The 288,358-nt window shown below is 44.0% G+C and overlaps 2 protein-coding genes across 3 annotated transcripts in view; both read left to right on the forward strand.

The window, feature by feature from the left end:
* Nucleotides 1-27,768: 27,768 nt before the first annotated feature.
* Nucleotides 27,769-239,024, forward strand: LOC148019389 (Melibiase family protein). 2 transcript variants are annotated; one of them, XM_087661037.1, is made up of 12 exons: nt 27,769-28,160; nt 29,254-29,431; nt 29,553-29,807; nt 46,012-46,105; nt 114,930-114,994; nt 235,909-236,072; nt 236,383-236,480; nt 236,584-236,642; nt 236,746-236,880; nt 237,055-237,163; nt 237,350-237,451; nt 238,279-239,024. In XM_087661037.1, the coding sequence occupies exons 1-12, from the start codon at nt 28,093-28,095 to the stop codon at nt 238,518-238,520; spliced, it is 1,569 nt and encodes a 522-aa protein (XP_087517163.1). In that variant the 5' UTR covers nt 27,769-28,092; the 3' UTR covers nt 238,521-239,024. The 2 variants fall into 2 exon arrangements, with proteins under 2 accessions (XP_087517163.1, XP_087517162.1); XM_087661036.1 differs by having other exon boundaries at nt 27,772-28,160; nt 46,012-46,165; nt 238,279-239,019.
* Nucleotides 239,025-287,736: 48,712 nt separating this feature from the next.
* Nucleotides 287,737-288,358, forward strand: part of LOC148019390 (uncharacterized) — a 959-nt gene continuing 337 nt past the window's right edge. The window contains exons 1-2 of the mRNA XM_087701396.1: nt 287,737-288,053; nt 288,218-288,358. The exon at nt 288,218-288,358 is cut by the window's right edge and continues 337 nt beyond it. Of these exons, the coding sequence (XP_087557522.1) occupies nt 287,898-288,053; nt 288,218-288,358 (297 nt within the window). The 5' untranslated portion in view covers nt 287,737-287,897. The remainder of the gene's footprint in view (nt 288,054-288,217) is intronic.

Consider the following 288,358-nt stretch of genomic DNA (forward strand, 5'->3'; position numbering starts at 1 on the left):
TTTATATATTCTTCACCTTTAAATTATCAACATAAAATTCATATTATCATCTTTCTTAGTAGTCCAATTAATAACCTTCTTTGCATACTTACAATTCACTAAACATCACTTTTTAACTTTCATTTTGAACTACAACCTATAATATATAAATTCCATTATCTTCAAGATTCCTACTAGAGAAATAACTAACTTAAAAACTCTCAATTCATACTTAATTTTTGCTAATACCTTAATACTATTACTAATATTTACTAATTACAATTTCAGCCTTGAACCATTTTTAACAAAGGAAGTACATACAAATGGAGTTCATTCTTAATAAAATTGTATAAGTTGATTTTTAACAATAAATAAACTATATTCTCTTTTCAATCTTTCTTCTAAATCACTCATTATCAAAAGTTATTTATTTTTCATTACTACTATCCAAAAAAATAAAAATATTTATAATAATTACAATTTGATCATAACACATCAAACCCTATTAACCAAGAATTTATTATATTGAATGTAGTTTCAATACCAATTTTCATCCATAAACTTTTTCATTTACTCTTGAAATTACTAGTTACTCCAAAAAAACTGCTATTTTCACCATTAAAATTCAATAACTTTAATTTCAGAAGTCCGTTTAAGTTAAGATTTAGTAGATAAATCCATCAAGACCTAATTTGTCTCTTTTTTGGATCCTCATCCTTAATATTTTACTAATACTCTTAATTATCACTAATTACAATAAAAAACTATCATTTTTATACTAAAATGCATATATCTTTTAGTAGATTAATCTCCAACATATAAAACTTCATTTTTAGGTTTCTTTTTAATGCATTCTAACTCGGTTTTGATTTACTTCTTATCAACATTACACAGAACTCTTAATTTTTCTTAATCATAGCCTAAAAATATAATTTTAACCCTAATTTCAGCCAATTCTCTACCATTTCAATCATTTCAAAGCAATAACTTTAATTCTTCTCTTCCATTTTACCTTCAAAGATCATAAAATGAATGCATATAACCATAAATCATACATTCTATCCATTTCTTATTCACATTTCAATGGAAACATTCATACTTGATTAAGAAAATAATTAAGGATGATCCATTGTATTTGAGAGTGTTGGTGCTTGCTCCTCCTCTCCCTTCACTTTTAGAAATCTTCAAAATCCTTAATCTTTCACTTCTCCCACCAATACACACTAATCTCTCCTTAATCTTGATGAAAACTTCTCTCTCTACACTCAAGAATCATGATCAAGAATGGTATTAAGCTAAACGAGATGTAAGAGAGGATCAAATGTAGCCAATCCATGCTGTAAATGAGGCAACACTTGCAACAAATCAGCAAGAAAATCCAAAAAAATGATAGTGCCCATTTTTCTTGTCTTCTTTCTCTCTCTACAACTCCCCTCTTCACTTGACAGCCCCCCCTTTCAACTTCTTGAATAACCTCTTTTCAAAAATGACTATTTTCCCACATGAACTGGTTTCTTTGACATCTCTTCACATCTCTGGACCTAATTTGTCAGTGCCCATAGCTTCTTGACCCAAACTCCATGTATGTATGCTAAATTATACCCGTATTTCTACCTATCTCCATAATATCTACGCTTTTCACTAAAAAATTTATTGCATCTGCCTTCTATTACTTATTGTTTTTCCACTTCTTAAAATACCCCGACTCTCAACTTCTAATTCCACCTCAGCACAACCCAAATATGACTTTACAACCTTATTTTTAATTAAAATTTATGAAAAATAATGCATAAAATAGAGCCAAAGCCCTTCAATTTTGTCAAAAAATAGTGTAAAAATGGCACAAAATAAGTAGTTATTATTCCTCCCTCGCTAGCTTGAGTGAACTCCCATGAACTAACAAAAGGACAACTATTCGAGTCTTCAAAAACAACTTGAACAACAACAACATCCAAGAAAGCTTCAACAGGTCATGTATAAAAAATAGTTATTCTCCCCCTTCAAACCGCCAGTGTCCCCGCGAGCACAGCTACATCTGCAACAATCTTGCAAGGAACATAAAGGAAAGAAGTTTATTCCAACAAAAAATAATCTCTACCTTCTACAATTAAGAACTAACTTAATGTGACAATAAAACCAATCCCCAAACCACTCTATTCACTAACGTGCATAACATTGCAATTCCCAACCAAAAAGAAAACCATAAGAGCTGCTAAGAAAACTGATATAGGACACTCCACAAGATAGAGTCTCTAGGGCAGAACTGTTGACCCTCCATGAAACAAGAGACAATGTGTCTAGCTACTAATTGGTTACAATATAGAACCTCCTTTTATGAGAGATTTTTTTTTTCAAAGACTTGTTTTCAGTCATGCTCAAAAGGTTCCACCCCAAAGAGATGCAAGGCATTAGGATGTAGGGCACCCATCATGGAAATCCCTACAGCCTACCAGGACCTCAGAGATATCTTCTTTTGAGAGTTTTTTCTTTCTTTCTTTCGTGTCATGGCTTTGTTTTTTTTTTGTCTTAATTTAGGGGGTTAAATATATTTAAGAGTTTCGTTTTTTAAACAATACTTACGTTGTCTCACTATTCAACGCATTGAACCTTCAAACATTTTAGCTCAACAACCCTCCTCGAGAAACTTAATCAAGAAAGCTATATTAACTAGTCAGCTGGTAACTAGGCTAATCTCACAAGACTCAACAAAAGTAACTTCATCACAGACAAACTAGTCAAAATTTCACGGAGAGATGGTTTGTGACTTAGCAAATCCAAACAAGAAATGTAATAAATCCATAGGGGATATACTCTAGTGAGTTTCTAGTTAGCCAGTTCAAATTGGAAGATATGTAGTCATGCATGAGTCAAGACCCCCCCCCCCCCCCCCCCCCCCTTTAGAACTTAACATTCATAAGTACAGCATTCTTATCATAACAAAACAAAGCAACTAAAAAGTGAAAATGTAGTAATAAAAAATTCAAAACAAAACAAGAAAAGGAAACACATATTAATAATGCATCGTAATTTTGTAGTGCCCATAGCCAATGTAAAAGAAAACCTGCATTGAAAGGTAAACCCGACCATGCGTGCATCTAACTACTGAATTAAGTGAAAGTTAACTAAGCTAATGTGTGAAAAACTAAAAACAATAAAGAAAACCTTATATTAAAAGAGAATCTTTAAAATATATATATTTTGTTGTTATTTTGGTTTGGTTTTTGTTTAAAATTCATGTAAAGCAGAACATAAACTAAGTAAACTAAGAAAAAAAAGAATCTAAACAAAAATCATCACAATCCCATAAATCCTCTAAAACAAACAATAAACGTAACCCAAAATCATCTAAATTGTCAACATCAAATCTGTCAGGGAAATCATAACATGCAGGATGATCTTGAAGAATCCCTAGCACCCTCACATCAGATATATTAGAAGCATCGTCAGGTGCATCACTAGAATTCTCCATCATCTCATGAGGGAAGCATCATCTATCAAACTGTAAGGTGGCATAAGTGCCATAGGAAAATTCTGTAAGATTTACCCTCAACCAAATCTATATGAGTACAAATATAATCCCAGTATGGACAACTATCGTCCAACTCAAGATCAAGATAAGAGGGAGTAAAACGATAAACAACTGCCTCATAATGAGCAAACTCCTGTTGCTCTCTATCCACCCTCTACTAGGAAATGCCACGCTCAAGAGAAAATACACCAACATAATCGTGGTGCTGATAAGTGTACCCATTAGCTTGTTGCATGGCAGTGGTACCATAACATCATAAATAAGTTCGACACTGCCAACACAGTACCTGGGTGTGCACATAAAGATGTCGCTAACAAGGCCAACAACTAAACTCAGGATGGTACTGCAAACAAAAGAGAACCACAAAAGATGCACCACAACATGCCTCACCTCTTGAAGCATACAAAAACCTACTGTGTTTGAAAATGAGGAATGCTATAAGGCCCTCTATGCATAGGATCAGGACTATCATTATCAAGATGAGGTCTGAGGGCATCCATCCACAAAATTTCCATACCTGTATCCCATAAAGAATATTTTTCCCCCAACAAACAAAAGAAAATACCAAAATAAGCAATACAAATATTTTAATAATTTATCTACACTATTCAATCCAAACTTCTCATCTAAGTCACAAAAGGTTTCAAATGAAGACCATTAACTTGAAAATATTCATGCATTGCCTCTAAGTCTTGAATTTCCATAGAACCATTAACATAAACCAATTTAACTTGAAATGGACCCAAGCATCGAATACAAAGTTTCCTTGGAAATTTATAATAAGGGCTATCATACAATAGAACTGAATCATTCAAGTTTTGAAAATCCTTAAGCTTCAAACGTCTATCATGCCAAGCTTTGCATCAGTTATAATGGGCTTCAATACACTATAAAGCAAACATAGAATCTTCATCAAGCTTAAATAACTTACACAAGAAATTGGTAAGAGATTCCCGCTCTCCAAGGTGATTAGACAATGCAACACACAAAGTGAAAACTTCCAACTCAATAGGAAATACAACATCAGTTCCATAAACCAAACTAAAATGTGTATTATTAGTCATCACCTTGTAGGCAGTGCGATACACCCAGAGGGCCTCTAGCAAATGCTCATCCTAGTCACAACTATTCTCAGCTATAGTCTTAGTTAGAATTGTCATCACAATATGATTAGTAACTTCTACAACACACCATTGGCTTGTGGATAATAAGGAGTAGACTTCAATGTTTAATTTTATAAAGATCCATCAATTTCGAAATTAAATTATTCAAGAAATGAGATCCATGATTACTAACCAACTCTAGGGGACAGCCAAAGCGAGTAATAATATTCTCGTAAAGGAATAGAGCAACATCCTTGCCTCGATCAGTTTTAAGCACTTTAGCCTCTACCCATTTTTAAGAGAGGGGGATTTAATAATGGGGAAATACTAGCTATATTGGCTGGTATATAAGGTGTTAGGGACTTGATTTTTCACTGTCAAATAATAATACAAGTCTCCTTTCATCTTCACCTCTCTCTCCAAGCTTTCATGGCTTCTTTCGCTCTCTTCTTATCTTTCGCTCTCTTCTTATCTTTCTCTCTCCTTTTCTAGTCTTTCTCTCTCCTCGTAGGTAGCATGCCTTATTGTATATCACTATTGTTACTTGACATGCCAAAAGAAAAAAAAGAAAAAAAGAAAAAAATATGCATGCACATGTATTGCACCGCACCTAGGGGTCCTCAAGTTGGATGCATCTAGTGACCCTAGTAAACCTGCTCCATCTCTAACCCCCTAGCCCTTTTTCCATTTTCCCACACCCTCACTTAGGGCACATCAATATCAGGACATACCTAGGGACTCTCGACTTGCCTTGGTTGACCTATCTCCTAAAAGGAAGCGACGGATTGAAGGTTGGACTCGAGAGCTATGGCGGGAGATCTCTTCTACACACTCTCTCTCTCCTATTCTTCTCTCTCTCTCTCCTATCCTCTTCTTGACAAGTGGTATCAGAGCTCTAGTTTTGATCCATTTAGTTACCTTACACACTCGGTTACCATCCTTTTCAATTAAAAATCCAAGAAGCTTCAGGTACACATGGATAGGCACTAAAATGGAGGAGCATTGAAGGACCTAGAGGTCAAGGACCAAGAGGACAGCAGTCAAGAGCATTAATGGAGTCCTTGGACCAAGTTTAGAGGCTGGAAGACTGGATTTGGCAGCTCGTGGGTCATTTTGGGCCAAATTTGAAGGTAAATTTCTAAAGACAATGGTCACATGAGTTAGGAAAGAGTTTAGTCTTAGTTACTTTTCACATGGAGTCTTCTCTCTCCTCATTCCCAAGCTCCCACCAAGCTTCCATGGAGGAGAAAACACCATAGATCTTCTCTACTCCACCTCCAATGATCTTCATGACTTTTCTAGAGCTTCTGAGGGCTTCTAACCTTCATCTCAAGCTATCTATTGAATGGTTGGACCTTCCCTCTCTTCCCAGGCAGCAGCCCGTGATTTGCAATGCAAATTTTGGGACTGCAATCTAAGCAAATAATCATCATCTTGAGCTTCTTCTCCATCTTGTCTCTCTTCTCTAGCTTCCAACAGGTGGTCTTGACATGGATGAAGCCTTCTTCTCACCTTTCTTGAGCTCTCTTTATCTCTGAAACCCTAACAAGTGCAAGCCATGGACAGCCATGAAATTTTGCTCAAAGCTCACTGAATCTTGAGGGCTTTTGCCTCTTTTGGGCCAGGAGCTTGTGCCTACAAGAATCTTTGAAGAGGCAAGCATCAAGAAGCCCATATTTGAAGATGGAAGCAAGAATGGAAGCTTACATTTGGGGCAGTCATAGCCATAGACCAAGAACCTTGAATTTCTTCAAGTTCCCTTCAAGATTGTGTCGTGGGGCTTAAAGATCGGAGTCTTTGCCATCAATGGAGCTTGCCTACCAAGTTGGAAGAGGTTTGGAGCACAAGAAGGCATTATGGGGTTAAATTTTGGGAGATTCTTCTTCTATGGCCTTCAAAGCATGCATGGAGCTACTGAAGCTCAACCCCTCCTTCTCCCATTGAAGAATCAAGCTTGAATATTCAATTCTTGGCTGAAGCTTTGTCATCATGAAGCTAATTGGAGCATTGGAGAGTAACCTTGGGACATTGGCTACTGATTCTCAACCCTTATTCACTAATCAAAGAGGTAACTGACTCTTGAACTCTCTTTTATTTTCATCCTATTTGCTGAGACAAAAAACCTATCATTGGGAGAGATTCAAGTAGTCAATCACCCATTTTATTGAAGGTTTTGATGCTTACATGCTGCCAATTTAATCTATGTAATGTACCCGCCTTTGATTACATGACGAGTAATGTTTTAGTAGTTGCCTAGAGTTTATCTTCTAGACGTCGCCATCTGTACTCTAACTAGAATGATCAGATTTTGTTCGTGGCTAGTTAACCATACGTCTACCCTGCAAGGGAAGTGTCCTGCCGTTACCCACGGAGGACCGACCTAAAGGTTCCTAATTGACCTAACAGTCACCTATCAACACCAACTCACATCCAGAGGTGTCCTTCGAGAGGCTTCTTGTCTGAAAGGAGTAACTACCATTACCCTTGGTTCATGGAGTACAACACTTTTTTCTAGTAGCAGGCTAAGGATTTATAAAATCTCTTGCAGTGCTCTAGCACAGTTGTCATACCTTTCCCCTAAGATAATTTATAGTTTGGGTTCTAAGACCAAACCCTAAGTAAGTCAGCGAATAGGCCCTTCATAGAGTTTCTTCCTAGTGTTTGTTTTTGGGGAAACCTCTCGGCTAACCGACACCACCTTGCCATAGGAGTGGATTCGTCGGAAATCCATCCACCCGCTTCCCTCTATGGAAGTTCTTAGTTATCTAATTACCTACCACATTACATGAAAAATATTTAAAAAACTTCATTAATTAAAATCCATTTATGCACAGTTGTTCGTTTACGTAATTTACTCACAAACATACAATCATAATAAAGCAAGCTCATTGATTATATTCCATAATGTGTGTTATTTTGCCCATACAGGAGAAAAATTACAATTTCACGTGCTACCTCATTCAACGCATCTGCACATTACATGCTACCTCATCCAATGCGTTTACATGTCACCAAGATCAAATCCACCTATAGCTAGCGTTCATAGGTGTCCCAAGTAGAACTCGGGCCATATAGCTAGCGTTCATAGGTGTCCCAAGTAAAACTCGGGCCATACAGGGGACCAACAAGTAGTTCCTAGGTGTGAAAGGGATTTACTAGCCAGAGCCCCCTGGCACCCAATCCATCTCCTACTTAACAGGATCCCTCCTGGGAGACCTCTCGCCATCGAAACTGGTCCATGCTTCCGCAACAGTAAAAACATCCCCTCTTGGTATGGGGATTCAACACCTATCCTTGGGGGAGATATAGGGCTCCTCAATTCTTATCTCTTCCAATTCTTAATTCAATTAGGATCTAATCTAGAAGATCACAAACAAGATTGATGTCTACAAGCAGTTATGACTTCAATCAATCATGCAACTTTCAAGTGATGCTTAATTCTAGTAGCAATTGACACTTGAGTTTCACATAATGAAATCTTCCCCTTGGAATTTAACCAGGGGCATCCAGATTTTGGGGACTCTAACTTCCCAGTTCTTGTAACCAAGTTTCTTGGCCTTAAGTCAATATTTCTCAAGAGACTTATCTTATTTCTATTGAATTTGGATAGAAATTTTCTAGAAAAACGTATGGTATCGCGATTGGTAAAGGGTTGTTATCCGCGCCTAGGACTCCATTAGTGACTCCCGTGCTCGCAACTCCAACTATTGCTTCCACGTTAGTAGGGTCATTCGCGATTTCTACTTTTGAATTCTTTCTCATCGGGGCCATGACGGAATAGAGGTATGATAGAATAGGATAGAGTTCTTCAGTGTCTTCTCTTCTCGGATCAAAGTAGAAGAGGATGAGAGACCTTCAACGTATCCCTTTCCTTGGGTTGAATGGGATGATGTCTCCTTGTCTCGTGGAACAGTCTCTCCTCCTTCTCGATTAGCATCTCGTCCTCGTCAAGATTGCTCGTTGTCCTTCCTCGTCTCGTGGGAGCCATGGAAGCAGCATGATGGGTTCGGACATCGCTTCCACGTAGGGTTGGAGAGAAAGAGAGACTCGACTAATTATAGCAGAGCTTTGTCGTGTGAATAGCAGCAGAGAGACTTCTGCATGGGTCGTTGTGTGTCTGTTACATGATGCTCTACCCCTGTTTATATAGTAGTGAGAGGGGGGGTAAAGAGAGGGCACCTGCTTTTTGGCGTTTTTAATGACATCATCGATGACAAAGATTTCCTTTTTTTTCCTACCCTACAACTTGTTTGGATTACAACTTCATTGTATAAACTCCAAATATAGTTGTTCGTTAAAACAATCGAAACACATCTAGTCGACAAGCTAGCGTAGGCAGAATTGCAAAAATCCATAAAAAATAGACAAAATAATTATTTTTGTAAATCAAGTTATTTTTATCCATATTTTGTCTTGGACGACTTATTCCCTTCAAAATAAGTCACATTATATATTTGGATCCATCTAAAGTTAGAATAAAGTCATCTAAACATGATACTAGAGATTTCAGACTATTCTAGTAAACCAGACCTACTTCCTGTAAATCCTATAGAGATTCTGCAGTTTTTTTTTCCATGTGTGGATGTGCAACATAAATCAATTTTCTTTGGAATGTATACGCACATTGTTTATTAAAATAAACTAAGTAATGGAGACATTACAATCTCAATCCTCTCTTAGGCTTTCTTGCATTGAAAATGGTCTATTCTATGCTGAAATTTTTCACTACTGTTTAGTGATTGCCTCACCCTAATCTCTTGACTTGTGATGATTATTTGAGCATAAACTAATCTCTGAAATCCATTGTAAATGAGGTGATATAGCAGTGAGTCACTGCTCGGTAAGCCCTTTCCCTATTTCCAATTCAAAACCATGCACTTCATGAAAAGAATTACTTCCAAGCTCCCATGCATAGCATGCTGATTGTTTAATTAAACCAAATGTCTGCCATGTATACATTCTACGCAAGTTAGAAGCAAAAGAGGAAACCTTGAAGTCCCCCTTCTGATTATGACCTTGAAGGGTGCACAACCTGACTCGAGGGGCACTGTGGCCACCTCCTAGTGATCCGAAGCCTGAACTTGCTTGCAGGTGCAGAGATATTTTGGGGACATTGAGAATTGGCATGTCATGATGATGCCATTGATGTCTATGACATATTGATGTATTTGGGATTATGCCATTGATGTATATGACATATTGATGTACCACTGATGTACTTGCAATGATGTATGACTGAGAATTAATGCTAAAATGTATCTTTAGATACACATGCAGTCATGTATGGAGTTATGATAGTGAATGCAACAAACAATGCATGTATGATGCTCATATATGAGTGACATAGTCATGGGAATGCTCATTTTCATGCTTAGTAGTGATCTTATGGTGTAGACCATGAACATGTATGATGAAACAATGTATGGTGCCATGGGAGAAGTGGTTGCAGACATACAATAGACAAGGGACCATATTTCAACTCTTTGAATTCCTACAGGGGGTGCTGTAGAAATTTTTAGTCAGTTACATAGGTAAAGAGTGAGTACTAGCACTAAAGAGCAGGTCCCAAAGAGTGTTTGCAGACCTTAGTAACCCCCCTATCCGTTTGGCACTTTAGTTGGGAACTACCCATCCCTTACAAGCCAAAATAATCCCCTACTACTCTCAAACAGGGTCCAAGACTGCATAAAACAACTACAGATTTTCTTTATTAAACCTATAGTAGCATGCTTGTGCTCTATTCAAAGAGGGGATCCTAACTTTGATTTGAACTAAAAATTGGATCATTCAGAGCTCCCTAGCTCAAGTTACGAGCAAAACAGTGAGCAAGGGTCTAACGGGACTGCACTTAGCCATGGCAGGGAACAGGGGAAAAACTAAGGCAAATGATGACCTCCAGCAACAAATAAGGGATGCACACATCCCGAGGGCTGAAACTAACCTTGAGGTGGAAGATGAAGATTACTCTCATGACGTGGGAAGCCTCAGTGCGCTCACTAACACCCTCAGTTCGCATGAGACAAGGCATGTTGAGAGGCATAGAGAATTGATGGAAGGCATTGGTCAAATGAAGACCACTATGGACACCCTTGCTACCCAGCTCACTAAGTGGATGGAATTCCAAATGAAAGGGAAGGAACATGAGGATAGGTCAGATATATATGCTGAAAGAGTGACTGGCCCATCCATGAATGCAATAAATATGAACTCCCAATGTATTTTGGGGAGAGTGGGCATCCCTAATAGCACTTTTGAATAGGGAGAGCCTTCACATAGGCAACGGGAGCCCATGAACAATGCAATCAGGGGTCATTTCCAGCCATCACAAGGGCCCATGCCATCTATGCGAGTAACAATGGATCATTTTTGGGCAGCCACATGGATCAGCCTCAGTTTGGATATATGGGACAACCGTCTAATCATGAAAGAGAGCTGAGAGACAATATTATTTTCTCAAAATTCAATGGCCAATCGTCATCTCCAGCTGAACTCGAAGAGTGGCTTTCCAAGCTTGATGATTATTTTGACATCTTGCCCCATAGTGATGATGACCAAAAGATCCATTTTGCAACCATCCACTTGGAAGGATTTGCATATACATGGTGGAGGTACATTAAAAGAGAAAATCAGCAAGTAGACTCGTGGGAAGCGTTCAAGGTACTCATGGTGCAAGTATTTGTCTTGCTGGTGGAAAAAGAAAAGCTTGCTTGCCAATGGTGTGGCCTTGAACAGCGTGGTCTTGCTATTAGAGAATACACAAATTAGTTCCTCAACCTTACCATGTATGTTGAGTTGATTAGTGATGATACCAAGTTACACAAGTATGTGTATGGGCTGGATCCCCAACTCTTGGATGATGTTTCAGCTCAAAATCCATCGGATTTGTTCAAAACTATTGAGTTGGCTGAGAGGTACTCTCATAAGTATCACCGGGATGCTTCATTTTAGCATGGACAACAAAGAGGGGCGTCTCAGCCAGTGTTTGGGTAGTAAAAAGGACCTATGCAGTCACATTTTGGGCAACAAAGAGGTGCTGTAAGGCCAGGACAGTTTGGGGCAAGTTATGGTGGTGGTAACGTGCCATTCAACACTCCTAAGATCCCCACATAACCTACTTTTAATGCCTCAAGACCACAAAGTAATTTCAGGATAGCAAACAACCCGATAATAGATAATAAGCAAGGGGACAGCAAGAATAAAAATGCTTTAGCCTTTGGCATTCCAAAGTCCATTCCCATGGATTTGTATAAAGAAAGAAAGGAAAAGGGGCTTTGTTTCAAGTGTGATGAGAAGTATACAGTTAATCATGCCTCAAAATGTGCTTTTAGAAATGCTAAGGCACGGGTTCACAACATGTTGGTATTTGAGGACTCAGAGGAGGACCCTGAGGATGCACATGCTTTTATGATGACTGTTGAAACAGATGATGTTGATGAAGAGTTTGGTCAAGAAGAGTTCTTTGACCTTGCGGACTCTTTTTCTTTTGACCTCGGTGGTCGTGTATCATGGGATATGGGTGGAAAGAATCAACCATATGTTGGAATACATGCTGCCACTATTTATACCATATCTATGATGCTTGGATAGAATCCAAAAGCCCTAATACATTGCATATTAAGGGAAAAGCTCATGGGAAGGATGTGTTTATACTTGTAGACAGTGGTAGCACTCATAGTTTCATTAATAGAGGAGTCATGGAGAGGCTAAAGTATTTTCCCACTGATTTATAGTAGCCATTGAAGGTGCAAGTTGCCAAAGGGGATGAAGAAATTAGCACTTAAGTATACCCTAATGTACATATTCAGCTTGCTAAAAATTTTGGACAGCAAATGGATTTAATTGCATTGGAAATGGGACCTATAGATGTCGTCTTGGGTTGTGATTGGCTGAAAACTTTGGTCACTATAACCATGGATTTTTCCTTGCTGTATATGGAGTTTGTCAGTGTGGGACAGCTCATTCACTTGCATGAAATTCAAAGTAATAGTGAATTTCAGCTCATTACCAGCAAACAACTCAAGAAAGAGTTCAAGAGACAATCCCAAATCTTTGTATTGCTGTTAAATAAAGAAAATTCAGATCAGTCCACTAAAATAATAAATAATTCTGCATTGAGAGCTCTTTTAGAAGAGTACAAGGACCTCTTCCAAGTACCTATAGCACTATCCCCTAGTAGGGTGGTTGATCATCCCATAGATCTAGAGCCTCAATCAAAGCTTGTAAACAAACCACCTTACAAAGTGTCTAGGTGTGAAAGAGAAGAAGTTGCCAAACAAGTCAAACATGGGATTTATTGAGCCTAGTTCTTCACCATATGCTTCCCCTATGTTATTGGTAAAAAAGAAGGATGGATCTTTCAAGATGTGCATAGACTACATGGATCTTAATAAGATCACCATGAAGAACAAGTACCCCATTCCACACATAGATGACTTGCTAGATGAGCTTAAGGGGGCTAAGTACTTTACAAAGATAGATTTGAGGCTAGGCTATCACCAGATCTACATGAGGACAGGGGATGATGTCAAAACAACATTTCAGACTGATCGAGGGCTTTATCATTTCTTGGTTATGCCTTTTGGGTTAACTAATGCACCGGCCACCTTTCAAAGATTCATGAACAAAATACTTTAGCCCTTTCTTTTCTAATTTGTGTTGGTTTTCTTTGATGACATCCTCATCTATAGTAGATCACTATAGGATCACCTTTAGCATATGAGGCATGTGCTTGATGTATTAAGGTAGCATAGACTCTTTGCCAATGAGACAAAATGTTCTTTCATGCAGAGAGAAGTGGAATACTTGGGGCACATTGTTAGTGAAGATGGAATTAGGGCTGATCCTAAGAAAGTGCAATGTATAAAAGACTAGCCCACACTTGCAAAGACCACTTCACTTAGAGGATTTATTGGTCTCTCATCATTCTATCACAGTTTCATTAGGCATTATGCCACTATTGCAGCTCCCTTGAGACTGATAGGCTTAACAAAGAGGCATTTTTCTGGGATGCCATAGCTGATATTAGCTTTAATAAGCTCAATGAATTGCTTACATCAACTCCCATCTTGGTTTGCCTAGATTTTTTGAAAGAATTCACCATTCAGTGTTATGCCAGTGGCAGAGGCATAGGGGCTGCATTGTTACAGGAGCATGGGGTTACAGTGTTTGAGAGCCGCAAACTTGCTGAAAATGAGATGGCCATGAATGTATATGACCAAGAGATGTTGGCCATCCTTCATGCCATTAAGAACTTGCACCACTACTTGTATGGCAACAGATTTAGGGTCAAGAGCGATTGTAGGGTCCTCAAGTATTTCCTCTCTCAGTCTTATCTTACCCCCAAACAACGCAGATGGGTAGCTACATTGCAGAACTATGACTTTGACATTACACATACGTAGGGAAAAGACAATGTAGTTACTGATTTGTTATCTAGAATGTGGGCATGTAAAGTTTCAGCCATCATGGAACTTCATAATGATTGGATAGAAGAGCTTCAAGAGGCCTATTTGTTAGATGCTGATTTCAACCATTTTTTGGAAATTATAGCAAGGACATGTGGAAGAAAACTCTCCATATTAGCTTATGAATGGTCTCTTATGGTTTCTAGGCAGGATTGCCATCCCATACACTTCTCCATTCATGCAAAGATCATGCAAGAGATGCATTTCTTGACTACAGCTAGTCATTTGGGCATATTTAAAACCTATGACAAGATTTTTAAGAGCTTTCATTGGAAGGGCCTATGGAAGGATGTAAAAGATTTTGTCTTGAGCTGCGTGCCATGTTAGCAAAACAAGGACAACACCTTAAAACTAGCTGGTTTACTTCAGCCATTGCCTATGCCCGAAGGCAAATGGAAACACATTACTATGGACTTCGTTATCGGCCTACCGGTGACCAAAAAAGGATGAAGTAACATCTATGTAGTTGTGGACAGACTCACCAAGGCAGCCCATTTCATTCCTACAAAGACTCAATATAATCCTTCTCAAGTAGCCAGTCAATTCATGGAACATGTTTTCAGATTACATGGTTTACCACAGGTCATTGTGCATGATTAGGATGCTAAGTTCATGAGTAAATTTTGGCAGGCAGTTTTCAGCTCTATGGGCACTCAGTTAGCCCCTTCCATTGCTTACCATCCATAGATCGATGGCCAGACAGAGAGGGTTAACAAGTGGCTAGAAACTTACTTGAGGCATTTTTGTCATGATGTGCAGCATGCTTGGGACTCATGGTTGCATTTGGCTGAGTTTGCTTATAATAACTCCACACACTCTAGCATTGGAGTTTCACATTTTGAGGCATTGTACAGCTATAAGGTGCCCCTTCCCACGGTTATCTTCAATGATAAGATAAACCCACAAAGCAAGTAGGAGTTGGATAGAATACATACCTTACTTCAATAGTGTAAAGTCAACTTGAAGAAAGCTCATGATCAAATGAAGCTTTATGCTGATGACAAAAGAAGGGATGTTGAGTTCCAAGAAGGGGATTTGATGCTTTTGAAGGTGCCCAAGTCCAGATATGCCACCCTTAAGGATGGGTCCATCAGCAAGTTAGCTCACAGGTTCTATGGGCCATACTGGATTGCCAAAAGAGTGGGAGACTTGGCATATCGGTTGGTATTGCCCCCATCCATGAAGATTCATAATGTCTTCCATGTGAGTCAATTGAAGCCCTTCATTGGATCATCAGTGGATTATCTTGAGGAGCTACCACCGATAGATGAAGAAGACATCATTCAATGCATAACCCATCAAGTCATAGGACAAAGGGAAAAGAAGCTTTGCTCTCACTCCATCATGGAATACTTGATTAAGTGGCAAGGTTTACCACTTGAGGAAGCTTCTTGGAGGCGAGCTTCAAATTTGGAAGAGTTTTCATACCTATTAGAAGCAAATTTGGCTGAAATCTAGGTAACTATGGCCCTGATTTTTCTCAGATTGTGACTGTAGACATCTCTCTATTTCAAAGCAGATTTTATTATGTACTATGGACAGAAATGGGCATCATACATGGGCTAAAAGTACTCCTTGAGAGCTCTGTTTTCACATATGGCACACCCCGATATGAGTCTCCTACAAAAAGTTATGACAAATTTACTACAGCAGGGCCCTGTAGTAAACAACTTGTTGTCCACTATTTGCAGCTCGCATTTACTCAAGACATTTGGGTCAAATTTTCATTTTTATAATTCCCCAATAAGGTCCATGTATCGTACATACCCCAATGATCCATCATACACAATAATACCTCTTCATTCATTAGCATACCCTTGTAATAATGCAGCATAGTAGTACTCTAATATGCTCCTACCTAGTTATCATAAGTGCCCAAATTGTTTTTGAGGGCAAAAACTTTTGGGTGGGGATGGAATGTAAGAGAGAGGGATTTAATAATGGGAAAATACTAGCTACACTGGTGGTTGGTATATAAGGTGTTAGGAACTTGATTTTTTACCATCAGATAATAATACAAGTCTCCTTTCATCTTCACCTCTCTCCAAGCTTTCATGGCTTCTTTCTCTCTCTTCTTGTCTTTCTCTCTCCTCATCACTCTCTTTCTCTCTCTTATTGCAGTCTTTCACTCTCTTCTGCACACACACTCTCTCCTCTTCTTCTCTCTCTCTCTCTCTCTCTCTCTCTCTCTTGTCCTCTTCTTGATACCATTTAGTTACATAATCAGTGCACACTAAAATATATATATTAGAACGATAATGTGTAGGTGGATCAATTGGACCAACAAAATCTATACCCCATTTCTCAAAAGGTGCCAATGCCAATATAGGAGTTAATGGCATTGCAGAGCGCTTAGTTAGTCTCCCATTATGTTTGCATTTATTACACTTTCTACAATATTCATTTGCATCCTTGTATAAAGTAGACCACCAATAACCAACAAACAATACTTTCTTCACTGTCAAATCTCTTGCAAAATGACCACCACAAGGTTCACCATGCAATGCAGTTAAGATCAGTGGTACCTCATCTTCTCAAACACATCTTCGATAAATTTCCTCATGAGCAAAATACTTATATCTGGTTTGTGCTAGATTTCTCATGCTTATTTCCTCCACATGCCACAAGGCCTCCTCATCCTCTCCTACAAGTCTTTCTCTCTTACGTACATACTCTCTTCATCCACACTAGGGACATTGCTTTCATCATACACTCTACCATCCGAGGTATTAAAGGCACAACATACAACCAACAAGGTTGTTGTGGGTTAGGGTAGAAGATCACCTGTATGGAACCATTTAAGAATTTATCATAAAATAAAAGGTATTTGTGGCCTTCAATTTGCTTTTTTTTTTTAATTAAGAAAAGGACATGCAAACATGCACTTGCATACAATGACTCAACAAGGCAAACATGTCTCACAAACCATCCCACTTCTTCTTAGAATCCACCTCCAAGAATCTAGATTGCCATCATCGAATGGTGGTCCCCACTCCTAATACTACTTGTAGCATGTTGTTGACTTTCTTGCTCAAACTTTGCCATGTTACCATAATCCGTCATGGATTACAATTTATCAATAAGCTCTACTTGAAAATGTTGCCCACGTGACCATGCCACATTGTAGACTTTGTATTGTATATTAAAACTTTAGAGTTAGTTGTCATTTACACTTATTGGATACATCAATTATGAAAGTGCACGTTTACCTTTGGACTACATCCCCTAGAGAACTTTTGCTCCTCTCCTGTGACTACCTCACTTTCATGTGATACCCTTGTCAATGCATCGTGCAACCACCTCACAAGCATGAACTGCATCACCTCCTCCAAACCCTTAGGATATTGAACAGGTTGCTGAAACTTACTACGTCAAAATTCCCATAGTGTTGCCTCTTGTTGCCTTCTAGAAACCTCATACTTATGAAGCCACTTCTCCATGGATGCATAGATGTGCAGTATACAAAAAAAATTCACCTTCTTCTCCATGGTTCCATCCATCTAATTCTTTATCCCATCTCCAACTACCACATCTCCAATTAGTCTATCATTGTCCTTAAGGGCCCACAACAGTCTATTGTATATATCCACCATTAGAAGTCACACAAAAATATGTAACAAGGCATCTAACACTAGCTAGCCTTCAGGCATGCTACCCTTTCGATGAGCCTAATGTCGCACAAAGCCTTTCAAGGTCTTCATGAAGTGCTTTAAAAAGAACATCCACTGACTATGCACTAGTCTTGCAACCTCCACTTCATACACAAGATAGACTAGGGGGTGGGTCTATATCGTGAGCATGCTTGTTGATAAATACTTTTCAAAAAAAAAAAGTCTCCACCACTCGTTGCCTTGCCAATTGAATTGAGGATAGCCTTATTTCCTTCTAGGAGATCCACTTCACTAATTTAGACAACTAATAAAAGCCTGAATGTATCTCTAGAGTGGCACAACCCATGATCACGATCAGTAGTATGAATAGTTACAAATTTGACACATTATATATTAATAGTCAATGCAAAAAGAAAAATCAAGTATGTGACTATCTAGGCTAGTATAAACTTGGCATATCTTATGCCTATCATGGGATTTGAGTCCTATCAGTTAGTCACTTTTAGAAAATGTGGTCTTGAGAGAGCACATGACACCCATCAACGTGTAGATAGACACAATTATTTGCTTCACACGCAACTACCATAGCTTATTTGTGGCAAGAATGCGTCCATCTTGCCTAACTCTTTCAAGTCCATCCTTGCCCCCAAAGTGCCTCTAACCTTTTATTATGTGTGTGCTAGTAGTCCTTGTTAACTACAACACTCCACCATGGCTTTCTATCAAGAAAGGATAGTTGATCTTTAGTTTGCTCATGCACGGATGCTATAAATTCAAGAATATAGATGTTTATCTCCATCCATTAGTTGATGATCTTAAGATGTTGTGGGAGGAGGAAATTGGAGTGGAAGACATGAGCAAGCATTCGAAGAGATGGTCCACTATTATAAGAACCATTCCTATGTGGACCATGCATGACTTTTCGAGTTTTGGGGAGTGCTCAAGTAAATGAGTCTCCATTATCATTGATTTCTCTAATACCATACTTTTATGTTCATGTTGACTAGATATAATAGTTTTTGTAGGGGTCATCGCCTTACGTTAGCATGCATGTACCATATGTGTGGACCAAAGCTGGGACTCCCAGAGGTCTCGAACAATGAGACTGCTAGTTTATTAGGTTAGCATGCATGTCCCATATGTGTGGACCAAAGCTAGGACTCCTAGAGGTCTCGAAAAATGAGGCTGTTAGTTTATTAGGGGCATGCAACATTCTTGCTAGAGGACTATGATTTGAGAGAAGGATTCCTCGGATGACCTCCTACAAATATGAATGCCCAAAGCTAGTATGAGTGGAAAAGGGTCCATGAAAAGTCGCTTCCAAATGGAATGCGTTGGTTTTTAGTTTTTTATGGGTTACACAAAATAGATGGATTCACACCATCCACAGTAAGACTAAATTGAAGATTCCTTGCTTCTTTTGCAAAGTTTGAAAACACGTGATGACATGCTTGCAAGTTTACTTAGATAAGCACTACATACTATTCATGGATCTATTTTGCACATGCTATGTTGTCAAGCTTGCTATGCTTGGCATCTGAAACATGTGATGAACATGCACTATGAGTAGAAAGTGTCTGAGAACCTTCTCATGGATTGTTTGACCTTGCATCTAAACATATAACAGACATAAGATATGAGAGGAAAGTGTATGAGAACCTTCTCTAGGACTGTTTGACCTTGTAGGTCTTGTCAATACCTATCAATGCTACACTTTGGACATGTAACCATTGACTCATATTCTTCTCAAAAGAGCACAAAATCATTGATATAGATGTATGTTGTTGTAATACATGCCTAGCTTCCATAACACTTGCCTCGTGTCATCAAGAGACTCTAGCATCATGTTTTCGGATGGAAATTTGTGACATTTCATTGTTTTGAAAAATTTCTAAAAAATTAAAGAAATCAATACAAGTTTTTTTACAATTAAGAAATGAATGTATGATGCACTTGAACATCTCAATTACACTTGCATCACTCCATCCATACTTTGCTTGTATACTTGAGAGCACAAGAAGCATCTTTAAGCAAGATACTCAATATCCATCATACAATGATATGAAAGCCTCCTCTTTTAATGGATAAAAAAATTCAGCATCCATGGGTACTAATGCCTTGATCATCACTTCCATCTCAAGGTCCAATATTTTAGGGAGACTCCAATTGGTCCCTAGTCTCTTCTCTAATGAAGGGTGCACGAAAGGAAGCATCTTCTAGAGAATGAACATGCTCAAGTGCTCCTTGCATAGTACGCCCATGAACTCTTCTTGTTAGGCATAGGATGTACATTGCTTATTACAATGTGCTATCATCCCCTTATGAAGATATCTATAAACAAGCAAGTTGAAGTTTATTATCATTGGATCTTGAATATATAACACAATTAATGCACACTTTACTCACCACTAACTTGTAGTCCAAGACCACTTGATCAATGATTTCTAACTTGAACTTGTCGTAGCATTGTGTATGGTCTATGGAAAAATGACGATTTCGGCAAATTGCAAACTTGCACTAAGTGCATGGAAATGGAACACACTGATTGAGATATGCCTCTCGATCTCTAGTGTCATAGTCATCATCATTAGTCATTTTTACTATAGTATGAATAATACATCGTCCACAATGCTATGCTATGTTCTCACTCTCATTCTCTTAATTTATCTTTCTCTCTCCCTCCCCTTCTTTACTTCTTTTCCTCACTCTCTTACCCCCTCTCTTTCCTTATCTCTCTCTAAACTCTCTTTCTTTATCTCGCCCCTGTTAATTTTCATTCGCTATCTTTGTTCTCTCTCTCTCTCTCTCTCTCTCTATCTATATATATATATATATATATATATATATATATATATATATATATATATATATATATATATATATATATATGTATGTATGTATGTATGTATGTATGTATGTATGTATGTATGTATGTATGTATGTATGTATGTATGTATGTATGTATGTATGTATGTATGTATGTGTATATGTATATGTATATGTATATGTATATACATATCACCCTCCCCCTCTCACTATATGTATCACTATATGCTACCAATGCATATAGCCACACCAAAAAAAGCATCGCTAATTTCCATATCTATGCTACCAATCCCTTGTAGTGTGTGTAAATTTTAGAATTCATGATTGGATGAAGTGACCATGGTTTGATATGGGGATCCCCTACCTATACCTCCAACATTTGTGTAGTGAATTTTCATATGTGCCAAAGACGTAGATTTCATAGGTTTATCATTGACACAAATAAGAATACTATTTGTGAGGATGCTGATTTAGAATCATTGTTGTTATTACAGTTGGATATAGCTTGTTGGCTCAAGCTTTACCAAAATTACCTTACTATTCCACAATTAGCCATTGCAAAACTCATGGCATGAGCGCAATTTCTCCACAAATTTAAGGAGGAGGACATGCAAGTGTGCATTTAATGGTTTGAATCTTCAAAAAAAATCTTAAAGAATGTGTTTCATGTCAATAAGATTCTCTTTGCATTTCAAAATCCAAGGCCATGCCGGTCTTTTAAAATTGTTTCTCCTTAAGCCTAGAATACACGTCTTTGATTCCCCTAGTATTTACAGAAATGGAGGCTAATATTCTAGCCACATCTTGGGAATCATCAGAATGTGCAACAAAAAAGGACAAACAAGAATATATGGATGCCTTCATCCCTCCAAGGTTTCTTGAAATTTTTTTTCCAATAAAAAATAAAAAAGCATGGAATTTTGGTACCTACAATTTGTTGGCATCTATTCCAATCAAAATGTGCTTCTCTTGGGAGAAAAAAACCAACAATTTGCTAACCTTGAATACTCAAATCTTGGTCAAGAGGGTGCCTCATCTCTCTTTAGTACAACTTGTCTACCTTGCCCATTCTCTATCCAGACATTTGAAGGAGGAAGATGCCCATTCCATATGGGTTATGTATTGCCACTAAGGCACATAGAAAACTTGACGGCAAGAAGGACACACCATCTTTGTATGGATGCATGAACTATTTCTGACCATTCATAAAATGTGCATATGATACCACTAATCATAGACTTGAATGTAAGAATACCTCTACATTGTGGTCCAACCACAAACTATGGTTCATTATCCACAAGGTGAACAAAATATTTGTGGAAAAGTCACTTCAAGAATCCATGAATCTTTGCTTCAAATGGATTAATAAGGCACTTGATTTCATCAAAGCCTCTTTGATTTTTCCTATTACAAGGAATTGGTCCTCATGGCCATGAAAAAGTCTCTTAGATTCCACTTCAAGTCCTTATTAAAAGGAGTTTTTCTTCTCCAAAGACATATCTATGCTCACAATGTTTGGCTTTCAATTTCATTTGGATGGTCTTTTGTGCCCTATTTAAAAGATAGATCATATGAATCTAAAGCATGCTTCTTTAATAATAATGAATAGTATTGCTTTTGCCACCCCTATGTGTCTCCAATTTTTATGTTTCTCATAATAAGAAACATGTCGTGAGACTTATGATTTAGTTGTTATATCAACCCAAGGGAAATTTCACTTCTTGAAAAATGTCTTAATCATATCTCCTTATAGTCATACAATCAATGTCTTGTGGAAAAATTTGTAATGGAAGCATTCACATGCTTCCTTGAGTTGTGTAATGCAAATAAAGTATACTTGATTGCTCTATTAAGACTTTATTCCTAACAAATTTGAAAACACATCATATTATGATCTAAGTCACCACGATGAATCAAACTATTCATTCAAGGACCTAACTAATAATTTTTTTATTATCAAGCTAGAGAAAGCACCAAACAATGCTATTTTGATTTGCAAAAAATTTATAGCACCAAGAATGTTACTTTGATTTTGCAAATTGCATTCGATAGAACAAACGGGCTTGATTTGAACACACATTTATTAATAGTGAGGATTTTGCTAAGGTTCTCGTTTATCTTAAATGGAAATTAAAAGTAATATTAACTCCTTTCCAACCATACTTCTCTTCCTTATGGCTTCATATGAAGCACATAAGATGGACCTTAGATGACTTACCAACACTACTAAATTTATCAACTAAGAAATATCCACTCTTTATGCTTTGTTATACTCTCATATAAAGAAGAAATTCATGAAAAATGCAAACATATTCAATAATCATATATTCCTAACTTCTGGATTGAAGATATAAACTTTTTGGATGATTGAATCCTCTCACTACAATTTATCCTCAACTTACTAAAAATGATATTTAGTGCTTGTTCAGTTGGCATTAAAAAGTGTTATAAATGTATCCCCCCACCTAATTGAGATTATGGTCTTAAGACCACTATTGCAATTGATCATTCAATCAAACAAAATAAAACTCAATATCATTTAACAAATTCTAGTCTATCTATTGTCGTTGTGGAACTTGGTCTAAAACAAAAAGGTCATTCTTTTTCAATCTTAGAGACTATCAAGATAAACCAATGGCTCATAGATCATACATCTATTCAACTTGGACATAAGGCATATAGAAAAACTTGTGGTTTCCCTATGGGTTTCCCATGCTCTCCAATATGGTATACCCTTCATCTATTCTACCATAGGGATTCCCATGCTCTCCATTATGGTGTACCCTTTATCTATTCTACTTTGAGCATTGCTGTGATGGTTGGGGTATTGGGCAAGAGGGTAGATGGGGTCGGGTGGAGTGCGGCTTTGCCCTTTCCTTCAGGGAAGGGTGGAGGTAAGTCTTCTGACACTGGGGCATTGGTTCCCTGTCCTGCCTGGGCGAGCTCATTGCCGCTAGTTCCTCCTACCTGCACTGTTGTTCTATGGACATGTGCACGGCTTGTGCCAAGTCCTCCTCTTCTTTCCTTCTCAACTCCTCTTGTTCAGCAGATTTTCTCCTCCTCTCTTTTTGCATTCTACCAAAAATTGGTTAGAAATCAAAGATGGGATCCACTAAGATGGTTTCATCACAGTTAGAGATGCTATGATGACATCTTTTATTCAATATCCCTAATCCAACTATCTTCATAAACACAATCAACACTGATAAGGACGCTTACTTCCAAATTTACCCAAAAGAATACATACACCTTGAATACACTAAAAGCCAATACCATGTCTTTCCATTAGATCAAATCATCTCCACATGAATAACATTTCATCATATCTAGATTATTGTTTGCCATCTCATAGAACCCTTTGACAAAAGTGATCTCCTAACTTTTCCTTGTATCAAATTCATTCAACATAATAGGAATAGACCCTCATGTTGGTCACAGAAGATCATTTTATCAGAAATTGACTCTCACATTTACTCCATCCATTTAGATGTAGAAGCAACATTGAGCATCCAAAAAACCACAAAGATATTTTGCAATAATGGCTTTAACAAGACATGTATATGGATGCTAGTAAATTCATACCTAGGAAAAGAGCTTCTCAAGATTCTTCTCCACATTAGTAAATTTCACAGGCTTCTCCATAAGGGTGTGCATATGAGGGACTCATACCAAATGGGTAGGTCCCTCTATGTGACACCTATCCATGGATATCTCTTGCTATATGGAGGTACATGAATGTAATTTCTACACACAATCAAATTGATATTCTTCAATGCAAATAAAAGATGATTAAAATAATCCTTTTGTGGATAGGCTTGCATGACATAATATTAGGTTCCCTAGAAATGTGTGGTGTAAAGGGACCTTTGAAGATAAGATTCCCTAACCCTAAAAGGAAGGATTATTCTTAGCTTCTCTTTCCCTTCCCTCGCAAGAAAAAATTTTGTCTCCTCAACTATGCTCATGGAGGTATGAAGGTGTATCCATAGCCATCAACAATGCTTCAAAATAGCTCTTAGGAAAAAATAAGAAGTGCACTTTCACTTTAAATGTCTTTTCTACCTTTCTCTAACAACACATACTCATGCTAGTATTTGATCATTATGATGTATTTTCAAAACACAAGCATATCTGTTGTGATTAGAGTCTCTCACTCACTCACTCACTCACTCACTCACTCACTCACTCACTCACTCACTCACTCACTCACTCACTCACTCACTCACTCGCTCGCTCGCTCGCTCGCTCTATCTCTCTCTCTCTCTCTCTCTCTCTCTCTCTCTCTCTCTCTCTCTCTCTCTCTCTCTCTCTCTCTCCTCCCCCCCAACACACACACACACACACACACACACACACACACAGATTAACATACTCCTTACCCATATTTATCAACTTGCATTGCAATAGTATGCATCATACTCATCACAATTAATGATGCCAAGATATGGATGCTTCTCATATGTGTATGGGATGCATAATATCCCATGAGGGCACTATGGCATGCATCTTGAGAATGACCCTTCTTTCCTAATCTTTCATTAAGCTAACCTTGGGGCATTTGTTAGTGGCTACCAACATAGCTAGCAAGATAAACACATCCTCTTCATCTGCTTCTTAGGTTTGGTTAAGTAACATTGATGTGACTTAATGACAATCGGTGTTGAATTATTGATATCTACATCCCATAATAGTGTGTTCCTTCTTAGTAATCCATTATTATGGATGGTTTTGTAGGTACCATGGTTAGCCCTTCATCAATATGGTTAATTTTAACTTCTTTGTAGAAGATGTGAGAGGTTATTTGTCTTGTATCAAAATATTTCTCACTTTATTTGTAGTTCACGATAATGACGGCATGGCAATATCACATAAATTTTGTATAATTCAATCATTTATAATACAATTTGAAAACTTGGAAATATACATTATATGTTTATTCTTGCACCATTATATATCATTTTAATAATTTATGTGGCTATTTTAGCCCTCTCCACATTGTAAATCTTGACATTTGATATAACCGATGGTCTTTTGGCTATAGTGTTTCATAGAGCTATAGTCATCAACAATTTCCATAATCTAGTATTCTGAAAAATGAATCACTTATCATGTCTTGTGTAAATTTTAGAATTCATGGTTAGATGAAGCAACAATGCTTGGATATGGGGATGCCCAGGGGATGCCTCAATGTCTAATGTAACACAAATGAATGAAGATTTGCAAGCACGCTTGAGTGATGAAATATTTGCACTAAAAATACCACACCCATTGTTAAAGTACCCCATAACAAAGGTCATACAGTTGAAATCACAAATGATTGATTGAATAAACATTGCTTTCTCATATATAATCTAGATGCATGCAACGAAAAGATATATCTTATTTCACCATCTAAGTTAATCTAGAGAAACATTGAAAGGAAGCAATGCATGCATGCTACAACAATGAGAAGACATTCGATACACAAGAAGACATACTAATATTGCATATAAATCATTTCATTGGGTACATGATTTATTCACATATTTATTATAACATTAGAATTAATGTACAAAACATCACAATGTTCAACTAGAAAATATGGATAGAATTACAAATTTTAATAATTTAGTTTGAAAAATAAGTTATATATTGCCTCACATTAGATGAGGATGGTCCCCTAGTGTGAAAAGCTTGTATCGAACTTACACACCCTTGCTGGTAGCCACAAGATTTAACTAGTTGGGCTATGCCTCCAAGCTTGTGATTAACAGTAGTTGTTGTGTAACTAAAACTGGCGAAAAAGGATGTAGAACATTGAAAAAATGGACCTACATATGACAATGAAATTGCATAGGGGTTACATATGAGAGTAAATTTGTGTAGGGATATAGATATTGGCAATTGTCTTGGTAGGAAAACATTATCAATTGTCTTGGTAGGAAACACATGAGAGTAAATTTGTGTAGGGTCAATTTAGACATTGGCAATTATCTTGGTAGAAAAACAAGATCAATTGTCGTGGTAGAAAAAATGGTTGAAGAATGTGCAAAGAGGGAGGGGGATAGAGACACCATCAAGATGATTTATTTCAAATGTATGACTTAACAACATTGCATCTAGTTATAGCTCATGCTTTGAAACATTATATCATGTTATTATATATGATGTGTCAATTTTCCATATGAAAAAAAATCTTAATATTTTTTTTGGGTATAATGTGGTTTCTATTAAGCTATAGTGGTCACCAAAAATGTTGGGATATTGCTTGAAAATCAAGAGAGTAAGTGCTTAAGACATATATTTTAACATTGTTTTAAAATATGCACATTAGAAGCTAACTTCTTAAATGCATATTTATTTATTTATCTCTTATGTGAAAAATGTATACTTGAAAACACTTTGTTGCATAAAATGCAGATTAGGGAGTTACACAAAAGAAGTGCTTCATACTATGTGAGGCAAGACTTCATGTGTGTGCCATTAAAAAAAAAGAGGGTGTGGCACATAGATGTTTAACAACACTCTTGCCCACTCTTGTTGTGGGACCTGTGGTTTGTATTTGTTTGTAATGTTAGTGAGAAGCACTATTGTATGGTATCTAATGCCTAGTATGAACATTGTTCATTCAAAATCCAGATAAGGAGGAGCCCAAAGTCTTAATATTTTTTGCATGATAGCCAAAGTGTTGATGTGTAAGTGCAATTTGGTCCAACCTAATGGAAGGACCAAAATACACATCCAAGAAAATGAAGACTCTGACGTGCATGTTAAAAAAGAAAGAGATTCCATGGATTAGCAACTACTCATTAGATAAAAACCAAGAGTGCAGCTGTACATTAGAGAATTCACTTATGTTGATTTCAACGATTGATAAGGAAAAGAATCAAGCCCTTTAAAAATTGAAAAAAAGAAAGGAAAAAACCTACAAATTGCTAGTTCCTAGAGATGGCTTAGTCTTGCATTATTGCCTCACTGGAACGGGGGGTCTTGGCACCTTAATAAAACCAATGGCATTACAAAAAACTAGATGTAAATTTCCCACGAAGAACAGGCTAACGATTACTATAGCATACCACAATGCAAAAATGAGAGAAAATACTAAAATAATGCACAACAAAAATGGAGAAGTGGAGAACGGACCCCCTTTAATTCCATGTAAAATTTCATGTGTGGAACTCCCATGCTTTGCATACAAAGGAAGTTCACGTTTTGCACTCTCGAAGCGTTGTATGCAAGGCCTCTCTTTGTGTTTTCTTTGTTGTTGGTATTAGTCACCACTCTCTCTCTCTCTCTCTCTCTCTCTTTGTTGTTGTTGGTATTAGTATGGTGGAGTGAACTTGACGTAGTCACCACACACACACACACACACACACTCTCTCTCTCTCTATAAAGAGAACCGAGACGTCTTTTCAAGAAGCCAAGGTGGCGAATCTGACAGTACTAGCTATCGCTCGCAAGAAAGCTAGGTTGGTCAGAGGAAATTCTTTTCAAACAAAACTGAATCTGCTCATCTGATCATGTTCTCCATCTTCCAATTGCTCGGTACTGGAACCAGTGTGTCTATCATCTAACCGAGGCAATATTCAACCACCATCATCATGAACTCCCTCTGGTGCAAGCTTTTCCTCCTGGGTTTTCCTGTGCTTGCCACGGTGTGTTGTTGCAGGTAATCAAATCGAAGGAATCAATGGAAGTTGCTATTTAATCGATTTGCCCAGAAAATATATATGTCGTTTATTAGCTGTATTCCTGTGGACGTATCAATAACATATAACTGCAACTAAGTGGATATCTAATTAATGGTCATTACAAGTACATTTCTGTGCATGTCTGATTAACACTTACCAGAATGTAGTGCGGAGTAGTGGTGGTTGGCTGGGTGGGGGGGCTTTGAGCTGGGGGTTTGGGGGAAGGGACATCTCGATTATAATTAGCTGCAACTATATGGATATCTAATTCATAATAAACTGTATTTCTGTGGATATATGAACAATAGTTAGCTGCGGAGCAATGGAGGGGTGAGCTGGGGAGCTTGGGGGAAGAGGGCTAGGGTGGGGGACGAGGGAATGAGTAAAGGGGAATAGATGAGGATAGTGGGGTGCAGGTGGGATAGCTGAATTCCTGTGGACATATCAATAATAATTAGCTATCTAGATATCTAATTAATACTTAACTGCATTTCTGCAGATATCTGAATAATAATAATTATCAGGTGTAGGTGGGTGGGGTAAGTGGAGGTAAGGGGGGTGGGCAGGGGTGAGCAAGCGTACAGAATGAACGTTCCTTGAGGAAATTATCCATCTGATGGTGTCATGAATGGGGAACTTGCTTCAGCCTATAAATAGCTTTTCATAAGTAAAATATTTCGTACTCAGGGCCTACAATGGAGAACTCTAGTGGCTGAGCTGCATAGACCTCATCCAAGGAACATCCTGGGGGGTGGGAAGGGTTCCTTAGCGAATTTATCCATTTGATGGTACAGTGAATGGGGAGCTTGCTGTAAGCAAAATACTTTTCCCTCAAGGCCCAGAATGGAGAATCCCAATGGCTGAGCTGCATAGACCTCATCCAAGTAAATATTCTGAACGACACCCTCATATCCATATGATAAAGTGACCAACCTTGATGGACAGCCAGGCTCAGTAGGAGTCGGAAGGGTGTACTGAAAGCTTGTACCAGTAGCTCAATCCTGCTGGAGTTTGATTGCATCCCATTTTCCATGCATAGGCCATAATTGATCTTGCCTATTCTCCCTGCAGGCATTCTGCATATGCAGCAGCAGCAGCAACAGTGCACTCGAACTTCAATGGCCAGCTGGCTGCCAGCCCTCCACGTGGTTGGAATTCATATGACTCATACTCATGGGTCATCTCAGAAGACGAGTTCCTTCGCAATGCTCATGCTGTTGCTGAGAAGCTTCTCCCATTTGGATATGAGGTACATCTTATCTTTGACAAAAAAAACTGTGTGAAAAATCTTGTTGGTTTAGCCAACCAGTCCATCAATAGTATATTTGATTTCTGGTGATGATGGATGCAATGGCATGCTTGCTCTGCAGTATGTTGTCGTGGACTTCCTTTGGTATAGGAAGAAAGAAGCAGGAGCATCCGTCAAAGCACCGGGATTTGACACCATTGATGAATGGGGTCGTCCAATTCCCGATCCTGCACGTTGGCCTTCTTCAGCTAATGGCCAGGGCTTCAAATGGGTAGCAGATCAAGTTCATGCCATGGGGCTAAAGTTTGGAATCCATGTTATGAGAGGAATCAGCATGCAAGCTGTACAAGAAAACACTCCCATCCTTGGGATGCAGGTCAAATATCAAAACCCTTTTGTGCTGTCAGCTGCACTTAGCCCAGGTCATCTGTTAACAAGTGAAATGATTAATTAGTCAATCCATGTTTACATGAACTTAGTCACGTTTAGAACTCTTTTCTTTTCTTGTGGTCACTGGATTGTCTTCCCATGTTGGTGCTCCTTAATGAACTTATGCCTAGTCCAAAGACCATATTTGAACATTCCGTCATTTCTGATCAGACACTAGCAGTGTGTTGGGGAAAGTGAGTGCCATGCACACTTCCAGGGTGCCATTTCTTATTCACAGCATGGGATGCTTGTGTCCTTTTGCTATAGGAACTGCAAGCCAAATGTATCCGCACAATGGGGCTTTTCCATGGTGCATGTGGATGGCTTGCATACTATCCTACTGAATTAATTGTTGTTTACTTATCTTATCATACTAGTACTTTATTTATCTTATCACACCTGAGTAGCTTAAAATTTACACATTTGGATAAAACAACTTAGAGATACTATTTTATTAATGGAAGAGTTAGGGACAGGATTTTTTCTATTGGCAAACAAGAATAAATCACTTAAGGCTTACCAAAAGGTCTAGATTAAGAGAAATAGATTACAAAACTAATCATAGAGCATTATTCAAAAGTCCAGATCAAGAGAAACTACTTAAAAGAGAAGGAGAGATCAATTTGGTAGGAAAAATCTGCAAACCTCATTACTGAAAACATGTGCAGGGTGAAAATTTGAAAACCCTCACACTTGAATGTCTTCACAGAGAGAACCACAAAGGGGCTCTAGTATGGGCTCATGGAAAAATGACCAATGGCAGGCCCATGCATTAGCAAAGTGATATGTCAGAAATTGTCCATTCAGGTATAAAGTAAGGAGACTAGGTGATGCAATGAGCTGATCTTTGCTTTTAAAGGAAACTCCAGTATACAGCTGATTGGGTGTTTGAGTGTCATTCAGAATGTATGATCTATACTCTGCTTGCTTGCAAGCACTCTTACTCTTCTCTCCCTTCTCCGCTCCACTTAAAAAAACACTCCAAACCCAAACTTGAGAGAACAATTTTCCATCTCAAAGCGTTGCAAAATTTGGTTCCATCCTATCAAAGGTAGTGCACCCTTACAATTTATGCATCAAAGGTACTGAAGGATCATTGTCCTGAATTGGGATTGTAACCCCTATTATCCATGCATCGAGAGCTCCATACAGGGTTCTACTACCAGAGGAAGCCCATTGTTAATACATTTGCTTAGGACTGCTCTAATTATAGATCCACAATGACCATACCCCTCTTCTTTGTGGGCTGCATGATCAGTAAACAAGCTACTTTGCCCCTTGTTGATAAAAACCATAACTTAACATTGAGATTTTGGAATTCCAGCAGATAATTTTTGCAGGCTTAGAAATGAATCTTTACTCACTTATGAGCCAGCAGAATCTCTCATATCATGCCCATAACAAGTAGTATTAGGGACTTAGTTGGATAAAGGCCAACTATGTTGATGATCCTTAACCGGTCTTTTTAGATGGCCAACTCAGCCATTTGCTGTTTTTATCTGCTAACCTTTTTCAGACGACTCTTCTTTGTGGGCTGAACAATCAACAAACTATCTACTTTAGCTCTTGCTGATCTTTTACTGACCAAATGAACTATTCCAGTAAGACTTGGAGAAAACCCATCTAAAGGTAACTGTGGTAGGATAGCCCGCATGAGCTTCTGAATAGCTTACTCTGGTGATTTAAAAAGGTAACTGTGGTAGGATAGCCCACACACATGTAAGTGAAGATGAAGGGTGGAAGAAACACTTTTTTTGTGAGGGGAGACCGATTTTCATTGGCACCCAGATTCTGTGTTGGCTGAACCATGGTAGAAGTCTATAACGCACAATTCCCCTATGGGAAAGGATGGTTAACCCACAGTCAAGAGTATTCTAAAGTCAGAAAATGCTCACCATATCGAGGCTCATGTGAGGGATAGGTGTGAGGTGCTCAGCTCATAGCCACTTTGCATGATATAACCAGTGTATCTCCACATAGTGCCTCTAGGAAATCTATGAAACTCAAAAAAATGTTATCACATATCTCTACTCTAGTATTCACTCTGATTTGCTCAATTAGTCTTCCATCCGTATCATATTCTATGGTCTCTACTTCTTTTCTCACCTCACTAATCAAACAAGAATCTTGATACTCCTCATCAGAATCCTCATGCTGGAATCGTGTATCGCTTTTGTAGGGTTCCCACTTTCAAGCTCTGCCACACTTGTTACAAGAGTCTAGTTATATGATAAGTTTAAGTCATGGAACTTAGTCCATTGCCACTCTTTGCTTTCCATAAGATCCTTGAGAGGCTTTAAATTGGAAATTTGGTTATCCACAAGCTAACTTGATAGGTACTCCATGGTTTTGTGAGTTCTAGGATAACCTGCCACTTGATGAATGGAAAATGCCCATGTTACCATTGGAGTAGACACCTCTATGCCTGCAGAAAGTTTCCTAATGTTGTTCATCTTCAACTGCAAGTAAACTACCACATCATCCCTTTCTGGATCCTGAATATCTCACCTTTTAATTCCTAGGATAATGACCAGACTATGGGTTCCAACATTGAGTGTGGGAACTCACTGATGGCATGTGATGACACTTGTGGGTAGTCATTCGTTTCCGCGGAAAGAGATATGGTCATTGGATGTATGCTAGGAAGACTTCTATTTCAATATATGACCCATTCTGCATGTAAGATATTAGCTCATGCTGGTAGCCGAATCAAGGTGTTAATTTATCTGATCAGTGTCCCATGAAAGATACATGAGAGCATAAATTGATAAGGAAATCAAGGTATTAAGGTACCAACATAGGTTTGAAAGGGTAGAGGCTGTTTGCAGGGACCAATCGGTAGTGCATTGCATACATGGAGTAACAAGTGCTATTCAGATTGATCAATACCAGTCTATTAAAAGGTGATGTATGTTGCCAGACTCAAGTATTCAAGTGGTGCTTTTGTATGGGTTTGGTCATCTCCAAGGATGGTTGAATCAAGCCCAATATGATACAAGAAGATGGTTACATGCTTTAATGGTAGGAAAGCACCTAATTTGTAAGATAGCCTTGTCAAAGGAGGATCAGAAGGTAAGAGGGAACGTGCCTTCCACAGATCTAGATTGGATCTTCGTTAGAAAATATCAGGCTAGCCAGCTGCTTGGAGGTGGAAAATTTCCAGGAAGGCCTTTGCAGCTGGAAATGACCAAAGATATGATAAATTTTGCCCCTTGGCTTTTGGAACACTTTTGGCAAGCAGCTGAGTGGCATGGTAGAAGCTAAATATGTTTCATTTTGATTCTTTAAAGCTAGTTTGATTGGACTGTGGAGATCACAATAATTATATTGCAGGATTTCTGAGATTTGAAAAATCAAGCAATCATGCCTTTTGGGGAGGACCTTGATGCGTGCCATCATCATGTAGTATGAACAGTGTGTTGTCCTGGAGATTCTACAGTTCTTCAATAACAGGAGCCAAAGCATGGGGAACACATGTGAAGTGTGAAACCATTGATCAAGTTCTACTACACCTTATGGTGCTAGGTTATGATTTCAATCAACTAGAGGAGAAGCAACTGTAAGCAGGTCTGGTAACCAATATAACAATAAGGAGTGCACCCACCAAACATCTCCGCAAGTTCATTGTTTTTGTCAAAGGCATTCTGCTTCTCCAGATATTGAAAGATTCCTTTCCACCAATTGAGAGGCTTATTTATGGGACATAGATGATCTTTGTGAGCTTGTATCCACAGAGGACAGCATGAGTCTCTAAAAGTTGAGACAACACCACCTCAACAAGTACAAGATGCTAATAATGAGTGGAAGAAAATATTGAGATTGGGGCAAGTACAACAGATGCATGGTAGTCTTCGAAATGCCATCCAATGCCTTTTGGACGACAAGGAACGTATTCCAATGCTGGGCATTCTGGGTACTTTGGAAGTGGTTCTATTTTCCTTGCAATGGGTGATCATGGTATGGCATTGGTCATGCATGACCCGAATGCACTTGATATGCAGCAAGGAATGCATGCCATGCGTGGTCAGATGTACCCCGGCGTGGTTGTTGGAATGCACAATTTGATGCATAACCATGTTGGTAAGGGCCCCAGTGGACAAATGGAAATATGTAGGAATGCATTTGCTATCCCTAGTGTGTTTGGGGCTAATGGAATCGGTGCAAGTCCAATGAACGCTTTATTTAGCCAATATACCCTTTTTATAGCCACCTGTTTATGATAATATGGCTCCAAAAGGGAAAGTAGAGGACTTCGATGAGGGTGGTAAAGTACTGAAGTTTGAAACTTTCAATGGCACACAAGATAAGTTGAAGGCACTGACCTTCATTCAAAAATTTGATGTTGCATACTCGGAAGGGAACCTCATTGAGTCATCAAAAGTGTGTAAGGCAGCCACCTTCTTGAAGGGTAATACTATGGAGTGGTGGATATAACTTTTCATGCAGGGTGGAGGAGCATCAACATGTGTATAGTTTAAGCAATTGTTTGCATTTGCATGGTTGATGAGTACCTTTGAAAAGAAGTCTCACACTGAGAAACAGAAGAATTTGATTCTAATGTTGGAAAAAGGCAAAAAGGACAAAGAGGAACATGGAAAAGTGCTGTAAAACGCAGAGAATCAATGTTTGCAAGTAAATGTTTCATTTTTGAATAGGAAGGATATATAGCCAAGGATTGTCCTGAATAGCAGCAAACTGAAAATGTTGAAAATAAGGGTGATCAAAAGGGTAAGAAGCCTAAAACCACTGTTGGTTTGGCCCTAGATATGCTTAAATGAACATCCAAATGATGATGAGGCATAATGGCAAGAAGTGGCAGGTGATATGTTATGCAGCAAGGCACTCAAGCAGGACCATCAGACACATATCTACTTATGCATGTTGAGCATTAACACTATCTTGATCTCTCATGGGAGATAATCTTGTTGGATCCCAATAGCATGGTTTTCAATATAGTTTGAGACCACATTTGGGGTTTTGAGTCAAGCCTCAAGAAGAATCAATTTTGATAAGAGGGATAGAGCTATTATGCCTTGTGACTGAGGCTATTAACAGAGATTTGCAAAAACTGTCTCACCCTCCTGGATTGCAGAACTGACTTGTAGATTTGGGAGATTACTTGGTTGATACATTTGCAAAAGCAGCGGTGACAAATAAGCAAGGGAGGCTGTCTCCTTGCATCTGATATATGTTGATTGATTAATGAAGTTTGTTTGATGGAATGATAGAGCAAATTTCTCCCTCCAATGCTTAGTGTATTTTGGAAGACATTGATGTTGTCTTCTTGGGATGTGTTGTGTGCTATGGAGCATAAAAATCAATGGTCAAATGGGCTTGTCCCCTATGCAATTGGGGTTTGTGATGATAAAATGTGAACACTCGCAGCTTCTAGTGATACAAAATGATGTGGCTGGTGGATGTTGACTACTGAGATCACATATCGGGGTGATTCTTTGAGCTTTTGGGTTGTATGCTCCAAATATTGGATATGCATGAAGCTCATTGTGGAGGACTCAAAAGTGATTCATTGTCTTTGGGTCATTTACATCTTATTATAGGTGATTTCAACATTTGTTGTGAGCAGCATCACATGACGTCACTTCATTGTCTGATGGATGGACCTAAAAGACATGATTGGATGACACAAGTGTCATCTTCTAAACCAAGATAGGTAGACTGGTTTAGAAACCTCAAGGTCCAAGTTTCAGTGTTGATTCTACTCAGCCTGTAACAACTTGGAACAGAGTGTGTGTTATGCATGATGATAGCTTCTTGTCTGAGGGCTTGCTTATGTCAGGGTGGAGATTACTGCTTCAACTAGTGCGTATGTATCACCAATTTTTGGACAGAATGCCATTGAAGCTACATATTTCCTTTCTCAAGCACAGCCTTTTTAAGGAATACATGGGTCAACTTTTGCAATTCGATGGGAAACTTTTGTGTAAAATTAGTAGAGAGTGGCCTATGAGCATTGTATTCTTTATTTTTTTGCAAGTAAAATGTGGCTGATTATATTACTCAAAAAGCTGATTACAACAGAGTGCTCCTGCTCAACAGACTAGCTGGGGCTGAAGCAGAGTCACCAGTACATCATGTATACAAGCCTCTCAAGGCGGTCTAGGGGGGATGTGGGTATATCGCCAAATGGGGCTGCCTGCCTGCATCACAAAGAACAGGCCCTGGCCGCCCCAGGTACGCATGAAGTGACCATGGAGCTCTTGACGAGCCCTGGACTTGCCCTGCACCTGATCCCATCGGCCGCGGAGGGAATGGATGATGGAGGTCCATAGCTCTGCTAAGGTCGCAAGTGCTGAAAGTCTCTCTCCGCCAAAAGCCACCTGGCATCGCACCTTCCAAATATGCCATCCAGTAAGTCTCCCTATGATCTCCCATATCTCTGAGCGGTCTGATGTGGGCTCCGGTATCTGGCGGATGGGTAAAGCCTCCAGACCGACCACTGTGCACGACTCTGCCTCGATTATGAATATCGTGTTCTGCATCCCGGCCTCATACAAAAGGTGACGGCCCTGGTTGACTGCCTGCCAACAGAAGGCTCCCCATGAAATACACCCAAGGCTGGGCGCTATACGTCGAAGGATACGGCATGCTCCTCCCCACATGAGTTGCACCTCCTCACAAGACCAAAGGCAGTGCTTTGGGGTTTCCAGAGGTTGCTGTGTGCAGCGCTTACAACCTCCCTCCTTCTGCATCTGGGCAAGCCAGCTTTCCACTGCCAAGCCTCCATGTGCCACCAGCCGTAAAAAATACGATACCCTCCTTGGCCTCCAGCTATCCCATAGGCGGTGCCAGAAGGTCCGTCGGAAGGGCTCCGTGATGCTATGCTCCGCCCAGTGCTTGCTGCGTGACGGCGCCCAATCCATATCCTCCTGCATCAGTACGTCTGCCAATCCTGGCAGTATACTCTAGGAACCTGGGTGGCTTTTTGGCGACCGCAGAGGCCGGCCATTGCCACTCTCCTGGATCCCACTCTAGCTCATCAAGTGATCTACCCTCCCAGATCCAAAGGCGCCACTCCTTGAGCTCCTTCCAGAAAACATAGGGGTCTAGTCGCCAAGTCTTCCCCTGAAGACCCACCATCTGAATCCTCCTCCACGAAAGGGTGGCAATCCCCTCATCTTGGTGCCCTCTGTCAAGGGCTAGACGGGACGTCCCCCCTCCTGAATGGCGAAGGAGGTCCCTTGGGGGGCCCCACTCACTCTACCTGCCACCTAAAGAGGGACGCTTGCTGGAGAGAACCTAGCTGTCCATACCTCCCCGGTCTCTATCGGCTCTTGTATCGGGGGAGCAAGCCACTCTGGAGGTATTGCTGCGTCTATCTCTCTTCTCCTCAACTCCACTCCTCTCGTGCAACCTGATACGCGCTGCAGCACCTCCTCGTTTGCCATCCTGTACACCTCCCGCCATGTCCTGATGGAACAAGCCGGGCCAGCCTCCCACCCAGCCCACTGGATGTGGGGGCGCTCACCTATCTGTGCCCCTTCCCTCTCTTTGACCTGGAGGTTCCAGATCACCGGCTGATGGTCTATTTCCTCTTGGCAACCTGGGGGGCTCTGGATTAGGGCCTTACGGAGGGCCTGCCACACATGGAGTAGGCTCCGCAGGAAAGGTGATCGGGGGGGGTGATCTGGGCTGAAGTGAAGATCCATCTCAGGGACGGCCTCCACTCACCGCCAAGCCTTGGTTTATAGTCCTGAAGGCCCTCCTGTAGTAAGACCTTCTAGGTCTACCTGCCTGGTGTGAGATCGCGGACAATTAGCTTGCCCAAGAGGGCCATACTCTGATATTCTGGGTCTATGATCCCAAGCCCTCCCTCTGATTGATGTCGTATGATGGTCGCCCACGCCACCTTGGCCTTGGAGTCCCTGGAGCCATCAGAACCAGACCAAAGGAAATTCCGCACTAGGCTGCGAAGCTGCCCTACGCACGATGAGGAGAAGCACCAACACGAGGCGATGTACCATGCCGCCGCTAGGAGTTTCCTCCGAATAGAATCTAGGACAGGAAGAAATTGCTAGGCAGGAGTGATGTCGAGTCCCACTTGGAACCCTAAGTATCGGATGGTCTGCCCTCTGCTCACCTATCTAAATCCCAGGTGGACGCCCCACTCCGTGCTGGAGTCCGGGTTTGTCAGGAAACCAACCAACCTTTGCCAGTTGATTTTCGCATCCACTGCAACGAGAACACATCAAGAGCCAGCCTCATTCTCTCAAGCATCACCTCATTGTCCTCTATGTAGAGGCCTGTGTCGTCTGCGTACTCTGAGTCTAACAACTCAGTCTCCTCTCTCACTGGAAGTCGGAGGCTGCGTAGTCCGCTCACTCGTGACTTGAGGAAGTGAGACATCACCTCTGCAAAGAGTAGGAACAGGTATGGGGCAGGGGACAGCCCTGTCGGACTGATCTCTCCAGCCGAAACTCCTCCCCTTGCCTTCTGCCTATGAGAACCCTGCTGGTGGCTGATTTGTACAGGCCGGAGACCCCGGGAATCCAAGCGTGGGGGAATCCCAACTTCACCATGGTGCCCTCTAGGAAATCCCAGTCCACCCTGTCATAAGCTTTCTCGAAATCCAAGAGTAGTACTGCCAGTCTCTGCCCACTGTGCTGAGCCCACTCTATCGCCTCAAAGAATGTAAATACATTGTCTAGGACGCTTCTATCCTGGACAAAGCTTGTCTATGTGTTAGGAATGATATCTGGAAGCACATGGCGTAATTGCCTACCAATCATCTTTGCCAATGCCTTATAGGCCACTGACAATAAGTCCTCAATAGGGGGTCCTTCACCACATCCCAGTAGATAGTGAAGAAAGCCTTAGAGAGGCCATCCTCCCCTGGGCATTTCTGCCCATCTTGTGTATGGAAAGCCTCCTCTAGTTCCTTCTCTGTGAAGGGGGCTAGGAGGGCGTGTCCTATCTTCTCTGTGATGAGGGAGGGGTGTGATCTCATACTTGTTGTCTACATCTCTGTCCTCTAGTTGAAGCTGTCTCTTGCTGGAAGAGGCGCGTGCAATCTCCATCACCCCATCAGGGCTAGAATGGGTCCTCCCATACTGATCCCTAAGGCTGCGTATCTGCTCTCCTGTGGTGCAGGGTTGGTGCACCTGGAAGAACTCCTTGCACGCGCGCCTACCTCCTGTGGGTGGAGGATGGGGTCCCCTCGTGCCTCTTGCAATAATCTCTGCGTGGCTGCAAGGTCCCACCGGAGTGCTCTCTTCTCCTCCCAGCACTGCTGCCTGGCCTGTACGATTGCCTCTTGGCAGATTCTGCTTGACTTGGCTAGGACCTCTGCAACCTCCTCTGCTATCCTGTCCCTCTTGACCCACTCTCTGGTCCAAATCTACTCTATCTGTCTGGACACCTCCTCCCTCCTATAGATCGAGTCAGGAATCTGACACGATCGTGTATCTAGGGCGGATTTTGGGGGATCAAGTGTCAAGAGAACCGGGCAGTGATCAGATAACGTGGTGCCTACCAATTGCTCCTCCACGAGAGCCTCCCCACTCTCCCATATAAAACCTGTCCAACCGCTCCAGCAGGGCTCCACCTAGCCGCCTATATCCCCAGGAGAAGTCCAATGACCTCTCCCTCCTGTGGAAGGCAGGGTCTTTCCAGGCATCACGTGCTCCGACTGCAAGTAAAAAGACCTCCCATGCCTCCTGCTCCTCCCCAGCCATGCCCTGGTAGTTTCTTTCTCAGCCTTGCTGGTCCTCCAAAGCCTCCAGGTTGCTGAAATCTCCTCCAACAATCTAGGAGTCCACCTCTGGGAGTCCAGCTGCAATCTCCACCTAGAACCTGCTGTGTGCCCTAACCTCCGTAGGGGCATAGACATTGAGGACTCCAATACACGAGTCCCCAATATCCAATCTGATCCATAGAACCCTTCCTGCTACTATCGTCTCGTGGTCTCATACACAAGTGGTGAGACTCGGGCCAATAGAGATGCATACGCCTCCCCTCTTGCGGTGGGCACCTATGGCATGCTCCCAGTAAGTATGCGAGCTGCCTAGAAGTACCTTTCCAACCCGTTGAGCCTGGGCGAGGGTGAGCTTGTGCTCCTGTAGAAGCAAGATGTCTAGCCGTCCGGCAAGGGCAAGTTGCAACTCTTGACGAACAATCAGCTTCCTTGAGCCACGTGCCCCACTGTAGTGGAGACTGTTCACATTCCAGGATGCAAGATGTAAGCTCATGGGGAAACATGTGATTGACTGAACATGCATCTGTTCGGTGTGGATACTGCAGATGTGGAAGAGAGACTGTGAGGCATGCAAGTGCGCTTTGCCGCCGGTCTGGATGGTGAACTCCAGTTCCCCATGGTGGCCCTCGGCCGGACCATAGGGGTGATAGATGCTCCAGGTGGTACTATCAATGCATCTATCAGCCATGCTGAAAAACGCGACTTTGTACACTGGTAGAAGTGGGCCGTGTGTGTCGGGGGCTACTCGATCACATCCCTCGGCGCTCTCCACTATGGGGGGGGGGGACTCGAAAGATAATGCTCAAGTGCGGGACATCGGCGCCAGCCCACCAGTTAATGTCCATTATGCAACCTGGCCACTGTTGTGCAAACATTGCTAATCCTTCATCTCCCATCTACTAGGAGACGTGGTCTGCCACCTGACTCTTCAACTCCTCCTCAATCTGTGTAGTCTTCCACTCCTCTGAGTAAGATGACTGAAGAAAAAAGGTGTAGTTTGGTCCATTTGGTGGTGCTAGTAGATGGACCTTGCCCCTCCTTGACTTACGAACCACGAAGATCCCCACCTCTAGAGGTAGTGGGAACTCTCCGCAGGTAGGACCACGGGCCACTGCGGAAGAACTCTTGTGGCAGCAGCTGTACCTGTCTCGGGAAAGTATAGCGGGTGGCAGGGGTGGATGAGCTGGTGGCTATGTGGGCGGGGGGAGACTGTTGGTGTGCAGAGGAGGTAGGTGTGTGTGGCTCATTACCTCCTGTGGTAGGAGGGGGGGTGGGTCTGGGAGGGCTCACCTGACCTGGGTGCGGATCAGGGGGGGTGCTCGGTAGGGGGGGTGATGGGGGTGAAGAGGATCGAGATATGGTGGGATGACTGGAGATGCATGGCGGGTGTGGGGGGGGGGGGTTGGTGGCCCTGGCAAGGGGGGGCTGTGGGCCAAGGTCAGTGGAGGGAGGGGGGGGATGGGATGTTTGGGGGGGGGGGGGGGGGTGGGTGAGGGGCTTGTGGGAACTCAGGTGAGGCAGTTTGTGGTGCATGTGGAGAATGTGAGGGGTTGCGGTCCTGTCGGGTGGGGCAGACAGGGGGGGCCTGTGGAGTGCTCTGTCGAGAGGGGGCCGCTCGCCCGCCAACACCTTGCTGACGAGGCTGGGTCTGAGGAGTTGGCTGCGCCCCCCTTGCCATCTCCCTCTCTGTCGTCTTTGGACCTGTGTGAAACCGTCAGCATCCGCCTGCGGACCTGTGGGTAGAGCCGCCTTTGCTCCGAAACGCGTACAAATTGTTGTCTGATGCCCAAAGTCGTGTCAGCGCAGGCACTGCCCTGGTTGCCTAGTCACAATGACCTGTTGCCTAAAGGAGTGCTCGCCTGCCTCAATCTCTAGGAACTGTGGGATATTCTTGACCTCTTTCACTGCCACCCGTACCTTTGGGACCCTTGCAGCTGTCACTGCATCCGCATAGGACGCGGGAAGGACAGTGCCGAAGAGCCGCCCAAAGTCTTCCACCAACTGGTGATACTCAATCGCCAGGCCGGGGAAAAGAAGGGTGATCGGGTGCCAAAGAAACCTGTTGTGGAGTGCAAACGCCTCCAGAGTAAAGCCACTGTACCAAGGGACCATGTATATGAACCCTTCGTGGATGCATATGGTGAACTGGCAAGTAGCTCGCGAGCTGCGTCTGCCGAGCTGAGGCGGACCATGAAGATCCCTTGGCCCAATAGGACCACTTCCATGATCTGCACTGTGCCGATGTGCAGCGTGGAGTGAAGCCAGTCCTGAAGCTGGGCCCTGGCTGGGGAATGTCCTACTACCTGACCATAAATCGCTGTTTCCATTAGCTCCAGCTATTTAGCTCGGACGGCTAAGAGCTGCTCCTTAGAGAGGACTACGCGCAAGGTGTTCGACTGGGGGGTACTCGATGAGTGTGCCGGCGTCTGACCATAGGTTTCCATTGGGCGTCCCTTCTGGGAGAACTTACCTATCGCGCTGTTGTGCTACTGGATGGGGAGTTGCTGCAGGGGGAGGGAGCAGCTGGAGGGGGAAGTGGGGTGTCGATGGCGAAAAGGGGGGGGGGTTTTCTGTTTTCGATGGCGGTGGTGTTGCAGCCTGATAGAGGGCCAGGCCTCCCAGCAAGACAGCACATGGGGGGTGGGGGGTTGGGAGGGAGGAAAAAGATTTGGGGGGAGGGGGGGGGCGGGGAGCAAGTAGGCGTAGGCGGAGGGGGCAAGGCAGGCGCGGGGGGGGGGGGGGGGGGGGGTGGGGTAGGGTGTACACAGGCGGCGCGCAGGGAGCTGGCAAAGGCGAGAAGGATGGGTGCAGGTAGTTCTTGTTGTTGGCGAGGGAGGGAGTTGCTGGCGAAGGTGCTGTACCGGCGGGGCACGACGAAACGACGGGCCGGGGCACAACAAACAGGTGGGCAGGGGCACGACGAACAGGTGGGCGGGGACACAGCGACCTGACGGGCAGGAGAGCTCCACTTCTTGTATTCTTTATACATTTAGAAAATGATAGTTGGCAATGGTGTATGACCTCTTGGCAAGATGTTGCTCAACTTTGGTAGACACATTGAAAATAACAGTTTTGTCACTATGATTGAGTTCTTGACATAGAAAGCTGAGGAGCTTTAGCTTCATAGCTATCAAAAAGCTAGCCTACCTGTTACCACAGAAGAATCTTTTGGATCACAATTCTCAGCGTCATAAATTCTTCCAGAATTTACATCCTTCACATGGTAGAGAAAGCACTGGAAAACTCTTAAAGAGTGTCAGGGAAACTATTTCCTAACACATAGTCAGTTTGTGCCATGCATTTGATTCAGGTCTTCTTGGGCCACAGAAGATAATTTATCCCCAGGTACATCAGCCTTGGGACCATTTCTTTCACTCAGTTAGCAATCCGCTACCTTTCGGATGTGACTTTGGCTGGTTGTAGGATATTATAGAGCAAGAGGTCAAAGGTGTGGCACTTCTTGTACAGAAATACAAAATCCCGAGTTGGGATTGTATTTTCATTGAAACTATTGAGCAATTGGAAGGGCCTTTGACCACTATGGATTACTTAGTCTGGCAAACAGGAAGTATGCCTGATGCATAGAAAGCAGGTTTTATCAATTATTTGGCTAAGGCACCCTCCTTGTGTATCTTCAATGTATGGAGGCAAATCTCCTTGATGGGCCGAATGTATGAAATTCTCTTGAAAGTCTTGGTGAAAGGGCTGCGTAAGCACTTGCCAATGCTTATTCAGTTGGCACAACATGGTTTTCTTAAGGGTTGAATTATTTGTAATATACTAAATGTGCAATTGGGTATTCATTATGCCAGGCCTTCAGAGCAGAACTGGTTATGATTCAACTTGATCTTGAGAAAGCATTTAATCACCTCAGCTAGTTGTACGTGCCAAAAGTCATGCATACTATGGGATTTGGGCCCCAATGGCGAGATTCTACCCAACATTTGTTTTGGTTCTTAGTTATGCATAGTTGAATGAGCAGTGACTAAGTCATTCTTGCTTACTCATTCAGTTAGACAATATTTTCCTTGGAGTCCATTACTCTTTGCCATTGCCATGCATCCAATGTTAACTATGCTGTCACACCTAGCTCTAAATGGGACCTGGGGACTTCACGGTCTCACATTGCCATCAGAACAACAAATCCGAACCCAAACATCTGCTGATGATCCCCTTGTGTTCTTGAGGGCTAACCAACATATTCTACAAAGGGCAATGGACGCATGGTTTTTACTTGCTACTACCTCAGTTTTACATATGTTAATGTACAAAACTGACCTTTTATTAGTTCAACTGAGTAGGATTTCGATGCATTGGGATGGAAAATTGAAAATTTTCCCTACAATCATATCTTCCATTATCTGGAATACCTATTTGGAATTGATGCCAGTGCACAACAACTGATCAAGTGGGTCACAGATAAATTTGTATATTGGAAATTCCAAGGATGGCTTTTTCGTAATTGCCTCCATTGTGCTTTCTATGCTGTCATAAATTTCTGTTACTCTTGCGGACTCGGAAAACACTATCGAAGGCCATTCAGTGCATTCACTTCATTCTGTGGAAGAAGGGTGGCCCAAAAAGCTGTTTGACTTGAGTAAGGTGGAATGCATCTGTACTCCAAAAAGAATAGGGCTTCCATTCTTGACATACATATTCATATGCTTGCTAGAAGTTTGGAATTTCTCCAAGCCATATTTGAGGGTGGGGAACCATGGGTAGATATTGCTGTTCAATTCATGGAAAGCCAAGATATTCATCATGAGAACATATGCATTCAAAGCTTCTTGGTGACATGTTGTCAATACGGATCAGAAACTTAACGTTTGGACTTAATGCTTTTCAATTATTTGGTTCAGAGGCGGCAATAAGTTCTGCAAATAGATGGTTGGAAACCACTATAAAGCTGTCAATATGCCAAGCAGTTGATATTCTGGCATCCTTCAAAGTGATTACACAGCTTGATAAGAATCTCATGCATAAAAAATACAATTGCATGGAAACACTTGATGTTGCTATCCTCTCTGATGTGTTGTTTCTTGGAGGGATCAGGCTCCTATCTTTTCATTCGGCACATAACTTTTTTCAAACTTCACATGGATAGAGAGTAGTTGCTTGACATCATTTCCTGTCATCCTGCACTTGGATTCTACTCAACCATGGATAGATTGAGAACTTAAAGGTAGATTTGATATTGTCACAACTTCAGCAAATAAACATTTATCACATGTCAATTAGGCTAAGACAAAAGACTATAAAAGCATGGCATTTTTGTAAATAAGCTGCATAAGTTCATGGCTGTCATGGCACTCCCTATTAATGTTCAAAGCTAAGGCTTTTTAATGGAGAACAGTAGTGGGTGGTTTACCAATTGATGATGCACTTCACTGATGAAGAATAAGGGATGGAACATACTTCTTTATCACTATATGTTGAGAGTCCCTTCATCAGATATTATTGGATGCCTGGTAGCATGTCATATTTGGTCTTGTCTTTCAGCCATAGCTAGGTAGCTAGTGAGAACATTACCCCACCAAGTTGAGTCTTTGAACAGCCCTCTACTGCTTGACATTCATCTCAATTTAGGCTGCTCTTTGACATACTATGGCACAATTGGACTATTTGAATGCTATTATTTTTCAGGCCAATAGTGGAATGAAGGGACACATTCAATGCTTGTTGCAAGGCATGCTACTTTGATAGATGTCACCTCATGCCATTGCCTGTATTTTAACTAAGGAGCATGCTGATCCTAAGATTACGGCTCTTCCTTAAGTTCCTTTTCAGTTCCGAGTCCTTGATCTTTATGATGGAGGGTACCCTTCATCTTAGCATGTTCATGTAAAGTGCTAATATAGGGTCAATCGACCTCTATATATCTTGTTTTTTGTAATTAGTAAATTACCCATTATGAAAAAAGAAGAGGGGCTCAAGATGGGGTTAGGTGAAGGTTAAGCAAGAGGAAAGGGAGTGAGTGAAGAGGGAGGAATCAATCATCTTCATGAGTCTTTGAACGGACCTCTATTACTTGACATCCATCACATGTTAGGTTGCTCTTTAGCATACTACGGCACAATTGGACTGTGTGGAATGCCTCCAATAGTGGAATGAAGGGGCACACTCAATGCTTGCAAGGTATGCTACTTTGACAAGTGTCATCACATGTTATTGCCAGTCTTCTAACCAAGTATCATGCTGATCCTAAGATTACAGTTCTTTCTTCTTAAGTTCCTTCTCAGTTCAGAGTCCTTGATGGGGGTTCAATCGACCTCTATACATCTTGTTTTTTGTAATTCATCAGTTACCCATTACAAGAAAAGAAGAGGGGCTTATGGTGGAATTAGAGGGAGGGTAAGCGAGAGGAGAGGTAGAGGAGAGGGAGCGAGTGAGGAGGGAGGAATCAATCATCTTCACCAGCTGATGTTTCTTACTGTGGCAGAATCATACATGGAGAGCAAGAGACATTGCTATGCAAAATCAGCCTTGTTCTTGGATGCCAATGTGTTTTATGAGCGTAAATGAGAGCACTGAAGGTGGAAAAACATTTATACAGTCTTTATACGACTTATATGCTTCTTGGGACGTCGACTATGGTACTCTGTCCAATTGAAACTATCTATTGGATCATTGAAGTAGAAAAGAAAATACATGGTTTGACAATGACGCATTAAGGCTATTGTGCCTTGATCTATTTATGGACATGTTTGTAGATATAAATCTCTTTTTGTATGATTTCAAGGTTGTATTCTGTTGGGTTTAGTATCAGGCTTGGTTGATTGCATGCACATTCTTTTTTATTTTTCCTGTCCATAACTCTAAGAACGACTTTTCTACTAGACACCCTGAATTGTTGCTCAAAACCCTAAAAACCTGTTCTTGCCATCTTAGTCCCTGTGCAGCTATTCTAAACAAAAGTGACACCTTGCAGTCATTTTCGGCAGGTCATTTACAGCAGCATACCATTTTGGGTGTTTCTTTTCACTGCATGTGTATGTGTAAGCTGTACAAATTTTTGCCTCTGATATGATTACCACAAAAAGTATAATCACCTTCATGTGTTGGGAAAGATCACCAGAGACAAAGAAAGACACTAGATGCTCAACCTCTTGTTGATATAGACAACCTGATGCCAAATATGTCTTTGACAGTCTCAGTAGAGAATTTCAACAAACTCCTATGGCATGGAGTATAGCTGTCCCAACAATAAAGTGCGAAATGAAATTGCCTCCATTGTTCAACTGATCAAGAAGCTATTGCAAAGAGCTATAATCATTTTCTCTTGTGGAAAGCTTTCTTTGGCGAATGATATTTTCCAATGGGTGAATTCGGGTGTCAAGGTACAATTCTTTAAACAGGCATGGTAAGATTTGCCAGGCTCGGCTATGGCAGATGATCAAACAATGATACAATTTGTTTTCCTTGATCTCCAAACAACCATTATCAATGTTTGATAAGACATCGTTTCCCTGTGTGGGTTCATGTACTCCATCTCCAAACAAGGATTATCAAAGTCTGCTAAGCTATTGTTTCCTGATGTGGGTTAAAGTTGTCAACTTTCCCTGATTACTGAGAACAACTTTCAGGATTGGCAGTTCTGTCTAGGGGGTAGAGTGACTAAGGGGGGCAGAAGAAACTTTAACGTGCCAAGCAAACGAATCTTGTCCGGGGAGAATATCTGTTAATTCAATCAAGTCCAGCTACCAATGAAGTCATTTCCTCTCTCTTTTTTTTTCGTGAAGATAATTGAATTAAGTAGTAAATATTTACATCAAACCATCAGGTCATCAAAGAAAACTGAAGAAAGTCTACCGATAGCTACCCGAATTTAACACAAAGAAATCACATAGAAAGGACAGCTGGAGTAGAGCGAACAATGGCCAGTCAGGGAGCAACAATGTTAGGAAGAACCAGGTCAGCTGACATTATAGAAGAAATCTGCAATAACAGTAAAGCTCAAACACGGGCCACATGACCATAGATGCCTGATATTGAATAAAAAATAAAGGCATTCTGAGTACGCCAAATATGCCACAGGGCAGTCGATCTAAGGAAATGGAAAAGATAGGAATAGTCAGAATGCAAAGAAGACATAGAGGGCATCTTTCCTATAATCCACGAACGGGTTGTTATTTGGTGTTGAGTTGCCGAGGACCACACGCGGGAAATAAAACTCTAGATCTATCGAGCAACTGGGCAAGAGACAAAGAGATGAAGCAATATTTCATCACATATAGTGCACAATACATGACCAGTAGAGATCTTTCGGGCATGCAATACCTCCCCAGTTGAAAGACTACCAATAAGCAATCTCCACATGAAGACTTTACCTTGATACGGAACTGTAGACTTTCAAAGCTGAATGAATCTTTCCTGCCACTTTTTTCTTCTATCCTGAATGTGCCATAATTTATTAACCTTTCAAGTGACCCATCTCTTGGCCTCCACCATTTGATGATATATTTGGTTAGCTGACCTCTTCTCGAAATCATTAGGAAGCACAAACATCGAGTCATGCCATGGATACAATGGCTGTAGCGTAGACAAAGGAGAGAATCTCTAAAGTCTGACCTGTATAGACAATGAAATGTCATGATATCCATGAGACACCCGAAAGTGCTGACGAATACGCCGTAAATAATAAAGATGGGGCTGCCTAGGAATGACACCATCAAGGACTGTCTGCAACCCCAAACGAGCCGTCCGATTAAACTTGACTCTTTGCAAATCTTTGGCCGGCCAATCCAACAACCTGGAGAAAGCCAGTACTTCTCCTTGCAGCGACTTCTCCTTCTTATGAATATCAGGAGGGCACCAAACTGAAAAACGTAACATCTCCTGCTAGGATGCAATCAAATGAGAAAGGAGAAAGATTGGGAGACCTTAATAGGCCTTGTGGAATTAAGCACATGCCACTAGGAAGCATGAATAACCATGCTACCATTAGAGGTGCAAGTTTTCTCTATGAAAAATTTAGCAGTATCTAACCAAGGATGACTCTATACACATAGAGCCTGCAAAAGGGCTAGCCTCAAGGCTGCCATATGCAAATTAACATCCAACAAAGCAACACCCCCATCCTTTTAGGCGTAGTTCCATGCTGCCACGAAATCCACACCTGTCCCAAATGATTACCTTTCTTTTTCCACAACATGAATCTAATAGGCTGGACCAATTCCAAAAGGGACTTCTTAGTCCAAGGAAGCAAGATCATAATGCATTGAGCAACTTTAAGTCTAACATGTAAAGGCTAGCCTTGAGATTTCCAGTACATGAACCTATCATGAAGGAGGCCATCCAATCGAGTATGGCATTGTAATAAAGCATAAAATACCTTAGTCTAGGATATGTTAGGGTTTGGTATAAAAGGTGAAGATGTAACATGTGAAGGATCTTTTTGGCCATTTTTTAAGAATACAAGATTGAGGGATCCTTCCTCCCACCTATCATAGGGGTGTGTACCTATGTCCACCATAGCAAGAGGTGAGTATCTTATTGCAGTATTCATCTTTGATTCTCAGCCATTCATGGCAATACATTTTCATGCCTAGCCACCTTGGCTATGGTTTCTTTGGCATATTTGGTATATTCTTGTATTTTTCAGTTATTTTGTTTGCTGTGAGAATTGCCTCTTTTACATTGCTATCAGAGCATGGATTTTGATCCATGGGAAGGGTCATTTTTATGGTGGATCTAGTCACAGACTTGGTACAGGGTAACTGGGAGGACAAAGTTTGGTCACAGGACTAGCTACAGTTCAAACCGTGACTAGCCATGGCTATTTGCATCAAGTCGTCACTATTTTGGAGGTTCATGGAGGCTTTATGGTAAAAATAGCAGCTCGTGGTCAACTCATAGGTCATTTTTGGAGGGAGATTGGACTAAGTGGAGTTAAATAAGGATTAGAGAGGAGTAAACAGGTTTACTTTTTGTTAACCAAGGGTTTCTTCTTCTCTTCCCTCTTTCTCTCAAGGTTCCCTACAAGCTACCATGGAAATCTCTACTCATATCTCCTTCCAGGAACTTCTATCCATCAAATGACTTGGCAGGATTTCCTCTATGATCCCTCCATTAAGTGCAATATGAGCCACAACACGTTGACTAATGGTATCAATAAGAGAAATTATGCGAGGACCGAATCCCATTGTAGACACTAATTGCTGCAAAAAAGACCAGTTAACATGATCAAATGCCTTCTCAATATCAAGCTGAAGCATAACTACCTAGTGGCCTGAAGCTTTGGCATAGTAAATTTCCAATTCAACATTCAAAATGTTGTGCATTATATTCCGACCTTTGATGAAACCATATTGACATGAATGAACCAGGTGTGGAAATACTTTTTGCAATTTGTTGGCAATGATTTTGGAGAATATTTTTTATAAAGAACCCATAATAGAAACAGGTCTCTATTGTTTCAAAGAGGTTGGAGAGGGAACCTTGGGCAACAACCAAATGACAACAATCTTCCAATCTGAAGGCATCATACTAGAATTCCACACTGGTTGACACAGGCGAGTTAATGGGTCCTTAAGATGCCCCACATGAGCTGAAAACATCTCATTAGGAAGTCCATCCCAACCATGACATTTCCTTCAAGGCAAGTGGGATAGCACTTCTTCCACTTCATCTTTTGAAAGATCAGCCTCCATTAAGTCCACCCATTCTGGTTTGATCTAATTACTAACCAACTCACAAATATATCGGCAAGCAGAGTGAACAACATTAGAAAAAATCTATTGTGGACCCTGCAAGGACTTATAAAAGTCAACACTCCTCCGAGTAATGGAAGCAGGATCAGTCACCATAACACTTTACTCATCCGTTAAATGCACAATATTTTCCGGGGCATATTTCTAGTGTAGACGAGCAAAGAATTGATGAGATTGACAATTATTATCGTATAAAGCTTCAGCTCTGGCAAGCAATTTGTATTTTGCCGTTTCTCTTCCTGAAGAGATTGAACCCTATCTTTCAACCATTCAATGCATGTGAGCAAGTCATCATTAGAATCCCCTAATTGACTCAGAGACAACGAGTGGGCCAATAAAGATTGGGCATACTGCAATTCAACTCGTAAAGAGGAAGCATGGTGAATACCATACTGACAGGATAACGCTCACGCATTATCCCTGAAAACAACCCATGCTTCCATCCCTCCAGATATGGACATTCCAAAAACTGATTCTGCTCTGTAGAAAAGATTGATCCACCACTTTCCCTTTCCCTTTTACATCAATAGCTTTAGTTGCCTGGAATCTCTCCATCTCACTTTGGATTACATCTACAAGATCTGCCCTCTGAAAACTAACAATTAGAGCACGAGAAGGAAACTGTTATTGCTGTGAATGAAAAACATCCCAAGGAGGCGTAAGCTACCCCCGTGCATCAAAGCGCAAAGCAGAATCGGAAGTCTTTTTATCATCCACTGCCGGTGTACGTGAAGATTGAGGATTCATATAAAACCCCCTACCTCTGCGTTGAAAGGTTTGAGTGATTGGGTGCTGCGGTGGGTGGGTGCAAAAGTTGAATGAGAAGCCTGTTTGGCATTACGTCTAACCAGTGAGACCCAAGAATCCTCCTGAGGAGACACATTCCGCTCAACCGCAAGCGAAGCATGCTCAAGACCAACTTGAGAAATCTCATTCTTTCCATCATCATAACCATGTTGGGGAAGCATCTCAGGATCAGTTTGTGGCTGCTGAAGTATCGGTTGAGGATGGCAGTCTTGCATATCCTTATCAGGATCCATAGTGCGCTACAAAACCTCAGGAGTTTTGTCACATTGTGAAATGAAATGGCCTAATTGATCACATCTAAAACAGTGTCCAACAAATGTACCCCATTTCAACTCATAAACCAGTGTTTGCAAACTTGGAACCTCAAAACGAATTTTGGTTGGGCGAGGTTTCCCTGTATCCCAAAGCATACATGCCTTGTTCCTATTGCGGGAAGCCAGCTGAGGCTCTCCACCAATACCTCACCAAGGGTTCTCAAAACCAGAGGGAGGAGTCTCAAAAGATGTGCAAGAAAATCAACCACCTCCACCCAAATTGGGCATGCCTGCCTCAGCATCTCCTGAAACTTGGCCATGGGCCTTGGAGGGACCATATGAACTAGCTGCTCATCCATGAACAAAGGAATGTGTTGCATAATGAAAGCGCACACTTCCGAGGAACGAAAAAGAACCTCAAAAAACTCCGGTCCATCATAAATTTCTTCAACAAGAGGGTCCTGCACATGCCCTGAAGCATCATCTTGGCACTATCCAACACTAACAAGCATGGATTGCGGCCAAGCACGAATCTTGGTGATGAAGGGAGTCCTTCCTGCTAAGTAAAAGATGGCTGCCCTCTCATGGAAAGCAATAATCTGCTGTAGGACCAAGTCCATTCCCATGACTACAACTACATGATCCCCATCTAGTAAAGAGTTAGCTTTATCCTCATTAGCATGGACATAATTGCTACAACTACATGATCCCCATCCGGTAAAGAGTTAGCTTTATCCTCATTAGCATGGACATAATCCAACATAAGATGATTGGCAGTGGCCAGCATGACCTGAAGAGACCCATCAATCTGTGAACAAGAAGCATGAACCTTTGAGGAAAATTTGGGGGAAATAATACCGGTTCTTCAACCGACATCCTACGACGTTTACCTATCTCATCCCCATCCATTAACGGCCCGGAATCTTCAGCCGACGAATCACCATCCGAGTCCGCTAGATCTTTGTCATTCCCATTCCCTATATGCTGGTCGAGGAAGGCCATATGGATACCATTTGACACCTGCAGATTCCCCATCGCAGGACTTGATGCTGATGATGAACTTCTTTCTGAACCCTGTTGCAGGTTGGCAGTCCACAAGTCTTATCGCTATCTCTCCTTCTCACTCTCTCTGTTTGACAGTCGAGCACCACAGGAAGAAAGGAGGAGCATGTGTCAGATCAATGTGTGTGTGCAGTGTGGCGAAACGTTGGGAGACATGAGGTCGGCGTTGCATGTCCCAGCACTGTCAGACAGCCTGTGCAGGTCCACACGATGGCAGAGAAGGTGACACGCAGATCAGACGGGCAGTGCTAGGGCCCAGGCACACAGGTGACATGGAGCAGGAGGTCGGCACTGCCAGTCCCAGCTCTGTCTGACAGTCTGCACAGGTCCACATGACAGCAGAGAAGGTGACATGCAGATCAGATGGGCGGCGCTAGGGCCTGGTGCATAGGCAACTGCATCGCATTTCGTCCATCTCTTGCTTCATCTCTCTTCTCTCTCTCTCTCCCACATCTCTCTCTCTCTCTCTCTCTCTCTCTCTCTCTCACGAATGAGCTTTGACGAATGCTATGACGAATAAGCTCTGATGAATACTCTGACGAATGAGCTCTAACGAATGAGATTGCTGGTCTGAACTGATGAATAAGCTGGCTGGTGTCTCTCTCGTAATGCTCTGAACAGTGAATAGTGGTGTGATGCTCTCGTGATGCTATCAATGCTCTTGTAATGTAGTGAATAGTGGTGTGTAATGCTGTATTGCTCTAGTAATGGTGTAATACTGTAATGCTCTGCGACAGTAATGCTGTAATGCTCTCATAATGTTCTGCGACAGTAACTCTCTAATGCTCTCATAATGCTCTGCAACAGTAAACCCTGCTGGAGTAACGCAACAGTAGTGATGTGCCTGCAATGAACAGTAGCGGACCTTATGTTTTTGTCTCCAGTGACTGATGGGAAAGCTTGTCTGATGGGATGTACCTGTAGTGACTGACAGGAATGTCTGCAGTGTGAAAGGCAAGGATACTGCCATGTACTCTGAATGCTGCAATGATTGCTTATGTCATAGTGACAGTTTATGCTACAGCCACATTTATGTTGCAGACACATTGACATTTTATGCTACAGTGGCAGTTTAGGTGAGATGGTCAGTTTTATGCTACAGTCACATTGACAGTTTATGATACACTGACAGTTTATGCTATAGTGACAGTTTATGTTACTGGTTTACTGCTTTAGTCAGACTGTAAACAGTTTATGCTATAGCATATGCTATAATCATGACAAAAGAAACTGACAATGAAGGAATCACAAAACCAACCATTGAAACAATGTTTTATACACTGCCAAAGAACCTGAGATACAAATCTATGGGCATAAAACCAAAGATTGGAATGTCTCTCTAGGCTCAAGTAGATATGGGAAGACATCCCACAAAATCAATGAAACACTATATGAGGAGATGTTGACCATGCTCCGTGCTGAAATGCGTATCATGAGGAAGGAAATGGAAAGTGATATACAAGAGTGGGTTCCGGCTAAAATGATGGAGGAACTAAAAAAAGAGATGCGACAAACATTGTGCGAAAAGGACAGCATGATGATGCGCAGCCTATGAGACCTTGAAGTTCACACTATGGAATTGCAGTGGCTCCCTTAAGACAGATGCAGGTTATTTTGAGGATACTTATAAAGGGATAGACATTGCTATGTATACTTAGACACACTAGTGTAAAGATAGCCGTCTACTTGATGCATATGGATATAGATGGAAAAGTACATATCGCCCTTAGCCTAGGAGGCTTGGAGGGACGAGGGGATCAGGAGGTGTGGCAATTCTATTTAGAGAAGAGCTCTGAGATATAGTCCAAGTGGTACATATAGATACAGAGTCAAGATACATGTGGATCAGGTTACGTACAAATAGAACTCGAGATATAGATATTGCCATATGCTACTTTCCCCTTGCATACTCTAAGTTTGCCCCCAAAGAGACATCCCTGTATACACCACTATATGAGGACATAATGAGATTTATGAGCATTGGGAATGTTTCACTAGTAGGAGACTTTAATGCACGCACAGGAAGAAACCAATCTACTTTCTTTAATACTAGCAATGAGATAGTTAGAGATATTGCATTAGACAAAGTGGGATCAGTCAGATCAGCCCAAGATAGAGAGATAACAAAATATGGAACACACCTACAAGCATTGGGAAGTGCACATGGTTTGGCCATTCTTAATGGGCTGCCACAGCCACCAGGATCTAATGGTTTCACATGTTGGAATAACAAGAGAGGATCAAGCACAGTGGATTGCTTGATTGGATCACCTAACTTGCTACCTAACATAAAAAGCTTTGAAATTTCAGACAGACCAATTGGATTAGTAGCAAACCATGCTATTCTAGCTTTCACAATGCAATATGGGCATATACGTGAGGCACAGTCCCACATACCAAAATTACCACACTATGGTTTTGTGGAAGCGACCTCACACATATACAACACTGCTGTGCGAGATGCATTGAGGGAGCTAGATACACATGCCTTCTCTGGATGAGTTTATAGGACAGCTGGCCGAGATAATACATACTTCAGTAGTAGCCTGTGCTTTTCCACACACTACACCGTTAGATAAGCCTCCACAAGGTAATACCTCACAGAATGGCTGGTATGACGATGAGTGTAGAGAGACACAAGCACGTTTTCAGTGGGAGGTGGCACTTGGCATATGCACACACAAGCATGCGCGGACACTCTTCAATGATTGGTACACAAAAAGAAGTGGGAATACGTGAGTAGACTAGAAACAGAAATGTATTCCATGTTCTTGGGATAGGATAGTAGGAGAGCATGGAAAAGAATGCATGAGAGCCATCCGCCTATACAGATTACTAGACCGAATGATTGGCATGAATATGCCTTGCACACTTTATGATGTTCCTGGCCAAGAGCCTATGCCACTCCCCTCAACCTCAAGACCAGAAAATTGCAGATTTTTCACAGAAAATAAAGTGAAGAATGCTATATGGAAATTGAAAAATGGAAAAGCCCAAGACCATGATGGTTTAGTAGCAGAACACTTCAGGCATGCTTGTGATATCTTGGCACCAATGCTGGCTCACATCTTTAATAGGGCAGTCTATGAGGGATTTCCAACCAGTTGGTCACGGACCATACTATTGTGCTGCTCTTTAAGGGTAGAGACCCTACGCTACTTAGTAACTATCGAACCATCATGATTGGACACATGCTGGTCAAAATATATGGCTCTATTGTGGAACAAGCATTGATGAATAAATGGGCCGAGATGCATGGCTTGAGATCAAAAGTCCAGGCTGGCTTCAGGAGGGGATATACAACTCTAGACCATATCTTTACATCGAGGGTAATCATCAAAGAAGGCAAGGCATTCCAAAAAAAGATCTATTGTTGTTTTGTGGACTTTCACAAGGCCTTTGACACAGTGCCACGTGCTAGACTCATGAGAAGAATGCAAGACATTGATCTGCCCATAGAGATACAGTGGAGTATCTATGACTTGTATGAGACAGTGACAAGCCAAGTATGGACATTTGAAGGCATCTCAGATATAGTCAATAGCACCATTGGGGTGAAACAAGGCTGCCCACTTTCACCGACACTATTTAGGCAGTACATAGATAAAATTTCAGAATATGTGGACGCAACTGGTGGGGCCGGAGCCAGCTTAGCTAGAGTGTTGATATCATTACTGCTTTATGTAGATGATATTTTACTTATATGTGATTCACTTGAGGGACTAAATAGTCACTTGGATGAATTATCAGCTTTTTGTAAAGATAGAGACCTTAAGGTGAACCTTGGGAAAACTCAAATTATGGTATTTAACACTTCAACTGCTTGGGTAATGAGAGCTGAGCATCAATTTACTTTTGATGGAGATCCAATGGAGATGTTCAGGCAATATGTTTATTTGGGGGTCACATTGAAGGGACCACAGTTCTCTTGGAGAGAGACATCAGAGGCTCATTTGGCAAAAGCATATATATAGCCTTAGGTGCATTGGAGAGGCAATGTGCTCACATTCAATTTCTTGAACGGTGCACCAAATTGTGGCTTTTTGACACCTTGGTCACACCCACACTCCTACATGGGGGAGCTATTTGGGATTCGAGTCTCTTCTACACAAGGAGATAGCCTTGGGGGGGGACCAAGATGGACCAGAGAAGGAATACAATGATGGGTGGAATCATATGGAAAGACCACTGGTAATGATGATCTCAAGTATGATATGAGCGAAGAGCTCAACCCCACATGAGATTATTAGAGTTGAGGTGGGAGCATCACCCATGGTGGTTAAGGCCTTGGTCCCAAGCAGTGACTTTCATACATAGACTATGGGAGCTCCCGCAAGATAGATATCTACCCATGGCTAGCCCTGACCTCTTCTAGATAGCTAGTAGCAGATGGTGATAGACATTGTTGGTATGCTCAAATGAGTACATGGATGAGTTTATGTGGACTGCAGATTGACAAACTACCCCCCTTTGAGTATAGCTTGGATTGCCCTACACTTGACCTAAGTTGATCAGAGCTGAACAATGTGATTAGAGTAGACATACTGAGGTTAGATACAGAGAAGACTTGGATCTGATTCCCCTTCCCCCATGGCACGAGGATGGCACACTACCGGACCCACTTCCTTCAGGTATTTGAGGATGGTTTCATCACCCAACCCAGTTACATGGATACATAGCTGCATCATGGATTGCACATAGTTATTGGTGAGATCCACACCTTGTCCCACCACCTGAGGATTGAGACATGCAGATGGAAGGGCATACAAATAGAGGAACGCATATGCCCATTATGCGATAGATATCCAAAGATAGAGGAACACTACATCAGTTGATGCACGGTATATTATGACATACGAGGCAGATAGCACTGTCTATTTTGAGAGAGTTTTGGACGTTGAGATGAATCATGCAGTTTGCGGATCAAATATGCTCGGTTTTCTTCCTCTTGGATCTCCAGAGGCGTAGAGTAGCTATTCTATGGAGTAGGAGTCTCCCACAGCTCAGGTCACATAAATAGAGATTGATCACTGACGTTTTCATTGCTACACGACCGAGTATGAAACATACCACTACTATTGCCACATACTTCTGAAAATAGAGAAGATCATAGCATATCTCTGTGTTTGTCCCAATGTCTCTCAGTAGCATACATGACCATCCTGTCAAAAATGGCTTTGGAACATACATGACCATGGATTCCCCGCCTTTGGCCACAGACCACCAAAGTGTCCCCTCATGTGAGCTCATGACTAGGAACCAATCCCGCTGTTTGTCAAATAAACAAGCCATCATGAAGCTGGATGTCAATCCTAGCTCTAGGATTTGAACCTTTCTGACTTCAATCGATGTGTCAGGGAAGTCCCTCTCTAGATCTTGTGCATCTATGTAGATGTATAGATGAGGCGTGACTGCCCCATCTCACCACCCTCTCACACTCCCTCTCTGGCACTAGAGAGTCGTGAGGGTGCCATCATCACTACCACTAGCAAATAATTGAGGAAGGGCCATCAATCCCTTCCCGCGATCCGAAGAAGTGGATCCTTTCGCGCCTTGGACTTTGCCTTGGTTAGAGGATCGAAGTCTGAATCTGAGGTAGATGATGACTTGTTGGAGGAGTCCACATTCCACTTCGTCTTCTTCTGCTTTTTCTTGGAAGCCCCTAACTCTTTGCACTCCTTCCATAAATGACCTTTCTTCCCATAGTGGTAACATAGGGTCTTTGAATTCTTCTTCAAACCCCTCTCTGAAGCTGCAAGAGTCTCACTAGAATCTCCATGTAATGTATCATCAGCAGATGTGCACAGAGGAGCCATCTTTAGAGGATTTAGAAGAGAAGTAGAGAAAAGAAGGTATTTGGAGAGGAAACACAGCCAAACCACAAGCACGGACTGCAGAAAATGAGAGTTCACATATAGTATTCACCAAAATCTGACCAAAACAAGAAGAAATCTGCTGTGAAAAGTCAAAAAATCAGCCAAAAACTACCTGAAACAGGAAAAACGGCATGATAATGCAATTGCTTAGCCAAGAGGAGTTGCAGAAACACCAAAGTGCAGGTTGGAATTGACATGCAGGCAAGAGAGTGGCCGAGGGAGGCGGTATAGATGCTCACGTTAGCAAAAACACATGAAAAACAAGTCACTTGGTTGAGCACTAGTCGCCCGATCACCAATGGTCAAAACAGTCCTGAAATCAGCAAAGAAAAACATAGCAGGAGCATAGAACCTGAGCTCTGATACAATGTCCAAAGTGCAGTAGCAATAAAAGCTTAAACATCTGCTGTAATAAACTGCTAAAACACATGACAAAAGAGAAAGGGAAAGAAAGAACACTGAAGAACACAATATCGATGAGAACTCAGATGTATGCTCGGGAAATGGAATCCATATACCCAACTTGAGACAGTCACATACAACACTAAGTCACTAGTTGCATGGGCATTGGCACTGGCTTCTCTCTCCACGGAGTCTCTACACATGTGATGGCAGATGAGTGATTGAGTGAGGAGGAAGAGCTTGAATATATAGGATAAAAATATGTCCTCAAAATGATCAGGTCAGCCAGCATTTAATGCTGGTTGGTCAGCAATAAATGCTAAATATGACCATAAAATGACACAAATAAAAATGCCTAAATATCCTAAATAATGTGCTAGCCTCTGCATGTACAGACTCACACATGATTTGACATATTTGCTAACACATGTTCCCCCCGTGCATGTTCCTCTTGTTAGCAATGTCCCATAGTACCCTAACTGAGATAAAAGTGTATCTGTAAGATGTGAACTATCACAGTTTCCAGAGTGAATGTGGTTTTGTGCACTTCATTGGATCTCGTGCCAAATTGAAGGTTGACACTCTGATATTAATGAGACATCCACCTAGAATCCAACTTGCACATGAGACATGACACAAGCCATATCCACGAATATAGAGAGCCGGACATTAGACTCACCTCCCACTCATAGTGCCAAATAGGCTCACCCCCAAGCCTAGGAGCTAGTCATAGTTTTGAGTCACAACCACATGTCGAGGGCTAGCGTCCCATACCACTAGCTCACACTATCCTGGTGTATGGATGCATTGATCAATGGGTCTAGAGTCCAAGCGTGGTGATGCACATAATGAATAAGCACAAAAGGGCCTTGAGTCCTATAAATAGGGCTCGGTTTCCCTATTCCAACCTTAGTACATATGCACTAAGTGACTTCATAACCATTGTGACTAATGCTACTAGTGCCCATCTGAATGTCCAAGGATGTAATAGGGTCCCAACTGTATGCTGCTTATGTTGTCACGATGAATGACAATTGGACCATCTCCCTATAACTTTTGTAGGCATACAACTTCACACTAGAATAGCAATATCTCTATATTCAATCTTTGTACTCAATAAAGCAATTGTAGGTTGCTTTTTGCTATTCCAAGTAATCGTTGCATTGCCAAGAAAAAACATAAATCTATTGGTTGATCTTTTATAGACATACTATGAGCCCAATTTGTGTCTGTGTATCCAAATACTTTTACATCCTTATTGGCCATATCCAAGCCATACTACCTTTGGGACATCCATATACCATCAACACATCTAATCACTTCAATACCAAGAAAGTACTTCAGCTCACCCAAAGCCTTCATCTCAAATTTTTGCTTCAAAAGGCCTTTGACATCAATAATCCTATGGTCACAATTACCTGTAATAATCATCCACATGGATGACTATAACAACCAAACGTGCATCTCTCTTTCTCACATAGAGTGAGTGATTAGCATCAGAAACATAGAAATCAACATTGACAAGACTTTCTAATCTTATCAAACCATGCTCTAGGTGCTTGCTTCAGCTTGTAGAGCCCCTTCTTTAATCTGCACATATATGCAAATTGCTCCAAATCCTCATAACCTGTTGGTTGCTCCATATACACTTCTTTTTGCAAATCACTATGCAAGAAGATATTCTTTACATCCATTTGTTGCAAAGTCCAACCTTTGGATGTTGCCAAAGTAATCACACATCTCACAATTTTCATCTTAGCAACTGGACTAGATGTCTCTTCATAATCTATGCCATATTTTGAGCATAGCCTTTTACAACCAGTCTAGTCTTATACCTACTGATAGAACCATCTATATTATATTTACTTTTATAGTAAACTTACGATCAATAACATTCATGCCCTTAGGAAATGGTACTAGATTCCAAGTTTTGTTGGCCTCTAATGTAGTCATCTCCTCATCCATTGCTATATCCCATGGTGCATGATCAACAACTTCCTCAAAACAAGTGGGCTCAACATCCTCAACTATTTTCATTCTATAAGAATAATGGTGAGCTGCATATCCAGGGCCGTCACCTTCTGTATGAGGCTAGGATGCAGGACATGATATTGATTATCAAGGCACGGTCGTGTGTAGTGGTCGGTTTGGAGGCTCTACCCATCCTCCAGGTATTGGAGCCCACAGCAGACCGCTATGAGGTATGGGAGATTATAGGGAGTCTTATTGGATGGCATATCTGGAAGGTGTGGTGTCAGGAGGCTTTCGGTGGAGAGACTTTCAGCACAGGCGACCTTAGCAGAGCTCTGGACCTCCATCATCCACTCCCTTCCGGCCGATGGGATCAGGTGCAGGGCAAGTCCAGGGCTCGTTAGGAGCTCCGAGGTCACTTCATGGGCACTTGGGGTAGCCAGGACCTGTTCTTCATGATGCAAGCAATAGGCAGCCCCAGATGGCGTTACATCCCCATGGCTTCTTGCCCCCATCCCCCCAGACCGCCTTGAGAGGCTTGTATACATGATGTACTGGTGACCTTGCATTAGCTCCAGCTAGTCTGTTGAGCATGAGCACTCTGTTGTAATCAGTTTTTTGAGTAATATAATCAGCCACATTTTACTTGCAAAAAAAAAAAAGGATCCCACGTCTTTTCAACAGGGAATACCAAGCTCATCATCTAGACTCTTTTATTCACAAACATCTCTATAAAAAAGTGAATGACTACTAGATGTATCATTACTATCTAGCACTTTCTTCTTCCGTTTGTCATTACCTGCAACATTGCTAGATGCACTTGAAGATGAAGGACTGCTAACTACAGATCTACTACCAGATGAAGTCTCTAGTTCACTAAGGGTTTGTGATTCCTACATTTTTGTTTGCATGTGACTATCGCGATCATCGTCATCATCCAATGCATCTCTACTAGATATATACCAATTTCTCATCTCATGAAAAATAACATCCCTTCTCACTCTAAACTCACCATTGACTGGGTTATAACAAGGATACTCTTTTGCTTAGTAGAATATTCAATAAGGATCCATTTTTCAGTCTTTTGTTCTAGTTTTTTTCTCAACTCATTGAGCACATAAACATACATAATAGAACCAAACACTTTTAAGTGAGGTATATCGGGTGTCCTTCTTGTAAAACATCCTTTATGTGCTGTACCATGAACTATAGCTGTCAGAGTTTTGTTCATAATGCACAGAATAATATGAACAACCTTAGACAAAAAATACTTGGATATATTCTTTTCAGCCATCAATGCCCATGCAACTTCTACAATATACCCCTATTTGTCTTTTTTGCAAACCAATTTTACTGTGTAATATACCTACATGTAAACTTGTCTAGCTTTTCAAAAATAGGATTTCCACTGTTTTCAGTCATTATAACAAAATTGAGTACCAAATAACAAGCAAGTCTTTTGCAGCCTTTTACAAGAAGTGCTCAATAATAAACCAGGCTAACTTTCTCACTGATTGTTCAACAAAACATATATCTATTTGTAGATAAACCTTGCATCTACTTCCTAAAAAATACCTCTAAAACTAAGATTTGAAATATGCGACTTGTAACCTTGAGAATAGCCAACAAGGCTGAAATTGTAATATGCTCTAAATCTGCTGTCCAAAACCTTGTGGAGGTAGACTTGAAATGCCCTAAATGGCCAAAAACACATCAAGAAGGCCCTAAAGAGATAATTTACAAAATATATATTGTTTTCCTTGTCAACCAAATCTCATAGCAATTTGAGATTTTTGCTTGGCCTTGTTTTTGGTGCCTCCAAAGGCACTATCCAAGGGAAAGAATGACAGAATGGAAGAGCTTCTTACCCATTTTTTACTTTCTTGAATTCTCTCTTCTTCTCCTGCACTTCAGCTTTCAAAACTAGCCTCTATTAGTTGTGTAGCTTTGATACCATGTCACAAATCATGTGATTGATTTGCGTGACGTGCTATGTCGAACACACACAATACATGTAAAAAGAAGATTACCCAAGAACGCAAGAAGAGAGATGGGGACCAAAACGTTTTCTTGCTGAATTTTCTTTTTTTTTCCTCGCACTATACAATGTACACAAAGTATAGATAAGATACAACATAAAGGAAAGCATACTGCTAAATTAAGCCATGTATAACTCACTATACTAATCGACTAGCACTATAGACATGCTAGCTGTAGGTCACCACATCTTCACTTTGAGAGGCATGATTGAGTAGGAAAAAGCTAAGGAAAAAGAACTTTACTAGTGCTTTGTGGACTTCCACAAGGATTTTGTCATAGTCCCATGAGATAGACTATTATAGAGGTTGCAAACACATGCACTATACGAGAGGATGGTAGATAGAGTCAAATGTCCAAGAGGACTTTCAAACGTTGTCTCTACCACTTTTGTTATGAAATGGGGATGCTTTCTCTCCCCTATACTCTTTGGACTCTACGACAACATTCTTGGTACATTAGTCTCTATTATGCTTTATGTTGATAATATTGTCTTGTTCTCTGAGTCATAGGAGGGTCTATAGTAACATCTCTATGCCCTACGTGACTTCTGCATAGAGCATGGATTGACACTTAACCTTGGGAAAACCAAGATCTTGATCTTCCACACATCAGTCCCAATATGGGAGAAGATTAGTCTTCACTCTAGGAGCTGAATAGAGAGTGGTAGTGGATTTATATCTACTTGGGATTTATATATCTACTTGGGGGTCACATTTACTGCATCCGCTAGGAGATTCTCCATGGCATAGGCAGCTGGAGATAAACTCACATGAGAATATATAGCATTAGGCATGCTAGAGAAACGGTGTCACCAAGAGCACTTCCACGAGGCCCAGATAGAAGGTGGCTATACAACACATTGGTCACAACAGCCATGATGTATCCAACAACTGTTTGGACCCTTGGCTTGGTTGCATATCTATAGACGCAAATGAGAGACCATAAATTATAATGCTCTTACGGATGATCTACAAGAGACCATTAGTATACCACATAAGTGTCAAGAATCGCGTGGTGGGGGGACTTGCTTGAGCTGCGGCGCCAAACACACACTGTATACACAAGAGGAAGCTCACTCAAGAACACAAGAAGAGAGATGGAGGCCAAAACGTTTTCTTGCTGGTTTTTTCTTCTTCTTCCATACACTATACAATGTACACAAAGTGTAGATAAGATACAACATAAAGGAAAGTGGCCTGCTAAGTCAAACAATGGATAACCGACTACACTAATCGACTGGCGCTATGTCTTTGCCAGCTGTAGGTAGGTGTAACAAACTAAATATAATAAGTGATAAGTTAGTGGCCATGTGAGTATCATAATGACCACCAACATGCTAAGTGTAGATGTGCGGATCCATCTAGCCAAGCGGTCCATCATCAATGTCCGCACATGTTGAGCTTGCCATCTCAACAATAAGATCATTAGAGTAGAGTTTGTTGCATCCCACATGATGGTGGAGGCTCTCTTCTAGACCATCAAATTTCTACCGCATACTCCCCAAGCAATGTGTTGGAAAATTCCAAAAGATGCTCCCAATCCAAGTCTTGGGAGTTATCTAATTGCCTTGGTGCTTGAGCATAGGACAAAGTGTGCCCCATCTCTGGAGCACAAGGCAATGTTTGCAATTCCCCACAAGGCAATGCATTTTTCCCTTCAACTAGGGAGGCCTCAACACACTGAGAACACTTGACAAGGGGCTTAGTATGTTACATGTCAGAATTCCGGGTCATTTGATCCTCATCCATGTCTCATTGCAAGTCATCTACCATTGCATTCTTGAAAGTATCTGCACAGAGATCTCCTTGCATTCTTGTGATCATGCTTGTCAGCGGAGGGTTGCATTGGTCTTCCAAGGAACTCTCTCTCTCTTCCCCCCCCTCTCTGTGACACAGATCTCTGCCGTCACCTATCTCTACAGTCACAGCTACCTAATCCCTTGATCTCGCCTCCTATCTGTACTGTGCTTGCAGCAGGGTCGCTCCTTGCTTGTTCCTGACAAGGTCGTGGCCTAGCTAACAGCACCTGCTGCGATAGTCTGGTTGCTAGTGTATCAGGTCCAATTCCCTGTCTGGGTTTCTTCCTTGGCTTGTACAGGAACAACGCCCATGTGTAGGTTGCACCTATTGAATCATGCACTTGTCCATTTTTAAATAGGCCCTAAGGCTGCAGTCATGAACAACGTGTTGAATCTTGCTCCTATCTCACTGCTCTATCAAGCAATGCACCTACACGCAGAGCAGGACAGACCCTGCGCAGCCCTGAACTGCAAGTCAGGACTAATGCAGGAGTACTTGACTACCTAAAGTTCTACCTTGTTGAGTTGTTGAATCATGTCACATCTACCTTGCGTGTGTCTGCTTATCCTATTGTGATTGTGTTTGTTGCCGTCATTGTTTCACCTAAACTGCAGTGTAGAGAATAGCAGCGGCGCCTGTGAGAATACTGAGGTGTTGCCCCCTTCTCGTCCAATACACAATCAAACCTAGCCACTGTTGATAGGTCAAAGTGCATGGTAGGAGGCCACCATCACAATTATCTCTCTCTCTCTCTCTCTCTCATAGTCGTGGTGATTGAATGTGGAGTGGTCATCTTGTTTCCTTTTTGAAGAGAGCAGCCGAGACACCGCCAACAATTCAGTCTACAAGGAATTAGCATCTAATCTATCCTCTGTTGGATGCCAAGTCACCTTTTGAAGAAGAACCTTCCTTGAGCATACCAAATGGATCACAAGAGTAGAAGAAGGAATCAAAAGCTTGGAATCAGTGTGGAGTAAATGCTACCATGAACCCTGAATTTTAGTATTGCTATGCACAAATCCCTTTTCTTCAAGAAGAAAATGGACAATAGAGACCTAGGGGTGATTAGTTGCACAATGGCTTGAAATAGTGACCAACAAAGAGTAGCCATGTGAGTCTCAACATTCAAAACAGCCCCACCACACATGCTTTTTGGAGTACAAACAGGGCTCTAGGAAAACTACTAGCATGCACATAATCCTTTTTCCATAGCATGAAATGGATATGCTATGTAAGATTGTTCAAACTACTAGCCCAGGCAAAAGAGCCAAAAAAAAGCCAAGCATGGACAGCATCATAGTCTATGCCACTTTGAGGTGCACATGAAGAGGCCAAGCTTGAGATTTCCAATAAAGAAACTTAGCTTCCAGCTTCTGAGAAATCCACTATAGCAATTGCTTAGGCTGAATATCAACATTCAAAGGGAAACCTAGATGCTGTGCAATATTGCCGTGTGGAACCACTTCATCTTGCCATCCCAAGGTCTATAAGTTTGATTTAATATAGCTGATGAGAGAGGATTTAGTTGTATTAATATGAAGGAATGAAGCATGACCAAAAAAATCCCAAACAACCAACGCCTTTTGGAGGTTATCCCTATTTGCTCTTGATATCGTGAAAGTCTCATCATCCAATGCCTACCCAACAAAATGTTGATTCAATAGAAGGGATAAACCAGCAAGCTGTCTAGTCTCAACTAGATGTGATAACATGGCGAGAATTGGATGGGTAGCAAGGGCAAAAACTACGGGACTTAGAGGGAAGCCTTGTTAGACCAACAGTGCAAGGGAAAAGGGCTCAATAACACCACCATTTAGCATGACACACGAAGAAGCATCACTACTAATAGTGTATATCAGTTGGGACATGTGTGGCCCAAAACCCATGGTTTGCATAAGCTCCGCAAGAAAAGACCATTCCAAGCAGTCAAAGACCTTCTCCAAATCCAACTGGACTAGATGAGCCTCTTGATTCTAGTGCTGCATATAATCTATGCCCATTTCTAAATTCATAATATTATGCTAAATATTCTTGTCCTTAATGAACCCATACTAATGGGGATGCACAATGGTAGGGAGGTGCTTATGGAGGTGATTAACCAACATCTTTATCAGTCACCAATGTTTTAGTATTGAAGGGTGACTTTGGGGATCAACTTGATAACCCCTTCTTCTAGGATGTAGATTCAATTCATTCGCGAGACAATCCCAACTGGGGCTTTTATCCTTGGGCAAGTGCAATGAGACATCCATAATCTTATCCTCCTAAATATCAGCCTCGGAAGCAGCATGAATATCATGAGAAACCTAACTCTTGATAAAGGCATCAAATACCGAACAAATGTAGGTAATTTGCTCTCTATCTCAAACCAAGAAGATCGAGAAAATAATGCCTACACATATGAACAATGGACTAGGAATCTGTAACCGTCTGACCATCAACATTCTGCAGTCTCTCCATATTCTCCTGAGTAGGGGATGCATGCAAACCATGCAAGAATTGGTGGGACAAAGAAGATTTATCTTGCACACCCTTTGTCAAGGCTTTCATTTTGGCTTGTTGATAAGAGTGCAGCTGAAAGTCCTTAAAAAGATAAACCAACCTCATAGACAATGGGAGGTTCCTCTCGTCGCGTCCTGCCGCCGCCATCGCGCCCCCACTCTCCCTTCCCATAAACAACAATTTTTGGGTAGGTTGTTGGACACTTCCCATCCAAGGCTCAACTTTGGGATTGGCTTCACTCCACACTATGCATTGGCATAGCGCAGATCATAGAGGCAGTTCTCATGGGTCCAGGGATCTTCATGGTTCGACTCACCTTTGCAGACACAGCCCATGATATAGTGGATAGCTCACCTTATGCCTCCATGAAGGGGGTCATCTATATGGTTTCTTGGTATAGTGGCTTCACAGTGGAGGAATTTTCACTCCACAATAGGTTTCTTAGACACCCGGTCACTCTACTATTCCCCGGACTGGCGGTAAAGTATCATCAGTTAGTGGAGGACTTTGGACGGCTCTTTGGCACTTCTTTGTACCTCCTTCCCGGATGCAGTGATAGCTACAGGAGTCCCGAAGGTACGAGTGGTTGTGAAAGATACAAAGAACATACCTAAGTTTCTAGAGATTGAAACAGGCAGATACTCTTGCTGCAGGTAGTAGGTTATTGTGGCTGGGAAGTTGGGGTAGTGCTTGCGATGCCATGACTTTGGGCATCAGGTAGTAGATTGCACGCACTTCAGAGCCAAGGCAGCTCCGCCAATAGGCTCGCAAGTGAATGTTGACGGTTTTACATGGGTCCAACGACGACAGAGAGAGGGACGGTAGGGGGGACCTCACTCAGCCCCTTAAACACAACCATAGCAGTAAAGAGTAGGAGGGCGAGTGACGGACCGCTGGCAGAGCACCCCGCAACACCCCCTAACTCGTCCCACCCAACAGGATCACAGACCTCCACCTCCACCACCCACAGAGGCATCACAGGCTACCCTACCCGAGATCCCACATCCCCCATACCCACCCCCTCCTCATGGATCCCCCCTGATTCTATCCCACAGTCTTCCCCTTCCAAGGCCATCCGTCTCTCCCCCCCCCCCCCACCAACCCGCTTCCTATCTCGAATCACCCCACCATCCCTCGATCTCAGTTTCATTAGAAAGCTCACAAAAAAAAAGTCATGCAAAATAGTATTGTAAAAAGAGAGTGAGAAAAGCTAGAGAAAGAGAGAGACAATATATTTCAAAACATGAAAAGTTTATTAAGTTAGGAGGGGTGTGCCTTACAACTTAAAATTCCCCCCCCTTGTTGGTTAGATGATTTTTGAAGCTTTTAAAAATATTTGCTTTACGAAGTATGTGTTGATAGCACCAACATTTTTCTACTTCAGTAGTAGCATCTGTTTTTATAATTATGTTCTGACCTTTATCCTTAAGATCTAGGGAAAGTTATTTAAAAACACTAGGAAGAGCAGAGTTGACCGGACGAAGGACCACTCGATATTGGATTGCTAAGTGCACACTTCCTGAATTCATTTCTAGACCTTGAGTTTGGAGTTTGAGAGTAAGAATCTCAGAAAAGTATGGATCATCTAGAGATATGAGAAAATTAGGGTGAAGTTCCATATAGACTGGGCCATTAGATAGAGGGGACATTATAGCACCTACTAGGGTATTCTCTAAGGCTTTGTGTCTAGTATCTAAGATAGTAGCTAGAGCTGTAATAAGTAGACTTTTCGAAATAGAAAAACTAGTCCTATTGCAACATAGCCTAAATGCATGTAATTGTAACCCTTGGATTTTGCTTCTTAAGCAAATTCTGATGGTTTTTTAAGGAGTTTGAGAAAATGGTTGTCTACTTGGCTATCTGAAATAGTGAAGTTACCCTTCTCATCGATGTACATTGTAGAAGCTTTGAAAAGAGAAAACTTTTCTTCATAGATCTCCGTAGGTCTAATGGCAGGGAGTTGCTACCTTGCAGCTAGTTTAGCCTCATCTATTGAAAGAGCACTGTGCGCGAGGGACTGATACTTCTTTGAAAGGGAACGAGCAAGAGCCATAGTGCTTCGGAATGGACGATCTCGTCTTGCAAGAGAACACAGGGTCTTGAGTCAAATGCCAACGCCACCATGGCCAATGGCAAACACGGCAATAACGCCCTTACGAGATCTCAGATTGCAAGAGAACATAACTCCAGAACTCGAAACTCTTACGGCTCTGATACCAACTTCAGAGCAAATGCACAGAAACGCCAACACGAATGAAGAAAGTAAAACCAGACAGCAGACAGAGATCACTAGTTGTAGGAGACCAAGCCGATATATTGCATGATGAGCATAAAGCTTCTTGTACAAGGTAGAGAAGGGTTCATGGAGTAGGTGGATATGATGGAAGGAGTAGTTACAAGTGTGTGAAATGCTAGATGGAAAGGTATGAGGCTTAGGCTAAAATGGTAGGGGAAGGAGGAAGCTTGGGAGAAGTGGTGGAGGTAGCTTGATGGCAAAGGTAGTCGGGAATATTGGAGGAGTATGGCTGGTATAACAAGGGAGAGTATGGAAGCTTGGAGCGGCTTATGGCTATAGGGGAAGGAAGCTTGAAGCGGTGTGAGGGTAAAAGGAAGGAGGCTTTGGAGAGAAAGGGAGCTTGGAGCGGTTTACGGTTATGGAGGAAGAAAGCTTGAAGAGGCTAGAGGGTAAGAGCTTGAGGTAGTGAGGGTTTACACAAGGGAAGCTTGTAGAAGAAAACTTGCATAAGGGAAGCTTGGAGAGGAAGCTTGGGAGAGATGGTGTGTATAAGGAAAGCTTGGAGAAGAAGCTTGGAGAGGAAGGTATGTGTATAAGGAAGCTTGGGGAAGAAGGTATGTGAGGCTTATTGAGCACCTTCTCAAAACTAAGAAATACACTTACAAAATGAAAACTGTACAAGGGAAATATGAAAGTTCAACTCCCCCTCTATGGATGAGAGATCCCCCTTTTATAGTTGCAAGGGAGTCCCTTTTTGCAATATAATAGATGGATTTTTTATTCTGGAGAAGGAATCCTGTAGAAGGTGGTTTTTCTAAAACGGTGGGAAAGTCGCATGGTTTTCACGTGAAAGGGTACATTTTCTCCCTTAGAAAATGATTTTTCGTATGAGAGCCATATGTTTCTTCACGTGGGAGAGTACTACTCCCATATAAATTGTCTTCTTGATTTTCCCATGTGTCAACTCTTTGGTTTTTTTTTTTGTATATTTTATTTTGATACCATTTGCCTTTTCAAAAGTCTTTTTGTATACATGATATTTTGGTCCATAGGTTAAAGAAATGGTTTTCTTCATCCGTGATTTCTTTTCTTTAAACCATATGGTATCTTTTGTCCATCTATTGTTTTATTTTCATCCATATCTTTTTTATTATAACCATGCATCCATATATATTTCTTTTGTATTTATTTTGACAAGACTTTGTTATGCATGGCTTATCCTTTGATTTTTTAATAATATGCTTTGTGCATGGTTTGGAGCTTTAAAAAAGAAGAATAGCTCCAATTTTCTGTATAGGATAAGTTATGGATGTGCATATGTGACTTTTTCACATTTACACATATTTTTTGAATCCTTCTAAGCATTGTTTTTTGGATCAAATGTGAATTTTTCACATTTGCACAATGCTTTTGGACCCTTCTAAGGATTGTTGCATGCTTTTGAGTTCTTCTAAGGTTTTTTGCTCAAATGTGAATTTTTTCACATTTCCTCACATTTTAGATCCTTTTGTAAAACTCTCTTTTCCCCTTTTTAATAAAAGAAAAGTAAGTATTTGTCAATGGAGCTGTAGCAATACTTGCTTAGGATTAATTTATCTTTTGGATTTTTGGGTATAATAGTTACCATTGTAGGTTATTCTAGAGAGCCAAAATGAAATTTCCTTGCGAATGATACACCTTTTGAGTGTTCCATGCTAGGTTCTGGTTGTACATTTGCATGGAACATTTAGAATTCCCCTTGTCATGAGCTTGTTCGGGGATTAGAAAAAAGAGAACCCCTAGATCATCATCTTTGTAGGCTTTTTTTAGGGATTTCTACCATTTTCGGAGATCGCCTTTTGAACCAAAATTAGCATACATAGAAAAATGTGAAATTCTTAGAGAGAAGAGTACTGTGTATGCCATGTTGGTTTGCGAATACTGCAGGGATAATGAATTCACCCTCATTGAAGGCATACTTGGAGTTAGTAATGAAGTATGCTCATCTCCAAGGAATGCATTGTAGGGATAGTTAGACCCCCAAATCATCATATATAGTTTTTCGTTGGAGTCTGCATAGTCGAAGGCGCCCACATATTCCTCATTGTCGTCAGTGTCCCATCCTTCACAACTTCCCAATTCTGTAAAGCTAGGTGAATCATAGTCCAGCCGATTATAGATGGGGCATCCCATTGTGCTAGGATGGTATGTAATATATTTAGAAACATATTGCAGAACATTAGTTGAGCTATGGACAATTTTTTCAAACCGGTGTATTTTATTATAGTTTCGGTTATATGGATATGGGTATTCGTATTCATCATCGCTATAGTAATCCCAACGAGGATCATCGCCAAGGTTGTCAAGTCTGGCTTGGGTTTGGGAATTATTATTATAAATTTCCCAACCAGAGTCATCTGTCCATTAAGCACAGATATCACATGTATGTTGCTCTTCAGTATGAAACTGTTGGAGGTTTTGTGGGTAGTTACCTTCTAAGAGCCAAGTAGGGTCATCCTTGGTTGCATAGTTTAGACCGAGATCAAAGGCTTCTGAGTCTGACAGGGTGTCAGGCGAACCATCTCTGTGGTTAATTTGCCATTTTATGTTTTGCCAATGAAGAATATCCCTTTTACATATGTTAGCCTAATCTCCATAGCAAAACTCCTTTTTATCCTACTGTGGAAGAGTTTTCTTAATTGGATTTGGATAAGAAAAATAAGGAAAGGATGAAGTCTCACTATCAGATTGCGTTATAGCTTTGTGATGCTTCTTCTTTTTCTTCAGTAATTCTTCGATGATCTCACCTTCGGATTTGGATGTAGTATCCTGATTCTTCTTTTTCTTCTTTGCTAGCGTATTTATGTGTTCAGCATAGACTTCAATCCTTGGTACATAGCTGGCTAGTGTTGAAATCTTCATGCTGGGTTGCCTTTCAGATTCAATATCTGCTTCAGCTCTTGAGTGAATAGGAGACCATTCGTTGTCTAGAGAAGCTGTCTTGCTAGATTCTGGTAGGTCTTTTTCTTTGCCTTTCTTGTTTGGAGAAGAAGGATTCATCATGTAAAGGATGTCTTTAGAGATAGGTCTTTGAAGATCTTTTGAGGATGTGAGAGGATCAAGAGATAATGATTTCTTTTTTTCTGCTAAAATAGAAGCTTAAAATCTATTGATAAGGTCAAGAGATTTGAAATCCATTTTACACCCTTTGATGCAGTTTGCATGAGACTGCTTACTATTTGGAAAAGACATAATTGTATCTTTGGCTACACCTAGATTTAGAAAAGACTTTCGAGGTAGGGATTTACCTTTGTCTTCAGTGGTTTTGGGGGAATTATCTTTTCCAAGTGTAGCTTCAATAGCCAGTATCACTCTTAGAGAGGATAAGGCTTTCTCAATCGTTCGTTTGACGAATGCTTTAGCAGAGGTATTGATAGGTTCTTCTTTTCATCCATTTATCCTCACTTGGCTGTGTCGGGTTGTCAATAGCCAGTATCACTCTTAGAGAGGATAAGGCTTTCTCAATCGTTCGTTTGACGAATGCTTTAGCAGAGGTATTGATAGGTTCTTCTTTTCATCCATTTATCCTCACTTGGCTGTGTCGGGTTGTTAATGGGGATGAAAGGTTTATCTTCCCGTGCTCTAAGGTAAGCATGATCATGTTGTGTGATTGGCTGAGGAGAGTTGCAGTTGTTCATGCAAGGACCTATTGTTTGAGAAGATGATATCGGAGAATTAGGATGTGTTACCTGGGGAGAGGAGTAGGAACTGAGATCTTTTTCCAAGATGTGGTAGAGTGTTTCATCCCATTCTCTTTCTTGCCAATGCTTTAGGTCAATGTGGTGAACCTCAAATTGGTGATGAGGTGTATCTTTATAGTAAAGGCCTTTTAGATCTTCTCCAACCTGAATAGACTTCTTTGATATGTTTGCGGGATTGGACTCTTCAGTAAGTATCTCTCCATGGATACGAGAATCTTCGCAATGGCACCGCCTTTTCTCTGCTTCATATGATCTTTAATCTAAGACTCGTTCATTCAGAAAGGAGGCAATGAGAGGCTTGTTAGAGTAATCCTCTGCCTTGATTATGTAATCTTCTAGATTGAGAGGATATCTCTTAGTAATGTGTGGTTACTGGTATCTTGCTTCAGGAAGCTCTTCTGCAATTTCTGCATTGTACCATGATTCTTGTTCATTGTCAGGGGACAATGTCCAAGATGTTGAGGGAGGAGCTCTAGGAAGCTTTTCACACATATGCCACAGTTCTTGTTCATTGTTTCGAGACAATGTTCAAGATATTGAAGGGACTCTGGGAAGTTTAGCAGGAATTTCTGCATTATACTTTCGTGGAGAGGACTTAAGAACAATCATGTTAGTTGGGGAAGAATTAAGAGAAAATATATCTTCTGCAAATTCTTCCTTACTACTCCCGATTATCTCCTTGTATTTCCCTTTTTTATGTATCATGTAAAAAATTCCCAAATCTTTTTGGGTTAAGGAATTTAATGAATTAGAAGAAGAAGTAGACAGTAACTTCTTATCTGTACCATTGACAGGATCTTGAGTCGGAGATGCCATATCTTGGTTTTTCAAGACACAAGTAGTTGGATCACAAGCAGTGATAGATAGTGACCTCTTTTCATCTTGTTGGCTAGAATCTTCTTTGTCCAAATTTTTACCTTGCAATGGATGGAATGGAAAACAAGGAGAAGGGAATGACTGTCATTTTCTCTCACTCAAAGGAAGATAGTGTTGTTGAGGAAGAGGAGAGGAACGTAATGCCAATTGTGTAATTCCTTCATCAGGATTGAGAGGAGGAGACTGGGAAGAAGCACCAGAAGAAAGACACAAGTAGTTGGACCACAAGCAGTGAGTGACAGTGACCTCTTTTCATCTTGTTGGCTAGAATCTTCTTTGTCCAAATTTTTACCCTGCAATGGATGGAATGGAAAACAAAAAGAAGAAGGGAATGACTGTCATTTTCTCTCGCTCAAAGGAAGATAGTGTTGTTGAGGAAGAGGAGAGGAACGTAATGCCAATTGTATAATTCCTTCATCAGGATTGAGAGGAGGAGACTGGGGAGAAGCACCAGAAGACCGAGATACATCATTCTTGACTTGATCTTTAGGATTACCAAGTTGAGGCCATAAAGTAGCATTAAGACGAGACTGCAAAGTGACATCCAAATTATTTCCATTAGAAATAGATAAAGAACCAAATGCAAGATGTTTGTGTCGATTTTGGAAACCATTAGAATCAGATTGTTGAGGCTCGGTTGAAGAACTAGATGTAAGCTCTCTTTGGTTGTCTTGAAGAGCAATAGGGAGAGATTGTTGAAGTATGAGAGAAGAAGAACTAGATAGGAAATTATGTTTTTCTTCTAATAGATCACCGTGAGAATTTAATACAGGATTCTCTTGTTTAGGATAAATCTGCGGTGGAACATTGAGAGAATCAGGTGCAAGATGTTCATTCTTATCTTAAGGATGAAAAAGATAAGATTGTAGAGGAACATCAGTGCTGGTAGAATCAGATTGTTGAGGATTAGTAGAAGGGTTAGGAAAAGAACTACGTAAAACAGTAGGAGAAGTAAATACAAGGCTTTTTTGGTTTTTTTCTACAAGTTGTTCTATGTAAGTACTTTGCAGATTAAAGCTATTAGTGAGTTTTGTAATACAATCTTTAATAGATTGTATACTGGACTCTAGATAATGTACACTAATAGGAGTTGTATAGGTATTAGTGAGGTGATTAGGATAGGATAAGGGCTCAACAAGATTATTACTTTGGGTGGATTTTCTAGAAGAGATGTTATGGGATAAGGATCCTAGGGGATTAGCAAGAGAAGAGGGTTTTCGCAGAAGATAGTGAGGTTTAGTGTGAGAAGAAATCCTTTTAAGGATATCACTGAAATTTACCTCAGAAACAGAAACTTCGTCACGCTTGGAATCTCTTTCGTTCGTATGGAGTGCAGGTGGTTGTCGTACAGAAGCAGACTCTGCTTCTTCTTTAATGTTGGAGGCAAGCGAACTCATCCGAATTTGGAACGAAGCCATAATAATTTTGGAATGGACGATCTCGGATTGCAAGAGAACACAGTTTCTTGAGCCAAACACCAATGCCACCACGGCCAACGGCAAACACAGTAATAACACCCTTATCAGATCTCAGATTGCAAGAGAACACAACTCCAGAAATCTTGCAATGTGAGATCTGGTAAGGGCGTTATTGCAGTGTTTGTCGTTGGCCGTGGTGGTGTTGGTGTTTAGCTCAAGAAACTGTGTTCTCTTGCAATCCGAGATCGTCCATTCCGAAATTATTATGGCTTCGTTTCAAGTTCGGATGAGTTCGCGTGCCTCCAACATTAAAGAAGAAGCAGAGTCTACTTCTGCACAACAACCACCTGCACTGCATACGAACGAAAGAGATTCCAAGCGTAACAAAGTTTCTGTTTTTGGGATAAATTTCAGTGATATCCTTAAAAGTGTTTGTTCTCGCACTGAACCTCACTATCTCCTACGAAAATCCTCTTCTCTTGCTAATCCCCTAGGATCCTTATCCCACAACATCTCTTCTAGAAAATCCACCCAAAGCAATAATCTTGTTGAGCCCTTATCCTATCCTAATCACCTCACTAATACCTATACAACTCCTATTAGTGTACATTATCTAAAGTCTAGTATACAATCTATCAAAGATTGTATTACAAAACTCACTAATAGTTTTAATCTCCAAAATACTTACATAGAACAACTTGTAGAAGAAAACAAAAAAAGCCTTGTATCTACTTCTACTATTTTACGTAGTTCTTTTTCTAACCCTTCTACTAATCCTCAACAATCCGGTTCTACCAATACTGATGTTCCTTTACAATCTCATATTCTTTATCCTGAAGATAAGAATGAATATCTTGCACCTAATTCTCTCAATTTTCCACCGCAGATTTATCCTAAACAAGAGAATCCTGTATTAAATTCTCACGGTGATCTTATAGAAGAAAAACATAATTTTCTATCTAATTCTTCTTTGTCATGCTTCAACAGTCTCTCCCTATTGCTCTTCAAGACAACCAAAGAGAGCTTACATCTAGTTCTTCAACCGAGCCTCAACAATCTAATTCTAATGGTTTCCAAAATCGACACAAGAATCTTGCATTTGGTTCTTTACCTATTTCTGAGGGAAAGAATTCGGATGTTACTTTGTAGTCTCGTCTTGATGTTACTTTATGGCCTCAACTTGGTGATCCTAAAGATTAAGCCAAGAATGATGTATCTTGGTCTTCTGGTGCTTCTCCCCAATCTCCTCCTCTTAATTCTGATGAAGGAATTACATAATTGGCATCACGTTCCTCTCCTCTTCCTCAACAACATTGTCTTCCTCTGAGCGAGAGAAAATGATAGCCATTCCCTTCTCCTTCTTGTTTTCCATTCCATCCATTGGAGGGTAAAAATTTGAACAAAGAAGATCCTAGCCAACAAGACGAAAAGAGGTCACTATCTACCACTGCTTGTAGTCCAACTACTTGTGTCTTGAAGAACCAAGATCTGGCATCTCCGACTCAAGATTCTGTCAAAGGTACAGATAAGGAGCTACTGTCTACTTCTTCTTGTAATTCATTAAATCCCTTAACCCAAAAAGATTTGGGAATTCTTTACATGATGCATAATAAAGGAAAATACAAGGAGATAATCGGGAGTAGTAAAAAAGAATTTGTAGAATATATATTTTCTCTTAATTCTTCCCCAGCTAACACGATTGTTCTTAAGCCCTCTCCACGAAAGTATAATGTAGAAATTCTTGCTAAACTTTTCAGAGTCCCTTCAACATCTTGGACATTGTCTCCAGACAATGAACAAGAACTGTGGCATATGTGTGAAACGCTTCCCAGAGCTCCTCCCCCAACATCTTGGACATTGTCCCCTGAACAAGAATCATAGTACAATGCAGAAATTACAAAAGAGCTTCCTGAAGCAAGATACGAGTAACCACACATTACTAAGAGATATCCTCTGTCTAGAAGATTACATAATCAAGACAGAGGATTACTCTAACAGGCCTCTCATTGCCTCCTTTCTGGATGAACCAGTCTTAGATGAAAGATCATATGAAGCAGAGAAAAGGCGGTGCCATTGGGAAGATTCTCGTATCCATGGAGAGATACTGAGAGTTCAATCCCGCAGACATATCAAAGAAGTCTATTCAGGTTCAAGAAGAACTAAAAGGCCTCTGCTACAAAGATACACCTCATCATCAATTTGAGGTTCACCACATTGACCTAAAGCATTAAGAAAGAGAATGGGATAAAACACTCTACGACATCTTGAAAGAAAATCTCAGTTCCCACTCCTCTCCCCAGGTAACAGATCCTAATTCTTCGATATCATCTTCTCAAACAATAGGTCCTTGCATGAACAACTGCAACTCTCTTGAGCCAATCACACGACATGATCATACTTACCTTAGAGCATGGGAATATGAACCTTTCATCCCCATTAACAACTTGACACAGCCAAGTGAAGAACATGATCATGCCTGGATAAATGGATGGAAAGAAGAACCTATCAATACCTCTGCTAAAGCATTCGCCAAACGAAGGATTTAGAAAGCCTCACCTTCTCTCAGAGTGATACTGGCTACTGAAGCTACACTTGGAAAAGATGATTTCTCCAAGACCACTGAAGACAAAGATAAATCCCTACCTCAAAAGTCTTTTCTAAATATGGGTGCAACCAAAGATATAACTATGTCTTTTCCAAATAGTAAGCATTCTCATGTAAACTGCATCAAAGGATGTAAAATGGATTTCAAATCTCTTGATCTCATCAATAGATTTGAAGCTTCTATTTTGGCAGAAGAAAATAAATCATTATCTCTTGATTCTCTCACATCCTCCAAAAGATCTCCAAAGGCCTATCTCTAAAGACATCCCTTACATGATGAATCCTTCTTCTCCAAACAAGAAAGACAAAGAAAAGGACCTATCAAAATGTAGCAAGACAGCTTCTCTAGACAATGAATGGTCTCCTATTCACTCAGGAGCTGAAGCAGACATTGAACCTGAAAGGCAACCCAACATGAAGATTTCAAAGCCCACAACGCTAGCCAGCTATGTACCAAGGATTGATTTCTATACTGAACACATAAATACGCTAGCAAAGAAGAAGAAGAAGAAGAATCAGGATGCTAGATCCAAATCCGATGGTGAGATCATCGAAGAACTACTAAAGAAAAAGGAGCATCACAAAGCTATAACGCAATCTAATGGTGAGACTTTATCCTTTCCTTATTTTCCTTTTCCAAATTCAATTAAGAAAATTCTTTCAAAAGAGGATGAAAAGGAGTTTTGCTATGAAGATTGGGCTAACATATGTAAAAATGATATTCTTCATTGGCAAAACATAAAATGGTAAATTAACCACAGAGATGGTTTGCCTGACGCCCTGTCAAACTCAGAAGCCTCTGATCCCGGTCTAAACTATGCAACCAAGGATGACCCTACTTGGTTCTTAGAAGGTAACTACCCACAAGACCTCCAACAGTTTTATATTGAGAGGCAACATACATGTGATATCTGTGCTCAATGGATGGATGACTTTGGTTGGGAAAATTATAATGATAATTCCCAAACCCAAGCCAGACCTAACGACCTTGGCGATGGTTCTCGTTGAGATTACTATGGCGATGATGAATATGAATACCCATATCCATATAGCTGAAACTATGATAAAATACACAAGTTTGACTTAGCTCAACTAATGTTTTGCAGTATGTTCCTAAATATATTCCATACAATCCTTGCACAATGGGATGCCCCACCTATAACCGGCTGAACTATGATCCACCCAGCTCTACAAAATTGGGAAGTTGTGCAGGATGGGACATTGACGACAATGAGGACTATGTGGGCGCCCTCGACTATGCAGACTTGGACGCAAAACTATGTATGATGATTTGGGGGTCTGACTATCTCTACAATGCATTCCTTGGAGATGAGCATACTTCATTAATAACTCCAAGTATGCCTCCAATGAGGGTGAATTCATTATCTTGGCCATCCTTGCAGTATTCGCAAACCAACATGACATACACAGTGCTCTTCTCTCTAAGAATTCCACATTTTTTTATGTATGCTAATTTTGGTTCAAAAGGCGATCTTCGAAGATGGTGGGAATCCCTAAAAGAAGTTTACAAAGATGACGATCTAGGGGTTCTCTTTCTTCTGATCCTCGAATAGGCCCATGACAAGGGGAATTTTAAATGTTTCATGCAAATGTACAACCATAACCTAGCATGGAACACTCAAAAGGCGTATGCCCAAAAATCCAAAAGATAAATTAATCCTAAGTAAATATTGCTATAGCTTCATTGAAAAATGCTTACTTTGCTCTTATTAAAAAGGAGAAAAGAGAGTTTTATAAAAGGATCCAAAATATGAGGAAATGTGAAGAAATTCACATTTGAGCAAAAGACCTTGGAAGGATTCAAAAGCATGTAATAATCCTTAGAAGGGTCCAAAAGCATTGTGCAAATGTGAAAATTTTACATTTAATCCAAAAAACAACCCTTAGAAGGATTCAAAAAATATATGCAAAAGAATGTGCAAATGTGAAAATATCACACATGCACATTCATAACTTGTCCTATACAAAAAATTGGAGCCATACTTCTTTTTGAAAGCTCCAAAGCATGCACAAAGCACATTAACAAAAAATAAAAGGACAAGCCATGCATAACAGTCTTGTCAAAATAAATACAAAAGAAATATACATGGATGCATGGTTATAATAAAAAAGATATGGATGATGAATAAAACAATAGATGGACAAAAGATACTATATGGTTTAAAGAAAAGAAATTACAGATGAAGAAAGCCATTTCTTTAACCTATGGACCAAAATACCATGTACACAAAAAGACTTTTGAAAAGGCACATGGTATCAAAATAAAAGATATAAAAGAAAAAATCAAAGAGTTGGTACATGGGAAAATCAAGAAGACAATTCATATGGGAGTAGTACTCTCTCGCGTGAAGAAACATATGGCTCTCATACGGAAAATCATTTCCTAAGGGAGAAAATGTACCCTTTCACGTGAAAACCATGTGACTCTTCTACTGTTTTAAAAAAACCACATTCTACAGGATTCCTTCTCTAGAATAAAAAATCCATCTATTATATTGCAAAAAGGGACTTCCTTGCAACTATAAAAGGGGGATCTCTCATCCATAGAGAGGGAGTTGAACTTTCATATTTCCCTTGTACAATTTTCATTTTGTGAATGTGTTTTCTAGTTTTGAGGAGGTGCTCAACAAGCCTCATATACCTTCTTCTCCAAGCTTCCTTGTACACATATCTTCCTCTCCAAGCTTCTTCTCCAAGCTTTCCTTGTACACATCATCTCTCCTAAGCTTCCTCTCCAAGCTTCCCTTATGCAAGCTTTCTTCCACAAGCTTCTCCTTCAAGCTTCCCTTGTGTAAATCCTCACTACCTCAAGCTCTTACCCTCTAGCCTCTTCAAGCTTCCTTCCTCCATAACCGTAAGTTGCTTCAAGCTCCCTTTATCTCCAAAGCTTCTTTCCTTTTACCCTCACGCCGCTTCAAGCTTCCTTTGCCCATAGCTGTAAGCCGCTCCAAGCTTCCATACTCTTCCTTGTCATACCAGCCATACTCCTCCAAGCTTCCCGACTACCTTCGCCATCAAGCTACCTCCACCACTTTTTCCAAGCTTTCTCCTTCCCCTACCATTTTAGCCTAAGCCTCATATTTTTCCATCTAGCCTTTCACACACTCTTGTAACTACTTATTCCGCTATATCCACCTACTCCATGAACCTTTCTCTACCTTATACAAGAAGCTTTATACTCCTCATACAATATATCGGCTTGGTCTCCTACAACTAGTGGTCTCTATCTCCTGTCTGGTTTTGCTTTCTTCGTTTGTGTTGGCGTTTCCGTACGTTCGCTCTGAAGTTGGTATCAGAGCCGTAAGAGTTTCGAGTTCTGGAGTTGTGTTTTCTTGCAATCTCAGATCTCGTAAGGGCATTATTGTCGTATTTGCCGTTGGCCGTGGTGGCGTTGGCGTTTGGCTCAAGACCCTGTATTCTTTTGCAATCCGAGATCGTCCATTCCGAAGCACTATGGCTCTTGCTCGTTCCCTTTCAAAGAAGTATCAGTCCCTCGCGCCCAGTGCTCTTTCAATAGATGAGGCTAAACCAGCTGCAAGGTAGCAACTCCCTGCCATTAGACCTACGGAGATCTATGAAGAAAAGTTTTCTCTTTTCAAAGCTTCTACAATGTACATCGATGAGAAGAGTAACTTGACTATTTCAGATAGCCAGGTAGACAACCATTTTCTCGAACACCTTGAAAAACCATCAGAATTTGCTCAAGAAGCAAAATCTAAGGGTTACAATTACATGCATTTAGGCTATGTTGCAATAGGACTAGTTTTTCTATTTCGAAAAGTCTACCTGTTACAGCTCTAGCTGTTGCCTTAGATACTAGATACAAGGTCTTAGAGAATATATTAGTAGGTGTTATAATGTTCCCTTTATCTAATGGCCCAGTCTATATGGAACTTCGTCCTAATTTTCTCATATCTCTAGATGATCCATACTTTTCTGAGATTCTTACTCTCAAACTCCAAACTCAAGGTCTAGAAATGAAATCAAGAAGTGTGCACTTAGCAATCCAATATCAAGTGGTCCTTTGTCTGGTCAACTCTGCTCTTTCTAGTGTTTTTGAAGGGCTTTCCCTAGATCCTAAGGATAAAGGCCAAAACATAATCATGAAAACAGATGCTACTACTGAAAGGCTGACTCCTTAGGTCATCAATTGGTCCGAGCTCCAGCTCCCTGAACAATGGGACATGGATGTTAATATTATACAAAAAAATGAAATGTTGCCTCCTACTCCTCTATCAATCAAAGAGATTGCTGCTAATAACTATGCTATGGCTAGACCTTCAAAGGGAAAACAACAACAAATTGAGCCAAGGCCTCCAGTCCCAGCAATGCAGAAACTTCATACTCGGCTTCCTGTCTGCACACATGAAGAGCTCCAAAAGAATACAAATGGCTTACAATGCCTTCATTGCCGAAAGCTAGTGGAGTCTGCTTCTACCTCTTCTACTCTAAATGTTATCCAGACACAACTGACTTCTTTCTATGCTCAAGACATAGAAGTAATTGGAGCCCCCTTCATCATTTCATCTTCAGGTAATTATTCTCAGTAAGACATGGCCACAAATTGGCTAAGCCATTCTCTCTACAATCTTAGTGAGCAACTAACTCAGGTCATTCAACAACTCACTAATACAGAACTTCTTATTGATCTTCAACAAAAACAAAAAAATGTAATATCTCATACTACATCTAGCTTATCTCTTGATCTCTCGGAAATCCAGCAAAATACCAAAAAACTTCTGGCTTGGTTTTCATTGAAATCTTTCCAAGGAGATCCTTCCCAAGATGTTCTCTATGCTATGCATAGTAAAGGTAAAGGAAAATACATCATCGGATGTAGCAAACACATGACATCAAATCCTCATGAAATCGATGATTGGATCCATGAACAACAACATTTTGCACATCCTCCCAAGATTCCCCTGGAATCGTTTCTCAACTAGCTTATGAAGCTGATACCGAAGCAGAAGATATTCCTCCTCCTAATTGTCTCCACCTGCCTCGCATCACCCAGTGGTATCTTCATCAACTTCAAGATTGGATTATCCGCTCAGAAGAAGAGTGCTGGGGCAGCCACAAGCAGTCGGAAAGGGGGGGAGGGAACACATACGATGGCGGGGATGTAGCGCAATACACGCGACGGCAAGAGCCGTTTTTTTTAGGTCTCTGTGATAGTGAGAGAGTCCTCAATGTGTACGCTCATACGGAGGTTAGGGCATGCAGTAGGTTCTGGATGGAGATTGCAGTAGCATTTCCAGAGGTGGACTCTTTGATTGTTGGAGGAGACTTCAACAACCCGGAAGGCTTAGAGGACCATCAAGGCAGAGGCAGAGACTACTAGGTATGGCAGGGGAGGAGTAGGAGGCATGGGAAGTCTTTCTCCTCGCCGTAGGAGCACGCGATGCCTAGCGGGACCCAGCTTTTCATAGGAGGGAGAGGGCACTGGAATTCTCTTGGGGATATAGGCAGCTAGGCGGAGCTCTTTTGGAATGGCTGGACCGGTTTTATGTGGGAGAGTAGGGGTGCTCTCGAGTAGGCCAGGTAGGGTAGTTGGTTGGCACCACCTTGTTTGATCACTGTCCGGTTCTCCTCACACTTGATGCTGCAGCTTCAGCCCTTGACACGCGATCTTGTTGGATTCCTGACTCGATCTACAGGAGGGAGGAGGTGATGAGGCATATTGAGTAGCTCTAGACTAGGGAGCGGGACAGGGTGGACCGTTTCGCAGAGGAGGTTACAGAGGTCTTAGGTGAGTCGAGTAGGATTTGCCAAAGCAGGTAGCTCTAGAGGCTAGGCATCAGAGCTAGGAGGAGGAGAGAGCACTCGAGCGAGACCTAGTACCCACGCCGAGACTACTCTAGGAGGTACTAGGGGATCCCACTCTCCACACACAGAAGGTGCGCGCATGGGCAGCCCTTGCCGGTTTCGACGACAGGCACTCGGACTTTTCCTTCCGTAACTCAGCAGTCTTTGGGGCACGGAAGGGGAACACGATGTGCATGGAGTTTTTTCAGGTGCATCAGCCTTGCACCTCAGGAGATCAGATTCATAGCCTCTGTGATCAGTATGGGAGGATTCACTCTAGCCTAGATGAGGTGATGGAGATTGCCATTGACTACTACAGACACCTTTTTTAGCAGAAGGCAATCTCAGTTAGAGGACAGCATTGTAGATAACAGGTCTGGGACTGCATTGTGTCCCACGTTACAGAGGAGATGGGACGCTCCCTTCTAGACCCCTTCACAGAGAAGGAATTAGTGAAGGCTTTCCATGCACAGTATGGGTAGAAATGCCCGGGAGAGAATGATCTTTCTAAGGCCTTCTTCACCACCTACTGGGAGGTGATGAAGGACCCCCTACTGCTGGCCTTTTAGGAGATTTTCAGCTTAGGATGGATGCTAGGGAGTCTATTGGTAGGTCTTGTCAGTCTCCTCCCCAAAGGAGGAGACCGGTTGGAGCTATCCCAGTGGAGACCAATCACCTTCTTGTTAGTGGCCTATAAGGCATTGGCCGAGATGATCGTTAGGCGACTCCGCCCCGTGCTTCCAGACATCATTCATGACACAGAGACAAGTTTTGTCCAAGATAGAAGCATCCTAGACAATGTTTTCACCTTCTTCAAGAGGCGACCACCAAGTGGGCCCAGCACAGTGGTCAGGGATTGGCTGTACTTCTCCTGGACTTTGAGAAGGCCTATGATAGAGTTGATTGAGACTTCTTAGAGGGCACTATGGTGAGGTTGGGCTTCCCCTAGGCATGGATCTGCGGGGTTTTTGCACTTTACAGATTGGCCACCAGCAGGGTTCTCATAGGTGGCAGAAGGGGGGAGGAGTTTCGGCTGGAGAGATATGTTCGGTAGGGTTGCCCTCTTGCTCCGTATCTGTTCTTACTCTTGGCAGAGGCGATGTCCTACTTCCTTCGATGACATGTGAACGGCTATGTGTCCTTCGACTTTCGGTGAGAGAGGAGACAGAGCTGCTAGATTCAAAGTATACAGATGATACCACCCTTTATATAGAGGATGATGAGCTGACGTTGAAGAGAGTGAGACTAGATTTGGAGGTTTTTTGCATTGTAGCTAGAGCGAAAATCAGCTGGCAAAAGTTGGTTGGTTTTCTTACAGACTCGGTAGACTCTAGCACGGAGTGGGAGATCCACCACTTCGGGTTTAGATGGGTGTGCAAGGGACAAACCGTTCGATACCTAGGGTTCCAAGTGGGACTCGACATTACTCCTGCCTAGCAGTTTCTTCGAGTTCTCGACTCTATCAGGTGGAAGCTGACCTATTGGAGTACTCTCCGCCTTTCCTTAGCAGGCCGAGCCCTAGTGGTCAACCGGGTCCTCCTAGCGACAGCTTGGTACATTGCCTTGTGTTGGTGCTTCTCCTCGTCTTGTGTGGTTCAGCTTCGCTGCCTAGCGCAGAGTTTTCTCTTGGTCGGCTCAGATGGTTCCAGAGATTCTCGGGCTAAGGTGGCATGGGTGACCATCATCCGCTATCGGTTTGAGGGAGGGCTTGGGATCATAGACCTAGAGTTCCAGAGCCTGGCCCTTTCGGGCAAGCTAGTAGTTCGTGGGCTCACACCAGGAGGATAGACCTGGAAGGTCCTTTTGCAGTAGGGTCTCCAGGAGTGCAGATCAAGGCTTGGTGGTGGTTGGAAGCGATCCTTGAGATGAATCTTCATGACTGCCTAGATCACTCCACCCAAATATTCCTTCCTCTGCAGGGTACTTTCTGTGTGGCAGGGCCTCTGCAAGGCCCTAATTTCGAGGCCCCTAGGATGCCAGGAGGAGATAGATCGCTAGCCGGTGGTCTAGAACCCCTAGGTCAAAGATCAGGACAGGATACAGATTGGCGAGCACCCCCACATCTAGTGGACTGGATAGGAGGCTAGCCTTGCTCGTACTATCAGGACGTGGTGGGAGGTTTATAGAATGGTGGATGAGGAGGTGTTGCAGCGGGCATCAAGTTGTCAGCGAGGAGCTAAGGTGAGGAGAAGGGAGATTGACTTAGCGATCCCTCAAGAGTGGCTTGACCCCCGGATCCAAGAGCCGGTGGAGCTTGGTGAGCTGTGGGCCACTAGATTCTCACTGGCAGGTATCCCCCTATAGGTGACAGGTAGAGTGGGCGGTGCCCCCTATGGGATTTTCTTCATCGTGTGTGGACCCTTATGTGCTCTCGGAGGAGTTTCAGGAGTGGTGCGTCTGGATATGGGAGAGCAGGCCACTTGATGAGTTGGAGTGCGACCCTGGAGAGTGGCTATGGCCGGCCACTGCGGTCGCCAAGAAGCCACTAAGATTCTTGGAGTACACAACCAGGATTGGTAGACATGTACTGATGCAGGAGGACATGGATTGGATAGCTGGAGGGCGAGGAGGGTGTTGTATTTCCTTTGACTTTTGGCACATCGGTTGGGAGTTGGTTGGTCTAGATGTAGCAGGATGGAGGGTGTAAGCGTTGCCCACAGCAGCACTTGGAAACCCCAAAGCACTGCCTTTGGTCTTGCGAGGCGGCACAACTTGTGTGGAGAGGAGCTTGCCGTATTCTCCGTCATGTGGCACCCAGCTTTAGATGTATCTCGTGGGGGGCTTTTTGCTGGTAGGCAGTCTGCCAGGGCCGTCACCTTTTGTATGAGACTGGGATGCAGGACACGATTTTCATTAGAGCCTGGGTCTTGTGCAGTGGTCGGCTTAGAGGCTTTACCCAGCCGCCATGTACTGGAGACCACAGCAGACTGCTCAAAGGTATGAGAGATCATAGGGAGCCTTACAGGATGGCACATTTGGAAGGCACGCTGCCAGGAGGTTTTTGGTGGGGAGTGTCTTTTAGTACAGGAGACTTTGGCAGAGCTCCGTTTTCACTTTCTGCGCACTTGGGGCAGCCAGGACCTGTTCTTCATGATGCAGGCAGGCAGCCCCAGATGGCGATACAACCACCCCTTCCCCCCCCCCCCCCCCCCCCCCCCCCCTTCCATGGTTTCTTGCCCCCATCTATACATGATGTATTTGTGATTTGCATCAGCTCCAGCTAGTCTGTTGAGCATGAGCACTCTGTTGTAATCAGCCTTCTGAGTAATGTATTTAGGCACATTTTACTTGCAAAAAAAACCTCATAGACAATGGATCCAAGAAAGCATCATTTGGAAACCCAAGCAACAAGAAATGAACCAAAGCCAACAATTCCTCAGCAACATGCAAACATTACTTGCTAAGTGAAGCATTAGGAATCCCATATTGCCTGGCAACCCTTTGCATATTTCAAATCAATTTTTCAAACAAGGCATTCCCACACATGGAAAGTCAACTCGTCAAGCAATTGTCCCATGTAAGCATTGAATATTGCATGGCTCCAAAAGGAGAAATTAAAGTGCAAAGGAAGCTTGCCTAGAAACTGTGCAAAGTGGGTAATGGGCTGTCTTAAAATGTCAAGCTGTAGAGGAAAGGGATTAGATAAAGCATATTGTTGCAACACTCTCATCTTTAGAACCTTTGGCAAGAAAGCGTCATCTTGCATAATCCAAGCGAGTCCATGTTTCTCTATCCTTGTGTTGTTGAATGAAATGTAAATCCCAAAGTTGATGGGTAGAGCCAGGACTAGAGATCTTGTTGTCCAAGAAAAGAAAATTCTGTTAGTAACAACTTGGAGAAAAACCCCCTTGGGGTAAATACAAAGTACAAGGAAATTTGTGAAGAGTAACTAAGTATATAAGAAATACAATGGTTGTCTAAATGACCAATTTGGTGGGCTAAAATGTTAGACCATCTGAGGCATAGTATGAAGCTATCATGTGTCTTATCTCCAAAAGTCATTAGGAACTCATTTGGGATTCCCTCTCTTGGTCAATGGGGGGTACTTGCTAGCTGTGCTTCAATCCCACTCATCTATGTTCTCCTTCCCAATCTCATAGTGTAGCAAAAAAAGGGTATGTTGCATGGTTTGTCAAGGAAAGAGTCCCTCCACAACCACTCTCCCGAATTCCACTAAGTCTCAATAAAGTTCTCCTCTCATATGGCTAGTATCTCCACCGATCTACAAGAGAAGTGGCTAGGTTTGGGTCTATTTGCCACTTCCTCTTGAAGTGTACCCCCTACTCGGATCCTTTGCATGGAGCAATCACTGAGTGCTATATAAGGTCAAGTCCCTCTCACGGAAAGCCGCCATCCTCCTCAACCGTGAAAGTGAATGTCCTGTCTCTGCTAGACACTAGCTGCTAGAAGGATATTCCCTTTGGAGAAGAGACCAATCCAAGTCTAGGAGGTAGTATCTGTTGGCCAACCTAGTGGAACTTCCTCCATCATGGCCTCAATCATAGCCTTTGCTCTCTTAAGACAATGTAATCTTTGCCTCTGAGTCTCTTGTGGCAATTCCTGAAATGCAAATCAATCCCCCATTGACGTAGCAACCTGTTTAGAGAATCTCCCCCATGATAAGTGTTTTCGATGTCCAAAAGTATGGTTTGACTTTGATCTCAAATAATGACTAAAGAGAAGATATTGCCTCCTCTTCTCCGATAGTAGTTAGAGGGAGTTGGTCAAGCCCCAAAGGTATAGACCTCCATGCTCTAATAATGGCAATTGCAAATTTGACCTCAAAGCTCCTCCCTAAATGCCAAGTGCTAATCTCTTGAAATATCTAGTGAATGTTGGGCTGCCTTGGTCCTCCATGTGTAGGTACCACATCCTCGAGCGTCCTAGTCAAGAGTTTCTTCAAGGGCGCCTCACTTGGAAGGAGACCCCTAACAATGAGCTTAACCACCAATAAGGCTTTGCTTTGGCTATCTAGGTCTATGATCCCTAATCCTCCTCTGGATCTAGGTTGTATGATGACATCCTAGACACCTTTGCTCTAGCCAAGGCTCCCTTCTCTTCTTGATCAAATGAAATTCCTAATGAGGGGCTTTAGTGGCTGATGTGCAACATAGAAAATTCCCAACAAGAAGTGATGTACCACAATGTCAATGCTAATGAAAGTCTCGCCAAGCTCCAATATAGAAGCTTCTTTATCTGATGCTCAAAAGAAGTATCATCAGCAAACTCCACATCAAGAAGCTCCTCAAACTCGAGGCTGGGCAGCCTAATGCCTTTGATACCTGTAGATCTATGTCTCAAAAAGGAGCTCATGGCCTCTCCTAAAAATCAAAACTAGAAAGGAGATAATGGACATCCTTGTTTGACTGATCTATGAATATTGAATCTATCTCTGCTCATTTCGCCAATCATGACATGGATGTGTGCTGAAGAATAGGGAATCACTACTCCCGTGACCCATTCTACCGGGAAACGCATCCTCAGCACTGTGCCCTCCACGAATTCCCAATCCTTGAGATCATATGCCTTCTCGAAGTCGAGAAGGAGCACAATAAGTCTTGCCTCCTAGATCTAGCCAAAGTTGTGGTCTCCGAAAATGTGAAAATTATGTCCAAGATGTTGCGGTCTCGATCAAATCCTATCTAAGTGGGGTGTATAATATTTGATATCAATGGTATAAACCAAAGACTAGTTGCCTTTGTGAGGATCTGGTAGGCACTTCCAAGCAAGGCGATTGGTGCCACTCTGTGATCTCCAATCTATCTCCACTTTCTTTGGGGATTAGATGAATCAGCCCCTTGGAAGGTCTCTCTTTGGCATAGCCCTTGATGCCATAGTCTCTTGAAAGGATTTTCTGTTTTTTTTTTTTGCAAGTAAAATGTGGCTGATTATATTACTCAAAAAAACTGATTACAACAGTGCTCATGCTCAACAGACTAGCTGAAGCTGATGCAAAGTCACCAATACATCATGTATACAAGCCTCTCAGGGCGGTCTAGGGGGGATGGGGGCAAGAAGCCATTGGGGGGGAGGGGGGGGTATATATCACCAAATGGGGCTGCCTGCCTGCATCACAAATAACAGACCCTGGCCGCCCCAGGTACGCATGAAGTGACCACGAAGCTCTTGACGAGCCCTGGACTCCCTTGGACTCGCCCTGCACATGATCCCGTCGGCCGTTGAGGGAGTGGATGATGGAGGTCCAGAGCTCTGCTAAAGTCGCATATGCTGAAAGTCTCTCTCTGCCGAAAACGTCTTGGCAACGCGCCTTTCATTTATGCCATCCAGTAAGGCTCCCTATGATCTCCCATACCTCTGAGCGGTCTGCTGTGGGCTCTAGTACCTGGCGGATGGACAGAGCCTCCAGATCGAACACTGTGCACGACCCTGCCTCAATCATGAATATCACGTCCTGCATGTCGGCCTCATACAAAAGGTGACGGCCTTGGCTGACTGCCTGCCAATAGAAAGCTCCCTATGAGATACACCCAAGGCTGGTTGCTATACGTCGAAGGATACGGCATGCTCCTCTCCACACGAGTTGCGCCTCCTCACACGACCAAAGACAGTGCTTTGGGGTTTCCAAAGGCTGTTGGGTGTAGCGCTTATAGCCTCCCTCCTACATCTGGGCAAGCCAACTTCCCACCACCAAACCTCCATGTGCCACCAGCCATAAGAAGTACGACATCCTCCTCGGCCTCCAGCTATCCCATAGGCGGCGCTAGAAGGTTCATCAGAAGGGCTCCATGATGCTGTGCTCCACCCAGTGCCTACTGCGTGAGGGTGCCTAGTCCATATTCTCCTGCATCAGTGCTTGTCTGCCAATTCTGGCAGTGTACTCTAGGAACCTGGGTGGCTTTTTGGCGACCGCAGAGGCCGGCCATAGCCACTCTCCTGGATCCCACTCCAGCTCGTCAAGTGGTCTGCCCTCCCAAATCCAAAGACACCACTCCCTCAGCTCCTTCCAGAAAACATAGGGATCCAGTCGCCATGTCTTCCCCTAAAGACCCACCACCCGAATCCTCCTCCATGAAAGGGTGGCAATCCCTTCATCCTACTGCCCTCTGTCAAGGGCTAGATGTATTTAGGGCGGATGCTGGGGGTTCGAGTGTTAGGAGAACCGGGCAATGATCGGACCCTCACACCCCTTTAGGAGGACATTGCGGTTTCTGGTTCATGGCTGTCTTCATCATATTCCTTGTGCTATGGCACCCTTGTTCCCTTGTATCACATTCACTCCATGCTTCAGATCTTCATCATTCCATTCATCAGAGTTTCTTCTCTCTTGTCTTCTCTTCTCCATTTACCGAGTTCACTCCGTGTTCCTTTCCGCCAACCCTACTGTCTCATTGGTACGTCATCTTTTGGAGCTGGATTTGCTAAAACACCGGCAAAGATCCTCCAATCCAGTGAAGGCAAAGACCGGTGGCGGGTTCAGCATCCACTTCTCTTTTTCTCTTCCGTTGCATCAAAATCTCGTTTTTGCAGGTTTCAGGTGTTTTCAACTTGCTGCCCACACCCCTTTCGCGGAGGACATCGCAGTCTCAGCTGTCCCTTGCTGTTATCTACAATCTGACGCCTGTTTCCAACCTTCCACCCGCAGTTTGCAGATGTTTACAGTAGAACGACTATTGCTGATCACTCTCCATTCAGAAAACAATCTCGTTTTTGTAGATTTTAGGTATTTCAGCTTGCTGCCTTCACCCCAAACGCAGAGGACATCGCGGTCCAAGCTGGCCATTGCTGTCTAGAACAGTTTGGCGGTTATTTCCAGCCTATCACACACTGTTCAGAGTTGATTTCAGCGTATTGACTGCTGCTGCTATTTTTGTCCTGCGTTTTTAGACTATTTCTCTCATGCAGCCTGCATCTTTAGTCTTTCTCTCTCCTGTAGGCTGTCCTGCCTACGTTTTTAGTCTTTCTCTCTCCTGTTGCTTGCTTTTTAAGTCTTTCTCTCTCTTGCAGGCTGTCCTGCCTACGTTTTTTAGTCTTTCTCTCACCTATTGCCTGCGTTTTTAGTCTTTCTCTCTCCTCACCTGCGTTTTTCTACTGGTTGCAACCTCTTACTGTTGGTCGTATCCTCCTCCCACAAGCAGCTCACTTCCAGCCCTTCCACTACCCTCCCACCCCTTGAGGCGGACATTGCGGTTCGTGCTTCACATTGCCCTCTACCCTCATCCCCCTTAAGGCGGACATTGTGATTCGTGGTTCATGGTGGTTGACCTCTTCCTTCTTCAGCAAGGCACACTGATATCCATGGCTTCTTTACCAATAGATAATCAGACTATTGGGTGCTCCTACTGTGGCATCACCGGACACACCACCGATGCTTACCGATTTCGACCTTTGCTCCCTACCCCTTCGGAGTACATGCGTCTTTCACCAGGCACTCCTTGTGCCACCTCTCTTTTCTAGGCCACAGAGATTGTTTTGCATCGGCTATCAGAGTACTATGCTCAAGGCAATAAGACGCATCTGATGCGCACTAAGTCCTTTCGAGCACATGGAGGATCGATTGACGCTACGACCTCTTGGAGATTGTCACAATGCCAGTGACAGTCTTCTTCCACCTATTTTCGAGTACAGTGGCTATCCCAGCCCACGGTTTTGCAATCCGCTCCATCGAACAGTGATTGTTTGATACCGTCTCCTCATTAGTCTGCTCCTTTGAGAGACAGTGGCTGCTCAACTTCTTCCTTTTCTTTAGCTACCCAGTCTGCTCCACTGAGAGACATCGAGTGTTGCCCACCTCTTGCTCATTCTGAGCCCCACCCTTCCCCACCCTCGACTACTCAGGTTCGAGAGGCCACCTCTGGGAGCCCTTCAGCACCCCAGATACCTTCTTCAGCATGACTGGCGGTACTTCCTTTGTCATCAGACATTTCGGAGTCTGTGATCCATGAGTTTTTGGATTCCCTATCTACTTCAGAGAAGGATTCAAAGGGGGATGTTATTTCCTTGACCTTAGAGAGGGCATCTACTACTTCTTCAACTTCAGCGAGGGCCCTCCACCTCCCACCTCAGAGGGGGAACCTACTCCACATGAAGTTCTTCACCCATTCTCTACTTTCTTGGGGTGGCTGTCTTCGACCAGTCATCTCTTCTACTGATACGTAGGATCTTCAGATACCACCTAGATCGGGACCTCGGAGGTTCAGCCGCAACTTGGTGACGAGGCCTTCGTATTCCTTCCAGCATGGATGCACGGAGCTAGTGGCTTCTCTCCCGAGGTTGTGTTTTGGGTTTTCCAGTTCACTCTGTCTACTGGTCTTTACTATAGGTTCCCTTTGTGGTGGAAATCTTGGATCTTAGGGGTCCTTTATATCTTCTTACCTTGGTCACTTGGTCAACATGGAGCCACCTCCCGAATTGAGTACGGGCATATCCTCATGGTTCTCAGCACCACACAAAGTTAAACATTTCTCCTATGCATTGCATGTTTTCATCGTCTTTGTATTAGGGTGCTTGGGGCAAGTGACCAATTTCCCCACGAGGGACACTGTCCAAGTGGCACCTAGTGCATGAGCATTCTTCAACATGTAGCATTGCATCTCCACCTCACTCTTCTCTTGTTCCCCTTTTTGGGCTTGAGAGGGGGTGTTGAGAAACCCTTCACCCTTCACCCGCAGTTTGCGTTTTTGCATTTCTGCGTTTTGCGCTTAGGGTTTGCGTTTAGGGTTTGCAGTCCCAAAAAGGGGCGTCATCCTAGACTGATTGTGCCTATTTATAGGTCACTCTGTCATTCATTCCTCACGATTGATTCATTCAGTCCGTCACCTCTTCTCTCCAGCCTCTCCACTACCCTCACACCCCTTCAGGAGGACACTGCGGTTCGTAGTTCGTGGCTGTCTTCATCATCTTCCTTGTGCTACTGCATCCTTGTTCCCTTGTATCACATTCACTCTATGATTCAGATCTTCATCATTCCATTCATTAGAGTTTCTTCTCTCTTCTCTTCTCTTCTCCATGTTTGCCGAGTTCACTCCATGTTCCTCCCCGCAAATCCTACTGTCTTGCTGGTACGTCATCTTTTAATAGATTGTGCCAGGGAGAGTTCTATGGATCAGATTGGATATTGGGAACTCGTGCCTTGGAGTCTTCAATGTCTATGCCCCTACTGAGGTTAGGGCATGTAGTAGGTTCTAGGTGGAGATTGCAAAGCAAGACTCCCAAAGGTGGACTCTTGGATTGTTGGAGGAGACCTCAATAACCTAGAAGCCTTAGAGGACCGGCAAGCCAGAGGCAGAAACTACAAGGGTATGGCTGGGGAGGAGCAGGAGGCATGGGAGGTCTTCCTACTAGTAGTAGGAGCACGTGATGCTTGGAGAGACCTAGCTTTCCACAGGAGGGAGAGGTCACTGGACTTTTCTTCGCGATACAGGCGGCTAGGCGGAGTTTTACTGGAGTGGCTAGATAGGTTTTATGTGGGAGAGTGGGGATGCTCTCGCGGAGGCCAGGTAGGGTAGTTGGTTGGCACCACTTTGTTTGATCACTGTCCGGTTCTTTTGACACTTGATGCCCTAGCCTTTGCCCTAGACACACGATCCTGTCGGATCCTTGACTCAATCTACAGGGGGGAGGAGGTGAAGAGATATATTGAGCAGCTCTGGACTAGGGAGTGGGAGAGGAGGGACCAGATCGCAGAGGAGGTGGCAGAGGTCCTAGCCGAGTTGAGCAGTATTTGCCACGAGGCAGCCCTACAAGCCAAGTAGTAGAGCTTGGAGGAGGAGAGAGCACTTCGGCAGGACCTAGCAATCACGCAGAAACTACTACAGGAGGCACTAGGGGATCCCATTCTCCATGGACAGGAGGTGCGCGCATGAGCTGCCCTCACCAGCCTAGAGGAAAAGTGCTCGGAGTTTTCCTTCCGCACCTCAACAGCCTTTTGCTAGCGGAAGGGAGACCTGATGTGCAGGGAGTTTTTCCAGGTGCATTAGTCCCGCACCTCAGGAGAGCAGATACACAGTCTCTGGGATCAGTATGGGAGGATTTGCTCTAGCCCAGATGAGCTGATGGAGATTGACTACTACAGACACATTTTCTAGCAGGAGACAGCCTCAGCTAGAGGACAACGATATAGACAGTAGGTCTGGAGATTGGGACCACATCCCATTCCTCGTCACAGAGGAGATGGGATGCTCCCTCCTAGACCCCTTCCCTCGTCATAGAGAAGGAACTAGAGGAGGCTTCCCATGCACAGGACAAGCAGAAATTCTCGGGAGATGATGGCCTTTCTAAGGCGTTATTCAATATCTACTAGGAGGTGGTGAAGGACCCCCTACTGTTGGCCTTTCAGGAGATATTCGGATTAGGACGGATGCCAGGGAGTCTATCGGCAAGTCTTATTAGTCTCCTTCCCAAAGGGGGAGACCGGTTGGAGCTATCCAAGTGGAGACCAATTACACTATTGTTAGTGGCCTATAAGGCAATGGCCAAGATGATTGGTAGGCGACTCCGCCCTGTGTATCCAGACATCATTCATGACACACAGACAGGTTTTGTCCATTATAGGAGCATCCTAGACAATGCCTTCACATTCTTTGAGGCGACAGAATGGGCCTAGGAGAGTAGTCAGGGATTAGCTGTAGTACTCCTAGACTTTGAGAAAGCCTATGACAGGGTTGACTGGGACTTCTTAGAGGGCACCATGGTGAGGTTGGGCTTCCCCTAGGCATGGATTTGTGGGGTTTTCACACTTTATAGATCGGCTACCAGCAGGGTTCTCATAGGTGGCAAGTGGGGGGAGGAGTTTCGGCTAGAGAGATGGGTCTGGCAGGGCTGTGCTCTGGCTCTGTATCTGTTCCTACTCTTTGTAGAGGCGGTGTCTCACTTTCTCAAGTCATGTGTGAGTGGGTTACATGGCCTTTGAATTTTGGTGAGAGAGGAGGCGAAGTTGTTAGACTCAGAGTATGTAGATGATACAACACTCTACATAGAGGACCATGAGCTAATGCTGGAGAGAGTAAGACTAGCTCTCGAGGTGTTTTGCACTGCATCGGGAGCGAAAATCAACTGGCGAAAGTCAGTTGGTTTCCTTATGGTCCCAAACACTAGGATGGAGTGGGGCGTCCACTTGGGATTCAGATGGGTGTGCAGAGAACAGACCATCTGTAACCTAGGATTCCAGGTGGGACTCGACATCACTCCTGCCTAGCAGTTTTTTCTAGTCCTCCACTCTATTCGGCGGAAGTTGACCTATTGGAGCACTGTCCGCCTTTCCCTAGCGGGCTGAGCCTTGGTAGTCAACCAGGTCCTTCGAGCGACGGCTTGGTACATCACCTCGTGTTGGTGATTTTCCACATCTTGTGTAGTTCAGCTTCGCCGCCTAGTGCGGAATTTTCTCTTGGCCGGGTTGGACAGTTCCAGGGACTCTCATGCCAAGGTGGCGTAGACGACTATCATCTGGCATTGGTCAAAGGGAGGGCTTGGGATCATAGACCCAGAGTATCGGCGCGTGGCCCTTTTGGGCAAGCTAGTAGTCCGCAGTCTCACACCAGGAGGGTAGACTTGGAACGTCCTATTGTGGGAGGGTCTCTAGGAGTGTAGATCGAGGCTTGGTGGTGACTGGAGGCCTTCTTTAAGATGGATCTTCACGATGGCCCAGATCACGCCACGTCGATCGTGCTTCCTCTGTAGCCTACTTGTGGCAGGGCTTTTATAATATAAGGCCCTAATTCAGAGCCCCCTAGACTGCTAGGAGGAGATAGATTGCCAGCCACTGATCTGGAACTCCTAGATTAGAGATCAGGATGGGATATAGATTGGCGAGCGCCCCCACATTCAGTGGGTTGGTTGGAGGCCGCCCTTGCTCGTACCATCAGGACATGGTGGGAGGTGTATAGGATGGTGGACTAGGAGGTGTTGCAACAGGCATTAGATTGTGAGAGAAGACTTGAGCTGGGGAGAAGGGTGATTGATGTAGCGATACCTTAGGAGTGGCTTGACCTCCCAATACGAGAGCCGGTAGAGCTTGGTGAGGTATGGGCCGCTAGATTTTCACCAACAGGTATCCCCCTACAGGTGGTAGGTAGAGTGGGCAGTGCCCCACATGGGACTTTCTTCACCGTATAGGAGGGGCGTCTAGTCCTCAATAGAGGGCAGCAGGATGAGGGGATAGTTGCCTTTCGGTGGAGGAGGATTCGGGTGGTTGGCCTTTAGGGGAAGACATAGCGTCTGGATCCTTATGTGTTTTGGGAGAAGTTTCGGGAGTGGTGCCTCTAGATATAGGAGAGCAGGCCACCTTATGAGCTGGAGTGGACCCTGGAGAGTGGCTATGGCCGGCCACTATGGTCACCAAGGAGCCACCGAGGTTGCTGGAGTAAATAGTCAGGATTGACAGACACGTACTGATGCAGGAGGACATGGACTGGGCACCTTCCCATAGCAGATATTGGGCGGAGCACAGCATCATGGATGCTTTCGGGCGGACTTTCTGGCGCCGTCTATGGGACACCTAGAGGCTAAGGAGGGTATCGTATTTCTTATGGCTGCTGGCACATGGAGGCTTGGCAGTGGGGAGTTGGCTAGCCCAGATGCAGAAGGATGGAGGGTGTAAACGTCGCACACAGCAATTTGTGGAAACTCCAAAGCACTACCTTGGTTGTGTGAGGCGGCACAGCTTGTGTAGAGAGGAGCATGCCGCATTCACTGCCGTCTAGCACCCAGCCTTGGATATATCTCATGGGGAGCTTTCTGTTGGCAAGTAGTTAGCCAAGGCCGTCACCTTTTGTATGAGGCCTGGATGCATGACACAATATTCATCATTGAGGCTCCGTCATGCGCAGTGGTCGGCTTGGAGGCTCTATCCATCCATCAGGTACTGGAGCCCATGGCAGACTACTCTGAGGTATGGGAAATCGTAGGGAGTCTTATTGGATGGCACATTTGGAAGGCGCGTTGTCAGGAGGTTTTTAGCGGGGAGAGACTTTCAGTACATGCAACTTTGGCAGACCTTTGGATCTCCATCATCCACTCCCTCCGCGGCCGATGGGATCAGGTGTAGAGGGAGTCTAGAGCTCGTTAGGGGCTCCATTTTCACTTCATGCGCACCTGGGGTGGCTAGGACCTGCGGCCAGGACTTGTTCTTCATGATGCAAGCAACAGGCAGCCCCAGATGGTGATACAGCCCTATGGCTTCTTGCTCCCATCCCCCCATACCGCCTTGAGAGGCTTGTACACATGATGTATTTATGACCTTGCACTAGCTCCAGCTAGTCTGTCAAGCGTGAGCATTTCATTGTAATCAGTTTTTTGAGTAATATAATCAGCCACATTTTACTTGCAAAAAAACAAAAAGCCGAGAGTACACAGTTGACAGTGAAGAGTGGAGACACGACTCCCAATGTAATATCCAAAAAGTATAATGCAAATACAAAGTACAACCCTTAAACCTTAGGATTATTAATGTGCATTCACACCCGAAATGTGTAAAACATGATAAGTGCCTGAACTATGTAACATAAGTACATAAAATTTTAAAAAATATAACTAGGGGAAAAAACCTCTCACAAGGAGAGTAGAAAGTGCCCCAGTGTCCTATCGTGCATCACCGATACTCCTTTGTGAGTGTAGACGTGAGCCATACCCAACAAACCCCCTTGGAGTGAAAAGTGATCAACATACAAGGATCATCCACCAAAAGAGATCAAATTTAAAGCATTGCGAAATGCTTCAAATTTGTCACGAGAAAGAGCTTTAGTGAAAATGTCTGTCACATTACTAGTGGTAGGACAGTAGACAAGGCTGATATCTCCTGCATGTAGGTTCTCTCGGACAAAGTGATAGTGGATCTCTATGTGTTTCTTGCATGTATGAAACACTGGGTTTCGTGCCACTACAATGGCACTCTGGCTATCAATAAACAAAGGAGTAGGCTCCGTGATAGATACATCAAGATCAGCCAAGAAATGCCTCAACCATACACATTAATTGTGGTAGTGAAAGTTGCCTTGTATTCAACTTCACAAGATGATGTGGCAACAGTGGATTGTTTCTTGCTAAGCCAAGGTTGCAAGATGACGTAAGAAAGAATCAATTTCCACTCATAGAGTGACGTGAATCAAAATCACCAGCCCAATCTGAATCACTATAAGCATGTAGTTGCAATGGTCCCCCCTTGACATAAAGCAGTCTAAGAGTCCTAGTACCCTGCAAGTAATGAAAAACACGTTTCACAGCTTGCCAATGTGACATGCGTGGGCTGTGCATATATCTGCTTAGGGCTGAAACTACAAATTGAATATCTGGACTTGTGTTGCATAAATAAATCAGACATCCAACTGTTGGAGCAATGTATGGATGTCAAACAAATCATTGTCATCATGCAAGGATAGCTTGAGTCCAGTCTCCATTGGTGTGCAAATTGGCTTGTAATCCTGTAAGCCAAATCTCTAAAGAAGTCTACCAATATATCTGGACTGTGACAATCCAATGCCTTTAGCATCATGAATGAACCAAGTATTCGGATCCCTCAACTGCAAAACCAATGGGCTGCTGTACATACAATTCTTCTTGAAGTTCCTCATGTAAAAATGTAGTCTTAATATCAAGTTGGTGCACACCATGATAGGCAGCCAAAGCAACCATAGATCGAATGGTAGTCATATGGGATATAGGAGCAAATGTCTCCTCATAGTCAATGTACCACTTTGTACCAATGTCTTTCTTTCCAATAGGCAACGTCACTAAATCCCATGTTTGATTCTTTATGATAGAATCAAATTCAGCTTGCATTGCTGCCATCCAATGCACACTTTGTTGTGCATCGTCAAAACATTCAAGCTCCTCATCATCAAGTGTGTGTGCTGCCATAACAAACTCCACTGTATTAGCATGATCATGTAGGCGAGCTTTTCTTCTGGTACAACCAGCAATAGGAGCATCCAAACGACTATCTTTCATAGTCTGCAAGTACCATCTAAGCATCTATCTAGCTTCCTGATTGTGTACAAGCTCTTGCTGAATCTCAAACTCAGCATCTTGCTGAATATTGAGATCAGCCATTGACTGAATTTCTGCATTGCTCAATGGAGCAACTGGCTGAACATTGTGTTCATTTACTGAAGCTCTAGCTGTATCACCAAAAGAAATGGGCTGCAACCCTTCAAACACATCATTTGCAGCCTAATATGTATGAAAACCAGCAAGAAAAAAAATTGCTTTTTCATCAAAAACCACATCCCTATTGACAAAGACTTTCTTGGAAACTAGATCATACAGTCTATATCCTTTGCTCTCATTGTTGTACCCTACAAAAATGCATTTAAAAACCTTGTTATCCAACTTCTTTCTTAGTACTTTGGGAATATGAGCGTATGCAAGACAACCAAAAGTACGAAAATGGCCAATTGCAGGTTTTGGGCTATTCCAAGCCTCAAAAGGCATAACATTTTTTTAATTCCTTGGTAGGGCACCCGTTTAAAACATAACAAGCACACATTACTGCTTCCATCCAAAGGCCATGTGGAAAACTCTTAGCTTTCAGCATGCATCTGGCCATCTCCATGAGTGACCGATTCTTCGTTTCCACAACCCCATTTTGTTGTGGAGTATATGCAGTAGTATACTAAAGGACAATGCCTTTCTACTTCAAAAAATTATTCAGCATAGAAGACATGTATTCTTCCCTCAGTTTGAATGGAGAGTCTTAATTCTACATCGAGATTGATTTTGAGCAAGTACAACAAAAGCCATGAATGCATCATACACCTCTGAAATTTTCACCAATGAGTAGACCCAACAAAAAAGAGTAAAGTTATCAATGAAGGTGATGAAATAATAACATCCACCCAATGACTTTGTCTGAATAGGTTCATATACATCCGAATCCACAATTTGTAATTTGGCGGTTGCCTTAAAAGCAACATCACGAGGAAACGAGAATCGATGCATTTTTCCTAAAATGCATACCTCACAGATATACTCAAGAGGTTTCTCCAAGAGAGAGAAGCCATCTAGCATCTAAGTACGTTGCATAAGCATCAAACTGCCATAGTTGACATGCCTCATGCGAGCATGCCATAACTCTCCTTGAGACATAGCAGGAGTAAGAGTAGATGCTAAATAGACCGACTGATCAATCAAATAAGCATCTAACTCATAGAGTCAATGACATGATGTGCGAGTCAAAACCAAAGTCAATAATTTTTTATCCCTGACCATACAGTTGTCATCATTAAATATGACCTGCATACCACACTTTGCTAGAGAAGAAATGGACAACAAATTCTTCTTTATACGTGACACATATAATGCATCTTGCAAATGGAGAGTAGAGCCATCAATGGCTGTCAAGACAATCTCCCCAACACCTCTAATAGGATAAGATGCATTATTGGCACACTGCACAAACTTGCCAACAGGAGCTGCAATAACGGAGGAAAATAAATCCTTGCAGGATGTAATGTGCTTAGAAGCACCATTGTCAAAGAACCAATTACTAGCATCCTTAGTAGAGCTAAATGCTCTATCAGTCGAAGAAGAGTTATAAATGCAAGTGTAGAAATAGTAGTTACGGTCTACGATAAAAGACACGAACTCTATAGCAATAAAAGGTACATTAGAAATAGACATCCCTAACTCCTCCTCCTCCTCCTCCTTGGCAATGCGCTTTTTACATTCCGTGATATAATAACCTGGCTTCTTACACTAGTGGCACTTGCCCTTCTTGGCTTACGTACCCCCCCTATTTCTTGTTGCTCTATGAAGTACCTGAACTTTCAAAGCTTTGCGGAGCATTCTTAGAGTAGCTTTCCTTGCCCTTTTGCCTCACCATAAAAGCTTGTTCAGAGGCTATTACATCCAGCCCACTGTTCTTTCTTGTTTGCTCTTCTTCTAGGAGCAAACTCACCAAACTGAAGAAAAGTAAGTGGCTATAGAGAAATTCTCATGGTGAGATTTAGGGCCGTATGAAGGCTAAATAAAAGGGTGGCAAAGAATTCAAAGTAGTAGAGATCAACTGTGTATCGAAATAATACTCATCTACATTCATTAGCTGCTCACGCAAGTCCTAAATTTTGTTAAGATGAATCTACATGGAATCGCTTTCATCCATCTACACATTCTCAAGCTCTTTTTTCAAGAAAGACGCGTGTCTCGTTTTTTCTAGCAAACATCTACTCATGTGTAAGCCATGCTTCACGTGAAGAAGCTGCAAACCATATGTGCGGGATTATAGACTCTTGAATTGCGAATGTAATCACTAACAATGCTTGAGCATCCCGTGTGTCCCAAGCCTTTTGTGCTGTTGATCTCCAGGGAAGTGGCTAAGTTGGAGCCTTTGACCACATCCTCCTATAGGAGGTGTTGTAGGAGACACAACTCCAAGATGGACTTTCTCACCACTAACATAATCCAATTTTTTTTTCACAATCAGCACATTCTTCATCATGAAAGACCATAGAGAATAATTATTACCATCCAATCTATCCTCCTTGGATACATATGTGAATACATCACTCTATCCTTGATTGGCCATAGGAAATGCCACTATTTCAAAGGGCACAAGAGCAAGAGCTAAAGTCTGAACAGCTTGGAAATCTGGAAATTTCCACAAATTACAGCATGCACCATGCTGTAATTGACAAATTTGTGTCACACTGTCAAAACTGTCCAATGTACATGCTGTCCAATGCAAAAATAGTGCTTAGTAACACAATCAATGCAAAGGCCCCAAAATTTTGTTGTCCAAAATGCACAATTTTAGTCTATTTTAGACTGAACCTGTAGTACATGTGCCAATGCCTGCATTAAACCAAAAAGCCCCAAATTTCGTGGCTTGCTTCTCAAGAAATCACTGCCAGAAGTGTCCAAGACACAAGACTGCTCAGGCAAGAAACGCCTTTCTAAAATTCAAAATTTTGAATATTAAAAAGAGTCTCTCTTACCTTTTGTATCGATGGCTTGCTGGAGTTAACTGTCTGGTGGAGCAGCACTATGTTGGCGGGCTTGGCAGATAGGTGGCAGGGAAACCAAGCGGTGCTCAGGAGGCGAATGAGCTGGAGGAGAGGACGCAGGCAGTTGTGCTGCAAGTAGTGCAAGACCAGGACGCAGGTGCCGTAGGCAAGCTAGAGCAGGCGTGGACAATGTTGGCGTTGGCGGCCAGGGCAGGGGAGGCACTGTAGACAGTGCGATGGCTATTGGTGGCACGGCTGGTGTAGCAAGCGGGCTGGAGGAGTGTGCAACGGGGGCTAGAGGGGGCGATAGTTGGCCTAGGGGCAGCTGAGCTGATCTTGGAAATGGGGAACGTGCTGCCTAGTGCGGAATTGGACAGGAGAGAGGATAAACGAAACTTGAGCTGAATCTGAGCTAAATCTGAGCTTTGATACCAAAAGTGAGATGGGGAAGATCTAAGCTCTGCTGAGAGTACACAGTTAACATTGAAGAGAGTGAAGACACAACTCCCAATGCAATATGAGAGACCATTGCACTTACATGCTTACAGTGATTTTGATTGGGCTGGTGATTATCATTCTCGTAACTTCACTAGTGGTGATTGTTTCTTTCTTGGCTCATCTTGCATCTCTTGGCTCAACAAGAAACAATTCCATTGTTGCTACATGTCATGTGAAGGTGAATATGAGGCAACTTTCACTACCAGAGTTGAATGCATATGGCTTAGACGCTTGTTGGCTGATTTGGATGTATATGTTACTGAGCCTACTCCTTTGTTCACTGACAGTCAGAGTGCCATTGCGGTGGCATAGAACCCAGTGTTTCATGGACGCACAAAACACATTGAGATCCACTATCACTTTGTCAGAGAGAGGCTACCTGCAAGTGATATCAGCCTTGTCTACTGTCCTATCACTAGTAATGTAGCAGACATCTTCACCAAATCTCTACCTTGTGACAAATTTGAAGCATTCCGCAATGCTATAAATTTGATCTCCTTTGGGGGATGACCCTTGTATATTGATCACTTTTCACTCCAGGGGGGTTTGTTGGGTTTGACTCATGCCTATGCTCATAGAGGAGTGTCGGTGATCCTTAGTAGGACACTGGGGCACTTTTTACTCTCCTTACAAGAGTTTTTTTCTCCCAATTTGATTTCCTTTTATTTTATGTGCCTATTTACACATTTTGGGCACTTACTGTGTTTTACACCTTTCGGATGTGAACACTTTCTTACAACCCTAAGGTTTTAAGGGTTGTACTTTGTACTTGCACCTTACACACTTTTGATTATTATATTGGGTGTCATACTATCACACACACACACACACACACACACATACACTCTTCACTGTCAATTGTACTTGCAGCTGAGCTTGAGCTTTGATCTTTGTGCCTTCTCTCCCCTCTCACACATGTTTTGCAGGCATTGCGATTTGGCAGTTTAGAAACCATATCATGTTTATGCACGTGCAATAAATTTCTGAAATTCTCATTACTGAAGCGTGTATGCTGAAGTGTGGCATCATACAGAGCTTTGTTATCAGCAACTGAATATGATGCATCATCCACACTTTCAGATATACATTGAGTCTATATAGAGCATGTCATAATGGACTAATATAATCTAATTTCCATCACTAAGAGAATAAAGTATGTATCTATCATTTACAAGATTAGCCATTAATCCTTTTTTGGCAAGTAAAATGTGGCTAATTATATTACTCAGAAGGCTGAGTACAACCAAGTGCACATGCTCAATAGACTAACAGGAGCTGATGCAAATCACAAATCCATCATGTATACAAGCCTCTCAAGGCGATTGGGGGGATGGGGGCAAGAAGCCATGGAGGGGGGGTGTATCGCTATCTGGGGCTGCCCACCTGTATCATGAAGAATAGATCATGGCTGCCCCAAGTGTGCAGAAAGTAAAGACAGAGTTCCTGATGGGCTCGAGACTCGCCCTGCACTTGGTCTTACCGGCCACAGAGGGAGTGGATGATGGAGGTCCAAAGCTCTGCCAAAGTCGCATATATTGAAAGGCACTCCCTGCCAAAAAACCACCTGACAGCATGCCTTTCAAATGTGCCATCCTATAAGACTTCCTATAATCTCCCATACCGCTGAGTGCTTTGCTATGGGCTCCAATACTTGGCGGATGGGTAAAACCTCCAAGCCGACCACTATACAAGACCAAGCCTCGATGAGAAAATTTGTGTCCTGCATCCCGGCCTCATACAAAGGGTGATGCCCTGCCTGTCTGCCTGCCAACCAAAAGCCCCCCACGAGATACATCCAAGGTTGGGTGCAACACGGTGGAGAATATGTCAGGCTCCTCTCCAAACAAGTTGTGCTGCCTCGCAAGACCAAAGGCAGTGCTTTGGAGTTTCCAAATGCTGCCGTAGGCAACGCTTAAAACCTCCATCTTGTTGCATTTGGGCCAACCAACTCGCAAGAGCCAGATCTCCACGTGCCAAAAGCCAAAGGAAATACGACACCCTTCTCGGCCTCCAACTGTCCCATAGGCGACGCCAGAATGTCCAACTTAAGGCATTCGTAATGCTATGCTCCGCCCAGTATCTGTTGTGCGAAGGCACCGAATCCATGTCTTCCTCCATTAGTACATGTCTACCAATCCTAGTTGTGTACTCCAAGAACCTCAGAGGCTTCTTGGCAACTGTAGTGGCGGGCCATAGCCACTCTCTAGGATCCCACTCCAACTCATCAAGTGGCCTGCTCTCCCATATCCAAAGGCGCCACTCCCGAAACTCCTCCTAGGGCACATCAGGGTCCAGTCGCCAGGTCTTTCCCTAGAGTCGACCACACGAATCCACCTCCAGGAAAGGACACCAATCTCCTCATCCTATTGTCCTCTGTCAAGAACCAGATGCCCCCCATCTTGCACGGTGAAGAAAGTCCCGCAGGGGGACCACCCACTCTACCTGCCACTTGTAAGGGGATACCTGTCTCGGTGAGAATCTAGCAGCCCACACCTCCCGAGCCTCCACCACCTCTCAGATCGGGGGGTCTAGCCACTCCTGAGGGATTGTTGAGTCAATCTCCCTCCTCCTCACCTTAGCTCCTTGCTGACATCTTGATGCCTGCTGCAACACTTCCTAATCCGCCATCCTGTACACCTCCTGCCACATCTTGATAGTACGAGCAAGGCCAGCCTCTTAGCCAGCCCACTGGATGTGGGAGCATTCACCTATTTGTATCCTGTCCTGATCTCTGGCGTGGGGGTTCTAGACCGCCAGTTGGCAGTCTATCTCCTCCTGGTATCTTGGGGGCGTGTGAACTAGGGCCTTGCCAAGCCCCTGCCACACTCAAAGTAAGCTGCAGAGGAAGGAGGATCTGGGTGGCGTGATTTGGGCAGTCATGAAGATCCATCTCAAGGATGGCCTGCACTAAGCCTCGATCTGCACTCCTGGAGGCCCTCTTGCAAAAGGACCTTCGAGGTCTACCCACCTGGTGTGAGACCACGGACCACTAGCTTGCCCAAAAGGGCTAGGCTCTAGAACTCTGGATTAATGATCCCAAGCCCTTACTCAGACCGATGTCGGATGATGGTTGCCCACACCACCTTGGTCCAGGAATCCTTGGAACCATCTTAGCCAGCCGAGAGAAAATTCCGCACTAGATGGAAAAGCTGAACCACACAAGACAAGGAGAAACACCAACAAGAGGCGATGTACCAAGCCGTCTCTAGAAGGACCTGGTTGACCACCAGGGCTCGGCCCGCTAAAGAAAGGCAGATAGTGCTCGAATAGGTCAGCTTCCACCTAATAGAGTCAAGAAGTGAAAGAAACAGTTGGGTAGGAGTGATGTCTAGTCCCACTTGGAACCCTAGATATTGGACGTGTTTGTTCCCTGCTCACCCATCAGAACCCTAGGTGGACGCCCCACTTTGTGCTAGAGTCTGGATTTGTAAGAAAACCAACCGACTTTCGCCGATTGATTTTTGCTCCAGCTGCAATGCAAAATACCTCCAGAGCTAGTGTCACTCTTTCCAACATCAAATCATCATCCTCTACATAAAGAGCGGTATCATCTGCATACAGTGAGTCCAGTAGCTCAGTCTCCTCCCTCACCGGAAGTTGAAGGCCACGTAGCCCGCTTACTTGTGAGCGGAGGAAATAGGACATCGCCTCCGCAAAGAGTAGGAACAAATATGGGGCAAGAGGGCAGCCTTGCCGGACAGATCTCTCTAGTCAAAACTCCTCTCCCCTCCTGCCACCAATGAGAACCCTGCTAGTGGCCGATTCGTAAAGTAGCGAAACCCTGCGGATCCATGCTTGGGGGAAGCCCAGCCTCGCCATGGTGTTCTCTAAGAAGTCTCAGACAACCCTGTCATAGGCCTTCTCGAAGTCCAAGAGGAGTACTGCCAATCCTTGACCACTGTGCTGAGCCCACTCGGTCGCCTCAAAAGAAGTGAAGACATTTTCTAGGATCCTCCTATCCTGGACAAAACTTTTTTGGGTGTCATGAATGATATCTAGAAGCACGGGACAGAGTTGAGTCCCGATCCTCTTGGCCAGGGCCATATAGGCCACTGACAACAAGGTGAATGGTCTCCATTGGGATAGCTTCAACCGATCTCGCCCTTTGGGGATGAGACCAAGAAGACCTCACAATAAACTCCTTGGCATCCGTCCTGAGCACAAAATCTCTTGAAAGGCCAGTAGTAGGGGGTCCTTCACCACCTCCTAGTAGGTAGTGAAGGAGGCCTTAGAAAGACCATCCTCTCCCAAGGGCATTTCTGCCCATTCTGTGCATTGAAGGCCTCAGCTAGCTTCTTCTCTGTGAAGGGGTCTAGGCGGGAGCATCCCATCTTCTCTATGACCAAGGACGGAATGCAATCCCTGACCTACTCTCTACATCACTGTACTCTGGCTGAGGTTGTCTCCTGCTGAAAAAGCTGTCTGTAGAAGTCAATGGAAATCTCCAACACCTTATCTCGGCTAGAGCAAATCCTCCCGTATTGATCACGGAGGCTGCAAATTTGGTATTCTGAGGTGTGAGGCTGATGCACCTAAAACAATTCCATGCACATTGTGTCCCCCTTCCACGCCCAAAAAGTTGTTGAGGTACAGAAGGAGAACTCAGAAAGCCTGTCCTCAAGGTCGGCAAGGGCTGCCCATGAGCGCACCTTCTGCGTGTGGAGAGTGGGATCCCCTAGTGTCTCGTGGAGTAGTCTCTGCGTGGCAGCTAGATCTCCCCGGAGTGCTCTCTCCTCCTCCCAACTTTGCTACTTGGCCTGTAGGGCTGCTTGCTAGCAGATCCTGCTCAACTCGACTTAGGCCTTTGCAGCCTCCTTTGTGATCTAGTCCCCTTTGGTGGTCCACTCCCTAGTCTAGAGCTGCTCAATCTGCCTCCTCACCTCCTCCCTCTTGTTGATCGAGTCTGGGATCCAACACGATCACATGCCATGGGCTGAAGCGGGAGCATCAAGAGTGAGCAGAAGTGGGTAGTGATTAGACAAAGTGATATTGGCCAGCTGCCCTACTTGGCCTCCGCGAGAGCACCTCCACTCTCCCACATAGAACCTGTCCAATCTTTGCCTCTGCCATGCCAGTCCTCTAACACCCTCCAAGTTGTTGAAGTCTTCTCCAACAATCCAAGAGTACACTTCTGGAAGTCCTACTGCGATCTCCACCCAGAACCTACTGCATGCCTTAACCTCAGTAGGAGCATAAACATTGAGGACTCCAAGGCACGAGTCCCCTATATCCAGTTTGATCCATAGGATCCTCCTTGCCACAATCATCCTGTGGTCTTGTACACAGGTGGTGAGGCTCGGGCCAATAGAGATGCATACGCTTCCAATCCTGCCGTGGGCACCGATGGGGTGCTTTTAGTAGGCATGTGAGCTGCCTGGAAGTACCTTCCCTACCCAGTGGACCTAGAAGGGGGTGAGCTTGTGCTCTTGAAGGAGTAAGATGTCTATCCATCCGGCAAGATTAAGCTACAACTCCTGCCGAACAATCAATTTCCTAGAATCACATGCCCCCACTGTAGTGGAGGTTGTTCACGTTCCAGGATGCTAGGTGTAGACTCATGGGGAAACCTATGACTGGCCAAACAAGCATCTGTTCAGTGTGGAAGCTGTTATGATGAAGAGGAAGAGCTATGGGGCATGCGAATGCGCTTAGCCGCCGGCTTGGAGGGTGAACATCCCCCCATGGTGGCTCTCGGGTGGACCATGGGCGTGAAAGATGCTCCAAGTGGTACCACCAGGGTGCCCATCAACCAGGTTGAGAGGCGTGACTCTGTACATTGGTAGAAGCGGGCAGCCTGTGCGAGGGGCCACTCGATCACATCCATTGGTGAACTCCACTGTGGAGGGGCTCGAGAAATAATGCTTAGATGTGGGACCTTGGCTGCTCCAGCCCACCAGTTAATGTCCATCATGCACCTTGGCCACTGCTGGGAAAAAAGTGCTAGTTCTCCTCCCATCCACTGGGAGATGTGATTTGCAACCTGGCCCCTCACCTCCTCCACTATCCAGTCTTCTGAATGAGAGGTCTGAAAGAAGAAAGCCTAGTTTGATCTATTCGATGGTGCTAGTAAATGAACCTTGCCGCTCCTTGACTTGTGGACCACGAAGATCCCCACCTCTAGAGATGGTGGAAGCTCTCCGCTCCCCGCAACTCTCAAATAAGACCACAGACCATTGCGGAAAAACTCCTAGAGAAGCAATTCTTCCTATCAAGGGAAGGTGTGACGGGTGGTTGGACAAGATGAGTAGGTGGCTGGGTTTGGGGGGGGGGGGGGGCTAGGTTGCTGGTGAGGACAGGATATGGGAGTGTGGGGCTTGTCACCTCTTGTGGGAGGGGGGGAATGGATAGGGGGGGGACACATGTACTGGGTGAAGATTGGGGGGGTCTTATTGGCGGGGGAGAAGGTGGGGATGAGGACGAGTAAGGGGTGGTAGGGTGATTGGACGTATGAGGCGGGTGTGATGGGGGGCGAGTGGGCTGTGGGACAAGGTCAGGGAGGGATCCATGAGGGGAGGGGAGGGGCATGGGAGCTGGGGGATCTCGGGTGGGGGGGGCTGAGATGCCTCAGTGGGTGGTGGGGGTGGAGGCTTGTGATCTTGCTGGGTGGGACGAACCAGGGCGGAAGGGGGGGGGGGCTCGCCATCGCCCGCCCTCCTGCTCTCTCTTGCCTTGGCTATTTCTGAGGGGTTGGCTGAAGCCTCCCTTGTCGTTTCCCTCTCTGTCATCGCTAGGACCCATATAAAACTATTAGCATCCACCTACGGTCTTACCAGCTGAGCCGCCTTGGCTCTGAAATGTGTGTAGTTTGCTGCTTGATGACCAAAGTCATGGCATCCTCTGCACTAGCCAGGCTGCTCTGTCACAATAACTTGCTGCCTGAAAGAGTGTCTGCTTGCCTCAATCTCAAGAAACTTAGGTATGCTCTTTGTATCTTTCATAGCCACCCGTACCTTCGGGACTCCTGCGGTTGTCATTGCATTTGCAAAGGAGGGAGGAAGAATTGTGCCGAAAAGCTGTCCAAAGTCCACTAACTGACGATACTCTACTGCCAGTCCGGGGAATAGAAGGGTGACCGGGTGTCTAGGAAACCTGTTGTGGAGCGTGAACTCCACTGTGAAGCCACTACACCAGGGAACCATATAGATGACCCCCTTCGTGGAGGCATAATGTGAGCTATCCACTAGCTTGCGGCTACTTCCACGGAGGTGAGTCGAACCATGATGATCCCCTGACCCACAAGAACTGCCTCCGCAATCTGTGCTGTGCCAATGCATAGCATGGAGTGATGCCAATTCCGAAGCTGCGCCCTGGCTGGAGAGTGTCCTACGACCTGTCCATAGATTGCTGTTTCTTTCAGTTCCAAATTCTGTGGCATGGATGGAAAGGAGCTGTTCCTCAGAGAGGACGACGCGCAAGGTGTTTGAAACGCAGAATGCCTAGGCATCTGACCAGGGGTTTCCATTGTGCGTCACTGTTGGGGGCTACCAATCTAGCTACTGTGATACCGAGGGGGAATGTTGCTGCAGATGGAGGGAGCAATGAATGCTAGTGGTATGAACATGCAGCATAGGATGGAGGCACTGGAGCAGGTTGACTGGGGAGGTCTTTCGTGCATGGCAGAACCGCCACAGCAGGCCTATGGTCAGGGGGGGACTGTCTCTTCCTATGCCCTGCAGGGGTTCCAGGACACAGCAGAGGCGTGCTCTCCAGGGGCTGCGGGACAGGGGGACTGCAGATCAGGATTGCAGTTCCCACACTCTCACTCTTTCTGTCTGTTTGGCCCAGATGCTGCCTACTGCTATACACACAGCAGGCCTGTAGGCACAGTGGCAACGAACAGGCACTCCCTCTCTCCATGATTCTGTGGCACACTGAGGATTATGGTTGTCGCTGATTCACATTCATCATCCCTGTTTAGTGGTTGGAGGTCTACTTTGCCATCTTTCTGGATGATGCCATACAAACCTGCATAAGATGACACAGCCAACTCATTCCTCGAACCCCAATTCTTGCAAATCCTGAAGTTCACCCTGCTGGATGCAGCATTCATCAATCCATGAGCCTGAGGCTCTACAAGATAAGAGTGTGACTTCCCGGATTGTAAAAGCCTCTCATTTACGGTGGTAGTGCGTTGGATCAGGGAAAAATCTCCATTAGTGCTGCAGTCAATTGGGTGATTCGTGTCACCTCTATTTGAAAGGTGAAGAGCTGGGACAAAACCAGTGCTCGGAGCGCAATACGATGGATCTGCACAGAGTTTTGGGAGGCCGACCTTGGTAGGTGTGGGCCCAGGGTGCGATACTGGCACTGGAATGGGGTTCCAGGAGACCGATGCAATGGAAGCAGGGTAGAGCCAGGACAACCACAACAAGTGCAGTCCCCCGGGTGCACCAGACACTGAAATGAGGAATCAGGGCAGGGCCTGGAGAATGGCGCCAGGACGTGCAGGCTGCAGTGGATTCGCCTCTGCAATGGCCACCCTGGCGAAGTAGGAGAGTCAAAGGAGATCACCTGCGAAATCCAAGATGCAATCATGCAAGCTCCAATCAGCAGGACGATGCTGCAGATGTTTGCCTCCACAGGAGGATGATTGCTCTTGGCCAGGAAAAATGGTGGAGGATGAAGAGATAAATGGGAGAGTGGAGGCTATGGCGGAGAACTCCCACACATTGCTTAGGAAGCAGAGAGAGGACAGGGAGGGCAGCTGCAGCGCCACTCGGCAGTGCTCTGCACGCCAGGGCAGCATAGCAATGCCTTTGAAAGCTACGTAGATTCGGACGAAGACGAGAAGGCGGTCTTGCTTAACCATTAATCTGGTCTGAGTAAACCCAAATTTTGGCATCAAGTCGATCCTTGACATGTAAAATATATGTGAATATGTGGATATACCAACATTGGCAATACAAGAAATCTTTCCAACTCCTTCAATGGGATAAGAGGAGTGCTTGGGACAAGGGAACTGTAACTCAAGGGATGAGTACATCTCTCACTAAGAAGTGATGGGCTTTGTAGCACCACTATCAGAGTACCAAACATATAGATTGGCACGATTAATATGCATGCATCATACAAAGATATGTCATAAAAACACTTCATATTAAATGTCCATTATATGTCCTATGCACGAGTGAAAAATTCTACATGTAATGGTAATAGCCTTACTTGTCTCTTTCCTCTTTGCTTTCTTGTCTAGCAACTTAAACATTCCATAATGAAATGACTCCATTTCCTGCAATAGTTACATTTGGTTTTTTCTCTTGGGCTTTTCACCATTTCTTATTAGTTTTCTTGGTGTTAACCAATGCAACATTTTGTTTTTTGTTTGAAGAGTCATTTTCTATACCTCTTTTACTAGCTATGAAAGCTTGTTCTATAACATGCATATTAAATCCATTTTGCCGGGACTGCTCTTCTGTAACATTACAATAACCAACTCTCAAGATCATTGTTGAAATATCAAAACACATCATATGTGTTTGGGAAATGCAAGAGATACACTAGCCTAGGATTAGTTTACCACTATTAAGATTACTTTAGTACTATCCTTATTCTTGTATTTATCAATAAAGAGAGAGTCTCCCTACATACACTACACAATAGAAACACACCTTAGCATCTACATGTAGCACAAGAATAGGAGATACCTAGATACCATTTGGGTGAAACATCACCTACTGAAAACCACTCACACAAAGAACTTTCTGTAATATCTTTATAAAGTCCTCTCATTTTCATAATATAGATGTTCTCCCTTCTGGATGCAACTGCTGTGCATACTTGCTTCTCTCACTCTTCTTAATCTCTCAGCATGGTACTAGGGCACTTGAAGCTATGGATCCTTGGAGCCTGCTCTGACTACTGCCATGGATGTTGAAATTCACAAGGGAGCTTCCTTGCAGTATTGGTCCATAGTGCCATTTCTGTTGCTTCCATTAACAGCATTGGTACCCTCTTTCATGTCCTTGCTCCCTCCTCCAGAGTGACACAGCACTGAGTGCAATGGCTGCCTCTCTCCATGGTCATGTTGACTAAGCACTGCCTGCTGTTCAAGCTGCTGGTCATGCCATCACTGCTGGTTCATTCTCCCAGTGCACCATTTTCAGTGCTAATGAGCTGCTGGTCACCTGGCTCCTGAAAAAACAGTGCTATTGTAGTTGCTTTCAAATCACGATGTTCCTCTATATCTGCACCATTATCATGGGAACTATTGAAGGACTCCTTGCTGCCACATCAGCTGCTGGATATAGCGATGTTAAGCCACTGAGTAGTGCACATTACTATGGTTGCTACTCATTCACTCTAAGACATTTGGAGCTTCTTTAAGGACACCTATGGCTGTCCAATTTCAGTGTATTCTCTGACATATATCTCCATTAAAGAGCTGCTACAGCTTCTCTTTTTTCAGCATGAAGGACCCTTATCTACTTCAAAAAAAATGTCAGTTGCTTAAAAGATCTACCCTCAGGACTGGACTTAGTGAAGCATCATATTGAACTGTACCTCAGCTGCTATGTCAGAAGAAAGCTTAGTAGCTTCCACACAAGCTTCTTGTTCCAAATGCAGCCCTCGAGTCATCTAACCAGGCAAGATCAAGATTAAAGAAGACCAAGAGGTGACTTACGAAAGGTTCACTTTTAAGAAAACCTATCTCAAGGAAAAAAAGGCTAGACCAGTCAAGAAGGTTCCTAAATTTATGTATGAGATATTGCATCCCTTTGGTGAATGCAAGAGCACCTAGTAGTCTAGGATTAATAAAGTATTATTAGGGATTAATTTAGCACTATCCTTATTCTTCTATCCATCAATACCAAGTAGCAAGGTTACTCCAAGCCTTGCTAGTAGTCTTAGAGGAGAGAATATGAGGGATAATGGCATGTTCAAACAAACAAAACAATCAAAGCACGTTCTTCTACATCTCTTCCCATCTCTTTTGTTCCTGTGTAGATAGTACACCAAAGTGCATCCTTGTCACTACTAGGACCTGCCTCATGCTTTGCTAAACCTTTAAAAGCAGCAGCTAGATACATGTGCCACAACCTAAGTCTCATGGTAACATTCCAATATCCCTTAACAACTAATACATAATGCATCATATATACCCACAGTGGATAATTGGTCCCATCCAACTTATCCTCAGGAACCAACATATAGAATGCATGATTGGCGTTAACAATTGTCAAAAGTTGTTGTAATAGTGGCCTGTAGAAAGGTAGAACTGTATATGCAAGAAATCACAACCAAAAAGTAGCAAATACACCTAAATGGGTCATGCCAACCTTTCAGCATGTAAATGGTCACCAGAATGCAACCAAACTGAAATCCAGCAACAAAAATTTAGTTTAGGGGCTATGCTGCACCTATATCAAGAACTTGCTTCTCCCGAGAAGACTGCTCAAGATGAAGATGATGAAGCCGCTCACGCAGGGTGGTGTGGGTACCATTGCTGCGAATGCAAAAGCTTTCTCTAATTCAAATTGCTTTGTTTAAGGTTCAGGGTAGCGAGAATGTATATACAGACACCCACGACAATAACAAGAAGATCACGTGCACACAACCAAGAACATGACTATTAGTAAGAGTGCCAACTAAAACAAATGAAGTAGCCCTAGCTGGGCATGCACAGGCATGGGGGAAAAACCTCATAAGCGTGGTCCCAGATGTGCTACAATGTGGTAATATATTTATCGGTGTTGAAGGTTGGGTAGCTTTCTTAGCCTGTAGGTAAGACTATGCATAGTATTTGCTATTCATTTTCATAATAAATAGCTTTGTATATGTCTTCTCATGAGTCTTGTTGATATTAAAAATGGCATCTTTGTTCTGATTTGCTCCTTTTGACTGCAGTCAAACATGATTGTGTTTTTGGAGTAGATGACTTGAACATTCCGGAAATTACTGCCGTTTCAAAGGTCTCTCTCTCTCTCCCCCCCAAAAATAGAGTAATTATATTCTATCAAATGACTAAATGAGTACAAAATTCATGGCAAAGAACCAGACAAAATTTCCGTAATAAATCTGCATAAGACCTTCAAGCAAACATAAAATGGCCACAACTTCTCTCAAAGAAATAGTTGCCACAGGATCCATAGGAAATGCCTGATGCTGAATCAAAGATGATGTCGTTCCTTGTCAGCCATGTATGTCATAAAGCCTGCCAATGGTAAATTTGAAAAATGATCTAAGCCCCATGCCTTTAGGATTTTTTTGGCAAGTAAAATGTGGCTAATTATATTTTACTCAGAAGGCTGATTACAATGAAGTGTGCGTGCTCAACAGACTAGTTGGAGCTGATGCAAATCACAAGTCCATCATGTATACAAGCCTCTCAAGGTGGTCTTGGGGGGGTGGGGACAAGAAGCCATGGAGGGGGGGGGGGGGGGGGAGGGGAGTGGTGTATCGCCATCTAGGGCTGCCCGCCTGCATCGTGAAGAATAGGTCATGGCCACCCCAAGTGAGCAGAAAGTGAAAATGGAGCTCCTAGGGAGCACGAGATTCGCCCTGCAGTTGGTCCCAATGGCCGTGGAGGGAGAAGATAATGGAGGTCCACAACTCTGCCAAAGTCGCATATACTGAAAGGCACTCCCCGTCAAAGACCACCTGACAGCGTATCTTCCAAATGTGCCATCCTGTAAGACTCGCTATGATCTCCTATACCTCTGAGCGCTTTGCTATGGGCTCCAATACTTGGCGGCTGGGTAGAGCCTCCAAGCCGACCACTGCACAAGACCCAGCCTCAATGAGAAAGATCGTGTCCTACATCCCGGCCTTATACAAAAGGTCACGGTCCTGGCTGACTGCGTGCTAGCAAAAAGTCCCCCACAAAATGGAGCCAAGGTTGGGTGCCACTCATTGGAGAATACAGCGGGCTCCTCTCCACATGAGCTGTGCCGCCTCACTAGACCAAAGGCAGTGCTTTGGAGTTTCCAAGAGCTTCTCTGGGCAGCGCTTACAATCTCCATCCTACTGCATCTGAGCCAACCAACTCCGAACAACCAGACCCCCATGTGCCAAAAGCCAAAGGAAATACAACACTCTCCTCGGCCTCCAATGGTCCCATAGGTGATGCCAGAAGGTCCAACGGAAGGCATCTGTGATGCTATGCTCCACCTAGTATGTGTTGTGCGAAGGTGCCCAATCCATGTCCTCCTACATCAGTACATGTCTATCAATCCTGAAGTACTCCAAGAACCTTAGAGGCTTCGTGGCAACCACAGTGGTAGGCCATAGCCACTCTCCAGGATCCCACTCCAACTCATCATGTGGCCTGCTCTCCCATATCCAAAGGCGCCACTCCCAAAACTCCTCCCAGGGAACATAAGGGTCCAGTCACTAGATCTTTCCCTAGAGTTTTCCAACCACACAAATCCTCCTCAAGGAAAGGACACCAATCTCCTCATCGTATTGCCCTTTGTCAAGAACCAGATGCCCCCATCTTGCACGGTGAAGAAAGTTCCGCAAGGGGCACCACCCACTCTACTTGCTACCTGTAAGGGGATACCTACCGGTGAGAATCTAGTAGCCCACACCTCTCGAGGCTCCACTGGCTCTCGGATTGGGGAGTCTAGCCAATCTTGAGGGATCGCTGAGTCAATCACCCTCCTCCTTACCTCAGCTCCTCACTAACATCTTGATGCCTATTGCAACATTTCTTGATCCGCCATCCTTTACACCTCGCGCCTTGTCTTGATAGTAAGAGCAGAGCCAGCCTCCTAGCTAGCCCACTAGATGTGGGAGCACTCACCTATCTGTATCACCTCTCGATCTCTGACGTGGGGGCTCTAGACCACCGGCTGGTGGTCTATCTCCTGTTGGCATCTCGGGGGCTTGTGAACTAGAGCCTTGCGAAGCCCTTGCCACACTCGAAGTAAGCTATGGAGGAAGGAGGATCTGGGTGGCGTGATCTAGGTAGTCGTGAAGATCCATCTCAAGGATGGCCTGCAACCCCCGCCAAGCCTCGGTCTGCACTTTAAGAGACCCTCCTGCAAAAGGATCTTTGAGGTTTGTCCACTTGGTGTGAGACCACGGACCACTAGCTTTCCCAAAAGGGCCACGCTCTGGAACTTTGGGTCAATGATCCCAAGCTCTCTCTCAGACCGATGTTAGATGATGGTCGCCCACTCTACCTTGGCCCTGGAATCCTTGGAACTGTTTGAGCCAGATTAGAGAAAATTCTGCACTAGGCAGCAAAGCTAAACCACACAAGACGAGGAGAAACGCCAAGAAGAGGCAATGTACCAAGCTGTTGCTAGAAGGACCTGGTTGACCACCAGGGCTCGGCCCGCTAAAGAAAGGCGGACAGTGCTCCAATAGGTCAGCTTCCACCTAATAGAGTCAAGAAGTGAAAGAAACAGCTAGGCAGGAGTGATGTCTAGTCCCACTTGGAACCCTAGATATTGGACGGGTTTGTCCCATGCTCACCCATCTGAACCCTAGGTGGACGCTCCACTTCGTGGTGGAGTCCGGATCTGTAAGAAAACCAACTGACTTTCGCTAGTTGATTTTTTCTCCAGCTATAGTGCAAAATACCTCCAGAGCTAGTCTCACTCTTTCCAACATCAAATCATCATCCTCTACATAAAGAGCGGTATCATCTGCATACTCTGAGTCCAGCAGCTTAGTCTCCTTCCTCACCGGAAGCTGAAGGCCACGTAGCCCGCTTACTTGTGAGTGGAGGAAATAGGTCATCGCCTCCGCAAAGAGCAGGAACAGATACGGGGAAAGAGGGCAGCCTTGCCGGACAGATCTCTCTAGCCGAAACTCCTCCCCCCTCCTGCCACCAATGAGAACCCTGCTAGTGGCTGATTTGTAAAGTAGTGAAACCCTGTAGATCCATGCTTGGGGGAAGCCCAGCCTCGCCATGGTGTCCTCTAAGAAGTCCTTGAAAACCCTGTCATAGGCCTTCTCGAAGTCCAACAGGAGTACTGCCAATCCTTGACCACTGTGCTGAGCCCACTCGGTCGCCTCGAAAATAGTGAAGGCATTGTCTAGGATGCCTCTATCTTGGAAAAAAACTTGTCTGGGTGTCATGAATGATGTCTGTAAGCATGGGATGGAGTTGACTCTTGATCATCTTTTCCAGGGCCTTATAGGCCACTGACAACAAGGTGATCGGTCTCCACTGGGATAGCTCCAACCGATCTCCCTCTTTGAGGAGGAGACTCACAAGACCTGTAGATAAACTCCTTGGTATCCGTCGTGAGCAGAAAATCTCTGGAAAGGCAAGTATTAGGGGGTTCTTCACTACCTCCCAATAGGTAGTGAAGAAGGCCTTAGAAAGACCATCCTCTCTCACGGGCATTTCTGCCCATCTTGTGCATTGAAGGCCTCAGCTAGCTCCTTCTCTGTGAAGGGGTCTAGGAGGGAGCGTCCCAACTCCTCTGTGACAAGGGACGGAATGCAATCCCAGACCTGCTGTCCATATCGATATACTCTCACTGAGTCTGCCTCCTGCTAGAAAAGCTGTCTGTAGAAGTCAGTGGAAATCTCCAACATCTCATCTGGGCTGGAGTGAATCCTCTCGTATTGATCATTGAGCTTGTGAATCTAGTCTCCTGAGGTGTGAGGCTAATGCACCTGAAAAAACTCCCTGCACATCTTGTCCCCCTTCTGCGCCCAAAAAGTTGGTGAGGTACGGAAGAACTTAGAGCACTTGTCCTCAAGGCCGGTGAGAGCTGCCCGTGCACGGACCTCCTGCGTGTGGAGAGTGGGATCCCCTGGTGCCTCCTGGAGTAGTCTCTGAGTGGCTGCTAGGTCTTGCCAGAGTGCTCTCTCCTCCTTCCAACTATGCTACTTGGCCTATAGGGTTGCCTCTTGGCAGATCATGCTTGACTCGGCTAAGGCCTTTGCAACCTCCTTTGCAATCCAGTCCCCTAGCCCACTCCCTAGTCTAGAGCTACTTAATTTGCCTCCTCACCTCCTTCCTATTGTAGATTTAGTATGGGATCTGACAAGATCGCGTGTCATGGGTTGAAGCGAGAGCATCAAGAGTGAGGAGAACCGGGCAGTGATCAGACAAGGTGGTACTAGCCAACTGCCCTACCTAGCCTTCGTGAGAGCACTCCTGCTCTCCTACATAGAACCGGTCTAGCTCCTCCATGAGAGTTCCGGCTAGCCGCCTATATCCCCAAGAGAAGTCCAGCGACCTCTCTGTCCTGTGCAAAGCTGGCTCTTGCCAAGCATCACGTGCTCCTATTGCAAGGAGGAAGACCTCCCATGCGTCTTACTCCTTCCCTTCCATACCCTCATAATCTTTTCCTCTGCCCTCTTGGTCCTCTAAGGCCTCTAGGTTGTTGAAGTCTCCTCCAACAATCCAAGAGTCCACCTCTAGAAGTCCTGTTGCCATCTCCACCCGGAACCTGTTGCGTGCCCTAACCTCAGTAGGAGCATAAACATTGAGGACTCCAAGGCACGAGTCTCCTATATCCAATCTGATCCATAGGACCCTCCTTGCCACAATTGTCCCGTGGTCTCATACACAGGTGGTGAGGCTCAGGCCAATAGAGGTGCATATGCCTCCACTCCTGCTGTGGGCACTGATGGAGTACTCCCAGTAGGTGTGTGAGCTGCGTGGAAGTACCTTTTCCACCTGATGGGCCTAGGAGGGACTAAGCTTGTGCTCCTGAAGAAGTAAGATATCAATCTATCCGGCAAGACTAGGTTGCAACTTCTATCAAACAATCAATTTCCTAGAACCACGTGCCCCACTGTAGTGGAGGCTGTTCATGTTCCAAGATGCTAGGTGTAGACTGTGAGTGGCCGAATAAGCATCTATTTGGTGTGGAAGATGCTGATGAAGAAGAACTATGGGGCATGCGGATGTGCTTGGCCGCAGGCTTGGAGGGTGAACTCCATTCCCCCATGGTGGCTCTCGGGCAGTGGAGCATGCGGTGATAGATATTCCAGGCAGTACTCTAGGGTGTCTATCAGCCAAGTTGAGAGGCGTGACTCTGTACACTGGTAGAAGTGGGCGGCGTGTGGGAGGGGCCACTGGATCACATCCATTGGTGAATTCCATTGTGGAGGGGCTCGAAAAATAATGCTCAGATATTGGACCTCGGCTCGAGCCCACTAGTTAATGTCCATCATGCACCCTGGCAACTACTGGGAAAAAAGTGCTAGCCCTCCTTCCCCCATCCACTGGGAGATGTGGTTTGCAACTTGGCCCCTCACCTCCTCCTCTATCTGTGTCATCGTCCAATCTCTGCAATGAGAGGTATGAAAGAAGAAAGCATAGTTTGGTCCATCCAGTGGTGCTAGTAAATGGACCTTACCGCTCCTTGACTTGTGGACCATGAAGATCCCCACCTTGAGAGGTAGTGGAAACTCTCCGCACTTAGCAACTCTCAAATAAGACCACAGACCACTGCGTAAAAACTCCGGAGGGAGCAATTGTGCATGTCGAGAGAAAGTGTAAGGGGCGGTTGGACCAGATGAGCTGGTGGTTGTGTGGGGAGGGGGGGAATGGGCTGATGGTGAGAAGATATGACCATGTGAGGCTTGTCACCCCTTGTGGGAAGGGGGGGGAATGGATTTGGGGGGGGGGGGGGGGGGGGTTTAGATTGGCGGGGGAGATGGTGGAGAAGAGGAGTGAGGGGTGGTGGGGTGATCGGAAGTATGAGGCGGATGTGAGGGGGGGCGAGTGGCCCGAGAGGGTGAGGCTGTGGGATAGGGTCGAGAGGGGATCCATGAGGGGGGGGGGCATGGGAGCTAGGGGATCTCGGGTGGGGAGGGGACTCAGACGCCTCAGTGGGTGGTGGGGCTTGAGGCCTATGATCCTGCTGGGTGGGACGAGTGTGGGGGTGCTGTGGGGTGTTCTGACGGGGGCCCGTTGCACGCCCTCCTGCTCTCTACTGCTGTGGCTATGTCTGAGGGGCTGGTTGAGGCCCCTCCTGCCGTGTCCCTCTTTGTCATTGTTGGGACCTGTGTAAAACCGTCAGCATCCACCTGCGGTTTTGTTTGCTGAGCCTCTTTGGCTCTGAAATGCATGCAGTTTGTTGTTTGATGGCCAAAGTCATAGCATCCCAAGCACTCGCCAGTCTGTCCTGTCACAATAACGTGCTGCCTGAAAGAGTGTTTGTATGCCTTTATCTCAAGAAGCTTAGGTATGCTCTTTGTATCTTTCATAGCCACCCGTACCTTCAGGACTCCTGCGGCTATCACTGCATTTGCAAACGAGGGAGGAAGAACTGTGCTGAAAAGCCGTCCAAATTCCTCCACTAACTAACGATACTCTACTGCCACTGCGGGGAATAGAAGGGTGACCGGGTGTCTAGGAAAACTATTGTGGAGCGTGAACTCCTCCACTGTGAAGCCACTATATCAGGGAACCATATAGATGACCCCCTTCCTAGAGGCATAAAGTGAGCCATCCACTAGCTCGCGGCTGTATCCACGGAGGTGAGTCGAACCATGAACATCCCTTGACCCATGAGAATTGCCTCTGCAATTTGCGCTGTGTCAATGCGTATCGTGGAGGGAAGCCAAGAAGGGTGGAACCGCAGGTTGATGATTGTTGATGGAAAGGGCAGAGCCTAGTGGGACGCCGACGCGATGTTGCAGGCACAATCGGGCGGTCTCGAGCCAGACAGGCGTGGTCAAGCAAGCGCTAGCGGGCAGGTAGTCGGGCAGTTGGGCGTTGGCGAGCAGGCAGTCGGGCGGCATAGGCAATCGGGCAGTTAGGTGCTTTTGGGAATGCATCTAGATATCCAATTATTGGGATTCAATTGCTGCCAAGCAATGGCCAGCCACAATATGAAAACATGGGACCACAACTAAAGCTGGCCTTCACTAATTTTAAGGGTGATAAAAACAAGAAAATTGTTGTACATATACTTCAACTCAATTCTACATTGCTCTTGTACAAAGATACTAACACCAAATTGGCCCCAAACTTTGCATCCTTTGCAGTTTTTCCTCATATTGATTGTTGAATGTCTGGAAATAAAAATAAATGCCATGTCTCAAAAGTGACAATCTTATCATCAAAAGTTGGTCAATATCTCCTCATATTTGTAAGAAGAGTGATCGTCTCTAAGCCTCATTGTCCAATTGCTTGAAGAGAACCAAGAGTCTTTGAACACATAGTTTATAGCCCAGATCTTTGGTCCGAAAACTTATGTCTTCTCTGTCTCCATTGTGAAGATATTTTGCACTAAGGAAACATATCTTGTACGACTAAGACTGAACACAAAGACTCAAATAGAGACAAGCAAAACTTAAACCTTGAATGCAAAATGCAAAACGCAAAAACTCAAAACTCAAACACAGTGACAAGAAAACTCTGAAGTGAATGAATGCTGTAAATAAATGTAAGAGTGTATAGAATGCCCAAGGGCAAAGCAATGGAGTATCGGAGAGTGACGTGCACCGGAGACGGATCTTGAGTGTTGTAACTACCAATCGGAGATAAGAGAGTGCCGAATAATAGAGAGTAGTAGGCTGGTCACCAAAATACAGCTGTCGAAGGCTGAAATCTAGTATGCACAGTAATGTACCACCAGTGAAGGTTGAAAATTGATCACTTGAGGCAGAGAACTGCCAGGTGACAATATGAGAGGTGTTTGATGTAGACGGTTTGCTGGATAGCAAAAATGTAGTTATTGTAGTAGTTGCCTGGTGGGAGAGATGGCAGCAACTTGTCACGGCACCAAATACTGAAAATGCAGGCTTATCAGGTGCTTTGATGATGTAGCAGATGGAGACCTCTAAACAATAGGGCGATGGTTGAAAAGAGGCTACCTAGGGCTAAATAGTGGTGGGTTGTAGTTGTAGATAGCTAGATAGCAGATAGTAGGTGGTTGATGGCTGAAATCTGCATGGTAAGAGTGAGAAACCTGCACAAAAGGATAAGGTTGAATGGTGGGTAGTCCATCTATTTATAGATGTTGAAGGGTGCCCCAAAAATTAGGGTTTTGGGGGGCCACTAAAACTCTCTCAAACTATGTACCAAATTTGTGTTTTTATTAATTAAGCATGTTTTGGGGATGTTTGAGAGATACTGATCAGTTGTAAAGCATGTTGTAGCTCAACCCTCCCTCTTAGGCCCAAAAGTGAGCCTAAAAGGGAAGGTTGGCAATGTTTACCCCAAGTCATCCCACCCCAAAGCAACCAAGGCATCAGACAAAGGGTGCACTTGAGCTGCCCAGTGGCCTACCAAGACTACAGAGGTGATGGTTATCTTACTAAGGGAGTCCATGTAGTCACCCTAGAGAGGACAGGGCATCAAACAAAGGGTGCATGTCAGTTTTCCAATGGCCTACCAAGTCCTATAAAGGCGGATGGAATCACATTGTTAAAAATAAATAAAATGAAAAGTTAATGTTAGGGGGTGGTAGCCAATTAAGTAATAGTGACCCAAAAGACGGGAGTAGGGATGGCACACCCAACACATCACAAAACAGTACAAGCTACCCGACCACCCGAGGATGTTGATGACGAGGGAAAGATAGTAAAGTAGTATGTAAAGAAGGATGGTGGTGTAATCCGTTGATGAAAACAACTTAGGATCCATCAAGTGGTGCTTTGCACAATGGGATGCATAGTATGCTATATATTGAAGAATGCTCATGCAGCAAGTGTCACTTGGATATTGTCCATCATGGAGAAAATTTTCACTTGCCTAAGCGCCCCAGTACAAAGATGATGAGATCATGTGGTGCATAGGAGAAGGTACAACAGTGGGGAAGGCCAATGTGAAAGGTAAGTGTTGAAACGTGTAGAATACGAAGAAGGGTAGGAACCTTCTCTTAACCTGGATGCAGACGCCGAAGAAGGAAGAGGAGCTTGAGGATGTCGGTATTCATGTGGTATTGAGAACCATGTGCATAAAGATGATGAAGCATTCCTACTAGAAGAGCAAGGATAGAAATCACTGCCATGATAGCATCAAGAGAGATGTTGCATGATCCACCTTGGGAGGGGAAGCCTCTATGCTAGTAGAAGAGCAAAACTCCAAGTAGATGGAACCATGAAAGGAACGGTGTGCAACTCCCAGAAAGGATTGGTGCAAACCTGCATGTTAGCCCTACACTGAAATGCAAAACCCTCCGAAAGAGATCAAAATCTACAAGCACAAAGCTTAGTGAGATGCTCCAAAAAAATAAAACTGAAAATAAAAGAAAGCAATGCTAAGTGCAATGCAATGAGTATGTACGTCTGTAGCTGAAGTCTAAAAGGAAAAGGTTAAGTGTGTGGCCACCATCGCGTACCTCCCAAAGTCCCTGAGATTCGACCAAGTGGTGGAATTCGACCCATTAAAACATGTCTTATCCGTAAAGGCATTCTTGGCCATTGCAACAAGAGTGGTAGTACTAGGAGATGGAGAAGGTGTAATGGGGGTAGGGGGAATGGGGAATGGGGGGGATAGGGTGGGGAAGTGGAGTATACTTGGGAAGAAATCCCAGAGTACCCACCATGCATACGAGAAGTGTGCATAGAGGATTCAAATGTGGGCAAGGACGGACTAGGTATGGGCATGGTAATTGCATGAGGGGCCTAAGGTGAAGGGATAGGGAGACCTGGAGTAGAGGATGGAAATCTGTGCGTAGGAGTGACCCAAGGGATGTGCGATTGCAGTTCATAAGCAGAGGATGGATATCCCAGTGTCTAAAAGGTCATGTGAGGGGGTTGGGAGTGTCTAGGGGCAGTGAGGGGGATACCTATCACAGCCATCCTAGGGTGTAAGGATGTGGTAAAGTGGGGGTATGTTGAAGATACAGTGTTATAGTTGGCATTTCCCCTAACGACGAACCAAGAGGTGCAGTGAATGAAGGGTAGGTAGATTGTGGAATGGTGAATGAGAAAGTGTTAGGAGCGGAGATGGAAGATCCAACTCCTACTGTGCTTTGAGCGGAAGCGGAATGTAATCCAATATTTTGGAATGAAGATGTGAGGAGATCAAACTGTGTAAAAGGTGGTGGTGGGATGGGAGGGAGTTGAAAATCGCAGTTTACTTGCTCAAATGAATTAGATGGTAGAGATATTGAGCAGCTCTGGACTAGGGAGTGGGGCAGGAGGGACTGGATCGTAGAGGAGGTTGCAGAGGTCTTAGCCGAGTCGAGCAGGATTTGCCAGGAGGCACCCCTACAGGCCAGGCAGTAAAGCTAGGAGGAGGGAGCACTCCGGCAAGACCTAGTAGCCACGCAGAGACTTCTTCAGAAGGCACGAGGGGATCCCACTCTCAACACGCAGGAGTTTCGGGCACGAGCAACCCTCGCCAGTCTTGAGGATAGACGCTCGGAGTTTTCCTTCCGTACCTTAGAAGCCTTTTGGGCGTGGGAGGGGGGCATGATGTGCAGGGAGTTTTTTCACGTGCATCAGCCTCCCACCTCAAGAGATCAGATTCGTAGCCTTCGTGATTAGTATGGGAGGATTTGCTCTAGCCCAAATGAGGTGATGGAGATTGCCATTGACTACTACAGACACCTTTTTCAAAAGGAGACATATTCAGCTTCCAGGAGATTTTCAGATCAGGACGGATGCCTGGGAGTCTATCAGCAGGTCTTGTTAGCCTCCTTCCCAAAGGGGGAGGCCAGTTGGAGCTATCCCTGTAGAGACCAATCACCTTCTTGTCAGTGGCCTAGAAGGCACTGGCCAATATGATCGGTAGGCGACTCTGCCTCGTGCTTCCAAACATTATTCATGACACACAAACAGGTTTTCTCCAAGATAGGAGCATCCTAGACAATGTTTTCACCTTCTTCAAGGTGACCGAGTGGGCCCACCACAGTGGTCAAGGGTTGGCTATACTACTCCTGGACTTCGAGAAGGCCGATGACAAGGTTGACTGGGACTTCTTAGAGGGCACCATAGTGAGGTTGGGTTTCCCCCAAGCATGGATTTGCGGGGTTTCTGCACTTTACAGATTGGCCACTAGCAGGGTTCTCATAGGTGGCAAGAGGGGGGAGGAGTTTCGGCTAGAGAGATCTGTCCGGCAGGGCTGTTCTCTTGCCCCGTATCTGTTTCTACTCTTTGTAGAGGCAATGTCCGACTTCCTCCGATCATGTGTGAGCGGCCTATGTGGCCTTCGACTTCTGGTGAGGGAGGAGATGGAGCTGCTTGATTTAGAGTATGCAGATGATACTGCCCTTTATATAGAGGATGATGAGCTCATGCTGGAGAGAGTGAGACTAGCTCTAGAGGTGCTTTGCACTGCATTTGGAGCGAAAATCAACTTGCAAAAGTTGGTTGAGACCTGGGTGCTAGCACAAAGTGGGGCGTCCACTTGGGGTTCAGATGGGTGTGCAGGGGACAATAGACCGTCGGATACCTAGGGTTCTAGGTGGCACTCAACAGCACTCTTGCCCAGTAGTTTCTTCCTGTTCTCAACTCTATCAGGCGGAACCTAACCTATTGGAGTACTCTCCGCCTCTCCTTAGCGGTCCAAGCCTTGGTGGTCAACCAGGTAGCGACTCCTTGGTACATTGCCTTGTGTTGGTGCTTGTCCTCATCTTGTCTGGTTCAGTTTCGCCGCCTAGTGTGGAATTTTCTCTTACCCGGCTCAGACGGTTCTAAGGACTCGAGCCAAGGTGGTGTGGGTGACCATCATCTCGCATCGGTCTGAGGGAGGGCTTGGGATCATAGACCTAGAGTTCTAGAGCTTGGCCCATTTGGGCAAGCTAATAGTCCATGGGCTCATACGAGGAGGGTAAACCTGGAAGGTCCTTCTGCAGGAGGGTCTCTAGGAGTGCAGAGCGAGGCTTGGTGGTGGTTGGAGACCATCCTTGAGATGGATCTTCACGACTACCTAGATCACACTACCCAGATCTTTCTTCCTCCGTAGCCCACTTCATGTGTGACAGAGCCTCCTCAAGGCCTTAATAATTCAGAGGCTCCCAAGATGCGAGGAGGAGATAGACTGCCAGCCAGTGGCCCAGAACCCCTAGGTCAGAGATTGGGACGGGATACAGATTGTTGGCGAGCATCCACATATCTAGTGGACTGGATGGGAGATTGGCCATGCTCGTACTATCAGGACGTGGTGGGAGGTGTACAAGATGATGGATCAAGAGGTATTGCAGTAGGCATCAGGTTGTTAGCGAGGAGCTGAGGTGAGGAGAAGGGAGATTGACTGAGCGATCCCTCTTAGAAGTGGCTTGACCTGCCGATCCGAGAGCTGGTGGAGCCTAGTGAGGTATGGGCCGCTAGATTCTCACCGGTAGGTATCCCCCTGCAGGTAATAGGTAGAGTGGGCGGTACCCCCTACGAGATTTTCTTCATCGTGCAAGATGGGGGGCATTTGGTCCTTGACAGAGGGCAGCAGGATGAGGAGATCATTGTCCTTTCTTGGAGGAGGATTCCTGTGGTTGGTCTTCAAGGGAAGACCTAGTGTCTGGACCCTTTTGTGTTCTGGGGGGGGTTCCGGGAGTGGCGCCTCTGGATATGGGAGAGCAGGCCACCTGATGAGCTGGAGTGGGACCGTGGAGAGTGGCTATGGCTGGCGACTACGGTTGCCAAGAAGCCACTGAGATTCTTGGAGTACATAACGAGGATTGGTAGACATGTACTGATGCAAGAGGACATGGATTGGGCGCCTTCGTGTAGCAAATACTGGGCGAAGCACAGTATCAGAAATGCCTTCTGTCGGACTTTTTGGCACTACCTTTGGGATAGCTGGAGGCGGAGGAGGGTGTCATATTTCCTATGGCTTTTGATACATGGAGGTCTGGCGGTTGGAGTTGGCTGGCCCAAATGTAGCACAATGGAGGATGTAAGCGCTGCCCACAACAGTACTAGGAAACTCCAAAGCACTGCCTTTGGTCTTGCAAGGCGGCATAGCTCGTGTGGAGAGGAGCTTGCCGCATTCTCTGCCGTGTGGCACCTAGCCTTGGATGTATCTCGTGGGGGAGCGTTCTGCTGGTAGGCAGTCAGCCAGGGCCGCCCAGGATGCAGGACACGATTTTCATCATTGAGGCTGGGTCTTACCCAATGGTCGACTTGGAGGCTTTACCCAGCCGCCAAGTACTGGAGCCCACAGCAGACCTCTCAGAGGTATGGGAGATTGTAGGGAATCTTATAGAATGGCACATCTCGAAGGCACAATGTCAGGAGGTTTCTGGCGGGGAGTGTCTTTTAGTACAGGCGACTTTGGCAGAGCTTTGGACTTCCATTATTCACTCCCTTTGCAGGCGGTGGGACCAAGTGCAGGTTGAGTCTCGAGCTCGTCAGGAGCTCCTTTTTCACTTTCTACACACCTGGGGCGGCCAGGACCTGTTCTTGGTGATGCAGGCAGGCAGCCCCAGATGGTGATACAGTCCCCCTCCATGGTTTCTTGCCCTCATGCCCCCTAGACCACCTTGAGAGGCTTGTATACATGATATATTTGTGATTTACATCAGCAACTAGTCTGTTGAGCATGAGCACTCTGGTATAATCAGTCTTTTGAGTGTTGAGATATCGAGCTCCACTCGTGATATGCCAGGGTGACCGTTGTGCATTTATGTCACCGACTTGTCAGTTGTTGCAGATGCGGTTGGTACACCGCCTATGAATAATAGCTAGATGACAGCTATCCTTATCTACTCTAGTTCGTGGCTTAGTTAGTATGCCACCTTAGTTAGTTGAATTTGGTTTGAGATCCATATATAGGGTTCTTCTATTTCTATGTACTAGAGTTCTTTTTGGCCTACACAACTAAGAAGAGGAAAACTGTTTTCAGCCTCCACCCTTGTGTGTATTCCCCCATTGTGCAAGCAAGAAAGCTACAAGTGAGACTCCTTCCTTCTCTCCCACAATCTTGATATGGTATCAGAGCCTTGTTTGGTGGTAAAAGGAGCTCAAGAAAGCAAGCCAAGTTCGCGGTGTTCTGGTAAGAGGACCAGTGTTGCTTTCATTTTTGTGTTTTGGGAGCAAGTCTCTGCAGGTAGCACAGCCGGAAAGTGCATTGTCTCAGGTTGAGACGCCCTTTGCCGTGAAGCAAGAGGGCAGTATATGCTGCGGGATAGGGCTTTAGCCCTGGGTGACCCTGTTTTTTTTATTTGAGGCCATTTCGGGGCCTGTTTTGGAGGCGGAAGTTTTCTGCACGCACTCAGGAAAAGGCCCAGTTTTATGCTGTGCGACTACTGTTCTACAGGTCGGTGAAAAGTTACTGTAGAAATTGCATCGTATGCCTGTGCGCAGAGACATTGGAAGTTACAGAATCATCCTTGTTGCCTGTTGATGCAAAATCGTCACTAGGAAGTGACTGTGTGGTCAAATACCACATTCGTTAGTTTTGTAGATTTGCCCTTGTGAGACTGAAGCTGTATTCTTTGCAGTGACAGAATTTTTTGCAGTGTTCTGTAATGGCGTCTGATTCTCTTTCACAAATTGTCACTGAAAAGCTTGACAAGAACAACTTCCAAGCATGGAAGTTTAGAATGACGAATTTCCTTATGGAAAAAGGATATTGGGAATTTGTTGCAGGAAATGAAGAAGAACCAGTTCTTTCTGATATTCCCAATCAACAGCAAATGCAGGCATTTAAAGTATGGCATGAGAGAGCCAGGAAAGTTATGTACTGGCTGTCTATCAGCATTTCAGACTCTATGATTGTGCATATTCAAGATGCATGTACGCCAAAGGAGGCATGGGATACTTTGTCAAAAATGTATAGCACAAATACTCAAGCTAGGAAAATGCAGCTCAAGCAAGAGTTGCATAATGTGTAAAGAGAAAATATGAGCATCAATGACTACCACATGAAGGTGAAGAAGATTGCAGATGCACTTGCTTCCATTGAGTCGCCAGTGGAAGATGATTTAGTTTCTTTGACCTTAAATAGTCTAGGAAAGGATTATGCACAGTTCCGAACATCCATTTCCGTCCGTGAAAGATTTTCTGATTTTGAGGAGTTGATTGCTCTTCTAATTTCTGACGAGCAGAGAAATGGTGGTGCATCTTCTTCACGAGGAACTTCAAAAGAAGCTGTCTTCTACTCAAATGCTGGAAGAGGTAGAGGCAGAGGTAGAGGAGGCTGATTGGAGACTGTGGTAGAAATCAGAATATGCAGCAAACTCAAGAAAACCAGTCCTATGAGGAGGGCGTGGTAACTCTAGAGGCAGGGGGAGCCAAAGAGGTCGTCGTGGATGGCAAAGAGGCCAAAATGCAAACAGCAATGTTGAATGCTATTACTGTGGTAAAATGGGTCATATGGCTAAGGACTGCTATAAAAAGCAGAATGACATCATGAATGGAAAATTGCAACAAGGGAATTATGCATCTTCTAGTAGACAAGGTGATGACAGAAATGAGTATTTGTTTATGGTGCAGCACATTAACAATTCTGTGACAAGTGCAGAAGAAAGCAACGATGTATGGTATGTTGACTCAGGTGCATTAAACCACATGACAGGTCATGCAGAATGGATGGAGGATGCAAGGAAAATGGAAAAACCAGGTTTTGTGGAGATTGATGTTGATATTGCACATCCTATTGTGCATATTGGAAAAATTCATTTGTCTATGCAGGATGGGAAAAAAAAATACCTGTCCAATGTATTTCATGTCCTAAATATCACCAAGAAACTGGTTTCTGTTGGTCAAATGGTTGAGCAGGGCTTGCAGGTCAGATTTAATCCTCATGGATGCTTTGTTGAGGATATGAAAAATAAATGTCGCTTAATAGCAAAAGGAAAGAAGAAGGGCAGAATGTTTACGTTGGATACAGATATGTTTGAATTGAGTACAGCAATGTTTGCACATGGGACCGGTGTAGTTGCAGATATTGATATCTGGTATAAATGCATTGGTCATGTTAATGTACGACGACTTAAATCAATGCAAGCCCAAAATATTGTTGCAGGATTGCCTAAATTCAAGGTTGCAGAAATGCATAAGGTATCGAAGCCTGTCAATTTGGAAAGCAGGCAAGGAAACCATTTCCTAGACATGTTCAAGAGAGTAAGAAGCCATTGGAATTAATCCACTCTGATGTGTGGACTACTAAAGCTGCATCGCTTGGAGGCTGTCATTATTTTGTCACTTTTATTGATGACTATAGCAGAAAAGTTTAGGTGTATTTTATGAAAAAGAAAAGTGAAATTTTTGGGCATTTCAAAACTCTTAAAGCTATGGTTGAAAAAGAAACATGTCTGCAAATAAAATGCCTAAGGTCAGATGGAGAGGGAGAGTACCTCTCAAATGAGTTTGCAAGGTTCCTGCAGGAGCATGGCATAAAGCAACAATATTCATGCAGTTATATCCCACAACAAAATGGAATTGCAAAAAGGAAGAACAGGCATATTGGAGAGGTATCTCGTGCCATGCTCAATGAAAAAGACCTGCTAGATTTTTATTGGGCTTAAGCAGTTGCTACAGCAGTCTACATAATGAACAGGACTCCCACTGTAGCAATACATGGGATGACTCTAGAGGAGAGATATACTAGTAGGAAACCAGATATTTCTCATTTGAAGATTTTTGGTTGCATTGCCTAGGTTCATGTGCCAGATGAGTTGAAATCCAAGTTGGATCCAAAAGCTGAGAAGCGCATCTTTATTGGTTACTCTTTGCAGCAGAAAGGATATAGATGCTATAACCCTTCTACTCGTAAGTTTACAGTGAGCAGAGATGTTGTTTTTGATGAGATGAGTAGCTGGTATAAACGAGTAAATGTGATTGATGATGTAGATGTACAAAATGGTAATGCTGCACAGAATTCACAGCAGCAGTCACAAAATATTAGTGGACCTGGAACATCCTCTAGCAGTGGTTCACATTCTTCGCCATGGACAGGCAGATTGAGATCAGGAGAATCTTCTCAAAGCAATGCAGATAGTGGTATTTAGGTATCACGAAAAGGAAAAGAGAAGGTAGATCAGCCCATGTTTGATGTGAATGCAGGTCACTCTTATGTGGATGGTGAATCCAATGGCTCAGAACAGAGCATTGATGATGAGTTGGGTATTCCTTCTATTGTTACACTTGGAGTAAGGAAGACCAGGGATGTTTTGAGAGCACCTGGGAGTGAACCTACTTTGCGCACGTCTACCAGAGCTAGGTATCCTGTGGATAGGCTGAAATATGATGGATTTACAGCCATTCACTATGCCTATATGGTCAAAGTGATATATGAACATGAACCCACTTCTTTTGAGCAAGCCATGGAAAAAGAAAAATGGGAGAAAGCCATGGATGAAGAAATGGATGCCTTGGAAGCAAATGCTACATGGGAATTGATACCTTTGCCTAAAGGTAAGAATGCAATTGGCTATAAGTGGGTTTATAAGGTGAAGCACAATGCAGATGGTTCTGTGAACAGATACAAGGCAAGATTAGAAGTCAAGGGGTATGCACAAACATATGGCATTGATTATGAAGAAACATTCAGTCCGGTTGCAAGGATGGCAACCGTAAGAGCAGTCATCGCTATGGCAGTATCAAAGGAATGGTCTTTACATCAGATGGATGTAAAGAATGCCTTCTTGTATGGTGATTTGCAAGAAGAGGTATATATGGAGTAGCCACCAGGTTATGTGTATGCTGTTCATCCTGAGTTTGTTTGCAGGTTGAAGAAAGCATTGTATAGCTTGAAGCAAGCACCTAGAGCATGGTCTGACAAGATAGGACAGTATCTTGTCACTATTGGCTTTCAGATTTCCAAGGCAGATTTCTCACTTTATGTGAGAAAAATAGAGAAAGGTATTATACTGCTTGTCATTTATGTTGATGATTTGATTATCATAGGTGACAGTGATGAAGATATCCTTCATGTGAAAATGCTATTGAAGCAGAAGTTTGAGATGAAGGATTTGGGAGAGCTGCGTTATTTCTTGGGCATTGAGGTGATTAGATCACCAAGTGGGATATGGCTCTTACAGAGGCAGTATAGATTGGACATGCTGTCCAAATATGGGATGACAGGCTGTAAGCCTATTTCAGTTTCTTTGGAGCAGAATGTGAAGCTAAGCACAGATGCAGGTGAGCTTCTGGAAGACCCTACTATGTACAGACGCATAGTAGGAAGTTTGATTTATATGACTATTACGAGGCCAGATTTGAGCTATGCTAGTGGATTGGTAAGTCAGTTTATGCAGGCTCCAAGGAAACCACATTTGGATGCGGCTAGACGCATACTCAGGTATGTGAAGTCCACATTGCAGTATGGACTACTTTATGAGACTAGGGTTCAGATACAGTTGCATGGATACACTGATGCTGATTGGGTTGGTAGTATTTCTGATAGACGATCTACCAGTGGATATGTGTTCTCTTTTGGGAGTGCTGTAGTCACTTGGAGCAGTAAGAAACAGCCTATAGTTACCTTGTCGAGTACAGAGGTTGAGTACAGGGGTGCAGCAATGGCTGCATGTGAGGTAGCTTGGTTGCATAAGCTACTTTATGATATGCATTAGCCTACAGATGGGCCAGTTGTCATTTATTGTGACAACATGAGCAGTATACACTTGGCAAATAACCCAGTCTATCATACTAGAACAAAGCACATTGAGGTGCATTATCACTATGTGCGGGAGAGGGTTTTACTAGGTCTTATTGATCTAGTTTATGTCGGCACAGAGGATCAAGTAGCTGACATATTTACGAAGGCATTGGGCGCAGAGAAGCTGTGCAAGTTCAGAGACCTGCTTGGTGTACAGGAATTAGGATTGAGCTCGAGGAGGAGTGTTGAGATATCGAGCTCCACTCGTGATATGCCAGGGTGACCGTTGTGCATTTATGTCACCGACTTGTCAGTTGTTGCAGATGCGGTTGGTACACCGCCCATGAATAATAGCTAGATGACAGCTATCCTTATCTACTCTAGTTCGTGGCTCAGTTAGTATGCCACCTTAGTTGAATTTGGTTTGAGACCCATATATAGGGTTCTTCTATTTCTATGTACTAGAGTTCTTTTTGGCTTAGACAACTAAGAAGAGGAAAACTGTTTTCAGCCTCCACCCTTGTGTGTATTTCCCCATTGTGCAAGCAAGAAAGCTACAAGTGAGACTCCTTCCTTCTCTCCCATAATCTTGACATTGAGTAATGTATTTAGCCACATTTTACTTGCCAAAAAAAAAGATGGTAGAGATATACCTGATGAAGGGTATTTGCTTCAAGATCTTCCTCTATTCAAGTTAACATACTGGAAACCATTTAGAGCCTGCACACTGAACTGATAAAATAAGAGGGTTTTGGCTCATAGGACTGAAAGAGTTATATGAAGTTGACACAAGGCCTCTCTATGATGAAGAAGATGTATCACTAGATGCACCAAATGTTGTGATCCCTCCCAGATTAGGGAGATAGCCAGTCTCACCAATCGGTCCAAATCGAGTAGTAGCACTCGTTGGAGTGCAAATTGAACTATACGTGATGTGTAAGTACTGCTCAAACTCTTCGCTTGTAAGATGATCAAAACGAGAAGAAGAAGATGGTAAAGGTGAAGGTGTGTCTACCTCCTCCTCAAGACCATAATTCCTTCTTAGAGCCTCCAATGATGGAGAAACCTAATAAGGAGTCATAGAATCCTTAGAAGAGGTGCCTGAGACATTACGAGTGAGAATCGAGTTGTGTGTAAGTCTCACATGAAGACTAGTTTCCACAATCACCGCAGGATACTCTTTAGAAGATCAACGGCTTTGATACCATGTGGAGATATTATAGGGTTTGCATTGAGGAAACAAAGCATGAGCAAACAAAAGTGAAACACAAAGTCTCGGACAGAGACAAGCAAAACTTAAACCCTAAACGCAATATACAAAACGCAAAAACTCAAAACTCAAACACAGAGATAAACATAGAGAGAAGAAAACTCTGAAGTGAATGAATGTTGTAAATGAATGTAAGAGTGTACAAAATGCCCAAGGGCAGAGCAATGGAGTATCGAAGAGTGACATCCACTAGAGATGGATCCTGAGTGCTATAACCACCAATCGGAGATAAGAAAGTGCTGAATAATGAAGGGCAGCAGGCTGGTCACCAAAACACAGCAATCGGAGGTTGAAATTTTGGTAAACACAACAGCGTACCACCAAAGAAGGCTGAAAACTGATCATCTGAGGCAAAGAATTGTCATGCGACAACATGAGAAGTGTTTGCTGATGTAGACAGCCTTTTGGACAGCAAAAGCGTAGGTACTACACTGGTTGCCCAGTGAGAGAGATGGTAGTAGCCTATTGCTTGGCACCAGATGTTGAAAACGCAAGCTTATGAGGTGCTATGATGACGCAGTAGATGGAGGCCTTGAAACAATAGGGTGATGGCTAGAAACAGGCTACCTAGGGCTGGATAGTGATGGGTTGCATTCAGTGATGGTTGGTCAGCAAATGGTAGATGGCTGATGGCTGAAATCTGCACGGTAGAGTAAGAAACATATACAAAAGGATAAGGTTGAATGGTGTGCAGCCCATCTATTTATAGTTGTTGAAGGGTGCCCCAAAAATTAGGATTTTGAGGGGCCATTGAAACTCTCTCAAACCGTGTACCAAATTTTTGTTTTTCATTAATTAAGCGTGTTTTGGGGCCACTTTAAATATGCTAATCAGCTGTAGAGCATGTTTTAGCCCAACATCCATCCCCATGCTATTTTTTGTTTTTATTTTTTGAGCGAGGTGGCAGCACTCAAGATAGAGGGGGGCAAGAGAATCAACAATGATAAGTGGCAGCCATGTGAAACAGCAATATGCAGTTCCCAGATGCCACCATGACAGTCCCAGAACATCATGTGTATGTGAGTAGATAGCAGCATGATGTCTCCAGCCAGCTACATGTCCACTAGAACATCTGACTCATGGCATTATCTGTGAAAAACAGCACCCTTGATTGACAAAGAAGTCAGCATAAACAGAAAAGACACAAGCTTCTCTTATTCCAAAAGAATCATTTTTTATGTAAACATAAACTGCATCCTTTTCATTTAATTTGAAGAATTAAAAAATTTTAAACTTAAGTTTAGACTCCTTGCGCACCAATAATGGAAATTTTGCCACAACTGCTCCAAGCAAAATACCGTGTTCCAAATGTGCATGGATCTGGTTCAGCTGATGTCTTCCACACTCTCCACATGGCTAATGTACATTGACTCTTTTTTACCCTACCACCCTGATCCATTAGAATCAAGCATTGCACACAATCACATACACTGAATGTCTTGTCACAAATTACTGAAGGTCGTAACATAACCCCCTTTTGAAAACCAGCAAGCATCCTCAGTTACATCAAAGAGAAGTGGTGCCCCACCATGAAACAAAAGAGCTGTATGGACCAAACCAAATGTTACAAAAGATCAACTTTATGGAAAATAAAATACATTGTGGGAACTGTATGACAGACCATTGCATAATGTCCCACAATCATTCCAGAAACTCTTACAATGCTAAAATTCATTGTTTCAGTTATAGTTCAAGGAGCAGTCAACAGTAGACCAAATCAATTGCTCCGACTCATGTGATTAGTACACACTATAAAGGCATGCCTAGCAATGTACTCATGGCTTTTAGTACCTCAGAAGGAAGAAAAAATTACACCAAGAAAATTCTAGTTGTCATAGGAGTCTTGGTGTGAGAAGGGAAGGAGAGGTACTACCACCCTCTTGGGCAGCAACCAATGCTTCAAACCCTCACTCTGCTGAGGTTAGCTCTGACTGAGAAGCTGTGAAGTAAAGTTGCAAAACTCATGTGAGTCTGCCAAGTCACCTTCCTCCATCAAATTTCCATCCATAAATTGGTAATCACCGGATAGTGAAGTGAAACTTTGCCTCAAACTTCTTTTCCTTCACGGAATATCTACTTTGAGTACAATAACTTCATGAAGCTCCTCCACTTTGAGTTGAATGTCATGTGAAACACTCACCTAGATCCAACTTGCACTTCACACACAGCACAAGCTATACATTTGCAAATATGAAACATAGAGAGTTAGGTATCAAAGCCACCTGATTCCCCCTAGATGGCCTTGAGAGAATTTATAACTTGTTTGGTATACAACTCGGCCCCCGTCACGTAGCGCAAGATACCCCACCTGCCCTGTCCGATCGTCGTGTCCCGCCGGATCAGCGCCATCGCTAGCGTCACCCCCCCCTTGCCATCGCCAGGACCATCGCCACCCCCCTCGTCATCGCCTATGCCCCATCCCCACACCCCTCGCCTTCGCAAGGGTCCCATCGCCTATCTTTTCCTCCCTCCCCCCCGCCCCCCGTGTGCTGTCCTGCCTGGAGGCCTGGCCCTTTGTCAGATTGTCACACCATCGCCATTGAAAACAGAAATCTCCCCCTTTTGCCATCAACACCACCCCCCTCCAGTTGCTCCCTCCCCCTGCAGCAACTCCCCCTCCAGTAGCACAGCAGCGTGATAGGTAGGTTCTCCCAGAAGGGACGCGCAATGGAAACCTATGGTCAGATGCCGGTGCACTCAGCGAGTGCCCCCTAGTCAAACACCTTGTGCGTAGTCCTCTCTGAGGAGCAGCTCTTAGCCATCCGAGCTAAAGAGCTGGAGCTAATGGAAACAACGATTTATGGTCAGGTAGTAGGACATTCCCCAGCCAGGGCCCAGCTTCGGGACTGGATTCACTCCACGCTGCGCATCTGCATAGCGCAGATCATGGAGGCGGTCCTATTGGGCCAAGGGATCTTCATGGTCCGGCTCAGCTCGGCAGACGCAGCTTGCGAGCTACTCGCCAATTCACCATATGCATCCATGAAGGGGGTCATATACATGGTCCCTTGGTACAGTGGCTTTATTGTGGAGGCGTTTGCACTCCACAATAGGTTTCTTCAGCACCTGGTCACCCTTCTTTTCCCCGGCCTGGCGATTGAGTATCTCTAGTTTGTGGAAGACTTTGGACGGCTCTTCGGTACTATCCTTCCTGCGTCTTTCGTGGATGCAATGATAGCAACAGCACTCCCAAAGGTACGGGTGGCAGTGAAAGAGGTCAAGAATATCCCACAGTTCCTAGAGATTGAGGCAGGCAGGCACTACTTTAGGCAGCAAGTCATTGTGACTGGGCAACCAGGGCAGTGCCTGTGTTGCCATGACTTTGGGCATTAGGCAGCAGTTTGTACGTGTTTCGGAGCCAAGGCCGCTCCGCCCACAAGTTCATAGGTGGACGCAGACGGTTTCACATGGGTCTAGCGACGACAGAGAGGGAGACCGCAAGGGGGGGCGCAACCAGCTCCTCAAACCTAGCCTCGTAGGGTATCGGCGGGCGAGCGACCCCCTCTTGGTAGAGCACTTCACAGCCCCCCCTATCCGTCCCACCCGACAGGACCGCAGCCCCCCACATACTCCACCCGCGCCATAAACTACCTCACCTGAGTTCCCATAGGCTCCTCACCCCCCCCCCCCCCCCCCCCCCACTGACCTTGGCCCACAGCCCCTCCTTGCGAGGGCCACCACCCCTCCCCCCTCTTCCACATCCACCATGCATCTCCATCCATCCCACCATCCCTCGATCCTCTTCCCCCCCATCACCCTCTCGTACTGAGCACCCCCCTTGATTTGCACCCAGGTCAGGTGAGCCCCCCCAGACTCACCCCCTCTCCTCCCACAGGAGGTGATGAGCCATACACACCTACTTCCTCCGTGCACTAGCAGTCTTCCCCCTCCCACACAGCCACCAGCTCATCCGCCCCTGCCACTCGCCACACTTTCCCGAGACAAGCACAGCTGTGGCCACAAGAGTTCTTCCGTAGTGGCCCATGGTCCTACTTGCGAGTTGCGCAGCGCGGAGAGTTCCCACTACCTCTAGAGGTGGGGATCTTCGTGGTTCGTAAGTCAAGGAGGGGCAAGGTCCATCTACTAGCACCACCGGATGGACCAAACTACGCCTTTTTTCTTCAGTCCTCTTACTCAGAGGAGTGGACGACTACACATATTGAGGAGGAGTTAAAGAGTCAGGTGGCGGATCACATCTCCTAGTGGATGGGAGATGAAGGATTAGCATTGTTTACACAATAGTGGCCAGGTTGCATGATGGACATTAACTGGTGGGCTGGTGCCAAGGTCCCACACTTGAGCATTATCTTTTGAGCCCCTCCAGAGTGAAGAGCTCCGAGGGACATGATCAAGTGGCCCCCGGTACAGGCGGCCCGCTTCTACCAATGTACAGAGTCACGATTTTCAGCATGGCTGATAGATGAATTGATAGTACCACCTAGAGCATCTATCACCCCTATGGTCTGCCGAGGTCCACCATGGGGGACTGGAGTTCACCATTCAGACCGGCGGCAAAGCGCACTTGCATACCTCACAGTCTCTCCTCCTCATTTGCAGCATCCATACCAAACAGATGCCTGTTCGATCAATCACAGGTTTCCCCATGAGCTTACACCTTGCATCCTGGAATGTGAATAGTCTCCACTACAGTGGGGCACGTGGTTCCAGGAAGTTGATTGTTTGGCAGGAGTTGCAGCCTGCCCTTGCCGGACGGATCGACATCTTGCTTCTGCAGGAGCACAAGCTCACCCTCACCCAGGTTTAGCGGGTTGGAAAGGTACTTTCGGGCAGCTCCCACACTTACTGGGAGCACGCCATAGGTGCCCACGACAGGAGTGGAGGCGTATGCACCTCTATTGGCCCGAGTCTCACCACCTATGTACGAGACCACGGGACGATAGTGGCAAGAAGGGTCCTATGGATCAGACTGGATATTGGGGACTCGTGTATTGGAGTCCTTAATGTCTATGCCCCTATAGAGGTTAGGGCACGCAGTAGGTTCTGGGTGGAGATTGCAATTGGACTCCTAGAGGTGGACTCTTGGATTGTTGGAGGAGACTTCAACAATCTGGAGCCTTTGGAGGACCAGCAAGGAAGAGGAAGAAACTACCAGGGCATGGCTGGGGAGGAGCAGGAGGCATGGGAGGTCTTTCTGCTTGTAGTCGGAGCACGTGATGCCTAGAAAGACTCTGCCTTCCACAGGAGGGAGAGGTCGTTGGACTTCTCCTAGGGATACAGGTGGCCAGGTGGAGTCTTGCTGGAGCGGTTGGACAGGTTTTATGTGGGAGAGTGGGGAGGCTCTCGTGGAGGCTAGATTGAGCAGTTGGCAAGCACCACGTTATCCGATCATTGCCCGGTTCTCCTGACATTTGACCCCCCAGCATCTGCCCCTAGATACATGATCCTGTCAGATCCTTGACTCGATCTATAGGAGGGAGGAGGTGACGAGACAGATAGAGCAGATTTGGACCAAAGAGTGGGACTGGAGGGACCGGATAGCACAGGAGGTTGCAGAGGTCCTAGCCGCGTCAAGCAGAATCTGCCAAGAGGCAGCCATATAGGTTAGGCAGCAGTGTTGGGAGGAGGAGAGAGCACTCCGGCGGGACCTTGCAGCCACGCATAGATTATTGCAAGAGGCACCAGGGGATCCCACCCTCCATGCATAGGAGGTGTGCGTGCGTGCAACCATTGTTGGCCTTGAGGACAGGCGCTCGGAGTTCTTTTTCCGTACCTCAGTAGCCTTTTGGGCGTGGAAGTGGGACATGATGTGCAGGAAGTTCTTCTGGGTGCACCAGCCCCGCACCGCGGGGGAGAGCAGATACGCAACCTTTGGGATCAGTATGGGAGGACCCATTCTAGCCAGATGAGGTGGTGGAGATTGCCACGGACTATTATACGCGTCTTTTCCAGCAGGAGATAGCTTCAGCTAGAGGACAGAGATGTAGACAGCAGGTATGGGATCACATCCTATCCCTCGTCATAGAGGAGCTGGGATACTCCCTCCTAGCCCCCTTCATAGAGAAGGATTTAGAGGAGGCTCTCCATACACAGGATGGGCAGAAATGCCCGGGGGAGGATGGCCTCTCTAAGGCCTTCTTCACTACCTACTGGGAAGTGGTGAAGGACCCCCTACTGAGGGATTTCCAAGAGATCTTCAGCTTAGGACAGATGCCAAGAAATCTCTCGGCAGGCCTTATCAGTCTTCTCCCCAAAGAGGGAGACTGGTTGGAGCTCTCCCAGTGGAGACCCAATCACCTTATTGTCAGTGGCCTATAAGGCACTGCCAAAGATGATTGGTAGGCGATTACGCCCCGTGCCTCTAGATATCATTCATGACACACAGACAGGCATTGTCCAGGATAGGAGCATCCTAGACAATGTATTTACCTTCTTTGAGGCAACAGAGTGGACTCTGCATAGTGGGGAGAGACTAGCAGTGCTACTCTTGTATTTTGAGAAAGCTTATGACAAGGTGGATTGGGATTTCCTAGAGGGCACCATAGTGAAGTTGGGATTCCCCCACGCTTGGATTCGTAGGGTCTTCGGCCTGTACAGATCAGCCATCAGCAGGGTTCTCATAGGTGGAAGGCGAGGGGAGGAGTTTTGGTTGGAGAGATCGGTTCGATAGGGCTGCCCCCTCGCCTCGCCCCATACCTGTTCCTACTCTTCGTAGAGGCGATGTCTCACTTCCTCAGGTCATGTGTGAGCGAATTACGCGGCCTCCGACTTGCCGTGAGAGAGGAGATTGAGTTGTTAGACTCAGAGTAGGTAGATGACACAGGCCTCTACATAGAGGACGATGAGTTTATGCTGGAGAGAATGAGGCTGGCTCTTGACGTGTTCTGCATTGTAGTGGGAGCGAAAATCAACTGGCGAAAGTCGGTTGGTTTCCTCATAAACCCGGACTCCAGCACGGAGTGGGGCATCCACCTGGGATTTAGATGGGTGAGCAGAGGGCAGACCATCCGATACCTAGGGTTCCAGGTGGGACTCGACATCACTCCTGCCCAACAGTTTCTTCCTGTCCTTGATTCTATTTGGAGGAAACTGACCTACTGGAGCACGATTCGCGTCTCACTAGCCGGTCGAGCCCTGGTGGTTAACCAGGTCCTCCTAGCAACGGCCTGGTACATCGCCTCGTGTTGGTGCTTCTCCTCATCGTGCGTAGTGCAACTTCGCCGCCTAGTGTGGAATTTCCTTTGGTTTTGGTTTGATGGCTCCAGGGATTCCAGGGCCAATGTGGCATGGGCGACCATCATACAACATAGGTCAGAGGGAGGGCTTGGGATCATAGACCCAGAGTATCAGAGTATGGCCCTCTTGGGAAAGCTAGTTGTCCGCGGTCTCACACCAGGCAGGTAGACCTGGAAGGTCTTATTGTAGGAGGGCCTTCAGGATTGCAAACCGAGGCTTGGCGGTGAGTGGAAGCCATCCCTGAGATGGATCCTCACATCAGCCCAGATCACCTTTCCTTCACAGCCTACTCCGCATGTGGCAGGGCCTTCGTAAGGCCCTAATCTAGAGCACCCCAGGCTGCCAAGTGGAAATAGACCGTCAACAGGTGATCTGGAATCTCCAGGTCAAAGATCGGGAAGGGGCACAGATAGGTGAGCGCCCCCACATACAGTAGTCTGGGTCGGAGGCTTGCCTAGCTCGTACCATCAGGACATGGCGGGAGGTGTACAGGATGGCGGACGAGGAGGTGGGCTGCCAGAGAGGAGTGGAGTTGAGGAGAAGAGAGATAGACGCAGCAATACCTCCGGAATGGCTTGCTCCCTCGATACAAGAGCTGATAGAGCCCGAGGAGGTATGGGCAGCTAGGTTTTCACCAGCAGGCATTCCCCTTCAGGTGGTAGGTAGAGTGGGTGGTGCCCCGCAGGGGACTTTCTTCGCCGTTCAGGAGGGGGGACGTCTGGCCCTTGACAGAGGGCAGTAGGATGAGGGGATTGCCATCCTTTCACAGAGGAGGATTCGGGTGGTGGGTCTTTAGGGGAAGACATGGCGACTGGACCCCTATGTTTTCTGGAAGGAGCTCAGGGAGTGACGCCTTTGGATCTGGGAGGGCAGACCACTTGATGAGCTGGAGTGGGATCTAGAAGAGTGGCTATGGCTGGCCTCTGTGGTTGCCAAAAAGCCACCCAAGTTCCTAGTGTACACTACCAGGATTGGCAGACATGTACTGATGCAGGAGGATATGGACTGGGCGCCCTCACGCAACAGGCACTGGGTGGAGCAGAGCATCACGGAGCCCTTTTGACGGACCATCTGGCGTCGCCTATGGGATAGCTAGAGGCCGAGGAGAGTGTCGTACTTCTTATGGCTGGTGGCACATGGAGGTTTGGCGGTGGGAAGTTGGCTTGCCCAGATGCAGAAGGAGGGAGGCGGTAAGCCCTGCACCTAGCAGCCTTTGGAAACCCCAAAGCATTGCCTTTGGTGATGTGAGGAGACGCAACTCGTGTGGAGAGGAGCATGCCGTATCCTTCGACGTATAGCACCTAGCGTTGGGTGTATCTCATGGGGAGCTTTCTGTTGGCAGGCAGTCAGCGAGGGCCGTCACCTTTTGTATAAGGCTGGGATGTAGGAAACGATATTCATGATCGAGGTAGGGTCGTGCGCAGTGGTCGGTCTAGAGGCTCTACCTATCCGCCAGGTATTGGAGCCCACAGCAGACCGCTCAGAGATATGGGAGATCATAGGGAGCCTTACTGGATGGCATATATGGAAGGCGCGGTGCCAGGAGCTTTTCGGCGGAGAGAGACATTCAGCACATGCGACTTTAGCAGAGCTCTGGACCTCCATCATCCACTCCCTCCGCAGCCAATGGGATTAGGTGTAGGTGGAGTCCAGGGCTCGTTAGGAGCTTCGTGGTCACTTCATCCGTACCTGGGGCGGCCAGGGTCCGTTCTTTGTGATGCAGGCAAGCAGCCCCATTTGGCAATATACCCCCCCCCCCCCCCCTTCCCCCCAAAATGGCTTCTTGCCCCCATCCCCCCTTGACCGCCCTGAGAGGCTTGTATAGATGATGTATTGGTGACTTTTCATCAGCTCTAGCTAGTCTGTTGAGCATGAGCACTCTGTTGTAATCAGTTTTTTTGAGTAATATAATCAGCAACATTTTACTTGCAAAAAAAAGATATCAAAGCCACCTCCTTGCCATAGAGCCAAACAGAGCAATCCTAAGCCAAGGACTAGTACTAGAGTGGGCCATACTTACATCACAAGGGTTGTCATGACATGTGTATACCACCAACCCCACCATCCATTTGTAGAGATGAGGTCTATGGGCCTAGAGTCCAACGTTGGTGATCATATGAAATATGGCACAAATGAACCCTAGTTCTCTTTTATAAGGCTCCTTTATTGCCCTTGCCTAAGCGTGTACTCATTCCCAGTCACTGATTGACCACAAGTTACGACAAGCTTAAATATCCAAGAATAGAACACCTGCCCCTTTAAGAATGTTTTCTATCCTTAGCAAAATCTTCTTGAATTAAGTGAGGGAAATGGCTCTTAAGTGAGCGCATTGTTTCTAATGTTTCCTCCTTCTTCTAGTAATGTAACTAAATATTGAGATAAACAATCCTTCAAGACTTTTTAGTTCTATAGTCAAGAAACAATTTGGGTTCAGCAGAATATATCAGGTAGTATATTCTAGATGGGGGACTTGAGAAGAATTTACACCTGATTAACCTCAAAATGTTGGCACCACTTGCAGTATTTCTTTTCACATTAATTCTAAACACTCCATGTGTTACTAAGAATTGACCAAGATGATTCTTCGACAACATTTGGAATTATAAGCTATCTTTTGTAACGAGCAACTTCAGGTTTAATATGCCCCTTGATCTGATGTGTGTTTGAGTACAAATTGGGATTTGAACACTTCCATGTAAGTCTCCAATGGCTGGTCGTATCAAGCCCCGAATTTCCCTAGGATTACAAGCACATGTAGATGTGCATTGGGTCTTGAACTCTTACATGCAGGTCCCAAGTGATGAGTAGCATTAAGACCCAAATTATCCCTCTACTATTGCATGTAAATCAGCCCATCTATAGATCTAGAATCTCCACCTATTCTGCTGTCCATTGACCAAATTTGCATCAGCAGCCTTGCTCAATCACAAAGGCTCACATGCACACATTGCAATGTTGCCACAAAACCCTAACCCTTGCTGGTTAGACATTGAGATCAGGACCAAGCAAGAGAGAAAATTCTGCAATTCAGCTGTGAAACATTGACCAGCATCAGTTCTTTCCGTAGAAACATGCAAAAATCAGGTCCGCTGCTGCACCTCTCAAATGATAATTCTAATGGTGCCAATAGCTTTGACAAGGGGTAAAACCTAGTGTGGATGGCGAGCCATCCTCTTGTGCTGCCACCTCTCCCTGAGGCAAAGAAGGAAACTGTTGCATGTGTCCGGTCATGCATGCATGATCTCTAGATGATTTGATAGCTCCAGAATTTTCTCCAGATCAGATTGCCTTGCTGTCATGGTGTACAGCAACTCTACTGCCTGAAATTGAAATCTCCTCTCTCAAATCTTCCCCAAAGAGCTTTACACATCCTTGCATGACACCCAAAGTTAGCAACTTCTCAAATGTCAAATCTGCATGTGCAAACTCGACCTCTAGACTTAATTTCCAGCAAAGAATAATCAATTTGATTGGTAAAATACATGTCCATGTGCAAACTTTGGCCCCGCTTACTGCCAATATTAAATTCCTAACCTCTTTGAAGCTGAAAGTGTTGACACTTCCTACAAACCTTAGTTTAGGACATTAAATCAATTAAATCTCTAACCCAATGACACAAAAAGTCAATGTCAAGGGGAAATTCAATGTCCCTAGCCAAGATTTGATATCACCAGCACTCTACTAGGCCTTGCTTTGGCAATAGGTTGGCTGATGCCTCCTCATGGCCTGCACTGACTCGCCCCTGCAATTGGAGATCCGGCCATGGATGTTGAAGAATGCTACAGTGGAGGTTGAAGATGATGCAGCGGAGGAAGAGGCTTCATTGATTGGATGGCTTTGTCTCCCTGTGAGGTTCAACCTTTTGTCAAACGCAATAAACATAAAGAATTTCCTGGAGCTTTTGAGGCCCTTGACTTGAGTGATTCTCTACCATGCTCATATGCCTAGGTGGCCTCTATCCCACAGGATTTGCAAGAGTCCAATTGGGACCAATTGCTAGAGTTTGCCAACTCTCTTTTGGAGGAGTATGCTGAGCATTACCATCAAGCTCTACCTATTGGTGTCGAGGAAGAGATCGTGGGTATGCAGGTGAATACTTAAGAGGTTCTCTGCTCCTTTTCAGCCTTTCATGAGTGAGATGTCATCCTCTTCTTCACTGGCTGAATTCCTATCCTGCCTAGGATTTGCCATTGGTTGGCATCCCTTCTTCAGAGAGATGGTGTGGAGGAGATTTTTGTTGGTCAGTGTGGCTTCTATGAGGTTGTACTTCTTGCTCCCTCGGGCCTATATTTTCTCCATCATCAGCCCCTCTTTTTTGAGAAATAGTTGGTGCATATTGTTTCATGGCATCCACTGACCGATCTCCAAAGCTTGCTCAAGCAAGTATGTCCAGTATGGGTGGAAGTGGAGCATTGCCCAGCTTTTTATTGGGCCCTCCTTAAGGATGCTATGGCTACAGTTGGTCATGTGTTGGTGTCCCCTAGTTTAAAGGAAGCCAATAGAAATCGTTTCTGTATGCTATGGAATATAGCTAAAAAGAGACCCAACTGGTTGTGTCTCAACTGTAACACTATGCAACCCCTTTGGTTTCAACTGAAATGGGGTACTTTTTCTAGACACTATTGCTCCTATGGTTGACTAGGCAGAATGTCCGGATCGAAAGAGTACCTTGGTGGACCAGCCCATGGATCAAAATCACAATGCACTCCCCATCTTGCTGAGCAACACATTCTCAACCCAACCAGCCTAAACCCAAGGAGCAAGCTTCTCCTTTAGATTTGGAAATACAAGGATGGAAGGAAGCTTGGCACAATAAAGGAAAAGCTGTGGAGACTTCCGTGCTTGCAGTACGTGCTGACCCTTCTTCCTTGTCATACCTCCTTCGTACTTTTTGCATTGTCAAGACAAATCCTTGGATGCGCTGACTGCCCAAGTCCCCTACTGCCCCCAAGGATCTGCAGTCCGCTTAAGAGTAGCAATAGCCATTGTGCGTCTACGACCCTAGACCCAATTGGCCTTTCAAGTTGTTGGTTGGATCATTACCCATGGGACTGCAAGTATCCAGGATCTACTTTCCACCTTGCAGATGGACCCCCCTCCTGATGGGTTGCATCATAGAAGCCCAACCCTTTTGCAGTGTTAGAAGATTTCTTTAAAAATAGCATGTTGGAGACTTTGGTTGTGAAGGCCTAGGCTCATGTGGCCAAATCTCATCCACATTCTTGAGCATATATCTTTGTTTAGTCTCGGGATGCCTCTTGCACACTTGTCCTTCTTTATCTATTGAAACCATTGTACCTAATTCATATATGATAGCCTAGAGCCACACTGTGCTTTGTAATCTTGTTTTCATGTACTTTTTTCGTAATTAATATGAAAATGCAAAATGGAATAAGAGGGAGAGAGAGAGAGAGAGAGTCGTGTCCTTTACGGCAAAAAAAAAGAGAGAGAGTCGTGTCCATGCTAGGCAATGGTTTTGGTCGCTGCTTGGCAGTTCATCAATTGCATCAGACACAATAGTGCTAACACACAAGAAGAAACTACATAGATAGGACGAACACGATGGGATAGACAACAGGTTGTGGGTGGATGCTGCTCTTTAAATGGACAGTCACAGCTGGATTTTGGAATTTTGTCACCGTTGCCATCTCTAAAGTATAGGTATTAATGGAAGAATCGATAGAGTTCCACCATCTCATTGAAGGAATTTTTGAATGTGTGTGCCATGAAGTAGAGGAGAAAGGGTGAGGAAGTGTTCGAGTGATTTAAGCAATTGATGCACCATTTTTTAGGGGGAAGATTTAGGATAAGGGTGATGAGAGGTGTCTATGTGAAGATATCAAGCCATCTAGGTATGGATGGAAAGGCATAAATTGTGGTCAATGGGAGGAAATCATGGAGTGATCTCATTAGAGATGGTGAGGGGACATGGGGTAAGGAAGCGATGTGCAATGGTTCGTAGAAGAGGATGCTTGAGCATATCCTACAAACTAATAGATGGAGAGGAATTAGGCATGGGCTCTTCTCTCGATGGGCTACACTCTATATGAGAATCCTTTGCATCATCTCGTTTTAGGCTAAATCTTAACTACACCTTGTGGAAGTTCAAAATTACAACTATCCTTGATTCTTATGAGCTTTTGGAGACTATGCCGGAAACTAACGCAGAACCACAGCCTACCCCCGACCCATTAAATTCTAGTGTGATGATTCCTTCGAATGCATATCTTCTACGAGCTTAGAAACGAAGGAATTCAGATGTATTGTGTGCCTTAGTTACAAGCTGTTCTAATAGTGTTTTGACTTCGATTCAGCATACAACCAAAGTATCAGAGGCTTGGAATGTACTAAGGAGTCATTATGAAACGCGAAACCAAACAAGGATTCAAAATTTGGAGAATCAACTAGCAGCTGAGAAGTTTGTTGAAGGAGAGACAGCTAAAGCATTCATCACTTGGATTAAGAATCTGCGTGACCAGGTGGTTGGCGATAGGATATAAAAGACTAGCAAGGAGGTGTCTTCGGATTTGTCCATAAAAGTTTGATGGACTAGTAACTGCCCTTAATACTTAGGTGAGACCTCAAGCTTTGACTTTTGAGGAGTTATGTGCATTATTAATGGAGGAGTTGAGGCTGAAAGTCCGAGAAGGAAGCAACAATGGAGATGTTGCATTCTCTGCCAATGCAAAAGGCAATGGTGGTTCCTCCACAAAAAATGATGGTGACAAAAAGAAGAAGGGCGGTAAGAAGAAGTTTCAAGGAGAGTGCTTCTACTGCAAGAAGAAAGGATATGCAATTGCAGATTGTCGTGTCAAGAAGACAGATGAAAAGAATGGTACCCTTAAAAGTAAAGAGAAAGAGACAGCCAATACGGCTGAAGCAAAGTTGGAGTTATTCATGGCAACCATTGAGGAAGTGTGGTCCTCGGCGCGTAAAAAGAATCTACCACTGACTCTCATGGGTGTTGGATAGTGGGGCCTTCCATCACATGACCAACAAGAAAGGTCTATATAGTTATATGTAGCCTCTACAAGAATCCATCATTGTGACAATTAAAAATGATGCAAAATGCCCTGTTGTGGGCACAGGTACTATTTCTTTTGTTGCTGCAAATGGTGAAGTAAAAAAGCTTTCAAATGTGTTGTATGTTCCCAAAATTAGGAGATATCTATCAGTTGTTGCCATAACTGATTTTGATCATGAAGTGAGGTTCAAGAAGACAGGTGCAAAAATTCTCGGCAGTGCTGGCAAAGTTGTTGGCAAAGGAGAAAGAAGGAACAACCTGTATGAGCTAAGTGCCCTTACAGCCACGGCTAGAGTGGACACAAGTAAGCTTTGGCAAGAAAGGTTCGGACACATCGGATTTGCAATGTTGAAGGAGATGCACAAGCAAGATATGGTTGCTCACCTACTTGTAGTGACTGAATTGAAGGAACCATGTGAAGCTTGTATGATGGGCAAGCAACAGAGAAAGGCCTTTCCACAAGAAAGCAAGAATAGAGCACAAGCTCCTCTAGAGTTGGTGCATGTTGATTTGTGCGGTAAGATACCTACACAGGCCTTGGGGGAATCTTATTTTATGTTGATTGTCAACGACCACAGTAGGAAGATGTGGGTGTACTTCCTTTGTGATAAGGCTCAAGCTTTTGGTAAGTTTAAAGAATAGCTAAAACTTATTGCGAATGAAATAGGAAAAAGTGTGAAGAAATTTAGAAAAGATGGTGGTGGTGAGTTCAACTCGAAGGAGTTTGAAGACTTTTGCAAGAGCAAAGGGATTAAGTGTCAATTGACACCTCATACACCTCAGCAAAACGGTATTGTGGAACGCAAGAATCGCACCATTGTGGAGATGGCAAGATATATGCTAAGGGCAAGGGATTGCCTAACCATTTTGGGCTGAAGCTATTAATATTACAGTCTACATTCTAAATCAGAGCTACACAAAGGCTCTCAAGGGAAAAACACCTCATGAGTCTTACACTAGTAATAAACCACCTGCTCACATTTCAGAGTTTTTGGATGTGAATGTTATGCACATGTTCCAGATGAAAAGAGAAACAAGTTAAAACCAAAAAGCAGAAAATGTATCTTCTTGGGTTATAGTGATGAGCAGAAGGCTTACAAATTATATGACCAAGAGGCAAAGAAGATCATTGCAATCCGTGATGTGGTGTTCAAGGAGCAGCCGCATACAGTGGAGGAGGAGAAGGCAAGTTCTTCCACTTTATCATCATGCGAAGAAGTAGTCCACTATGAACCTGTCTCAAGAGCTGTCCCTATCCTTACGGAGGAGGAAGCATCATCTTCAGATGATGAGAAAAAAGTTCACCAACCTGACATCACCCCACCGGAAAATCCATTTCCGTGTTAGGTGAAGCAGCTCTACGACCACAATAATCCTATGCCTATATATGTTGAGGAGAAGACAGACAGAGGAGGTCTCAGAGAATAGAGGAGCAAAGGAGGGCTTTTGGTCACATAGTCAATATGGCCTTGATGGCTGAGATTATGAGAGAAGTAAAAGAGCCAACTGACTTAGAAGAAGCACTTGTAGATCTAGCATGGAATTAAAGGTTTTGATTTTCAAGAGTCATTTGTCCCAACTGCCAGAATAACCACTATTCGCACAGTACTTGCAGTGTCTACAAGCAGTGGCCAATTTACCAAATGGATGTTAAGTCAACATTCTTAAATGGTAACCTCAAGAAGGAGGTGTACGTGGCTCAACCACCAGGGTTTGAGACCCCCCATTCTAAGAACAAAGTGTGTAAGCTGAAGAAGGCATTGTATGGGCTGAAACAAGTCCCCAGAGCATGGTACTAGTGGATAGATAAGTTATTTTTAAGCTTAAACTTCAAAAGATGTGTCTCAAATGCTAACTTGTATGTTTACAGGGATGGTGAAAAGTGTGTAGTGATTTTCCTATATGTGGACGACCTTTGTATTACAGGTGACTATGAAGATATGATCAACCAAACTCGAAAGGCTATGAGTTCTGAGTCTGAAATGATAAACTTGGGCTTGTTGCACTATTGTTTGGGGATTGAAGTCTAGCAAGAGCTAGGAAAGATCTTCGTCTCTCAGAAGAAGTATGCATGGGAGATCTTGAAGACATTTGGCATGACTCAGTGTAAGGAGATAGCTACACCTATGGAGATGAATGCAAAGTTATTTGTTGAGGATACATCAGTACTAGCAAACATTGGGAGTTACAGGAGGTTGGTCGGCAAGCTGATCTACTTGTGTAACACCAGACCAGATATCAGTTTTGTTGGTGTTTTGAGCAAGTTCTCAAACAAATCTCATGAGAGTCATTGAAAAGCTGGGATGCAGGTGCTGAGATACTTGAAGGAAACTCTTGACTATGGTATCACATACAGTTCCAAAACTTCTCTTGTGGGAAACTGTGACTCAGATTGGGCAGGAGACAATGATTCCAAGAAGTCAGTTTCTGGTTATTGTCTCTCTTTGGGTTCAAGAATTTTCTCTTGGATTAGTAAGAAGCAGCCAATAGTGGCAGTGGCATTGTCTTCTACCAAAGTAGAGTACAAGGCAGCTTGTTTTGCTGCATGTGAAGCAATATGGTTGAGAAGGATCTTGTGGCATATGGGAGTGCAGGATGAAGAACCAACTGTGCTGAGATGTGACAATCAGAGTTGCATCGCCATTGCCAAAAATCTAGTGTTTCATGCACACAGCAAACATATAGAGATTCAATATCACTATGTTATTTGCACATATGTGAGCCTAGATATTGGTTGAGTCATGACTTGTATGTGCCAATATCCGGGCTCACATATGGCTTCTTCTCACATACAAGTGAGGACTCAACTAATATCACGATGTGATTTGCACATTTGATTAATACCTTGATCAAATGTTATTGACAAGATTAAAGCGTCTCAAAATTTCATGTCCCCATGACAGCATATCAACCAGTCAAGGAAAGCTTCCCCTTGGGATGGAAGGTCCAATGAAAATTGATGTAGCAATTGTTGCATACAGTTATCAAATATCTCATGGCAGAGGAAGGAGTTGAAACGCAATGGTAGCTTGCTCAAAAGGGCTTGAAAGGGATCAACCAGATGCATATGTATCTCAAATACTATGGGGAAGTGATCTAAGAGAATATAACCCTATAAATCCTTGATCTCCAAAACCTCTAGTAAAAACGAATCATCATGCATAATGTAGAGCCAATCTAGGTGGCTCTAGGTTTCTAGATGTTGTGCCCAATGGAAGGTGTAGCCATGGTCTAGGGAAGATAACCAAGACCACAGATCTTGTTTCAAAACTGCTGAAGCAAAGGTGTTTCAGTCTTAGCATTCCACGCTGTCCATGAGTCCATGTCTGGAAGTCGAATGCGATAGGTAAACACACATATTGAAATCACTGATGATAAATCTAGGTCTTCCAAGGGAGAGACATGCTCTTAACTAGCGCCATATCTTGCGACGGCCAGGAACATCATTAGGAACATAGAGACCCACCAGCCATAGCACCTACCCATCATAATTAATTTCCATTTATTTTCTTTGCTGAATTGAATAGTTTTTGTGCTATAAGTTTATGTTCTCTTCCCTTTAGATCAAATCTACAAAAGCCGGTTTCACAAGCATTGGCTGATGATATCTTTATGATATTGAAACTTGATCAGGATAACCTCTGTAAGGCATTGGAAATTTAGGGCTTGTTTGGCCAAGCTTAGTGGTTGCATATTAATACTTCTAAGTCATCTCTCATCAATTGTACTGAATCTAATCTTCATGCCTTGGGGCGGTGGGGGGAAGTGATTCATAAAAAGGCAATATTGCAAGACATCTAGGTTACCCTTTCATTGTTAATGTTATGCCTAAACAAAGTGAAGTGACTCATCAGGAATTTCATTTGGTCAAGTGGAGATGGTAGTCCTGTGCGGGTTAACTAGCTTGGGACATTATCATCTGATCTAGATCTAGGGGTGGTTTAAGGGTTATTGACCTAGATAGTCAAAGTAGAGCACTGATGGTAAAGCTCTTTGTGAGGGGCCTTCTTTTGAGTGAGGAGCCATGGAAGAAGCTACTATTATGGAGATTAGAGACCATTTCTCTTGCTCATGGAGGACCATGGCAGCCTGGCACACATTGGCTATTTCAGCATATCCAAGCTACAGCGCTTGGGAATAGTTTTGAGGTCAAATTTGCTACATCTATTATATGGGCATGGAGATCAATATTTACAGGACTTCATTGGATTGACCCAGCAAGTGTTGAAGAGAAGTTGAGGCAGTGACTTCTTTTTAGTCAGCTACTCAAGATAGAGAGAGGCCGCACCATTGGAGAGAGGACCCTCCTATCTCGGGGGAGGTTCTCTGCACAGGTAGCTTCTACAGTGGGGGAGTGGTTTGCCTTTCTGGAGCTGCTGGCCCATATAGAGAGACATAGACTTTGAGGTATCGCGGGGGCCAGAGTCATAATGGAGAGCATCAATGAGTTGGTACCCCTTGAATGGAGGAATGACACAATGATAGATCAGACATGGATATGTCTTTTTACCAAAGGAGAGATCCTTCTTGTAGTGGTAGCCACCAATGGAGATACTGTGTTTACTTTTTCAGTAGAGATGGATGGAAGACTTAGGCGAGAGAATCTGGATCAGTTAGAGTTCACAAGATGCTCTTGAAAAAGGATTAGAATTGTGGCTCATTGTGATAGGACTTGGTACTTAGACCAAGACCCTCAGACTTGTATGGAAGATGGATGGAGACATTGGGCATATAGGAGGAGGTAGTTACAAATACTTTAGTGGGATCCTAGGGAGTGGGTATGGAGAGATCCGTTGGTAGAGATGCCTCAGGATGTGCCCTTCTTTGGCTATACCACTAGGCTGGGGAGGAGGATACAGATGAGCAGGATCACAGTGGTGTGAGAAGACCAAGAAAGATTTCACTCTTTCTTTGGTCACTAGCACATAGGAGTTCAGCAGTTGGTATATGGCTTTGGTACATGGCTTAGCTACTGTAGAGACCCTATTCCTTGCAATAGATGTGGGGAGCATGAGGAGGCTCAGAGGCATTGAAACCGGCCTTCCTTCTTGGAATGGGTGGTGATAACCTGATTTAAGAGTTAATTACAGCAATAAATAAATGCATATAAAATGAAATACACACTTTACCATAACATTCTTGGATAGTAGACACCGTGTTGGCCCCAAAATTGACGCCCCTTGTGGTATTTATTTAGCTTTCATTCAATTGGAAGGAGTACAACTCGAGATTCTTTAATCTCCTCCTGCTAACCAATTGCTCTTGCTGTCATAAATGACCAGCAAGCCTTTTGGGTCATTTTCCCCTTGATTCACCCAAGACTTCTTCTCCAATTTGACCCTTCGCTGGCCAAATGCTGCCCCAAATCAATTCGGGATGGGTTGGCCCCCGAAATCCCTTGATAATCTTCAATTATCAGCTGCTTATTTCAGTCCCTTGAGCCTTCAATCTTTGGCACAGATCCCAAGGTGACTGCTAAACCCTAATTTCTGCTGTAAATTAGGATTTACTACAGAAATTACAGATCAGCCCACCAAAAATGGCTGAAATCTCCTCCAAATGGCTGAGAATTGATGAGAATGGCTGAGCATAGGCTGAAGGAGATGAGAGAATGCTGTAAAGAGAGAAATTTTTGAGATTTGTCACGAAGAACTGATCAAAATCAGTTGTTGCCTTGTTGTACCAGTCCCAAACGGATGCACCAACAACAATAGGAGCATCAGAGACTGTGACCTTCAGGAGAAAGTGCTTGAACAGCAATTGTCAGCTTCCCAAGGTCAAGAATATGCAATCTCCATCACCAAAATGGTCTCCAATGGCTGGGAAATAGCCCCAAAAGCTGGCAGCAACAGTTCGACACCTCTTTCCAACAGCTCCAAAATGAAAAAACAAGATTTCCCTCTCCCTTCAGCCCTATTTAACATTTCCCCCACTTGCATTGGAAAGTTTTGCCAAGTGGCAGCTTTCTTAATCAATTTTCAGCAATTTAATTAATTTTTAGAATTAATTAATTCTGAAAATTAATTCAGCCCTGAATCCATGCCCAAAAAATTGACCTTACCCATCCAAAAATTAATTGGCTAGGCCATTTGCAACCCAAAGTGGTCCCATGCATTAATTGACCCTTGGACAAGCATTAATCCATTAATTAATGCCTAGTCCCTAGTGTCACCACCACTGACACTTAATGGCCAATTAATGGTCTACGGGAAAACTGACACCAAAATTCACCTAGAATCTAACAAGTGTAACTTGTTACAACTTTTTCCTTTGACACCCATCTTTTACACAGGGTCCTTCGGCCTTCAACTGTGAAAAAGTAGCTTGCACCTCACATGTGCAGCACATGTGCATCTTTTAATTACACATTTGGTTAATCCTTTAATCAAATGTCAATTAAACATAAGCAAAGCATCAAATTTTCACGTCCTTGTGACAGACATTGCATATGGGATTTCCCATGGACTCCGAAGGTTTGGAGGAGATCCCTTAGGATGGTGTTTCATAGCACTACAGATTCTATGATTGCTAGGTGGGGGACACTTTCATGGGTCACTGCTAACAGAAGCCCAGCTTCTTGCAGGTATGAGGATGTATAGGGGTGTTAGACTTATCTAATATCGGGGAAGCTTGTGAGCAGGACTTTCATGCCACATTTCTCATAGACAGTACGGACTATTGGCATTCACACAAATGGGAGCTCATAGCTAGCATTATTTCTTGGTACATACGAACAACTAGATGTTGCCAAGGCTATTGATTTATTGGACATATCTACTACAGAGACTCTCTCTAGGATCTGGACAGAGATTGTGCGTACTCTTTGGAGGAGATGGGAGCGAATACAAGATAGTTCAAAGACTATGAGGGAGAGGATATATGATTTTCATAGTACATGGGATTCTGGCACTTTTTTCCTCTTCCATACCCACATGTTCTGGCATTATAGACCTCCCGATTGGCTATTCACTCAAGCTTCGTAATAGACTTCCCCTTGTTACATAATTCTTGATATGGAAGTCCCTTATAGGGTTGTTTTGTACTTGGTTTTTTGCCTTGGGGCGCTTTGTTCTGAGGTGTGTTAATAGAAATTTTACTTTTCTTTGAAAAAATAAAAAGATTTGGTGTGTTTGCAGGTCTACTACAGAGATGGAGTACCAGTGGTTCAATGTGTTTGATGACCTAGATGTGGAGTATCTTTTCTTTAGAATTCATGCATTCTCAACGATTTGAATGTTGCGAAGAGCAATACAACGAGAGAAGTTCTGAGCATTGTTTCGAAAGGGAACACCACTCTGATAGTTCTCAAAGATTGGAGTGGCTTTCTCCTCCTGTTTCCATGCATGTCTGTAGGGCCTGTCCTTCTGGTCCTCGTATTTCCATGTCCTTATTCATGTACATAGGTTGCAGCCTATAGTAGAGGTATGGATGAAGGTCTCTTCCCTTTACCATCAAACAACCTTTTACCATTGTAATACTCTTGAGAAGAAACTCACAATGCTCTCCATTGATGGCTATCCTTCTATGAAGGACCACATCAACAAAGTGGAGGATATGCGGGATGATCATGCATCCCTAAGTTGGATGATATCTTCAAAGGGCATGGCAATAGTTTTTCTTATCTAGTTGCCATCTCCAAAGTATGATGTTTTTTGTGCCAGTCTTCTTACCTCCAAGGTATGTGAGACTCTTTTTAGAGAAAAGTAAAATTTATTTTAACACACCTCAGAAAAAAGTGTCCCAAGGCAAAAAACCAAGTGCAAAGCAGCCTTGTAAAGGACTTCCATATCAAGAATTATATAACAAGGGGAAATCTATTACAAAGCTTGAGTGAATAGCTAGTTGGGAGGTCTATAGTACTAGACCATGTGGGTCTAGAAGAGGAAAAAGGTGCGAGAATCCCATGTCTAGAGAAAAGCATCTCTCCTCTTCCTCATAGTCTTGGAACTACCCTATATTATCTCGCATCTCCCACGAAGAGTATGCACGATCTCTTTCCAGATCTTGGAGAGAGTCTTTGCAGTAGATATGTCCAAAACATCAATAGCCTGGCTACATTTGGCTGTCCATATGTACCGAGTAATAATGCTAGCTATGAGCTCCCATGTGTGACCATGTTCCTGAGTCCATACTTTTTGTGAGAGATTTGGCATGTAAGCTACCCCAAGATGAGATAAGCCTGACACCCTTGTACATCCTCATGCCCGCAAGCTGGGCCTCTATCAGTGATCCATGCAATTGTCCCCCACATAGCAATCATAGAATCTATAGTGCCATGAAACACCATCCTAAGGGCTCTTCTGTAGTTCTCTTGATCCCTGGGCAATCCCATGTGCAATGCCTCTCAGTCTCCTTGTGCTCCCTAGATTTAGCACAAGGAATAGGGTCTCTACCAAAGCGAAGCCATGTACCAACTGCTAAACTCATGTACTAAGTGAAATCTTTCTTGGTCTAAAGCTGTCCTCCAAGATGTCTAAATACATCGATAGGGGAGGAGGGATTGGATCTAGCTTAGCCGAAGTATTGATACCAAAGGGCTTGCAGCACCTTTTGGATGCATTGCATGCTTTTTGCAGGGATTGTGACTTGATAGCGAACCTTGGGAAAACCAAAGTGATGGTATTCAATACCTTGGTAGCATCTATGTATCAATTCACATTTGGAGGGGATACAATGAGCATGTAAGGGAAAGTGTATACTTGGGACTCACCTTTTTGGGCCCGAGATTTTCATTGGGGGGAGCAACTAAAACAGGCTATGTAGCACTTGAGGCCATCCAAAGTGGAGTGCTTATGTATAGTTTCAAGAACCCAACACCAAATTATAGCTCTTTAACATCATAGTTACTCCTACTCTTCTATATGGAGCTGAAATATGGGGCTGTGGCCTATACCATAAACGGCTGACCCCACTTATAGACCACATTGGCCTAGAGAGACACCACAATGATGGTTGGGATCACATGAAGAGGCCATTGACGAGGATAATATCACATATAATTAGGAGTAAGGCCTCTTTACCACACCCTATCATTAGAGCAGAGCTAGGGACAAACCCATGGTTGTATAGGCACTCTTTAGAGCAATGACATTCCTACATAGGATAGGGGTGTTCCCACTATAGATACTCTAGATTGACATTGGCCTCTTCCAAAAAGCTAGTGGAGGAAGGGGTGAAAGATTGTTGGTATTGACAGATGACAACGTGGACGAGCCTACATGGAGTGGACATCAACCGACTCCCCCATTTGCTGGATTGCCCTAAACTCCCCCTTACCTAATCTGAGCTGAAATTCATTAAAGCCGCCATTTCGAAAGTGAAAACAGGGAGAATTTGGATCCAACCACCTCTTCCTCTAGAATCAAGGATGGATCATTATTGGGATCATTTTCTGCATCTCCTTGAGTAATGACCTTACCACACTTGTCAAAGGTGAGGATGCTTAGGGGGCACACGTAACTGCTTGGGCTGAACATCAACACCCAGGGGGTAACCTACATGCCATATGACATTACCATGCGAGATTACCATTCCTTGCCATTGCAAAGCCTACAAATCCAGTTCAGTACAACTGATGAGGGAGGATTTGGTTGCATTAATACGAAGACCAAAGGCTTGGCCAAAAAGTTTCCATACATCCAATGCCTTGTGGAGATTCTCTTGTTCCGCTTTTAGAATCATGAATGTGTCATTTGCTAGCGATTGGCCCACAAAATGTTCACCAAAGAAAAGAGAGAGACCACCCAGCTGTCGTATGGTCACCAAGTGAGAAAGCATAGGAAGGAACGGGTGGATTGCCAAGGCAAAGAATAAGGGGCTCAAAGGGCAATCCTATCTACTGATTGCACAAGAGTGAATGGCTCAGTGACCCCACCATTCAGCAAAACCCGCGAAGAGGCGTCTGTGCTGACTATGTGTATTAGACGGCCTGGGACATGCATGGACTGAAACCCATAACACGCACTGCTTTGAGTGCTTTACATAGTCAATGGCCACTAGTGTTTCAGCATCGAGGGCAACAATACTTTCAGAATTACCTTAATGGCCCCCACCTTCCATGAGGCATGCATAATTCCAATCTCCCAAATTTGTTAGCACATGGTTGCCAAAATTTTGGTAAGAGTGGCAGCATAGGCTTCAAAAAACTCATTAGTCAAGCCACCCCATCCTAGACCTTTGTCCTTGGGTAGATGTAACAAAACATCCATGACCTCTTCCTTTGAGATATCTCTGCCCAAATCATCATGCATATCTTGCAACACTTGATCCCCGATCAAGGTGTAGAAAGCCAAATGGGTCTATGTGGTTTGCCGAGTAGGAGGAGACAAAGTACCAGGAAGATCAATAAAATATTCTCTACACATATGCACAATGGACTGCGAGTCCATAACCGTCGAGTTGTGTGTATGTTGGAGGTGCACCATATTTTTTCAAGCAAGAGAGGCATGCAATTCTCCAAAAAATTTATGTGACTGACATGAAGCACCTTGTAGATTTTCAATCAAGCTTTGTAACTTGGCTTGCTGATAAGATCTCAACTGGGATTGTTGAATGAGATTTGTTAGCCATGTGGATAGTGTTAGTAAGAATGGATCATTATCAATTAGCAAGGAGTGTACCAATGCCGGCTTTGCTTTAGCAGCTTGCCAACGTTGCCTGCAAAGAGAAACATGATGAATACTATAATGCCTGGCAACCCTCTACATGTTATGGAGCTATTGCTCAAAAGAATCATTCACTTCTACAGGAAAACCAAGTAGAAATATCTCAATGAGCTACTCCCTATAACCATTAAAGATTGGGTACTTCAGATCAAGTGAATTAAAATGCAATGGGAGCCTTCCCAAGAATTGCGCAAAAGGGCGTGATAGGGTGGGCAAGCATATTAAACTGCAAAGGAAAATGATTCGACAAAACCTATTATTGTACCATCTGAATATCCAGAATCTTTGGCAGAAAAATATAATCCTGTAATCAATCTTCCTCCTCGGATAGGGTGGTAAATAACCTAATTTAGCACTAATTACAGCAAGCATAAAATTCAGATAAACTGAAAATGCACATTTTATAACTTTAATCTTAGACATTGGACACCCTATTGGCCCCGAAATTGGCCCCCCTTTGGGTATTTCTTTATCTTATATTGCAAATGGAAAGAGTACAACTGAAATACTTTGATCTTCTCTGCTAATCAAAGTACCTCTTGCTGTCAAAATTGACTAGCAAGTCTTCAAACCAATTTGCCCCTACCCCTTAGTTTGCTTGGGGATTGGCCTTCACCACGCTCCTCAAAAGACAAATTCAGCCCAAAACTAATATTGGCTGATTGGCCTTTTGAATCTCTGTGAACTTCCTCAATTTCAGTTGCTAGAATTCAAGTCCTAGGCCCTCAATTCTGAGTACATATCCCAAGGTGGCTTTTAAACCCCTAATTTCTACTATCATTAGGACTTATAGTAAAAATTGGCTGAAATCTCTTCCTCTGATGGCTCAAACTGTTGGAAAATGCTGAGATAACTTGAGAGATGGATGGGGTATGAGAGAGAATACTGTAGAGAGAGAAATTTCAAATTTTCCTCACGAGAAACATTGAAAAGCTACTATTGCCCTACTCAAAGAACCATGGAAGTTGTCACCTACAACTTAGGACCACCAGAAAGACTATTACCCCCTTTTGTATGCTATTGTTTGCCCAGAAGGACCTTGGGCTATTGTCACCTGCTCTTGGAGGGCTCCAAACTAATGTCACATGATGTAGGACTAATCCTTGGTGGCTACAAATCATATCAGCAATATCTCCTTGCTCTCTAACAACCTCTTTCTCTTTGATAATGGTTGGAATAGACTTTCACCAATCCTGAAGACTTTTTTTCCACTTGTATGGGCAAGTTTTGCCAAGTGGAAGACTTCTAATTTCATTTTTTAGCATCTTTAGCTTGTTAAATTAATTTTCAGAATATTAATTCTTAAAATTAATTTAATAATTAATCTAGTGCTTAAAAAATTAATTTCACCAACCAATAATTAAATTGGCTAGGTCAATTTGTTTTCCAAGTATTCCTGAGCAGTTATCGACCCTTAAACTGGCATTAGTTAATTACTTAATGCCTAGTCTGTGACATTACCACCAACATTAGTAGCCAATAAATTGGTTTAGGTCAAAATTTGACATCCGCTACCACCTAGTACTTGTCAAACATAACTTATTACAACTTTTGCCTTTGACACTCACTGCATCCTTGGGGTCCTTGGCTTGTTACCATAAAATAATTGCCATGTGCATCACATGTGCTAAATGGCCTTGTGCATTTGATTAATAATTTAACCAAATTATATCAACAAGATTAAAGCATCTTAAGATTTCATGTCTGCTGCGTGACAGACCTCCCCCTTGAAATCCCTACAATTCTCCTCAATTGCACTGCATTGTGCCAAAAGAAAAGCATATTGCATTTGAATTTTCCATAAAGGCATCATAGCCACAACATTGGCCATTGTTGTTCAACCATGCTACCTGCCCCAAACTTGCTGAAAATTTCCAGCCAGCATATATGCATAATATAAAACTGAAAATCAGTCCAGAACTGTTACTAGAAATCCATTGAATGCATCCATAACTCATGTTTCTTAATTGTTCTAACTATCAACCATTGAAAACTGAGCAAAAAATGATAACTTGCTGATTTGAGAACTGATCACAAATTGCTGCAAATGTGATATCAAACTAATCACAAACTGATTGCAAAAACTGATCAGCAATCAATGCAAAAACTGATGCAAAATTGATTCCAAAAGTGATCATAAATGGTTCTCAAAATGATCCAAGGCTGAGTTGAAACTCATAAGAATTTTTGTCTCAAAAGTGAGGCAAAAACTCATGTCAAACTGATCATAAAATGATGCAAAAGTATAGTTTTAGTACTCGGGTGAAACTCATACTCATTTGCATATATCTCACAATGACTAGTATACTGAGTAGTGACCTCATGGCACACATATTGTTACCATAGTACCTTGGATACATGTTGGATACATCTGAGATCCACTACATACGAGAGCTGTCCACAACTGGTGGAGTGGAAGTGCTACCTCCCCCTTAAGTATTAGCCAATACCCCGGACCCCTGTGTTGCTGAACCTCACTGAACCCGAATTGAAGTCGGTTCTAACTGAAAGGCATTTAGGTAAAGTTGCAACAGCTGAGGATGGTCTACCAAGTCATCCTCTTCCATCCATTTTGCATCCATTGATGAATCAATGTTGAAGCTTCACCAAGAAGCATATGGAAAATTTACCTCTAACTTGCCTCAAAACCTGCACTAGGTTGTAGGCCTTTGTTCCCCTTAAGCATTGCGATGCTTTATACTTTTACACTGCTGCAATTCCAACTTAACTAATATGTAACATTGTATCAAGTTGACTAGCCCCTTATATGTACCTGACATGCTAGGAGTATCAGATGCATTAGGAAACATTCTTGTTTGTATACTTTGGACCATTGCAATGTGACTGTGCATAGAAATTTGCATACTACCAGCCATACCAAGATACATTTGTCTATATGTTGCATGCATTACCAGTTACATTTGTCTCATGGCCAACACTATACATAGCATTTGCATGACCAGCATTAATACCATGAGTCCCAAACACAGTGGGCTACATATATGTGTTACCAAACTTTCCACTTTGTGCCCCAACATCATGCCAACATTGCTATACATGGGGTTAAGCACAAGGTATCTGACCTCTCCAAAGCTCTCTACCCGTCACGTCCCAAGCTACCCCTCGTTCCGTCTGATTGCGCTTGTCACAGCTCGACCGCGCCATCGTCAGTGCCCGGTTCGCCAACTTGCCCACCCCCCACGTTGAGTCCCCCCCGTCGCGACGGTTCGCGATTGTGCCTCCTCCACCCCGACATTTTGCCTCCTCTCCAGCATTTTGCTCTATCCCGTTGTCTTTTCCCTCCGCCCCGACATTTCGCCCTATCTACCCCGACATTTCGCCCTGTTCCACTCCATCATTTCGCTCTATCCCGCCCCGATATCTCACCCAGTCTCGATCCAAAGGATTCGGCCCTGTCTCTTCCCCCCCCCCCCCCCCGGCGCACTGCCTCCATTCGTAATCTCGGATCCGTCCGCGTTATACAACATCCCCCCGCCATTGTTTCCACCACCCTCCAGTTTTTTCCTCTATCTACAGCAACTTTTCCCCCTCAGGTAGCACCGCGGCGTGATTGGTAGTTCTCTTAGAAGGGACGTGGAATGGAAGCCTCTAGTCAGACATCGGCGCACTCAGTGAGTGCCCCCTAGTCAAACACCTTGCGCATTATCCTCTTTGAGGAGCAGCTCTTGGCCGTCCGAGCTAAGGAGCTGGAGCTAAAAGAAACAACGATTTATGGTTAGGTAGTAGGACATTCCCCAGCCAGGGCCCAGCTTCGGGACTGGCTTCACTCCACACTGCGCATTGGCATAGTGTAGATCGTGGAGGCAGTCCTAATGGGCCAAGGGATCTTCATGGTCCGGCTCAGTTCAGCAGACGCAGCTTGCGAGTTACTTGCCAGTTCACCATATGCGTCCATGAACGGGGTCGTATACATGGTCTCTTGGTACAGTGGCTTTACTATGGAGGCATTTGCACTCCACAACAGGTTTCTGCGGCACCCGTTCACCCTTCTTTTCCCCCGGCCTGGGGATAGAATCGCCAATTGGTGGAAGACTTTGATCGGCTCTCCGGCACTATCATTTCCACATCTTTCGCGGATGCAGTGACAACACCAAGAGTTCCAAAGGTACGGGTGGCAATGAAAGAGGTCAAGAATATCCCACAATTCCTAGAAATTGAGGCGAGCGGGCACTCCTTTAGGTAGTAGGTCATTGTGACTGGGCAACTAGGGCAGTGCCTGCGTTGCCACGAGTTTGGGTATCAGGCAATAGTGTCCACGCGTTTCGGAGCCAAGGAGGCTCTGCCGATAGGCCCACAAGTGGGCTTGCAAGTGGATGCTGACGGCTTCACACGAGTCTAGAGATGACAGAGAGGGAGATGGTAGGGGGGGCGCAACCAGCAGCCCCTCAGACCCAGCCTCGTCAGTAGGGAGTAGGGGGGCAGGCGACGCCCCCTCGGGCAGAGCACTCCACAGCCCCCCCGCCCGTCCCACCCGACAGGACTGCAACCCCCCATATCCACCACCTGTGCCACATGGACTACCTCACCTAAGATCTCACAGTCCCCACACTCATTCCCCCCCCCCCCCCACATCCCATGACCCCCCCCCACTGACCCTGGCCCAAAGCCCCCCCTTGCCAGGGCCACTAGCCCCCTCCAGCACCTATCATGCACCTCCGTCCATCCCACCATCCCTTGATCCTCTTCCCCCCCACCACCTCCCCTATCGAGCACCCCCTCCCTGATCCGTACCCGGTTCAGGTGACCCTCCCCAGACCCATCTCCCTTCTCCCACAGGAGGTGATAAGCCACACACGTCTACATCCTCTTCGCACTAGCAGTCCCCCTCTCCCACATAGCTACTAGCTCATCCGCCCCTGCCGCCCGTCACACTTTCCTGAGACAGGCACAGTTGTTGCCATAGGAGTTCTTTCACAGTGACCCATGGTCCTACTTGAGAGTTGTGGAGCGCGGAGAGTTTCCACTATCACCAGAGGTGGGGATCTTTGTGGTTCGTAAGTCAAGGAGGGGCAAGGTCCATCTACTAGCACCACCGGATGGACCAAACTACGCCTTTTTTCTTAAGTCCTCTCACTCAGGGGAGTGAACGACTACACAAATAGAGGACGAGTTGAAGAGTTAGGTGGCGGACCACATCTCCCAGTGGATGGGAGAAGAAGAACTAGCACTGTTTACACAACACTGGTTTGGATGCATGATGGACATTAACTGGTGGGCTGGTGCCGAGGTCCCACACTTGAGTATCATCTTTCGAGCCCCTCCACAGTGGAGAGCTCCGAGGGATGTGATCGAGTGGCCCCTGGCACAGGCGGCCCGATTCTACTAGTGTACAGAGTTACGACACTTAGCATGGCTGATAGATGCATTGATAGTACCACCTGGAGCATCTATTACCCCTATGGTCCCGGCCGAGGGCCGCCATGGGGAACTAAAGCTCGCTATCCAGACTGTCTTGACTCGATCTATAGGGGGGAGGAGGTGACAAGACAGATAGAGCAGATTTGGACCAGAGAGTGGGACGAGAAACCGGATAGTAGAGGAGGTTGCAGAGGTCCTAGCCGAGTCGAGTAGAATCTGCCAAGAGGTAGCCATACAGGCCACGTAGCAGAGCTGGGAGGAGAGAGCACTCCAGTGGGACCATGCAGCCACGCAGAGACTATTATAGGAGGCACCAGGGGTTCCCACCCTCCACGCACAGGAGGTGCGAGCGTGAGCAGCCAGTGCTAGCCTTGAGGACAAGCATTCGGAGTTCTCTTTCCGCAACTCAGTAGCCTTCTGGGCACGGAAGGGGGACACGATGTGTAGGGAGTTCATCCAGGTGCACTAGCCTCTCACCACAGGAGAGCAGATATGCAGCCTTCGGGATCAGCATGGGAGGACTCATCATTCTAGCCCTGACGAAGTGATTGAGATTGCCACCGACTACTACAGGTGCCTCTTCCAGCAGAAGACAGCCTCAGCTAGAGGACAACGTTGTAGACAGCAGGTCTAGGATCACATCCCGTCCCTCATCACAGAGGACGTGGGATGCTCCCTCCTAGCCCCCTTCACAAAGAAGAAACTAGAGGAGGCTTTCCATTCACAGGATGGGCAGAAATGCCCGAGAGAGGATGGCCTTTCTAAGGCCTTCTTCACTACCTAATGGGAAGTGGTGAAGAACCCCCTATTGATGGCTTTCTAGGAGATCTTCACTTCAGGACGACAGATGCTAGGGAATCTTTCGACAGGCCTTATCAATCTTCTCCCCAAAGGGGGAGACTGGTTGGAGCTTTCCTAGTGGAGACTGATCACCTTAATGTCATTGGCCTATAAGGCATTGGCAAAGATGATTGTTGGTAGGCAACTACGCCCCGTGCTTCCAAACATCATCCATGACATACAGACAGGCATTGTCAAGGATAGGAGCATCCTGGACAATGCATTCACCTTCTTTGAGGCGACAGAGTGGGCTCAGCATAGTGGGCAGAGACTGGTCATACTACTCTTGGATTTTGAGAAAGCTTATGATAGGGTGGACTGGGATTTCCTAGAAGGCACCATGGTGAGGTTTGGTTTTTCCCAGGCTTGGATTCGCGGGGTCTCCGCACTTTACAAATCGGCCACCAGTAGGGTTCTCATAGGTGGTAGGCGTGGGGAGGAGTTTCAGCTGGAGAGATTGGTTCGGCAGGGCTGCCCTCTAGCTCCGTATTTGTTCCTACTCTTTGCAGAGACGATGTCCCCTTTCTCAGGTCACATGTGAGCGAACTACGCGGCCTTCGACTTCCAGTGAGAGAGGAGACTGAATTGTTAGACTCACAGTATACAGATGATACAACACTCTACATCGAGGACGATGAGCTGATGCTGGAGAGAGTGAGGCTGGCTCTTGATGTGTTCTATTTTGTAGCGGGAGCGAAAATCAACTAGTGAAAGTCAGTTGGTTTTCTCACAGACCCAGACTCTAGCACGGAGTGGGGCGTCCACCTAGGATTTAGATGGGTGCGCAAAGGATAGATTGTCCGGTATCTAGGGTTCCAAGTGGGGCTCGACATCACTCCCGCCCAGCAGTTTCTTCCAGTTTTCGACTCTATTTGGAGGAAGCTGACCTACTGGAGCACGGCTCGCCTCTCACTAGCTGGCTGAGCCCTAATCGTTAACCTGGTCCTCCTAGCAATGACTTTGTACATCGCCTCATGTTGGTGCTTCTCCTCATCCTCCGTAGTGCAACTTCGCCGCCTAGTGCGGAATTTCCTTTGGTCCGGGTCAGACAGCTCCCGGGATTCTAGGGCCAAGGTGGCGTAGGTGACCATCATACGGCATCAGTCAGAGGGAGGGATGGGGATCATAGACCCAAAGTATCAGAGTATGGCCCTCTTGGGCAAGCTAGTTATCCGCGGCCTCACACCAGGAGGGCAGACCTGAAAGGTCCTACTGCAAGAGGGTTTTCAGAATTGTAGACCTAGGCTTGGCAGTAAGTGGAGGCCGTCCCTGAGATGGATCTTCACGTCAGCCCAGATCACCTCTCCCAAATCGCCTTTCCTACGCAGCTTGCTCTGTGTGTGGCAGGGCCTCCACAACGCCCTAATCTAAAACCCCCCAGGTTGCCAGGAGGAGATAGACCATCAACAGGTAATTTGGAACCCCCAGTTCAGAGATTGGTGAGCATCCCCCACATCCACTGGGCTGGTTGGGAGGTTGGCACGACTCGTACTATTAGGACATGGTGGGAGGTGTATAGGATGATGGACGAGGAGGTGCTACAGCGAGTATCAGGATGCTGGAGAGGAGTGGAGTTGGGGAGAAGGGAGATAGACGTAATAGTACCTCAGGATTGGCTTGCTCCCCTGATTCGAGAGCCGATAGAGCTAGGAGAGGTATGGGCCGCTAGGTTTTCACTAGCAGGCATCCCCCTACAGGTGGCAAGTAGAGTGGGCGGCGCTCCACCTGGGACTTTCTTTACCATACAGGAGGGGGGGCGTCTGGCTCTTGATAGAGGGCAGTAGGATAAGGGGATAGTTGTCCTTTCATGGAACAGGATCCAAGTGATTGGTCTTCAAGGGAAGACATGGCGGCTGGACCCTTTTGTCTTTTGGTAGGAGCTCAGGAAGTGGCGTCTCTAGATCTGGGAGGGCATGCCACTTCATGAGCTGGAGTGGGATCCGGGAGAGTGGCTATGGCCGGCCACTGTGGTTGCCAAGAAGCCACTGAGGTTCCTGGAGTACACTGCCAGGATTGGCAGACACGTACTGATGCAAGAGGATATGGAGTGGGCGCCGTCACGTAGCAGGCACTGGGCGGAGCACAGTATCATGGAGCCTTTTCGACGGACCTTCTGGCACCACCTATGGGATAGTTGGAGGTCGAGGAGGGTATCGTGCTTTTTATGGCTGGTGGCACATGGAGGCTTGGCGATGGGAAGTTGGCTTGCCTAGATGTAGGAGGGAGGTTGTATGCACTGCATACAAAAGCCTCTAGAAACCCCAAAGCATTGCCTTTGGTCGTGTGAGACGGCGCAGCTCTTGTGGAGGAGCATGCCGCATCCTTCGCCATATAGCACCCAGCCTTGGATGTATCTCATGGGGAGCTTTCTGCTGGCAAGCGGTTAGCCAGGGCCATCACCTTCTGTGTGTGGCCGGGATACAAGACACGATATTCATGATCGAGGCAGGGTCGTGTGCAATGGTCGATTTGGAGGATTTACCCACCCGTTAGGTACTAGAGCCCACAACAGACTGCTCTGAGGTATGGGAAATCATAGGGAGTCTTACGAGTTGGCATATCTGGAAGGTGCGGTGTGAGGAGGCCTTCGGTGGCGAGAGACTCTCAGTATAGGCAACCTTAGTAGAGCTCTGGACCTCCATCATCCACTCCCTCCGCGGCCGATGGGAATAGGTGTAGGGCAAGTCCAGGGCTCGTTAGGAGCTCCAATGTCATTTCATGCGCACCTGGGGCGGCCAGGACATGTTTTTCGTGATGCACGCAAGTAGCCCCAGATGGTGATACACCCCCCCTCCATGGCTTCTTGCCCCCGTCCCCCCCAGACCGCCTTGAGAGGCTTGTATACATGATGTATTTGTGCCCTCATCAGCTCTGTCTGTAGAGCATGAATACTCCGTTGTAACCAGTTTTTTTGAGTAATATAATCAGCCACATTTTACTTGCAAAAAAAAACATGGGATTATGCATACTACCAGCCATACTCGGATATATTGGACCTTGCACACCACGCATTGGTTGCTTCATACCATAAGGAGTTGTATCATACATCCCCATATGCAGTCCCCGACTCACCAGAGCATGGAAACTAGTGCCACCACCAAATTATCATGGCTGCCCCATCATTGCATACATGCCGCCTTGCTATCCAAAAGCATTGGATTGGCACTTCTAAGTTGGCCTTGCATATGCATCAATTGCCCCAATGGCATCATTTTTTTATGCTCACTACTTACATTTGGAATATCATGCTATTGTATTGGCTCTTCCTTCGATGCATTTTGCTATCCCGAAGCTCTCGAAGACGATTTCCTCTTATTGCCTTTACTACTCTTCTTTAAGGGTAGAAATGCGCATAAACTGAGGATCATTTGCCAATTGCATAAACATTTTAGATGCTGTCATCAGGTGATCTTTAAAATGGTCATTAAACTTCTCTTACTCTTGCTAGTCATCAGCTTCTCAAGGCCTAGAAGGACCCACATTTTGGTCTAAACCAACATTATCAGCTTGTTGTCCATGTTGCGCGCCTTGTCTAAGATTAGGCATTGTATTTTTCCCAACACTTTGTGAATTTTCAGATTGAGAGGCATCATCCCTACTTGATTCCATCTCACTATTTGAAGACATTCTTGCTATAATGCTCAGCTGAATACAATTTCAATACGAGAGCAAAGCTTCTAACCTTCAATCAAGTACCTTGGGCCCACCAAATCAAGAGATTGAGTGGTATCCCAACAATGGAACCATGTAACCAGTCTTCCTCCTTGGATAGGGTGGTAAATAACGTGATTTAGCACTAATTACAACCAGCATAAAATTCACATAAACTAAAGATCCAGACTTTACCACTTTAATCTTGAATATTGGACACCTTGTTGGCCCCAAAATTAGCACCCCATGTGGTATTTCTTTATCTTACATTGCAAATAGAAGGATTGCAACTGAGATCCTCTGATCTCCTTAATCAATCCAAGTGCCTCTTGCTATCAAAACTGACCAGCAAGCCTCCAATCCAATTTTCCCCTTGATTTATGGCCTTCACCATGCTCCTTAAAAGACAAGTTCAGCCCCAAATCTAATATTGGTTGGCTGGCCTCTTGAATCTCTTGGAATTCCTCAATTTCAATTGCTAGAATTCAAGTCCTAGGCCCTCAATTCTGAGCATGCATCCTAAGGTGACTGTCAAAACCCTAATTTCTATTGTAATTAAGGTTTACAATAGAGATTGATTGAAATCTCTTCCTCTGATGGCTTAAACTATTGGAAAATGCTTAGATAACTTGAGAGATGGCTAGGGGATGAGAGAGAAATTTCTCATGTGAAAATCAGAAATTTCTCTCTTTTGACATTCTCTCAAGCTTGTTCTCAGTCATTCTCAACATTTCTAAGCTATTTGGATCAGATCTAAGCCAAATTTGGTGGATAGCAAAGAGATCTCTTCTATAAACCCTGAATTTTTGTAGTAATTAGGGTTTTACAGCCACCTCGAGATGTGTGCCAACAGGAAAAGGCATCGTACACCGAGTTCAACACTTGAAATTTGTGTAATTGTCAAGGAATTCATTCCAGCCCATTCATTGTAAATTGGAGCAGCATTTGGCCGGTTCGTGGTTCCATTTGTGCAAGTCTTGGGTGAAAATCAAGGGGCAATTGGCCCAAATTGTTTGCTAATTGTTATTACAGCAAGGGTCTTTTGGAATAGCTAAGGAGATTGTGGAATCTCAAATTGCACTCATTCCATTAGCAATCAAAGTTAGAGAAATACCGATTATATTTATTTGTTAATTGCTGTAATTAAGTGCTGAGTCAGGGAATTACCACCCTCTCCAAGAAGGAAGGCTGGTTTCACATGGTCCATATATGCCAACAATCCCAAAAGCATAAGAAAGGAAAGAGCATTTTCATATCAGCTTGCACGGGGTCCACAAACTTGGGTTGTCCAAAGACCAAGCCCTTTGGAAGCATCAATAGGCAACCGATGGCAAGGGTTTCTATCAATGTCTAGCAAAAGAAGCAGTAACCATTGAAAATCCTTCCGCTCTCAGGGACTTTGCCGCTTTTTGATCTAAAGTGTGATAGCCTCAGGGAACATGAAAGTAGCGTCGAATTGATCTGAAGGACATAACAGCCTCATTGACAGGTAGAAGAGTATCAACAACAATGGTGAGACCAAGACATGCCATCTTATTCAACATTGGCCTTTGTTTCTCTTTGGCTTGCCAAGAAAGAAGCTTCGAATCTGCCAACACTTCCGCTCTCAAGGACTTTGCCGCTTTTTGATCTAAAGGTGGGTGCCAAGAAGATTTAACAAGGACCAATCTCTAGGAGTGGACCAAATGATTCAAGAACATAGAATACTTAGCATGAGAAGGTTGTTCAGCATTAACTAGATGCGACCATGAGGCAGAAATCTTGGTGTTTCCATGCTTAATACCATAGGTCTCAAGGAAAAACCTAGCAATCAAACACCATGGTTGCCTACCCTCGCACAAGACCTAGAACAGTGACCAATGGAGAGCAATCATATGTGTCTCCAAGTCCAGAATAGCCCCACTACCCATTCTTTCGAGAGCGCAAACTTGTGCCAGGAGATCCAGGAGATACCACTTTGTGTAGAATGTTTTTTGCAAAGCAAAAACCGGATGGGTTGAGTAATGTGCCGCAAATGAGACTTCGGCCAAGGGAGCAAGGGAAGGTAATTTCAAACCATGCATATCCTGATTGTTTGCACTATTTTTAATCTCACTTGGAGAGGCCAAGCTTGTGATTTCCAATACACAAACTTATCCATAATACCCAAGGAGATTCAATCCATTAGCACTTTTAGGCAAAACCTGCACCCCCAAAGGATAGCCTAGGTGCTCTAAAATAGAGCTTCTAAGAACCACCTGCCTAGGCGCTTGAAAATAGAGCTTCTAAGAACCACCTCACCTTGCCAACCCAAGGCCGCCCAGAGATCACTCTTAGTACAATTAATAGGGGCCGATTTAGATGCATTAATGTGTAATCCCAAGGCAAAGGCAAATAAGTCCCATGTGGCCATCGGTCTCTGTATACTATCCGGATTAGTCTTAAGAAACATGAAGGTGTTGTCCGCCAAGGCCTGCCCCACCAACTGTTCTTGTGAAGGGGGAAAGAGTTCGACTAGCTCACCATTGGCTACTAGATGAGACAACATCGTCAAAATGGTGTGGGTTGTCAAGGCAAAGAACAAAGGGGTCAGCGACGAGGACCAACCTTGCCTAACCGATTGATGAAGAGGGAAGGGTGTCCTAACACCACCCTTGAGTAGAACTCTTGAAGAGGGATCCACATGGATAGTATTGATAAGTCCAAACATTCTTAGATCAAATCCCATGCCTTGTATTGAATGTTCCAGGCTTTTTCAAGATCCCCAACTGAACCATCATCATTTTCTGTTTCGTATATCGAGCATAATCTATCCCTATCTGGACATTCAAGATGTTGTGCAGAACATTTTACCCTTTGACAAATCCATACTTTGTAGGGTGAATAATGTCTCAAAGGTATTCATGCAATCTATTAGCCACGACTTTGGTAAAGATCTTATAGACCGAGCCCATCAATGAGATTGGTCGCCAATGCTTCAAGGTTGAGGGGGACAGCACTTTAGGGTTTAGTTTAATAAGACTATCCTTCCAAGAGGGCGGCATATGTCCAAATGTCCAAATCTGTTGGCATAAGGCTGTCAAGGGTGCAACCAAGTGAGTGTCATAGGTCTTAAAAAACTCATTGGTGATACCATCTCACCCTAGGCTCTTGCCTCTAGGAAAATGCAAGAGGACATCCATGACCTCATCTTGTGTAATATCCATATCCAAACTGTTCACAATATCTGGTGGGACTTGATGTTTAACTAGATCACAAAAAAATGACCAGGCCACACCGACTGCATGAGAAACAAAGGACTGTGATCCAAGTGAGTCCATGAAATAGGTTCTACACATTTGGACAATTTCTCGCAGATCTGGACCACTTCCCTCTCACAAATGCTCAGGCAAACCACATTTTCCATAGCAAAGGAAGCATGCAAGCCGTAATAAAACTTTTGTGAGTGACAATTATTGTCCTGTAGACCCTCTAATAGTGTAGCCATAATAAAACTTCTTCTAGAGATGGAAAGTAAAAGGGGGTCTTGTGGTGAATCCATCAAAATAGAACGTGTCAAAGCCAAGAGTTGCTTGGCAGCTTGCAACCATTGCTTGTGCAGGGTAGCATGATGTATCCCATATTGTCTACCGACATGATGTATCCCATATTGTCTACCGACGATTTGCACATTGTGTATCAACTGATCGAGGGAGGCTGCCCTTTGGAATGGAAGGTCCAATGAAAATTGGTATAGCAACTGTTGCATATAGCCATCAAATATCTAAGTTGAAGGAAGGAGAAGTGCAACAGTAGCTTGCTCAAAAGAGCTTGAAAAGGACCAACCGGATACATGTGCATCTCAAATACCATGGGGAAGTGATCAAAGGGAACATAGCCATGCAAAACCACCCTGATTTCCAAAACCTTTGGCAAAATGGAATCATTATGCACAATCTGGGCGGCTCTGGGTTTCGAAGTGTTGCACCGAATGGAAGGTCTAACCATGGTCTAGGGAAGATAACCAAGACCAAAGGTTTTGTTTCAAAACCACTGAAGCAAAGGTGTTCTAGCCTTAGCATTCCAAGCCATCCATGAGTCCATGTCTGGAAGTTGAATGTGATGGGTCAACACATTGAAATCACCCATGATAAATCTAGGCTTTCCAAGGGAGAGACATACTCTCAATTGGAGCCATAACTCATGACGACTAGAAACATCATTAGGATCATAGAGAATAATAATCATGTGGTGGGAGGACTTGCTTGAGCTATTGCACCGAACACACATAATACACACAAGAGGAAGCTCACTCACGAACATAAGAAGAGAGATGGAAACTGAAACGTTTTCTTGTTGGTTTTTCTTCCTTATTCCTCTCATAATACAATATACACAAAGTATAGATAAGATACAACATAAGGGAAAGTGGTGTACTAAGTCAAACAGTGTATAAGTGACTATACTAATTGACTGGTGCTATACCTATGCCAGCTATAGGTAGATGCAATAAATCAAATTAATAAGTGATAAGCCAGTGGCCATATGAGGATTATAATGACCGCCAATATGCTAAGTATAGACGTGCGGACCCATCTAACCAGGCGGTTCATCATCAATGTCTACACATTGAGCTTGCAATCTCAATATTCCCCCTCAAGCTCAATTGCATCTTTGTAACTTTAAGCTCCAAAATTTTTGAAGCTTCTTTGCATCTAATGCCTTTGTGCAAATGTCAGCTATTTGATCTTGTATGCTGACATATACCAAGTCGATCTCTCTTGCAAGTACCTTCTCTTTCACAAAATGGTAATGCACCTCAATGTGTTTTGTCGTGGCATGGAATACTAGGTTCCTAGCTAACCATATACTACTCGTGTCATCATAGTGAATGACAATTGGACTATCACCGTACACATCCAAATCACCCAATAGCTTTTGCAGTCATACCACCTCACATGCTACCATAGCATCATCTCTATACTCAGCCTCTATACTCCATAAAGCAACCATTGGTTGCTTTTTGCTACTCCAAGTAACGACTGCACTACCAAGGGAAAACATTAATCCACTAGTAGGTATTCTATCAGACTTGCTACCAGCCTAATCTACATCTGTGTATCCAAACACTTGAACATCCTTACCTACCTCATAAAAAAGTTCATAATGCAAGGTGGACCTCATATACCTCAATATACGTCCGATTGTATCCAAATGAGGCTTCCTAGGTATCTTCATAAAGTGGCTTATAAGTCCAATAGCATAACTCAAGTTTGGCCTTGTAATGGTCATGTAGATCAAACTCCCTAGTATCTTCCTAAATATAGTAGGGTCTTCTATCTCATCCCAAGCATCAGAACTCAACTTTACATTTTGCTCCAATGGCATTGAAAGAGACTTGCATGTCATTATACCGTACTTGGATAGCATATCGAAGCCATATTGCCTTCGGCACAGCTATATACCGCCTTCACATTTGATCACCTCAATACCAAGGAAGTATCTTAGCTCACCCAAATCGTTTATCTCAAAATTTTGCTTTGAAAGGCCCTTGGCATTAGCAATTTCACTATCGTTGTCACCTGTAATAATCAAGTAATCCACATAGATGACTATGACAACCAAATCTGTATCACCCTTCCTCACATAAAGTAAGTGATCTATATCTGAAATATAAAAACCAATGTTGACAAGATAGTCTTTGATATTGTTAGACTATGCTCCAGGCACTTGTTTCAGTCCATAGAGTGCCTTCTTTGATCTACATATATATGTGGAATACTCTACATCCTCATAACCTACTGGTTGCTCCATTTACATCTCTTCTTGCAAATCACCATGCAAGAAGGCATTCTTCTTGCAAATCACCATGCTTTATTTTATAGACCCACTTACAACCAATAGCTTTCTTTCCTGTGGGAAACGGTATTAAATCCCAAGTCCTCTCGGCCTCTAATGTATCCATCTCCTCATCCATTGCTGTATCGCAATGAACATGACCAATAGCCTCCTCAAAACCAATGGGCTCAACATCCTCAACTACCTTTACCATATAAGCATAATGTTGAGCTACATACCCATCAAAATCAAATCTTCTAATAGGATATCTCACCTTGCTAGACCTTCGTACCACTAGATCGCTAAACGGAGCCTTTACATTACAAAGTGCTCTTTGTACACCTAGTGCCCTGACTAAAGAAATACCAAGCTCATCATTTAAACTCTATGGGCCACTAGAATCACCATCAAGAACTGCATGACTAGTAGATGCATTATTACCATCTAACACTTTATTCTTCCCTTTGGCATTATCTGCAACACTAATAGTTGCACTTGAAGATATGGGACTTAATAGTCTCCCAAACAAAGGATTGTTTATAGATCTACTACTAGATGATTCTAGTCTACTAACAGTCTATGATTCTTGCTTTTTTGCCTTTTCATCCCAAGACCTAGAGATCACTCTTAATGCAACTAATAAGAATCGACTCAGATACATTAATGTGTAGTCTTGAGGCAATAGCAAATAAGTCTCATGTGGCCATTGCTCTTTGTATGTTATCCAAATGAATCAAACTCTCCTTCCAAGGGGGCGGCATGTGTCCAGTTGTCCAAATCTATTGGTATAAGGCTCTCAAAGGTGCAGCCAAGTGAGTGGTATAGGTCTCAAAATACTCATTGGTGATACCATCCCACCCTAGGCTCTTGTCTTTAGGCAAATACAAGAGGACATCCACGACCTCATCTTGTGTAATGTCCATATCCAAAGTGTTGGTAACATCTAATGGAACTTGATCTTTAACCAAATCACAAAATAATGAATGGGCCACACCAACCGCATGAGAAACAAAGGACTGCGATCCAAGCAAGTCCATGAAATAGGTTATGCACATTTTCATAATTCCTCATGGATCTGTGATCATTTTACCGTCAGAGATGCTTAGGCGGACCACATTATCTCTAGCAAAGGAGACATGAAGGCCGTGATAAAACTTATGTAACTCACAATTATTATCCTAGAGACCCTCTAATAGTGTAGCAAGTTTGACTTGTTGCTATGATCTCTTTTGAAAAAGTATCGACAAAATTTTCTAGTTTTCTAGAGATGGAAAGTACAAGGGGATCTTGTGGTGAATCCATCGAAATAGTGTGTGTTAGAGCTAGGAGTTTCTTGGCAACTTGCAACCATTGCTTGCGTAGGGTGGCATGATGTATTCCATATTGCCTGGGGACTATTTGCACATTGTGTATCAACTGATTGAGGGAAGCTACCCCTTGGGATGGAAGGTCCAATGAAAAGTAATGTAGCAACTATTGCATATAGCCATCAAATATCTCATGGCAAAGGAAGGAGGAGTTGAAATGCAACAATAGCTTGCTCAGAAGGGCTCATAAAGAACCCACGGGATACATATGTATCTCAAATACCACGGGGAAGTGATCAAAGAGAACATAGCCCTACAATACCTTGATTTCCAAAACCTCCAGTAAAAAAGAATCATCATGCATAATGTAGAGCCAATCCAAGTGGCTCCAAGTTTCTAGGTGTTCCGCTGATTGAAATGTGTAGTTGTTGTTTAGGGAAGATAACCAAGACCAAAGATCTTGTTTCAAAAATTTTGAAGCAAAGGTGTTCAATCTTGGCATTCCTGGCCATCCATGAGTCCATGTTTGGAAGTTGAATGTGATGGGTCCACACACACATTAAAATCTCCCATGATAAATCCATGCCTTCCAATGGAGAGGCATGCTCTCAAATGGCACCGTAACTCGCAACAACTAGAAATATCATTAGAAGCATAGAGACACACGAGCCATAATACTTCCCCTTCATACGCGATTTCCAAAACTATAAATTTGCCCGATATATCTCTTGATCACTATTGGTTGAAATTTCTCACTTACAATTAGCAATACACTAGAATCAATTCCTGTCAAAACACCAACATAAATAATCTTGAAGCCATAATAGTGTAGGATTCTCTCTACTTCTTTGCAACTCTTGTGCTCTGTCACACGGAAAACATCCCACGCATTAGAGTGTAAGGCTTGCCACATAGCATGTTGCTTGCCACATGAACAAATACCTTGAACATTCCATGTGGCGATTTTCATGATGAGATAGGAGATCAAGGGTGGGGTTGCAGCTGCCTTGCTACATCTTTATATGCCAAAATAGTAAGAACATCCTCATCTAGAAAATAAACCAGCATAGTGAAGGCATTTGTCCTATTACCATGTGCTTTTGAGGTCGAGGGCTGATCCACATCCACTATGCTACTGCGCGGGTATCTATGGTCCCATGGAAAAAATGACCTTATCGCACTTGTCAAAGGCCAGATGCTTAGGGGACGCATGTAATGAATCTTGTCAAGCATTAGGATTAGAGGTTGCCTTGATGCTCAAAGGTGCAATACCAGCACCTTGGGACAAAGGCTTGTCCTTACGGTGCATAGTTGTGTAGGTCATTTTGTGTGTCTTCCAAGGATCCAATGTTCTGAAATCATTTAACTTTTTTCTTTTTTTCAACAGACACCATAGTGAGGGGTGAAAGCATTTGTTTGCCTTTGCCCAGATTTCCCATTGTGGGCTAGGCATCTATATGCATAGTAGTATCATCTTGTTAAACAGTAGGAACCTCATTTGTCTATGTTGTCCCCTCTTTGGCTTTAGTACATTCTACCATAAAGTGACCCAATTTTCCGCAATTGAAGCAATGTCTCACAAAGGCTCCCCATTTGAGGCGGAAATGCAATGTGCATACCAAGGGAATTGACCTGTAGCCAAGTGGGACATTTGCGGGAGGTGTTCCAAAGCATGCATATTCTATTTCTATTGATGGCTTGAGTACTGGGAGGTACCAACACTTTTCCAATCCTAGACATGGCATCAAGCAAAAGGGGCCAATATTCTTGCACTCACACATCAACCATGAGCATACGAAAAACATTGTAGAAATTCTAGCAGTGAAGAACAAGATGATAGCTTTTTCATGGAAGGAGGAGAACAAAATCAACACCTTATTTGTTTCCATGGTAGTAAGGATGACATCACTCTCTTCAAAGCTACTGCAAATATCCTGATTATGTTGCACATACTCCCCAAGCAATGTGTTGGCGAATTCCGAAAGATATTGCCAGTCCAACTCGTGGGAGTCATATGACTGCTTTGATGCTTGAGTATAGGACAAAGTGTGACCCATCTCTAAAGCACATGGCAATGTTTGCAATTCTCCTCTAAGGCAACACATTTGCCCCTTCCACGAAGGAGGCATCAACACACTTGGAACGCTTGACAAGGGGCTCAGGATGCTCCATGTCTAAAGCCAGGGTTATATCATTCTCATCCATGTCCCAAGTATGTAGGTTTTGTATCTTCCTATCTACATAGCAATTCATTGGAGTCTTTTTTACTGTCTATTCTTGTGCCCTGCAAGGGTTTGACAACATGCAACAGACGGGCGTGTTTTGCAAGGGCCGGCAAGATAGGGCACAAAGCAGCAAAGAGCTCTCTCTCTCTCTCTCTCTCTCTCTCTCTCTCTCTCTCTCTCTCTCTCTCTCTCTCTCATAGGCATGTTTTTCATATTTTCAATCTTATAGACATGTTTTTCATCTTTTCTTGTTTGAGATGAGAAACACACCATCATTGTATGTATTTCTTTGGTCACATAGGCCACATTGGCCTTTTAGAAATGTTAATACTCTCTCTCTCTCTCTCTCTCTCTCTCTCTCTCAAAAGAAGGACAGGCTCAAGGCAAGAAGATCTATTGTTGCTTTGTAGACTTTCGTAAGGCATTTGACGCAATATCTCGAGCACGTTTCATGTAGAGACTACAAGAAATTGGTGTGTCAGAAGAGGTATGCAATGGAGCATCTATGCACTATATGCGAAAGTGACAAGCCGTATACGCACATCTAGAGGGATGTCTAAAAGAACTGATAGCACCATAGTAGTAAAACAAGGATGTCCGCTCTCACCCACATGATTTGGATTATATATATAGATGAGGTCTCTAAATACATTGATAGGGGAGGAGGAATTGGAGCTAACTTAGCTGGAGTATTGATACCAATACTACTTTATGCAGATGATATTATACTTATCTTTGATTCACTAGAGGGCTTACAACAACACTTGGATGCATTGCACACTTTTTGCAGGGATAAAGACCTCACAGTGAATCTTGGAAAAGCCAAAGTGATGGCATTCAATACCTCGACAGCATGGGTGACTCAATCTATGTATCAGTTCACATTCGAAGGGGATGCAATGGAGCATGTAAGGGAATATGTATACTGGGAGTCACCTTCTCTGGCCTGAGATTTTCACTGAGGGGGTCAACTGAAGCCCTCGTCTAGCAAGAGGTTATGCAGCACTTCAGAGCCTTGAGAGTCAGTGCACTCGTGTATAATTTCAAGAGCCCCACACCAAATTATGGTTGTTTGATACCTTAGTCACTCCTATCCTCTTGTACGGAGCTGAAATATGGGGTTGCAACTTATACAATAGAAGATTGATCCCACTCATAGATCATGCAAGTCCAAAGAGAACACTATGATAGCTCGGATCGTGTAGAGAGACCACTGATAATGATGATATCACGTATGATCAGCAATAAGGCCTCTACACCACATGCTATCATCAGAACGAAGCTAGAAGAGCAGAGATCCATTGGTCGCTAACAACTAAGGCACTATTCTGATTGGCCATATGCTAGCGAAGGTATATGCCTCTATTGTTGGGCATGAGTTGAGTTGGTGAGCTGAAACAAAGGGGATACGGTTTGTAGGACAAGCTGGCTTCTGCCAAGGTTACAATGGATTAGACCATATATTCACATTGAGGGCCTTGATTGAGGAGGGATGATCACGAAGGCAAAAAATCTATTGTTTTTTTGTGGATTTCCGCAAAGCTTTTGATACGGTACCACGTGCAAGACTCATGCAAAGGTTGTTGATCATTGGGGTCCTAGAGGATATGTAATGGTATAATTTATACATTGTATGAGACAGTGATAGGTAGAGTACAAGTGCCTAGAGGCATAATAGACTCAGTGTCTAGCACGGTTGGTGTAAAGCAAGGCTGTTCACTCTCTCCTTTGCTGTTTGGATTGTACATTGACAAGATTTTATATTGCATACAAAGATGGGGTGGTATGGGAGCCAACTTGGCTGGGGTATTGATATCAATTTTGTTATATGCATACAATATTGTGCTCATCTCCAATTCATCTGGGGGGCTACTGCGACATGTGGATGCATTGCATGTGTTTTGTGAAGAGAATGGCCTCAAGGTTAATCTTGGAAAGACTAAAATTATGGTCTTTAACACCTCTTGGGTAACATGTTGAGAACATCACTTTACGTATGATGGTCAATTTGTGGCAATGGTTAGACAATATGTATACCTTGGGGTCACTTTCAAAGGGCCAAGTTTTCATGGAAAGAAACTTCAAAGGCTAGGCTTGCACGGACATATGTAGCGTTGGGCACTCTAGAGCAATAGTGTGCACAAATATAGTTCCAGGAGCCCCGTACCAAATTGTGGCTCTTTGATACTTGAGTTATGCCCGCACTACTCTATGGAGCAACCATTTGGTGCCCAAGCCTTTACCATACTAAATGGTGCACCTCTCATGGATTGTAATGGACCTGAAGCACAACATTATGATGACTGGGAACATATGGAGAGACCGTTGGTCATGATGATAGCACATATGATAAGAGCGAAAGCCTCAACACCACAAGAGATCATCCGAGTAGAATTGGGTGCAGCACCCATGGTAGTGGAGGCACTATTCCAGGAAATCACCTTCCTCCAAAGGATATGGCAGCTCCCTAAAGACTGATATCCTATGCTAGCTTTGGAGTCTTCAAGACAGCTTGCAGCAAAGGGAGATAGACAGTGTTGGGTATGCACACATAAACACATGGCTGAACTTGCATGGCATGAATATAGACAGATTGCCACCATTGGATCATAGTCTTGATTGTCCCACTTTGAGTCTTAGACATCCAAAGTTGAATAGAGTGATTAGAGTAGACATCACTAAAGTGGAGACAGAGAGGACTTGGTCCAAGGCTCAAGCCCCCTTTTCCATTAGGCACAAAGATGACACAATACCAATGTCACTTCTTGCAGCTTTCCCATGACCATTTCATAGTGAGGCCGAGATATATGGATGCTCAACTTTCTCATGGGCTTCAAGTTGCTATTGGATAGATCTGCACCTCATCACATCAGCTGATGATTGAGATAGGTTGATGGAGCCGTGTTGCAGCTAATGAGAGGATGTGCGCCAGCTTTGTGGATGGGAGGAAGAGACGGAGGAACACAACATTTGTAGATGCACTATATACTATGATATCTGAGGCTGCCTACCATTGCCTCTTTAAGGAGGGCTGTGGACCATTGAGACGAGTGATGGACTATGAGGACCAGAGATGTCTGGGCCTTTTCTTATTGGAGCTCCAACGGCATAGAGCAGCATTGTTATAGGATCGGAGGCAACCCCAATCACATCCACCCTCCAAAAATCAATTACAGACTTTTTCAGTATAGCTGACCCCCCGGCCAGTGCCACCTTAGACACTACATCTCCTGATAGGCGCCATCAAGGGACATCATCAGGTGGCATCACAGTAGGCAAAGCTACAGCGTTATGCAGAGCACGGCGCCCTAGGATTCTTGCTCGCAATGTAGGCATGCTCATATGCAACACATTCGCGCATGATTTCTCATTACAGACAAAGATTACCATGTCGAGTCAGGCGGGGGAAGGTTGCAAAGTGTTGGTGGATTCCATAGTACACTTTTCAGTTTCTCATTTTTCCGTACTCTTCTTTTTCCATATTCTTCGTTTTCCATTTCCATTTATCATGTAGAACTAGACATAATTTTGTTTTCTTCTCTGATGAGAGATGATGATGCCAGTTTTATTAGTTATGGTCTCATAGGCCATTCTGGCCTTCTAGAGACGTTAATAGATCTCTCTCTCTCTCTCTCTCTCTCTCTCTCTCAGATGTGATGCTGTCCTGACATGACATTGCATACTTTGAGACTGCGATAGTAATGCTCTGCAAATGCGATGTTGTCCTGATGTGACATTGCATACTTTCAGACTGCAAGTCATGCTCTGAGACTGCGACAGTGATACTGCATGACTGTGATTTCAGTCACGACTGTAATGAGGCTGCAACAGAGATGCTCTAGCTTACAGGCTGCGACAGTAATAACCTGATGGTCTGTGACACTCTGTGCCTCCAGTGATTGACGGGACAGGATATGCTGTGACAGACGATCTGTGCTTGCAGTGACTGACATGACAGTTTGTGTCTACAGTCACATTTTATGTTGCAGACACATTGACATTTTGTGCTACAGTGAAAATTTAGGAGAGATTGACAGTTTTATGCTACAGTCACATTTTATGGTGCAGTCACTTTGACAGTTTATGATACACCGACAATTTATGCTATAGAGACAGTTTATGTTACTAGTTTACTGCTCTAGTCAGACTATAAACAGTTTATGCTACAGCATATGCTATAATCATGATGGAAGAAACTAACAATGAAGGAATCACAAGACCAACCATGGAAACAATGTTTCATACACCGCCAAAAAACCCGAGATACAAAACCTATGGGTGTAAAACCCGAGATTGGAATCTCTCTCCAAGGTCAAGTAGATATGGGAAGACATCCGGAAAAATCAATGAAACACTATATGAGGAGATGTTGACCATGCTCCGTGCTGAAATGCATATCATGAGAAAGGAAATGGGGAGTGATATCCAAGAGCGCGTTTGAGCTGAAATGATGAACTAAAAAAAGAGATGCAACAAACATTGGATGCACACATGGTAGAGAATGACTCAATGATCTCTAACCTAAAAGCAAAACTAGAGGAATGCAAGAAGAAACTGAATGCACAAAAGGAATCACAAATCACACTGGAACTACAAAAAGAAATGAATGTTTTAAAAAATGATATGCACACCTATGCAAGTGTGGTGGAAGGAACCCAAAAGAAAATGGAGAATGTTGAGAATGCTGTCAAAGAAAGTGCAAAATGGATAGATGTGGCAAAAAAGAACAAAGGAATGCATGGCAACAAAGTGGAAGTTATGAATGCCACCTTGGAAGAAGAGGCAAAAAGACAAGCACGCACACTCCATGTAAGAGTGGTTGGACTAGGTGAGAAAAGCTCCTCAATTGAAGATGCTATAGCTCTTGCCACCAAAATTGGGGCTACAAATGTACCTATCATTGGGGCCTAGTGAGTCAAGAAAGACAACACTAAAACAAAAGTCCTCATCCTGAAGTGTAGAGACTTAGAAAATAAGAGAGCCTTTCTCTCCAACAGGATCACTCTCAAAGGAGAAAAGATCTACCTAGATGAAGACCTTATCTCAGCCCAGATATCCCACAGGAGGGAAAACATGCCAGTGTTCTAGAGGTTCAAAAATCAGGTAAATGGGCTATCTAAGCAGATGGAAGAGTCATCATCATAGAGAAAAGGACAGCATGACAGTGCGCAGCCTATGAGATCCTAAAGTTCACACTATGGAATTGCAATAGCTCCCTTAACATTGGTGTAGATTATTTTGAGGATACTTTCAAAGGGATAGACATTGCTATGTATACTGAGATGCACCAGTGTAAAGACAATCATCTACCTGATGTATATGGATATAGATGGGAAAGTACATATCGCCCTTAGCCTAGGAGGCCTAGAGGGACAAGGGGATCAAAAGGTGTGGCAATTCTATTTAGAGAAGAGCTTCGAGATACAGTCCAAGCGGTACATAGAGATACACAAGCAAGATACATGTGGATCAAGTGATGTACAAATAGAACTCGAGACATATATACTGCCATATCCTACTTTCCCCCTGCATAAGTTTACCCCTAAAGAGGCATCTTGTATACACCACTATATGAGAACATAATGATATTTATGAGTATTGGGGATGTTTTACTAGCAAGAGACTTTAAATGCACACACAAGAAGCAACCAATCTGCTTTCTTTGACACTAGCAATGAGATGTTTAGAGATATTGCATTATATGAAGTGGGATTAGTCAGATCAGCCCAAGATTGAGAGAGAACAAAAATGGAACACGCCTACTCGCATTGGGAAGTGCACGTGGTTTGGCCATCCTTAATGGGCTGCCACGGTGCCTAGGATCTAACGGTTTCACGTGTTGGAATAACGAGGGTCAAGTACAGTGGACTACTTGATAGGATCACACAACTAGCTACATGACATAAAAAGCTTTGAAGACTCAGACAGACCAATTGGATTAGCAGCAGACTAGGCTATTCTAGCTTTCACAATGCAATATGGGCATATACATGAGGCACAATCCCACATACCAAAATTACCATGCTATGATTTTATGGAAGTGACCTCACACATATACATCATTGTTGTGTGAGATGCATTGAGGGAGCTAGATACATAGGCCTCTTTGGATGAGTTTTTAGGACAATTGGCTGAGATAATACATACTTCAGTAGCCTATGCTTTTCCACACACTACACCGTTGGATAAGCCTCCACAAGGTAATGCTCCACAGAATGGCCGCTATGATGATGAGTGTAAAGAGACACGAGCACGTTTTCAGTGAGAGGTGGCACTTGGCATATGTACACACAAGCATGCTCGGACACTCTTCGCATGATTGGTACACAAAAAGAAGTGGGAATACTTGAGCAGACTAGAAATAGAAATGTATTCCATGTTCTTGGGACAGGAAAGAAAGAGAGCATGGAAAAGGATGCATGAGATCCAACCACCTATATAGATTACTAGACCGGATGATTGGCATGAATACGCTTGCACAATTTATGATGTTCTTGGCCAAGAGCCTATGCCACTCCCCTCAACCTCAAGTCCAGAAAATTGCAGATTTTTCACTAAAAAAAAGCAAGGAATGCCATATGGAAACTGAAAAATGGGAAATCCCAAGATCATGATGGTTTAGTAGCAGAACTCTTCACGTATGCTTGTGATATTTTGGCACCAACATTGGCTCACATCTTTAATAGGGCAGTCTATGAGAGATTCCAACCAATGGGTTAGACCATACTATTGTGCCGCTCTTAAAGAGTGGAGACCTTATGCTACTTAGTAACTATCAAACTATCATGATTGGACACATGCTGGCCAAAATATATGGCTCTATTGTGAAACAAGCATTGAGTAAATGGACCGAGATGCATGGCCTGAGATTAAAAGGCCAAGCTTTAGGAGAGGATATACAACTCTAGACCATATCTTTACATTGATGGCAATCTTTGAACAAGGCAAGGCATTCAAGAGAAAGATCTATTGTTGTTTTGTGAACTTTCACAAGGCCTTTGACACAATGCCACATGCTACACTCATGAGAAGAATGAAAGACATTGATATGCCCATAGAGATACAATGGAGTATCTATGCCTTGTATGAGATGGTGACAAGCAAAGTATGGACACGTGAGGGCATCTCAAATATAGTCAATAGCACCATTGGGGTGAAACAAGGCTGCCCACTTTCACCGACACTATTTGGGCTGTACATAGATGAAATTTCAGAATATGTGGACAGAACTGATGGGGCTAGAGGCTAGAGTGCTAATACGATTACTACTTTATGCAAAAGATATTGTACTTATATCTGATTCACCTACAGGACTAAATAGACACTTGGATGCACTATTAGCTTTTTGCAGAGATAGAGACCTTAAGGTGAACCTTGGGAAAACTAAAGTTATGGTATTTAACACTTCAGCTCCTTGGGGTGACAAGATCTGAGCACCAGTTTACTTTCAATGGAGAGCGAGTGCAATCACTTTTGTGACTCCCTCGTTAAGCGCAGCATGTGCCACAGGATCTTGACCAATAGTGTTAATAAGAGAACTCATGGAGGGGCTGAAGCCCATGGTAGACATTAATTGCGGCCATCCCAACCTAGACTTTTCCTACAAGGTAAATGGCATAGCACTTCCTCCACTTCTTCCTTTATGATATCTACTTCCATCAATTCCCTTCATTCAAGCTTGACCTGATTTTGAACCAAGTCACAAATATATCTTCGAGTAAAAAGAACGAAATCAGAGAGAACTTCTTACGGACCCAATAATGATCTATAGTATTCAAGGCACATCTGAATGATGGATGTTGGCTTAATAACCATTTCCCCTTGCTCGTTTATCAATCACACAATATTCTCCCAGGCGTATTTCTAACACAAACAAGCAAAAAAGTGATGATTCTAACGATTAGTATCATGTAAAGCATCCAAACGAGCCAACAATTTGAACTTAGCATATTCTTCCTCTTATAGAGCTTGAACTCTACATTTCAGCCATTCGGAACATGTGGCCAATTCATCAAAGTTGTCCCCACCTTGTTGCATATTGAGTGGTGAATGTCCTAATAAAGAGTGAATATATTGCAATTCAGCACGAAAAACAGAAGCATGTTGAATATACCATACTTTCGGGACAAGGCACCTACACTATCCCTCAAGCCATGCATCAACACCCCTAGACAAATCTTGCACGCTAAACTAACCAATCAAATGTTGCATGTACTCAGAAAAGTGATCATTCAAAAGAAAATACTAATTGAAACGCAAAGGAAAGCAGGCAAGAAGAGCCTTGAAGGCATGCACCGTCGGATGAGTCATGTCCAAAATCAAGGGGTAGTGATCCAAAAGAATGTGATGCCTCTCCACCCACATGTCAATCACTCCTAGAAGAAAGGAATCACTCTAGCGAATGTGCATTCTATCCAGTTGGCGAGCGCAAGTTTCTAAATGTTGAAGACATTGGTATGTAAAACCGGACTCATGAGGATGTAACATGATCACATGTTTTGTTTCAAAGCCAAGGTGGCCATAGCATCCCATGCTTGACACTCACGGCCATCCATAATAGAGTGAGGCCAAAGCTGATGACAATCTCGAGTTGTATTAGGTGCACACCCACCAACCACAAGACCTCCCTCTCATACATAATCTTGACCACCAAGAATATACCTTGAACATCCTGATGAACCAATGAAGGCTATAGCGAAGACCGAACAGCCAACATAATTCTAGATTTATGATGAAGCCAGCCACTAAAGAATATTGTAAAGTCCTTATAAACATAGGCAAAAGTGGCCAATGAGTGCTACTTATGCTCCACCGTACGAAAAACATCCCAATTACTAGCAAAAACCGTCCTCCATAACCTATACTGCTACTAGGCAACAAAGCCCCTTCGACATTCCATAAGGTGAGTCTCATGAAGAACAAAAAGAGGGGAAGATCAATTGGATCACCGCTTTCCCCTTTGCATCCACTGATTTAGTGGCCTTAAATCTTTGCATTTCACTACGAATCACTAGCACAAGATCTTCCCTCTGCAATCCAGCAATCAATTCACAAGGGTAGAAACTGATGTTGCCGGGCTCGGAATGCATCTCAGTAGGGAAACAACCTACCACAAGCATCAAAACTCAAAGTAGAATCTATAGTACCAATCACTCTAGTTGTAGGTGCCCAAGAAAATGGTTGTTGAGTTTTTGAGTAGAATCCTTTTTCCCTACATTGAAAAGTCTATGTGATATTATCATAAGCTGAATGCGCAAGAACAAAAAGAGCTTCTTGTCGAGTATGTCATTTGACCACAAAAACCGAAGGAGCATCATTAGGCACCTGGTCCTGACACACAGAATGTGACTCAGTAGTAGCAAGCCCTGCCTGAAGTGGATGTGTATTAGCATTATTATGCTGACCTAGAGATGTAGGGGGAGGATTGGAGTGTTGCGGCACAGCTTGGGGTTCACACTCGTGTATATCCACCTCAACATCTAGACCACGCTACAAAACCTTTGGAGCATGAACACATTCAGACATGAAATAACCCAATTGGCCACATTTGAAACAATGTCTTGCAAAAGTTCCCCATTTTAGCTCGAAAACCAACATATGCAATCTTCGAGCCTCGACACAAAGTTTATTGGGCCGAGCTTTGCCAATATCCCAAAGCATACAAGCTCTGTTTTTGTTCCAGGAAGTCAAACGAGGCTCCATCAAAAGCCGACCTAGAGAACTCAATACAAGAGGAAGAATCTGCCAAAGATGAGAAGGGAAATTAACCACTTCCACCTAGATCAGGCATGCCTACCTAAGAATATCCTAAAATTCCTCCACGGACCTCCATGGGATGGCATGAACCAACTAACCATCCAAAAACGGAGGGAGATGCTGCATTACGTGTGCCCAAGCATGTGAAGAATAAAAGAGAATCTCAAAAAATCCTTTAGGGCCATCATAAATCTCCTCTAGGAGAGGTGTTTGCAGTTTCCCTAAAGCATCAGTTTGACTCACATCATCCTCAAAAGTATGGAATGCAACCACTCTCTAATATGGGGAATCAAAGGAATCCTTCCCATAAAATAAAAGATGGATGCCCTCTCATGGAAGGTAGCAATCTGCTGTAATACAATTTCTGTCCCCATGACCACCACCACAGGATTACCATCCGATAAAGAGCTTGCTTTTCTGTCATTTGCATATGTGTAATCCTGCATGAGATTATTTGCGCTAGCTAGTATATACTGAAGAGTCTAGTCAATCTGCAAGGAAGGGGTACACTGAGACATGTCACCTTGGTACTTGTCCCCTTGCTCCTGCAAAGGCGGGCAAGTGCCCTACTGCAGGGATTCTAAAACAATTATATCTATAGGTTCCTTCACTATCTAGTGACATTTGTCCGCTTCATTGCCTTCAGCATCTTCAAGGATGTCCTCATCCTGAGACTCCTCATCCAAATCCAAATCATCTTTACCTTCTACCCCAGCCAAGTGCTGATCCACAAAATCCATATCAATGCCACAGGAGGCCTCCATCACTCTCTCTCAATGTTTTCCTCTGCACATCTGTGTGCAAGCAGCGAGCTGTGATCTTATATTCTCTCTTTCTCTTTGCCTCGTTCTCTCAATCTGTCTCTGTGCAGGGTTACCACACCTGAAGGCACTCCCTCTCTCTCCCTATTTGTTGCTTGTATCTCTCTCTATCTCTGTTGTTTCTATGTGACTGCAGATCCAGTCATGGCAGGGCTGCAGCAACACGGCTGCCTGTTCTTGTGCACTGGAGGGATTCCAGGACATGCAGCAGACAGGTGTGCTCCCACAATGATCTGTCTCAGAGCTTTTGTCTGTGGTCTGCGCTGCTCTTTCTCTCTCTTTCATGTGGGTGAGAATGTGTGCTGAGGAACACACTTTGTATGTTGCCATATACTATTTCCCCCCTATGATGTCCCAATACGCCCCACCCAAGGGGAAATCACCATATGTGGCTTTGGATGAGGATATTTGGGAGTTCTCAAAGGAGGGAGATGTTATCTTGCTAGGAGACTTTAATGCCAAGACAGCCTCCCATCAGGTGTCTTTCTTTGATGCATCTAAGGAGATGCTACAGGAGTGAGATGTGTCAGAGCTACAACTGGAGAGGACATCTCAGGATATGGGGGAAGTCACCAAATACGGGAGATACCTTGTGGAGATGGGCACAGCACACAAGTTGGCTATTCTTAATGGCTTGGCTAGATACCCCCTATCCAGCGCCTTCACATGTTATCCTCACTGACAAGTGCCAGCACAATAGACTATATACTTGCTCCACTGATGCTGATATCTCACATCCAGGACCTCTCAATATATCACCACGGCTTCTCGGAGAGTTGCAGTGGATCATGCCTACCTATCATTCACCATCGACCTCCAATTCACTAACATGCAAACCCATCATGCAGCTCACCAACACCCGAGATATCTCTTCTCCAGAGAGACAAAGGATGGATATCTCTATGAGGCAGAGATCCTTAGATTGCTACATGATGCAAATCCCGATGTTCCATTACAAGAGCTAACTCAGCAATTCAATGAGACCCTACACATCACTGCACGTGTAGCCTTCCCACACTCATGACCCACATAGAGAGCCTTCACCGAGGTGACATCTCGGAACAGCTGGTATAATGATGAGTGTTGTGAGACTAGAGCACAGCTACACACAGAGAGAGTACCGGGGTCCACTACCCACAAACAAGCACAGATACACTTTAGATGCCTCACATGGTGGAAGAAGAGAACATTCTTGGTCCAACTGGAGTGAGACCTATATTAGCTATTCTTGAGCCAAGATTCTAAAGAGGCTTGGAGGCTTTTCAGAGAGCATTGCCTGACCACACCTAGTATGTCCATTGCTACATGGGAGGAGTATGCAGCTAGTCTTTATATTGTGGAGGGTTAGCCACCTCTTCTTGACCCACCTAAGCCTTAGCCAAAGACCGCCACTTTCTTTATAGAAAGTAGGGTCTGAGAGGCCATTGATAGACTTAGCAAAGGAAAGGCACAAGATCATGATGGATTAGTAGTCGAGCACATGATCCATGCTAGAGATTTGGTGGCAGGATTCCTAGCTTACATGTTTAACAAATCCATGTGTGAAGGTCTACAAAACAGTTGGAGCACAAGCACTATCGTGCCTATCCTCAAGTTAGGGAACCCTACTTTACCTAGTAAGTAACAAACTATCATGGTTGAGCATACATTGGCTAAGTTATATGCTTCCATCCTTGAGCATGAGTTAAGTAGGGTGGAAAGAGATGTGGGTCTTAGAGCACAGGGACAGGCTGGCTTTAGGAGAGGCTTCTCGACATTGGATCACATCCTCACACTCAAAGTGATTATCAAGGAGGGAAAGGCCCATGGCCGATGGACCTACTACTGCTTTGCAGACTTCTGCAAAGCCTTTGACACAATACCAAGAGACAGGCTAATACACAAATTGCATGCCACGAGAGTACCGAACGAGCTCAGTTGGGGTATTTTGGCACTGTATGAGAGGGTTGTGGGCAGAGTATGGACATCTGAGGGCCTTTTAGCACCTATTTACTCCACCATTGGGGTGAAGCAAGGATGCCCCCTCCGACATTATTTGGCCTGTACATTGATGGGATCGCTAATTATATTTCACAGGAAGGAGGTAGAGGAGTTTCCACTAGCTGGCACCTGGATACCTCTCCTATTGTATGCAGATGGCATTGTATTGATAGTTGACTCTCTAGAGGGTCTACAAAGACACTTGGATGCATTACACTCCTATACTTTGGACAGTGGGCTTTCAGTGAACCTTGGTAAAACCAGGGTGATGGTATTTAATACTACACCATAGTGGCTCAAAAGATCAACACCTAAATTCACATATGGACCTGAGGAGCTGGAGTATGTGGACTCTTATACATACCTGGGAGTCTTATTCACAGGGCCCACCTTTCCTATGTGAGAAGCAGCAAACACTAGACTGACTCACACATACACAGCACTAGGTGGTTTGGAGAGGATGTGCTCACAAGTGCAGTTCCAAGAACCCCGCACCAAGCTATGGCTCTTTGACACACTGGTCACATTCACACTACTCTATGGAGTGTAGATATGGGGGCCTAGTCTTGACCACCATAGCAAATCAGGGCACACTTTTTACGGATGGAGGTCGATGGAGAAACCCCTAGTGTCCATGATATCCAAGATGATCAGATGTAAGGCCTCAGATCCACATGAGATCATCAGAGCTAAGCTAGCAGCTACACCAATTGTGGTAGAGGCCCTCACCCAATCGGTTACATACATACATAGCCTATGGAACTTACCCAGGCACAGATATGCATGGTTGGCTCTTGAGTCCTCCAGGCAGCTTGCCAGAGAGGGTGATACTTTATGTTGGTATGCACAAATGTCGGCTTGGTTTGAGCTACATGGCTTTAGAATGGACAAGTTACCCCCCTTCCAATACTCCCTTGATGCACCATCTTTTGATTTGAGCAAGTTAGAGATTTACAGGATCATTAGGATGGATCTTACCCAATTGGATATCAGGCAAACATGGTTAATACTAGGGTAGGAGCTAGGGACAAAGATGCCTTTCTACCGTGAGCATTTCCTTCATACTATAGATGATGGATTTATTGTTCACTCAAGATACATGGACACCCACCTTTCCCATGGGATCATATATACTATTGGCCACTTGCGCACCTCCTCACATCAGCTAGAGATTGAGACTAGCAAATATAGATCCATCCCACCAGAGGAGCGCATATGCCAAATACATCAGTTACAGCCAGAGACAGAGGAGCATTATATTTGTTGTTGCCCAGCATATTATGAGATCCGTGGCCGTTTCCACTCTCTCTAGAGATAGTTTTCCTTGAGATACGATGGCTTCATGACATGCGCCTCAGGAGTACAGCTACTCCAAGACACCAAGGCCCTTTACAAAGGCAACTCACAGACTTCTTTGTAAAGGAGACTCGGGAGACTTCAATATAGTTACAACCCCAATCCACGCAAGAGACTTTCTCACCGCCACAGTCCACACACAAACAAGGAGTACTAATTGATTGGGCCGTTCAACTTAGCCGATCCAGACATTCTAGGCCTCAACATAGACACTAACAACACCTTCATAGGTAGATACTAGAGCTAGGCCCTCCGTACCCACATGAGATTGTACCACCTGGAGCTCACTGGTACTAGACGGTGATGGAAGGAATAAAGACAGGACTGCCGAGGAATGATAGCATCACTCACAATCTGCAGCCCCACTTGAGCCATCCAATTAAATTTGTCTCAATATAAATCTTTATTTGGCCAATCAAACATCCTAGAAATGGCCAACATTTCTGCCTATAACAAATTAGTCTCCTTTTGGAGATCTGGAGGACACCAAATTGTAAGGAAAAGAATTTGCTGCCAAGAGGAAATCAAACGAGTAAGGAGAAATCATTGTGATGTTTTGAGAGGCCTTGTATATTCAACACATGCCACCAAGATGCTAGGATTACCGTGCGACCATAAGTGATACCAGTCTCCTCAATAAATAATTTGGCAACATTAGTCCAAGGGTGACTTTGCACACATAAGGCTTGCAAAAGTGCCATTTTCAGAGCTACCATATGAAGATTGACATCCAACAATGCCACTCTTGCTAACCATTTAGGAGTAGTGACATGTTGCCAAGTAACAAAATATAGAATTCTATTTTCAAGGTAAAAAGAGAATTTAGAAAGAGAACAAAACAGCACTAAGCCTTGGATTTTTATCTAAGCAACCAATCTCTTTTGGATTGAAAAAAAAAAAGAAAAGAAAATTGGTATCCCAACACTCCTGCAAATAATGAAATCTCTCAAAATCCTAATTGATTAGGATGAGTCAAAAAAGATATCCACACTTGACCCAAATGATTCCCTTTCTTTTTCAACAACGTAAAGCAGATGGGTTACACCAATTTTATTATGGGTTCCTTCTGCAAAATCTTTTCTAAAGTCATTGCCAACAGATTGTAGAAAGTGTTCCCACAATTGATTCATCCATGTCAATATAGTTTCATTAAAGGACAGAACATTATGTATAATATTTTGAATGTTTAAATGGGGATTGATTATGCCAAAGCCTCTATCCAAACAGATTCTCATGATCCAGTTAGATATTGAAAAGGCTTTTGATCATGTCAGCTAGTCTTTCATGCAGCAATTGATGTCCACCATGGGCTTTGGTCCCCATATGAGTTTTCTTATTGACACTACCAGCCAGGATAGTGGCACATGTTGCACTTAATGGGGGAGTCACAGATGAGATTGTCTTATCTCACTGTTTGCATCAAGGATGCCCTCTCATTCCTTTATTTTTAGCATTGGTAACTCACCTGATGCTCTATGTGTTGGATAGGATGGTTGGTGATGGGGAGATTGTTGGTTTATCTCTTCCCAGTGGTCCCCAACTTTTGGGTCAATCGTTGGCAGATGATTAATTTATGTTTCTTAAGGCTAACTGGACCGGACAATGGCTATTTGGCGTCCGATTTAGCCTTGTGCCTTCATATAAATGCTCAAAAACTTACATTGATCTCTTGTACAGAGACTAATTTGCAAGCATTGGATTGGCAAGGAGCTATTATTTGAAGGTGATATTACCTAGAAATTGGGATACCCCATTTGTGTGGATGTGCCTCCTAGATCATTGGATGTCTTCCCAAGTTCATAATAGAATTATGTATTGGAAATCTCAGGGCTGGTCTCTTCACATGTGGCTCAAAGCGGCCCAATCTATCATGATTAGTATGGTCTCTTTTTTTTTACCCTTCCATTGTTTCAAAGCACATGGTGAGGGAACCTTCTAGGATCCGTCAATGGCTGACATCTATCCTTCAGCTCAACTATGTGGAAGAGCTCTTCACCGATCAATGTGGATTTGTTGAGGTTGTGCTTCTCTTCTCTTTGGCACAGGATCTTCTTCTCAACAAGAAGCCCCTTTTCTTTGTCTCCTGGTGTCCAATGGCCGATTTCCAATGCCTACTAGTATGGATGGAAGTGGAGAGTTTCCCTCTATAGCGGTCTCTACTACACCTAATGAGCCTTCTTCTTCACAAGAACCCCTCTGACACTTACACCCATTGCCAAGATAAATCCTCTAATGCGCCCTCTACTCAATGTCCTAATCTTGCTAAGGATCCATTGCCATCCAATCAACAGCCACATTGGTAGCCAAGCCACTCATCACCGCGTACCCATGACCCTCCAACTCAATGGGCCTTTGATGTTTTTGGTCAAGTCATCACTCCATGGGACCACAAGTATCCAGGTTCTACCTCCCATCAAGAAGATTTGTCTTCCTCTTCACAAGCCAACCATCAATGACCCAATCCCTCCGTGGTTTTGGGTGACTTCTTTGAAGATGGTGTATTGGAGACATTGGTGGCAAAGGTCCTTGATCCTTTGTGTTTGTCTAGTCCCATGGTACCTCTTGTACACTGATCCTTCTCTGCTTGCCGAATCCATTGAATCTAGTTCATAAATGATGGCCTAGAGCCACCCTGCATTTTGAAATCTTGTTATCTTGTACTTTTTTCCATGATTAATATAATTATCCATTGTGAAAAGAGAGAGAGAGAGAGAGAGAGAGAGAGAGAGGTGCAACCCTCCTTGTACATAGGGCTCTCGATTTGCAGCTTCAAGGCTTGTCAGATAGAGCTGTACTTCTTGGGTGTTACCGTGCACTAAACACACACACACTGATAGTGGTTATGGGTAGATTGATTTGCAACACATTGTTTGGTCATCATGTATGAGCTCAATACGGCATTCATGGTTCAAATGGTTGATGCTTTGGGGCATGATTCAAAGGGTGAGGATGAGAAGGTCCTATACACAGAGGAGGAGATGGCTGAGGAAGTGGCTCCAAGCTCTGGTGCACAACCTGCAGTGAAACACAATAAACGTGATGTGGATGCTCCTATGATGATTGTTGATAGCCTGACCCCTTCGGAATCTCAACCGCGTTCGTATGCACAGGCTGCCAATGCTTCCAATGATTCCCCAAAACTGGATTCGGAACATCTACTAGAGTTTCCCAACTCTTTACTAGGAGAATATGTTCAACACAATCATAGTAATCTTCCAAATTCTGATGAACAAGACCTTGTGGATGCACATGTTGATATGCAAAAAGTTCTTCGATCTTTCGCTACATTTTATGAATGTGGAGTTATACTCTTTTTCATGGGCAGGATCCCAATGATATCTTGGATCTATTGGTGGTTGGCTTGTTTTCTCAGGTGTGATTGTATACATGAGGTTTTTGTGGGTCCCAGGGATTTCTATGAGGTCATGCTTGCATCATCCACAAACAAAGATGATCTTCTCGGTAGGCTACCCCTCTTTTTTGATAGGAAATTAGTGCATGTGGTACCATGGAGGCCCATGGCCGATTTTCAAAGTCTGCTTAAGTAAGCTTGGTCATTACTAGGAAACGGCTCTGCAGAAGGATGTGATTCAGTATAAGCAACCTATTCTTTCTTCAGATCTGGATGATTTAGGATGGGTTGACATTCAGTGTAGAAAGGGTATGAAGGTTGAGATTCAGCAACCAATGGGTTCAACATCAAGCACTCAAGATTCCTTCCATACATTAGAAATGATAAATCTTTTGAGGTGCCACGTGCACTTGTCATGTCATGGACCCGTCCAGCTAAGATCGCAAGCAAAGTGCCCTCGAGAGCACCCCAGGGATCCTCTGGCATGCCTTGCTTTTGATCAAAAAGGCAAGGTGATCATCCCATGGGATCGTAAATATCCACATTTTCCTATGACAAATGGCATAATCCTTCCCCTACGAAATCTGCTCTCATGGGATAGAATGCTTTTGCGCTTTTTGAAAATTTTCTGATGAAGGAATTTTGGAGGCTTTAGCTAAGAAAGTTCAAGCGAGGCATGAGCAGCCTCATCCATGAGTTCTTTGATTTCACATATGCAGATTGCCACTTGGAATGTCCGTGGGATTTGTTCCCACAATAAACAACATGAGATGTGACGTATTTTGCATGAGAACTATTGGGATGCTTTGTGTGCTATTGAGCACAAAATCCATGATGATGCTAGTCATATTTTGTCTTGTCATGGATTCTGTCTTTTTTATGTTGGCTGCAAGGCTAAACACTATTCAGGCATCATCATGGTTATCCACAAGAAGTTATAAGTGGTGCTTGTTAAGAATGATGCTCATGGATGCTTCCTAGTGATTGAGATTGTGGTTGAAGGGCAGGTTTTGTGGCTGGCTGGCCTTTATGCACCTCCAGTGACTCATTGCCTCATCAAGCCCTATGGAGGTGTCTTCAAGATTCCCTAAGCCTGTGAAGACTAGGTTAGGTTATGGGTGATTTTAACATGTGTTGACCCATCCCAATCTACTTCGGAACATCTTTGATGGACAACTCAGAATCGAGGTATGGTAGGCTTTTGTGATGGATGTCCTTAAATAGGATCTTTGGTCTTTGATTTCTCCATTGGCCTCAGGATTTACCTTTCACTCACCTCAATACTTGACCACATGGTCTTGACTAGACTGTATCTATGCCATGTATGAAGACTCCTCCTTACTAGAAATTTTGAACATGCAAGTCTTGCAACATTATGTTTTATCCGACCATTTCCCTTTGCAACTTGACATGATTAGGCAACTAGTGGATGCCTTCATCGGTCTCCTAGGTAGGCTGCCCTTGAGATTCAACTCTTCCTTTTTGAGTCATGTTGTTTTCAAGGGCTACATGACCCAACTACTGGAGAGGTTTTCATGTGATTTTCCACTACAAGAATTGGACTCTTTTGACTGATTGATTTCCAATGTCCGAAGACAATATGGGATTGATCATGCTTCCCTTAATAAGCAGTGTTTGCATGCTGCGGAATACATGTTGGCTTTGGTTTTTCTATTGTTGCTCGATCTACCACATGATGATTTTCTGATCTCATTATCAGCTCGGTTGGGTGAACTTATTCAAAGCTTTCAACTGCGGTCTTACCAATAAGCTAAGCTAAGGAATCTGGCTGATGGTCTTCAAGACAATACTTTTCAAACTCATAAATTATTCAGAGCCTTGCATGCATCCCTAGTGTGGAAGAATGTGGTGAAATTGCAAGATGCAAAAGGTCACATGTTCATAGATCCCCGATCTATCATATGTATGTGTTGAGAATACCTTGCAAATCTTTTGGGTTCACGACATATAGATTCTTCTAAGATTGCTCAAGCTTGTGCACCCTTTTATGCTTTCACCCTTTTATGCTTTCATCAAAGATCAGGTTCCCCACGACATGCAAGACTTCGTGGAAGCTGATAGTCATGAGGGCGAAGTTATGGATGTCTTGTTGCATCATCTGCCAAATGATAAAAGCCTCGGCTTGGATGGTATCACGAATGAATTCTTGGCACCTATGCATCTCTTTTGGCAAAACCTTTGGCTACCATGTGCCAATAGGTTTGGACTTCAGGCAAAATTCCTTTATCGTGGAAAGAAGGGCTGATCAAGCTGATTCCTAAAGTTCCCTCCCATGTATGTTAGAAATCTCATTGATGGTCTCTATGTATAAGATCTTTGCGAAGATGTTAGAAATCCATCTCCATAATCACTTGTCTGATCTTGTTCATCCTCACCTATATGGGTTTATTAAGGGCAGAAACATTCTTCATAATATCTTGAAATCATAGATGGCCATAGACTACGCGTGGCACACACAGCAAGAGGTTGTCCTGGTGCAATTGGACTTGGAAACTTCCTTTGAATTCTTGGAATGGTCTTTTGTTGTTACAAATCTCATGCAAGTTATGGGTTTTGGACCTTACATGTCTAGGTTGATCTACACCATCAGCATGGGTGCTATCTCCCATGTTATGCTAAATGGTGGAGTCATTGAGCCTTTTTCCCTTGCACGCTTGGTCCGACAGCATTGTCCTCTCAACCCACTCTTTTTTGCACTTGCTACTCACCCTATTCTTCCATACTATCACATCTTTTGGATATGGTGCAATTAACCGGTGTATCTCTACCTTTGTAGTGACAATTTGTTGGTTAGGCACTGGCTAATGATACTTTTATGGTTCTGAAAGTGGATGCTTCTAATTTGCAAACAACCTTGGATGTATGAGAATTATTTAGGAATGTGTCGGGCCTACAAATCAATGCTACCAAATCTTCCCTTATTGATTGCATGAGCTCCAATTTGCCAGATTTAGGGTAGAAGGGTATGCTTGTCTAGCAGGGAGAGATTGTAAGGCATCTTGGTTACCCCTTGGGGGTTAATGTGCAGTCGAAAGTTTTGTTATTGGAAATCTCAAGCTTGGCCATTCCATGTGCGCCTCAAAGTAGCCCAGGTTATTATGCTTATGCTTCCCATGCTAACCTGTTTCTTGACATTGCCTTGGACCAATGTTGCCTTGAAGGATCTCACCTGATACTTCCATTTCATGATGTGGAAGAAAGATTCTGTGTAGGCAGGTATATCCTAGATATCATGGAGTAATGTTTGCACCCCAAAATCCATGGGAGGTGGGGCTGTTTTTGATGTGGGGACCCACATGACAGCCCTCCGTTGGTCCCTATTTCAAGCATTGTGCATTGTTCAACAAACTTGGACTCTTATTGCCCATGCTTTCCTTGAGGACTAGGGCCTTTGTCATGGTAATACAAAGATTCAAGGTTCTTGGTGGCATGTGATTAATGTTGAGGCTTGCTTTTCTATGTCTGCCTCAATTCTTCTTAACCACTTGGTGTGTTCATGGAAAATGGTCCTTTCCAAGACCCTATGGCATCACAGGTGGCTAATATGTTGTTGTAGATGGAAATTCTAGCGATGTCTTCTGTTTTTTATTGGGAAGAAAAATCCAAGGAAAGAACTAAGTTTAATTGCATAGCTCATCTTGGATTGACCTTGGTGTGCCACTTTCTTGCATCAACGCACTTTGATGTGCTTTTGCACCATCAGACGAGTCCTTCACATATCTCATGGCTACAAAGGAATGATCTTTGGGTAGAGTCTCAGATCTCCTCCAAGACCAACAACCCTTTCGTGTTCTAGATTTTGATTGCCCTTGGCAGGATTGGGATCTTGCAAGGCATTTGACCCTTCAATCCTCTTCAGTTAATCAAATTTATCATTTCATGATTAGAGACCATGCATGGTTAGAAGCAAAAATTGCAGATTTCAAGGCTGAATTAAAAAATGCATTTGCTATGTTAGATATAGGTATGCTCAACCCCGTCACGTCGCGCACGCTACGCCCCCCGCTCCGTCTGATCGTCGCGTCCTGCCGGATTCATCGCCATCGCCAGCACCAGGGCCCCATCGCCATCGCCTACGCCCCATCCCCCTCGCCATCGCCTACGCCCCATCGCCATCTCCCTACGCCACCACCTGCGTTTTCCGCGCTGCCTGCCCCCCCCCCCCCCCCCCGCCTGCGCCCACCTACCCCCCCCCCCCCCCCTCTTGCACCTGTCCTGCCCGTCCCAGTCCCATTTTTTCTCCCCTAGCCGCCGCTCCCGCCTATCTTTTCCTCCCTCCACCCGCCCCACCCCACCCCCCACACGCTGCCCCGCTTGGAGGCTTGGCCCTCTGTCAGACTGTCACACCACCGCCATCGAAAATAGAAATCCCCCCCCCCCCCCAGTTGCTCCCTCCCCCTACAGCAACTCCGCCTCCAGTAGCACAGCAGCTTGATAGGTAGGTTCTCCCAGAAGGGGCGTGCAATGGAAACCTATGGTTAGATGCCGGCGCACTCAGCAAGTGCCCCCCATTCAAACACCTTGTGCGTAGTCCTCTCTGAGAAGCATCTCTTAGCTGTCTGAGCTAAGGAGCTGGAGCTAATGGAAACAGTGATTTATGGTCAGGTAGTAGGATATTCCTCAGCCAGGGCCCAGCTTCGGGACTGGCTTCACTCCATATTGCGCATCGATACAACGCAAATCGTGGAGGCGGTCCTATTGGGCCAAGGGATCTTCATGGTCTGGCTCAGCTCAGTAGACGCAACTCGCGAGTTACTCGCTAGTTCACCATATGTGTCCACGAAGAGAGTCATATACATGGTCCCTTGGTACAGTGGCATTACTGTGGAGGTGTTTGCACTCCACAACAGGTTCCTTCGACACACAGTCACCCTTCTTTTCCCTAGCCTAGCGATTGAGTATCACCAGTTGGTGGAAGACTTTGGACGGCTCTTCGGCATTGTCCTTCCCGTGTCTTTCGCAGATGCAGTGACAGTAGCAGGAGTCCCAAAGGTACGGGTGGCAGTGAAAGAGGTCAAGAATATCCCACAGTTTCTAGAGATTGAGGCAGGCGGGCACTCCTTTAGGTAGCAGGTCATTGTGATTGGGCAACCAGGGCAGTGTCTGCACTGCCACAACTTTGGGCATCAGACAGCAGTTTGTACGCATTTGGGAGCCAAGTTGGCTCCGCCCACAGGTCTGCACAAGTGACGCTGATCGCTTCACACAGATCCAGAGACGATAGAGAGGGAGACGACAAGGGGGGGCCAGCCAGCTCCTTAGACCCATCCTCGTCAGCAAGGTGCTGGCGGGCGAGCGACCTCCTCTCGGCACAGCTCTTCACAGCCCCCCCCTTGTCCGTCCCACCCGACAAGACGGCAGCCCCCCACATTCTCCACCCTCGCCACAGACTGCCTCGCCTGAGTTCCCACAGGCCCTTCACCCACCCCCCCCCTCCTCCACATCCCATGCCCACTCCCCCACTGACCTTGGCCCACAGCCCCCCCTTGCCAGGGCCACCCCCCCCCCCCCCACACCCGCCATGCATTTCCATCCATCCCACCATCCCTCGGTCCTCTTCCCCCCCATCACCCCCCTTACCGAGCACCCCCCCCTACCGAGCCCCCCCAAAGCCACCCCCCCCCCCCCCCCCCCCCCCCACAGGAGGTGATGAGCCACACACACCTACCTCCTCCGTGCACCAGCAGTCTTCCCCCTCCCACACAGCCACCATCTCATCCACCCCTGCCACCCGCCCACCTTCCCAAGACAGGCACAGCTGTTGCCACAAGAGTTCTTCCGCAGTGGCCAAGTTGCGGAGCGCGAAGAGTTCCCATTACCTCTAGAGGTGGGGATCTTCGTGATTCGTAAGTCAAGGAGGGGCAAAGTCCATCTACTAGCACCACCGAATGGACCAAACTACGCCTTTTTTCTTCAGTCCTCTTACTCAGGGGAGTGGATGACTACACAGATTGAGGAGGAGTTGAAGAGTCAGGTGGCAGATCACATCTCCCAATGGATGGGAGATGAAGGATTAGCACTGTTTGCACAACAGTGGCCAGGTTGCATGATGGATATTAACTGGTGGGTTGGTGCCGAGGTCCCACACTTGAGCATTACCTTTCGAGCCCCTCCATAGTGGAGAGTTCCGAGGGACGTGATCGAGTGGCCCCCGGCACAGGCGGCCCATTTCTACCAGTGTACAGAGTCGCTATTCTCAGCATGGCTGATAGATGCATCGATAGTACCACTTGGAGCATCTATCACCCCTATGGTCCAGCCGAGGGCCACCATGGGGGACTAGAGTTCACCATCCAGACCAGTGGCAAAGCGCACTTGCATGCCTCACACTCTCCTCCTCATCAGCAGTATCCACACTGAACAAATGCCTGTTCGGTCAGTCACAGGTTTCCCCATGAGCTTGCATCTTGCATCCTGGAATGTGAATAGTCTCCACTATCGTGGGGCACGTGGTTCCAGGAAGTTGATTGTTCGGCAGGAGTTGCAGCCTGCCCTTGCCAGATGGATCGATATCTTGCTTCTGCAGGAGCACAAGCTCACCCTCACCCAGGCTCTACGGGTTGGGAAGGTACATCCGGGCAGCTTGCACACTTACTGGGAGCACGCCATAGGTGCCCACGGCAGGAGTGGGGGCGTATGCACTTCTATTGGCCCGAGTCTCACCACCTATGTACGAGACCACGGGACGATAGTGGCAGGAAGGGTTCTATGGATCAGATTGGATATTGGGGACTCGTGTATTGGAGTCCTCAATGTCTATGCCCCTACGGAGATTAGGGCACGCAGCAAGTTCTGGGTGGAGATCGTAGCTAGACTCCCAGAGGTGGACTCCTGGATTGTTAGAGGAGATTTCAACAACCTGGAGGCCTTGGAGGACCAGCAAGGCAGAGGCAGAAACTACCAAGGCATGGCTAGGGAGAAGCAGGAGGTATGGGAGGTCTTTTTGCTTGCAATCGGAGCACGTGATGCCTAGAAGACCTTGCCTTCCACAGGAGGGAGAGGTTGTTGGACTTCTCCTAGGGATACAAGCGGCTAGGTGGAGTCCTGCTGGAGTGGTTGGACAGGTTTTATGTGGGAGAGTGGGGAGGCTCTCGTGGAGGCCAAATTGAGCAGTTGGCAGGCACCACGTATCCGATCATTGCCTTGTTCTCCTGACACTTGACCCCCCCAGCATCCGCCCTAGACACACGATCCTGTCGGATCCCTGACTCGATCTATAGGAGGGAGGAGGTGACGAGACAGATAGAGCAGATTTGGACCAGAGAGTGAGACAGCAAGGACCGGGTAGCAGAGGAGGTTGCAGATGTCCTAGCCGAGTCAAGCAGAATCTGCCAAGAGGCAGCCATACAGGCCAGGCAGTATTGTTGGGAGGAGGAGAGAGCACTCCGGCGGGACCTTGCAGCCACACAGAGATTATTGCAGGAGGCACCAGGGGATCCCACCCTCCACGCACAGGAGATGCGCGCGCGTGTAGCCATTGCTGGCCTAGAGAACAAGCGCTCGGAGTTCTCTTTCCGCACCTTAGGAGCCTTTTGGGCGCAGAAGGGGGACATGATGTGCAGGGAGTTCTTCCGGGTGCACCAGCCCCGCACCGCGGGAGAGTAGATACGCAGCCTTCGGGATCAGTATGGGAGAACCCGTTCTAGCCCAGATGAGGTGATGGAGATTGCCACCGACTATTACACGTGTCTTTTCCAGCAGGAGGCAGCTTCAGCTAGAGGACAAAGATGTAGACAATAGGTATGGGATCACATCTCGTCCCTCGTCACAGAGGAGATGGGACACTTCCTCCTAGCCCCCTTCACAGAGAAGGAACTAGAGGAGGCTTTCCATACACAAGATGCGTAGAAATGCCCCGGGGAGGATGGCCTCTCCAAGGCCTTTTTCACTACCTATTGGGAAGTGGTGAAGCATCCCCTACTGAGGGCTTTCAAGGAGATCTTCACCTCAGGACAGATGCCAGGGAGTCTCTCGGCAGGCCTTATCAGTCTTCTCCCGAAAGGGGGAGACCGGTTGGAGCTCTCCCAATGGAGACCGATCACCTTATTGTCAGTGGCCTATAAGGCACCGGCAAAGATGATTGGTAGGTGACTACGCCTCGTGCTTCCAGATATCATTCATGACACACAAACACGCTTTTTCTAGGATAGGAGCATCCTAGACAATGTATTTACCTTCTTTGAGACGATAGAGTGGGCTCAGCACAGTGGGCAGAGACTGGCAGCACTACTCTTGGATCTCGAGAAAGCTTATGACAGGGTGGACTGGGATTTCCTAGAGGGCACCATGGTGAAGTTGGGATTTCCCTACGCTTGGATTCGTGGGGTCTCTGGCTTGTACAGATCGGCCACCAGCAGGGTTCTCATAGGCGGAAGGCGAGGGGAGGAGTTTCGGCTGGAGAGATTGGTTCAACAGGGCTGCCCCATGGCCCCATACCTGCTCCTACTCTTCGCAGAGGCGATGTCTCACTTCCTCAGGTCACGTGTGAGCAGATTACGCGGCCTCTGACTTCCAGTGAGAGAGGAGACTCAGTTGTTAGGCTCACAGTACGCAGACGATACAGCCCTCTACATAGAGGACGATGAGTTGATGCTGGAGAGAGTGAGGCTGGCTCTTGACGTGTTCTGCTTTGCAGCGGGAGTGAAAATCAACTGGCGAAAGTCGGTTGGTTTCCTCACAGACCTGCACTCTAGCACCGAGTGGGGCATCCACCTAGGATTTAGATGGGTGAGCAAAGGGCAGACCGTCCGATACCTAGGATTCCAGGTGGGACTCCACATCACTCTTGCCCAGCAGTTTCTTCATGTCCTTGATTCTATTCGGAGGAAACTGACCTACCCGAGCATGGTTCTTCTCTCACTAGCCGGTCAAGCCCTGGTGGTTAACCAGGTCCTCCTAGCGACGGCCTGGTACATCGCCTCATGTTGGTGCTTCTCCTCATCGTGCATAGTGCAGCTTCACTGCCTAGTGCGGAATTTCCTTTGGTCTTGGTCTGATGGCTCCAAGGATTCCAGGGCCAAGGTGGCGTGGGCAACCATCATATGACATAGGTCAGAGGGAGGGCTTGGGATCATAGACCCAGAGTATCAGAGTATGGCCCTCTTGGGCAAGCTAGTTATCCGCGGTCTCACACGAGGCGGGCAAACCTAGAAGGTCTTATTGCAGGAGGGCCTTCAGGATTGTAAACTGAGGCTTGGCGGTGAGTGGAGGCCGTCCCTGAGATGGATCTTCATGTCAGCCGAGATCACCCCCCCCAGATCACCTTTCCTTCGCAGACTACTCCGCGTGTGGCAGGGCCTCCCTAAGACCCTAATCCAGAGCCCCCCAGGTTTCCAAGAGGAAATAGACCGTCAGCCAGTGATTTGGAACTTCCAAGTCAAAGATTGGAAAGGGACACATATAGGTGAGCGCCCCCATATCCAGTGGGCTGGGTGGAAGGCCGGCCCGGCTCGTACCATCAGGACATGGCGGGAGGTGTACAGGATGGCAGACGAGGATGTGTTGTAGCGAGTATCAGGCTGCCCGAGAGGAGTGGAGTTGAGGAGAAGAGAGATAGACGCAGCAATACCTCCGGAGATGCTTACTCACCCGATACGAGAGCCGATAGAGCTCGGGAAGGCATGGGTAGCTAGGTTTTCACCAGTAGGCATCCCCCTTCAGGTGGCACGTAGAGTGGGTGGCGCCCCGCAGGGGACTTTCTTCGCCATTCAGGAGGGGGGACGTCTGACCCTTGACAAAGGGCAGCAAGATGAGGGAATTGCTACCCTTTTGTGGAGGAGGATTCGGGTGGTGGGCCTTCAAGGGAAGACATGGTGACTGGACCCCTATGTTTTCTGGAAGGAGCTCAAGGAGTGGCGCCTTTGGATCTGGGAGGGCAAACCACTTGATGAGCTGGAGTGGGATCCAGGAGAGTGGCTATGGCTGGCCTCTGCTGTCACCAAAAAGCCACCCAGGTTCCTAGAGTATACTGCCAGGATTGGCAAACATGTACTGACGCAAGAGGATATGGACTGGGCACCGTCACACAGCATGCACTGGGCGGAGCACAGCATCATGGAGCCCTTCTGACGAACCTTCTGGCGCCACCTATGGGATAGTTGGAGGCTGAGGAGGGTGTCGTACTTTTTATGGCTGGTGGCACATGGAGGCTTGGTGGTGAGAAGTTGGCTTGCCCAGATGTAGGAGGGAGGTTGTAAGCGCTGCACACTGCATCCTTTGGAAACCCCAAAGCATTGCCTTTGGTCGTGTGAGGAGGCGCAACTCGTGTGGAGAGAAGCATGCTGTATCCTTTGACGGATAGTACCCAGCCTTGGATGTATCTCATGGGGAGCTTTCTGTTGGCAAGTAGTCAGCCAGGGCCGTCACCTTTTGTATGAGGCCGGGATGCAGGACACGATATTCATGATCGAGGTAGGGTCATGCGCAATGGTCGGTCTGGAGGCTCTACCCATCCGCCAGGTACTGGGGCCCACAGTAGACCACTCGGAGGTATGGGAGATCATAGGGAGTCTTACTGGATGGAATATATGGAAGGCACGGTGCCAAGAGGCTTTCGGCGGAGAGAGACTTTCAGCACATGCGACCTTAGCAGAGCTCTGGACCTCCATCATCCACTCCCTCCGCGGCCGATGGGATCCGGTGCAGGGCTAGTCCAGGGCTCATTAGGAGCTCCGTGGTCACTTCATGCGTACTTGGGGCGGCCAGGGTCTGTTCTTTGTGATGCAGGCAGGCAGCCCCAGTTGGCGATATACCCCCCCATGGCTTCTTGCCCCCATCCCCCCTAGACCACCTTGAGAGGCTTGTATACATGATGTATTGGTGACTTTGCATCAGCTCCAGCTAGTCTTTTGAGCATGAGCACTCTGTTGTAATCAGTTTTTTGAGTAATATAATCAGCCACATTTTACTTGCAAAAAAAAAAAAAAAAAGACCATGCATGGTTGACCACCAAAGCCAATACATTTTGGGGATTGTGCAAATCTAAAGCCCGATGGAAATTGACAATATGGGAGGGGTGGATCTTAAGACTCCATTCAAATGCAAGGTATTCATTTGGAGAATGTTGGTGGGGGGCCTCTCCCTTGCATTAGCTCTTCACCACAGAGGTATTTCTATTAAGAATTGTTTCTTTTGTACCACTATGGTTGAGTCTTCCCATCACAAATTTGTCTCTTGCCCTTTTTCTCGGAAGATTTTGGCTCTTCTCTCGGACATTTGACATGCGATGATTGGGTTTTTGGTAAAGCTAAATATCATGGTCTACACCACAACCTCATATGAAGATATTGTTTCACTTTTTCAAAAAAAAATTTGCGCGTTGGGGGGGGGGGGGGGTTTGGGTCACTCGCAATGCATTTATTTTTTATGCCACCTCAAGCATTCAGTATCATGTTGCGAAGCTTAAGGGACTTCTCCAATGGCATCTTGACCTTATACAACATGCTAATATCTTGGTCATTTAGTTCCTTGGCATACGGCAATCTCCTCTGTCCTTTGCCATGACTTTGGATCTTTTTGTGCATGATGGCCTAGAGCCATCTTGCATCTTGTAATCTTGCAATCTTGTACTATTCATAATTAATACAATTATCTATTACACACATACACACAAAGCTGTAATTAGTAAAAGAAAACATTGATAGCTGTAAGCAGTAAAACGTGAGGCTCTAAGCTTGTTTTTTTTTTTGTGTGAAAGAGAGAGAGAGAGGATGAGGTCATGGATGTCCTCTTGCATTTGTCTAAAGACAAGAGCTCGGGTGGGATGGTATCACCAATGAGTTTTTTGAGACCTATGCCACTCACTTGGCTCAGCCTTATGTCAGCAGCTTTGGATGATTGGAAACATGTCACAATCTTGCAAGAAGGATCTCATTAAACTAATCCCTAAAGTTCCATCCCCCTCAACATTGAAGCATTGGCAACCAATCACGTTGGATGCCATTTGGAATGGTACTTCTTGGATCAGTTGATGCAAGGCATGGCATTCGATCCGAGGATGTCTCAACTTATCAATACTATTAGCATGGATTTCTCTTCAAGATTTCTGCTCAATGGTGGCATCACGACACCCTTTCCCCTTCATCGATCAATTAGGCAAGGTTGCTCACTAAGTCCTTCGGCCACACACCCCATTCTGACAATGTTGTCTTGTCTAGCGGCTAGTGGTGAGGTGGTCGACGGACTCTCTCCCCCCTTCACAGGAACAATTGGTGGGGCACGCCTTGGTGGATGACACCTTCATGTTTCTTAAGGCTGACCTAGATAATATACCAAGAGTAATGGCCACATGGGACTTATTTTCCCTCACCTCGAGACTACACATTAATGTATCTTAATTAGCCCTTATCAATTGCATTAAGAGTGATCTCTGGCGGGTCTTGGGCTAGCAAGGTGAGTTGGTGCTTAAAGGCTTTGTTTTTAGGCACTTGGACTACCCTTTGGGGATGCAGGTTTTGCCTAAACTGCTAATGGATTGGGTTTCCTCAGGCATTATGGATAAGTTTGTCTATTGGAAATCACAAGCTTGGCCTTTCCATGTAAGATTAAAAATAGCACAGACAAGCCTGCTACTGATGGTCTCATTTTACCTTCCCTTGTTCCCTTGGCCAAAGTCTCATTTATGGAAAATCATAAAACCCATCTAGTTTTTTCTATTGAAAAATTACAAGGATGGGCATCTCCTAGATCTCCTAGCACCATGTTTTCACCCTAAAAGAATGGGCACGCTGGGGCTATTTTGGACTTGCAAACACATATGATTGTGCTCCGTTGGTCGTGGTTCTAGGCTCTATGCAAGGGTAGACAACCTTGGTCTTTGATTGTTAGGTTTTTCATTGAGACTCAGGATATTAAGCATAGGAACACCAGGATTTATGCCTCATGGTGGCATGTGGTTAATGTTGAGCAGCCTTTCCATCTCAAGTCTTCTATACTCCCAAATCATTTGGTCCAATCCTGAAGATCAATCCTTGTCAAAGCTTCTTGGCACCCACCTCTGGATCGAGAGGTGGAAAACTCCCTAACAGCGGAATTGCTAGCGATTTCAAAGCTTCTCTCCCAACAAGGTAAAGAGGAACAATAGGGGATGTTGAATAGCATAGCGCACCTGGGACTCATCATTGTTATTGAGTCTCTTCCACCAATTACTAGGGCTGTTATGTCCTTCAAATCAAGTCAATGCTACTTTTGTGTTCTCGGAGGCTATTGCAATTTGTGGAACACCATCTAGACCTCTCTACGGGCCATGCAACCTCTTCCCTCTCTAGATCAAGAGGCCCCTTGTTAGGATTGGATGATTAATGGTTGGTTGCTTTTGGGTCATGATTCAGCCAATCAGATATATCACTTGCTTATATGCAATAAGGACTGACTTGTCCAAAAAGGAAAAACCACCTAGGATCTCCAAAAAGGCCAAGTATAGTGGAAATCTATAGTAATGATAGGCTGGCTTAACAAAAACCCTTTCCAATCCAAGGCTTCATTTGGCGAATGTTGATTGGTGTGCTTCCTCTTGCCTCTACACTCCAAGTGAAGGATGTTGCTGCTTCTTTTGTCAAACGTTGGTAGAAACCCCCACCATCGGTTCCTTACTTGCTTGATGGTGCGGAAGGTTTGGTCACTACTTTCGGCCATTTGGTTACAAGTGGTGGGGCTATTGATACTTCCAAAATATTGGGCCTTTGGACAACACAAGTTTGTTGATCCCATCCACACTGATATGAAAGTTTTCTTTCCCTTCTTACGCTTCTAGGGCTGCTGGCATATATGGACCATGAGGAATGATGCTTCATCGGGAGTGTAGAGCCATATAGCCCGCTTGAAAGGACTTCTCCATTGCCAACTCGAATTCATTGAGTTAACAGATATTCTCCCTAGACAAGATTTGCTCGCTTGGCATGCTGCAGTTTCTTCTGCCCCCTCTAGTCACTCTGCTTCCTTTGTACTTTGACTGTGATGTCTCAGATTTTATGTACAATGGCCTAGTGCCATCCTATATCTTGTAATCATGTAATCTTGTACTTTTTCCGTGATTAATACAATTATCTTTTACCAAAAAAAAAAGAGAGAATGCTGTAAAAACAGAGCTATTCTAGAGAGAGAGAGAGAGAGAGAGAGAGAGAGTTGTTAGGCAAAGGCTGAGAGCTGTTTTAGAGGTACTGTGTGAGAGTCTAGCAAGAGAGAGTGTGTGCTGTATTACAGCCTACAGCCTGTAAACAGTTAAAACAAGCCAAACAAAGAGAGAGAGAGAGGAAAGAGTTTCAGCTTTCTGCTGCAGCCTGTTTTGAAAAGGTGGGTGGGGCGGGGGGTGGGAGGGGCACAGAAAGAGAGAGAGAAATGATGACTGCTGGACCTAGTCCCGGGACACGGACAGATTGCACACTACCTGAAACGATTGCACGCAGCACGCGGTGCCCTGCTCCCAACAGTCTGACAGTGGGCACACCACTTGTGACAGTCCAGACACTGTTACCGTGACTTTTGACAGTCCTGACAGCCCATTTTGCCTTTCAAATATTCCCCTTTAGGGAATGTAAGCATACCACATTCTCCCACGATCCACCAACTGTTCCCCCTTCACAGGCATTCCCCCACAGTGTTGAGAGAGAGAGATGATGATGACTGTTGGACCTAGTCCTGGGACACAGATAGATTGCGCCTTACCTGAAACAATTGCGCACAGCACACTGTGCCCTGCTCCTCCCAACAGTCCGACAGTTTGCATGCCACTTTCGACAATCCAGACACTATTAGCGTGACTTTTGACAGTCCTGACAACCCATTTTACCTTTCCAACATTCCCCTTTGGGAATTGGCAGCATACCACATTCCCCCATGTTCTGCCAGCTATTCCTCCTTCACACGTGTTGCCAGGAATAAGTACATAGGGATACCTGTGAAGATACTACCATGCATTGAGTAGAGGGCATATCAAAGGATTTATCTTGTTCACGGGAATAAGTACAGAGGACCTATGAAGAAGACTCAGTGGGCACTCTAGATACAGCATTTTCCTTCGCTTTTCCCTTGTTGCACCAGGCTTCCGTCCACCCCTGTGGTTCCAATTCCAAAGAAGCAACTAGCTTCTTGCCTTTGGACTTGCCTTTGGACTCACCGAGCTGAGCAATCTGTTGTTGGGCAGAAGATGAAGGCTTGTTTTGGCCTTTGCTTGGGTCCATATCCATGGGCTAATCCACCACCCATACTGGACATGCCTACTTAAGCAGGCATTGGAAATCGGCCATTGGACGCCATGAGACAATGTGTACTAATTTCTTATCAAAGAAAAGGGGCTACTTGTTGAGAGGAAAATCTCATGCCAAAGGGGAAGGAAGCACAACCTCATAGAATCCACATGGACCAGCAAAGATCTCTTTGACAGAGTCAATCTGAATGATAGATCTCAGCCATTGACCGATCTTGGCAAGCATGGTGACCGGTGAAGAAGAGAATAATCCCTTGCTCATGGAAAGCCAAAAAGGAGCAAAGAACCTCCTGAGTTTGCACATGTGTGTCCAGGATCTCTTCCTCCGTGCAAGCAGGAATAGCTTGATGGTTATGATTAACATATTCCTCCAGAAGAGAATTCACAAACTCAAACAATTGTTCCCAGTTAGATTCTTGCAAATCCTGTGAAGGAGAGACCACCTGAGCATAAAAGCGTAGAGAATCACCCACATTAGGGTCCTTAGGAGAGCAAAAGAAGATCCATCATGGAGATGCTTGCTAGGTTTGATCGATGATGATTAGACAGCAGGGGGATGAAGCTAGCTTGCTGGTACAGGGTACCATGTCTGTATCTACAGTATCCTCTTCCACTTCCATAGCAGTCGAGTAGATGAGAAAGCCTGCAAGGTAGATACGGAACAATCGCAGGTACGTGGCAGGGGCAGTCGTGTTGTAGGAACCGGCAAGCCAAGAACAATCCTGCTCGGACTATTCTCTTTGAGACACACAGGGGGATTGTAGGTGCATAGGGAGGGACTATGTGCAGGCACAGCGCGCAGGCTCATGATGTCCGGTGTGCAGGCACAGGGCAGCGACTCTCTTTTTTTTTTCGTGAACAAGAGTATATTAATGTATGGCGACTCTCTCTCTCTCTCTCTCTCTCTCTCTCTCTCTCTCTCTCTCTCTCTCTCTCCATGAATAAGTGTATATTAATGTATGGAAATATTTACATCAGGCCTTCAAGCCAACCAAACAAAATGGATATAACTCTAATATCATGTCTTCTGGCCAGCCATGAAAATCCCATCAAGCACAAGTCAAAGCCAAAAGGCTACTAAAACATAACACAGAAATATCATGCAGGTAGTACAACTAGAATAGAGCAAACAATATCCACCCAAAGAGCAACTGCCTCAGGGAGAACCAGGTTACTGAAATCATGGAACAAATATGCCATAAGAGTAATCCTTGAACACAGACTACATGACCACAAATACGGGAGGACGAATCAAAAATCAAGGCATTGCAGGTATGCCAAATGTGTGGCATGTACTGCCCAGTCTCACTGAGGTTCACACATAAGAAACAAAGCTCCAAATCTCTCTCTCTCTCTCTTTTTCCGTAAAAGGTAATTGTATTAATTACGAAAAAAAGTACAAGTTTACATGATTACAAGATACATGATGGCTCTAAGCCATCGCATGTAATCTCTCTGGCTCTCTAAAGCACTAAACTCCAAAAGAGTTACAAAAAGTCATGGGAACGACGCAAAGGAAATCGCCATATGCCAGGGAAGTAAATCCTCCCGAGGAAGTAAGTCAGAGTGCCGAATGAGATCTATCTGCCAATGCAAGAGGCCTTTAAGCCTAGCAATATGTCTCTGAACATTATAGGCTGAATAAAAAAGAAAAGCATTCCGAATGGTCCAATTGTGCCAACAGCCCCAGTATCTAAGAAAGTGAAACAAGATCTTCATATGCGACTGAGCCAGAGTGGGGTATTTGGGCCGCGCAAAAACCCAGTCAAAAGGGTTTAGCGAGAAACCAACCACTGCTCTCCAAACTGCTGACAAGAGTGACCAGATTTTCTTAGCAAGAGGGCAAGAAATAAATCGATGACGGGCCGATTCCACACTGGTGGTGCAAAAGAAACAATTGCCGTTGGAGATTCAACGCTTGAGCAAGAGGAAGACCACCGATCATCACCCTCCAAAGAAAGACCTTGCATTTGAAAGGTGTCATCTTCATCTAGCCCTCCATCACAGCTGCCTTCCACCATGACTGAGATTTACGCAATCCCCATACAGTATTGGCTTTAGTAACCAGCCATTGATGATCTTTAATGAGAAGATGATACACCTGGTTAGCTGAGGCCTTTTCCAAATTCAAGCTACCTGCAAGGTCCCAGTCCTGCCAGGGACGATCCGAAGCAAGGGGAGGAAAGGGTTGTCTACTCTGGCGCACCATCAAAAGCTGTCCCCATAAATCACGGTATCCACGAGGGATCCTGAAACGCCTTCTAGCTGTACAAAACGATATCAACACATTGCAACTAGCAAGGGTGGCATCTGCAAACTGAATTCAAGCCCAAACGTGCCATACGATTAAATTTTGGTCTGAGCTCATGTTTGCCTTCCCAAGAAAGTAATCGCGAGGCTGCCAATAGTTCCTGTTGAAAAGAGTTAGTAGCTAATTGATCCTCGATGGGATGCCATTGAGCCTTCTGGAGAACCAATTCCAGGAACATACCAAGTGAGCAAGCAGGGATGATGAAGGACTAGAAAACCATGAGTCTGCATTAAGAACATGCCACTAGGAGTTCCGAATTTGAGTATTACCATGCATAAGCCCATGATTCTCAAGAAAATAACAGGCTATCAAGACCCACAGGTGATGATCCAAGCACAGGGCACGAAAAAGAGACCAACGGAGTTCCAGCATATGAGTTTCAGCATCCAAAATAGCCCCACCACCAATGCATTTGGGGATACATGCATGCGACCAAGAGATCCATGAAATACCTGCATGTAAGGAGTCCTTCCATAACATACAACGAATGCACTGAGTAAGAGCATTCAAGGTAGTAGTAGTCCAAGGCAGCAATGGCAAGAAATATGTGAGCATTGGCAACATAATTGTCTGAGCCACTTTGAGGCGAACATGGAAAGGCCAAGCCTGTGACTTCCAATACAGAAACTTAGCTATCAGTTTCTGTGAAATCCACTCTAGTAGTTGCTTCGGCCGAACATCAACACCCAAAGGGTACCCAAGATGCCTGACAATGGAACCACAGGGAACAACCATTCCCTGCCAGTCCAGTGACTGCAAATCTAACTCCGTGCAACTGAGAATGGCTGATTTCAAAGTGTTGATATGAAGACTAGAAGCATGCCCAAAGAGAGTCCAAACATCTAATGCTTTGTGAAGATTATCCTTATCCGCATGCAAAATCATAAAGCTGTCATCAGCCAGGGATTGACTAATGAAGTGTTGTCCAAAAGGAAGAGACAATCTAGCCAACTGAGTAGAAGCTGCCATATAAGATAGCATCGAAAGCACCGGATGAGTCGCAAGGGCAAAAAAGAGAGGACTCAAAGGGTAACCCTGTCTCACAGAGCGTGCAAGGACAAAAGGCTCGGTAACACCACCATTCAGCATAACTCGCGAAGAAGCCGCAACACTTATGGTGTAAATGAAGCGAGCCATCCGAGTACCAAAGCCCATAGTAGACATAAGGTCTGCAATGAAGGACCAGTCTAAATAATCAAACGCCTTTTCTAGGTCCAATTGAATCAATACCACCTCTTGATTAGAGTGCCTCACATAGTCAATAGCCAGTTGCGCATTCAAGACATTATGCAAGATGTTTCAGCCCTTAATAAACCCGTATTGAAGAGGATGTACAATGGCAGGAAGATGCTTATGGAGCCAATTCGCCATTACTTTGGAAAAGGTTTTATACATAGAGTCCATCAAGGAAATTGGTCGCCAATGTGTCAACATGGACGGCGAAGGAAGTTTTGGAAGCAGTTTGATAAATCCTTCTTTCCATGAGAAAGGCATGAACCCTGTTTCCCAAACCTGCTGAAGCATAGCCGTCAATGGTTTCACTAGACTGGTAGCAAAAACCTTAAAGAATTCATTGGTGAGACCATCCCAACCGGGACTTTTATCCTTGGGCAAGTGTAACAAAACATCCATAACCTCTGCCTCAGAAATATCTGCCTCCAAAGTAGTTTGCATGTCATGTGGAACCCGATTGCAGACCAAATCATAGAAAACTGAGCAAGCATGAGTAGTTTGGTCTGAAGGTGAAGGAGTAGAACCAAGAAGGTCTAGAAAATAATTCCTGCACATATTCACAATAGTCTGAGGATCAGTGACCATTTGATCTTCTGCATCCTAAAGTCTAGTCATATTCTCTCGAGCGGGAGATGCATGAAGAGCACGAAAGAACTTATGAGTTTGACAAGCACTATCTTGCAAATTCTCTGTCAAATTCTGAAATTTGGCCTGTTGATAAGATTTCAACTGAAACTCTTTAAGAAGATCAGCCAATGGCAGCAGAAATACATCATCTGGAGTCTCCACCAGTAGAGAACGAACCAAAACTAGTAATTCCTCCGTAGCGTGTTGACGCCGCCGACAAAGAGAGGCATGATGGATCCCATACTGCCGTGCAACCTGCTGCACATTAGAGAGCAATCGTTCAAAAGAAGCATTGCCCTCAGAAGGGAAGTCCCTATCAATCAATTGCTGCATATAATCCTGAAAGATGGAATGCTTCAAATAAGACGAGTTGAAACGCAGAGGGAGTCTATCCAGAAATTACTTAAAAGGTGCAATGGGTTGTGCAAGCATTTCAAGCTGTAGAGGAAAATGGTCCGACACGGCGTATTGCTGCAACACTGTCATTTCCAGCATCTCAGGAAGAAAAGCATCATCCTGCATGATGTACATTCGGTCCAACCGCGACCATGTAGATGTACACTGCGCAGAATGAAAAGTAAATCCTGTAGAAGAAGGGTGTAGCCATGACCAGAGATCTTGCTTAAGTACAGCAAGAGCAAACGCATTCCACACACGGCTTTCCGGAGTATCCATCACCGAATGCTCTGATGTGGACTGCGAAGGATCAACACACATATTAAAATCCCCCATCAAGAAACCCCTCCTGCCAAGTGACAAGGAGGTCTTCAAAGTATTCCAAAGATCCCGGCGGGATAAAGGGTCATTTGGAGCATAGAGCCCAAATAACCATAAGATCTCTCCTTCAAATAAAACTTCAATCGCCACAAAACGACCATGTACATCATTTTTTATAAGAACGGGTTGATATTTCTCATGGACAATCATAAGCACACCAGAATAGTGCATGGCATGAGTCCCTACATAAAACAAGCGAAAGCCATGGCAATCCACAACTTTTCCTGCTTCCCCGTGACTCTTGTGCTTAACAACACACAAGACATCCCACTGATTCTCATGCAATAAAGTCCACATGGCATGCTGCTTATTGCGAGAACAAATGCCTCTCACATTCCATGTGGCTATCTTCATGTATATTAAAAAATAAGATCAGGAACGAGGCAACACTTGCCTCGATTTAACCTTCTCTGCAAGAATGTCAAGGACTCCCTCGTCCAAGAAATCAGCCAACACGGCAAAAGAGTTCCAACTGGCAGATTTAGAGATAGACGGTATATCCACTGACTTGGGGATGGAACGGGGATAACGCCGATCCCACGGGGTAATCACATTACCTCTAGCATCGAAAGCCAACTTAGCAGGTGGGCCCTTTGGACCATTCGAATATACTTTCCTCATGGGCGGATTGCGAGGAACAGAAGAAACCCTAGCATGAGAAGGGTGCTCTGATGACAACATGTCTTTTCTGCGCGTATAAGTACACAAGGAATCTTGTGAAGCATTAGGCACGGTATCCACCATGCCAACATCAAACCTTTTATCTTTTTTGGCACGTACATCCACCCAATCATTATCACGGGAATCCAAGCCCAAAACATGTTGTTTGCCTTTATCCAAAACTTTAGGGGGCTGGGTCGCATCCTGCGACGGAGCGTCAAGCACCGTATCTTCCCTGGGAGGCAAAACATGCTCCGCATCTGAAGTCGGTTGCTTTTCTGGACATTCGGCCATAAAATGCCCCAATTTACCACACGAAAAACAATGGCCTGCAAAGTTACCCCATTTCAGTCGAAAGTGCAAAGGATGCATGCCAAAGCAGTTAAGACATAACCAAGCAGGCCTTTTCCAAGCAGTGTCCCATAACATACACAAACGGTTACGATTCGTAGCCCTTAGGCTCGGGGGGACCAAAACAGTGCCCACAACAGCTATGGCATCCTTTAACAATGGCCAATAGACAGCCGGACAGTTTTCCACCTCAACCCACACCGGGCATTCATGTTGAAGCAAGCGCTGAAAATCTGCCATTGGGCGCCATGGCACAACATGGACCAAACGGCGATCAAAGAACAGTGGCAGTTTCGACAAGCAGATCAGCACGGTGCTTCTCAGATTTCAACAGCACCTCATAAAAGCCTCGGGGCCCAACAAAAATCTCTTCAACACACTCCCCTTGTAGTAGACTTTGCAGCCACTGGCGAATATGAGCAAGCACTGGAATCGTGCCAATGAAGAAGAGTATAACAGCACGTTCATAAAACACCGAGAAGGAGCACAGGACATTTTTCGGATCCACAATAGCTTCCAGAACATCTTCAATTCCAGAGTCGGAAAACACTTCATGATTATGTTGAACATAATCACCAAGCAGAGTGTTGGCAAACTCCAACAAATGCTCCCAATCAACATCCCGAGAATCCACAGAATCAGAAGCAACCTGCGCATAAGAATGTTCCTGATGATCCATTGTCTCTTCCGAAGTATGCTTGGTGCGTTTGCCCGCAGGCTGGAAGTCAGAACCAGGGGGCATCTCCTCCGTACAAGGAACCATATCCTCCGGTTCCTCTGTATCAGAATCCAGACCAAGGGCTACCACCGTTTGGTTGAGAAAGGCCATATCCAAACCAGCCATATTGTATCACCACTTGTGCAGGTTGGATGCTGCACCAGAAGCTCACAGGAGCTAGAAACAGCACAGGCCTCTCTCTCTCTCTCTGTTTCTCTCACTGTGTGTCTGCTGTATCACAGATCTCTGTCTGCTGTGATAGAAATCTGCACCTCTCTCTCTCTCTCTCTCTCTACAGGAGCAGATCAGCTCTGATCTGTGCAGGGTTGCAGTCACGTGCTGCCAGGGCATGTCTCTCTTTCTCTGTCTCGGCCCAACAAGATGCACAGGGCAGGCATCCATGGGCAGCAGACGCAGTGCAGATGGCTGACGGGGCAGCGGACGAAGGATACCTGTTTCTGCAAAAGCCATGGACTATCCTATGGACCCCATCTGCTCGTTGGATGGAATGATTTGTCACATCCCTGCTCTGTGCCCTACTGCTCGCGAAAGTCAGGCGGAAACAAACAAGACAGTAGGCGGCGCCTTCAGGTGGGTCAGCAGATTGAAAGGCCAAGGACACAATGTTGACAACGAAGCAGACTGAATCACGCGCAGGTCTGAGGTCGCCCACAACGCAGGAATCGCGTCGTGTGGTCAGGGGGGCACCAGATCCGCCATCACCCACTCTCGTCTCTCTCACGACAACCTCTCTCTTTTTTTTTTTCGTAAAATGTAATTGTATTAATTACGAAAAAGTTTTCATGATTACAAGATACACGATGGCTCTACCCCATCGTGTGTACAAACTGACTCTTTACAAGAATCAGAGGGCCAAATAGTTACAAAATCATGGCAAAGACGCGGAGGAAATTGCCATGTGCCAGGGGCGTAAGTCCTCCCGAGAGAGGATGTCAGAGTGCCGGAGAAGATCTATCTGCCAATACAAGAAACCTTTAAGCCTAGCAATATGCCGCTGAACATTATAAGCAGAATCAAAAAGGAAAGCATTCCGAATGGTCCAGTTGTGCCAACAGCCCCAATATGGAAGAAAGTGAAACAAGATCTTCATATGTGGCTGTGTCGGTGTGGGATATTTGGGCTGCGCGAAAACCCAATCAAACGGGCGAAGCGAGAAACCAACCACCGCTCGCCAGACGGCTGACAAGAATGACCTGATTTTCTGAGCAAGGGGGCAAGAAATAAAACGATGACGGGCGGATTCCACAGTGGTGGTGCAAAAGAAACAGTTGCCATTGGAGATTCGGCGCTTTGAAAGAGCTGAAGCAAGCGGAAGACCACCAATCATCACCCTCCAAAGAAAGATCTTATATTTGAATGGTGTCTTATTTAACCAGCCCTCCATCACAGTTACCCTCCACCATGACCAGGATTTATGCAATCCCCATAGAATATTAGCTTTATTAACCAGCCATTGATGATCTTTAATCAGAAGATGATACACCTGGTTAGCTGAAGCCTTTTCTAAATTCAGCCAGCTTGCAAAGTCCCAATCTTGCCAGGGATGATCCGTAGCAAGGGCGGGAAAAGGTTGTCTACTCTGAAATACCCTCAAAAGTTGTTCCCATAAATACCTGTATCCACGAGGGATCCTGAAAAGCCTCCTGGCTGTACGAAACAACATGAACACATTGCGACTGGCAAGAGTAGCATCCACGACCGAAGTTAAGCCCAAACGTGCCATACAGTTGAATTGTGGTCGAAGCTCATGTTTACCGTCCCATGAAATTAACCGTGAGACTGCCAACAATTCCAATTGAAATGAATTAGTGGCTAAACGATCCTCCGCTGGATGCCACTGAGACTTCCAGAGGACCAATCTCTAGGAACACACCAAATGGGCAAGCAGAGATGAGGAAGAACTGGAGAACCGAGAATCTGCATTAAGAACATGCCACCACGAACTGCGGATGTGGGTATTACCATGCAGAAGCCCGTGACCCTCAAGAAAATAACGGGCTATGACGACCCAAGGATGACAATCCGAGCACATGGCGCGAAAAAGAGACCAGCGGAGTGCCAACATATGAGTATGGGCATCCAAAATAGCCCCTCCACCCATGCGTTTTGGGGTGCATGCATGCGACCAAGAAATCCAGGAAATACCCACATGCAAGGAATCCTTCTTCCATAACATGAAACGAATAGACTTTGTAAGATCATTCAGTGTCATAGTAGTCCAGGGTAGCAATGGCAAGAAATATGTAAGCATTGGCAACATTATTGTCTGGGCTACTTTGAGGCGAGCATGGAAGGGCCAGGCTTGAGACTTCCAATACAGAAACTTAGCCGCCAGTTTCTGTGAAATCCACTGTAATAGCTGCTTTGGGGGAACATCAACCCCCAAAGGGTACCCAAGATGCCTGGCAATGGAGCTACGGGGACAACCATGCCCTACCAGTCCAGTGACTGCAAATCCGACTCCGTGCAGCTAAGAATGGCCGATTTCAAGGCATTAATGCGAAGACCAGAAGCCTGACCAAAGAGAGCCCAAACATCTAATGCTTTGTGAAGGTTATCTTTGTCCGCACACAGAATCATAAAACTGTCATCAGCCAAGGATTGACTAATGAAGTGCTGTCCAGAGGGAAGCAACAATCCAGCCAACTGAGTAGAAGCTGCCATATGAGATAGCATCAAAAGAACCGGATGAGTCGCAAGGGCAAAGAAGAGAGGACTCAAAGGGCACCCTTGTCTGAGAGAGCGGGCAAGGACAATTGGCTTGGTAACGCCTCCATTCAACATGACCCGCGAAGATGCTGCAACACTAATAGTGTAGATCAGACGAGACATCCGAGCACCAAAGCCCATAGCAGACATAAGTCCTGCAATGAAAGACCAGTCCAGATAATCAAAAGCCTTTTCTAGGTCCAATTGAACCAATACGACCTCCTGATTTGAATGCCTTGCATAATCAATTGCCAGTTACGCATTTAAGACATTGTGCAAAATGTTTCTGCCCTTAATAAAACCATATTGGAGAGGATGCACAATGGCAGGAAGATGCTTATGGAGGCGATTCGCCATAACTTTGGAAAATATTTTATACATAGAACCCATTAAAGAAATTGGGCGCCATTGTTTCAACATGGATGGCGAAGGAACTTTTGGAAGCAGTTTAATAAGACCTTTCCAAGAGGAAGGCATAATCCCCGTTTCCCATACCCGCTGAAACAAAGCCGTCAAAGGTTTCGCGAGTTGGGTGGCAAAAAACTCAAAGAACTCATTGGTAAGACCATCCCAGCCAGGACTTTTATCCTTAGGCAAGTGTAACACAACATCCATGACCTCCAACTCACAAATATCTGCCTCCAGAGTAGATTGCATGTCCTGAGGAACCTGATTGCGGACCAGATCATAAAAAACTGAACGAGCATGAGTAATTTGGCCTGAAGGCGAAGAAGTAGAACCAAGAAGGTCGAGGAAATAATTTCTACACATTCATAATTATCTGCGGATCAAGAACCATTTGACCTTCTTCATCCTGGAGCCTCGTCATATTCTCTCGAGCAGGAGAGACATGGAGAGCTCGAAAAAACTTATGGGTCTGACAAGCACTGTCTTGCAGAGTGTCCATCAGATGTTGCAATTTGACCTGCTGATAGGATTTCAACCGAAACTCTTTAATAAGATCAGCCAGACGTGTTACCAGTGATAGTAGAAATGCGTCATCGGGAGTGTCCACCAGCAAAGAACGAACCAAAGCCAGCAGTTCCTCGCCTGCTTGTCGGCGCCGCCGATAAAGAGAGGCATGATGGATCCCATACTGGCGAGCAACCCGTTGCACATTGGAGAGCAATCGTTGAAAGGAAGCAATGCCCTGAGATGAGAAATCCAATAAGAATCGATCAATCAATTGTTGCATATAGCCCTGGAAGATTGCATGCTTCAAATAAGACGAGTTGAAACGCAAAGGGAGTCTATCCAGAAATTGCTTGAAAGGTGCAATTGGTTGTGCAAGGAGCTCAAGCTGCAGAGGGAAATGATCCGACAATGCATATTGTTGTAACACTTTCATTTCGAGCATCTCAGGAAGGAAATCATCATCCTGCAAGATGTATATGCAGTCTAACCGCGACCATGTTGTGGCATACTGGGCAGAATGGAAGGTAAACCCTGTAGAAGAAGGATACATCCAAGACCAGAGATCTTGCTTAAGAACGGCAAAAGCCAACTGCTACCACGTACGTCTTTCCGGCGCATCTATTACCGAATGTTCTGATGTGGACTGTAAAGAATCAACACACATATTAAAATCCCCCATCAAAAAACCCCGTCTGCCAAGGGACAAGGAACTCTGCAAGGTATGCCAAAGCTCCCGGCGAGATAGAGGATAATTCGGAGCATAGAGGCCAAGTAACCATAAGATCTCTCCTTTGAATAAAATTTCAATCACCACAAAGCGGCCATGTACATCATTCTTGATAAGAACCGGCTGATATTTTTCATGTACAATCATAAGCACACCAGAATACTGCCTGGCATGTGTCCTTGCATAGAACAAATGAAAACCATGGCAATCCACAACTTTTACCTGCTTCACTATGACTCTTGTGTTCAATAGCACACAAGACATCCCACTGATTCTCATGCAATATTGTCCACATGGCATGTTGCTTGTGGTGAGAACAAATTCCTCGCATATTCCACGTAGCTATCTTCATGTGGATTCAAAAGAGGATCAGGTATGAGGCACAGCTTGCCTCGATGAGACCTTTTCGGCGAGAATGTCTAGGATGCCCTCATCCAAGAAATCAGCTAACACGGCAAAAGAGTTCTGACGACCAGATTTGGAAGTGGATGGCATATCCGCTGACTTGGGGATGGAGCGGAGATAACGACGATCCCATGGGGTAATGACGTTACCTCGAGTATCAAAAGCCAGCTTAGCGGGTGGACCCTTAGGACCATCTGAAGACACTCTCCTAGCTGTCTGTTGACGGGGAGCAAAGGAAACCATAGCAAGAGCACAGTGCTCTGAAGACATCATTTCTTTCTTGCGCATATACGTACGCATGGAATCTGGTGAGGCAACACGCACAGTATCCATCATGCCAGCAGCATGCCTATTGCCTTTTTTCGTGCATACATCTACCCAGTCATTGCCACCAAAATCCAAACCCGAGACCTGTTGTTTACCTTTATTCAAAACTTTAGGTGGCTGGGTGGCATCTTGCGACGGCGCATCACACACCATATCTTCCATGGGCTGCGCAACATACTCGGCATTTGAAGTGTGGTGCTTCTCTGGGCATTCAGCCATAAAGTGCCCCAATTTTCCACATGAAAAGCAATGTTCTGCAAAGTTTTCCCATTTCAAACGAAAATGTAAAGGATGCATGCCAGAGCAGTTAATGCGTAACCAAGCAGGCCTTTTTTGAGCAATGTCCCATAACATACACAGGCGGTTGCGATTCATGGCCCTTAGGCTTGGGGGGACCAGAACACTGCCCACAGCGGCCATGGCGTCTTTTAGTAGTGGCCAATAAACAGCCGGACAGTTTTCCACTTCAACCCACACAGGGCATTCACGTTGCAGCAGACGCTGAAAATCTGCCATGGGGCGCCATGGCACCACATGGACCAGACGGCGATCAACGAACAATGGTAGTTTAGACAGGAGAGCAGCACGGTGTGTCTCTGATTTCAACAGCACCTCAAAAAAACCCCGGGGGCCAATAAAAATCTCTTCAACACATTCCTCTTGTAGCAGACTGTGCAGCCACTGGTGAATATGGGAAAGCAGTGGGATCCTACCAGTGAAAAAAAGTATGACAACACGTTCATAGAACACTGAAAAGGAGCGCAAGACATGTTTCGGATCCACAGTGACTTCTAGAACATCTTCCATTGCAGAGTCCGAAAAGACTTCCTGATTATGTTGAACATAATCGCCCAGCAAAGTGTTGGCAAACTCCAACAGGTGCTCCCAATCAACCTCCTGGGAGTCCGCAGAATCAGAAGTAACCTGAGCATAGGAACAATCCTGATGATCCATCATCCCTGCCGAAGTATGCTTGGTGCATTTGCCCGCTAGCTGGAGGCCAGGAGCAGGGGGCATCTCCTCTATGCACGGAACCATGTCCTCTTGTTCCTCGGTGTCAGAATCCGAACCAAGAGCTGCCACTGTTTGGTCTATGAAAGCCAAATCCAAGCCAGCCATATTGTATCAGTACGTATGTCGGACAGAGGCCGAGTGAAAAAGTCGCGAGGGGTAGAGACACGCAGGCTTCTCTCTCTTTTTTTTTCGTAAAAGGTAATTGTATTGATTACGAAGAAAGTACAAGATTACATGATTACGCAGGCTTCTCTCTCTCTCTCTCTCTCTCTCTCTCTCTCTCTCTCTCTCTCTCTCTCTCTCTCTCTCTCTCTCTCTCTCTCTCTCTCTCTCTCTCTCTCTCTCTCGCTCCCTCTCGCTCCCTCTTTTCTGTAGAGAGTCGCTGTCTAGGGGCGTATTCTGCACACACAGCTGATGAAAGCGAAGCTTTACCTGTCAGCCTCAGTCGTGGCCTGTCCCAAGAACCCTAGTGGCAAAGCACAACCCTAACAGTGCAGGGGCAGGAGGGCAGAGCAACGGCCGGGCAGTCGACAGCAGAGCAGGACGGTCTGGGGCGCAGAGCAAGGATCTGTTATTAGCCGAAACCCTAACGGGCAGGGCGAAGAGGCGAGAAGCAGGCGCAGAGGGCAGAGTACAGGCGGGTGGGGGACGCAAGCAAGGGGCCATCCGACAGCGAGGGGGAGGACTCAACGGCCGTGGAGGGCGTCAAGGGCAGGCGAGGAGACTACAGGCGGCGAGCAGAAGGCGTCAGACGGCGTCTGCAGGCGACGCAGATCAGGCGACGTCGACGGGACAGGGGGCAACGCCAACGATTACGACAACCTCTCTCTCTCTCTCTCTCTCTCTCTATATATATATATATATATATATATATATATATATATATAGGTAATTGTATTAATTACGGAAAAAGTACAAGATTACAAGATGCAGGATGGCTCTAGGCCATCATGCATATACCAAATACAACAGAATCAACAAATGCTCTTTGAGACATCACGATCAAAAGTACAAAGGAACTAGATGGGCTAGAGGGGGGCTACAGAAATTGTAGTGTGCTAAGAAACAAAATCCTTTCTAGGTAGAATGTCCACTAACTTGATCATGTCAAGCTGCCAATGACGAAGTCCCCAAGCACACTATATGGCTCTACACTCCTGATGAAGCATCAAAGATGAATGCATTCCTCACAGTCCATATGTACCAACAATCCCAGAAGCATAAGAAATGAAATAGCACTTCATATTGGAATGCACAGGATCCACGAACTTGGAATGTCCAAAGACCCATTCTTTTGTAAGTATCGATACCCCAACCACTCGGGACCAAATGGCCTATAGTAGTGACCAGACCTTCCGCACCACTAGGTAAGAAAGAAGCCAATGATAGGGAAATTCTATAGATGTCTAACCAAAAAAACAAAACCCGAATCCACCACTTGGAGAGTGTAGAGGCAAGAGGAAGAGCACCAATCAACATTCCCCAAGTGAAGACCTTGTGTGTGAAAGGAGTTTTGTTAAGCCAACATGTCATCACCACAGATTTCCACCACACTTGAACTTTTTGGAGACCCCAAGTGGTGTTACACTTTTGAGCAAACAAGTCCTTATCATATATAAGCAAGTGATATATCTGATTGACTGAAGCAAGGCCCAAATTCAGCCAACCATTAATCATCCAATCATACCAAGGGGCCTCTTGGTCCAAAGGGGGGAGAGGTCGCATGGCTCGTAATGAGGTGGAGATGGAGTTCCACAAATGACGATAGTCTCTAGGAATACGAAATTTATCCATAATGCCCTAGGATATCCAATCTGTCAGCACTTTAGGTGAAACCTACATCCCCAAAGGATAGCCTAGATACCTGAAAATAGGGTCTTTAAGCACAATCTCACCTTGCCAACCAAAGGCCTGAAGATCACTCTCAACGCAACTCATAAGGGATGATTTAGATGCATTAATACAAAGCCCCAAAAGCAAGGGCAAATAAGTCCCATGTATCCATTATTCTTTGTATATTATCAAGATCAGCCTTGAGAAATATGAAAGGGTTAACTACCAAATCTTGGCCAAACAACTACTCCTGTGAAGGAAGAGATGTAAAATATTACACGGCGCAGCGAACAGAATCTGAGAAAGAGATAGAGAGTACACAACAGATAAGAGGAGAATCAGTAAATTCTTTAACTCCAAACAACTGATACAAAGATGGCTTTGTCCACCCGTGCGCTTCCACTGTGTGAAGCTTAGATGGCGATCTAGACAGAAGATAGGTGAAGAGCTTAAGGCTAGCTGGAACAACAACTCTGACTGGGTGAAAGATGAGTGAGTGATGGCTGCGAAGGGGTTTAGCTTTTATAGCCCGCGAAGGTCGTTAGGTCGGCCTGCTGACCGACCTATCATATGAGCCTCCACTAGTCGGCCAGGGAATATTCCCTTTACCATCGGGCCGGGGGCGCTGCCCCCAGACTGTTAGATATGATCAATGCCCCACCCTCATTAGGTGCTACCAATGATCCATGGTGCTCAAAGTTGTAAGGCCCCCATTATGAGGAGAAGCCAAATGTGAGTCCGGACATTGATTGAGTCCTCACTTGTATATCAGATGAGGTCTATGTGACCGGATGGCAAAAAGGTGACTGTTGTGGGTCTAATCTTTGGGTTAGACGGAGTGGTTAAGCTGGTAGCAACTCGAGGCACATTGCATTGAGTTGCATGGTAAGGGAGTTAAAAGGGGCTCCTATTGTGGAGTCCGGGGGCCGCGGAAGCGGCTCTTGGCTGGGGGATCCCAGGGGGGCCAGCGGCCCCCCTGGCGGGGGTCCGGGGGCAACACCCCCGGCCTAATGGTAAAGGGAATATTCCCTGGCCGACTAGTGGAGGCTCATATGGTAGGTCGGTCAGCAGGCCGACCTAACGATCTTCGCGGGCTATAAAAGCTAAACCCCTTCGCAGCCATCACACACTCATCTTTCACCCAGTCAGAGTTGTTGTTCCAACTAGCCTTAAGCTCTTCACCTATCTTCTGTCTAGATCGCCATCTAAGCTTCACACAGTGGAAGCGCACGGGTGGACAGAGCCATCTTTGTATCAGTTGTTTGGAGTTAAAGAATTTACTGATTCTCCTCTTATCTGTTGTGTACTCTCTATCTCTTTCTCAGATTCTGTTCGCTGCGCCGTGTAATATTTTACATGGTATCAGAGCCCAGGGGACTCTAGAGATCAGAGAGCGTACAAGAGGCAAAGGCTTCAACAGCAAAGAGAAACGATGTCGACTCCGGGAAGCGGTTCTGGCGCATCAGGAAGCGGTGCAGGAGGTGGTGCTGCTTTACTGGCTATTCAAACACTGAGGATTCGTCCACCAACCTTCAGCGAAGGCAAGTTAGATGGTACAAACTACACCTTGTGGAAGTTCAAAATTACAACTATCCTTGATTCTTATGAGCTTCTGGAGACTGTGCTGGGGACTGACGCAGAACTATAGCCTACCCCTGACCCATCAAATCCTAGTGTGATGATTCCTCCGAATGCAGATCTTCTACAAGCTTGGAAATGAAGGAATGCAGATGCATTGTGTGCCTTAGTTACAAGCTGTTCTGACAGTGTTTTGACTCTGATTCAGTATACAACCAAAGCATCAGAGGCTTGGAATGTACTAAGGAGTCGGTATGAAACGCGAAACCAAACAAGGATTCAAAACTTGGAGAATCAACTAGCAGCGGAGAAATTTGCTGAAGGAGAGATGGTTGAAGCATTCATCACTCGGATTAAGAATCTGCGCGACCAGATGGCTGGCGCTGGGATACAAAAGACTAGCGAAGAGCTAGCTCGGAGGTGTCTTCGGATTTGTCCACAAAAGTTTGATGGACTAGTAACTGCCCTTAATACTCAGGTGAGACCTCAAGCTTTGACTTTTGAGGAATTTTGTGCATTATTAATGGAGGAGGAGTTGAGGCTGAAAGCCCGAGAAGGAAGCAACAATGGAGATGCTGCATTCTCTGCCAATGCAAAAGGCAAAGGTGTTTCCTCCACCAAAAATGATGGTGACAAAAAGAAGAAGGGCGGCAAGAAGAAGTTTCAAGGAGAGTGCTTCTACTGTAAGAAGAAAGGACATGCAATTGCAGATTGTCGTGTCAAGAAGGCAGATGAAAAGAATGGTACCCTTAAAAGTAAAGGGAAAGAGACAGCCAATACGGCTGAAGCAGAGTTGGAATTATTCATGGCGACCATTGAGAAAGTGTGCTCCTCGGCGCAAGAAGAATCTACCACTGACTCTTGGGTGTTGGATAGTGGGGCCTCCCGTCACATGACCAACAAGAAAGGTCTATACAGTTCTATGCAGCCTCTACAAGAATCCATCACTGTGACGGTTGGAAATGATGCTAAATGCCCTGCTGCGGGCACAGGTACTATTTCTTTTGTTGCTGCAAATGGTGAAGTCAAAAAGCTTTCAAATGTGTTGTATGTTCCCGAAATCAGGAGAAATCTCTTATCAGTTGCTGCCATAACTGATCTTGGTCATGAAGTGAGGTTCAAGAAGACAAGTGTAGAAATTATTGATAGTGCTGGCACAATTGTTGGCAAAGGAGAAAGAAGGAACAACCTGTATGAGCTAAGTGCTCTTACAGCCACCGTTGGAGTGGGCACAAGTAAGCTTTGGCATGAAAGGTTTGGACACATGGGATTTGCAGTATTGAAGGAGATGCAAAAGCAAGGTATGGTTGCTCACCTACCTACAATAACTGAATGAAGGAACCATGTGAAGCTTGTATGATGGGCAAGCAACAAAGAAAGGCATTTCCACAAGAAAGCAAGAATAGAGCACAGGCTCCTCTAGAGTTGGTGCATGCTGACTTGTGTGGTAAGATGCCTACACAGGCCTTGGGGAGATCTTCTTATTTTATGTTGATTGTCGACGACTACAGTAGGAAGATGTGGGTGTACTTCCTTCGTGATAAGACTCAAGCTTTTGGTAAGTTTAAAGAATGGCTAATACTTGTTGAGAATGAAACAGGAAAAAGTATGAAGAAATTTAGAACAGATGGTGGTGGTGAGTTCAACTCAAAGGAGTTTGAAGGCTTTTGCAAGAGCAAAGGGATCAAGCGTCAATTGACGACGCCTCACACACCTCAGCAGAACGGTGTTGTGGAACGCAGGAATCGCACCATTGTGGAGATGGCAAGATGCATGCTAAAGGGCAAGGGATTGCCTAACCATTTTTGGGCTGAAGCTGTTAATACTGCAGTCTACATTCTAAATCGGAGCTATACAAAGGCTCTCAAGGGAAAAACACCTCATGAGGCTTACACTGGTAAGAAACCATCTGTCTCACATTTCAGAATTTTTGGATGTGAATGTTATGCACATGTTCCAGATGAGAAGAGAAACAAGTTACAACCAAAAAGCAGAAAATGTATCTTCTTGGGTTATAGTGATGAGCAGAAGGCTTACAAATTATATGACCAAGAGGCAAAGAAGATCATCGCGAGCCGTGATGTGGTGTTCAAGGAGGAGCCGCATACAGTGGAGGAGGAGAAGGCAAGTTCTTCCACTTTATCATCAAGCGAAGAAGTAGTCCACTATGAACCTGTCTCGAGAGCTATCGCTATCCTTAAAGAGGAGGAGGCATCATCTTCAGATGATGAGGAAAATTCACAAGTTGAAGGGTTTGATTTTCAAGAGTCATTTGCTCCAACTGCCAGAATGACCACTATTCGCACGGTACTTACAGTGGCTGCCCATAAGAAGTGGCCAGTGTACCAAATGGATGTTAAGTCAGCGTCCTTAAATGGTGACCTCAAGGAGGAGGTGTACGTGGCTCAGCCACCAGGGTCTGAGGCCCCCCATTCTGAGAACAAAGTGTGTAAACTGAAGAAGGCATTGTATGGGCTGAAACAAGCCCCCAGAGCATGGTACCAGCGGATAGATAGGTTCTTTTTAAACCTAAACTTCAAAAGATGTGCCTCAGATGCTAACTTGTATGTTTACAGGGATGGTAAAAAGTCTGTAGTGATTGTCCTATATGTGGACGACCTTCTTATTACAGGGGACTATGAAGATATGATCAACCAAACTCGAAAGGCTTTGAGTTCTGAGTTTGAAATGACAGACTTGGGCTTGCTACACTATTGTTTGGGGATTGAAGTCTGGCAAGAGCCAGGAAAGATCTTCATCTCTCATAAGAAGTATGCATGGGAGATCTTGAAGGCATTTGGCATGACCGAGTGCAAGGAGATAGCTACACCTATGGAGGTGAATGCAAAGCTATCCGTCAAGGATACATCAGCACTAGCAGACATTGGGAGGTATAGCAGGTTAGTCGGCAGTCTGATCTACTTGTGTAACACCAGACCAGATATCAGTTTTGCTGTTGGTGTTTTGAGCAGGTTCTCAAACAAACCTCATGAGAGTCATTGGAAGGCTGGGATACGGGTGCTCAGATACTTGAAGAAAACTCTTGACTATGGTATCACATACAGTTTCGGAACTTCTCTTGTGGGAAACTGTGACTCAGATTGGGCAGGAGACATTGATTCCAGGAAGTCAGTTTCTGGTTATTGTTTCTCTTTGGGTTCAGGAATTTTCTCTTGGATTAGTAAGAAGCAACCAACAGTGGCATTGTCTTCTACCGAAGCAGAGTACAAGGCAGCTTGTTTTGCTGCATGTGAGGCCGTATGGTTGAGAAGGATTCTATGGCATATGGGAGTGCAGGATGAAGAACTAACTGTGCTGAGATGTGACAATCAGAGTTGTATCGCTATTGCCAAAAATCCAGTGTTTCATGCACGCACCAAACATATAGAGATCCAGTATCACTATGTGCGTGATTTGATAGAGGATGGGATAGTGGAATTGGTCTACTGTCCAACAGAGGAGAATGGAGCAGATATCTTCACCAAAGCACTTACGAAGGATCTGCTTCAATCTCATCTTCAGAGACTCGGCATTGGGCCGAGGAGATAGTTCACCTATGGGTGGACATTGAAGGGGGGTGTTAGATATGATCAATGCCCCACCCTCATTAGGTGCTACCAATGATCCATGGTGCTCAAAGTTGTAAGGCCCCCATTATGAGGAGAAGCCAAATGTGAGCCCGGACATTAGTTGAGTCCTGACTTGTATATCAGATGAGGTCTATGTGACCGGATGGCAAAAAGGTGACTGTTGTGGGTCTAATCTTTGGGTTAGACGGAGTGGTTAAGCTGGTAGCAACTCGAGGCACATTGCATTGAGTTGCGTGGTAAGGGAGTTAAAAGGGGCCCCTATTGTGGGGTCCGAGGGCCGCGGAAGCGGCCCCTGGCTAGGGGGTCCCAAGGGGGCCAGCGGCCCCCCTGGCGGGGGTCCGAGGGCAGCGCCCCCGGCCCAATGGTAAAGGGAATATTCCCTGGAATATTCCCTGGCCGACTAGTGGAGGCTCATATGGTAGGTCGATCAGCAGGCCGACCTAACGACCTTCGCGGGCTATAAAAGCTAAACCCCTTCGCAGCCATCACACACTCATCTTTCACCCAGTCAGAGTTGTTGTTTTAGCTAGCCTTAAGCTCTTCACCTATCTTCTATCTAGATCGCCATCTAAGCTTCACACAGTGGAAGCGCACGGGTGGACAGAGCCATCTTTGTGTTAAAGAATTTACTGATTCTCCTCTTATCTGTTGTGTACTCTCTATCTCTTTCTCAGATTCTGTTCGCTGCGCCATGTAATATTTTACACGGACCCCCCGCCAGGGCCAGGACCCCCCAGCCAGGGGCCACTTCCGCGGCCCCCGAACCCCACAATAGCGGCCCCTTTTAACTCCCTTACACCGCAACTCGATGCAATGCGCCTCGAGTTGCTACCAACTTAACCACTCCGTCTAACCCAAAGATTAGACCCACAATGGTCACCTTTTTGCCATCCGGTCACATAGACCTCATCTGATATACAAGTCAGGACTCCACCAATGTCCGGGCTCACACTTGGCTTCTCCTCATCATGGGGGCCTTACAACTTTGAGCACCATGGATCATTGGTAGCACCTAATGAGGGTGGGGCATTGATCATATCTAACACCCCCCCTCAATGTCCACCCATAGGTGAACTATCTCCTCAGCCCAATGCCGAGTCTCTGAAGATGAACTTGAAGCAGATTCTTCGTAAGTGCTTTGGTGAAGATATCTGCTCCATTCTCCTCTGTTGGACAGTAGACCAATTCCACTATCCCATCCTCCATCAAATCACGCACATAGTGATACTGGATCTCTATATGTTTGGTGCGTGCATGAAACACTGGATTTTTGGCAATGGCGATGCAACTCTGATTGTCACATCTCAGCACAGTTGGTTCTTCATCCTGCACTCCCATATGCCATAGAATCCTTCTTAACCATACGGCCTCACATGCAACAAAACAAGCTGCCTTGTACTCTGCTTCGGTAGAAGACAATGCCACTGTTGGTTGCTTCTTACTAATCCAAGAGAAATTTCCTGAACCCAAAGAGAAACAATAACCAGAAACTGACTTCCTGGAATCAATGTCTCCTACCCAATCTGAGTCACAGTTCCCCACAAGAGAAGTTCCGAAACTGTATGTGATACCATAGTCAAGAGTTTTCTTCAAGTATCTGAGCATCCGCATCCCAGCCTTCCAATGACTCTCATGAGGTTTGTTTGAGAACCTGCTCAAAACACCAACAGCAAAACTGATATCTGGTCTAGTGTTACACAAGTAGATCAGACTGCCGACCAACCTCCTATACCTCCCAATGTCTGCTAGTGCTGATGTATCCTCGACGGATAACTTTGCATTCACTTCCATAGGTGTAGCTATCTCCTTGCACTCGATCATGCCAAATGCCTTCAAGATCTCCCATGCATACTTCTTCTGAGAGATGAAGATCTTTCCTGGATCTTGCCAGACTTCAATCCCCAAACAATAGTGCAACAAGCCCAAGTCTGTCATTTCAAACTCAGAACTCAAAGCTTTTCGAGTTTGGTTGATCATATCTTCATAGTCACCTGTAATAAGAAGGTCGTCCACATATAGGACAATCACTACAGACTTTTTACCATCCCTGTAAACATACAAGTTAGCATCTGAGGCACATCTTTTGAAGTTAAGGTTTAAAAAGAACCTATCTATCCGCTGGTACCATGCTCTGGGGGCTTGTTTCAGCCCATACAATGCCTTCTTCAGTTTACACACTTTGTTCTCAGAATGGGGGCCTCAAACCCTGGTGGCTGAGCCACGTACACCTCCTCCTTGAGGTCACCATTTAAGAACGCTGACTTAACATCCATTTGGTACACTGGCCACTTCTCATGGGCAGCCACTGCAAGTACCGTGCGAATAGTGGTCATTTTGGCAGTTGGGGCAAATGACTCTTGAAAATCAAACCCTTCAACTTGTGAATTTTCCTCATCATCTGAAGATGATGCCTCCTCCGGCGAGGCAATCTATGGCTCCGGTGAGGCAGTCTATGGCTCATGTGGATAAAATGAGGGGGATTGGTCCTACCGGGTGGGGTGGGCAGGGGGGGGTTGTGGAGTGCTCTACCGAGAGGGGGACGCTCGTCTGCCATCACCCTGCTGACGAGGCTGGGCTTGAGGGGCTGGCTGCGCCCCCCCTTGCCTTCTCCCTCTCTGTCGCCTCTGGACCCTTGTGAAACCGTCAGCATCCACCTGCGGACCTATAGGTGGAGCCGCCTTGGCTCCAAACCGTGTGCAAACTGCTACATAATGCCCAAAGTCGTGGCAGCGCAAGCATTGCCCTGGTTGCCCAGTCACAATGACCTACTGCCTAAAGGAATGCCCGCCTGCCTCAATCTCTAGGAACTGTGGGATATTCTTGACCTCCTTCACTGCCACCCGTAACTTTGGGACCCTTGCCGCTGTCACTGCATCCGTGAAGGACGCAGGAAGGACAGTGCCGAAGAGCCTCCCGAAATCTTCCACTAACTGGCGGTACTCAATCGCCAGGCCGGGGAAGAGGAGGGTGACCGGGTGCCAAAGAAACCTATTGTGGAGTGCAAATGCCTCCACTGTGAAGTCACTGTACCAAGGGACCATGTATATGACCCCCTTCATGGATGCATAAGGTAAACTAGCGAGCAGCTCGCGAGCTACGTCTGCCGAGCTGAGGCAGACCATGAAGATCCCTTGGCCCAACAGGACCACGTCCATGATCTACGCCAAGCCAATGCTCAGCGTGGAGTGGAGCCAGTCCCGAAGCTGGGCCCTAGCTGGGGAATGTCCTACTACCTGACCATAGATTGCTGTTTCCATTAGTTCCAGCTCCTTAGCTCGGACAGCTAAGAGCTGCTCCTCAGAGAGGACTACGCGCAAGGTGTTCGATTGGGGGGCACTCGGTGAGTACGTTGGCGTCTGACCAAAGGTTTCCATTGCCCGTCCCTACTGGGAGAACCTACCTATCGCACTGCTGTGTCGCTGAATGGGGAGTTGCTACAAGGGGAGGGAGCAACTGGAGGGGAAGGGAAGAAAAAAGAGTGTTTTGGGGGGGGGGGGGTTTTGTTAGGGCGGATCGGACGGCGCGCACAAGTAACTGACAGCAGCCTGGCAAACCCGGGGGACAGCCAGGCAAGAGGGGGAATAGGCGGCCGTTACACACCTTGAGGGCGAGGGCGCGCGAGCCAAACAGAGAGGCGCGAGCAGTGCTAAGACGGCCACGATCAGTCGGGCAGCGTGCAGGACAGTCAGACAGCAACCACGACCAGTCGGATGGCATGACCGTCGGACAGTGGGCGAGACGAAATGGAAGGCGCGATCGGATGGGCGACCAATCGGATGGCGCGTGTCGGGTGGGGGGCAGCAGCACGACGTGTAGGCAGAACTTTTTCGGCTTGGTACCCAATTGGGACACTTGCAACAGATATCCCAGAGCTCATGCATGTTCTGTTTTTATTGATGGCTCGACTATTGGGAGGTACCAACACTCTACCAATCCTAGCCATGGAGTCAAGCAAAAGAGGCCAATACACGGCTGGGCAACCGTCCACTTCCGCCCAAACCAGGCATTCTTGCTTTAGCAGTTTTGTGAAGTCCTCCATTGGCCACCATGGAACAACATGCACTGTTTGTGATCATAAAACAATGGCAGCTTGCTTAAAAGCACATCACATTGATGAGAGGATCAAAGCATGACCTCATAAAACCCCCTTGGGCCCACAAAAATGTCCTCAACACAATCCTCTTGCACAACACTCATCAACCATGAGCGTACAGAAGGCATTATAGGAATTCTGGCGGTAAAAAACGGGATGACCCCTTTTTCATGAAACATGGAAAACAGTTGCAGCACCTTCTTTGTATCCACAGTAGTAACAAGGACATCACTCCCATCAAAGTCACTACAATTATTTTTATAATGTTGCACATACTCCCCGAGCAACATGTTGGCAAAATCCAAAAGATGCTCCCAATCCAAGTCCTGGGAGTCATCTGGCTGCCCTGCTGCTTGAGCATAGGACAAAGTGTGACTTGTCTCCAAAGCACATTTGCAATATTTGCAATTCTCCACAAGGCAATGCGTTTGTCGCACTCGTAAGGGAGGATATTCATTCAAGCTTTGTAATAGACTTCCCCTTGTTACATATTTCTTGATATAGAAGTTTTTAACAGGGCGGCTTTCTATTTTACTTTTTGCCTTGGGATACTTGGTTCCAAGGAGTGTTAATAGAATGTTTACTTTTCTCTGAAAAAAAAACCATTAGCATTATGATGATTGATAGACAAATTGTTCTTGACAAGGAAAATGTTCTTGAAAGAATTGTAGCTGATGGATAAAATGCGTAAGTAATATTCACACTGTTAATCTCAGAGTTTCTAACTATAGATTGATGCAGGCTATAGTAGCAACTGGCCGCCCAATGCTCTATTCAATCTCACCTGGAGTTCATGCAGATCCGTCTATGGCCACACTCATATCGGGACTTGTCAATGCTTATAGAGTCACCGGTGATGATTGGGACTCTTGGAATGATCTGCATTCTCATTTTGATGTTGCCAGGTGTGCATGTTTTTTTTCCCATCTGTCAGCAAATCAGTGAATATTTTATTGCACTTCACTAAATATGCCAGCACATTTTAAGAGATTCCTGTCCTAACTTATGTATAGAGAAGATTTTTGGCCTACATTTCCAGAAAGCTCTGCCAGGAAACACTTATGGCAATTTGCAGATTTGCAAAGATCTTGAAATTCCTATGCAGCTCAAAATTTTCAAACAAGGAATAAAGGATATTTATTGAAGCCACATATAATAATTGCATTTGTCTGGATTAATAAATTTCATGATACTAATTCTAATATTCTTTTACAGGGATTTTGCAAATGCAGGTTTAATAGGTAATGCAGGTCTGCTTGGTTTTTCCTGGCCAGATTTGGACATGCTACCTATTGGATATCTTACCGATCCAGGTTTTATGATAAAGAAATTTTGTCTGAACAACACCTATATGGTGATGGCTCCAACAAAAAAATTATGCTGAACTGATTAGTTTCAGTTATCTGATCATGACAGGTGCTAATTATGGTCCATACAGGCTCTCCCGGCTCACCTCAGAGGAGCAGAGAACTCAGGTACAGAGCAAACCAATTTAATCACAGCTGAGGTTACCTCCTCCTATACTCTCTGCGATTTTCAAACACATTAACCTGAAAGGAAAATGAGTGAATCATACAGGTGACACTCTGGGCAATGGCAAAGTCTCCTCTCATGCTTGGTGGTGATATGATCAGAATAGACAACATAACCCTTTCCCTTCTTACAAACCCTACAGTTCTCGAAATCAATGCAAACAGCTATGGGAATATGGAGGTGATTTGGAAAGCTTTTTTGTGTACTTATGCATGCTCTACCTACCAAAAAGTCATACTTAATCGCAACGCTTTTATAGTCCAGTGACATTATCTGTCAAACAGTGCATCCTGCCTGTGAGTGAGTCGGAAATTCAAGATCATTAACCAAGTGACAGGTGATCGTTCGTAACAGCTTGTTAACCTGAAGCCAGATGGAAAGGTTGCCAGTGAGGCAATTGAACCGTATGGTATCAGGACTGCAGTAGAAATGAGCACCAGAGCAGGTGAAGGACTATGTATAAGTAAATACTCAAAAGCATTTATGTGGTTTTCTCAGAAGATTTCCAGTATTTGAAAAACCTGAGGTTTGAAATTTTCAATAGGGGTGTTTATATGCTATCATGTCTATGCAAGCAAGAAGCATGCACTTTCAATTTCCTCTTGCAGAAATATGATTTCTCTAAGGCCCAAAATTGGTGTTTCTCCAGGGCTCCTGACACCAACCAGTGGTTCCAGTAACATAAGAGAAGTGGAACCTGTATATGGACAGGCAGTGGATATACGTGTCTGGGTGGCACATGGACAAGGCGGTAAGTGTATACAGACTTGGAATTTAATTACAAAGGATATGTACAATTCACTATCCTTACATGGATAGCCTGGAACTATTACTAGCTCGTAAGTACCAAGCCCCTAATCCTTCAGAGTTACATTTCCACAGATTTGGCTACGTAGCCCAAAGTCCCTAATAAATATGGCTGACTTTCATCCAAGAAGGAACATGATCAACTCCCTTTTACTCATTTCTTACAATACAACTTACAAGCACCCTCTTTGACCTAGATCACACATGGCTTACCACCTTCTTCCATCTAGAGTCACACATGGCTTCCCACCTTCTTATAATCTAGAGTCACACTGGTTTGGCATTACAGAGCCCGTCCTTCCATCTAGGGTCACACATGGTCTAGCATCATAAACTGCTCAAGTGATTCCTTGTGTGAGACTTCTTTTGTTTCTTTTGTTGTGTTATTGAAGTCCTTCACAGGGCCATTTTGTGTCTGTATTTTACCTTGGAAGTTTATTTGTGCGGTGTTTATCAATAGATCTCTCTTTTCTCTGAGGGGAAAAAGAAAGCTAGCTCAATCGAGCTTGCCCAAATGTAAGCCTTCTCTAAATGACCCGATTGAAAGGGCTTCTTGAAAACTACAAAGGGTCACAGCTCAAGCTTGCAGAAATATGAAGAAAATCAGGCTCCAGCTCTAACGTTCCTCTTCAGCGTATGATGAGGAAGATTCATGTACAGATGACTCGAAACAAAATAGATTTTGCGAGCTCTGTTGTCTTATGCTTTCTCCTACCACGTTCTGTTCAAAAGTAGGCAAAAAGACTGATTCATGTAAGTGGTGCTTTGCAGGAGTCCACTATGTGGCCTTCTTCAACCTTGGAAGAAGGACAGTCACATTCTCTCTGCCCCTTGCAGACATACTAGGAGCACACGCACAGAATGATAGAGCTAGCCGCAGCTACGAATGTGTGGGGCAGGAGGTCTGGAGCAGCGTCGACCTGAAAATGTCATCGAGGGGCGCCTTGTCTGGCACATTGGCCTCGCATGGCTGTGCACTTTATGCCTTGCAGTGTGTAATCTTGTCTGATTGACTGAGACTCCCCTTCCAGAAGTTAAGCCATCCGCAAGGTATCCATATCTGCAGCAATCCTGTCACTGAATTCCTGGAAAGGCAGAAGCACTGCAGGCCGCATCATCGTTTAGCCACATGACTGTGTCGGCTTGTAATGTCCGTACAATGTTAGTTATGTGAAGATGATGTCAATTTGAAATGTATATCACTTGTGTGAAGAGAAAGTGATACTTTGTGTAGAAAAATGTCCTGTTTCATGATATGTTGTGTAATTGTTTTGTCAATCTATCGTTGATACGCTAAAGGTATTTGGCAATTGCATGCAGGGCCATGGGCACATTGTTAGGGCTTCAATGCATGTTAGTCCATTTGAGGTGCTAGGTTTGGATCAACATATAATGAGGTCTATCATTATGGGGTGTTGATTGGTACCTTAATGATTCATCTGGCATTCGAAACAAGGTGATGTAATGAAGGGATTGCATGAAGGCAGGCTCGAAGAGGGTGGGATGAGGCCTTAAAACATTCGAAGCCCATTTTGGGCATTGTTGCAATTTTGGGTGTCAAAGGTACCACTTTAAAACCCAAGTTAAGCTTCATAAGGATGCTGTAGAAAGTCAATAAAGTGTCAAAAGAAACCTTGATGTTTCCAATAGGTTCTCATGGGGTTAGAATGAGTATTATTGAATACATAAAATAATAAAATATATATACATAATGTAAGTGTACCTTAATTACTAGTTGGATATATCTAAAAACTATGCCATCATGAGAGAAGTTATATCAAAATAGCTATTCTTTTCTCATTAAGATACATCCAATTCCCACAATCTTTTTTGTTCCAAAGGAAAAAAAAAGTTATTAATAGAATTTTCTTTTCTTTGAACAACAAATGTGTGGATTTTGGGTACCAGCAGCCCTAATAGGTCAGTTTACATAAAAGGTTTTAAGCCTTAACGAAACTTCTTTTAAAAGAAAAAGAATTTTAATCTTGCAAGATGTTGTCTCATCATCCTTATCTATATATGCATCAACCTAGAAAGCAAGTAGCCCATGATACCCCACATGCATGAGAAGAGAAATAAAGGACTCCTAAAATTAACAATGCTAAGATCTTCTCAGACAAGATAGGGATGAGAAGAGAGGAGGACTGGTGTGCAAAAAGAAATCCAATTGCTAAAGCTATCAACATTACTAAATATATTATTATCCAAGAGTAACTTAAGCTTTCTTAACTTCTCTATGATGACTTTGCCACCTCAATAAATCGCCTATTTGACCTCCTTTTGAGTTGCCTTTATCTTGGCAATTTCACCTAGTCATGCTTTGAGTTGTGTTGAGATAAGCTCTTGTCTGATCCATATTTCGGTTCCCTCAACACATTTTGATTACTATCAGAATTCAATTTTATATAAGATGCTCCCAAACTTACTTTATTCTTCCTTTTCTCAAAATAAATGAGGCCTTTTCTATTTGCAAGTAACAAAAGGTAGTGAAATGAAATGTGGTATTTAGATGTAAAGATACGTTAATATTCTTAGCACTAGATTATTATTATAAGCATCATTTCATCATGTTGTGAGCATGAGAAAGATGGTGTTTTGTGATCTGTGTTCTGTGTTGTGTGTGTGCACAAGCTTATGTGTATGTGCATAGATTTAGAGACAATTACAACTTATATGGATAGTTACTTGTTCAATTGACATTTTAAATTAAATAATTTTACTCAAAAAGTAAACTACAGATCCCACATTGCAATAAAAAGCTTTAGGTTTAGAGAGAGAGAGAGAGAGAGAGAGAGAGAAATAGAGTAGGAGAGGGGGAGAGAGAGAGAGAGAGAGGATTATGATATAGCTTGCATATACAAAGACACCTATAAATACATGTTAGAGGTGGTATGTGAAGTTGAGGTGAGAAATGTGTATACATAGCATAGATTTCCTTTTTTTATTGATTGGTAAGTAAGTGAATCAAAGTGAAGTTGCATTGATTGACACAAGTGCACACATGAGCACATATATCCTTCATATATTAGAAAACATAGAATCACATCCTCATAAGTACACATTCACATGTCCAAATCACATCCATATTCAATCTCCCATATGTATATACCACATACTAGATATATGCACATGTAATTACATGAAATTTTTGTTTTTATGTTTTACTTTGATAGGGATATTCTATGTTAATATTTCAAAGTTCAATTCACAAGTTATGTTCCAATAAACATTATGGCATTAGACTCATATGTGAAATATTCAAGGACATGCTCAAGAAAGAGCTAGATGTCTTTGTTGATGACTTGTGTGTTCACTCCAACTGGAAGGAACACTTGGACAAACTTCGAGCAGCCTTTGAACGATGCAGACTATATCGTCTCTCATCGAACCCTTAAAGTGTCAATTCTGGGCAAAGCATGGATGCATCCTAGGGCATGTGGTATCCAAGAATGGCATTGCCAGTAGCTTCTCGAAAGTGAGGGCTATTGTCAATCTTCCACCACCAATCAATTACAAGGGAGTTTAGTGCTTCCTAGGCCATACGGGGTACTATCGATGGTTTGTGCTAAACTATGCATCGATTGCTAGACCCCTGTACAATCTGTTGACAATATTCGAGTGGATTGAGGAATGCCATCACACATATGAGGAATTGAAGAAGGCTCTAACCACCACACTAGTTTTAAGAGCCCTAGACTGGAACATAACCTTTCATGTTCATAGTGACGCTTTGAAATTCAAAGTAGGAGCTGTGTTGTGCCAGCCTGGTGATCACAATCTAGACTATCCGGTGAGCTTTGCTAGCAGACAACTCATAGATACATAAATGAATTACTCCACAACCGAACGAGAGGGGTTAGCCATGGTGTTTGCAGTAAAGAAATTTCGGTATTATCTTTTGGCTACACCCTTTATTTTCTTCATTGACCATCAAGCCTTGTGGTATCTAGTGAGCAAACCTTGCACCATAAGACGCATAGCTCAATGGCTACTTTTTTTTCTTGAATTTGACTTCTCTGTCGTTATACGCAAGGAAAAGCAGCACTATATGGCTAATCATGTGTCTTGCATACCTACGGGAGAAGCCTCTAGATAGGGCATTGGAGATGAATTGCCAAATGCACACCTATTCGCCCTATCTAGTGAAAGAAATTTGTTTAGAGCTGACTTGACACCATATTAGGGAGATGACATAGTCCAAGTGCTTAAGCATGGACTACGTGACCAACCTATAGAAAAATCCCGAGACTGAGGCGACTCATTCTCAAAATCCAACCCTATCAGTTAATATCCGACCAACTCTATAGACTAGGGCAAGATGAATTGCTATGGAGATGCATGTGTGAGCACGAAATGCACGACGTACTAGTTGATGCACATGATGGAATTGCAAGAAGATACTTCAGTGGAGATACGATGGCCTACAAGGTGTTGCAGTCTCAACTGTGATGGCCCACTCTTTTTCGAGATGCAACACGATTCATAAAATATTGTGACGAGTGCCAATCAACCAAGGTGATGGAGCTAAGTCCCATTATAGCACAACAACCATTTGAGAAATGGGGGATTGACTTCACAGGCCAAATACATTCTTGTTGCCAACCACTGATTATCTCACGAAGTGGGCGGAAGCTCGAGCCACCTGAAAGAATGACGCACAAACCACTGCTAAGTTTTTATGGGAGCAAGTAATCTCTCAATTTGGCTATCCGATCAAACTTGTCAGTGAATCAAAGCACACACTTCATCAACGAGGTGATCACTCATCTCCTGTCCACCTTCCTGATCATCCATTGGAAATCCTCACCCTACTACCCTCAGGTGAATGGCCAACTAGAATCAACAAATAAGATCCTAGTAAACTTCCTCACCAAGATAGTCTCTGCTTCGCATAGTGACTGGGATAACAAGCTAATGGAAGCCTTATGGGCCTATCGGACAGCCTATAAAATGGCTTTGGGATAGACCCCCTTCAAGTTGACCTATGGAACAGAGGTAATTCTACATGTAGAGTCTTTCGTACCTAGCTTAAGAATCGCCATTCAAGAGAGATGGAAGGGGAAGGAAGCCTGGACAAAACATCTAGTTGAGCTAGAACACTTATCGGAAACCTCGCTTCTAGCCACCCATGTGCTGATCTATGAAAAGGCATGACACAAGACCTGGTTTGACAATTGCGTCAAGCAGCAAGATTTCAATGGGGTGACCTAGTATTGTTGTATTTGATTAAGGGACATAAGCAGCAAAAGAAGTTGAGGCAGTCAGGACCTTTCAAAATTTGCACCATAAGCCGAGCCGGTAATGTGAAACTTGAAACGCTGAAATGTGAGGGCATAGCCTTCTTCAATGGCAACTGCATAAAGAAGTACTACCCCCCACGCATCCACTTCATGAACCCCTTATGCTAGAAGCCCATGTCCATATATGAGTAGCTACCATTACGGCAATTGAAGATGAGGACGAGGAAGCCATAGCTCCGGCTTACATGAGCATGACCATTATAGCCCAGCAAACACATGTCATTGAAGCATTGATCAATGAGGGCACTGAATTTAATATCTTGACTCATGATCATTGGACTCAAATCGGCAAACCTCAGTTACAACCCACTGACACCAAACTCAGCCCATTTGGGGGCCGATCATGTGCACTTCTCAGAAAGCGCAAAGTGGTAGTCTCTATCAAGTCTAAAAGCTTGCCCATGGTCTTTTATGTGCTGCCAAACATGAAAGATGTAGGCACGGAATCACTGCTAGGACAAACCTTTTAGAAGTAGGCTCACTGTAATGTCGACTACTAGTCTCATAGCGTATTCACCTGGCCATCAGCAATGTACAAATCATCACAGCCTTGAGTAAGGGCTATGCAGCTCCATCACAATCCACAAAAGCCATCAATAGAGAAACCAACCATCAAGCCTAAGGAGGGGTTCGTGATTCATCACACCCTCCAAACCTCAGCACCACCAAAAAGCAGACCACAAAACTAAAACCCTTGAACACTAGTTCAAATGGGTACCAAAACATCCAAGATCGCTGCCTAGGAGCACCCAACCACAAACTTGCAAGGGTAGGAACCTTCCCTCAAAACCTAGGAGGCCCAGAAGAAACTACAGGCATTGACAAATGGTCAAGTTGGGATGGGTGCCCAAGACCTTGTTGCAAACGCAAGGCTATTACGAGGGGAACACTTGGATTTGGGTACCTAAAGTTAAGATGACTAATGATATCACTCAAACACTACCCTCAAGCTTGACCACAAGAAGCATCAAGACGAATCAAGCATCAATGTCACTAAAGCTATTGGTTGTAAAATGCATTGCCCTTCCAAAACCTAAACCCATCAAAACTCAATAAATCTATCGACAAAAACCATAGCTCGCTACTCCTAAAATGCCTCAACCTCGCCCTACTAGTATCCCAACTGCCATGCAAGCATCCGACAGTGCATCACCCACAGCATGGGCCACCTTCAATGCACCAACGCCAGAACCGCAACTAGAGGTGCACCCGAACTGTCTAGCCCAACCAAACCTCACCGACCTTAGACCCTCTTACCAACGGAGATCCATGCTAACCTTGGCTACCAACTTAGCCAAGAATATAAGCAATGACTTAGTTGCTTGCCTCAGATGCTTCGATGCCACGTTTACCATGCTTGCTAAAAGTTACAATCGACTGGACTTAGGTCTTTTGGATGAGCCCTTAGCAAGGGAAGTGTGCATGCTACCTTTCTCATGGGAGAAATCTGAACTCATATTCATTAAAATTTCCCAAGTAGCCAAAGAACTCATTGCCACCAAGCTCTCCATTGAGCAAGCATGCAAACAATGCTTGATCACATCTTATGTCAAGAGTAAAGTCCTTGCCACGGACCAGGAAATTGAGAAGTTGAAGTAGCTTGCTACCAATGACTCCTCTTTCTTACGCAAATGGTATGCTCTTTGACTTAAGTGGAAACAAGAAGACTGCCAAATCATGACCAATGCTGAGCAATGACGTGCCATTAAGACCTCCGAGTATGATCCCACTTATGTAGCTCCCACCTCTTTTAGGGTATTGGCCCCATCACTCTCGCAATCGATCATTGAAAGATCATGTCATGAGCCACCCTTACCTAGATTGAGTCCTTATTGAAGAAGAGCTATACATTGCTAGCAGGATCAACTCTGGTGATCTTATCACTTATGTCCTCACCTATATCACACACGTAGGCACCAGACTTTTCACGATATGGGCTGCCATGCTTAGTTGGAATATAGCCCACAATTCTATGCCTAGCTTCTACAAGGTAATGTCCCACCCACGTGTGCTTAAACATCATTAGCCCTTTGCTCTCCAATTCGAGGAAGGATTAAATCATTCTTGGGGGAGGGAGGGGGTAAGGTGGAAAGGAAACAAGCATAAAAGGAAAACTGGAAAAGAAGAAAACGAACATGCCTTAAACATCAATCAATGTATAAATGACAAGGCTTCGAATGTGGGGAAAATTATCATGAATATTTTTGAATTGTGTGGATTGCTTGAAGCAGATACTTTACTCTATACTTGAGCATTTCACATTCTTAAGAGCTTTCGTGCATATTTTATCTATCTCCTTGTGGAAGTTGACTCAAGAAAACTAATGGTGAGCCATGATATATGACAGGAACCTAAGATGGCAGGGCAAGATAAAGGTGGCAAGATCTTGTTCATGGAGGAAGAGCAAGCAAAGTATGGCTTCACGATAGAAACGAGGGGTTATAACCAGTTCACATTCAAGCATGCCCTAAAAGTAGAAGATGTCATTATGGAGGAGCTAGCTGTAAAACAACTCATGGACTAGTGCAGCCTACAAAAGTATGTAGAGAAGGTTGGGCAGGCTATCAATCATAGCAAGTGCGCAAAATTTTTGAGGAGCTTCAATGCCAAAAGAAATTATGGCACGGTGACAATAAGAAGAGGAGAAGAAGCCCATCAAGTAGAGATGGATTTGAGCCCTGTGATGGTGGAGAAGGCCCTAGGTTTAGCCTGCAGGACTGAGAAATGCCCAAGGAGGGATGTGTATAACATGCTAAGGGTGAGCAAGGTTGCCGTGTGCAAAATAGATGGGATAAGCTTGGCAAATATCCCAAACCCTCAAATCAAAATGTAGGCAAAGATGGTGCATGCCCTCTTCTCCAGTCAAAGATACAATGCCCTTATGAACATAATCGGGATACCATTGCCGGAAAGCATTGCAGCTGGTTCCCCAGATGAGGTGGATTGGAACGCCTTGTGTGCAAGACCATAAAAAACTTAGCAAAATCCTTGACCACAGGTGCACCACCAGTAGATGGAGAGTCCCTAGCCTCCATAGCGAGATTGGTTATAAAAAAGTCCTCTTCCAAGGCATCCACCATCAAGTTCAATGGAGTACTGATGGCCATCATCCAAGAGGCCCTCAAGGATGCATAAGGAGGAGAAAGGGAAGTAGGGGAGACCCTTAACCAATGGCCACACCTCGAGCAGGAGTAGTCCAGTGAGAGGACTATAAGTGATAGGGAGGATCAAGAGACACAGCGTGGCTAGAGAGAGCCGAAGAGGAGAGAAGGGAGAAGGAAGCAACTAAGTTGAAGAGAGTGGAAGAGGAGTCGAGAAGGATTGAAGAAGAGAGAAAAAGAAAAGCAGAGGAAGAGGTAGAAGATTTGAGGAGAAGGGAACCTGAAGACATGGCCAAGGCCATGCATAAGTCAATGGAGGAGACTTTTGGCATAGAAGAGCGAGCCACCATGAGCCCCCGAAGGGAAGGAGAGCCAAGTAGCAATGCCAAGGCCTCATAAGTTGAAGCAGTCCTGATGGTATCAGGCAAGGGCAAGGCCCCAATGCATCCCCTCTCATCAATCTTCACATCCCATGCCACCACCACCTCGACTGCCCAAGACACTGTAGCTATCATGGACACTAGCAAGTTAATGTTCATGATGCAGTTTTTGGTGATAAAGATGTAGGAGATAGCTCCTAATTTAGGAACAGGGGTCCCCACCGCAGGAGCTAAAAGACCAGCCATCGTGCTAGTTGACGCCAAGTTGAGGCAGGATTCCAAGTAGCAAAAGCCATGCATAAGTCAATGGAGGAGACTTTTGGCATAGAAGAGCGAGCCACCATGAGCCCCCGAAGGGAAGGAGAGCCAAGTAGCAATGCCAAGGCCTCATAAGTTGAAGCAGTCCTGATGGTATCAGGCAAGGGCAAGGCCCCAATGCATCCCCTCTCATCAATCTTCACATCCCATGCCACCACCACCTCGACTGCCCAAGACACTGTAGCTATCATGGACACTAGCAAGTTAATGTTCATGATGCAGTTTTTGGTGATAAAGATGTAGGAGATAGCTCCTAATTTAGGAACAGGGGTCCCCACCGCAGGAGCTAAAAGACCAGCCATCGTGCTAGTTGACGCCAAGTTGAGGCAGGATTCCAAGTAGCAAAATCTAGATGCCTTTATGACTACAACATCTCCCATGATGCCCACGATCACAACATATGATGAGTATGCCAAAGAGCTTCTAGCGCAGCAGCTAGAAAAGGCCAAGGAAGAGAAGAGAGCAGAAGCAGCAACAGACCTGGAGATTGAAAGAGAAGCCTCAACAGCGCTCAAGTTGGAAGCAACCCGCCAGGAAGCAAAGTATCAGTGAGAAATTTAAGAGCTAAAAGAGAAGCTTGAAGCTAAGAAAGGAGAAGAAAGAAAGTGGGAAGCAAGGCTGGCTAAGGAGAAACAAAACCTTGTGAGCATGCAGTGACTTAATGAGGAGCTAGCAAAGTTGTATGAAGAGCTGCAAGGAGATACAAAAAAAAATCTTGGATGCCATGGAGGGGCTAGAGGCAGTAAGACAAGATGTTGAGATATTGGCCATCACACCTAGCTTAGCCTCTTTGTATGGAGCAATGTGGGCTCAGGATACAGAATCCCATATGCATAGTGGTGGAAAGTGCAGCCTAGTCTCTCCCTATAAAGCATTGTACTTTCTCTCATTTCAAACACAATGTCATAGTACTTTTGTACTTCCAACAAAGTGTTTGTGTCATTTCAACACATAAGATTGTGTTTATGAGTCCAAGCTTCCATCTTGGAACCTAATTCACTTGTGTGACATTTGGTCTTGATGTCTGTTACCTCATGAGCTCACTCTTTCTCTTTCAACCTCCATAGTCATGCTCTAGACTCATTTTCACATGGTATTAGAGCCTAGTTGAGCATGGCCTAAGCTCAACACAACTCCTCTCTTTACTCTCTTAGTCTCTCTCAACCTAAGTTCAACTCAGTGCAGCTCATGACTTCGTCTTCAACTTCCACATTGTGGTAGCCATAGCCTGCATGTACCTACCCTACTTGAAGCTTTTATATCTCACTCTACAGGAAATATTTCTCAGTGCTTTCTTCTGGGGCATTGTTCCTCTGCTCAAGGTAGTAGTTCTTTGCACCTCAAAGTACAACATTGGCCACTATATGCTCCAACATTGCTGAAAATGATGCTCGCTGCCTATCAATGCCCTGTGCCTAGTCGTACTGATCATTCTCCTCTTGTGCATTGCGATGTTGACCATGATCATAGGGCAATGAAATCCCATCACCTAAGGCACCCCTAGCTCAAATCTTGTCTAAAATGGTTCACTGTGTGAGCCACACATAGAGAAAAACCAAGCCCCTATCTTGCAAACCCTAATCTACCATAGCCATTTCAACTTCAAGCTTCTCTTCTACTTCATTTTCTCTCTCTTGCCACTCAAACCAAACCTTTGCCACTCTAATCCACTGAGAATTAAATTTTCCAACAAGCATTTTCCATCAAATGATCAAGGAGGGGAGAAATCCAAGCATCAAACTCTCAACATCAAGTACTTGAAAGCATAGTTTCTATTGTTACTTATCAACTGTTATTTGACACTGCATTCCTTGTGTCCCTTGACACAATAAAATCTTTTGCTACTAAAATCGAAGAGTTTTTTGGTGCTGATTTGCTACTCTGGCATGGGCAAAGACTCTCCAACTATTCGGTTCAAAGGGGTCAGGTTTCACAATTGGAAAACCCACATCAAGCTCATTCTGATGAAGAAGGGTCTTTGGGCCATTACCAATGGCAAGGAGAAGAAGCCTCAAGATTCGTACCTTGTACTTACTTGGCAAAATAATGATAACAAATCATAGGCCATCATTAAGTTGGAATTGGATGATAGGTACATCCATCATGTGGATACTTATGAAACCTCTAATGATACATGGAAGAGATTAGATACTTTGTTTGGTGCACAATCAAAGTCATCTATGGATTACTAATTAAATTTTTCACGCTAGATACAAAATCAAACACATCTCTTACAACTCACTTAAAATACATGGAAAGTATCTTAACTCAGTTTGTAGGAATTGATCTCAAGATGGATGAAGATATTTCTGTTGGTGTGTTGTTAAAAAGCCTGTAATCTGACTATAATAATGTGTCAACTACATTAATCAACATGCCTAGTCCTAATCTGGTTGACATTAAGGCCTCCTTGCTAGAAGAAGAAAAGAGGGTAAAATCCAAAGAAGAACAAAGCACCTCTAAAGATGAACAAATGTTATATGTAGGTACCAGGTACAGGGGTAAGAAAGATCAACTGATATGTGACTTCTACAAAAGGATTGGGCACACATAAATTTTTTCATGCCAGGAAGAGGTCCTAAAAGGCCTATCTAGTCGTTGTTAAAGAAGAAGAGGACCACGGAGCAAAAAAAGTATAAGAAGAAGACCACCAGGAGAAGGACAAGCCTTATCAATCATTCTATTCTGATAGACTTTTTTAGCCTTGTATTGCGTAGCCCTAATACTTTTGATATAAGCTTGTAAACTCCTCATGTAACCTTGTATTACAGCCTCTGTACACTTTGTGAGGCCCCTATTATAGCTTGTAGATGTCGAGTACGTCTTTGGTACCCACACTTAGCCTTTTCTGCAATAGCCTTTGGTTTTTAACATGTTTGTGGTGTGTCCACACTTTGCAGGTGGTTGCTCACTAAAGCCTCTACACACTTTGTACTTCTCTGTTTGTGATTGAGGAGGGGTGTTGAGATATTGGCAATCACACATGGCTTAGCCTCTTTGTATGGAGTAGTGTGGGCTCAAGATATAGAATCCCATATGCACAATGGTGGAAAGTGCAGCCTAGTCTCTTCCTACAAAGCATTGTATTTGCTCTCATTTTGAACACAATGTCATAGTACTTTTATTCTTCCAACAAAGTGTTTGTGTCATTTCAACACACATGATTGTGTTTATGAGTCCAAGCTTCTATCTTGGAACCTAATTCACTTGTGTGACATTTGGTCTTGATGTCTATTACCTCATGATCTCACTCTTTCTCTTTCAATCTCCAGAGCCATGCTCTAGATCTGACATTTTCACAAAAGAGAGGGCATGTAGATATAAAAAAGAAATTGAAGACTTGAAGAAAAGGAATACCCTAGAGTTGGAGGAACAGGAGAGGCTAGAAAGGGAAATCAAATGCTTGGAGAAAGAGAAAGAAGAAGCCATTGAAGAAGAAACCCAAGGGTTGCAAAAAGAGCTAGAAAACCTAGAATAGGAGGTGGAGGAAATAAAAACCATGGCTAAATTTGAAAGACAGTGGCATGAAGGAAGCCAAGAAGCCCATGCACAGAAGAGCGAAGATCTATCTAAAAGGCTGGCAAAAACTTCCATGCAACTCTCAGTGGTGCAACAAGCCCAAAAGATAGCTAAGGAGCACATATACCACCGGAACAAGGAAAAAACACACATGCTGGAAGTATAGACTAAACAACATCAGGTGGTAATGATGCTATCTCAAAGCATGGAGAAGGGTAGGGAGGAATTAAAAGAGAGAGCCAAATAGTGGAAAGAGCACAACTTTGAATGGGTGCGAGAACTTGCCAAGCACTTGGCCATAGCAAAATGCGAGTGGGTGTTGGTAGAGGCTAGAACCAAAGCTGGAGAAGCAAGTTCAGATGCACAATGGCAAGCTTTCTTAAGAATATTGCTCCATGTAATGCAAGTGGACAGCAAGGATTCTGTGAAGAGGATGAGAATGAAGTTAGAAATGACCACAAGAGCTCTTGAACTATCGTCTGCAAGAACGCGCTCTTCCAACCGGTACCAACCTAACAAGAAAAGAACAATGCTAGTATTTGAGGCAAGTTGGCCTCTCCATCGATAAGCTAAAGGAGCTAGGTTTTGAAGAGCAGGAGCAGTCGCATCCACCCCTAGCTCTGACCCCACAAGAGCAACCATTGGAGAAAGGATTGGACTTCGAGCAGGAACTAGAAGAGGAGCAATAGGTCCAAGAGCTTAGCCCACCACTGCCGATGTGCCTTAGGAAGATTTAAAAGGAAGCCAAGTACTTGAGTGCATCATTATAGCTAAGAGAAGAAGACGGGAATTGGTGGAGAAAGTGCAGTAGAGAGCTAGAGCGTGACCCCAACACTTTCTTGGAGAGCCATGCCACAATGCGAGAATTGCTATCCCGTCAAATAGCCCAAAGAACTGAGTATTTGGGAGCAAAACCCGGCCCTTTGAGCTATCATTCCTCTACCCATGTAGCTTGGATTGAGTTCTAACTGTGGAAGTAGTGGACAACATAATTCAAATGGCCAATAACTTGGCAAATCAATGGGTCAAGGAGCGGAGCATAGTTATTACTCGATGGAGGTGGGAGGTCCCAGACTACTAGTAGGACAAGGTGCACAAGATCCCCAAGACAATTTAAGGCTATGAAGCACAGCCCAAGTGGTGAAGAAGAATTTGGGATACAAACCTTGATGCATGGATGGCATTCTATGGTAAACTCCATGAAGAAAGGAATGATCCTATCTACATGTCCTACCCTCACAGGCATGGAGTGGATTACAACAGGGAGGAGCATGGTAGGTATGACTTTCCTAGGATCTACAATGCCAATGCAAAGAATCTCGAGGAGTGCCTAGCCTTTAAGGCAGGAGACATCTGTCCCCTCAATCACATGCTTCCTCGAAGATTTCTCATCCTGCCCAGACCCTGCTTTCATTGCAACTTGTAATTACCTTAGAACTATTAGGGTTTTACTAAAGCAAAAGCCAGTTGCATCGACGAGGCCCACCTCCCTCCACTCTTTTTTTTATCTCAACCTAGGTATAGATAGTTGTGCCATGGCTTGGCTAATGATTAGGGCTACATTGTTACCCTCTTTTTGCATAAAAGTACTTGAAGACATGAACGATAGCTGATTTACGAGGTGTTATGAACACACCTTTTTGTCAATCACACCTCTAAATGTCAAGGCTAATCTCAAGAGCTACATGCAAAGCCGTGCCTTTTTGAGCAAATCCCTTAGGCCACCCCATAATGCATCATCAGAAGAGGATTAAGGTACAGCTTGAGAGCACCCCTGTATCTATGCTTTCGATTGTGTTTATCTTTTTTTTTTAAAAAAGAGGGGGGGGGGATAGTTAACTCCACATCTCACAGGCATTGCACCTAGGGGTTCTCAAGTTGTTAGGTGCATCCGGTGACTTCAGTCGGTCATCTCCATCTCTAACACCCTAACCCATTTTGATGCCGCACTTCACTCTTAGGGCACCTCAAGAGCATGACTTCTAGACATGTCTCCCTAAGTCGTGCACCACATCTCCAAAGTTACATGAACTGGGTCCTCACGTGTGGGACAACACCCATTGTCTGTGGTTTATCAACCCAACTCCCAGTTACACCTGCAGGAGCACTATGCATCACACGATAAGGCAATGATCCAACTCCCAGTTACACTTGCACGAGCACTATGCACCACACGGTAAGGCTGACACACCCTAAGTAGTGCACCTTCTTTTCTTTTCAGGTACAAACTGATATTGCAACCCACCAACTTCAGAGGGCCCATCATCCATGCAATACGCTCTTGGCCCCCACCACTTCAACTAGTTGATTAGTTTCTTCCAAAGACCAATCCCCCCGCAACCACATCAGCATCAACTTACACTACCCCTGTTGCCCATGTCACCATGTAGCAAAACATAGCAGAGGAAGACCAAGGGAGCCCTATTCATAAAAGTGAATGACGAAGCGCATTAAAAATCATGTAGGAGATGTCAACTTAAGAAACAACAAAGGGGAGTTCTGACTTCTTGGTGAGGTCCTCTCAAGAATGAGGGAGGTCTTGTCAAGGATGAAGGATACTCTATCAAGGACGAATGAAAGTGTCAGATATTCTAGCAATTCAAAAATAGAATTGGCCATCCGCCATTCTCCAAGAAGAATCCATCCAACATGATCTTCAATTTCAAGGTCAAATTCACTCAAGGTCAGCGTTAGCCACCCCAACTATTCTCAATTTCAGAAAAAAAATCCCCCTATTATCAGCGTCCGTAAAGGACCAAGCCCAACACCATTTTTAATTTCAAGGGCTGATCCACCCGACACGATCCCCCGTAAGGGCTTGTATACTGGCTGCACCCATCCCACCTTCCAATCACTTCCCATTAGTGCCATGGGACTAGCACTCGACAATGAGGGGGATAATGTTAACCGTAGCACAAGAAAAAGTGAAAATTTTTGAAAAGCGCAAATCAGTAGCTAAAAGTGGTGGCCCAGAAGGAAATTCGACTTGGAAGAGCCCAAAAGTGCATGCATGGTCACAAGAAGTCCAAGGAAATTCGACTTGGAAGAGCCCAAAATTGCATGCATGGCCACAAGAAGTCCAAGGAATAGCCATCAAAGCTCGAAAAGTGCTAAAAAAGAGAAGGCACACCTTAAAATGTAAAGGCATTGCCAAAATCCTTGTAAAAGAGCATCAGGCTCTCTCCTGTGCAAATTGTAAGGGTAGAGAGGTGGTAGAAAGGAAGCTAGGAAGATAGAAGGACAATAGGGAAGAGAGCCTAGGCCACGGCCATGTAAAAGAGGGGATGACCAGCCAAAAGGGATAAGGGTTTTGTATATAAAGTTGAAAAGTGAATGAGGAGCTCGTTCTTTGGTGTGTTGCAAAGTGGACTCATCTTCTTCTCCTTCTCTCTTTCTTTCTTTCTTGTGTGTGCTTGAGAGAGGGAGTGTGAGAGTGTGAGGGAATGAGTGTGTGAGGGTGAGGGATCAAGGAGAAGAAACTCTCCATCATCTCCTCTCTTCTTCTCTTCTCTTCTCTTCTCTTGTCTCACACGCAGCTATGGAGGATGGATCTTGAAGGTGAAGGCTTGAGGTTGCTTGAGCTTGCATCAAGAATCGTGGAGCTAGTGTGCACGAAGGAGGAAGGTACTCAATCGGGCATCAAGGTAAGCTCACTACACTCGTAGAGAGAGATAGCATGTCAACTATGTGTGAAGTAGCCATTAGTGCTCGGATTGAAATTCTTGAACCAATAAGCGGTCTGTGGGTCTTGGCGGTCGAGCTCGCCACAACAAGGGCCTCTATGCCCAACAACATGGCCATGCACTCACGAAGGATGGTGTCTAGCTCTCTCTCAAGAACATGCCCCTCCTCCATCTCATAGTGGTGGTGTTTGGTAAGCACTACTGTGGCCAGCTACTACAATAGAGATAGAGGATAGACATTGTGCAGAAGAGATAGGGGGTTGGTAGCTCGTGGGTCTCGGCTATTTGGGGGCACTTGGGGCTCAAGTTGGGGCTTGTGGGGCTAGGGCACTTTGGGTTGCTTGAGCTAGGCTCAAAGTATGAGCACTTGGGCCTGGGAATGGGGCTAGAGCTAAGGCTCCTGGTATGTGGATACTTGGGCTTGAGGTTGGGATTTAAGCTCATGGGGTTGGGGTATCTAGGCTTGGTACTTGGGCTTGGGATTGTGAGATAGGGATACTTGGGCCCTTGACTTGGTCTACAGCTTGGGATTGTGGGATAGGGATACTTGAGCCTCACACTTGGCTATGACTCAAGCTTGTGGGGCTCAGAATCGAGCTCTCAACTGGTGGGGCTCGAGTGTGTGTTGGGCTCGGGGATAGGGTTGGGGCTCAAGCTCGTGGGGCTCGGCAGGCTCATGGGGCTCAATAGGCTAGGTAGACTCGTGGGGCTCAACGGGTTGGGACTCTATTTGAGGGTCGAGCTGGGGTAATGCTCATTCTCTTTGCAAGCATCGATGTGGTCTGGCAAGCTCTATCCTCCTAGGCTTGAGAGAGAGAGAGAGAGAGAGAGAGAGAGAGAGAGAGAGAGAGAGAGAGAGAGAGAGAGAGAGAGTGTGTGTGTGTGTGTGTGTGTGTGTGATAGCCAAATTTTCAGGCAAAACAATATATCTATGAGTGAGAGATTGTGAGAGACTATGAAGACTATGAAACTATTGAAGATGAATACTATGTGATGATTTCCATTCAAAGCAGAGTATTCCTTTGTGTTCTCTTTTTCTTTTGATGAAGAATATGTTGAAGTTTTATTGTGATAAATCTATAGGAGAATTGTTATATGAAGTTGTGTGTAGATTTGAGAAGATTGGTGTTGTTTTCCTTATTGTGGTCACATAAAATATAAAAAACATGCGGTGTTCCTCTTGGGGCTTCATGTATTTGGTGTACAACCAAGGAAAACTTAGGGAAAACTGCCACAAAAAAATTGCCATCAACAAGCATAAAAAGGGGTTAAAAAGGAAGGAAATGGCATTGCTAAGAGGAGAAGAATTCAATGGATGATAGCAATGTTCCTTTAGCCATTGAAGAATTGGAAATTCTCATTGCCAAAAACACTTTTTACAAGAAATTTATCCCATAGTGGTGGAAACATATTACCTCACGTGTGGATGTGTTTGTGCTGGTTTCTATCCAACAAGAACTTATAGGGCCTTCACTTACCTCTTAGAAAAATATGAGAAAATAAGAAAATTTAAATTTTTAGTGTTTATACCAAGAGGAAACCCCTTTTTTTCAAATTTTCTGGAGGGAGCAACATCTCCTTGCTTTGTTTGTTTAAAATTTTTTGGAGCTATGTTGCCCTCTCCCATTAAAATGCACATGAGAAGGGGGGGCTAAGCATCCCTCCTCCCCCACCTCCCCTCCTACGTATCTACACATGTGTAGATGCCCAGGGGGGGCCAAAGGCTCCCTCTTCAATAAGCCCCTTCTTTATATAGGGGGGGGGGCATGCCCTCCCACCCTCATGAGCATGTACTCACATGGTGGGGGCCAAGGGGGAGACCCCTTCCCTTCTCTTTGAAAAAAATAGAAAAAGGGGGTTTTGGTCCCTCCTAACCCTCGGAGGCATACACTGTGATAGGGGGCCAAAGGGGGAGCTTCCCCTTTTTAATGATCTTCTTCTAGGATAGGAGGTGGGGGTGCCCAATACCCCACCCACTCTTTTAAAAAAAACAAAAAAGGGCCTCCCCCTCCTTAGAAAAAAGCTTTAATTTTTTAAAACTTTAAAGAGATTAGAAAGATGAAAATAAAGAACCTTTGGAAAAAGGCTTAGCCAATGAATCAGGATATTGGACGTGTCATTAGAATTTAAAAATAAAACAAACATTAATACTAAAAATAAAAATTCTGCATCAACATCAATAAACAAATAAAAACATTAACATTAACATTGATGTAAACAAAAGCAACAACCTAGAATTAACATTAATATAACAAAAACCTAACATCAACATTAAAAATTATATTATTAACATTGATATTAAATATAATTTAACATCATTTTTAAAAAATTTAAAAGAAAACTCTTTCACACACACACACACACACACACACACACACACACTCTCTCTCTCTCTCTCTCTCTCTCTCTTTCTCTCTCTCTCTCTCTCTCTCTCTCTCTCTCTCTCTCTTACACCCCCTCCTCGCACTTCCTAGTCCCAATGAGGGGGAATTTTGGGATGGAACTACCCATTTTAGCAACTTGGGCCGGCGGTTTCCATGGCTATTGCTACCACAATGAGCTAGCAACAATGAAGGCCCCTAGCCTATAGCCTCTTACAAGGGCCTACAAGGGTTTTGTGGGGAACCTGCAAGTCACCATGCCTTTGTGATCCCTATAATCCTTGTGAATGCCCTCCCCCCTAACTTGCGGTGGCAGGATAGAGCTATAACGCCAGTCCCCTCCCTCCCTTTCTGTTAGAGGTGGAGATGGCGAAGTGATGTAAAAAGCTTGCTTTTATGTTCATTTTCTTGGCTTCCTCTTCACCTTCCTTGCAACCTCCATGTATAGAGGGATGCAAGAGTAGGTCTCATAGAGGAGTTGAGAACTATGAGAAGCCTTTTGTAATACTTTGCCCCATTAGTGAATATGTATTTTAGAGGATCAAGGTCAAAAGATTATATACCTTTAAAACTTTTAAAAAGATAAAAGAAAAGAGAAGGAAGAAGAGTAGACAGATGAGAAGGGAAAAGAGGGGGAGAAGAAAATAAGAGAAGAGGAAGAGGAGTAGAAGGGAAGAAGAGGGAGGAGAAGAAGGAAAAGAGAGAAGAACAAAAGGAGAGAGGAGAAGAGATGGGATAAGATGAAAGAAGAAGGTAGGGGAGGAGAAGGAGAGAAGAGAGAGAAAAGAAGATAAAGGAGAAGAAGGGATGCTTAGGGGGAGAGGAGGAAGACAAGGGAGAAGAAGAGAGAGATAGTGATAGGGAGAGAAAGTCCAAGGGAAAGAGAAGAGGATAGAGGAGAAGAAAGAGAGGGAAAGAGAGGGGAGAGGCAAGGAATATAGGGAGATAATAGAGAAAGAGAAAGCAAACATTAGAGGAAAATAGAGATAGAGTCAATGTCTTCAACTCCCATCACCGTAGGAAGGTAGGCTCAAAGGACAAGATACATGTATACTATTGTTGCCAAAGCTTTGGAAGGTCAAGATATTTGGGAGTGTTATAGATTCTCAGAAGGAGTTGCATCTAAAGGATGACTTTGTTACAATGTTTTAGCCTTACTAATCCATTGGGTAAGCACATGAGGACCTTCACTTGCAAGGACTATAGGTGCCCCCGTGTATTCCTCTCAATTGACTTTGGTCATGATTATGAAGCCAATTTGGGATTATGATGGTCATATGGTCCTAATATGAGAATCTCCTTTCTCATAAATAGTAGCTTTGATAAGTATAATATTGGAGTTCTTAGAAAATTAGAGTTCACTGCTTTGAGTATTCATTGAAGGGATATCTTATTGTTCAAGACAAGATCTTGAAGGCTTCATGACTTGAATTTTTGACATAGGGACAATGACATTTTATCAAAGTCTTGTACATGAGTTATTTTGGATTGTACTATTCTCTCAATTCCACAATATATAGAATATATCTTGTATAAATTGACTTTGCTTCATCTTGTCTTCCATCTTGTTCATTTGTAGGATCCCGAGTGGGATCTAATCAAGCACGTTACCCCTTGACATCTTTGGTGAATTCGATCCAAAAGATTTCAAAAAGCCAACAAGATGGGTGATAACAAGCATGAAGCAAAACCTATCGGGAGTAGAGATAGCATGTTCAACACCACAGACATTCATATGACTCATGAAATCTTTTCAAGGGTACATATGAAACTTAAAACATGATGAAACTTTATGGGTACGTATGAAACTTCAAACATGATGAAGCTGTTTCGAGGGCACGTCAAGCTATTGTTACCAAAATAAAGAGGTTTGATGGAAAATATATTACAAATTTTTTTCAAGTTTATCTAGGAGAAATTATAATTTGCAAATGTAGTAGTAAATGAGATGTCATGACACTTTAGAAAAGTAGTTACTTATGAACTATGTAATTGAATTCATACTTTACATGGAATCCATGGTAGGACATGGGAAAAGTCAAGAAAGTTTAAAAAGATGAATTTTTCTTAGAAGATTTGAATCATGTAATAAAATACTCATTCTTGGAATGGTTTATGAAGAGCAAAAAATGTTTGTTTGTTATTGGCTACAAATAGAATTTAAGAAAAAATATGGTGAGCTTAGTGCAATCTAATAGATGCTTCTACTTTTTCCTGAGAAATTCCTATTCTTCATACAAGTTGTAGATCCTCTACCCCAAGAAGAACTTGAGAGATTCCTAGAAGACAATTCAATAGAAAATAGATTAAAGTCTAATTGAGCTAATTCGAAGAGGCTATCCCTAAGAAGAGAGTTGGTCTACCCTTGCGCATAGTCCGTGACAAGGCTACCGAGATTATGAGAGAGTTTCGTGATAGCCTTTGGGTAGGACACAAGGTTGTATGGGCAACATATGAAAAGATGGAGGAGAGGTATTGGTGGAAGGGCATAGTATAAATACATCTCTTATTTCATGGAGACTTGCAAGAACTTCCAAATGTACTCTTCAATACGACATAGGGACAAGCTCTATCCTACATACTTGCTAAGTATGCATTACAAGTGGGTAGTTGACCTGATCACTATGTCCATGGGTCTTTGGTAGATGCAATATATAGTTTTAGCGAGGGAAGATAATACAAATCAACTATGGGATAGAGCATTAAGGACTAAAACTACTAGTGTTATATGCAAGTTTCTCCTTTGAAGATATTTTTTGCAGGTATGGATGTGTTGGGAAAATTACTGCAAATCACAATGAGCTAGATGTGGAAGAAGCTAGAGAATTCTTCTCTAAACTTGGAATCAAATTGGCTTTGACCATTTCTCATAATCTAAAAGAAAATGGGAAGAGTGAGAGAGGACATCGGCCTATAGTCAAGGCATTAGGTAGAGCATGAAGTGGACGGAAGATTGGCCAATGTTGCTACTTTTTGCATTGTGGGCTAATTGTATGACTCACAATGTGACTACAATATTTATGCTAGCAAAGCTGATGCATGGACAGAAACCAATTATGCCCACTGAGACATATCTTCACCTGGAGTGTGTTACCTTGGAAGGAGGACTTGTTTAGAGAGGAACTTCTAGCTCGTTACATCACATAGCTAGAATGAAGACAAAAGCTATGCAATTGTGCAGTGGAGAGATTGAAGGCAGCTAGACTGAGGAATAAAGATAGGTTTGATAGGAGGCATCGTCTATGGCCTAGAGCTATTGAGAAGGATGACTAGGTGTTAGTATATACTAGCATCCTAGAGAATTAGCATAGTGCCATCCACAAGATGGCGAAGAGATGGTTTGGGTTGTAAGTGGTGAAATATGTCTACAACAATACCACCTTTCCTTCTATCTTTCGGTGACCATGGAGGCATGGGAGGGCTAGCTTTCTATTCAAGAATTACATTTCTCAGATTCTATGTAGGCCATTGTCAATGTTGACACTAATAGTATGTTCTTTGCAATATTCAAATTGTATATCGCAAGGATGGCCTTGGTTTTGAGGCTTTGTGAATCCACCATTGCTGAAGAAGAAGAAGAAGAAGAAGAAGAAGAAGAAGAAGAAGAAGAAGAAGAAGAAGAAGAAGAAGAAGAAGAAGAAGAAGAAGAAGAAGAAGAAGAAAGTAGCAACAACAGAAGAAGAAGAAGAAGCAATAGCGCATAATGCATCTCATCATACCAAGCTCCTCTACCATAGTCAAAGAATACAAAGCAGCATGCTAACCTCTCCACGATAGCCATGTCCAAAGAAGAAGAAAAAGAATAATATTAAAAGAGAAACAAGAAGCCAAAGAAGAAGATGATGAAGAAGAGGTAATAGAGTAGCAGAAGTAGCACATGTCATGATGCTAAGCTCCTCCACCATAGCTAAAGAAGACAAAGGAGCATGCCAGCAAACGAGAGCCCTCCATTAAGGCCCTATACCTTGCATATTGTAGCCGCAAAAGAAGAAGAAGGAGAACAATACTAAGCCCTTCTTGGAAGTTTCAAGAAGGCACAACTATTTGCAAATAGCTTGAAAATATAATGATGAAGAAGAGTACTAATCACACAACTACAACAAGCTTCTTTTTGTCTCCTCTTGCATGACTCTCTTTGATTAAGTACTTGATTGCATTACTCATTTGAGCATATGACATTGTTGTGTATGAGAAAGCTAACTATCTATGTCTCATACCATAGTTCTACCATATGTTGTCTCTAATCATCTTAGTAATAATCCATTACTAAATCCTCATTTGAGTGGGAGTTGAAAGGGCAGGTGCTCCATGAAAGGATTTGGTACTTTTGGAACATGGTTCCCTATGCAAGCTCTTGTCAAAAAATAATTTCTTATGGTCAAGTATCCCCCCCCCCTCTCTCTCCCCCCACGCATGCACACACATGCCCTTGAACACTAAGTAGGCTGGTGATGCATGTGGCCTTATGTATTTTTCCCTTCAGTAGGTCACTAATTCCTCAAGGCTATGCCTGCCCTTGAGTACTAAGCAAGCTGGGGATGCATGTGGCCTTATGTATTTTTTCCTTGCATAGGCCATTGATTTGTCAAGGCTTTGGAGATGTGTGCTAGTGTCCTCATATTTCGACTTCTCTCTAGTGATGTGTTTGAGCCTTAGTCTTATTTTATTTTGTTATATTATTACATTGTATTCTATAGCTACAAAATATTGGGAGGATATAGAAAGATTGATATTGATATGGTTGGGAATGTGAAGTGTCAATTGGCACGTGTCATAGTATGCAACTATCACTCCACTCACTCCCAAGTGTCATGTGGCTAGTGTGACGAGATGTGATCGTTCACACATTGATGGGACCTAAAATGGGCTGGCACTGGCTATGGCACTAGCCGGACGTCATGCATAAAACAGACAACCCCACCACATGGCCTCACGGGCTAGGAGTGTCTATAATACACCGATGTACACTAAATAGACTTAATTATGCGTTTGTAGCTGATATGTAGTCCAACGTTTATCTTTCCTTATCCTCATAGGGAGATCCCATAATATATAGGCATAGTGCCTCATCACACAAACATTAGGAAGCTCCCCTCTGGTTGATTGCCATGGCTCCACTATGACTCTCCTACACCTCGGGGATTGGCCCCAAGATGTGTTGCTCCAACATATAAGACATAACACACAAACTCCACTCTTTTCTTGTTTTGCACGATCCAAGAATACATAAATCCTTGCCAAATAGTCCCAAGGAAAACGTACAATTGACGTACAGCAAAGGCTCCTTTCCACTCAGCGTATAAGTCATATCCTAGGAAGACAATTGCTATGCAATCCAAGACTGATACCATGTCATGCGTCATGCATAGTGCATATGATCCTAGTGCACAAACAATATTTATCCAATCAACATTTTATGATGTGGAAAAAATAGCCCTTTCATGATTTTCAGTAAACGTATGCTTCGATGTATGGAGACTAGCACTGATTTCTCATGCTATTAGCCCCTTGAATTGAATTATCGCAATTCTAAATGGAATGCACAATCAAATATTTCAAAGTTTCAAACCCTCTCAGCCCTCTTAATCTCTTAAAATCACCTTTACCTTTAATGTTTAGGTTATGATGCGTTGCATAGGTGTAGGGTATTATTTTGTATGTATTTTTTACGTAAAACAAAAAAACATGAACTATGACACATAAACAAAGCCTTCATGCCTCAGCTTTGTTATATAGCCACAACCACAAATCATAATTTTTTAGATTTTTACAACATGAAAATCCTAATTTTTCTATTTTTAGCTATTTTTCTCTATTTATTTGTGCATAAAAATAGATTTTTTTAAATTTATGTTTATGATTGATTACGACACCTGAAAGATGCTTTTCCTCAGAATTTTATCCCATGGGCCTCTCTTTTTCCCACTCGAAACCAATAAAACCTTCATTATTACACTAAAAATACACTTTTTGGCTATAATTTAATTATTGCGACTATTTATTATCATGGATCTACATTTCTTTTATGCACAACCCTCAATCATAATATTAACAAGCTCCAAACAAATTTTTGTTCCATATGAATTTCATTTAGACCATCAAACATAAATAAAAAGCAAAATTCCTTTGTAAAAAATGGTACATATCGCTTATTTGCGTGTTGTGGGTTTTGTAATTAAAATATTTGGGTTGCCAATGGACTGACCAGTAGCAAATCTTCAATGGTGAACATCTCCCCTCAGCCTCCTCTTGATCTTGGAGCAATCCAGTTCATGTCGGGCAAGCATCCTTCAACCGGTCGTCATTCTTCTTCATGTGCATGAACTGCCCCTTGAGGGGAGAGAGAGGGAGGAGAGAGAAAGAGTGGTTTTTGATTAGGCCATCCAGGTATTTTTTCGCTCAAGGACTGGCGATAGGGAGCAAAGAAACACATAAGGCCAGGCATGTAATTGGTTGGGGGGGTTGCTTGTATCGTCCATATCTCCCCTCCCTAAAAAATTGGCTGCCCTATTCAACGTCGCCATCTCCTCCATTGCACCTGAAAACCACCCCCCCCCCCCCCCCCCCCCCCCCCCCCTCATTTTCATGAAATTTTTGGTTGGGAGCCCCAAGGGGAGCCCGCAAGGGTCACACCCTTTGCCATTAAGTCTCTTTAGACTTGCCCTTTTGGTCTTGGCCCTCTAGCTGGCCTATCTCCTGCATTTGGCCTCCAAGTCGACTTTTGAAAAATTTTGGGCAGCCATGTCGAGGTCTCGCACTATTAGGCGTCTCTTGGATTCTCATATGACATGTTGAGAAATTATAAAATTCCCCACCTGCTGCATGGTGGGTCTTTAAAGCACTTTTGGGACTTGTCACTTAAAATCGTACTGATTGTAGCTGCTGTCTTCGATGAAGTCTATTTTTTCCCTGAAATTCATATTTTTAGGCTATTTTTAAGCACTTCTTGGTGTCACTTTTGGGGCTTTTTGCTTAAAATCGTAGTGATCGCAACTACCGCCTTCAACAAAGTCTATTTTTTTCTTGAAATTCAAAAATTTTGGCTATTTTTAAGTACTTCTCGGTGTTAAAAATCATATGTCGTTGGCGACCACGGGATAGGGCGACTTAGCCCCTTGAATCCCATGAACAAAGCTGCACATAAACACAACCACAAAGAGCATCAAGTTGATACAAAATAGATACATAGCAAAACACGTCACAGCTCTCACCTTACCCTCGGACAAAATCAAGGCATAAAATCCAGGAGGAGTATGCCGAGCACAATCTGACAAAAAGCCCAAAGCTAGTCACTAACTGACTGCTCCCACATGGCCAAGTGAAAAAGAACTATCAGAGAGGTCAATCCTAAGTGGTGGTCTGAACTACCTACCTAACTAAGGACAACTCACCTAGGAGCTTCTCCTAGGCGAGTACTCCTATAGCATGATCAATAGATGGTGTTTTTTAGCACATTTTCCTTGTAGCCCTAGATTTTCCATACTCGAGCGTGTAAAAAGGAGGGAGCTGGGCCTTGGGTCTTGTCTCATCCTAAGGAACCTACCAGGCCTTCGCAAAGCGATAAACGTCTGCTTAAAGATTTTTCTTTCTTCTCTATTTTTATAGGGGTTAGAATACCTTTTTACACATCTCTGTATTTCATAGATTTTCTTTTAGGTTTTTTTTTTCCCTTTTGGGTTAGTTTGAGTAGACTTCTCTAACTATCCCACACTAATAGGACCTCCTAGAATAGCTGCCTAGCAGGTCAGTAGAATAGGGTCACTAGAACTCTTGTCTAAAACAGGTCTTTCAATGCTTGACAATGCCTTTGTAGGAGGCAATGACTACTCAGGCCTCCCCCCATACATACATGACCTAAACCTAGGACTTCATGCCTTGAGTGCCGGTCCCCAACAAACAAAACGAAAGCCCTTACATACACATGTATCATTATTTTCTTAAGGGAAAAAGACTCGGAAAGAAGACGAAACCACTTGGAATGGCCACAAAAAGCTTCTTCATAGCAAGGCTCCCTCCAACAACTTCGTCAACCTATATGGTGTTATCACTAAAACAGCAAATCATTAAATGTACCTGCACCAAACAGACATTGGGCCCTCTTGACTTAAAGAAATAGCACAACTCACTACAAACTAACTAGCCTTCTTGGCCTAAGGAAATCAATCATAAAACTACAAAACTGATTGGCCCTCTTGGCCTAAAGAAATCAATCAAACTAGCTCATATAAATCCCTCCTTGGAAGAAGGAAGATATACGAAAATATGCTCTATTCCAAGGGAAAAAATAGGGCTTTTTGCCCTAGACTAAATGCATCAAGTTGTGACCCATCCCTCCTGCATATATAGCAAGAGGAGGTATACACATAACATGTCGTTTGACCAACCTATGGGTACAAGATAGTAGTGGTAGATGGGTCTCGACTACTCTTTGCATTACCCATATCAACCATCGCCTGCAATATAACACGTGGTCTGATAAAACTCCCCACAAGCAACCAAGTTCAGTCTCATTATCAATAACAACATCTGGACTAGGACCACAGTTGAAAAATAGGTCCTCCTCATAAGAAAAATTAGCTAATGAATTCGCAAATTGATTCCAATAACGTGAAATCAGCTGAAGAGAGGCGCTCTCAAATTCATCAAGTAGGGTTATAGTAGTTCAATGATACATACGAAGGATGGGATACATACGAAGGATGGGATTCCAGACTATGTATGTCTCATTGAGTTGATTTAAGATCAGCTGGAAATCCCCTTTTACTAACAGCCGCCAAATGCCACCTTTCTTGGCAATCTTTAGTCCCATAATCAAGGCTTTATACTCTGTCATATTATTAGTGAATCCTACCTCAAGATTAACATCTAATTGCATTGTAACTCTGCGTCGGGGATCTTAGATAACTACTCCAACACTCCCTTTTTTATTAGGGCCCTTGGACCCTCCATCAAAGTATAATGTGTACGTCCACGATGGTTTTACATAGCCAGCCATCAAGAATTTCCCCTATTCGTAATGATGATAATCAAAATTCAACATATTTAGAGGATGGACTCTGACGGCTCCATCCCACCTTCTTCATTAAACTCAACAGGGATGTTAGTCAAGATTTGTAAACAATGATGGCAGAAAACTTTAATGTCCCACACAAAGGTACCGTCTTCTTACTCAATCACTTTGTATCCTTTGCTCCACCAGATAAGCTTCCCCTGATGATACCTTTGCTCTAGATATAGGTGCTCCAAATAAGGGATTAGCCACTCCATCAACCAGTTTAAGCTCTCTTGCAAGTCTCAAATCAACCCCAACATGGACCTACAATGCATTTAGTGCATTAGCATATTAAAAAATAATAAGGTTTAATCTTATTAAGGTTAACCTTATTTTTAAATTCCACTCCCTATATATCAGCTAATAAAGCCGTGGACTTATTTTCACCTATCCTAACTATCTTCTAAGGGCCATCCTATCTAGGTTCCATCTTTCCTGGAAATAGCTCCCTACGTGCATCGTAGTATAGAACTAATTGTCCTTTCTTAAAGGTATATTTCTTTACTTTTAGATCATGCAACCACTTCATCCGACGCTTAGCCACTTCTTGGTGTATCAAACTTTGCAATTTGAGCTCATCCAAGTGGGCTATAGTCGTAAACCGCTCGAATAGGGCATCTTCATCACCTAAAGAATGATTGATTGCAAATCTTATCGGCAACTCAATTTCTAAGGGCAAGACACACTCCTCCCCATAAACTAATTTAAATGGTGTGTGGCCAGTGGCTCGTTTAAAGGTTGTGTTATATGCCCAAACCACCATATATAATTTTGTATCCCAATCCCGTTTCTTTTCAGAGACTAATTTGGATAGGATGCCCACAAGCTGCTTATTGGTACTTTTAACTTGTCCATTTTCTTGTGGATTATAGGGAGTCATCTTATTGTGCTTAGTTTTTCAAGTTTCAATCAAGCTTTTAATCACCTTATTCAAAAAGTGAGTTCCACAGTTTGATACTATTTCCTTTGGAAGACCAAAATGACAAATGATTTGCTCAAGTAGGAAACTAGCAGTCTCCTTTGCATTGTCCTGCCTCGTCGCACGTGCTTTTGACCACTTTGTAAAGCAATCACTGGCTACTATAATGTATCTCTTGTGAGTAGTAGATGACGGGGTAATGAGACTCACAAAGTCGATGCTCCACTTCTCAAATGGAAGAATAACCATAATAGGTGTAAGTGGTCGCTTTCTATTCTCTCTACTGTCATTTCTTTGACATGTATCACATCTCTTAACATACTCAAAATAATCTTGAAAGATGGATAGCCACCAATATCCAACTCTTAAAGAATTCTATGCTGTCAACCGCCTAGCAAAGTGCCCTCCACAAGTGGAGTCATGGCTTTCCTCCAAGAATAATGGAACCTCGTTAGGCATCACACATCAGCGATAAATATCATCGACACCTTGCCGATATAGTGTTCCTGCAATTAAATAAAATTTCAATGTATGCTGTCTAATTTTCCTCTTCTCTGATTTGGATAAAGTAGCTCTAGTCTCTCTCATAGATAAATAGTGCGTTATAGCAGCATACCAAGAGGGAATAGGCACCGTATCAAACTTGAACAAAGTTTTCATGTCACTTCCTTCAACCACGACCTCTTTAGGCTCTCCAAATCCACATGACATTCTATAATGCCCTGTAGCTTTGGTGGCTTGCTCTTGATCTCATAATCAAACTCTTGCAAAGTGATTAACCATTTTGCTAAACAGTTCGGCGGCTGTAACTTATTCAACAACAATCGAAGCCCTTCTGCCTTTGTATAAAAAATCACCTTCTCGTAAAGAATGTAATGCCTGAACTTTTTGGTCGCAAATATCATCGCAAGGCATAACTTCTCCATATAGGTGTAGTTAATTTCCGATATGCCCAACTTTCGACTAGCAACAGCTATTAGATGGTACCACTTTGCCTCCCAAATTTGGGATAAGCAGCAACAATAGCCGATACTATGCATAGTGACTGCTAAAAATATATAGAATGCTTCGCCCCTTTTAGGTGCTTTTAAAACAAGTGCTTTGGCAAGCTCCTACTTCACATCATCAAAAGATACTTTGCAAGCATCACTCAATGCAAATTGATAGTTGAAGGACAATAGGCTCGTTAGTGGCAACACTCTTTCTCTGCCAAGCCATTTATAAACCTCTGATAATACCCTACTGATGATACAGAAAGCTATGCACCTCCTTTGGAGTATACGGCGGACTCATGGCAACTAAGACCTTGATCTTTTGAGGATCAGTCTCTCAATCCCTACTGAATTGACCACATGGCCTAGTAGTAGCCCATAAGGCACTCCAAAGACGCACTTTTGTGGGTTGAGAGCTATGAAAAATTGTATGGAACGCTCAAAACACTTCTGCAAAATAATCAACTACCTTTTCTTTATGGTGGCAGCACCCAGGTCATCAATGAATACTTTCAACTCCTCTGGGGAGATGTCACCAAAGGTCTTGTCGGCTGTTCTTTGCCACAAACCAGGTGCATTATATAAACAAAATGCCATCACATGGTATGCAAAGGTACCAAAGAGAGTAATAAATGTTTTTTAAAGCTTGTTTTGCTCAGCAATTGCCATTTGATTGTACCCCGCAAAGCAATCCATGAACGAATATACTTCCCTACTCGCTAATTGATCCAAAATTTGGTCAATAAAGGGCAATGGGTAGTAGTCTTTGACTGTTTACTTATTTAGCTCTCTAAAATCTACACAAAGTTGGATTTGATTGTTCTTCTTCTTTCTAATCACAACTGGCAAACACCATTCAGTATGCTGAATAGGGAAGATCAAACCCTCTTTTTGCAAATTTTGTAGCTCCTCAAAAGGCATACGCCTTACTTTCTGACATACAGGGCAGGTTCTTTTCTTTACAAGAAAGAACTTGCCCTGTACAATAGTGTGTACAACCAGATTGGGGGAAATGCCCCAAAGTTTATCATAGCTCCAAGCAAAGATGTCGTGGAACTCGTGAATCAGGGGCACATAGTCCTCTCTCTCTTTCGAACTGAGCATGGAACCTAATTTAATTAGCCACGAGTCATTAGGCGTACCAAGGTTCAACTCAATTAGGTCTACGTCTCTTATTTGATCTTGAGGCTCTATTGGCTCATTCAATGTTATCTTATAAATGCCCTTTGTTGTGGACCCTTCTTTAGATCCATCACTCGATGACGTCTCACTACCAGATGGATCATCTACTATTTCTAGTTCAGTAGAGGATAAAGGAGATCTTTCACTTTGAGTAGACTCAAGGTAAGCATCCGCTATTATACGATTGGCACCTCTACCTAGAATCACTCGACTAGTGGGTATATCAACTTAGCAATCTGTTTGTAAGATCCATCGCCTACCTAGCAAAACTTGATAGCTAGGATGTCCTGCAAAACTTATCACCCGAAAGTCCAGATAGCATTCTACGCTCGCAATTGTAACGTGGAATTTAGTGATGCAACCTTCTGGTTGTCTTAGACTGTCATCCGCCATCCTAAGAAGTGTGGAGTTGTCTTTTTGAATTTCCAGACCTAGGCTCTCTATCAAGTCTGAACTCATGATATTGACGGAGGATCCAATGTCCACGATAGCATGGTCTACTAATTTTCCATCCCTATATGTTGGAACCCTGGGGCAATGCTTTTCAGCATGATTGAACCAATCCTCTCCCACTCGTGCTATGCCCAAATGTTCTACAATATACCCAATACGCAGGATTTTCTTGAATTCCTTGTGTACTCCTGGAGAAATTTTAATCAAGTACAAGAGATTTACGTCTGGTTTAACTTGCAAAGAGAACTTGCTAGATCAAAGTCGTGGTAGCTAGCCAAAGTTCTCTTCTTACACCAAACCATTCCTCTCCTTTGATCTTTGTATCGGCTTTAGTGCCTCTATTTTAACTTTTGCCTTATTTCTTGATAATCCCTTACCCTTCTTGGAATCAACTTTACTATCAACAGGCCTTAGTGGTCTATCTTCCATATCAGGATTCAAAACTTACTTTCCTCTAGCATCTTGCTTAGGGTTTCCCTCGATAGGCTTTACAGTTCCTTTATCACCCTCTTTGATCTTTTGACCTCTTGTTACAGCTCATAGATTAGAAGTTTCAGCATCATTGACACATACAACCTCAATAAGACTGACTCCATTGCCATGAGGCAACTCCTCTACAATAGCCTTTCCTCGTTGTTGCAATATTTGTCTTGGTTCCTCATATTGCTTGAGATTATTTCCTTGTGCACAATGGTTAATTGGACCTGGCAGCTTACTCCCTTGTTGGAGAGAACTGATCTTACTCCAATGGGTAGCCGCTAAGTGGCCAGACTTTTTGCAAATATCGCATTTGACATTCGGGCAATTTCTAGGGAAATGTTGGCCACCACACCACTTACAGTTGAATCTTGAGGGGGCACCCTCGTCAAGGCATCAACTCCCTATCAAATTCTGTTGATTCTTAAGAAAATTGACATCCATAGCTATCAGAAATCATATCGGTGTAGTGCTTCATCATGTCCTTAACTTTGCCAAGGACATTAGAGGCACTTGACTCATAGTCGCGATCATCTATCTGTCATCCCATCTACCTAACCACTTGATTAAAAATTGGTTGCTAACCTACTGGGAAAATATTTGGATTTATTATTTGGCCTCCATCACTTAGTGGGCCCACACGACTAGCCATAGGCATAGTCATACTATTGGGAGGAGCTAGTAACGTAGGCCGATTCGGCATGATACTCCCTCTGCCATTCACATTTGGCATGGGGTCCCCTTGACTCCCATTGGTCAGTGCCAAATTATTACCATTCCAATTTATCATTGCTGCATAAGCCACTTGCAAGCACGACTCTACTCCTTCTGCTTGGATAATAGCAGTGTCAATGTCAGCCAAAGCGACACTACTGAGTTGCACCTGGATATTGAAATCTAATCCATGTAAGAAATATTGCAACTGTGTAGCCAATGGAATGGGGATATAAGTATTAAGTTTGCAAAGAACTTGCTTTAACTTCTTGGCATAGGCCTGGACATTCTCATTTGGTTCGTGGCATGTTATATTGAAGATAAGTAACCAATACTGTCCACCCCTCTCAGGAGTGAACTCTCTACGGAAGACCGTGAAGAATTGGTCAGTGCTAGTTATGGTTACGGTCTTTAGACTGTGATACCATACTATTGCCCTTCCTTTTAATGTCATATTGAAGAACATCATTAGGTGTCCTTCATCTTGGATTTGATAGTTGAACATGAGCATTTGAAAACTCCTTAATATGGAGTTTTCTATCTTCTTCTGCTAACCCATGGAAGATGGGCAAAGGTGCTCCTAATGCCAGTAAATCCAGTGTCCTTGCTGGAATTGCAATGGGTTTTGCCATGGCTACAACCGGATTGACAATAGGAGTTTGCATAGGTAAGACTACATTCCCACTTGTGGGTTGATTGACTCGAAGAGGGGAAGTGCTAAGACTTCCACTTGCACTCAAAGGGATACTTATGATACTTAGGTTATTAGAACCACTGCCGCTTATGCGTAGTGGGCTGCTTCTTTGAGGGGAATAATGCCTTAGCAGGTTCTGCTTTTTGTATTTTGACTTGACGATTCTTATCAAAGGACATAAACCAACTATTTGGTCCCTAGAAACCCTAGATTTGGAGCACCCACTTGTTGCAACTCCCGGCAGACGCACCGCTGATGGGACCTAAAATGGGCCGGCACTAGCTATGGCACTAGCCAGACCTCATGCACAAAATAGACAACTCCACCACACGGCCTCGCGGGCCAGGAGCATCTGTAATACACCAATGTACACTAAATAGACTTAATTATGAGTTTGTAGCTGATTTGTAGTCCAACGTTTACCTTCCCTTCTCCTCATAGGGAGATCCCATAACATATATACATAGTGCCTCGTAACACAAACATCAAGAAGCTCCTCTCGACTGATTGCCGCGGCTCCACTACAACTCTCCTACACCTCAAGGATTGGCCCTAAGATGCGTCGCTCCAACATATAAGACATAACACACAAACTCCACTCTTTTCTTGTTTTGCAAGATCCATGAATATATAAATCCTCACCAAACAATCCCAAGGAAAATGCACAACTGGCCTACATCAAAGACTCCTCTCCACTCATCGTATAAGTCATATCCTAGGAAGACAATTGCTATGCAATCTAAGACTGATACCATGTCATGCATCATGCATAGTGCATATGATCCTAGTGCACAAAGAATATTTATCCAATCAATATTTTATGATGTGGAAGAGACATCCCTTTCATGATTTTCACTAAACGTATGCTTCGATGTATGGAGACTAGCACCGATTTCTCGTGCTACTGGCCCCTTAAACTAAATTATCGCAATTCTAAATGGAATGCACAATCAAATATTTCAAATATTCAAATCCTCTTAGCCCTCTTAATCTCTTAAAATCACCCTTTCCCTCTAATGTTTAGGTTCTGATGCATTGCATATGTGTACGGTATTATTTTGTATGTATTTTTTGCGTAAAATAGAAAAACATGAACTATGACACATAAACAAAGCCGAATTAAAGACGAAAGCTGAATTAAAGACGAAAGCTGAATTAAAGACAAAATTCATGCCTCAACTTTGTTATACAACCACAACCACGAATCATAATTTTCTAGATTTTTATAACGCAAAAATCCAAATTCTCCCCATTTTTAGCTATTTTTCTCTATTTATTTGTGTATAAAAATAGGATTTTTTAAATTTATGATTAATGATTGATTATGATAGCTAAAAGATGCTTTTCCTTGGAATTTTATCCCATGTGCCTCTCTTTTTTCCACCCGAAAAAAATAAAACCTTCATTTTTACACTAAAAATGCACTTTTTCGGCTATAATTTAATTATTGTGGCTATTTATTATTATGGATATGCATTTATTTTATGCATAACCCTCAATCATAATGCAAAAAAAGATCCAATTTTTTTTTTGGTTCCATATGAATTTCATTTAGATCATCAAACATAAACAAAAAGTAAATTTTTTTGGTAAAAAATGGGGCATACTGCTTATTTGCATGTTGCGGGTTTTGCAATTAAATTTTTTGGGTTGCCAATGGACTGATCAACAAAAAATCTTCAATGCTGAACATCTCCCCTTGGCCTCCTCTTGATCTTGGAGCAATCCGATTCATGCCGGCAAGCATCCTTCAACGGGTCTTCATTCTTCTTCATGTGCATGAACTACCCCTTGAGGGGAGAGAGAGGGAGGAGAGAGAAATACTGGTTTTTGATCAAGCCATCCGGGCAGCCATTTGATGTGTGAATACTAGTGATAGGGAGCAAAGAAACACACAAGGCCAAGCATATAATCGGCTGGGGGGTTTGCTTGTAGCCTCCATATATCCCCTCCCTAAAAAATCGGCCGCCCTATTCAATGTCACCATCTCCTCCATTGCGCCCGAAAAAAATGCCCCCCCCCCCCCCCCCCCCCCGCCCCCCCCTCGCCCCCCCATTTTCGTGAAATTTTTGGTTAGGGGCCCCGAGGGGAGCCCCCAAGGGTCACAACCTTTGCCATTAAGTCTCTTTACACTTGCCCTTTTTGTCCTGGCCCTCTAGCTGGCCTATCTCCCGTGTCCGGCCTCCAATTTGGCTTCTGACAAATTTTGGGTAGCTATCTTGAGGTCCTACACATCTCCCGAAGTCTCATCAGACATGCTAAGAAATTCCCTAGAGTCTCATCAGACATGCCGAGAAATTATGAGAATTCCCCAACCGCCGCTTGGTGGGTCTTTAAAGCACTTTTGGGGCTTGCCACTTAAAATCGTACTGATTGTAGCTGCCACCTTTGACAAAGTGTATTTTTCCCTTGAAATTCGGATTCTTTGGCTATTTTTAAGCACTTCTCAGTGCCACTTTTGGGGCTTGTCGCTTAAAATCATACTAATTGCAGCTGCCACCTTCGACAAAGTCTATTTTTCCCTTGAAATTCACATTTTTGGGCTATTTTTAAGTACTTCTCGATGTTAGAAATCATCTATCACACACTTTCCAAATAGCAAGTGTGTGCCTTTTCTCTTCCCCTCCTACTCTTCTACTTGTCTCTTTTATCCTTCCATCCCTCCTCCCCTCCTCCCTTCCCCGTCGTCCGACCCAATGCATGGCCTCCTTCTCCTAGCACTCTTGCCTCATCCTTGCATCTCTTGCAACAAAGTGAGGTTGCATATGTAGTTAACTTCTCTCCACCTACTCTCTCTTTGGATCTTTCTTGTGTCTGCACAATATCAAAGATTTGTAAGCAAGGGCCTAAATTAGGATGCATATCTTCTCTCTCTTCGGCTTCTCTCTATGTCTGCATAGGCCTTCATAGAGCTTGCTTCTCTCCACCTACTCTCGATCTGGATCCTTTTTGCATAGCTTGATCTAGCTCCTCTCCACCAACATTCAGGGATAGTATGCGCTCTGATTCCTGAGTGACGACTTTAAGCAACATTGTTTTTTATTTTTGTGCAACATCAAAGCCTCCTTGCCAACATTTAGGGATATCAAGGAGGTCTCTAAACATTCAAGAATAGCAAGGAGTTCATATTAGTTTGGCAGCCTAAAGCTCACTATGCAAGTAGTTGCTTCTCTCTATCAACTCTCTCTAGAGCTCCTCTATGTGTCTGTGTAGGCTTGTGTAGCCTACTTCTCTCTATCTACCCTCTCTGGCTCCTCTTTATGCAACCTAATCTAGCTCCTCTCCACCAACATTTAGGGAAGTTACAGATTTTCTATTGTGAATCTTGAGTTAATGTTTTGGATGTCCTTGATCCAATGACATTGAGGGACACCATGGAGCTATTCTCTTTATCACTGAATGTTGGTAGATTCAGTGGCATATCAAAGTTTGAGGATTGCTCCAACTTCAACTATCACTGAATCTAGACCAGAACTTCATACAAGGAAGATGTGCTAATCTACCCAGCAATGTGAGGATCAAGTATGTTCTAAAGCTATACCTCACTTGACCTCCAACTTGCTCAAATGCACACTATAATTGCAGGTGGATAGTTGTAGAGGAGGCAAGGGGAGAGCTAGTAGACATAGTTAGAGAGGAGGTGGAGAGAGAGGTTTGAATTCTTGCAGAGTGTAGAAAGAGAGAGATAAAGGAGGTGCAGACACACATATATGCAAAGTCCTCTAAACCCCTATTATCTTCTTGATTTTATGTATGCGAATTTTTCTTCTAACTCTTATCTTCTATCTATCCATGTGTTCTAATGTTAATGCTCCTTTTGAATTATAGAACTTAAAAAACAAAGTACATGAATACCAACCTAGTTCAAGCAATGTAGCAACGTAGTGGTGTCACATGAAATGCAAAGGTGACAATCCAAACTCTCCTACAACCAACAATGGATGCAATAATGAGCAACCAAATTGATATTTCATATGGTATGGAGCCAACAAAAAGAACCTCAAGGAGCTAAGCTACTTACCTTTCCTTTGGGAAAAAAAATCAAAAGGTTCAGTTGTACTATCTTTGCCCTTTTGAAGGCATCAATGCTTGTACCATGTAGCTCACTGGGCATGTTCGTCCTAATTGCCCCTCCAAAATTGGAGGGGACTACCAAATGTCTACTCCCAACTCTCATCTAGCTTTTGTGCTATGGCCTCCAAATTTAGAGGTGGGTACTAAATGTCCAATGTGACTCTTGTAATTTTGACATTGCTCTAACTCTAGTAGATGGCCACCATATCTACCCCTCCAAATTATAGGTGTTTTCATAAGTATCATATTTGTATTCTCCCATGGAAAAAAAAGTAGATAGGCATTTTGTAAATTTTCTGTATCCACAAGGTTTTTTAATTTTCTAATTCAATCACTTCTATGTTTTGTTGTTCTTGTGGTATGGCGAAAAGCACCTTGTAGCTCTTAAGGTTTGTTTTATTTGTAACATGAGGAAAAAACATATTGACCAAATTTTTAGTTATGTTTTTAAATTTTTAAAATCTTTCATTTGGTTTGGGAATGCAAAGTTTATTGCCACATATGATTGGATTGAGGCTTGGAAGATATTTCCATTCTAAATTAGTATAGATTGGTTGTTTTTAAATATAAAAATTTTTGGTATGTAGGAATGGTTTTAGCTTAGGTGGATCTCTCAATTATAATCATACATAGATGCCACTAGTGGACAAGAAAATCACCTCCCATCCTCATTCCAAACATGAAGCAATGTATACCTTATCTAAGCCACGAGTGAGATCCCTTATCCTCCTAGTGTTGCCATACGACTCCACTAATAGACTAATCATGAGATGGTGGATCCTTTTGATTGACAAGGGTTGCTATAAAGACTCGTATGCTCATGAATTAGACCTCTCTGGTTGCTGTTTGCACGAGGTTGTTCAAGACTGGTGGCTAGTTAAGAGAATGAAGTTGTTGCTTCCCTCTTCAAGGAGGCGAAGGGCCATTGCCCCACAAATGATGGCAAGTTTTTGCTCCATAGAGGTAGTGCACAAAGTTGCTCAAGAAACTTGATGTGACAGATACAACCAAGTCAAAATTATGACATCTTTGTCTCTCTCTCTCTCAAGTTTATTTATTGCTCATTAGGAAATTAGCAAAATGATAACTAGGACCTTGCTCTCAAAATTAATAGAATAATGTCCAACTACCTCATGATGTATGGGAAAGTTGTCCAAGCAAGCACTTCCAAGTACTCTATTCAATATGGGAAGGCCATATAGCCTAACAATCTCTTCAATATTGGGAAGGTCCAATCAAATAGATGCCTTAAGGCTTGGATGGTTCAATATAGTGACCTACAAGAGAGAGCAACTCTCCCATATACACACACACACACACACACACACACGTGTTGGGGGTAAAGGCGCCTCTGCCTAGCTGCTCGTGTATTACTACATTGAAAGTACCCGCCACTGCACACTCTAGGTGGCGAGCGCTCATCACTGTCACTTTATTCCTTATTCTTTTAGTGACAGTTTGAATAAAGGAAGGTTTGGTCACACATTGTGACAGTTGGAGTTCCCATTTTGTGTCTCTTTCTTTCTTGCTCTTACTCTCCTGCCATAGCTCTTCCAAGCAAGCTTCGATCCTTCTCACCTTTCAACTAGTATCAGAGCATGGTTTCTTGAGCATTCGAGCTTGTTTTGTGACTCCTTTAGCTTCCTATTGATTACCTACACTCATTGGGTCTCCTTCTCGGCAGCCATAGCCGACTCTCTCGAGCTCCCGTCACTCCCCGGCTTCCCGAGCACCTACCCGAATCATTTGGGCATCCTCAGGGCGTTCCTTCACATGTATTGAAGCATTCTTTTGAGTGTTTATATCAATTTGTAGGGTACAACAAGAAGGGACTGCCAAAAAAAAAAAAAACTTTAGCCCTCCCTTGGCATTCATTGGCAGCCTCATTTGGGCACTATACTCTTGGTTTATGCTTGGCATTTGATCTTGAGCCTTGGCATTGAGCATTGATGTGATTTACTTTAGGTTTGGGACTATTATACACAGTTTACACGTAGCCCACAATAGTGCTACATTAGCATTTTATGTTTGGATCACTTTGGTATTAACATTTGATGCCCAGTTGATCCTGAATGCTCCCCGAATGCTAGGGGAATGTATGCCTATGATGTGGGATGCTTTTGGGGCTGAATTTGCTCAGCCATTGACTATTTTAAATAGTCCACAGGTAGCCCAAAATAGGGCAGCCCCCTATCATTACACTTTATACTTATGCTACATGGTCATTTGATGCCTGATTATGCTCGGTTGTGGTCCTAAGTGGTCTCCGAATGTTTGGGGAATGTATGCCTATTGATTGGCCATCATTTGGAGCTGATGTACTAGCTTGAAATACTCAGTTTTACATAGTAAGTTATAGTTGTACACTCTAGGGCTGAAGCTTATTTAGTCACTTTATGCTCTACCTACTGGTGACAGGTGCTTCTCGGGTGTTTCATATGACTATTGGGATGCAAATGAAGGTTGGAAAATGCTTTGGATGGTTTCAGAATGTATTTTGAGACTTGTTTGAGCTCCGTATTGGTTGGCATTTACTTGACATTGGTCCACACTAGTATGCCAAGAATCTCTATGACAAGAAAAGTTCAGTAAGTCAAATGTATTGGTTGAAGCAACTTACAGACCTATGCATGACGGAGAATATGACGATGTCTACTCATTTGAGCCAGTTCCATGCTATTCTCAAGAACTTGACTTTGTAAGGCATTACCTTCAATGATAATGTTACTCCATTGTTTTTGCTTGGGACTCTGAGTGAGTCATGGGATGTATAATTCTGCACTACCTTATGTGCTCCTGCTACTATTTTGAACTTGCCTAATATAGAGAGTACTCTTTTGCAAGAAGAGATCAACCATAAAAACTTGGATGCCTCTCATATATTGCATGCTTTGACTGTTAGAGGCAAAGATGATAAGAATGACCATTGGTCTGGATGTGGTAGAGACTTGGAGAAGTCTAGATCTAAGTCGTGTGGTAAGTTGCACAGCAAGTCTCGTGGGAGAAATGCTAATGTGACATGTTATCATTGCGGCAAGAAGGATCATATACACCCACGTCTCATGAGTTGCACAATGAGAGGTGAAAAGATAAGGGAAAAGACAAAGTACATGAAAATTCCTTTGATCACGCAGCATGGTACCTACAAAATCTAGTGTAAAAATAGAGGAGATAAATGTCATGCAAACTGATGACTCCGATGGGGAGTACATACTTGTAGCTAGTTCTTGTGATGCTACGCCATTGACCGAGGTTCACTCTATGTATTCGTAGTTCTGGCTTTTGGATTTTGGTGCTTCATTTCATGTTACACCTTGCCATGAGGGGTTCCACTCCTACCACACTATCTCTAGCTTAGTTTGCTTGGGTGATGAGACATGTCACTTGCTATTGTTGGCATTGGAGATGTATGGTTGTAGTTCTCTACTAGCATTACTTTTCTCTTACAGGATGCACGTCATGTATCTACGCTTACACACAATCTTATGTCTAGAGGACATCTTGATGATGTTGGGTTTCATGTATCTTTTGGCGATTCTGCCTGGAAGATCACCCGTGGCAGACTTGTGCTTGCTAGAGGTGCCAATGCTGGTAGCCTCTATCCTCTTGTAGTTGATGGATCCCCTGTTGATCATGTTTTGTTAGTGGGCTCCATCCCACATGTATCTCTTTGGCATGCCCATTTGGGCCATTTGTCCTTGAAGGGAATGAAAATGCTTTCTAGTTTTTTGTAGTACTTATTGCCCCTTGATTATGCATGTTTTGATTCATGTGAGTATTGTCTTTATGGCAAACAGACTAGGAATACGCATAAGAATTCTAGTAGGACATGCATGAGTGAGCCCTTGGCATTGGTACATTCGGATGTTTGTGGGCCCATGCCCTCTTAGTCTATGGGTGGTGTAAAGTATTTCACGATGTTTATTGAAAATTTTTCGCGTAAAGTCTGGGCTTATCCAATTAAGCTTAAATTAGATGTCTTGGCTATGTTTTAGAGATGGCTTGCATTGGTTGAGAACCAGATTGGGCATAGGTTAGAACTCTTAATGAGTCTTGGGATGTATTTCACACTGCCTTATGTGCTTCTGCCACTACTTTGAAGCTATTTGATGTTGAGAGCTCTCTTCTATAGGAAGAGATAAACTGTAAGAATCTGGATCCCTCTTATGTGTCTCATGCTTTGACAGTTAGAGGTCAACACGATGGAAATGCAAAGAATGACTGTGGTAATGGCCATGGATGGGATTCACAGAAATCTTGATCCAAGTCGTGTGGTAAGTTGCGCAGCGCAGTAAGTCTCGTGGGAGAAATGCAAATCTGACTTCTCATCATTGTGGGAAGAAAGGTCTCTTACATTCTTGGTTGAGAACTAGATAGGGTAAACCCTTCCATCAAAACCCCCCCCCCCCCCCCCCCCCCCCCCCCCCAAACACTTTTGTGACCACGTACAACATTCCTTCAACCTTTGGAGATGTAGTCCATGGTGTTGTCCTTCATGCCTTGCCTAGCAGCATAACAATGCTCCCTACTATTGTCTCCTTCCTCATTATTGTTGTTGCTAGGTGCCACCTAAGGGCGGTTTTGGCCTAGTTCCACATTTATCCACAAGCCCTTTTTGAGGCAAGCTCGCTTGCGTCTCTTGGCCCCTCGAACTTGTTACAAGCCTTCCGGAAGCACTACAACAAAAGGCCTCATAGACACACATTTAGACGCGATTTTTGAATATAGAGAAAATCTTATGTGTGCGTCTATTCGCCCATCTATTTGCGCGTCTACCGTGTCGCATCTATAATCGCATGTATGAGCGAATTCACACGCAAAAATAGACGCGCAATAGATGCACATATACACGCATGAATACATGCATATAATAAACCAAAATTGCTATTTATTTAATTCATTTTGCGGTCTATTAGCACATCTATTTTGTAGTTAGACGGGCATATAGACACACTTATAGACGCGCTTTTACAAGCACCAGTAGACGCGAATGGAAAACAAAAAATCTCATTTTAAAAAAGATATTTATTTTCTTTTTTAAATTTAAATTATCTAGCGTGTGTGTAAGTGCGTGTACATTGCACTGTAGACGCGCGTATAAACGTGCATTTTCTGCAATTTAGATGCGCGGATAGATGCGCAAAACAGAACTGGAAAAAAAAACCAGAGAGTCTCTGGTTGTTTTTTTTCCCCTCCCATACATCAGATTGTGCATTTGGAAAAAAGACAATGTATCTTATGGGCGCGAGAAATAAAAGTCCATGTATTCATTATAGATTAAAAGCATTTATATGGGAAGTTTAAGTGCTTGCGACCTAAAGCGTGGCCGCAAGAAGTAGGCTCAAAGATGGATCATACATATACAAGAAAACAAGGCCTCATGAGGAGGTATGGTGCTCCTCTATGAATCTGAAGAAGAAACATCTTTGCTAGTACCACCATGGCTACTAGCATCATTATCCCCCTCCTTGCTATGCTCCACATCCGGGTTTGCCTACACACACAAAAGATCAAGGTTGCTTATGTAGACATGGTGGAGAAAAAGTTATAATTAGCTATACTTTTAATAGGAAAGTAAGAAAAACATACCTCCTCTGGCTGCCGAATTCTCATAGCCCTGTTGTATTGGTCCTCAGTGATGAGACCCTCCTCATAGAAGTGAAGCCATGTGGCTGCACGGTTATGGCCTTGATGGTAACCTACCTCTCTAGGAGTAGGTATCCTACCAATGATAGTAGTCTACAAAATAATTATGATATATACAAATAATTATGAGACACAATATATTAGAACAAATTATATAAAGAATTGAAAGAAATATAAATTTCAAAAAACTAGAAGTCAAAATATACTTACAAACTCTGCCTCCCACGACTCTCTGCCGCCCGATCCGTAATGCGACAATCCCATTGTTTTCATTTGGATCCGTCACGCCTCTCCGTGCTTGCGACTCTTCACTTTCTCTGCTGCTTTTTTCTTGGCTTTCTTCCACTCTATGTGGTGGCACATAGGTGGTTGGCTATAGGCTCCACGCCCCTCCTCCTGCCTCTGCAGCAAGTCCCTGGCGCATGTCATGAGGTGGAATCTTTTGCTGGGAAGAATATCCCTCACTTTTGTGTGTCCCCAATCATCCGAGAATCGCTGACCCTCAGGATTTGGGTACCTCCTATGGACTGCCCTCAACACCTCCTACCACAAGCCGCTTTTCTGATTTTTGAAGGCAATGAAACAATCTTTATACGTCGCATGCACGACGCTCCTCATGTACGCCATTACATCCATTCCTTCATCATCATGGAAGATGCCACCAGCATCTGTAACTCTACATTACTGGCATACAATCCCCTCTACGTGATCTACTGGTGAGGATGATCGCTCGCCACCTCCTAGGCAACCCCCACACAAGCCTCGTCCTCCCCCTCAACTCTCCCTCCTTCCTCTCTATCGACTACCCTCTACGTTGCTAGATGCACGTGCTTCTGCAGATGCACGTGCTTCTGTAGATGCTTGTGTTCCAAGCGATGCATGTACATGTGCTGCACGTGGAGTACCTACATATGGAGTACCTACATGTGGAGTAACTACAATTGGAGTTTAGGAAGTAGTGCCACGCAAAGACGTCAGAGGCGTTTCAGACATGACACTGAACACCTCGTCCGCTGTGCGAGAGTGGCCAAGGTGTCTGGTCATCTCTCCCACGAAGTCTTCCCTACTAGAAAAACATCCAAAAAATACATTGACCCCCTTGCCAAACGAGGCCAATGTATCATTCATGTGATCCAAATCCAGGTCATTGCTAGATGAACTAGGATACGACATCTATAAAAAAATCACAGGAAAAAGACAAATTCGTTTGCATGCAAAAAACATATATTATCTACATTTTCAAAGAGCTTTCTTTAGACATTGAGCATAAAACTTAAGTGCTAATGATTCTCATAAACAAAAAAATTGATAAACACAAACATGGGATTTGTCACATTCATCATTGCAAAAATATATTATTTTTTATCAGAGCTGGGAGAGTTAGCGCGTGTATAACCGCGTCTAAATTGCAGGTTAGACGCACCCTCAGACGCGATCCTAAAGTCAACCTTCTGTTCAGCGCGTCTATATTCACATCTAAAATGCAGTACACATGCGCTGTCAGACGCAAATTCCAGGCCAATCTGTGCACGTGTGTATCATTGCGTGTAGATTGACCTGCACATCTGCTAGCACACGCGCATGCGCCCTCATACGCAATGAGAGAAAATATTTTTTTCGCGTCTATACCTGCGTCTACACTGAAATGTAGACGAGCTATCAGACGCCCTTAGTCGGCTGATTTTAGCCTGACGACCGCCATTGATGATTTACAAAATGCAATACATAATGGAATGAGAAATCCTAAATACACAGATAGAGTAGAGAGAGAAAGAGAGAAACAAAGAGAGAGAGAGAGAGAGAGAGAGAGAGAGAGAGAGAGAGAGAGAGAGAGAGAGAGAGAGAGAGAGAGAGAGAGACTCACCTTGGGTGTTTGGTGTGGCGGGTGGTGGCGCTTCTTTCTTCTCCTTCTTCCTGTCCTTGGTAAGTTACCCTCCCTTGATGCTTGCTTGTTGCTTCTTCTTATTCTCGACTCTCTTATTCTCTCTTTCTTCCTCTCCTTGGCTTTCCTTTTTCCCTTCTTGTGTGTTTGAAATGAAAGAAGAGGTGATTCATGAGGAGGTGAGGCATGAAGAGACTAGGTGAGACATGAAGAGACTGCATGTCGGCTAAACTCAAGCTTCAGAACCGCAAAAAACGCAAGAAAGGAAAGGCACAGTTTGAAAAGAAATGATTTAAGCATGGTTTGAATTTTGACGTGTGCGTCTATTTTTGCATGTATATGCGCATCTATTGTTCAGGTAGATGCGATTATAGACGCAAACATAGACATGGAAATAGACGCCAATATAGACGCATACGTAAACGCGGATATAGACGCACATTTAAGCTTTATCATAATTTTTTGTTTTTAAGATAAGTTTTGATAGTGAATTCTTATCATAAGTTTTAATGTATTTATGATTATTTTTGTGTATTTAAAATTGAGATCTTAGAATAATTAATACGCTAGCTTTAAGTTTTTATGTAAACATATGAATGACAAATATTTTGATGTTGTCATGAATTAGGTTTAATCATATTGTCATCAGCACATAGTGTGGTGCATGCTGATGAGTCAATGAGCACATCCTCAAGTGAGGATGAAACATTGTATCTTCATAATCGAGATGCATGGCTACGACGAAAAATTAAATGCATGTGTGATCTTTGTCGAGGGTATATTTTTTGAGCACGTCGAATTGCAATGTCACACTTCAGCTTGTATGGAGAATGGGACCAAGAAAAATCACCAATATTTATTATTATTTTTAACCACTAAGATTGATAGTCTATGTTACGGGAATGATATATCAACGTACATGAAACTCCCTTTTGTGGTTGAGGAGGATGCAGTGCCACATCCTCAGATGCTCCCTCCCGGGAGTCAAGAGGCTACAAAATGTCGAGGCGAGGAGGCAGAGTCTTCAAGAAGAGTAGAGACTGACGACCATGATAGTAGCCCTCATGAAATGCCCCATCAAGTTGTAGAGAATGAGATTTTGGACAACATGGTACACCATCTATTTTTGCAATCGGTTCAGGGAGAAGGTCACTCTACGAAGACAGATAATTCACTATATGTAGCATTATCTACTCCATTGTATGAAGGTTATATGTACTCCGTTCTTCGTGCGTCCCTCGAGATACTTAACTTGCAAACAATTTTTGGATGGAGTAATGTCAGTTTGGATACGTTATTGAAGTAGGTATCAGTTCAGTTTGGCTTATGAATCATAATATTAATTGTTCTATTTTGAAATCAGACAGAAATATATATTGGTGGTTTTTTAACTCACTTTTAAAAATATATGTAGGTTATTATCAGAAATGCTTCCAAAAGGAAACAAATTGCCAACTAAGAGAGAGCAAGAAAGACATTACTTTATATATCTAGGAGGCCTCGATTATGTCAAGATCCATGCATGTGTCAATGATTGTGTCTTATTTCGTGGGATTCATGAGTTCGCATGAGAGTGTCCTGTTTGTGGCGAATCAAGATATGGTGGAGATGAAGTCAATGGATGTGCCTCGTAAGGTTTTGCGACATTTTCCAATTGTTCCACGTATAAAACTTATGTTCAAGTGTAAGTCTATTGGAAAGCTCATGTCATGGCATGCTAGTCATCGTTCAAGTGATGGAAAATGGAGGATCCCTGTAGACATACCGGTATGGCAACATATAGATAATTTGTGGTCCATTTTTAAAGAAGATCCAAGAAATTTAAGATTTGGTTTAGGTATGGATGGAATCAATCCATTTGGCATCAAAAGCACATCATACAGTGTATGGCTAGTGGTATTGGTGAACTATAATATTTCTCCATCCATGGCAATTAAAAAGGGACATGTAATGTTGTCCCTTCTGATTCCTAGAAAGAACAAGGTAAAAAACATGGACATTTACTTAAATCCATTTGGCATCAAAAGCCACGCATTGGACCCAGAGGAAAGATTGAGCTACCCCATGCACCTTGGATGTTGTCAAAGAACGAGGAAAAAATAGTGAAGGAACAAATATATAGGTTTCGAACACCCACAGGATGTATGAGATGTCTCAAGGGAGCCTTCATAAAGAAAAAGAAAAGAGGTGTGGAGCAACTATCTAGTTTGAAGTCCCACGATTGGCACAAAATGATTCAAGTAAGGGTATCTCTAACCGTAAATATAGTAATTAGTGGAGTAACTATGTGTAAACTTTGGGGTATGATGACTTATTTCTCAACTAATCATTTGATCTATGAATATTGTTTACATTCAGTTCGTACCTCCTACTAGCATATCCCATTGTGTATCCAAAGATGCACATGATATCATTGACAAGATGGGAGAGCTTGTGAGATGTGTATACATTGTATTTTTTCATTATATATCTTTGAATTTCTACATAAAAATAAACAATTCTCAAATACATCCTGACAGATGCGTGAGCTCGAAGGAAATTGATCCAAACACATTGCAAGATACTCGAATATTATCTGTTGAGGTGGTTTGTTTGGTGGAGAAATTTTTTCCTCAATCCATTTTGACTACTCAATTACATTTACTCGTACATTTGATTGATGAGATCGCACTTTGTGTGGCAGTTCATGTAAGGTGGATGTTTTTTCTTGAGCGCTTCATGAAAAACTTGAAAGATTTTGTGAGATAAAAAGCACGGCCTGAGGGAAGCATGGCTGAGGGTTGGTTAGTGCAATCATCCCTTGTTTATATCTCTAGATATCTTGCTGAAGTGGATCCCTCTCAACCACGACTATGGAAAGATGATGAAGACTTGAGGATGACCTCTATAGTACCTCAAGGAAAAGGAATGAGTAAAGTGCTAATAAAATAAGAACTTCGTAAGTTAAATAGTTTTTGTATGCTCAATAGTGATGTAATGAGCAAATGGGTGACACTATATAATGAAGCAAGGGCAAGAAGAAAAAGCGAAATACAAGAATTTCACACTAGATATAGACGTAATGTCTCATTTCCAGATCATCTAAATGCGCTCCCACATCATATTGATATAGATTGGTTACATGAGGAAATGGAGAGAATGGAAAAAGAGGAGGAAATTAATATATCTCAAGAAGAGTGGGAATACGCACAAGGTTGCTTATCAAAGGTGAGACATACTATCAATTAATTTGTTTCTATAAGTTTTATTTTATATAAATAATTGACATGTTTGATCTTTTATCTTTTACTACTAGTGCAGATTATTCAATGCACTTTGGTGTGAGGGTAAACATCTTTGAACTCAACGTATAGATGAAAAGAGAAATACCCAAGATTGTGGTGTCCTTGCTCACTTTGAGGATGCCAATGGTACCATGGAAGGTTATTGTGGCTTGATCCAATATATTCTGAAGCTTGACTTCAGACGATTTTTTATATATGTATTGGATGTGAAGTGGTTTAAAGAAGTGGTAACAAATAGTGAGCATTGGACAATTAGACTTTATCCAAGTGGTTTTGTAATAATTGACTCTATAAAATTTTACCAAAACAAGAATGACACATTAGTACTACCTCAACAATGCGAGCAGGAATATATGTAAAGGCTAATTTTTTAATATGTACACATGTGATACATATACACAATATAATAAGTATTTAAGTTTCTTGCTTTTATTTTTCAAATACAGGTTGTGTATCATCCAATGATAAACAATAACCGATGGTGGTATGTCATCCCTATATCTAATCATTCAAAGCCAATATATGGTAATATTACCGACATGGAGATAGTAGATGACAATCCAACAATTAATGATGATGTGCATGATGACACCATAATGGATGATATGCATGATATAGTACAAGATGAACCTCGCAAGGATGTTCAAGAAAACACAGAAGAAGACAATATATGATTGTCGATGATACTGATGAAGTTATTGAGCAATATAGCAACACATCTGATAGTGGGATAGACTTATTTGTTTCGTTACCTCTTGGTAACATAGACCTAGAAATAGATAGTTTAACAAGGGTTGATCTCATTGAAGATGAGATGGATCATTCATTGTAACATACTTAATTTGCTTAATGGTTCAATGTGTATTCCTAATTCTATGGTTTTTATCATGCGCACACGTGAATACTCAAGAATCAATAGTCAAGTTTAAAGCTAAATTGAATTTTCCATAATAAAAAGGAAGTATTTTTTATCATCTTCAAGTAGAGAAATTACGAGATACATATTGCAATGCTTGCTACTAATTGTAAGGTTTCTGTCGCTTGGCGCTAATTACTTATATCAGGCTTGTCAACTGGAGGAATTGCCATTCATTAGAGAGCAATGAAAAAGTAATTATTAACTCTATTTTTTCAATTCAATGATTCAATGTGTATTCTTAATTCTATGGTTTTTATCATGCACACACGTGCATGCTCAAGAATCAATTTCAGGTGGTTAAATAATTATTAACTTTGGTTTTTTAATTATGTGAATTCCAATTTTAGGTGGTTAAATAATTGTGCATCTGCTGGCGCGTCTATATTGGCGTCTATTTATGTGGATATATAGACGCAAAATTCGCGTCTATTTACACGCACATATAGACGCAATGATAGACACGCCCGACTTTGCGCGTCTAACATACGCGTCTATATCTCGTTTCTGTTGGAGTGAAGGCAGTGTATGTCACATTATGGGCTACAAATGGCCAGGAAAACGTCCCTCCTTTACCTTGTGTGTTGGCCTCGACATATTATACATTCTGTACTGCTAGCAAGACATATCGAAGCAAGGAGGAGTTGCCTCCTAATTGAGTTTGGCTAGAAGCTAGAGCCGTGGTTCAAAGCTTTTGGGTAGTTCAACCTTTAACAATATTGCGTTTTCAAAGGCCATGAGTTTTGGGCAAGGGAGTCACGACGAATAAAAACTTTTTGGAGTTTCGAAGTTGAGGAAGAGGAAATAAATCCTTTTCATCATCATTTGAGAAGGAAGTATCCCCCATTGAGATGGTGTCTTATACATATATTTAACAAATATAACTATATTTTGAGAAATTTAGAATTGAGAAAGATTTTTGCTAAGGTGACCAAGTTCTAAGTTGAAACTAACCATCTTTTCCCAAACCATGCTTACTAGTAGGTAGTAGGACGCCTACACTGCATTACCAGAAAAGATATAAGGCACACCGCCTTACTAGTTAGTAGTAAGATGCGCACCTAAGGCCAAAACAGTGTATGATTTCTTTTTCTTTCGAGGAAGCCGCGATGATGATCGTCCGTCGGTGCCGTGAGCGCGTGAAGCACTGCCCATGCTCTCTCTCTCTCTCTCTCTCTCTCTCTCTCTCTCTCTCTCTCTCAAACACACCTGTTACCTGCGCGTGAGGCCGTGTGCGATCTGACAGGCTAGTATATAATCGCTCGGTCTCTGCGTCAAGTCCGTCGATATCCATTTGCCTGATCTCCTTGACTGATTAGTTGAGCCCCGCAAGTTAATCTCAATAATATTACATACATCAGTTGTTTGAATCATAAGTAGATTACAGATTGTACGACTGCCGACACGTATATACTAGAGAGCTATGGCACCCGCTGATCACCATCTTCATCATCATCATCCTGAGATGCAGGACAAGAAGACCGCCACCGCGAGCGATTATCATGCGGAGGAGAAGAAGCACAAACACCGCCAGCACGCTGCCAACGGCATTGCCCTTGCCGCAGGCGCACTTGCTCTGGTACTGATCAGCCTTAGTAATTGATCTGATTTCATTAGACCAGTTTCAGATAGCTGATTAATTGTACTGTTGCGTGGATCGACCCAGAGTCATCCAGAATCCTAATTGTAATTACTGACTTCTGATTCAAAATGTGTACTGCTTGTGCTGGACTGGCCGCGCAGCACGAAAGGAAGGAGGCGAAGAAGCATCCGGAGGAGCGCCACGCACACAAGCTGCGCGAGCACGTGGCGGAGGCGGTGGCCATTGGCGTCAAGGCTGTGGCCGTGCACGAGAAGCACGAACGCAAAGAAGCCAAGAAGCAA

This window comes from Lygodium microphyllum, chromosome 20 (genome assembly GCF_053477565.2).
Source record: "Lygodium microphyllum isolate KBCC chromosome 20, Lygodium_microphyllum_v1.1.10, whole genome shotgun sequence".
NCBI classification, from domain to species: Eukaryota; Viridiplantae; Streptophyta; class Polypodiopsida; order Schizaeales; family Lygodiaceae; genus Lygodium; species Lygodium microphyllum.

Bases quoted from the DNA above. Each gene is read 5' to 3' on its own strand.
- LOC148019389 (XM_087661036.1), top strand. From the start codon at position 28,093: ATGAACTCCCTCTGGTGCAAGCTTTTCCTCCTGGGTTTTCCTGTGCTT. The intron at 29,432-29,552 runs GTACATCTTATC...CTTGCTCTGCAG, and splicing joins TTCTCCCATTTGGATATGAG to TATGTTGTCGTGGACTTCCT. The intron at 46,166-114,929 runs GTACTCTGTCCA...TTTTGACTGCAG, and splicing joins TTCTTGGGACGTCGACTATG to TCAAACATGATTGTGTTTTT.